We start from the raw sequence: 288,358 nt of genomic DNA, 5'->3' as shown, positions 1-288,358 counted from the left end.
AGTGCTTAATTATAAATGCTTTAAACAGATCATCATCATTAATCATAACAACCACAATTTCTCTTATTAGTCCCTTTCACACATACAGCCTTTACTGGTAATTTGCTGATAAATTACAGGTAACAGGTCATGTGTGAACAGAACCTTTCATTGCCTAAATCAGTGCTGAAAGAGAGGTTGTAAGATTACCAGTAATTCACTGGTAAGCTTTTTGTGAACACAAAAATATAGATTACCGGCATTTAGAACGGACGACGTCAGACCGCGCTCACAGCTTTGGGCCAATCATGACGTTTCCACACACACACGCTGATTAAAAGTCGAGCACACTTGAAGTTTACATTCACATTTCTTCACCAAAATGTTTTAAAACAGCTAACTATCTACTTGCCGATCAGCAGACATCCTTAGCACACCTCCCGTTAAGCCTAATGTGCAAACATACAGTACTGTTGTTTAAGACGCCTTTTTTCGGTTTGACGTCGCCTAATGCAAGGTTGTTTGGTCACGAGCGACTTCGCGACCGTTAGCGTTTACCACAGACGTGAAAACAACAAAATACGGACCGTGGACATGAACGACGTGGATTGTTTACAAATACATCACTGAGCTCGCCGCACGCCACAGGTAACTTTCGCTTTCTCAACGAATGTAATGATATTTTGATACTGATGTGTGAATGATGTCTTACTGGTAAAAAGACGGAATGTCACTGCAGCACATTTTTGTATTTACTGCTAAATTCATGGAATTACTGAGTGAAAGAGGCTATTGAGTGCTAAACACTTTTTAATGTGTTTGTTAGCACTTTCAGATAAAGATACAGCTGTCTCTGGGGCGGTACCCTTTTTAAAGGTCGACCTTTGTGCCTATAGGGGCCATATTAGTATCTCAAAGGTATTTATTGGTAACTCAAAGGTACATATTTGTACCTAAATGGTACAAATTACTTCCTTTTTAAAGACACTGTCCCAGTGACAGCTTTTGTACATTTATCATGCCTGTATCACATCCATTTCTGGCCTTTACCTGCTATAATAATAAAATGTGATTCACGACAGGCTGAAGTGAAAACAGTTTTCAATTCTCTTTGATGATGAAGTGTTGATTGGTACATCTGCCTGTTACTTTGTTCTCACAGAGCACAATGTTCTCAAACGCAGAACAGGATCTGCATAGATTACCTGACTTACAATCTGAGATAGAAAAAATGTCTTTGAGGTGAGTTGTATATTTTGATGCCTAATTGGATAACTAATTGACACAACGCAGCTTTAATATGCATGAGAGATATCCATTTACAGGTGCATATTCAATGACAAAAGTGTGTTTTTAGGCCCACAAAGACTTTCTCATCCTTTAGCCTATTCCTCGTGCTCAACAAAGATCCAGATGAGTTTTATTTATTTATGCCAATGTCAGTTTCAATTTTATTTATCTCAACCCCTTCTATCTCCAACAAAAATGGATTAAATAAAGAAGTTGCCCCGTGGTGAACGACAGAGACAAAAAAAAACACCATTACCCAGCACATACCCATTTCATTCCCTCTTACCAAGAAAATAACCATTATTTTACAACAACAAAATAACCATGGAGGAAAAACCATAAAACCAAATATATCTCATTTAAATGGCTCACAATGGCTATGTTTTCATTCATTGTACAAATAAAAAGACTGTTATATTCGTCCTCATACAACTGCCAGTAAAAAGCTAATTTGCTCTTTCTAAATTTACACTGTGATGTGTAAACAGCTGCGCTGGCCAACAGGCCAACCGTTCTCTCTTCTTTAAGGTGATGCTAATGAGGTTTTTAAAGTACATGGGGTGCAGAGGGGACACCTGGCACTTTACCAACATTACATCAGAGAGATCGGCTAATCTTGAATAATCAAATATGCAGTAATATCTTCGGACTGAATTTAGCACTGCTCACCCACACATGAAACCTGAATCTATGCTTGTTAAAATGAAAACAATTCTTATAAACTAGAGATTGAGGTATGGGTCGAATCAACAAACACACAAATGCAGGCAGCTGTTTCTTTCTTTCAGCTTTTTATTGTATTGTAGCATTGTATTGATCTGCGTACTATTGAATTTACACTACACAGAATAGAGCTGGTGTTTCTATAGCACCCTAAAGGCCTATACAAGTGTCCTCATAGGCCTGATATAATGTAGCCTACACTTAGGATAACAATCCGTTTGATAAGGACATATTTAACACGTAAAAAACATCTAAAACAACATCTGATAACTCTCATGAGACCTTGCTTTTGCATATGTTTTGTCAGTAAATAAAAGTTTTATCTCTCCTTCACCTTTTGTGTCTCCCCTCATGTCTCTTTTACTCTCCACAAATGTGAAACACGGGGATCTTAAATCGTATTCGAGTCATCGGAAAGGCCATTAGGAGGATAAAGACATTAGCCAGGTGAAAATGCATCAGGGGCTTTCTCACAATACAAATACGTACACACTCTACGGATGATTGAATGTCCATTTCGACCCTATAAAGTGCAATTTAAACCGTGAGAGGAGAATAACTTGTCAAAATGTCACTGAAGATGTGTTTAGAGATGTGGGAGGTGAAGTAGAAAAGAGCTCTGAGGGAATACTGTGAAACCAGGAGTAGGCCCATAATTGAGAAAACTTCATTGGCAGAAAGGATCATTTACTGGTCGTAGAAATGGGCAGAATTTTTCTTGCTGCGGTTTTGCTGGCAAGTTACAAATTGAGTGGTGTGGGCTTGAAGATACAAAGATCACACACACAGACAACATTTGATCACTGCTTGTTCTTGTAAAACCATAATGAGTTTTTACTTCATCAAAAGCCTAAAAACAGGCCTTCTTTACTTCATGCTTGTCTTTTGTGGGTTTTTTTTATTATTATTTGTCACAGTGTGCGTGGGTAGCACCTGTCGAACATGAACTTTGTAGGGTTTGGCACTTGTGAAAGTTTAAGAGAATCTAATGTCAGGGATGTTTTTAAGAACAATCAAAGCAGAACATCAGTATCACTGAGAAATAATGCCTGCATGGGAAAGATATCCTTTATTTTGTTCAGCTCATGCGATGCATGGATAGATCGAGCTATGTGAAGTGTGAAGAGAGTTCTGTGTGAAGTTGTTTTGGACGTGTTTAACAAGTCATATCACTTTACCTTGCTTGTTTATTAAGAAACTAACTAATAACTCACTTTATGTTGTGTTGAATGAGAAAGATACTGCTGCTAATGGTGTAATAAGCGTAATGCGCTGGCCGCCATAGAAACTCAGACAAGTCAATTAAAAATTGCCGTAAAAACTCACACCAGGGGGACAGTTGCTCAAACTGATTTTGCCAATTGGTTGATGTCCTCAGGGCATCATATTGTGTTGACCCAAGGACAACATTTTTCTAAATACAACCTAAACCGAACCCTAACCATAACCATAACCAAACCCTAAAATCAGAGGGACATGATAAGTGAATAACAATGGTCTAGGAACAGCTAATCCTGGTTGTAAGCTTAAACTTAAAACAAACTGTAAACTTATTCCTGAAATCTGATTGGTTGATTGAAATGTTGTCCCAGGGTCAACATAATGTTGCCCTGAGGACATCAACCACTTGATAAAATCAGGAGAGGCGGGGGACAGTTGTGACATTTTAAACATATGCCTGAAAATTCTTGGTCTATTTCATGTAGCCTACAAACACTCGACTGACTTTCCCACTGTACAGATACTGGTATGCTCCTGTGGTTAGTTGTGTACTGAAGACTTGTCACCCCCCGAGCAACAACACAAATGTTTTGAATATATCTGTATATGATATATCATGCCACTTCTTCATGTCATGCTCCTACTGGTTTATACATGGCAGGTGTAGTAAATATTTTCCAAAACTTACCATAAATCTTTGTAAGCTTAGAATTTCTTCTCTTTCCTTACATTGAACGGGTAAGTCCAAGGATGCCTCCATGTCGTTCTGCCATACTGATAAACTATAATACCAGAGAGGGACAAAAAGCACTAGCCTACCATTGCAGAAATGGTAAGTTCCACATTTTCATTCAGAACACATGAACCAGCTGAAACGGACAAGGAGATCAGTGAATACATAACGCCTACCAGGGCCGGAGTGGGACTCATTTTCAGCCCTGGAGTTTCATGCCTTAGACCGGCCCATTTTAGTTCACGACTGACTATTAAAATAATATCTTTAAACCCTCAGTAGTATAAGTCTGCAGTAGTGCACTGTTCTCTGCAGCCTTGCAATTCACTGTATTTTTCAAATAATTTCATATTCCGTGCAAATGCAGTAAACAATTATATTTTTTGCCATAATCATGCATCCCTACCATAAGACCATAATATTACTAAAGTAAACTTATTCAAAAACTAAAGGAAACAAATGTGTTTGTGTTTTCCTCTATATTTCTATTTCTAAAAAATGGTGAGTCTTGAGATTAACTGTTGGGTTGATAACGTTTGGAAACCCCTGATATACAATAAACAATTTTTTATCAAGTATGCTTTGGAAACAAATGGAAAAAATCTGTATCTTATTTTTTTAGTACTTAGATCATGTCTATTGCTAAATAACGTAGGCTAAGGTACATTGTGTTAAAAAAAAAAGAAAACATAATGGATATACTTTTGAAACGACTTTTTTCAAATAAACTAATGAGTTTTGCATCAAATAGATTTTTGTTCCTTGCAATAAACGATGAATAATGACTATTCATAGAGAGTTCATCTATGACTTGGATAAAAAAATACGTTTTGTAAATTCTTTTCCTTTTAGAGACCAGCCCGTTTGTTAAAAGACGCGCTCAAGTTTATTTAAAATATAGACGCGTGGCCGGCAAGCGCACTCAATATAGACGCGTCTGAAACAAAACTCGTGTTCAAGTAAGCGCTTTGAAAACCAGAAGACAGCGGCACGTCCTGCGTTTCCCATGCGTTTTAGATGTCAATGAACCCTAATGCAAGAATTCTTCCAATAAGTGGTCGGGACTCGGGACACAATCAACTTGTGCATAAAGCGGCGGGGACATCTCTCACCCGCAAATACGCGTCATCCCGGTGGCATGACAACACCGGCCCTCGTGGCCAAAAAAAACAGACCGGCCCACCGGGAATCCTCCCGGATCTCCCTATGGCCAATCCGGGCCTGACGGCTACCGTAGTTGCAACACACATTTGGAAAAGCGAGGTGCTAGAGAGCACTATTCGTTTGAATGCAAAATACAATTTCACCACTAGATGGGGGTAAATCCTACTTATTGTCCCTTTAATCATGTTTTGGTGTTCTCCCAAGACACTGTTCTCTACTGGCCAGCTATTGAAATGGAATTCACTAGTTCGGCTGTGCATTCAGGTCTCAATGATTAATGGTAAACAAACTTGCCATGGCTTGCTGTCCTCGAAGGGAGCTCTGAACCTTCAGAGAGAGCGAACCTGAGGCCGGGGCTCGAGCCCCAAGTTCTACCCCTGCAGCAGAAACAGAGGAAGACAGAGAGCGGTGAAGGAGGAGATGGGGATGAGGAGTGATGCCGGAAAAATTGCAGCTGGACCCGAAAGCCTGAAGGCTGGCTTATATATGCCCATAATGATGATTGACAGGCCTAAATGTTTAGGCTCCTCCCAAACCTACGTTTAGAAATACATGTCTTACATAAAAAGGTAAATACATCATATCACTTTCTTCAGCGTTCAAAAATAAAGTGGATACAATTAAAATGTTATACCTTTTGGGTTACAATATTATACCCTAAGGAACTATTGTGTACAATTTTGTACCAGTTAAATCTTAGGGGTACAAAACAGTTAACGACAATATAGATCCTTCAGTCACAGTAATGTATCCAAACAAAGACAACATTGTATTATGTTTAGTAGTAGCCTTATTCACAACTGTGTTTTTGCTCGTATTCCAATAAAGCAAATGCTATTTTTGTAGTACTATTGAGGATGGAAATTTATTTTTGGAGTTGGCAAGCTCCAAAAGTGATTTGTCCAAACATGTCTTTTGACATTTCTAAAATAAATGTTGGCCCCTATATTGTAAAAAAAGCTGTTACAAATCGTCACAGGCTGTCACTGAGGCAGGACCATTAAAATGTTCTTAATTTGTTACATTTAAGAACAGATATGTATACATTTGGTACCAATCCGTACGACTTATGTAAGCTACCAACGATCTAATATGACCTCTTTAGGCGCAAAAATGTACTTCTTAAAAGGTTACTGCCCCATTTACAGCTGGGATTATTTTTTCTGACACTATACCATTAAGGATCCATGAAAAAAGCTTTCCCCTGCTGAAAAAACCAGCATGGGAATTATGTTGGTGCTAGCAAACCAGCACCAAAACACAACATATGCTGGTCTTGCTGGTGTGCTGTTTTTTTCCAGCAGGGTTGTCTCACTACAGAGGCCTTTCAATATTATTTCTGTTAAAGAGATCTTGGTTTATCTGTCAATATCAGCCTGGGTGCAAAGCTAAAGCCAGCTGTTTGGGCCAGTTTCCCGGACACGGTTTAGATTAATCCCGGACTACGCCTTAGATAAATCAAAACATTTAAGTTGTTTTTACAAACATACCTTACAAAAAAAAAACTGCTGTGCATCTTGTGACAAATAAAACAGTGGCACTGATGTATTTTAAGCAGTGTCAAGCTGTTTTTAGTTCAGACCATTCAAAGTCTGGGACTAGACTTAACCCCTGTCCGGGAAAGCACCCCTTTATGTTTTACTGCTGCATTGCCATTTTGCAGCAAGCAAAACATGCTCAAATGGACAAATGTGTACATTTAAATGCAGGGTCCATGATCTCTGAAAGCCAATGTTGACATTAGAAAATCACCTACACAAACACGCCCCTACCCCAATAGAATCTGGACCTTCTTTTAATTGACCCACCCCACACACAACCCAGGCAACGATGTTGTTTAGTAGACACGCCCATTACTGCTGATTAGCTAAGTGTTTTGGTAGTCGTCCTGACTCCCTTTTCCAGCGTTTTTGAGAAATCGTGCACTCCGCCTTTAAAAATTATTTATTCACAACTTGCAGTACACTCATTACAGGGACACCTCTCTTAAAAGCTGGGGTTAAAGGCACTAGGGGGATAGATGACTACTCATTTCTTTGTAGGGCTATCACTCATGGCCTTGAGCTTTAGCCACTAAACAACCAAAAACTGAGCCAGACAAGATTACAAGAATCATAGATTATTAACAGGATGACCAGGCATTGCTGATAAAAAAACTGAAACTTATAACGGCAATTTCACGGATATGGCCTTAGTTATATTAGGACACCAAAGTAGTTTTAACATACTGGTGTGCATCTTGAGACAAAATAATGGCACTGATATATGTTAAAATATGTCAGGGCAAGGTGTTTTTAAATTAAGGCAGCTAAAAAATGCATTTTAGTTTGAGAATATAATAAGCCCTGTCCGGGAAACCGCTCCTTAAAATTGTAATATTTGAAATGACACAGAAGATCATGTGGGCAGTACTGTAAGTAAACCAGTTTTAATACTTAGGTAAAGGAGGGCCTCTGGTGGTGGATGACAGAAACTGCAAGCTTACTATCATACTACTTGTTTTCTGTATTTCCTAAAAAATCACATTTAATTAAGGAAAAAATCCTAGACATCCAAACCTATGTGTCATTTCCAGGGCTTGACACTAAGCATTGTCATGTGTCAATGTGTTAGTAAATTTGTAATTCAGCTGTCCAAGTATAAAAGTTACTTGCATGGAGATGACACATGTGCTCTTCCTCTTCAAGGAGTGCCCTTAAGGTTTTTTTTTTTTTTTGCAGAATAAGAGTATTCATTTGTGTATTTTAATAGGATTTTTTTATCCCAAAAAAATTTAAATACCTGACATATGGCTACTGTTACTGATTTAGTTCTCCTTTGAGTGTTTTTTTGCAGTCTGGAAAAAGAACGCTGCACATTTTTGTTGAATCTGTTTGGCACAATCGATTACAGAACTACTTTTCCCATTTTGGCCGTGTTTTTCACGCTATGCTAATGCTGTCGCTCAGACTTTTTTGCCACTCAGTGGGCGTAACCGCAGTCACGTTCGCCGAAAGTGACGTCAGGTGCAACAAGTCTCACCTTCTGGGGGCCCCTGGGGGTCTTCTGACCCCATATGTGTAGGTCATGTGACTGATGAGGCATTTAACTCTTGAATAAAAGCAATGTTACATGTTAAAGAGCGATGAACTTTGTGTAGTTTGAAGTAGCAAAATGTATATTTAAAAATCCTCAAAGACTTTGGTTTAGCCACTGAAAGAACAGAATAATAAAATATTCTCCCTTTTTATTTAATAACTGAAATATAAGTTTTTCAAATTGTTCTCCATCTGTTGCAATCCTGTGAATATCTGTTACTGTTGATGATATGTGAAATGTTTGCCTGGCCCTGTTTGTGCAGTCAATAAAAACCTCTCTCTTTTAGACATTGGATTATTAAGCTGTCTCTTTCAGAAGAAGAAAAAATATACAACTGGGTGAAAATTAGATTTTTGGAAAAGAAAATGTCATATTGTTAATTTACTATTTTGTGACCGTGTGACAATGATTTTTAATAACCATAAATTATACAAATTATATGACTATGATGTTTGTCATTTTTGTCATTGCTGTTTTTCACCACATGATGGCGCCCGCCTTGTGTTTGTATAGCATGTTGGGACGTGTCCTCACCCCATGTCAGCCAGGTAGTAGCCTACAGTACTGACATTTACTGGACTACACACAGTCAGGTTGGATTATATGTATACTTTACAATCTATCATCCGACTCAAAACTTTACTCACGGTAAAATCGGTTTATTAATCTTATGACAATTTACTTTGTCAGTGTTTTAATTTTTTTTACTGAGTAAGCAACGTCGCGACGTTTATGCTTATGCGTGCTTCATTGCGAGCCTTTGTTTATCTCTGCAGTTTAATATTGGGGGTCATTATGGCGGTGTTTGACAACTGTAACGTGCTGTTAGATGTGAGGACTTTGCCTTTTAAAGAGAAGAAGAAGCTGAGGTCAGCTCTTCTGGATAATGGAGGAAACATCAGTTATGTGATTAACAAACAGGTCTGATCTTCTGTTTAACAGACACTTCTTTGTTCTGACATCTATTAAAGGGGTCATAGTTAAAATACTTTTTCCATATTTAAGTGCTATAATTGGGTCTCGAGTGCTTCTATCAACCTAGAAAACGTGACAAAGAATAAGAATAGGTCATTCAGATTTGGCATTTAGGTATACAATAAAACTGCCCCTTAAAGACGGGGTGCGCGATTTTTCAAAAACACTTTGAATAAGGGAGTTGGGCCAGTACCAAAATACACTTGTAGCCAATCAGCAGTAAGGGACGTGTCTACTAAACAACATCTTAGGTGTGTTCGACTTCATGCGGCGCTGCGCAGACCGATCGGCGGCTGACTTGAAGCAGTGCATTCCGGTTAGTAAGTTTGTCCGACTTCAGCTGGCGCTGCAGGCACGTGAATGTGTCATATGGTTTTTAAGTACCGCGAGAACGTTTCGAGAGTAGCCGGCTAGCTCAGCCGGTGCAGCTTCTCCAGAGCGGCTGCCCGGAGTTGTGATGACGTAACAGCTTTACGTGATTGGTCGCCTCACTGATGACAACGATCACGTGCGTTTCAAGTTTAATCCAATCTTTAGTTCCACTAATAAACATTATAAATTCATGTTTTAAAACAGGAAAAAACACTTTAATATGCTTAAATATGTTATATTGTGTCGTGTAAAAAAATTAAAATGAAAATAACAAACTCTATTGGTATTTTAATAATATAGGCTTGTTTCCCGTTATTTTCAGGTATACAGTATAATCAGCAATTAAAATATTCGATATAAAATGTTTCTGGTTGCAACTTTTTATTAAAATGTTTGTTTTTATAAAATTCAGCATCTCATTCACTTCATTTGCGATTACAATCAAGGAAACACGGCCCACACGTCACTACGGCAAGCAGCAGGTGTCCGGCTTGACGGCTCCGTCTTCAGTTCCTACCTCGACTGCAAGCGGCAAACCTCGCCGATCGGTCTGCGCAGCGCCCGATGATCTCGAACACACCTAAAATCTTTGCCTTGGTTGCGTATGTGTGGGGCGGGTCTATCAAAAGAAGGTCCTGATTCTATTGGGGTAGGGCTGTGTTTGTTAAAGTGATTTAAGAGAGAGAGAGAGAGAAGAAATTGACAGCACAATTGAGTTTCAATTTCAACAAACCACAATCATCATTGTGATCAGTGTTTGCATTTTATCAGCTCATTTGCATGTTTAAGGACACACCCAAAAACGGCACATTTTTGCTCTGACCTACAAAGTGGTAATTTTAACATGCTATAATAAATTATCAATATGGTATTTTGAGCTAAACTTCACATATGCACTCTGGGGACACCAACGACTTTACATGATTTAATGGTTAATTATAATGGGAATTGTATTGGTTGTAATGGAAACTATAATCTTCTGTACTGGTAATCTGTTATTTGACAGATTAGAACCAATAAAAAATATTAAATCCAACTGGAATAAGACCTGAAATATACTACGTATAGGATTTTAGCTTTACTCTATAATACATACAGTATTATAAAGTAAAGCTAAATACATACACGTATAGGACTTTATCTGTAATTAATAGAAACCATTAGAATTTGTATTATAGGGTATTGAGTTTAATTGATCTGTACTTTATATCATTTGTTCAGTGCTCTTTTGTGGTGACCAGCAGTGTGGATGATCTGAGCAGTAACAGACAGAAGAGCATTCACAAGCTTCAGATCCCTGTGGTTGGGATGCAGTATGTATGGAGTTGTCTGGATAAAGGTCATCTCCTGCCTTTTGCAGAGCATGTTTTGACCCCACAACTGACACACCCCAGTTCTCAACACAGCTTCCTACGTAATCCAGGTATTAAACACTTATGAAGTATTGCTTTTTATACTGCATGTGAGCAAAAAGAAACATACAACTTTAAACACACGCATGATAGTCATGATTTGTTGTGGTGTGAAAAGATAAATAACTACTTCTGAAACCGGTAAATAGTAAATGTGTGGATGAGGAATGGCTATAATAAATGCTTACATGATTAAATGACTTTCTTTAAAAATAATAGGGATGCACCGATACCACTTTTTTGGAATACGAGTACGAGTACTTGCATTTCAGTACTTCCCGATGCCGATACCGAGTACTTAATAAAAAACATGATTTAAATTTACAGGTAACAGCTTTAGTCATATAATTTAACAAAAAAAACAAAGGACTTTTTTCCAGTTTGTTTTTAAACTGCCTCTTTGGACAACACAAGAGGCATTAACCCCTTACACGCCGCTTAAACGTAGACATTTCTTAGACCGTGGTATCGATTCCAGGTATCGGGGGACTTTTAACGAGTACGAGTACTTAAGAAAATGTGGTATCGAGGCTGATACCCGATACCAGTATCGGTATCGGTGTATCCCTAAAAAATAACATACCTGTAATATAGTTACTGTAGGTGTCTTATTGTAACTGAGGTTGCCTCATGTAATGGCAAGAACAGGGATGGGCTTTATTGTATGTGCGACAGCCAGATTAGTTACATTTGCTAACAGTGGGTGTGTTTTGTGCTACATGTGTATACATTTGAGTATACAGTACTGTATGGATAGTAGTACTTTGCAAAAGTTATATGCCACAACATTAGATTTGTTGTTTTTGCAATGGTATAGTGACCATATATAGAAAATACAATACATCTCTATGCAGTATTAAAAATCAGAATACAGTTTTTTATGTCAAGTTTAGTATGACCTCCTTTTACACTTCAGCAATAGCAGGAACCTGCAGGCTCTTGTAAACCAAAATGAAATTAAACCCTTATGTCTAATCTAATGACTACAGGACTTCAGTCTCCCCAAAAGAGTTCAAGGGAGATCACACTTAAACCAACTTTTGTCTGAAGAAGCCAGTTTATTCTGAAAATTGGGTTTTTTACATTTTGTGTGCATTTCTGTAAAAAGGTACAAATAAATATGGATAAAAACAACAAAGCTGGTGGTGACCTGAGACTTATATCATCTGATGTATTTAACATAGTATTTGTACAGTATTGTGTTTTTAAGTGCATTTAAGAACTGATGATGAAATAATGTTGTTTCCTACCCTAAAGATGTAAAAGTGTTGACTCAGATACCAGTAAAAGGGACTAATATTCTTGAGAAGGGCGGACCCCGTCCCGGGAAGTTTAGGTAAACTCTTTTATACTATACTGTAGATGTTTGTCCTGTATAGACAAAGACAAAATGTCACCTGTGCTTTACTACTTTAAATCCATTATTAGACTTTATACTAGCTGACTGCCATACCTTTACATTTTCCTACTGCAGAATTTACAAAGGTGATCAGGATCTGCCTGAATTTCCTTCACATTTTCAAGTGGCCAAGTATTCTTTTTTTAAGAAGGTAAGTTAATGCAACATGCAGATGAACAGATATTTCCAAAGACCCTTAACTGCTTTAGCGTACGATCACTGATTTTCACAGATTCCAATTTAATTGACAGCATATAGACTACATATAAAAATCCACTTTTCTTTCATTAAAGTTTACACCCTTAATAGTGCACTTACTGCCACCAGCTATTAACACAGATTACAAATGCTATACCAACTAGTTTTTAACACATATCCTGATGGTACCTGCTTGCGAGCAGTGCGCTCTTCCCGCTTCCACATGTAATAAAAACTCACGCGGCATGCCAGGAATAATTGAAACCATCACTATTGTATTTGTTTTAAAGTTTGTTTTCACATCTGCACTTTTCTAATTGTGTATTGCAGAATAACTCGAATACTTTATCAGTTTTGGAGCTACAGAGTGCCAAAGGAAGAGCTGGTCAACAGTATCGCGTCTTATGTTCAATCTTGCATGAATCAGAGGTTTGATCATTTCCATCATAGTGAACGATTGATAGATTTTGCCAACTTTATAATTACCCCTGTTGTATGGTGTCTATATTGCAACCATAGGAAGTACAGTTGGAAACATTGATAGTGTTTTGTGGTGATGCTGATTTAGTCTCTCTCTCTAGAAGAAAGTGGTATGGGACAAGCTTGTGTACTGCAGCACCTCTGAAGATGCTCTGGAAGCGTATGTGATGCTGATGAAAGAAGAGAAAGATAAAGGATTCACACAGATTTTTACACTTCCCCCTGAGGCTGAGCGCTTGGCATCTGACAGCTTAAAACAGGTTTGATGGACAGAAACCTCTTTATGTTTCTAAAAATAATAACATTTACTGAACATGTCACCGAAACTGAAGCAGTAGTTAAAGGGATATTACACCTAAAATTGAAAATCCTGTCATGATTTATGGTAAATGGTAAATGACAGACAGTTACTGATGGACTCATTCTTAAATAATACAAGGCTTTTTAAAAGAATGTTAGTGCTTGTATTTTATATGACATGCTTTTGGCCAATAAACACATTTTACGTCACAAATAGTTTGCATTGTGCTGGTTAGACCCTACTCCGCATTAGGAGATAATTTAGACCTAGAAAAGGCAGTACCAGTACTAAAATTCCTGTGGTCTGAACACTACAAAAAAATGTGCAGTCCCACAAATAGTTTGTGTATTATGAAAAGGTTTCCATGGTGTGAAAGGCCCAATGCTTCTTCTGAGATCCACAGAAGAGATTAATAATACAGGTTGTAATTATATTACAGAGGGTGTAAATACTAACAGAATTATAATTTGAAGTCACATAAAATGACAGGACCTAGAGGTCAGTAATGTTTATAGCTGAAATATTGTTTATCATGATTATGTGTATACAATATTTACTCTGTCATGTTTGCCATGTTTAGATTGTCATCTGTTTTCATAATAAATGGGTGCAAAATTAACATCCGCCCTTTTGATTGTCAGCTTCTTTTGGAGGAGAAGCTGAACTGCAGCACACTATCACAGGAAGTGGGCGTCTTTGTGGAGCTGGTTTGGACCGAAGCTCTTGGTTCCCTTAGTAAAATCCTCACGGGCCCTGTTTCCAGCATCAGCCTTAATGATGTAAGAGTGAGCTTAGATAACCACATGAACAGTGATATATTTCATATCTTGATTGTTGTATTTAAAATCTCTGTGATGTTGCAGGTGAGCAGGGTGGAGGGATTGCTGCTGCAGGCACAAAAGACTCAAGATGAGGAGAAAGTCAAGACCCTGCTGGAGGAGGTCAACACTCTTTTACCCCTTCAAATAGCCGACCCTCCTTCCAAACACAAACTTGTGTCTCAGAAACTAGACCTTTGTCAGGTAACACATTGTTGACATTGCCAAATTAAGCAGTCCTTTAGCTTAGATTCATGCTAGTGATTCAATAATGCTGCTAATGTTTGTAATGTCAAGGCATATATGAGGTCCTTGAACGTTTATCTGTTTTGATTTCTCCAGCTGATCAGAGATATTTTGAATGTGAGTGAGGCCACTATGAGAAGCCCCTTGCCCTCCTCTTTGGGAAAGTATCGTGCCCTGAGGTGCAGCATTGATGTGGTCCCATCAGAAAACCCTGAGTTCACTGTTATCTCTCAAATGCTTCAAGAAAAGTAAAGTCACATCATATTCAATGTTTTGATATTCAGTTGATCTTTACATTTTAGAGTTTGTCTTTAAATTATTTGGTTCATTTTGCATCTACAACAGACCTATTCAGATTCAGCAGATTTTACGCGTGAGCAGAAGGGTGGAGCTTCAGATGTTTAGGGAGGAGTTAGGCAACATTAAGCCCCTCCTCCACTCGACTGGTACCAGCAGTTTTGTTGGAATCCTTTCACGGTAAGAACACACTCTTTAAAAACGATATATTTGTAAATATATAATCTCAGATTTTTTTTGAATGGTTATTTTTTATTATTTTAATAATTTTTATGTCATGGATCACAAGACAACACAAGTCATAAGAATGTAATATTTTCTATAAGAAGTCTCTTATTAAGCTGAAAATCATGATTTGCTGTTGTCTGAAATCAAATTAGTCACTGTGAAAGGAGACAAACAATGTGGATATAGTGCAGAAAACAAAAAATGGATAAGGTCCCCTCTTAATACAACATGGGCAACAGTAATGTTGTTATGAGGCATGAGACTAAGTAGATCATCCATTTTACACAGCTTCCCCTACCACCCACATTACCTTTATTTGCTATTATTACCAATTAGTTTGTAATAATAAGTTTTGAGCATGTGTTCTTCATCACATACATAAACATGCTGAGCTGTATTGAGCACTTCATAGCAATAGACACTATGTATGTTTATTTCTATCAGAGGTTTGCTGCTGCCCAGGGTCGGAGTGGAACAACACGGAATTGAGAGGACAGATATCGGGAATCTTGGAGGAGGCATCTACTTCAGTGATTCTCTGACGTCAGTGATCGATTTAGTAAATGTTGTCATCATTTATTTAGCCGTATGTAATTTTTCATACTGTATTCTGTATCACAGGACTAGTGTGAAATACTCCAAGCCCAGCGTAGCCGATGGCTCTCGACTGCTGTTGGTGTGTGACGTGGCTCTGGGCCAGTGCAAGAACCTGCTGAAAAGAGACCCCACTTTGACCTGCACCCCCGAGGGCTATCACAGTGTACATGGAGTCCGCCAAACTCCAAAAACTACCTCAGAGTTTCAGGTGCTTTTCGTTGTCCATGTACTTGAATAATCTGCTTGTGTGTATTTGATACAAACCTTTACATTCATTTGTGTATGTTTTACAGGATGATGAGTATGTTGTATATAACACAGATCAGATCAAACTCAAGTATGTAGTGCAGTACACTTTAGAGGAGGACCAGCTGACAGAGTTTCATCCTCAAATCGACACTTCTGAGGAGCTCTCACAGCCCACCGAAATAATCTGTGAGTGACTTCCACTGATCAAGACATGTCCATCTTTTAAGAGTATTAGAGCTTGATGCCGTGTAGTTACAGATCATGTCACATTTGATGTTCTGTCAAGCTAAATGCATCCACAACATTATTAGTGATTTTGTGTCAATGTGTTTGTCCAGTGCCCATTGATGACAGTGAAGGTCTGGAGTCCACTAAGAATCCTCTAGAGGAGATGACCGCAGGTCTCCTGGACAGCAGTGGCAAGACACTTCCTCTGAAGGCTGTCCATGTGCGGTGCAAATTGATAGACTTGTTTTGTGAGGTTAGTAACTTCAGTTGGCATCACATTTGGTTAGGGCGCAATACATTACAATGCAGGAGTTTCCTAAAGGATGTCTGGTGACCCCAGGTGGTCTGCAATCCATAGTTAGGATATTTACACAGGGACCATCTAATGATGTAGATCTTAAAGTTTGAGAACCCCTGTTACAGAGCGTTGAATTTAAGTCTGATTTCTCTTCTCTTCACCAGGTCATCATTTTTCAGACTTACGTAAACCAGAGTGAAGTTCCCATTGAAGCAAAATACGTCTTTCCACTGGAGGAAACGGCAGCGGTGTGTGGATTTGAGGCCTTTATCAATGGAAAGCATGTCATTGGAAAGGTGGTTATCATTCACAATTTGTCAAATGTAAATGAGCAGCTATGCTTTTAATTTAAACTTTTATGTTTGGTTTCTCATCCATTATCCACTTTCTTCCTCTGGCAGGTAAAGGAAAAAGAACAGGCTCGTAAGGAATACAGAGAAGCAGTAGGGAAGGGTTATGGAGCGTATCTAATGGACCAGGATGAACCTGTAAGTTTTTCAGATTTCTGTTTCTTCATAGATGTATTTATTACAGCAGACAGACCAAAGTCATCATGTAGCTACTGTATGTTTAAGACTCCACAGAGAGCACATTAGTGTTTAATAGAGTATCAGACAGTTGTCCTCATATGGTTTCTTCAAGTCTGTATGTTTATGTGAGACAGGATGTATTTACTATCAGCGTTGGGAACCTTCCTCCAGGAGCCACAGTTTTGATCAAGGTGACCTTCATCACTGAGCTGGTTGTGAGAGGAGGCTCCATCATCTTCTCTCTGCCCGGCAGTGTAGCACCGTGGCAGCAGAGTGCCGCTCTCAATCAGAAAACTCAGGTATGACACAGTCTTTTTGTCATGACTGAACTTTAATTCAAACACTGTGTGCAATACTGTTAGGATGTTTCATTCTGTTCTGTAGAGAAATAAAGTTGTGTTGTATTTCAGGGAACTGTTGAGAAGATCTCTGTGACAGAGCTTCAGTCAAAGGGGTACAAATCTAAATTCACTAATGAACAAATCGTACCTACTAATAGCATCTGTTTGCATTTCAAACTAAAGAAATCATGCAAATCAGGCCAGGGTACAATGCAAACACAAACTCATGGTGTAATTCTTCACTGATAGCCAGTGTTTGGTTGTAAAGGATGCAGAAGACTAGCATGACTTTGCTTATGTTACTGGGACTGTACTGCATTACTAAAGTACCATGTGCTATGCTGGGGCAATTTTTTTATTAAATATTTTTAATCTATATTCTCAATATTCTTAAATGACTTCGTCAATCTCTTTCTTAAGGGAGTTCTCTCTGTGTATGTCCATTGAAATGCCTTATGAGATCATCAACTTAGAGTCTTCACACCTCATCAAAATCAAGGTTATTTATCACTAAATGCTTAACTGTTTCTGTAAATAAGCATTAAAATGCATTAAATAAGAAGGGATATTAACATTCATCTTTATCTTCCCCACTAAGAGGACAGACTGTAAGGCTGTGATCAGTACTTTGCCAGGACAAACTCTTGGATCTGATGGGCTCCAGGTGACCTTCAGCCTTTCTAAGATCCACCTGCCCAGAATGTGGGTGGAGAAACATCCAGACAAAGAGAGTCAGGTACAGAAACCATCAGTTTACACCTGCTATTTAAATTTAATATAGTAGATAATCTGAAGTGACAAACTGCAAACTTTCATTGATGGCCCTTTAATTTTCACCCAGAAATTATCATTTACTTACCTTCATGTTGTTCTAGACCTGTATGATTTTTTGTAATAAACACAAAAGAAGATATTTTGTTAAATGATGGTAAGCACATGGCTGCTGGTAACCATTGACTTCCATAGTAGAGAAAACAAATACAATGGAATGCAATTTGGGTACCATCAATTATCAAAATATCTTCATCATCATTTATCACAATACTTTCATTGAATTTGTTTTTCGTACTATGGAAGTCAATGGATGCCTACAGCGGTGTGCTCATCATCATTTATCAAAATGTCTTCTTTTGTGTTCATTTGGGCTTTGGATTGAACCTTGTTTTTATTTCACAATGATCTCTCCAGGCCTGCATGTTGGTATTTTATCCAGACTTTAAGTCCAACTCTGAAGGTCCATCCAGTGTGAGTGATGTCATCATCCTGTTGGACACCTCAGAGTCAATGCGGGGAGACGCCATGCTAAACGCTCGCAGGATTGCTCTTCAAGTCCTTAACTCTTTAGACCGCTCACTAAAGATCAACATCATCTTTTTTGGCACTGGTTAGTGCTCATGAACCTGCTGTTGAGATTTGTTTAGCTATTTTTTAGGTTAACTTCCCTATTTGTCTGTAATTTGTTTCTTATAGTAAAGAGGTTCTGGTGAGGAACAACATGGTGGATCTCATTTTAATATATATTTACACTGCAATGTGAATCTAAGGCTCTGTTTATAACTGGTATTACTGCGTTTTGGTTAATTGGATCACAAGTGGTCAAGACACATTCCCCTTTACACCTGGTTTCGATCACTTGTCCACCTTTAACCGCTTTAGTCATGATTACTTCGAGGGGATGGTCTATAGGCGAGTTGTTAAAACACAAGCAGGAAAAATTACGGGGTTTAGTTGACACGCACTAATATTATGTCAGGTTACCGCTGGTTTTGCTGATGGTAAACATGCTGCAAAACGTTTTGTACATGCATACGTAATGGCATTCTCTTATATTTCAGAGTAATGATTAAATAAGCAGCCACTATTGCTTTTTTCAATGATGCCGCATTCAGACAGACAGCGATGTTATTGCTGTGTGTCGCTCGTCTCTTTCAATGAGGCGTTTCTAAATCTGCTTGTCATACACAAATGAGTACCATCCACGCCAATAACTGACGAGAGAAGGATGACGTGAACTCCACTGCTTCGTTCTCATTGGTAGTCGCTCCCGAAATTCGCTCGACATTTGCGTAAAGTTAAACTTTTCTTAACTTTCTCGTGTTGCTGGACACGCTACTACGGTCGCCAACAGTAACTTTCGCCCGTACCGGCCGGAAGTCGCCCGGTTTCCATTGAAATGAATGAGATCGCGTCGCTCTCCTACTGCTGGTCGCTGGCTGTCTGAATGGGGGGTGACAACCTAAAGACCGCACTAAACACTGTCGGTTCACATCAGGACTGATGTAAAAACATTGTAGATGGTCTTTTGTGTCTGCTCAAACCACATGAGTGTCTAAACCACAAAAGCAATCCGGTCAAATGCGTTTTCAACTACCCCTGAATGTGGGCGAAAGATTGGATGAGCTCAAAGCTTTTTACTACTGTACAGTATTTAGCCATCCACATGTGATCCGGTTGACCAAAATGCATCCAGATGTAAAAACGTGGAATTTCTAATGTGGTTATTGTTGTAGATTACAAGGAAGCGTTTCCTGCACCAGTGCTCTTAGATGAAACCTTTGAATCAGCCAGAAAATTCATTATGGTGAGTAGCAGTTAAAATGGTTAAAGATTGGTGTTTCTGTACAGCTGGCTTGGAAAGGAGGCATAGAGAGAAATGTTTTATACAGTACATTTTCTATTAGGGGACTTAACTGTGCATGATTATTACCAAATCATTTTATCAAGGCAATAATTGCCAAATAAAAAAAAAATGCTGGTGTGGATTTTAGACACACCAGTGAGGGAAGCAGACTTGGCAAAAATTGCTCGCTGGCAAAACATCTCTATATTATTATGTGCTAAAGTATGTACAATTTATGTGTTGTTTGCATCAGAACATAGGGGTGACCCCGAATAGTCGAAGATTCGATGCATCGATAGGAGAAGCCTGATTCGACTACCAATCTCACAGTCGAATCGTCGCAGATGTGTTATGAAATGAGGATCCTTTAATTTTGGCCGTATATGGGTGCACTGTGCACAAATCTGATTTCACATATAACAGCTTTCTCTCAATATATTAATATACAGCATATTATTATAATTTTGCAAATAATATGTGAAGTATCAGCTTTCAATAAATATTTTTAAAATGCGTTAATAAATCCAGCAACCCCTGTGACCGCACGTCCATAAGAGGTTCCTATGTTAATAAACAATTGCCTCTTTGTTTCTATTTAAAAGAAAAAGCTGGCAATTCTGGTTATACTTTCGTTCTTTTAATAATTTCTTTATTTTATTTTATTTATAAATCACTCTGGGTTATCTGATGTATCTATTTGGCTTGTGTTTTGTTTTCGTGCACTTGAGGCATTTTGCACATTTGTTCTGCACTTTGTTACTTCTGACCTTATTTTATAAAAAAAATGTATTTATTATAAACGTAAATTCTGATCTAATTTAAGTCTGTACATTTTGGATTGCTTTTCGTTGTATAGACGGTTTCAGCAGAAACAACATAAACAAGCCGCTGACGCGGTCCGCACGTAACTTCCGGTAAACTCCGCTAATAATAAATAACAACAAAGTTCTTTAAACGTAGTTTATTTATATAACAAGCAAAAAAACAACAACACACAGATTACCTAGGATACCAAAACATGTGTTATTTTCGACGAGGAATTTGTTCAAGAGATCAGTTTAGCAACTAGTCAGACCATTAAAAAAAACGAAACCGGAAGTAAAGTTCGGATCCAGACGTGTCACGTGCGTCCGATGAAACCGTCTATAGATTTTGCACTATTGCGTGCTGGCCATGATTGCGCATGCAATTTAGCCGAACGTGCTGCTCTTCGTCTCATATTTAGAAGTTCATCAAACTAAACATTAAAAAACGGATGTTTTCGACGGGTATACGTTTTTAAAATGTATTAAGAACAGACTGGTTATTTTGTCAAAAGTCGTTTCTTTAAATTTCGGTGATGAAACGGAAAATATCTGCACCGAACCTATATTTCTGCCTGACACGACTGTCTTTTTTTGTGATTTAATAATATGATCGGTGTTCACTTTCAAATGATAGAAAAGAGATTCCTGAAATAAATAATATCATCAGTTGTTTCTGTATCTAAAGTGAATGGAGATGATCAAAGTGAAAGCAAGCAGGTATTTCTCTGCTAAATAATAACGCGTAGTGTCTATAAAATCATTAATTTCAGTGTTTTTATGAATTGTATATAAAGCTTAGTTTTTATAATTTGCATTAACAATCACAAATTATTTGTCATTTCTCATTTGTCGTTTTTTTTGGTTATGACTGCTTTGACGCGCTTAATCTCCAAATTAAATAAAAACACTGAATTAGCCGAGGTTTCCAAGGCAGGATCACCTTTGTTATATTTTTAGGTTTAGTTATCAATTTTTTTTGTGTGATGTTCTGTAGATCGTGGCTTTAAAATGTTATGAGGAATAATTAAACAAATGTTGCCTTATACATTTTACCTTAAAAATATATAAATGCATCGTCAGTTTTGTCTTCGTTCATCACTTGAAAGACAGTTTTGGTCACTTTATCAGTAAGTTGTTTATGTGTGCTGCTTGTGAAAGAAAATAAAAGTTATCAATTTGTACCTGGTCTGACCCCCTCCCAACCCATGCACACAAATATAGATGATTCGACTATCGGTCGACTATGAAAAGATTCGACAATTCTGATTCGAATATGTAAATCCTTAGTCGAGGACAGCCCTAGAACATACGCAGTATTTTATTTATGAATATGTATTCATGCCTGTTTGTGGCCTTTGACCCCACAATTGTGTAGTTACAACATCGACCAGTAGGGAGCAAACCATGCCAGCCAGAGCTTGACCTCTTTGTTTCATCACTAAAATGTGACCCAGTCTGTGATAATGTCACAGGTCGGAGCGGACCACCAATGTCGTGAGTCTCGCCCCTCCCTAATTTCCACCTCGAGGAGATCCCAAAGATACCCCAATGACCAGACACATGAGAGAGTAAGTGCAATTTAAAACAAACTTTATTAAATTATTTAAAATATGAAAGGGGCGGGGGAAAAGGGGCACTAAAACTGTAGCTCTCCAAGCCAGGGAGAGCGTGGGCACAGAGTCGCCTAGGACTCTCACGGGGATGAGGAGGTAAGTCACTCTGTCCTCTTCTTCAATGCGTCCGTCCGTGGCTTAAGGGTGTATATTCCTAATCCAGTTCCTTATGTCTCCAGCCGTTTCAGCTGAGTTTCTCCACTTCCTGTTCCTGGGCAGAAAGGAGGGAACACGGGTAAGTAGGGGAGGGGGCAAGTACCTGAATTTGGCAATCCCAACAGATAGGTAGCACGCAGCCGTCCAGCTGAGGCGTCCAGATAGTCTACAGGTATCTCGGAGGTCAGGCTAGGGACGCCTAGAAGGTACACAGGTGAGTATTCAGGTACTATAAGGGAGTACAATAGGTTAGGCTTCAGCCTCCAAACGTCCATGTGAGTTATGCAGGGTAGGTACGTTGGCTCTTGGCTCCGACCGTGCAAGCAAGTATATAGGGTCGATACACTGGACTCTTGACTTGGACGAGCAGGTAAATATAGGAGGTAAGTACACTGGACTATTGACTTTGGGCAATACAGTGAATCGACAAGGTAAGTACACTGGGCCCTTGGCTTTGGGCGTACAGTAGGTAGGCAAGGTAAGTACACTGGGCTCTTAGCTTTGGACAATGCAGTGAATGGGCGAGGTAAGTACACTGGGCTCTCGGCTTTGGGTGTACAGCAGTTAGGTAAGGTGAGTACACTGGGCTCTTGGTTTTGGGCGTACAGCAGTTAGGCAAGGTGAGTACACTGGGCTCTTGGCTTTGGGCGTACAGGTAAGTGTATAGGGCAATTACTCTGGGCTCGTGGCTTTAGACGTACAGGTAAGTGTATAGGGCAATTGCTCTGGGCTCGTGGCTTTGAACGTACAGGTAAGTGTATTGGGCGATTACACTAGGCTCGTGGCTTTGGACGTACAGGTAAGTGTATTTGGCGATTACACTAGGCTCGTGGCTTTGGACGTACAGGTAAGTGTATTTGGCGATTACACTGGGCTCGTGGCTTTAGACGTACAGGTAAGTGTATAGGGCAATTGCTCTGGGCTCGTGGCTTTGAACGTACAGGTAAGTGTATTTGGCGATTACACTAGGCTCGTGGCTTTGGACGTACAGGTAAGTGTATTTGGCGATTACACTAGGCTCGTGGCTTTGGACGTACAGGTAAGTGTATTTGGCGATTACACTGGGCTCGTGGCTTTAGACGTACAGGTAAGTGTATAGGGCAATTGCTCTGGGCTCGTGGCTTTGAACGTACAGGTAAGTGTATTGGGCGATTACACTAGGCTCGTGGCTTTGGACGTACAGGTAAGGGTATAGGGCAATTACTCTGGGCTTGTGGCTTTGGACGTGCAGGCCAGTACACAGGAGAAGTAACTGTAACTTTAGACAGACGTGACTCACCAGCCCGGAGGGGGTACAGCTTTAGCTCCGTGGGCCTTCAAAGACGAGAGAGAACGTAAGTACACACACAAACTTCTGATCCTCCTCACTAGGACGGATTTCTGACGAACACACTTGGAAGGGGTACTTCCAATACGTCGTGACAGTCCCACGTCGACGCAGAGCCCTTGGCTCGAAACTACAGGCTGGCAGCAAAACACACACACAGAGCTTCTTTAATAATAGGATACTTCAGTGAGCAGGTAAGGAAAATACATCACCACTGGACTCGATGCAGGAGAGCAGGTGGAAGTACAGGACAGGGCTATTACACGTGGGGCCTAGCACGATCTCAGCAGTGGGTAGTCAGAATTAAAGCACCACACCAGGGGTGTACTGTAGGAGTTTGCCTATCGCTCCCTCACCTCTCTTCCACAGCAGGACCAGAGATCTAGACAGGGGCATCTCAATCAAGAGATCTCAACAGCGTATGATCATACACAATTCAGCACATCCACCTTTCCACACAACAGCCAATCTAAAGTCCTACTCCTTCAGTACTTCACACGATACTCACAACCAATCTTCTCTCCTTACAGATTTCTTGTCGCAATCAGGCAGAGGAAAGAATTACAAGACGCCGTCCAGGTATGTATGAAAGTATCAGTCGTCCACCGACACCAGCTCACTCTCTTTCATCCAGGGCTCTCCTCTTCGGCCTAGGGGGCGAGTGCTGACAACATTTACACGGCACCACACTACAATCCTTTCAAGTGTATACACATCATACAAAGAGACTCACCCACGGCACTCCACTCACTCACTGTGAAATTAGGGTAGCACTACCACGTTGGGCTAGGGGTTGATCCTGAACGAATAGACAGAAGGGCTGACGCAAAGGATGGCTAGATGGACGTCTACCCCGCGACAGTAATCCACACTGCTTATCTCCTTTCGTGACTTTCGGCTTGCCCACCGCTCCTTTCCACCAGTGGGGCCACAACAAACTGTGCACACTACCCAAGAACGTACTGGCACACAAGGTTAATAGCAGAGGTACTCATAAGACAGCGAACTACGCATACTCACTGATTTGTTGACACACGATGCTTTCCTTCTTCCTTCAGATGCCCAACACACAGAAGGCAGTTGAAACATTCTCCTTCGTTCCCTTTAGTACATCCCACAACGACTTTGTCGATGTGCACAGTTATTGCAGCCAACCCCCACGTTCATTTGCGCACGTGCACGCAATAAAGCCCCAAATATGGTTGCCCAGAGTTACAGGAAGTGACGGGGTGTTTCACGGACCATCGTCTATTCTTTGCCACTTTCGGTTCTGCACTCCGTGACAATAACCCTGCTAAATGATTTACTGTGTTTACATAAAATCATCCTGTAAAAATATAACCTTGATGTCTTTAGTGTTGACTGGATAAGACCAAAGATTCAAAATCAATGTAATTCAGAAATCAATGTAAAATCAATGATTGAATTCAAACTTTATCGTAGATTTCACAAACAGGGTCACAAATCTCAGTTTCTCTGTGTATCATTGCATTAATGACGTCTTTATCAACAGTCGTGTAATGAAACGGGTGGCAGCACTGAGTTGTGGAGGCCTCTCCGTAGCCTGAGCCTGATACCTCCATCACATGGCATGAGAAACATCCTGCTGATCTCTGATGGACACGTACAGAACCAGGCGTTGACTCTTCAGCTGGTCAGAGAAAACTCCTGCCACACGCGAGTCTTCACCTGCGGCCTCAGGTCTGTCTTTAAAGAGGTTTTTAGGTTAATTCAATAGAGGAAATGTTAATGTTGCTTTTCTCCTTACTTTATAATATCTCTCAATTAAAATGTATTACACTTTTGAATCTACAGTGTGACTCATGTTTGTTTTTGTGTAGCCTGACAGCTAATCGTCATATGCTCAGAGCTTTGGCTCAAGCAGGCGGTGGGACGTATGAATTTTTCGACACAAAGATGAAACACACATGGACAGAGAAGGTAAATCATACACTAGTCATCTATCAGTTTTCTTTTTTTTTAAGAAGTGAAAGCGTTACAGTAGACCAGGGTCTCACAGCTCCTCTGATGATTGTGTGTAAATAAATGAATTGGTGATTTCAGGTGCGTGCTCAGGTTCAGCGGGTGGAGTCTCCCGGCTGCAGATCAGTGGCTGTGAAATGGCAGCAATTTAATCCCACAGCGCCCCCTCCTGTTCAGGCCCCCTCACAGCTTCACGCTCTCTTCAGTGACTGTCATACACTCGTGTACGGCTTTGTGCCACACTGTACTCAGGTAGGACTGATGATCTGATGCTGTGCAGCTGAATTGGTTCATGCTGTAGTTTTTGTTAGGAATAGATGATATATTGAACAACAATATTATAAATACTATGATCTTGTTGGTGGTATGAAATTAAGCAGTGTGATTATGGCGATAATTTAAATGCACTTTTATTTGTCTGTATGAATTTTAAATATAAATATCAAGTTACATATCAAATAGCATCAAAAGATGAAATATCTTGATATGTATTATTTTCTCAGCTTGAGTTGTTATGCATTTATTGTTTTGAATGGTATGATGTTGACTTCTTCAGGCCATGTTGTTTGGTGATCTGAGTGGACAGGAGATAAAAACAATGGTGTCGACCACTGAACTTCAAAAGACAAAAGGAACTGTGAGTGCCAACATCTTAAATATTTCACAAAATCATTAATATCATCGACTGTCAAATTTTATTTTGAGTTTGTGTCTATGTGTTTGCGTGTGTAGTTCCTCCACAAGTTAACAGCCAGAGCGATCATCAGAGATTATGAAGATGGCATACTCGGAAACAGTGAGGCAGAACATGAGGTACAATATTTCTTTAATATGTTCATGTAAAATCATCAGACTATGAGATGCATACATGCGTTTGTCAGATGAAGTTGACTTGATGTTTTTATCTGTTTATCAGGGAAAGAAAGCAGAGCTGAAGTCTTACATCACTGAACTCAGTAAAGAGTTCTCCGTCTTGTCTCAGTTTACCAGCTTTGTGGCAATTGAAGAGAGGGTAAAATTAATGCTATTATTGCTCATGTTTAGTGAACAGACTTTGGGTTTTACAATGACCAATACCAAGCAACATTACTGAAATTAAATACATTTTAAAATGAATGACCACTATTACATAATATGTACACAATATCTAAGAAAACTTCAGAGTATTCAGCTATATAGGAATAAAAAATTATACTATAGTATACACAACAATAGCAGAGATCTTCTGTCTGCTTCTAGTTCACACTACACAAATCCTCAGCTTCCACCATTATTGTCAGATTTTTACTGATAACTGATTACTGATGCTGATACCAAATAATAACCAGTTCATTAGTATTGCCAGTATTGTTCAACCACTGCTAATGTGAGATACCTAAAAATAAGAATTATGTTTATAACCTAATTTTCTCTGTGTAGGACCAGAATCAGCTTGACACTGGATTCACAGATATTCCTAAACTAATTGCAGAAGAGGATGTGGATATTCTGCCTTATATAGGCTGGACTGAGGATAAAGAGGTATAAGTAAAAATCAGCTTGTTTTAATAACAATTAAATGTAAAAACACTAAATATACCACATTTACCACCATGCCAAGCATTTTGTTTTGTTTTCCAGGTAGACTCCTTTGAAAGCATGGCCTTGGATTTGTGGGATAGCCCTTCTGGGCCCCCTCCTCCGCCTCCTATCTTTGGTGCCATGAGATCTGGAGGTTTTGCTAGGTCTTCACGTTGTATCATGCATGCCAGGCCCCCGCCCTCACTTTCATTACCTGGTAAACCTTTAAGAGGTTTTGATTCCCAAGGAAGCGCAGCTCTCTCTGTGCAGCACTTCGGTTTATCAGGCCCTCGAATCAGACCTTCATCAGATATTGTTTTATTTGAGTGCAACGTTCAAAATAGTGTGTCTTCTGCACCTGGTAAGTTGACTTACATTGATGAGGATCTTATTGAGAGAGACTGTATTTTAAACTGTTAATCAGATGTCTCATTTCTTAAGTTTTATTTAGAGAAAGAAAACAAATAAGATTGAGATTAGGCAGGCAAGAAACATACAGACGTGACATAGTGGCATGGGATGAGCTATTTCAGCTTCAGCATGAGGTACTGTACATATGTAATGCACTACATACTACACAGAAAATCGATATGTTTTTTAAATTAATACAAAATGTACCCATTCTGGATCGACATAGGATGGATACTGGGAATGCACCGGGAGGCTCAGTAGCTTCCTCAGCCTGGACGTAGACTTTTTTGCTAATGTCTTCCTTAAAGAGAAAGGCATTTGTTCACTGGGTAAGATTTTTGTTGTCAAACTGGTGAAAAGTTTTAAAATAATAAAGATAACACAGTGTTGACAGATAGACATCTATGATTGTTGTGATGCTTCTAATAGTGTTACTGTATCAGCATCTCACAGCTTATCAGCGGCAAATTTTTCAGGATCTGTGTCATGTAAAAGAAAATAGATTAACTTCTATGGGTACAGTATGAGCCCCTACTGTGTATCTACTTTCTGGTTGTAAGTGAAATAGTAGTTGATAACCCAGATGTTTTGTCTGTCAGGTGCAAAGGCTCATGTAGATATTTTGAGATTGGTGGCCACTCTGTTGGTACTGCAGCTGATTCGAGTAAAGAAGTCAGCCGAGGGGAAGCTGCTTCAGTCTCTCTTCTCTCTGAAAGACTCTGAGGGTCCCAGGTAAGAGCACACAGCACACACACATTATCATGTGCCATAGTTTCTCTTGATTAGATTCATAAAGTTTCCTTCATGCAGGCCAATGCACTGGGAGGCTGTGAAGAAAGCAGTGGACTGGGCTTGCTGGGCAGATAAACAATATCCATGTGTGTGCAGCAGACTGGAGTTCGGCTGGGATTGGGAATCATCCACACGCCAGTTACTGGGCTATGATTCAGCACTTCCATACTCTCCACTCATACCTGTTCTGGACAGGCGTTTGGGTTTATCTGTTATTTAGTAACTGGACAGAACTTTTCATTTACATTTGTTGTTTCACTTTCTGACCTCTAAACTTTATAACAGTCAATTGATAAAATCAATTGTTAAATCTTGTGTACTTTATTTATTTATTTGATTTTGAGTCAAAATAAAGTATAATTTGTAACAATGTAAATATATAGCTTATATAAATATAAAAATAAATGCCAGAAGCACAAGCAGACAGAAGTTTAATCATAATTTACTGTAAAACTTATGAACTTAGTAAGTGTAAATTGAAGAATAATCTTCATTTTGCACAAAATAGTAAAATGGTTTGAAGAACTTCTGTTTGAACTGTTTGAATTTCTATGTATATCTGTAACTATAAATAATGATGTGTAAAATGTTTGCCTAGAAACCTTTTAATAGTTCACTGTGCTACAGTCAATATAAACCTACTCTTTTGGATTATTGAGATGTCTCTTTCAGAAGGACAAGTAGGCTCTATGTGAAAATGGGAAAGATTATGTAATGTCATAATGCTGTGCACTAACTGTCAGACAATGATTCTGCTTTAAAATGCCTATTTAATGATACAAATGAGTTCTTACAACTAATTGCAGGATCACTTAAAATAATTTTGGTGTTTTTGTAATGGCTTTTTTCGACCACATGATGGCGCTCGTCTTTTGTTTGTACAGCATGGGGGCGTCTTTACCGTATGTCAGGAAGTACAGTACTGACATTTTCTGCACTTAAATTTGCACAGTGTGGTTGGATTATATGTACAGTTTTCAAACTTTATCTCCCGATTCTAACTTTACTCACGGTAAGTACTCTATTACTATTAATGTCATGGCAATAAAAGAGTTACTGTAGCACTTCATCATTCCGAGTTTTTGTTTATCTCTGCAGTTTAATATCGGGGGTCATTATGGCGGTGTTTGACAACTGTAACGTGCTGTTAGATGTGAAGACTTTGCCTTTTAAAGAGAAGAAGAAGCTGAGGTCAGCTCTTCTGGATAATGGAGGAAACATCACTTATGTGGTCAACAAACAGGTCTGTCTTCTGTTTAACAGAAACTTCTTTGTTTTTACATCTATAAGACCGTTTCATCAGGCGCACGTGTGGTGACGCGATAAGCGTCTGGTCCGAACTTTACTTCCGGTTTCTTTTTGTTTAATGGTCTGACTAGTTGCTGAAACTGAATTCTTAAACAAATACCTCGTCGAAAATAACAAATGTTTTGGAATCCTATAATCTACGTGTTGTTGTGTTTTGCTCGTTATATAAATAAACTACTTTAAAAGGACTTTGTTGTTATTTATTCTTAACAGAGTTTACCGGAAGTTACGTGATGGCCATGAAAGCGGCTTGTTTGTGTTGTTACTGCTGAAACCGTCTTTACTATTTAAGACAAAGCTAATGATTCATTGCAGAGTTGTGATTCAGATGAAGTTTTAAAATTTTCTAAACCTTGTTAAAAATATATATATAATGGAAAGGGAATTTTATTGGCTTTAATGGAAACTATAATGATCTGTGCTGGTAATCTGTTGGGTTATTGGCAGATGAGAACTAATAAAAAAAACTAAATCCAACTGAAATAAGACATATAGGACTTTATCTGTATTTATAATAGAAACCATTAGAATTTGTATTATAGGGTATTGAGTTTAATTGATCTGTACTTTATATCATTTGTTCAGTGCTCTTTTGTGGTGACCAGCAGTGTGGATGATCTGAGCAGTAACAGACAGAAGAGCATTCACAAGCTTCAGATCCCTGTGGTTGGGATGCAGTATGTATGGAGTTGTCTGGATAAAGGTCATCTCCTGCCTTTTGCAGAGCATGTTTTGACCCCACAACTGACACACCCCAGTTCTGAACACAGCTCCCTACGTAATCCAGGTATTAAACACTTATTGTTCTGCATGAGTATACTGTATGGACAGTAGTGTGCAAAAGTCTTATGTCACAATCTTAGATTTGTTGTTTTCTCAGTCTATATATTATTATACAATCAGAAAATACAATACATTCAAATAGTTATTGTTTTAAACTTGTTGAGTGTGACCTTCCCGTACACTTGAGCAAAAGCAGAAACCTGCAGGTTCTTGTAAACCAAAATTAAATGAAACCTTTATGTCTAATCTAATGACTGCAGGACTTAAGTCTCCATAAAATAGTTCAAGGGAGGTCACACTATATACAAACTTTTGTCTGAAGAAGCCAATTTGTTTAGAAAATTGTGTCTTTATTTACATTTTGTGTGCATATCTCTATATTTTCTGTTTTCTTGTATCTTGATAGAGAGAGGAAAAAATAAATATGGAAAACATTTTGTTAAACAACAAAGCTGGTGGTGACCTGAGACTTCTCCACAGTATTATATAATCTGATGTATTTGACATACTATTTGTATTGTGTTTTAAGTGCATTTGAGAACTGCTGTTGAAATAATGTTGTTTTCCACCCATAAAGTGTTGACTCAGATACCAGTAAAAGGGAGCTTCATAAGTCAAACTCGGACGGAGATTCTTGGGAAGGGCGGACCTTGTCCCGGGAAGTTTAGGTAAACTCTTATACTATACTGTAGATGTTTGTTTGTATAGACAAAGAAAAAATGTCACCTGTGCTTTACTACTTTAAATCCATTATTATACTTTATACTAGCTGACTGCCATACCTTTAAATTTTCCTACTGCAGAATTTACAAAGGTGATCAGGATCTGCCTGAATTTCCTTCACATTTTCAAGTGGCCAAATATTCCTTTTTTAAGAAGGTAAGTTTATGCAACATGCAGATGAACAGATATTTCCAAAGACCCTTAACTGCTTTAACTGTAAGATCACGAATAAGGCCTGAATTAACACAATGCATTGTCCTAGGGCAGGGGTGGGGAACCCTGGTCCTGGAGGGCCACTGTCTTGCGGAGTTTAGTTCTAACCTTAATTAAACACACCTGAAAAATCTAATTAAAGTCTTTAGGATTACTTGGAAATGAAATCAGGTGTGTTTGATTAGGGTTGGAACTCTGCAGGAAAGTGGCCCCCCAGGACCCAGGGTTCCCCACTCCTGTCCTAGGGTGACCACATTAAAAGTACCCTCCACACACACACACACACACACACACACACACACACACACACACACACATATTTTAAAGGTCTAGTCATTGCAGGGCTTCAGCCTAACTTTTTTACTAGGAGCACCGTAGCCCTTTCACTATTGTATTTGTTTTAACGTGTGTTTGTTGTCACATCTGCACATTTTTAATTGTGTATTGCAGAATAACTCGAAGACTTTATCAGTTTTGGAGCTGCAGAGTGCCAAAGGAAGAGCTGGCCAACAGTATCGCATCTTGTGTTCAATCTTGCATGAATCAGAGGTTTGATCATTTATAATTACCCCTGTTGTACGGTGTCTGTATTGCAACAATAGGAAGTACAGTTGGAAACATTGATAGTGTTTTGTGGTGATGCTGATTTTCTCTCTCTTTCTATAGAAGAAAGTGGTATGGGACAAGCTTGTGTACTGCAGCACCTCTGAAGATGCTCTGGAAGCGTATGTGATGCTGATGAAAGAAGAGAAAGATAAAGGATTCACACAGATGTTTGCACTTCCCCCTGAGGCTGAGCACTTGGCATCCTACAGCTTAAAACAGGTTTGATGGACAGAAACCTCTTTATGTTTCTAAAAAAACATTTACTGAAGATTTCACCAAAACTGAAGCAGTGGTTAAAGGGATATTACACCTAAAAATGAAAATCCTGTCATCATTTACCCGCATTCATGTTAGGCAGACAGTTACTGATGGACTCAGTGAATTTTTTTTTCTTATTGTGTTTATTGGACCTTTTGACAAAATCATCCCAAAATTCATAACATTTGTTGTTTTCGGTCTTTATTGATTTTTCTAAAAACAAAAATGTTTATTTCAGAAATAAAAACTAATATTTTCATGGCATATACAACATTTTCTCATTACTATTAAATGAGCTGTCCTCAGTAATCACTTCATTAGATGTCCATTCCTCGTTATCATCATCCTCATCTTCATCTACCTCATTCATAAGTCATTTGAATTTCCATCCATAATTATGCTAATAAAATGTTCACACCAAACTTTTTTCAGTCTAAATTTACAGACAGTAACACAAGAATTGCTTTCATTGCAATATTCAAACTAGGGCTGTCACAACAATTAAATAATCATCTCCTCTGGATTGTTTGACCTTATTGTAATGATTTCAGGTCACCACAATGATTGCACATCTCTTTAAAAAACACAAGAGGGAGCTGCAGCAAGTGTATAATGGCACTCTTTAACTGGCAGTACATTGCAAAGCCATAGCCATTCAACACAGTGGAAAAAAAACTTTGATAATCAGTATGAACTGCCAGATAAAACATACATTTACAAAACAGTTATTCCAAATTTAATGAAGTGAAGGATGCTATTCTTAAGGATTTGTAAGGAATTTATTTTCTTACAGCCACTGCAGACATGTGGTCCCGTACTAATATGACCTTAGTCTCTGACCTTATTATTGGCCTCTATTTAGATAAACTTGGCAAAATATTTAATTTAAATAATCACAACGTGTAAAAATAATTTCATGAACAAACAAAAAAATTATGAGAATTAAATGTCAATGTAATAAAACAGACAATTAATCGTCATAATCGTCAAAGCCCTAAACTGTCAATTAATCATCATAGTCGGTACAATTTATTAGACAATTAACCATTAGACAAATTTAATTACCGTGACAAACGGTTATTTAATTCAAACGTTTAGCGAGGTATTAGTATATAGTATATAAAAAGACATAGAAATACATATAATGATATACACATAAAAATATTCAACTTACACTCTAAATATATGGTACGATGACATATTAACCCTTAGTTTAATTTGGCATTGGGTTTGGCATAATGCAGATTGTATCATGAAATAAATTACAATGTTAAATATAGCTGCAAGCAGCGATACGGGGTCAAGCACCTTCAGCGCAATGAGCACCCAAAGCACAGCAAAAACGGCACGACGCAGCAAATGCGCAAAGCGCAGAAAGCGCGCAATACAGAGCCCGAACCCGAAGCAAAGCAAATGCAGAGCAGAACCACTGCAGTGCGGAGCAACAACAGTAAAGATGGCAAAAATATAACACGTGTGGAAAACCAGACAGGTCGAGAAGAACGTGTTAAAGGGAACACAAAAGGAAATCTCAATAAGTGAAAGTAAGAGCTGGGATTCGAACCCATGACCTCAGGTTCCCAAAGCAACGCACTAACCGCATGCGCCACTGAGTAAACGATTAAACCACTGAGTTGGTGTGTCCAAGCTATAGAATAGAGATTTAGAGCTGTAAACATTGATATCCAGCAATTACCAAACGTGCAGAAATAACAACAGAGAGCACAAATAACTGAAATACAATGTATTGTATGAAAATCACAAAACTTAAGTGAGAAAAAAGTTAAGACAAAATATCACTGCACATGGGGTTTGAACCCATGACCCCAGAATCTCATGGCATGTGGTTAACCAGATGCGCAACTCAGCTAACACAGCTCAAAGGGCAGCAAAAAACAGCTTAGGTGCTTCAAGGATTGACGTGTGCCAATCAACACAGATGCAGAACTGACAGTGCAGAGCAGAACTATCAGAAATACAATGTATATGGGAATCAAAAAGCTCAAATGAGATTGAAGACAAGAACATCATTCTGTATAGTAATGCTATACAATGTAATATACAGTCACATTAATTTACTATGACAAATAGACAACGTCACAGGCACGGTCAACTTTGGAGTGGTATTTCTAAGAAAGAGAACAGAATATCAAAAATCTGTTCGGTCATTTCTGTGCGGATTGCTCCAAACATTATACGAGCAGTACCTGGCATAAAATAAACAACATTTGTAAAAGGAGTAGCGAAAAAATAATCTACCATATGCTTTACAATAACACATGAACAGAATGTTGGAAAATGACAAACGAGGCATCGTTGCAATCGGCATAAACCAGTGAATACAATTTCACAAAGAAATTAATATCAGACAAAGTATTCAGAAGTTACAAGCAGTTCCATGAGAACTGTTATAGTTTATAACCCCTAGGTGGCGCTGTATTTGACTTCCCAGGTACCTTCAGGACATCATGTCGAAGCTCCTTACTAATTTTTGCGCGGATATGTCCAATAGTTCAAAAAATATAACAAATTATGTGAAATTTCAAAATGGCGGACAGGCGGTTCGGTCAAACCCGGCATAATACACATCGACAGATGCGGCATGAGGTAAGCAATCCATAGACATCAAGATCATAATTTTCTGACAAACAGTTCAGAAGTTATGGGCAAAAATAGCCTATTTTATTATCTCATGACCCATAGGTGGCGCTGTCACCAAATTTGGCATGGACCCCAAGTTCATGGTCCACATTTAGTGTACCAAATTTCATTTCAATTGATCAAAGAATGACTGAGCTACAGCTTCAGAACCATTTTTGCGTCAACCTTGTTAAGTTTGCGCATTTATTACTTTTGAACAAAGATAAATATCAAAATTCTGTTCAGTCATTTCTATGCGGCTTACTCCAAAGATCATCTGTGCCAAATCTCATAAGAATTGAACAACATTTGAAGGAGGAGTAGCGAAAAAATGGAATACTGTACATTTCAAAATGGCCGCTACTGTAATGGGTGGAGTTTTACTGTAAGGTATTAAAATCAACAAGCATGAGGAGAGCAATCACGTGTACTAAGTAGAATTTTCATAGATCAAGCGGATCAGAAGTTATAACCCTTTGAACATTGAATTTTTGAACTGCTGGTGGCGCTATAGAGTTAGTACTAGAGACCCCATTTTTGGTCACATGACTTTTTAAGACCACCACTACAACTGTGCCAAATTTCATCATTTTCCTATGTACGGTTCATAGGGCTGCCATAGACGCCTATGGCTAAGAAGAAGAAGAAGAAGCAGAATAATAATAATAATAATACTAACAATTACAATAGGTGTCTCAGCACCTTCGGTGCTTGACCCCTAATTTGGGAATTTACAGATAACTTGACTTAAATACCTCCTGTGCTGTATCATGTTTGATGCACACATATTCAACATGATTTCACTATAAAATTAGTCACAAAATATTAAGTACTTATACATTGCTTCAATACAGTAAATATCCATATTGATGTAACAATATTATTTAAGAGGGTGTAAATGACAAAAAATTATAATTTTAGGGTCCTTTTTAACTTAATATTAAATATGATCTAAACGCATCTCATAAAATAAAATGACAGGACCTAGAGGTCAGTAATGTTTATAGCTGAAATATTGTTTATCATGATTATGTGTTTACACTATCGGTCATGTTTGCCATGTTTAGATTGTCATCTGTTTTCATAATAAATTAACATCCGTCCTTTTGATTGTCAGCTTCTTTTGGAGGAGAAGCTGAACTGCAGCACACTATCACAGGAAGTGGGCGTCTTTGTGGAGCTGGTTTGGACCGAGGCTCTTGGTTCCCTTAGTAAAATTCTCACGGTCCCTGTTTCCAGGATCAGCCTTAATGATGTAAGAATGAGCTTAGATAACCACATGAACACTGATATATTTTTTTATTATCTTGATTGTTGTATTTAATATCTCTGTGATGTTGCAGGTGAGCAGGGTGGAGGGATTGCTGCTGCAGGCACAAAAGACTCAAGATGAGGAGAAAGTCAAGACCCTGCTGGAGGAGGTCAACACTCTTTTACCCCTTCAAATAGCCGACCCTCCTTCCACACACAAGCTTGTGTCTCAGAAACTAGACCTTTGTCAGGTAACACATTGTTGACATTGCCAAATTAAGCAGTCCTTTAGCTCAATAATGCTGCTAATGTTTGTAATGTCAAGGAATATATGAGGTCCTTAAACGTTTATCTGTTCTGATTTCTCCAGCTGATCAGAGATATTTTGAATGTGAGTGAGGCCACTATGAGAAGCCCCTTGCCCTCCTCTTTGGGAAAGTATCGTGCCCTGAGGTGCAGCATTGATGTGGTCCCATCAGAAAACCCTGAGTTCACTGTTATCTCTCAAATGCTTCAAGACAAGTAAAGTCACATCATATTCAATGTTTATGGTCTGACATTTTAACACGGTTTAATATTTATTATTTTAGAGTTTGTCTTTAAATGATTTGCTTAATTTTTATCTACAACAGGCCTATTCAGATTCAGAAGATTTTACGTGTAAGCAGAGGGGTGGAGCTTCAGATGTTTAGGGAGGAGCTTGGCAACATAAAGCCCCTCCTCCACTCGACTGGCACCAACAGTTTTGTTGGAATACTTTCACGGTTAGAGCACATTCTTTAAAATGTATATTTGTAAATATATAATCTCTGTTTTTTTAAATGGTTATTTTTTTAGTAATTTTGTCCTCATTGTCATGAATCACAAGACAACACAAGCTATAAGAATGTAATATTTTCTGAAAGAAGTCTCTTATTAGGCTAAAAATCATGATTTGCTGATGTCTGAAATCAAATTAGTCACTGTGAAAGGATGCAAACAATGTGGATGTAGTGCAGTAAACAAAAAATGAATAAGGTCCCTTCATAATACAACATGGGCAACAGTAATGTTGTTATGAGGCATGAGACTAAGTAGATCATCCATTTTACACAGCTTCCCTACCACCCACTTTGTTTACTTTTTTTGTTATTATTACCTATTAGTTTGTAATAATAAGTTTTGAGCATGTGTTCTTCATCACATATATAAACATGCTGAGCTGTATTAAACACTTTATAACTATATGTTAAAACTGACACATGTATGACAAAATATGCATGTTTATTTCTATCAGAGGTTTGCTGCTGCCCAGGGTCGGAGTGGAACAACATGGAATTGAGAGGACAGATATCGGGAATCTTGGAGGAGGCATCTACTTCAGTGATTCTCTGACGTCAGTGATCGATTTAGAAAATGTTGTCATCATTTATTTAGCCGTATGTCATTTTTCATACTGTATTCTGTATCACAGGACTAGTGTGAAATACTCCAAGCCCAGCGTAGCCGATGGCTCTCGACTGCTGTTGGTGTGTGACGTGGCTCTGGGCCAGTGCAAGAACCTGCTGAAAAGAGACCCCACTTTGACCTGCGCCCCCAAGGGCTATCACAGTGTACATGGAGTCCGCCGAACTCCAAAAACTACCTCAGAGTTTCAGGTGCTTTTCGTAGTCCATGTACTTGAATAATCTGCTTGTGTCTATGTGATACAAACCTTTACATTAATTTGTGTATGTTTTACAGGATGATGAGTATGTTGTATATAACACAGATCAGATCAAACTCAAGTATGTTGTGCAGTACACTTTAGAGGAGGACCAGCTGACAGAGTTTCATCCTCAAATCAACACTTCTGAGGAGCTCGCACAGCCCACCGAAAGAATCTGTGAGTGACTTCCAGTGATCAAGACATGTCCATCTTTTAAGAGTATTAGAGTTTGATGCCGTGGAATTACAGATCATGCCACGTTTGATGTTCTGTCAAGCTAAATGCATCTGCAACTTTTTGTGTCAATGTGTTTGTCCAGTGCCCATTGATGAGAGTGAAGGTCTGGAGTCCACTAAGAATCCTCTAGAGGAGATGACCGCAGGTCTCCTGGACAGCAGTGGCAAGACACTTCCTCTGAAGGCTGTCCATGTGAGGTGCAAATTAATGGACTTACTTTGTCAGGTCAGTAACTCCAGTGGGCATCACGTTTGGTTAGAGCGCAATACAGTACAAAGCAGGAGTTTTCAAAGTGGGGTCTGGTGGTCTGCAGTCCATAGCCAGGGGTCCAAGAAATAATTTGGTTCAAGTCATACCTCTCAGGTAGGTCATTTCGGGTATCCTGGAGAGGTGACGTCTCTGAACCCCAATGTCTCGATAATGGGGTGCCTCAAGGCTCTGTGCTTGGACCGCTGCTCTTTTCGATATACATGACATACCTGGGCTCTGTCATTCGAAAACATGGCTTGTCCTACCACTGCTATGCGGACAACACTCAACTCCACTTGTCGTTCCACCCTGATGATCCCACGGTTTCTGCCCGCATCTCGGCATGCCTGAGGGACATCTCACTCTGGATGAAGGATCACCATCTCCAGCTTAACTTTGCGAAGACAGAACTGCCTGTCATATCATCTGAACCAAAGATTCAGCACAACCTTTCCGTTCAGCTAGGTTCCTCAACCATCACGCCTTCCAGGACGACCAAAAACCTGGGAGTGGTCATTGATGATCAGCTTAGCTTCACGGAGCATGTTGCCAGCAGCGCTCACTCTTGTAGATTAATCCTCTACAATATTAGGAAAATTAGACCTTTCTAAATGAGCACGCTACGCAGGTCCTAGTCCAAGCCCTTTTCCTTTCCAGGCTGGACTTCTGCAATGCGCTACTGGCTGGACTTCCAGCCTGCACAACCAAATCCCTACAAATGATTCAAAATGCAGCAGCATGAGTGGTCTTCAATGAGCCAAAGAGGGTGCACGTCACTCCTCTCTTTGTCAAGTTACACTGGCTTCCTATAGCAGCTTGCATCAAATTTAAAGCTCTGCTCCTGGCCTTTAAAACCACCACTGTGTCAGCACCCCCTTACCTTCACTTACTTATACAGCCTTATGTACCCTCTCGATCCCTGCGCTCTGCCACCGAGCGACGGCTTGTGGTGCCAAAAGGGTAAAAAACATTAGCGCATACCTTCTCAGGAGCTGTTACACAATTGTGGAATGATCTGCCGGTCGTGACACGATCTGCTGACTCTGTAGCTATCTTTAAGACTCGGCTAAAAACCCATCTCTTTTGCAATTACCTCACTTCCTAATATAGGACTTACTATCTTTCTATATTCTTCCTTTCTCTTTATCTTTACATTTCTTAAAAAAAGAAATTACTAACCAACCCTTGGCTATGTATACTGTGTTGGACTTGATGTATTGCTGTTCTTGTGTTACTATAATTGCTTCTATTGTTTACCTCATTTGTGAGTCGCTTTGGACAAAAGCGTCTGCTAAATAACTAAATGTAAATTTTCTTTGCCAGTCTTGCTACTGTTCATTTTATGAAAGCTATAAAACAGGTATTACTTAAAACCTAAAGTGTTTAGGTTTGAAAAATTAACAATACAAATAGTTTAATAGCACATAAGAGTACATTGTGGAAAGCCTGCAGGTACAGTAGGACTTATAACTTTTAAAGAGGGTCCTTGGAAATGTTTCTCCCCTATAAGTGGTCCCTGGCCCCAAAAAGTTTTGAATTCCTGTCACAGAGCATTGCATTATAATTTCAATTGTACTTTCTTTTCTCTTCACCAGGTCATAATTTTTCAGACTTACACAAACCAGAGTGAAGTTCCCATTGAAGCGAAATATGTCTTTCCACTGGAGGAAACGGCAGCGGTGTGTGGATTTGAGGCCTTTATCAATGGAAAGCATGTCATTGGAAAGGTGGTTATCATTTACATTTGTCAAATGCAGCTGAACAGCTCTGCTTTTAATTTAAACCTTTATGTTTGACTTATAACATCCATTTTCTTTCTTTTTCTGGCAGGTAAAGGAAAAAGAACAGGCTCGTAAAGAATACAGACAAGCAATAGAGAGGGGCCATGGAGCGTATCTAATGGACCAGGATGCACCTGTGAGTTTTCTATATTATTGTTTCTTTATAGATGTATTTATTACAGCAGAGCAGACAAACCAAAGTGATCATGCAGCATCTGTATGTTTAAGTCTGTGTGTTTATGTGAGACAGGATGTATTTACTATCAGCGTTGGGAACCTGCCTCCAGGAGCCACAGTTTTGATCAAGGTGACCTTCATCACTGAGCTGGTTGTGAGAGGAGGCTCCATCATCTTCTCTCTGCCCGGCAGTGTAGCACCGTGGCAGCAGAGCGCCGCTCTCAATCAGAAAACTCAGGTATGACACAGTCGGCCTTTTGTCACGACTGAACTTTAATTCAAGCACTGTGTGCAATACTGTTAGGATGTTTCAGTCTGTTCTGTAGAGAAATAAAGTTGTGTTGTATTTCAGGGAACTGTTGAGAAGATCTCTGTGACAGAGCTTCAGTCAAAGGGGTACGAATCTAAATTCACTAAGAATAAATCGAACCTACTAATAGCATCTGTTTGCATTTCAAACTAAAGAAATCATGCAAATCAGGCCAGGGTACAATGCAAACACAAACTCATGGTGTAATTCTTCACTCATTCTTAAATGACTCAATCTCTTTCTTTAGGGAGTTCTCTCTGTGTATGTCCATTGAAATGCCTTATGAGATCATCAACTTAGAGTCTTCACACCTCATCAAAATCAAGGTTATTTATCACTAAATGCTTATCTGTTTCTGTAAATAAGAATTAAAATGCATTAAATAAGAAGAGATATTAACATTTATCTTTATCTTCTCCACTCAGAGGACAGACTGTAAGGCTGTGATCAGTACTTTGCCAGGACAAACTCTTGGATCTGATGGGCTCCAGGTGACCTTCAGTCTTTCTAAGATCCACATGCCCAGAATGTGGGTGGAGAAACATCCAGACAAAGAGAGTCAGGTACAGAAACCATCAGTTTACACCTGCTATTAAAATTGATTTGCAGTAGATAATATGAAGTATTCTGAAGTGAAACAAACATTTAATTTTCATTGATGGCCTTAAAGGGATAGTTCATCCAAAATTGAATCATTTAGTCACCCTGATGTTGTTCTAGACCTGTATGATTTTTTTCTGATGAACACAAAAGAAGATATTTTGATAAACAATGGTAAACACACAGCTGCCAGTAATTACTGACTTACATAGTAGAGAAAACAAATACAATGAAATTCAATGCGGGAAATCACTTATCACAATATCTTCTTCATCATTTCAAGTAAATGATGAAGAAGAATTTGGATCGAAGCTTGCTTTCATTTCACAATGATCTCTCCAGGCATGCATGTTGGTGTTTTATACAGACTTTAAGTCCAACTCTGAAGGTCCATCCAGTGTGAGTGATGTCATCATCCTGTTGGACACCTCAGAGTCAATGCGGGGAGACGCCATACTAAACGCTCGCAGGATTGCTCTTCAAGTCCTTAACTCTTTAGACCGCTCACTAAAGATCAACATCATCTCTTTTGGCACTGGTAAGTGCTCATGAACCTGCTGTTGAGATTTATATTGTTATTTTTTAGATTAACTTCCCTATTTGTCTGTAATTTGTTCATCATAGTAAAGAGGTTCTGGTGAGGAACAACATGGTGGATCTTCATTTCAATACTTCAGTGTTAATCTAAGGCTCTGTTTACAACTGGTTTTACTGCGTTTTGGTTAATTGGATCCCAAGTGATCGAGAGAGACACATTCCCCTTTACAACTGGTGTCAATCTTTTGTCCACTTCTGTCATGATTACTTCGAGGGGATGGTCTATAGGCGGATTGTTAAAACACAAGCAGGAGTAATTATGGGTTTAAGTTGACACACACTAATATTATGTCAGAGTACCGCTCCTTGTGTTGTTAGTAAACCTGCTGCACAATGTTATGTTTATGTAAGGGCTTTCGCTGATATTTGAGATCAATTGATGTAATAAGCTTGTGCAACTTTCACATGCTTGCAAAATAAAGCAAAAATGAAAGAGGCAGAGAGCAGCCACTATTGCTTTTTCAAGTGACAGCCTAAAGACCGCGCTAAACACTGTGGGTTCACGTCAGGACTGATATAAAAACATTGTGCTCATTACATGACACATTAGATCAAAAGGCGGAGAATAGATGGCCTTTTGTGGCTGCACATGAGAGTTTACATCTTTGAATGTGGTCAAAGATTGGACAAGCTGAAAGCGCTTTACACCTGTATAGTATAATCCACTTGTGATCCGATTGACCAAAATGCATCTTAAAACCAGGTGTAAAAAGCCTCTAAGTGTAATTTCTAATGTGGGTGTTGTTGTAGATTACAAGGAAGCGTTTCCTGCACCAGTGCTCTTAGATGAAACCTTTGAATCAGCCAGAAAATTCATTATGGTGAGTAGCAGTTAAAATGGTTAAAGTTTGGTGTTTCTGTACAGCTGGCTTGGGAAGAAGGCAAATAAAGCGAAATGTTTTATACAGTACATTTTCTATTAGGAGACAATCACTTAACTTGAATGCACATTGGAGCGCATAACCAAGTTATTACCAAATCATTTTACCAAGACAACAATTACCAAATAAAAAAATTAAAACATTTCAAAGATTGAATCAATGTAAAAACAATGACTGAGATCAAAGTTTGATGTGTAATTATATTCAAACTTTAGTCTAGATTTAACAAACAGGGTCACAAATCTCAGTTTCTCTGTGTATCATTGCATTAATGACGTCTTTATCAACAGTCGTGTAATGAAACGGGTGGCAGCACTGAGTTGTGGAGGCCTCTCCGTAGCCTGAGCCTGATACCTCCATCACATGGCATGAGAAACATCCTGCTGATCTCTGATGGACACGTACAGAACCAGGCGCTGACTCTTCAGCTGGTCCGAGAAAACTCCTGCCACACGCGAGTCTTCACCTGCGGCCTCAGGTCTGTCTTTAAAGAGGTTTTTAGGTTAATTCAATAGAGGAAATGTTAATGTTGCTTTTCTCCTTACTTTATAATGTCTCTCAATTAAAATGTATTACACTTTTGAATCTACAGTGAGACTCATGTTTGTCTTTGTGTAGCCTGACAGCTAATCGTCATATGCTCAGAGCTTTGGCTCAAGCAGGTGGTGGGACGTATGAATTTTTTGACACAAAGATGAAACACACATGGACAGAGAAGGTCAATCATAACTAACTAACCATCTATCAGTTTTTATTTAATAAGTGAGAGCGTTACAGTAGACCAGGGTCTCAAAGCTCCTCTGATGATTGTGTGTAAATAAATGAATTGGTGATTTCAGGTGCGTGCTCAGGTTCAGCGGTTGGAGTCTCCCGGCTGCAGATCAGTGGCTGTGAAATGGCAGCAATTTAATCCCACAGCGCCCCCTCCTGTTCAGGCCCCCTCACAGCTTCACGCTCTCTTCAGTGACTGTCATACACTCGTGTACGGCTTTGTGCCCCACTGTACTCAGGTAGGACTGATGATCTGATGCTGTGCAGGTGAATTGGTTCATGCTGTAGTTTTTGTTAGGAATAGATGATATATTGAACAACAATATTATAAATACTATGATCTTGTTGGTGATATGAAATTAACTAGCAGTGTGATTATGGCAATAATTTAAATGCACTGTTAGCATTTTAATACTTTCCATGTTTGCATTAGTTAATAAAATAAATAATAATAAAATATATTTAAACATGTCTCCTGTGTACATTTACTGACAAATGTATTGAAAATTACTTTAATTTAGTTTTGCTTAAACCATTTTAAGAATTTTGTCTACAGTGTCAGCTTCTTAAGCTATTTTTAATTTAAAATATAAATATCAAGTTACCTATCAAAAAGCATCAAAAGATGAAATATCTTGATATATATTATTTTCTCAGCTTGAGTTGTTATGCATTTATTGTTTTGAATGGTATGATGTTGACTTGTTCAGGCCATGCTGTTTGGTGATCTGAGTGGACAGGAGATAAAAACAATGGTGTCAACCACAGAACTTCAAAAGACAAAAGGAACTGTGAGTGCCAGCATCTTAAATATTTTACATAAACATAAATATCGTCGATTTTGATTTTAAATTTGTGTCTATGTGTTTGCGTGTGTAGTTCCTTCACAAGTTAACAGCCAGAGCGATCATCAGAGATTATGAAGATGGCATACTCGGAAACAGTGAGGCAGAACATGAGGTACAATATTTCTTTAATATGTTCATGTAAAATCATCAGACTATGAGATGCATACATGCGTTTGTCAGATGAAGTTGACTTGATGTTTTTATCTGTTTATCAGGGAAAGAAAGCAGAGCTGAAGTCTTACATCACTGAACTCAGTAAAGAGTTCTCCGTCTTGTCTCAGTTCACCAGCTTTGTGGCCATTGAAGAGAGGGTAAAATTACTACTGACCTCAAGATTTTGTGCTTAGATCATTGATGCTAAAACACATAAAAAATTACACATTCACTTTTTAATGCAACAATTAATGCAGATATATATATTTAAGCTCATATTTCCATTCTCATGAATGTTAAATTAGGTGCTCATGTTTAGTGGACTGATTTGGGTTTTACAACGACCAATACCAATAAATGGAGAGCAGAGTGACAGATATGCATATGAATGCAGTTGTACTTAAATTAAATGTATTTTAAAATTAATGATCACTATAACATAATATAAGTTTAAAAAGGTTCACATACTATTGTGGTAAACATTTGCACACGGAATCGTATTTTCTCACAGAAAGGCTAAATTAAATTAATTATACATACAGTACACAGGTGACTTCAGAGTATTGAGCTATATAGGAATAAATCATTATTGTAAGATATAAGAAATTGTACACTAATGTGTGCATGCACAACAAAAGCAGAGATCTCATGTCCACTTCTAGTTCACACTACACAAATCCTCAGCTCCCACCATTATTGTCAGATTTTTACTGATAACTGATTACTGATGCTGATACCAAATAATAACCAGTTCATTAGCATTGACAGTATTGTTCAACCACTGCTAATGTGAGATACTTGAAAATAAGAATTACGTTTATAACCTAATTTTCTCTTTATAGGACCGGAATCAGCTTGACACTGGATTCACAGATATTCCTAAACTAATCGCAGAAGAGGATGTGGATATTCTGCCTTATATAGGCTGGACTGAGGATAAAAAGGTATAAGTAAAAGTCTGATTGTTTTATAATGTAAATATAGCAATTCAATGTAAAAACTATAAGTTTACCACCATGCAAAACATTTTGTTTTGTTTTCCAGGTAGACTTCGGATGCATGGCCTTGGATTTGGACAGTGCTGTTGGCGGAGTTTTTGATATGTTGATAGAGGATTTTGAGTGGGATAGCTGCATTAAAAGTTATGAATCTCCTCTCAAATATGTTTCCAAACGTTGTAGCTCAGAGTCTCACTCTCACAATGAACAGATGTCAAATTTAAATTTGCAGGCTTTGCAAATGACTGATGTTGAAGCTGAAATGTTCTCACAATCAGAAGGATTCTTTGATGCTGATTACACAAAATTACAAGAGGAATTTAGTTGTCTACGATTAATAGACACAAATTTCCGCTTGAGAGAAAGACCTCCCTCTCCACCTGTGACTGAGAGGAGGAGGTGGAGGACAAGGCAAAGAGATGTTAATTCTCCTCCTGGTGCCCCTGAAGTTGAGCCTAGAAGAAGGTCTGATAAACCTCGTAGGGGTTGTGATGACCTTGGAGAAAGAAGACGTTCATCAGATATGGATTTATTTGAGTGCAACATGCGAAATAGTGTGTCTTCTGCACCTGGTAAGTTGACTTGCATTGACGAGGATCTCTTTGGGAGGGACTGTATTTAAAAAACCTGTTAATCATATGTCTTATTTCTTATTAAGCTTTTTTTAGCGAAAGGAAACATATAAGATCATATAGAAAACCAAGGTCAGCCAGCCGAGAAACATACAGACGTGACATAGTGGCCTGGGATGAGCTATTTCAGCTTCAGCATGAGGTACTGTACATATGTAATGCACTACATACTACACAGAAAATCAATGTGTTTTAATTTAAATTTACCCATTCTGTTTGGACATAGGATGGATACTGGGAATGCACTGGGAGGCTCAGTAGCTTCCTCAGCCTGGACATAGACTTTTTTGCTAATGTCTTCCTTAAAGAGAAAGGCATTTGTTCACTGGGTAAGATTTTTGATACCAAACTGGTGAAACTGTTTAAAATAGAAGGGGTAACACAGTGGCATATATGATTGTTGTGATGCTTTACAGTTATGTCAGTATCTTACAATTTATGAGGGGCACATTTTCCAGGCTCTGTCTCATGTAAAAAAAAGTTCAAAAACGTTAAGATATCCATTACATTCTCTTGTAATTTAAATTAGATATAAGTGATAATCAGTTTTCATTCCATCCACATTGAATATAAATTTTCTGTGAGTAATGACAAAGTGACAGCCAATGAAATAGATCTTAGAAGATATTTCATGTTTAACATACAATAACATAGTAGTAGAATTAAAGTCAGATTAAATTTCACTGTGTGTGTGGCTACTTTGTGCAACACCAAATAGTTAAAAATATGCCATGTTGCTTCATGTTTTTGGCCTAATCCTGGATGAGAGCGCTTTAACTAGTGAAAGTAAAATAGTAGTTGATAACCCAGATGTTTTGTCTGTCAGGTGCAAAGGCTCATGCAGATATTTTGAGATTGGTGGCCACTCTGTTGGTGCTGCAGCTGATTCGAGTAAAGAAGTCAGCCGAGGGGAAGCTGCTTCAGTCTCTCTTCTCTCTGAAAGACTCTGAGGGTCCCAGGTAAGAGCATACAGCACACACACATTATCATGTGCCATAGTTTCTCTTTATTAGATTCATAAAGTTTCCTACATGCAGGCCAATGCACTGGGAGGCTGTGAAGAAAGCAGTGGACTGGGCTTGCTGGGCAGATAAACAATATCCATGTGTGTGCAGCAGACTGGAGTTCGGCTGGGATTGGGAATCATCCACACGCCAGTTACTGGGCTATGATTCCCCACTTCCATACTCTCCACTCATACCTGTTCTGGACAGGCCTGTGCATGGCCATTGGGATTGATTGGGCTTGAGCCCAGGGGCCCCGCTCAGTATGGGGCCCCCTGCTTGTGTTCATTTGATTTGTTCAGTAATATGAACGTTGTTTTCATTTTCTTTTACAGCCTTTTGGTTGGTCTAGTGTGATTAACTAGACCTAAACTTTGTAAGGAATAGTGCAGTAAATTCGTTAAAGGCGGGCTGCATGATCTCTGAAAGCCAGTGTTGATATTTGAAATCACCTAAACACACACGCCCTACCCCAATAGAATCTGGAGCTTCTTTTGATTGAACCGCCCACACATACACAACCCAGGCAATGATGTTGGTTAGTAGACACGCCCCTTAATGCTGATTGGCTACAAGTGTGTTTTGGTACTCGGCCCGACTCCCTTTTCTAAACTGTTTTTCAAAAATCATGCACCCTGCCTTTAACTCCTGTTAGCATTGCACAGTGACCAAATCTTTCAAACATGGTAAGGAACGTCACATTTTCAGCTGACATCAGAGGTATTCAGGCCAATTATAACGTACAGATTAGCTGGCCAATCAGGGACACAGAGCTTTTCATATCGATGTGTTTTGTACAAAATCAGTGCGTTTCATGAAGCAAGGGAAATCTGGAGCTACAAAAATGTACGGTATGTGGAAAATAATGTGTTATTTACCATAAACCACGCAAACACATTGTATTAAACCAAATACACATTATTAATTTGAATTAATTTACAAATCATGCAGTTAATTTGGTTTTTGACAGTTCTAAAAATACATCATTTAATTGGCTTATGTTCTGCTTCAGAGATATAGACCATTTCAAAAGATGTAAACAACACTGGTCCAGAAGAACTTCCTGTTTCCGTTTTTTAACACTAGATAAACGTTGGGATAAAATAAACCAACAGAACATATAAACCTGAATTAACTGAAGTTAAACAAACATCTTAAAGATAATAATATATGTGAAATAAAAAATAACTGTCACAAACTGTAACAGGAAGTGTTTCTGGACCAGTGTTGTTTACATCATTTGAACTGGTCTATAGGTGCAGTTTATTAGACAGCTCTTATCCTTCTCCCAGAATAAAATGCATGTTTGAGCTGCCTTCATTTAAAAACATCTTGCACTGACCTATCTTAATATATATCATACCACTGTCTTGTCTCAAGACGCACACCAGTATTGTTTTTTGTAAGGTTTGTTTGTAAAAACTACTTTAATGTCCTAATATAACTAAGGCCTATTCTGGATTAGTCTAATAGTCTAGTTTATCGGTTATTTAGTAACTGGACAGAACTTTTCGTTTACATTTCTTGTTTCAATTTCTGACCTCAAAACTTTATAACAATGTCAATAACATTTCATAATTCTGTAGTCTCAAACAATATATTAAAGAATAATTTACTCAAACAATGAAACTTGAATTTTGAACTTACTTTAATGTTGTTTTAATTGCTTATGACTTTTTTAGTGTAACACAAAATGTTGTGATTTATTTTCCTTTCCATACAATAGAAATGAGTGATAACTGGGGCTTTTCAAACTCAGGAAAACAATGAAAAGTCACTTAAGGACTGTAAAATCAATTGTGAAATCTTGTGTACTTTATTTATTTATTTGATTTTGAGTCAAAATAAAGCATAATTTTTAACAGTGTAAATATATAGCTTATATAAATATACAAATTAATGCCAGAAGCACAAGCAGACAGAAGTTTAATTATAATTTACTTTAAACCGTATGAACTTGTAAGTGTAAATTGAAGAATAATCTTTATTTGACATAAAATAGTAAAAAGGCACAAAGACTTCTGTTTGAACTGTTTGCATTTCTGTGTAGATCTGTAACTATAAATAATGATATGTGACTTGTTTGCCTAGATATCTTTTGATAGTCCACTGTGCTACTGTCAATTTAAACCTTTACTCCTTTGGATTAATGAGCTGTCTCTTTCAGAAGGACTAGTCGGCTATATGTGAAAATGGTAAAGATTATGTAATGTCATAATGTTGTGCACTAACTGTGAGACAATGATCTTGCTTTGAAATGCCTATTAAATTATACAAATTTGTTCTTACAACTAACTGCAGGATCACTAAGGCAAGATCATTTTGGTATTTTTGTAATGGCTGTTTTCGACCACATGATGGCGCTCGTCTTATGTTTGTACAGCATGATGAGGGCGTGTCCTTACCGTATGTCAGGAAGTACAGTACTGACATTTACTGCACTTTACGCAGTCAGGTTGGATTATATGTATAGTGTTCAAACTAAATTTATCACCCGACTCTAAATTTACTCACGGTAAGTACTCATTCGGTTTATTAATCTGATGACAATAAAAATGTTTATACCGATGCTGTCATGTATCTCATCGTCTAGGAAGAGATTAACCTAAATTAAACAGCTGGCCATGTATAAGCTCATGTGTGCGCTTTTAAGATATATTTCAATATGTCACACTGTATTGGACATTGTTGATGTTTTGTAAACCATGTCAGTATATTAATCTTTAATGGTCAAGACATGGGCGAAAGGATTGAAACACAAACTACTTTTATCGGTGTCATCATCTCTTTAATATTTATCACTTTTTTGTTTATCTCTGCAGCTTAATATCGGCGGTCATTATGGCGGTGTTTGACAACTGTAACGTGCTGTTAGATGTGAGGACTTTACCTTTTAAAGAGAAGAAGAAGCTGAGGTCAGCTCTTCTGGATAATGGAGGAAACATCAGTTATGTAGTCAACAAACAGGTCTGTCTTCTGTTTAACAGACACTTCTTTGTTCAGACATCTATTAACAAAGTGTCAAAATTAAGAGGTTTACTATTTAAGACAAAGCTAATGATTGTTTGCAGAGTTGTGATGAAGTTTACAAAATTTTCTAAACCCTGTTGAAATAAAAAATATAATAAGAAGAGAAGTGTATTGGTTTTAATGGAAACTATAATGATCTGTACTGGTAATCTGTTGGGTTATTTTAAAGATGAGAACCAATAAAACAATATTAAATCCAACTGAAATAAGACATATATGGCTTTATCTGTATTTATAATAGAAACCATTAGAATTTGTATTACAGGGTATTGAGTTTAATTGATCTGTACTTTATATCATTTGTTCAGTGCTCTTTTGTGGTGACCAGCAGTGTGGATGATCTGAGCAGTAACAGACAGAAGAGCATTCACAAGCTTCAGATCCCTGTGGTTGGGATGCAGTATGTATGGAGTTGTCTGGATAAAGGTCATCTCCTGCCTTTTGCAGAGCATGTTTTAACCCCACAGTTGACAGACCCCAGTTCTCAACACAGCTCCCTACGTAATCCAGGTATTAAACACTTATTGTTCTGCATGAGTATACTGTATGGACAGTAGTGTGCAAAAGTCTTATGTCACAATCTTAGATTTGTTGTTTTCTCAGTCTATTTATTATTATACAACCAGAAAATACAATACATTCAAATAGTTATTGTTTTAAACGTGTTGATTGTGACCTCCTTTTACACTTGAGCAAAAGCAAAAACCTGCAGGCTCTCGTAAATCAAAATCAAATGAAACCTTTATGTCTCCTTAAAAGAGTTCAAAGGAGGTCACACTAAATACTAACTTTTGTCTGAAGAAGCCAATTTGTTCAGAAAATTGTGCCTTTGTTTACATTTTGTGTGCATATTTCCTATATTTTCTGTTTTCCTGTATCTTGATAGAGAGAAGAAAAAATAAATATGGAAAACATTTTGTTAAACAACAAAGCTGGTGGTGACCTGAGACTTCTCCATAGTATTGTATATTCTGATGTATTCAAACTTGTGTTTGTATTGTGTTTTAAGTGCATTTGAGAACTGCTGTTTAAATAAGGTTCTTTTCCACCCTAAGAGGGAAAAGTGTTGACTCAGATACCAGTAAAAGGGAGCGTCATGGGTCAAACACGGACTGAGATTTTTGAGAAGGGCGGACCCCATCCCGGGAAGTTTAGGTAAACTCTTATACTATACTGTAGATGTTTGACCTGTATTGAAAAGAAAGTCACCTGTGCTTTACTGCGTTCAAATTCATTATTATCCACTTTATACTAGCTGACTGCCATACCTTTACATTTTCCTACTGCAGAATTTACAAAGGTGATCAGGATCTGCCTGAATTTCCTTCACATTTTCAAGTTGCCAAGTATTCTTTGTTTAAGAAGGTAAGTTAATGCAACATACAGATGAACAGATATTTCCAGAGACTCTTAACTGCTTTAGCCATATACGATCATAAATAAGGCCCGGATTTACACATGTCCTAGGGTGACCATATTAAAAGTACCCCCCCCATATTTTAAAGTCTAGTCATTGCAGATCCAGACTAACTTTTTTACTAGGAGCACCATAGCCCCGTCGCTACTGAATTTGTTTTAATGTTTGTTTTTTGTCACATCTGCACATTTTTAATTGTGTATTGCAGAATAACTCGAAGACTTTATCAGTTTTGGAGCTACAGAGTGCCAAAGGAAGAGCTGGTCAACAGTATCGCGTCTTATGTTCAATCTTGCATGAATCAGAGGTTTGATCATTTCCATCATAGTGAAAGATTGATCGATTTTGCCAACTTTATAATTACCCCTGTTTTATGGTGTCTGTATTGCAACCATAGGAAGTACAGTCGGAAACATTGATAGTGTTTTGTGGTGATGCTGATTTAGTCTCTCTCTCTAGAAGAAAGTGATATGGGACAAGCTTGTGTACTGCAGCACCTCTGAAGATGCTCTGGAAGCGTATGTGATGCTGATGAAAGAAGAGAAAGATAAAGGATTCACACAGATTTTTACACTTCCACCTGAGGCTGAGCGCTTGGCATCCTACAGCTTAAAACAGGTTTGATGGACAGAAACCACTTTATGTTTCTAAAAAACATTTACTGAAGATTTCACCAAAACTGAAGCAGTGGTTAAAGGGATATTACACCTAAAAATGAAAATCCTGTCATCATTTACCCACATTCATATTAGGCAGACAGTTAGTGACTGATGGACTCCTAAATATATGTTATATATGACATATTAACCCTTGTTTAGTTTAATTTGGCATTGTGGTTGGCATAATGCAGATTGCATGTGTGTATGTGTGTATCATATTTGATACACACATTTTTGCCATGTTTACATTGTCCCCTGTTTTCATAAAAATAGGTGCAAAATTAACATCCACCCTTTTGATTGGCAGCTCCTTTTGGAGGAGAAGCTGAACTGCAGCACACTATCACAGGAAGTGGGCGTCTTCGTGGAGCTGGTTTGGACCGAAGCTCTTGGTTCCCTTAGTAAAATCCTCACGGCCCCTGTTTCCAGCATCAGCCTTAATGATGTAAGAGTGAGCTTAGATAACCACATGAACACTGATATATTTCATATCTTGATTGTTGTATTTAATAGCTCTGTGATGTTGCAGGTGAGCAGGGTGGAGGGATTGCTGCTGCAGGCACAAAAGACTCAAGATGAGGAGAAAGTCAAGACCCTGCTAGAGGAGGTCAACACTGTTTTACCCCTTCAAATAGCCGACCCTCCTTCCAAACACAAACTTGTGTCTCAGAAACTAGACCTTTGTCAGGTAACACATTGTTGACATTGCCAAATTAAGCAGTCCTTTAGCTTAGATTCCTGCCAGTGATTCAATAATGCTGCTAATGTTTGTAATGTCAAGGAATATATGAGGTCCTTAAACGTTTATCTGTTTTGATTTCTCCAGCTGATCAGAGATATTTTGAATGTGAGTGAGGCCACTATGAGAAGCCCCTTGCCCTCATCTTTGGGAAAGTATCGTGCCCTGAGGTGCAGCATTGATGTGGTCCCATCAGAAAACCCTGAGTTCACTGTTATCTCTCAAATGCTTCAAGAAAAGTATAGTCACATCATATTCAATGTTTATGGTCTGACATTCTAACACGGTTTAATATTTATTATTTTAGAGTTTGTCTTTAAATGATTTGCTTCATTTTGCATCTACAACAGGCCTATTCAGATTCAGAAGATTTTACGTGTGAGCAGGGGGGTGGAGCTTCAGATGTTTAAGGAGGAGTTAGGCAACATTAAGCCCCTCCTCCACTCGACTGGCACCAACAGTTTTGTTGGAATACTTTCACGGTAAGAACACATTCTTTAATATATATATATATATATATATATATATATATATATATATATATATATATATTTGTAAATATATAATCTCTTTATAAAATCTAAAATCTTTTAAATGGGTATTTTTTATTATTTTAATAATTTTTATGTCATGGATCACAAGACAACACAAGCCATAAGAATGTAATATTTTCTGAAAGAAGTCTCTTATTAAGCTGAAAATCATGATTTGCTGTTGTCTGAAATCAAATTAGTGTGAAAGGAGACAAACAATGTGGATGCAGTGCAGTAAACAAAAAATGGATAAGGTCAATTCATAATACAACATGGGCAACAGTAATGTTGTTATGAGGCATGAAACTAAGTAGATCATCCATTTTACACAGCTTTACACTTTATAACAATATGTTAAAACCAACACTGTATGTATGTTTTTTTATCCAGAGGTTTGCTGCTGCCCAGGGTCGGAGTGGAACAACACGGAATTGAGAGGACAGATATCGGGAATCTTGGAGGAGGCATCTACTTCAGTGATTCTCTGACGTCAGTGATCGATTTAGAAAATGTTGTCATCATTTATTTAGCCGTATGTCATTTTTTATACTGTATCTGTATCACAGGACTAGTGTGAAATACTCCAAGCCCAGCGTAGCCGATGGCTCTCGACTGCTGTTGGTGTGTGACGTGGCTCTGGGCCAGTGCAAGAACCTGCTGAAAAGAGACACCACTTTGACCTGCGCCCCCGAGGGCTATCACAGTGTACATGGAGTCCGCCGAACTCCAAAAACTACCTCAGAGTTTCAGGTCCTTTTCCTTGTGCATGTACTTGAATAATTTTCTTGTGTGTATGTGATACAAATCTTTACATTCATTTGTGTATGTTTTACAGGATGATGAGTATGTTGTATATAACACAGATCAGATCAAACTCAAGTATGTAGTGCAGTACACTTTAGAGGAGGACCAGCTGACAGAGTTTCATCCTCAGATCAACACTTCTGAGGAGCTCACACAGCCCACCGAAAGAATCTGTGAGTGACTTCCACTGATCAAAACATGTCCGTTTGAAAGAGTTTGATGCCGTGTTCTTTTTATGCTCTGTCAAGCTGAATGCATCTACAACTTTATTAGTGATTTTGTGTCAATGTGTTTGTCCAGTGCTCATTGATGACAGTGAAGGTCTGGAGTGCACTAAGAATCCTCTAGAGGAGATGACCGCAGGTCTCCTGGACAGCAGTGGCAAGACACTTCCTCTGAAGGCTGTCCATGTAAGGTGCAAATTAATGGACTTGCTTTGTCAGGTCAGTAACTCCAGTGGGCATCACGTTTGGTTAGGGCACAATACATAACAAAGCAGGAATTCTTAAAGTGGGGTCTGGTGACCCCTGGTGGTCTGCAGTCCATAGCCAGGGTCCAAGAAATAATTTGAATTATATGAATTATAAAAGCGTGCTGTATTATTAAAAAGAGCATATAGGGAACATCTGATGATTGTGACATATCACAACAAATTGTCATAAACAGCTGAGTTGTTTATTTGATTTAGTTCTTTATTTGACAGGGACAATAGACAATAACAAAGTACTGCACCAGAATTTGCTACAGAGCTAAATTTCATCAGCTGTTCCTGGGCAGGAGTACACCAAATGATCAATAAAAACAAAATACAATTTAAACACAATAGCGTACAAAGAAATACAAAAACATAAAAAAGTTAACTACATTATATGGTTAATGATCACAAATCGGACATGCTTTTAACCATCCTTTTAAATGTGCACAAAAGTAGTACACTGTCTAATATCAGTTGGTAAATTATTCCAATTATTAACAGCTGTTACAGAAAAAGCTGATCGACCAAACTAAGTTTCTCTAAAATTCGACCTCTCAACGAGGCTCTCGTCTGTCTTATATTTTCAGTACGCAACAAAACAAACGTCTTTAATGGTGGAGGTGCAAAGATCATTTACAATTTTGTAAATTAAACTGCAATTATGAAAAAATTGGTAAAAGTAAATAAATGATGCTTTTGAATTATAAGACAATGATGATGTCTAACAGCTTTCTTATCAAACACTTTTATAGCACGTTTATATAAACTATGTAAAGGTCTAAAAGCAGATTTTCCTGCTTGTGGCCATAAAGTGATGCAGTAAGAAAAGTGAGAGAAGATCAACGAGTGCAAGAATATTTTTGCTGCTTCTACTGAAAGTTGACTCTGTATAAATTACTAATTTACAAGTAGTTAACCATTTGTCACCAATTACTAATATCTCTGGTAAAGCCTCTTCCATCTTTCTAATCTTAAAGTATATTCAAGCTGTTTTTTGATCATTTAGCGATTAAGATCACTGATTTATCAGTCTGAGATTTTGATCATAACAGCAGATAATTTGTTTTATTGTGTACATAAATTACAGTATCATCTGCGTACATTTGAATAAATGCTTCAGGACAAACATCTGGAAGATTATTCAAGTGCAAACTCAAAAGTAGGGGTCCTAATATGGTCAATGGAAGTTCACTTAAAAGAAAAACTGTTAATGTTACTGTTAATTTAATGAAGCTATGAAACAGGTATTACCTTAAACCTAAAGTATTTAGATTTGAAAAATTTACAATATCGATAATTGTTTAATAGCACATGAGAGTACATTGTGGAAAGTCTGCAGGTACAGTATGCCTTAAAACTGTTAAATGGAGTTCTTGGAAATGTTTCTCCCCTATAAGTGGTCCCTGGCCCCAAAAAGTTTGAGAATCCCTGTTAAAGAGCATTGCATTATAATTTCAAGTCTACTTTCTCTTCTCTTCACCAGGTCATCATTTTTCAGACTTACACAAACCAAAGTGAAGTTCCCATTGAAGCAAAATACGTCTTTCCACTGGAGGAAACAGCAGCGGTGTGTGGATTTGAGGCCTTTATCAATGGAAAGCATGTCATTGGAAAGGTGGTTATCATTCACAATTTGTCAAACGCAGCTGAGCAGCTCTGCTTTCAATTTCAACCTTTATGTTTGGTTTCTCATTTATTTTCTTTCTTCCTCCTGCAGGTGAAGGAAAAAGAACAGGCTCGTAAAGAATACAGACAAGCAATAGAGAAGGGCCATGGAGCGTATCTAATGGACCAGGATGCACCTGTGAGTTTTTTATATTATTGTTTCTTTATAGATGTATTTATTACAGCAGACAGACAAACCACAGTGATTATTCAGCATCTGTATGTTTAAGTCTGTATGTTTATGTGAGACAGGATGTATTTACTATCAGCGTTGGGAACCTTCCTCCAGGAGCCACAGTTTTGATCAAGGTGACCTTCATCACTGAGCTGGTTGTGAGAGGAGGCTCCATCATCTTCTCTCTGCCCGGCAGTGTAGCACCGTGGCAGCAGAGCGCCGCTCTCAATCAGAAAACTCAGGTATGACACAGTCGGCCTTTTGTCACGACTGAACTTTAATTCAAACACTGTGTGCAATACTGTTAGGATGTTTCATTCTGTTCTGTAGAGAAATAAAGTTGTGTTGTATTTCAGGGAACTGTTGAGAAGATCTCTGTGACAGAGCTTCAGTCAGAGGGGTACGAATCTAAATTCACTAAGATTGAATTGCACCTACTAAATATTATTTAAAAAAAACTTCTTGCATCTTTTTCTTTAGGGAGTTCTCTCTGTGTATGTCCATTGAAATGCCTTATGAGATCATCAACTTAGAGTCTTCACACCTCATCAAAATCAAGGTTATTTATCACTAAATACTTAACTGTTTTGTAAATAAGCATTAAAATGCATAAAATAAGAAGGGATATTAACATTTATCTTTAACTTCTCCACTCAGAGGACAGACTGTAAGGCTGTGATCAGTACTTTGCCAGGACAAACTCTTGGATCTGATGGGCTCCAGGTGACCTTCAGTCTTTCTAAGATCCACATGCCCAGAATGTGGGTGGAGAAACATCCAGACAAAGAGAGTCAGGTACAGAAACCATCAGTTTACACCTGCTATTAAAACTAGATAATATAAAGTATTCTGAAGTGAAACAAACTTTACATTTTCATTGATGGCCCTAAAGGGATATTTCACCCAAAATGAATCATTTACTCACCCTCATGTTGTTTTAGACCTGTATGATTTTTTTCTGAAGATATTTGGATAAACGATGGTAAGCACATGGCTGCTGGTACCCATTGACTTCCATAGTAGAGAAAACAAATACAAATATAGCTGCAAGCAGCAATTGCGGGGTCAAGCACCTTCAGCGCAATGAGCACCCAAAGCACAGCAAAAACCACACGACGCAGCAAATGCGCAAAGCGCAGAAAGCGCGCAATACAGAGCCCGAACCCGAAGCAAAGCAAATGCAGAGCAGAACCACTGCAGTGCGGAGCAACAACAGTAAAGATGGCAAAAATATAACACGTGTGGAAAACCAGACAGGTCGAGAAGAACGTGTTAAAGGGAACACAAAAGGAAATCTCAATAAGTCAAAGTAAGAGCTGGGATTCGAACCCATGACCTCAGGTTCCCAAAGCAACGCACTAACCGCATGCGCCACTGAGTAAACGATTAAACCACTGAGTTGGTGTGTCCAAGCTATAGAATAGAGATTTAGAGCTGTAAACATTGATATCCAGCAATTACCAAACGTGCAGAAATAACAACAGAGAGCACAAATAACTGAAATACAATGTATTGTATGAAAATCACAAAACTTAAGTGAGAAAAAAGTTAAGACAAAATATCACTGCACATGGGGTTTGAACCCATGACCTCAGAATCTCATGGCATGTGGTTAACCAGATGCGCAACTCAGCTAACACAGCTCAAAGGGCAGCAAAAAACAGCTTAGGTGCTTCAAGGATTGACGTGTGCCAATCAACACAGATGCAGAACTGACAGTGCAGAGCAGAACTATCAGAAATACAATGTATATGGGAATCAAAAAGCTCAAATGAGATTGAAGACAAGAACATCATTCTGTATAGTAATGCTATACAATGTAATATACAGTCACATTAATTTACTATGACAAATAGACAACGTCACAGGCACGGTCAACTTTGGAGTGGTATTTCTAAGAAAGAGAACAGAATATCAAAAATCTGTTCGGTCATTTCTGTGCGGATTGCTCCAAACATTATACGAGCAGTACCTGGCATAAAATAAACAACATTTGTAAAAGGAGTAGCGAAAAAATAATCTACCATATGCTTTACAATAACACATGAACAGAATGTTGGAAAATGACAAACGAGGCATCGTTGCAATCGGCATAAACCAGTGAATACAATTTCACAAAGAAATTAATATCAGACAAAGTATTCAGAAGTTATAAGCAGTTCCATGAGAACTGTTATAGTTTATAACCCCTAGGTGGCGCTGTACTCTGACTTCCCAGGTACCTTCAGGACATCATGTCGAAGCTCCTTACTAATTTTTGCGCGGATATGTCCAATAGTTCAAAAAATATAACAAATTATGTGAAATTTCAAAATGGCGGACAGGCGGTTCGGTCAAACCCGGCATAATACACATCGACAGATGCGGCATGAGGTAAGCAATCCATAGACATCAAGATCATAATTTTCTGACAAACAGTTCAGAAGTTATGGGCAAAAATAGCCTATTTTATTATCTCATGACCCATAGGTGGCGCTGTCACCAAATTTGGCATGGACCCCAAGTTCATGGTCCACATGAAGTGTACCAAATTTCATTTCAATTGATCAAAGAATGACTGAGCTACAGCTTCAGAACCATTTTTGCGTCAACCTCGTTAAGTTTGCGCATTTATTACTTTTGAACAAAGATAAATATCAAAATTCTGTTCAGTCATTTCTATGCGGCTTACTCCAAAGATCATCTGTGCCAAATCTCATAAGAATTGAACAACATTTGAAGGAGGAGTAGCGAAAAAATGGAATACTGTACATTTCAAAATGGCCGCTACTGTAATGGGTGGAGTTTTACTGTAAGGTATTAAAATCAACAAGCATGAGGAGAGCAATCACGTGTACTAAGTAGAATTTTCATAGATCAAGCGGATCAGAAGTTATAACCCTTTGAACATTGAATTTTTGAACTGCTGGTGGCGCTATAGAGTTAGTACTAGAGACTCCATTTTTGGTCACATGACTTTTTAAGACAACCACTACAACTGTGCCAAATTTCATCATTTTCCTATGTACGGTTCATAGGGCTGCCATAGACGCCTATGGCTAAGAAGAAGAAGAAGAAGCAGAATAATAATAATAATAATACTAACAATTACAATAGGTGTCTCAGCACCTTCGGTGCTTGACCCCTAATGAAATGCAATGTGGGTACCATCAATTATCAAAATATCTTCTTTTTTGTTCATTTGGGCTTTGGATCGAACCTTGCTTTCATCCCACAATGATCTCTCCAGGCCTGCATGTTGGTGTTTTATCCAGACTTTAAGTCCAACTCTGAAGGTCCATCCAGTGTGAGTGATGTCATCATCCTGTTGGACACCTCAGAGTCAATGCGGGGAGACGCCATGCTAAACGCTCGCAGGATTGCTCTTCAAGTCCTTAACTCTTTAGACCGATCACTAAAGATCAACATCATCTCTTTTGGCACTGGTAAGTGCTCATGAACCTGCTGTTGAGATTTATCTTCACTTCAATAAAATTCATACTAAGATGTTAACCTAAGTGTAATTTCTAATGTGTCTGTTGTTGTAGATTACAAGGAAGCGTTTCCTGCACCAGTGCTCTTAGATGAAACTTTTGAATCAGCCAGAAAATTCATTATGGTGAGTAGCAGATAAAATGGTTGAAGATTGGTGTTTCTGCAATTAATGTTTTGTTGGCAAAACTATACAGTATATCATCACAATATATATTTTATTTATGAGTACATATTCATACCTGCTTGTGGCCTTTGCCAGCCAAAGCTTGACCTATTTATTTAATCACTAGAATGTGACCCAGTCTGTGATAACCCTGCTTAAGTGATTTACTGTTATTTACATAAAATCATCCTGTGGAAATATATGCTTGATGTCTTTAGTGTTGACTGGATAAGGCCAAAGATTCAAAGATTGAATCAATGTAAAGTCAATGATTGAGGTCAAACATTAATGCGTAATTAGATTCAAACTTTAGCCTAGATTTCACAAACAGGGTCACAAATCTCAGTTTCTCTGTGTATCATTGCATTAATGACGTCTTTATCAACAGTCGTGTAATGAAACAGGTGGCAGCACTGAGTTGTGGAGGCCTCTCCGTAGCCTGAGCCTGATACCTCCATCACATGGCATGAGAAACATCCTGCTGATCTCTGATGGACACGTACAGAACCAGGCGCTGACTCTTCAGCTGGTCCGAGAAAACTCCTGCCACACGCGAGTCTTCACCTGCGGCCTCAGGTCTGTCTTTAAAGAGGTTTTTATTTCAAATCAATGGAGTCGAATGTTACAGTTTTTTTCGATTGCTAAACGACAGTGGGCACAACTGGAGCTACATGTGCAAAACTCTAACTACAGTCTGCACTACCAAAAGTCACCTGAGCACAACTCTTAACATATAGCTCAAAACAGCTCCGTGCAGCCAAACACTAAACACAACCCTCACTGAGATAACACACACTGTCACTCACAACACACTGAGAGGAAAAAAACTAACATCAAACACCAATACACAAAATACTAACTTTATATCTTTACAGTTTTAACAATTTCAGTGATGTCACACCAAGTAATGTTTTCTTTAAAGAATGATTTATTTATTGATTTATCACAATATTTTTTTTAGAACATCATAATTTTTTAGGGTAAATGAAAATTAGCAGTTTGCTTCAGTTGTCTGTAGTAATTTACGGAATTACAGTAATGAGAAAAAAAGGTAGAAACTTAAAGTACATGAAAGGTAATATTATATATAAATGAAATATATATATGAAATTGGAATTTATATTTATATGAAATTGCAATCAGCAGTGTTTGAAAGGCACAAGGCTGAAATCAATTGTGTTTTGAATGTGTGATTCACAGTTTTGACAGCAGTGTGTTAGCATTTGAACAAAGTGCTGTAAATCCACAGTGTTGTGCAGGTTGTGATTAAAGTCATGGAATAAGTGTGTAAAGTTTTGAAAACTGTGTTCAAGCAATGAAAAACGAACTAGAGTTTGGTCCACATGAACTGCTGCTGTGCAGACTGTAGTTAGAGTTTTGCACATGTGACTCCAGTTGTGCCCACTGGCGTTTAGCAATCGAAAAAAACTGTAATGGTGTCTTTCTGTTTTCCTCATGTCTCTCAATTAAAATGTATTACACTTATGAATCTACAGTGTGACTCATGTTTGTCTTTGTGTAGCCTGACAGCTAATCGTCATATGCTCAGAGCTTTGGCTCAAGCAGGCGGTGGGACGTATGAATTTTTCAACACAAAGATGAAACACACATGGACAGAGAAGGTAAATCATACACTAGTCATCTTTCACTTTTTTTATTTAATAAGTGAGAGCGTTACAGTAGACCAGGGTCTCACATACAGTAAAATGATTTGGTGATTTCAGGTGCGTGCTCAGGTTCAGCGGGTGGAGTCTCCCGGCTGCAGATCAGTGGCAGTGAAATGGCAGCAATTTAATCCCACAGCACCCCCTCCTGTTCAGGCCCCCTCACAGCTTCACGCTCTCTTCAGTGACTGTCATACACTCGTGTACGGCTTTGTGCCACACTGTACTCAGGTAGGACTGATGATCTGATGCTGTGCAGCTGAATCAGTTTGGTTCATGTAGTAGTTTTTGTTTGTTTGTTAACTAGCAGTGTGATTATGAATGCACTGTTCTGTCTGTATCGTGTCTCTTCTTCCTTAAATTAAGGTGGTAAGATCTTTAGATATATTATTTTCTCAGCTTGAGTTGTTATGCATTTATTGTTTTGAATGGTATGATGTTGACTTCTTCAGGCCATGCTGTTTGGTGATCTGAGTGGACAGGAGATAAAAACAATGGTGTCAACCACAGAACTTCAAAAGACAAACGGAACTGTGAGTGCCAGCATCTTAAATATTTAAGATAATCATCAATATCATTGATTGTTTTATGAATTATGTTATTGAGATTGTTGTGTGTGTGTGTGTGTGTGTGTGTGTGTGTGTGTGTGTGTGTGTGTGTGTGTGTGTGTGTGTGTGTGTGTGTGTGTGTGTGTGTGTGTGTGTGTGTGTGTGTGTGTGTGTGTGTGTGTGTGTGTGTGTGTGTGTGTGTGTGCGTGTGCGTGTGCGTGTGCGTGTCCGTGTGCGTGTGCGTGTGCGTGTGTAGTTCCTTCACAAGTTAACAGCCAGAGCGATCATCAGAGATTATGAAGATGGCATACTCGGAAACAGTGAGGCAGAACATGAGGTACAATATTTCTTTAATATGTTCATGGAAAATCATCAGACTATGACATGCATACATGCGTTTGGCAGATGAAGTTGACTTGATGTTTTTATCTGTTTATCAGGGAAAGAAAGCAGAGCTGAAGTCTTACATCACTGAACTCAGTAAAGAGTTCTCCGTCTTGTCTCAGTTCACCAGCTTTGTGGCCATTGAAGAGAGGGTAAAATTACTAAATTAAAATTGATTGAGACCATTTGGCCTTTTTTACTGGGATTGGCACCTATGCCCCAGTGAATTTCTACCTTCTTCAGCCCTGCAGATATATACATACACAACTTTACTGAAATTAAATGAACACTATTACATAATATTTACAAAAAAGTTATAAAAATTACAAAAATAACTGTAAAAAAAATATTTTTTATTGTAGTTAACAGTTTCTTCTTGTTTTGTCTAATAGTTGGATTGTAATAATGTGTTTATACATAAAATTAATTTAAAAAATCAACAAAGTTCACATACTGAACTAACGTGGTAAATGTATGCACACTAAGAATCAGATATTTCTCACAGAAAAGCAAAATATTATTTACCTACAGTACACAGACTATGGCATCAATGACTACAGAATAAATAAATATAGTCAAATATTGAAAAAATACTGCTTTTTACTGATTACAGATGCTGATACCAAATATTAATCAGTTTCTTAACTTTTCCAATATTGGTCAACCACTTGTGTGATTCATAAAAATCTTTTTTTCCGTTCATGACCTAATTTTCTCTGTGTAGGACCAGAATCAGCTTGACACTGGATTCACAGATATTCCTAAACTAATCGCAGAAGAGGATGTGGATATTCTGCCTTATATGGGCTGGACTGAGGAGGAGCAGACTAAAGAGGTTTGGATTGAGTATTATTAACAATCAGACTGAATAATAACATCAGTAAATGTCATTGTGTATTTTATTGTTGTATAATGTGAATGTCAAAATCAAATCTGAACACTCATATAGTCAGCTGCAAATATGGTTTGACCCTAAAAAATGTTAAATTTTCAAAATGGCGGCCGTCATGTTCTTAAAATGACCATTACTCCATTGTATTCCCCCTAAACCAGGTGTACTGGTGTCTCATTTCCCATGTTGTTTTGCCTAGTGTTGGTTGTTTCAGTTCATAACAATTCTGTTGATTCCAATAAAAAATAAATTCATTAGAACTGTGTGGTACTGTAAAATCAGTCAAAAGAGGGCTGCCATGTGAAGGCTCAGTACCGTTAACCCCTTTTATTTATTTATTTATTTTTAACATTTTAGAATCTGTTTTTTTTGTTGCCTTTTTTAATACTTTTCTTATTAATACATATCTTTTTTATTTTCTTCAGTTGTTTCCTCTTGTTCTGGTTTATTTTGTATACTTTTTTGCACTGTGACCTTCACTAGATTTACCATTAGTCGATTATAGTGATTCTCACAATTCCCAACTTGACATGGTCCACAAGTAGTCCATATGCCCTGCACTGTTGTGTTCGGCAGACAGTTGTGCAATTACAGTGGATCATCTGCAGGAGGCTTTCTGGAGCAGCAGTCTTTCCATTGCATAGACCCCACAGGTCGGGTCGTGCAAGATCACTTTACTTGGGCTTGGTTAGCTTTTAAGTTTAGTACCACTTTAGAGTGGGTTTGGTTGTGTTGGCTTGGAGTACATTGCAGTAGTCCAGTCTGAGCCTGGACAAGAGCCTGGGACTAGAACTTGTGTAGCATGCTCAGATAGAAAAGTTCTAATTTTACTAATGTTGTAGAGAATGAATCTACAAGAGCGGGCAGTGCTGGCAACATGCTCTGTGAAACTAAGCTGACCATCACTGACCAAACCCAGGTTTCTGGCTGTCCTGAAAGGCGTAATGGTCAAAGAACCAAGTTGAATGAAAAGATTGTGATGAATCTTAGGGCCAGATGATATGACAAGCAGTTTTGTCTGTGCGAAGTTCAGCTGGAGATGATAATCCTTCATCTTGGCGCAACGATGGGGATGCCAGCTGATGAGACAATTGTGGCTATTTCCTCTCACGCCTGTTTAACCTACGCTGATTTGGGCGGGTTTCTCCTACCCCCACACAAAACAACTTCTCTGTCTTTGACTGCTCTTACAAGAACGTCGGTCTCCTCGGCTGTGAACCGCTCCTGGCGTGCGCCTGGTAAATCCGTCATAATAATAGCAACCCGCCATGGACCTTGCGCCCTTGCGTTTAGGGAATGTTGGATAGCGTTCTGATTGGTTTATTTGACATTACGCCCAAACCACACCTATGAATAATGAACCTACTTTAGACCAACCCCTTATTGATTTGCGCCTGGCGCAAGAGTTATTTCTCCCGCCGGGAAAATAGCAACAGCGCCCAAGATCCGCCCACAAGTCACATGCGCTTTGCACTTCGCACTTGCGTTTCAGATTGTTAAAATAGGGCCCCACATGTTGAAGCGCTGCCCACTACATCATCAGCTGGCTTGGAACCTCAACTGAGTTTGTACTAAAAAAAGTATTGTTTAGTACTGTACCCAGTAAAAGGCCCCAAAAGTGAGCTGAAAAGCTTCATCCTTGATGTCCACCATTTTCCATCGCCAAATCTGGGTGCGGTGTGTGGTTTAAGTAGTCAAGGATGTATTTTGTTTGAACAAAATGTAATACACTGTGCTGCCAACAACATTTCAATGAGCCAAGCAATATGTCAGGATTCTCTTCCACCATCTTCTTAATTGCTAACAATTGTGAATTTCGTTTTGTTAGGTTTAGTATAATGCCACTTTTACACTCAAAATATTTATGAATTAAGATGAATTACATATGTAATACCTTATTCAAATTGAAATGAATAACCATTGTAGAGGGCTCACACACAGGCCTCTGTTCGGGCTAATTCAGAGTTGTTTATGATCAAAGTTACACAACTCAACTCAAATTTAAGTTATTTTTTGGTGCATTACATTTTACATTGAATGTCAAGTCTGTGTTTTAGCAAGAAAAGGGTATGTGTCTAAAAACACATATTGAGTAGGACCTACATGGCATAGGCTACATCGTTTACATCTCTGGTTCACCCCAAAGAAAGATAAAACCTTAAAGTAATCTCACAAAATCATGTATTCTATAACTATATAATCATGTCAGTGAAATTTAGACAAGTCCAATGGATTCATAGACCCATAAATCATGGGGTTAGACACCAAGATTACTTGGCTAGCTCAAATAATGAAGGAGTAAGGATATTTTAAGGGCTTCCTGCCTGTCTTGGACGCCATCTTGAAAATTACACCTTTCTAGTGGTCAAACTTTGGTAAACTTTTAGTATGTTATTAGGGACACCTAATACTACAAAAAACAGCTGAGAAACCTTTTGTTAGAATTTTTTTAGGGATTAATTGTATTTTTTTCATATATGCAGCCGCCTTATAGCATATTCAACTTTTACCACAATGCCATAAAAGTTTTGTTTTGTCTTGTTTTCTAGGTAGATTCTGAGGAGAGCCTCGTAGGCATGTGCTTTGAGAGCTGTGCTCTTTCTGATAAACTTTCCGATGACATGACATTTAAAGATGATGAATCTGAGTGTTTTGATATGTTAGAACTGGAGTCAAGCGATTATGAAAGTTCTGCCCAGGATATTAGTTATGCTTTTGAAATGGCAGTGCCTTTTTCTTCACGTCGCGGAGCAGCTGTTTCATATGAAATGCGTTCACAATCAATGCAAAACTATGCAGACCGTGCAGAGCATGGATGTGGCTACCTTCCTTTCACTTTAAAGATAAAATCACCTTCCCGTGCTGCCCGTCAAAGAGGTTTTCTCTCTCCACCTATGGTCCCGCTTAACTCCTCTCTGCTTCCTTCTCCACCTCGTCCTCTGTGTGATGCCCCTTCTGTTGAGTGTTGGGAAGGCGGAAGGACTGTGACGAACAGCATGACTTTTGATGCTTTACCTCAGGCTCGTGCCTCGGGGGCTTCTCTTTCATCTTTTGCTGAGGGGGCTTCTCGTCCAGCTCCTTTCGCAGTGCCTTATCATCTAGCTTTTGCTACTGGGGCTTCTCTTCCCACTCCTCAAGGTCCAGATTTTTCTGTTAGAGCTTTTTCTACTCCAGCTTTCATTGTTAGGGCTTTTCCTCCACCTCATCTTGCTGATTCTCCACCATCTTCTTTTGTTGGTGCATCTCCTCCGGTTGGTGCCTCCCTAAAAGAAAGGCCCCTTCCTCCACCTCCTATCATGCGTTCTGCTGCTTCTCTTCCTCCTCCTCCTCCTCCTCCTCCTTCCTTTCAATCAGTATCATGTTACAAGAGAATGTCAGCTGCTGTCTCTGAACAGCCATGGGATTTATCAAGCCCTGAAATCAGACCTTCATCGGAGAGATGCTTAAGAGAAAGCATAATCTCTTCTGCACCCGGTAAGTTTACTCACATTTGATGAGAGTCTTTTCGAGATCTGTTGAAAACTGGATTTAAGACAACTGTTAATCTTGTGTCTCAATTCTTATTAAGCTTCAGGCAGAGCTATAAAAAAAAGGAAATCAGTACCCCTTAAGGAAGGATTAATGTTAGGGTCAGCCCTGCAACTAATGGTAGGGTCAGCCATGCAACTAAGACGAAGATCACTTGAGGACACAGTGGACTGGGATGAGCTGTTTCAGCTTCAACATGAGGTACTTACATATATAATGCAATAAATATTACACAGAAAAAATTAATGCGGTATTTAAATGAATGTAAATTTATGCATTCTGTTTGGACATAGGATGGATACTGGGAATGCACTGGGAGTCTGAGTAGCTTCCTCAAACTGGACATAGACTTCTTTGCCAATGTCTTCCTTAAGGAGAAAGGCATTTGTTCACTGGGTAAGAAGATTTTATGTCATATTGTATAAAATTTTTAAAACAATAGAAATGTTACAGTGATATAAAACATCTATGACTGTTGTGATGCCTCTAAAAGATAAATCAGCATACACATACTGTAGACATTTCTAAATACAAATAATACTTTTTTCTAACAAACTGCAATATTTCTATGGACAATTTGTTTAGACACACACTAAACTACTATGCATTATGGCACAATTACAGCATATGAAGAGGTATTTTATGTTTAATGTTAATTTACAGAGAGTGGGATTTAATTAAGTGTGACTGATCAAATTGTGTCTACTTTGAGCGACACTGCAGATACAGAAACCAAATATTTGACAATATGCCAAGTTGCTGAAAGCACCCGTGGCTCTTTTGTATAAATCTGAGGTTTTTGGCCTAATCCTGGATGAGAGCGCTTTAACTAGTGAAAGTAAAATAGTAGTTGATAACCCAGATGTTTTGTCTGTCAGGTGCAAAGGCTCATGCAGATATTTTGAGACTGGTGGCCACTCTGTTGGTGCTGCAGCTGATTCGAGTAAAGAAGTCAGCCGAGGGGAAGCTGCTTCAGTCTCTCTTCTCTCTGAAAGACTCTGAGGGTCCCAGGTAAGAGCACACAGCACACACATTTTAATGTGCCATAGTTTCTCTTTATTAGATTCATAAAGTTTCCTTCATGCAGGCCAGTGCACTGGGAGGCTGTGAAGAAAGCAGTGGACTGGGCTTGCTGGGCAGATAAACAATATCCATGTGTGTGCAGCAGACTGGAGTTCGGCTGGGATTGGGAATCATCCACACGCCAGTTACTGGGCTGTGATTCACCACTTCCATACTCTCCACTCGTATCTGTTCTGGACAGGCGTTTGGGTTTATCTGTTATTTAGTAACTGGACAGAACTTTTCATTGACATTTGTTCAATCAATTTTTAACCTCTTAACTCTGTAACAATGTCAATAACATGTCTACTGTACTGTATAATTCAGTAGAGCCTCAAACAATATATTAAAGAATAATTTACTCAAACAATGAAACTTATGTTATCTTGAACTTACTTTAATACTGTTTAAATTGCTTATGACTTTTTAAGTGTTACACAAAATGTTGTGATTTATTTTCTATTCCATACAATAGAAATGAATAATAACTGGGGCTTTTCAAATGTGTTTGTACTAATGTTTAACCCGACTGATGAACCTGGTGCAACACTTTGTGAGGATTTATGTATTTGCTCGAGCACGAATGAAAATGATAAGAATATGATCGATTTTTTTATTTATTTGATAATGGGGCGATTTCTCTGACAGGGATTCGACTTGTCCTAGACTAAAATAAATGTAAGAGTTGTCCAAACTGAAAACAAAAATTTTAAAATACATCAGTGCCCTTTGTTTTGCCTCAAAATGCACACAAGTAATGTTGTAGGGCTGTCAAAAGATTAATCGCGATTAATCGCATCCAACATAAAAGTTTGTGTTTACATAGCATATGTGTGTGTACTGTGTATAAATATTATATATATATAAATACACACACATTCATGTATATATTTAAGAAATATTTGCATTTAAATACTGTATATACATTTCTATAATTTATATTATATATAAATATAAATATTTTATATATAAATATAACAATTTTTTCTTAAATATATACATGATTGGGTGTGTTTTTATATATAAATAATAATTATACACAGTACACACACATATGTTATGTAAACACAAACTTTTATTTTGGATGCGATTAATCGCGATTAATCTTTTGACAGCCCTAGAAGACATGTCTGTTAAAACTAGTTATTTTCCTAAGTAAAGTAAGGGCTAGTCTTGGCGTAAGAGTCTGAGAAACCACCCCTTTGAGTCAAATTAAAGTGTTTATGTAACAGTGTTAATATATACCAAAGAATAATGCCAGAAAGACAAGCAGACAGAAGTTTAATTATAATTTACTGTAAACTTAGTTAAGTGTAAATTGAAGAATAATCAAAATTTTGTACAAAATAGCAAAAATGCTCAAAGACTTCTGTTTGAACTGTTCGCATTTCTGTGTATATCTGTAACTATAAATAATAATATGTGACTTGTTTGCCTAGATATCTTTTGATAGTCCACTGTGCTACAGTCAATAAAAACTTTTACTACTTTGGATTATTGAGCTGTCTCTTTCAGAAGGACAAGTCGGCTATATGTGAAAATGGGATAGATTATGTAGTGTCACAATGCTTTTTACTGACCGTAAGACAATGATCTTGCTATTAAATTATACAAATTTGTTCTTACAACTAACTGCAGGATCACTAAGGGAAGATAATTTTGGTATTTTTGTAATGGCTGTTTTCGACCACTTGATGGCGCTCGTCTTATGTTTGTACAGCATGATGAGGGGCGTGTCCTTACCGTATGTAAGGAAGTACAGTACTGACATTTACTGCACTTTACACAGTCAGGTTGGATTATATGTATAGTCTTCAAACTAAATTTATCACCCGACTCTAACTTTACTCACGGTAAGTTTACTAATTCTGTTTATTAATCTCATGACAATATAATAGTTACTGCGTCAGTGTTTATACCGAGGACTCTCCTGTATCTCATCGTGTAGGAAGAGATTAACTTCAGTTAGTCAGAAATCTGGCCATGTATGAGGTTGCGTGTTTTCCTTTAAGATATATTTCAATATTTCACACTGAATTGTACATTGTTGATGTTTGTAAACCATGTCAATATATTACTTAATGTTTAATGGTCAAGATGCAGTGCCTTGCAAAAGTATTTATACCCACTGAACTTTTTCACATTTTGACACGTTAAAACCACAAAGAAAAATGTATTTTATTAGAATGTATGTGATAGACCCACACATAGTGTCACTTTGTAGAACCACCTTTCGCTGCAATTAAAGTCTTTTGCGGTATAAGCTTTGCACATCTAGAGAGTAAAATGTTTTTGCACATTCTTCTTAGCAAAATAGCTCAAGCTCAGTCAGATTGGATGGTGATCGATTTTCTAATCTCGCCACAGATTTTCAATTGGATTTAGGTCTACTCTGGACTTTGACTGTGCCTTTCTAACACATGAATATGCTTTGATCTAAACCACTCCATTGTAGCTCTGGCTGTATGTTTAAGGTCATTGTCTTGCTGAAAGGTGAACCTTCGCCCCAGTCTCAAGTCTTTTGCAAGGTTTTCATCTAAGGTTGCCCTGTATTTGCCTCCATACATCTTCCCATCAACTCTGACCAGCTTCCCTGGCCCTGCTGAAGAAAAGCATCCCCATCACATGATGCTGCCACTACCATGTTTCACTGTGAGGATGATGTGTTCAGGGTGATGTGCAGTGTTACACGTAACGTTTTGAATTTAAACCAAAAAGTTCAATTTTGGTCCCATCTGACCAGAGCACCTTCTTCCACATGCTTGCCGCGTCCCCCACATGGCTTGTCGCAAGCGGGATATCTTATGGCTTTCTTTCAACAATGGCTTTCTTCAAGTTGCCACTCTTCCATGAAGACCAGATTTGTGGAGTGCACGACTAATAGTTGTCCTGTGGACAGATTCTCACACCTATGCTGTGGATCTCTGCAGCTACTCCAGTGTTACCACAGGTCTCTTGGTTGCTTCTCTGATTAATGTTCTCCTAACACGGCCTGTCAGTTTTTGTGGACGGGCATGTTTATTTGCAAAAAACATTTGGACACCATTTATCATTTTCCTTTCACTTCACAATTATGTGCCACTTTGTTTCGGACAATTTCATAGAATCCCAATAAAATACATTTTTCTTTGTGGTTGTAACATTTTAAAATGTGGAAAAGTTCAGTGGGTATAAATTCTTTTGTAAGGCCATCATCTGTTTAATATTTAGCACTTCATCATTGCAGGCCTTTGTTTATCTCTGCAGCTTAATATCGGGGGTCATTATGGCGGTGTTTGACAACTGTAACGTGCTGTTAGATGTGAAGACTTTGCCTTTTAAAGAGAAGAAGAAGCTGAGGTCAGCTCTTCTGGATAATGGAGGAAACATCAGTTATGTGATTAACAAACAGGTCTGTCGTCTGTTTAATAGACACTTATTTGTTCTTAGAGATTTACTCTTTAAGACAAAGCTAATGATTCATTGCAAAGCTGTGATTCAGATGAAGTTGGAAATTGAAACTATAATGATCTGTACTGGTAATTTGACAGATGAGAACCAATAAAACAATATTAAATCCAACTGAAATAAGAAATATATGGCTTTATCTGTAGTTATAATGGAAACCATTAGAATTTGTATTACAGGGTATTGAGTTAAATTGATCTGTACTTTATATCATTTGTTCAGTGCTCTTTTGTGGTGACCAGCAGTGTGGATGATCTGAGCAGTAACAGACAGAAGAGCATTCACAAGCTTCAGATCCCTGTGGTTGGGATGCAGTATGTATGGAGTTGTCTGGATAAAGGTCATCTCCTGCCTTTTGCAGAGCATGTTTTGACCCCACAGCTGACAGACCCCAGTTCTCAACACAGCTCCCTACGTAATCCAGGTATTAAACACTTATTGTTCTGCATGAGTATACTGTATGGACAGTAGTGTGCAAAAGTGGCACAACCTTAGATATGTTGTTTTTGCAATGGTATAGTGACCATATATAAATCTATTTCTCAGTCTCTTTATTAAAATACAACCAGAAAATACAATACATTCAAATAAAGTTATTGTTTTAAAAGTGTTTAGTGTGACCTCCCTGTACACTTGAGCAAAAGCAGAAACCTGCAGGTTCTCGTAAACCAAAATGAAATGAAACCTTTATGTCTAATCTAATGACTGCAGGGCTTCAGCCAATTTGTTCTGAAAATTGTGTCTTTATTTACATTTTGAGTGCATATTTCCTATATTTTCTGTTTTCCTGTATCTTGATAGAGAGAGTAAAAAATAAATATGGATAACATTTTGTTAAACAACAAAGCTGGTGGTGACCTGAGACTTCTGCACAGTATTGTCTAATCTGATGTATTCAAACTTGTGTTTGTATTGTGTTTTAAGTGCATTTGAGAACTGATGAAATAATGTTGTTTCCCACCCTTAGAGTTAAAAGTGTTGACTCAGATACCAGTAAAAGGGAGCGTCATGGGTCAAACACGGACTGAGATTCTTGAGAAGGGCGGACCCCATCTCGGGAAGTTTAGGTAAACTCTTATACTATATTGCAGATATTTGACCTGTATTGAAATGAAAGTCACCTGTGCTTTACTGCGTTCAAATTCATTATTATCCACTTTATACTAGCTGACTGCCATACCTTTACATTTTCCTACTACAGAATTTACAAAGGTGATCATGATCTGCCTGAATTCCCTTCACATTTTCAAGTTGCCAAGTATTCTTTTTTTAAGAAGGTAAGTTAATGCAACATACAGATGAACAGATATTTCCAGAGACTCTTAACTGCACAAGCCGTACCATCACGAATAAGGCCCGGATTTACACAATGCATTGTCCTAGGGTGACCATATTAAAAGTACCCCCCCCCCCCCATATTTTAAAGGTCTAGTCATTGCAGATCCAGACTAACTTTTTTACCAGGAGCCCTGTAGCCCCATCACTATTGTTTTTATTTTAATGTGTGTTTGTTGTCACATCTGCACTTTTGTAATTGTGTATTGCAGAATAACTCGAAGACTTTATCAGTTTTGGAGCTGCAGAGTGCCAAAGGAAGAGCTGGTCAACAGTATCGCGTCTTATGTTCAATCTTGCATGAATCAGAGGTTTGATCATTTCCATCATAGTTACCCCTGTTGTACGGTGTCTGTATTGCAACAATAGCAAGTACAGTTGGAAACATTGATAGTGTTTTGTGGTGATGCTGATTTTCTCTCTCTTTCTATAGAAGAAAGTGGTATGGGACAAGCTTGTGTACTGCAACATCTCTGAAGATGCTCTGGAAGCGTATGTGATGCTGATGAAAGAAGAGAAAGATAAAGGATTCACACAGATTTTTACACTTCCCCCTGAGGCTGAGCACTTGGCATCTGACAGCTTAAAACAGGTTTGACGGACAGAACGTCTCAAGTCTCATTTATTTATATAGCCCTTTCCACTACAACGTAGACCAAAAAGGCATATTACACCTAAAAATGAAAATCCTGTCATCATTTACCCACATTCATGTTAGGCAGACAGTTAATGACTAATGGACTCCTAAATATATGTTATATATGACATATTAACCCTTGTTTAGTTTAATTTGGCATTTTGGTTGGCATAATGGAGATTGCATGTGTATCATATTTGATACACACATTTTTGCCATGTTTAGATTGTCATCTGTTTTCATAAAAAATGGGTGCAAAATTACCATCCACCCTTTTGATTGTCAGCTTCTTTTGGAGGAGAAGCTGAACTGCAGCACACTATCACAGGAAGTTGGCGTCTTCGTGGAGCTGGTTTGGACCGAAGCTCTTGGTTCCCTTAGTAAAATCCTCACGGGCCCTGTTTCCAGCATCAGCCTTAATGATGTAAGAGTGAGCTTAGATAACCACATGAACAGTGATATATTTCATATCTTGATTGTTGTATTTAATATCTCTGTGATGTTGCAGGTGAGCAGGGTGGAGGGATTGCTGCTGCAGGCACAAAAGACTCAAGATGAGGAGAAAGTCAAGACCCTGCTAGAGGAGGTCAACACTCTTTTACCCCTTCAAATAGCCGACCCTCCTTCCAAACACAAACTTGTGTCTCAGAAACTAGACCTTTGTCAGGTAACACATTGTTGACATTGCCAAATTAAGCAGTCCTTTAGCTTAGATTCACGTTAGTGATTCAATAATGCTGTTAATGTTTGTAATGTTTTGTAATGCTAAGGAATATATGAGGTCCTTAAACGTTTATCTGTTTTGATTTCTCTAGCTGATCAGAGATATTTTGAATGTGAGTGAGGCCACTATGAGAAGCCCCTTGCCCTCCTCGTTGGGAAAGTATCGTGCCCTGAGGTGCAGCATTGATGTGGTCCCATCAGAAAACCCTGAGTTCACTGTTATCGCTCAAATGCTTCAAGACAAGTATAGTCACATCATATTCAATGTTTATGGTCTGACATTCTAACACGGTTTAATATTTATAATTTTAGAGTTTGTCTTTAAATGATTTGCTTCATTTTGCATCTACAACAGGCCTATTCAGATTCAGAAGATTTTACGTGTGAGCAGAGGGGTGGAGCTTCAGATGTTTAGGGAGGAGCTAGGCAACATTAAGCCCCTCCTCCACTCGACTGGCACTAACAGTTTTGTTGGAATACTTTCACGGTAAGAATACATTCTTTAAAATATATATATATTTGTAAATATATAATCTGTTTATAAAATCTCATCACATACATAAACATGCTGAGCTGTATTGAGCACTTTATAACTATACGTTAAAACCGACACTGTATGTATGTTTATTTCTATCAGAGGTTTGCTGCTGCCCAGGGTCGGAGTGGAACAACATGGAATTGAGAGGACAGATATCGGGAATCTTGGAGGAGGCATCTACTTCAGTGATTCTCTGACGTCAGTGATCGATTTAGAAAATGTTGTCATCATTTATTTAGCCGTATGTCATTTTTCATACTGTATTCTGTATCACAGGACTAGTGTGAAATACTCCAAGCCCAGCGTAGCCGATGGCTCTCGACTGCTGTTGGTGTGTGACGTGGCTCTGGGCCAGTGCAAGAACCTGCTGAAAAGAGACACCACTTTGACCTGCGCCCCCGAGGGCTATCACAGTGTACATGGAGTCCGCCGAACTCCATGTACAAAAACTACCTCAGAGTTTCAGGTGCTTTTCGTAGTCCATGTACTTGAATAATCTGCTTGTGTGTATGTGATACAAACCTTTACATTCATTTGTGTATGTTTTACAGGATGATGAGTATGTTGTATATAACACAGATCAGATCAAACTCAAGTATGTAGTGCAGTACACTTTAGAGGAGGACCAGCTGACAGAGTTTCATCCTCAAATCGACACTTCTGAGGAGCTCGCACAGCCCACCGAAAGAATCTGTGAGTGACTTCCACTGATCAAGACATGTCCATCTTTTAAGAGTATTAGAGTTTGATGCCGTGGAATTACAGATCATGCCACGTTTGATGTTCTGTCAAGCTAAATGCATCTGCAACTTTTTGTGTCAATGTGTTTGTCCAGTGCCCATTGATGAGAGTGAAGGTCTGGAGTCCACTAAGAATCCTCTAGAGGAGATGACCGCAGGTCTCCTGGACAGCAGTGGCAAGACACTTCCTCTGAAGGCTGTCCATGTGAGGTGCAAATTAATGGACTTGCTTTGTCAGGTTAGTAACTTCAGTGGGCATCACGTTTGGTTAGAGCACAATACATACAGGAGCACCCCTGGTGGTCTCCAATCCATAGCCAGGGGTTCGAAAAAAAAATTCCTATGATTTTGAAAAGTGTATTATTAAAAAGAGCATATGGGGAACATCTAATGATTGTGACATATAACAACAAATTGTCATAAACAGCTCAGTTCAAAATGTTGACTACATTATATGGTTAATGATCACAAATCGGACATGCTTTTAACCATCCTTTTAAATGTACACAAAAGTAGTACACTGTCTAATATCAGTTGGTAAATTATTCCAAGTATTAACAGCTGTTACAGAAAAAGCTGATCGACCAAACTCAGTTTTTCTCAAATCACCTCTCAACGAGGCTCTCGTCTGTCTTATATTAGCAGTACGCAACAAAACAAACGTCTTTAATGGTGGAGGTGCAAGATCATTTACTGTACAATTTTGTACATTAAACTGCAATTATGAAATATGACAAAATTGGTAAAAGTAAATAAATGATGCTTTTGAATTATAAGACAATGATGATGTCTAACAGGTTTCTTATCAAACACTTTTATAGCACGTTTATATAAACTATGTAAAGGTCTAAAAGCAGATTTTCCTGCTTGTGGCCATAAAGTGATGCAGTAAGAAAAGTGAGAGAAGATCAACGAGTGTAAGAATATTTTTGCAGCTTCTACTGGAAGTTGACTCCGTATAAATTACAAATTTCTAATGTGTGGTGTAACTGTACAAACTATTTTTTAACTTGCTTTTCATATGTTAGATGGGTGTGTAATATAACCATTTGTCACCATTTACTAATATCTCTGGTAAAGCCTCATCCATCTTTCTATTCTTAAAGTATATTCAAGCTGTTTTTTGAACATTTAGCGATTAAGATCACTGATTTATCAGTCTGATTGATCATAACAGCAGATAATTTTTGTGTTGCCCGTTCATTTGTTTTATTGTGTACATAAATTACAGTATCGTCTGCATTCATTTGAATAAATGCTTCAGGATAAACATCTGGAAGATCATTCAAGTACAAACTAAAAAGTAGGGGTCCTAATATAGACCCCTGAGGTACCCTTGTTGGACAGTATCTTGTGTCAATGGAGAAAAACTCTCTGTTCACTTTGAGTGCTATGAACAGTTCCCAGTGTTGGGGGTAACGCATTACAAGTAATGCACATTACGTAATAATATTATTTTTCTGAAGAAATGAGTAATGTAACGCATTACTTTATAAATGTATTCATTAATATTTGAGTTACTTTTTAAAAAAGTAATGCGAGTTACTTTTCAGTTTAATTAATTTAATAAAAAAATAAAATAATGTACTGAATTAAACTGAACATATTAACGTAGAATTAAGCACTCTGTGCGCCTGAGCGGGAACAGTTTGAGTTAGAAACGGAGATGGCAGTCCAGAGCTTGACATTTTTGCGATCATAAAAAACACCTGCAAGGCCTGAAAGAGATCAGGCCTCAGCCAAGTAAGAAAAAGTAACTTAAAAGTAACGAACACATTACTTTTCATGTAAAGTAACTAAGTAACGCAAGTTAGTTACTTTTTTGGGGAGTAACTTAATATTGTACTGCATTACTTTTAAAAGTAACTTTCCCCAACACTGACAGTTCCTGCTACCTTGTGAATATGGGGAAAAAAATCTGTTTCACAAGTAAAGATAAGCCTAAACTATCTAAATTGAGAAAATTCACTGTATATTTAGTTTGGTTTTAATTAGAATATTGATGGAGGTTAAAGCACTTAATAGTTTAACAGCACATGAGAGTACATTGTGTACATTGTGGAAAGCCTGCAGGTACAGTATGCCTTAAAACTGTTAAAGGGAGTTCTTGGAAATGTTTCTCTCCTATAAGTGGTCCCTGGCCCCAAAAAGTTTGAAAATCCCTGTTATAGAGCATTGCATTATAATTTTAAGTGTACTTTCTCTTCTCTTCACCAGGTCATCATTTTTCAGACTTACACAAACCAAAGTGAAGTTCCCATTGAAGCAAAATACGTCTTTCCACTGGAGGAAACAGCAGCGGTGTGTGGATTTGAGGCCTTTATCAATGGAAAGCATGTCATTGGAAAGGTGGTTGTCATTCACAATTTGTCAAATGCAGCTGAGCAGCTCTGCTTTTAATTTAACCCTTTATGTTTGGTTTCTCATTTATTTTCTTTCTTCCTCCCTCAGGTAAAGGAAAAAGAACAGGCTCGTAAAGAATACAGACAAGCAATAGAGAGGGGCCATGGAGCGTATCTAATGGACCAGGATGCACCTGTGAGTTTTTTATATTATTGTTTCTTTATAGATGTATTTATTACAGCAGAGCAGCCAAACCAAAGTGATCATTCAGCATCTGTATGTTTAAGTCTGTGTGTTTATGTGAAACAGGATGTATTTACTATCAGCGTTGGGAACCTGCCTCCAGGAGCCACAGTTTTGATCAAGGTGACCTTCATCACTGAGCTGGTTGTGAGAGGAGGCTCCATCATCTTCTCTCTGCCCGGCAGTGTAGCACCGTGGCAGCAGAGCGCCGCTCTCAATCAGAAAACTCAGGTACGACACAGTCGGCCTTTTGACTCAGGACTGAACTTTAATTCAAACACTGTGTGCAATACTGTTAGGATGTTTCAGTCTGTTCTGTAAAGAAATAAAGTTGTGTTGTATTTTAGGGAACTGTTGAGAAGATCTCTGTGACAGAGCTTCAGTCAGAGGGGTATGAATCTAAATTCACTAAGATTGAATTGCACCTACTAAATATTATTTTAAAAACTTCTTGCATCTTTTTCTTTAGGGAGTTCTCTCTGTGTATGTCCATTGAAATGCCTTATGAGATCATCAACTTAGAGTCTTCACACCTCATCAAAATCAAGGTTATTTATCACTAAATGCTTATCTGTTTCTGTAAATAAGAATTAAAATGCATTAAATAAGAAGGGATATTAACATTTATCTTTAACTTCTTCACTCAGAGGACAGACTGTAAGGCTGTGATCAGTACTTTGCCAGGACAAACTCTTGGATCTGATGGGCTCCAGGTGACCTTCAGTCTTTCTAAGATCCACATGCCCAGAATGTGGGTGGAGAAACATCCAGACAAAGAGAGTCAGGTACAGAAACCATCAGTTTACACCTGCTATTAAAACTAGATAATATTAAGTAGTCTGAAGTGAAACAAACTTTACATTTTCATTGATGGCCCCAAAGGGACAGTTCACCCAAAATGAATCATTAAGGGGCTGGACACACCAAAACTTTTAAACGCGGCTGAAAACGCCTTGAGGACGCCGAATGCCAGCTGTTTATCAGCTGAGTGCCAGCTTTCTTCAGCTGAGCGTTTGGGAGCTGTGATACTTCAGCTGGGAGCTGGTTGGTTGCTGTGGTAATGTCCCGCCTCTCCTCCACTGTGATTGGGCGGCCGGGTGAGAACTGACATTGACGAGTGGAGCTTTTCTCCCAAAGTTGAATCTCTTTCAACTCTCGACGCTTAGCGCCAAGCGCGGAAAAACCGGCGAGCGCCGGTTTTCAGCGCGGAAAAAACCCGCTAGCTGCTGGCTTATTTGAAAAACGCCGAGCTTCCATTGGAAACAATTGAAAACATGCGCCGGCCGCGGGCGTAAAAGTTTTGGTGTACACAACCCCTTACTCACCCTCATGTTGTTTTAGACCTGTATGATTTTTTTCTGATGAACACAAAATAAGATATTTTGATAAATGATGGTAAGCACATGGCTGCTGGTACCCATTGACTTCCATAGTAGAGAAAACAAATACAATGGAATGGAATGTGGGTACCATCAATTATCAAAATATCTTCTTCATCATTTATCACAATACTTCCATTGAATTTGTTTTTCTTACTATGGAAGTCAATGGCTGCCGACAGCTTTGTGCTCATCATCATTTATCAAAATATCTTCTTTTGTGTTCATTTGGGCTTTGGATTGAACCTTGCTTTCATCCCACAATGATCTCTCCAGGCCTGCATGTTGGTGTTTTATCCAGACTTTAAGTCCAACTCTGAAGGTCCATCCAGTGTGAGTGATGTCATCATCCTGTTGGACACCTCAGAGTCAATGCGGGGAGACGCCATACTAAACGCTCGCAGGATTGCTCTTCAAGTCCTTAACTCTTTAGACCGCTCACTAAAGATCAACATCATCTCTTTTGGCACTGGTAAGTGCTCATGAACCTGCTGTTGAGATTTATCTTCACTTTAATAAAAATTCATACTAAGATGTTAACCTACGTTTAATTTCTAATGTGTTGTTGTAGATTACAAGGAAGCGTTTCCTGCACCAGTGCTCTTAGATGAAACCTTTGAATCAGCCAGAAAATTCATTATGGTGAGTAGCAGTTAAATGGTTAAAGATTGGTGTTTCTGCAATTAATGTTTTGTTGGCAAAACTATACAGTATATCATCACAATATATATTTTATTTATGAGTACATATTCATACCTTCTTCTGGCCTTTGCCCCACAATTGTGTAGTTACAACATCGACTAGCAGGGAGCGAACCATGCCAGCCAGAGCTTGACCTCTTTGTTTAATCACTAAACTTTGACCCAGTCTGTGATAACCCTGCTAAAGTGATTTTTTTTGTGATTTACTGTATTTACAAAAAATCATCCTGTGAAAATATAACCTTGATGTCTTTAGTGTTGACTGGATAAGGCCAAAGATTCAAAGATTGAAATCAATGTAAAAACAATGATTGAGATCAAAGTTTGATTTGTAATTAGATTCAAACTTTATCTTAGATTTCACAAACAGGGTCACAAATCTCAGTTTCTCTGTGTATCATTGCATTAATGACGTCTTTATCAACAGTCGTGTAATGAAACGGGTGGCAGCACTGAGTTGTGGAGGCCTCTCCGTAGCCTGAGCCTGATACCTCCATCACATGGCATGAGAAACATCCTGCTGATCTCTGATGGACACGTACAGAACCAGGCGCTGACTCTTCAGCTGGTCCGAGAAAACTCCTGCCACACGCGAGTCTTCACCTGCGGCCTCAGGTCTGTCTTTAAAGAGGTTTTTATGTTAAATCAATAGAGGTGAATGTTAATGTTGCTTTTTTCCTTCCTCATAATGTCTCTCAATTAAATGTATTACACTTATGAATCTACAGTGTGACTCATGTTTGTCTTTGTGTAGCCTGACAGCTAATCGTCATATGCTCAGAGCTTTGGCTCAAGCAGGCGGTGGGACGTATGAATTTTTCGACACAAAGATAAAACACACATGGACAGAGAAGGTAAATCATAACTAACTAACCATCTATCAGTTTTTATTTAATAAGTGAGAGCGTTACAGTAGACCAGGGTCTCACATACAGTAATATGAGTCTCACAGCTCCTCTGATGATTGTGTGTAAATAAATGAATTGGTGATTTCAGGTGCGTGCTCAGGTTCAGCGGTTGGAGTCTCCCGGCTGCAGATCAGTGGCAGTGAAATGGCAGCAGTTTAATCCCACAGCGCCCCCTCCTGTTCAGGCCCCCTCACAGCTTCACGCTCTCTTCAGTGACTGTCATACACTCGTGTACGGCTTTGTGCCACACTGTACTCAGGTAGGACTGATGATCTGATGCTGTGCAGCTGAATCAGTTTGGTTCATGTAGTAGTTTTTGTTTGTTTGTTAACTAGCAGTGTGATTATGAATGCACTTCATCCTTGGTAAGATGGCAAAAACTTAAAAAGTCCTCCTCATATAATTGATCCAAAATACAACCTGACATCTGAAATATCTTGATATATATTATTTTCTCAGCTTGAGTTGTCATGCATTTATTGTTTTGAATGGTATGATGTTGACTTCTTCAGGCCATGCTGTTTGGTGATCTGAGTGGACAGGAGATAAAAACAATGGTGTCAACCACAGAACTTCAAAAGACAAACGGAACTGTGAGTGCCAACATCTTAAATATTTCACATAAACATCAATATTATTGTTTGTTAAAATGTTATTGTGTGTGTGTCTATTTGTGTGTGTGTGCGTGTAGTTCCTTCACAAGTTAACAGCCAGAGCGATCATCAGAGATTATGAAGATGGCATACTCGGAAACAGTGAGGCAGAACATGAGGTACAATATTTCTTAAATATGTTCATGTAAAATCATCAGACTATGAGATGCATACATGTGTTTGGCAGATGAAGTTGACTTGATGTTTTTATCTGTTTATCAGGGAAAGAAAGCAGAGCTGAAGTCTTACATCACTGAACTCAGTAAAGAGTTCTCCGTCTTGTCTCAGTTCACCAGCTTTGTGGCCATTGAAGAGAGGGTAAAATTACTACTGACCTCAAGATTTTGTGCTTAGATCATTGATGCTAAAACACATAAAAAAATTACACATTCACTTTCACAATCTGTTTACTTCTGAATATTTAACCTCATATTTCCACCCTCATGATTATAAAACTTGGTGCTCATGTTTAATGAACAGATTTGGATTTTACAATGAACAATACCAATAACTGGAGAGCAGAGTGACAGATATGCAGGGCTGGAAATGGGGGAAACACGGGGGGCAGAGTCCAGGGAGTACATTTTAAAGGGGAACAGAGTTCTAATGCATCATCAAGCCTGGCACATGACACTTCACAGTCACCATGGCCCTGTATCTCTGATGTATCAGTTTCATTTCAGATTTTATCTGTTATTTAAAATATTTATTAACTAAATATCACAATTTTCACAATGTATTGTTAAATTATTATCATATATAAAGAAAACATACCTAGGAAATATAAAAAAATTGTAATGGTATTTTTAACCCCAAGAAGTAATTTAAAGCCCCCCCCCCCCCAGTGCATAGGTACAGATTTCTTTTTCTGCTGGTGGTTGCTCACGTAGCACTTAGGTTGCTTAGCAAAAGCAGATGCTCCTCGCTTTGGAAAAGGAGAAATGTGGTACATTCGCATTTTCCCTGCGGTTTACATCCGAAATGTAAAGAGCCCATTACTCAGCTTATTCATAAAAAACATTGTAGGTATTACAGTTCACAAGAAGAACAACCAATCAGAGATGCTCCAGAACTTTTAAGTTTTTTTATTAAAATTGATTGAGACCATTTGGCCTTTTTTACTGGGATTGGCACCTATGCCCCAGTGAATTTCTACCTTCTTCAGCCCTGCAGATATATACATACACAACTTTACTGAAATTAATTGAACACTATTACATAATATTTACAAATAGTTATAAAAATCTAAATCATATTTTTATTGTAGTTTCTTCTTGTTGTGTCAGATAGTTTGATTGTGATACTGTGTTTCTACATAAAATTATTTTAAAAAGTCAACAAAGTTCACATACTGAACTAACCTGGTAAATGTATGCACACTGAGAATATTTTTTTACCTACAGTACACCGAATATGGCATCAATGACTACAGAATAAATAAATATAGTAAAATATTGAAAAAATACTGCTTTTTACTGATTACAGATGCTGATACCAAATATTAATCTGTTTCTTAACTTTTCCAAAATTGGTCAACCACTTGTGTGATTCATGAAAATCTTTTTTTCCGTTCATGACCTAATTTTCTCTGTGTAGGACCAGAATCAGCTTGACACTGGATTCACAGATATTCCTAAACTAATCGCAGAAGAGGATGTGGATATTCTGCCTTATATGGGCTGGACTGAGGAGGAGCAGACTAAAGAGGTTTGGATTGAGTATTATTAACAATCAGACTGAATAATAACATCAGTAAATGTGATTGTGTATTTTATTGTTGTATAATGTGAATGTCAATATCAAATCTGAACACTCAGTATAGCATATTCTACTTTTACCACAATGCCATAAAAGTTTTGTGTTTTGTCTTGTTTTCCAGGTAGATTATGAGGAGAGCATCGTAGGCATGTGCTTAATGAGCTGTGATTTTTATGAGGAACCTTCCGTTGATAAGACATTTGAAGATGATGAATCTGAGTGTTATGATGATATGTTAAGTTTAGAGTCAAGCGATTATAAAGGTTCTGCCCAGGATATTAGTTATGCTTTTGAAACGGCAGTGCCTCTTTCTTCACGTCGCGGAGCAGATGTTTCATATGAAATGCACACACAATCAATGGAATGCTATGCAGACCGTGCAGAAGATTTACGTGCTGACTCTTTTTTCTTTACGAAGAAAAAATCACCTTCCCGTGCTGCCCGTGAAAGAGGTTTTCTCTCTCCACCTATGGTCCCGCTTAACTCCTCTCTGCCTCCTCCTCCACCTCGTCCTCGTCCTCTGTGTGATGCCCCTTCTGTTGAGTGTTGGGAAGGTGGAAGGACTGTGACGAACAGCATGACTTTTGATGCTTTACCTCAGGCTCGTGCCTCGGGGGCTTCTCTTTCATCTTTTGCTGAGGGGGCTTCTCGTCCAGCTCCTTTCGCAGAGCCTTATCCTCTAGCTTGTTTTGCTGCTCCTTCTCTATATGAGGATTTTCCTGGGGCGGCTTCTTTTCGGCCTTTACCTCCGGCTCCTCTTGCTAAGTTTTCTCTTCCAGCTTTTTCTACTGGGGCTTCTCTTCCGCCTTCTCACGTTGGGGCTTCAGGTCCAGATTTTTCTTTTGGAGCTTCTTCTCCTCCAGCTCATCTTGCTAAGGCTTCTCTTCCACCTCCTCATTTTGTGGCTACACCTCCAGCTCCTTGTGTCGGAGCTTCTTTTTCTCTGTTTGCACATTCTCCACAATCTTCTTTTGTTGGGGCGTCTCCTCCGGTTGGTGCCTCCCTAAAAGAAAGGCCCCTTCCACCACCTCCTATCATACGTTTTGCTGCTTCTCTTCCTCCTCCTCCTCCTCCTCCTCCTTCCTTTCAATCAGTACCATGTTACAAGAGAATGTCAGCTGCTGTCTCTGAACAGCCATGGGATTTATCAAGCCCTGAAATCAGACCTTCATCGGAGAGATGCTTAAGAGAAAGCATCATCTCTTCTGCACCCGGTAAGTTAACTCACATTTGATGAGAGTCTTTTCAAGATCTGTTGAAAACTGGATTTAAAACAACTGTTAATCTTGTGTCTCAATTCTTATTAAGCTACAGGCAGAGCTATAAAATTAGTACTTAAAGAAGGAGTTATGTTACGAAGACGCAGATCACTTGAGGACACAGTGGCCTGGGATGAGCTGTTTCAGCTTCAACATGAGGTACTTACATATATAATGCAATAAATATTACACAGAAAATTAATGCGGTATTTAAATGAATGTAAATTTATGCATTCTGTTTGGACATAGGATGGATACTGGGAATGCACTGGGAGTCTGAGTAGTTTCCTCAAACTGGACGTAGACTTCTTTGCCAATGTCTTCCTTAAGGAGAAAGGCATTTGTTCACTGGGTAAGATGATTTTATGTCATATTGTATAAAAATTTTTAAAACAATAGAAATTTAAGAGTGATTTATAAACATCTATGACTGTTGTGATGCTTCTAAAAGTTAAATCAGCTTATGAACACCATATTTTTATTTTTAATGCATCTACTGTAGATGTTTCTTATACTTTTGTTTTATTTGTTAATGAGCTTTTAGTGTCTCTTCTATCACCATGTTTTTCTAACAAACTGCAATTTTCCATGGACAATTTGTTTAGACACACACTAAACTACTATGCATAATAACACAATTACAGCATATGAAGAGGTATTTTATGTTTAATGTTCATTAACAGAGAGTGGGATTTAATTAAGTGGGAGTGATAAAATTGGGTCTACTTTGAGCGACACTGCAGATACAGAAACCAAATATTTGACAATATGCCAAGTTGCTGAAAGCACCCGTGGCTCTTTTGTATAAACCTGAGGTTTTTGGCCTAATCCTGGATGAGAGCGCTTTAACTAGTGAAAGTAAAATAGTAGTTGATAACCCAGATGTTTTGTCTGTCAGGTGCAAAGGCTCATGCAGATATTTTGAGATTGGTGGCCACTCTGTTGGTGTTGCAGCTGATTCGAGTAAAGAAGTCAGCCGAGGGGAAGCTGCTTCAGTCTCTCTTCTCTCTGAAAGACTCTGAGGGTCCCAGGTAAGAGCACACAGCACACACACATTATCGTGTGCCATAGTTTCACTTTATTAGATTCATAAAGTTTCCTTCATGCAGGCCAGTGCACTGGGAGGACGTGAAGAAAGCAGTGGACTGGGCTTGCTGGGCAGATAAACAATATCCATGTGTGTGCAGCAGACTGGAGTTCGGCTGGGATTGGGAATCATCCACACGCCAGTTACTGGGCTGTGATTCACCACTTCCATACTCTCCACTTGTATCTGTTCTGGACAGGCGTGTGGGTTTATCTGTTATTTAGTAACTGGACAGAACTTTTCATTGACATTTGTTGTTTCAATTTTTGACCTCTAAACTCTGTAACAATGTCAATAACATGTCTACTGTACTGTATAATTCAGTAGAGCCTCAAACAATATATTAAAGAATAATTTACTCAAACAATGAAACTTATGTTATCTTGAACTTACTTTAATGTTGTTTTAATTGTTTATGACTTTTTAAGTGTAACACAAATGTTGTGATTTATTTTCTATTCCATACAATAGAAATGAATGATAACTGGGGTTTTTCAAATGTGTATGTACTAATGTTTAACACGACTGATGAACCTGGTGCAACACTTTGTGAGGATTTATGTATTTGTATTTGCACGAGCACAAATAAAAATGATAAGAATATGATCGATTTTTTTATTTATTTGATAATAGGGCGATTTCTTGGACAGGGATTCGACTAATCCTAGACTAAAATAAATGTAAGAGTTGTCCAAACTGAAAACAACACATTTTAAAATACATCAGTGCCCTTTGTTTTGCCTCTAAATGCACACAAGTAATGTTTTTAGTAAGACATGTCTGTTAAAACTAGTTATTTTCCTAAGTAAACTAAGGGATAGTCTTGGCGTAAGAGTCTGAGAAACCACCCCTTTGAGTCAAATTAAAATGTTTATGTAACAGTGTTAATTAATAGCGAAGAATAATGCCAGAAAGACAAGCAGACAGAAGTTTAATTATAATTACGGTAAACCTCATGAACTTAGTAAATGTAAATTGAAGAATAATCTAAATTTTGCACAAAATAGTAAAAATTCTCAAAGACTTCTGTTTGAACTGTTTGCATTTCTGTGTAGATCTGTAACTATAAATAATGATATGTGACTTGTTTGCCTAGATATCTTTTGATTGTCCACTGTGCTACAGTCAATAAAAACTTTTACTACTTTGGATTATTGAGCTGTCTCTTTCAGAAGGACAAGTCGGCTATATGTGAAAATGGGAGAGATTATGTAGTGTCACAATGCTTTGCACTGACCGTGAGACAATGATCTTGCTTTAAAATAACTATTAAATTATACAAATGAGTTCTTACAACTAATTGCAGGATCACTTAAAATAATGTTGGTGTTTTTGTAATGACTGTTTTCGACCACTTGATAGCGCTCGTCTTATGTTTGCACAGCATGATGAGGGCGTGTCCTTACCGTATGTGAGGAAGTACAGTACTGACATTTACTGCACTTTACACAGTCAGGTTGGATTATATGTATAGTGTTCAAACTAAATTTATCACCCGACTCTAACTTTACTCACGGTAAGTACTGATTCGGTTTATTAATCTTATGACAATAAAAGAGTTACTGCGTCAGTGTTTATACCGAGGACTCTCCTGTATCTCATCGTGTAGGAAGAGATGTATGAACCTAAATTAGTCAGTAATCTGGCCATGTTATGTATGAGTTTACGTGTGTGCTTTTAAGCTATATCTCAATACACTGTATTGTACATTGTTGATGTTTGTAAACCATGTCAATATATTACTTAATGATTAATGTTCTCCTAACACAACCTGTCAGTTTATGTGGACGACCACGTTTATTTGCAAAAAACATTTGGACACCATTTATCATTTTCTTTCACTTTACAATTATGTGCCACTTTGTTTCGGTCAATTTCATAAAATCCCAATAAAATACATTTTTCTTTGTGGTTGTAACATTTCAAAATGTGGAAAAGTTCAGTGGGTATAAATACTTTTGCAAAGGCCATCATCTGTTTAATATTTATCACTTCTTTGTTTATCTCTGCAGCTTAATATCGGCGGTCATTATGGCGGTGTTTGACAACTGTAACGTGCTGTTAGATGTGAAGACTTTGCCTTTTAAAGAGAAGAAGAAGCTGAGGTCAGCTCTTCTGGATAATGGAGGAAACATCACTTATGTGGTCAACAAACAGGTCTGTCTTCTGTTTAACAGACACTTCTTTGTTCAGACATCCATTAACAAAGTGTTACAATTTGTAGATTTACTCTTTAAGACAAAGCTAATGATTCATTGCAAAGCTGTGATTCAGATAAAGCGGAAATGGAAACTATAATGATTCGTACTGGTAATCTGTTGGGTTATTTGACAGATGAGAACCAATAAAACAATATTAAATCCAACTGAAATAAGAAATATATGGCTTTATCTGTAGTTATAATGGAAACCATTAGAATTTGTATTACAGGGTGTTGAGTTTAATTGATCTGTACTTTATATCATTTGTTCAGTGCTCTTTTGTGGTGACCAGCAGTGTGGATGATCTGAGCAGTAACAGACAGAAGAGCATTCACAAGCTTCAGATCCCTGTGGTTGGGATGCAGTATGTATGGAGTTGTCTGGATAAAGGTCATCTCCTGCCTTTTGCAGAGCATGTTTTGACCCCACAGTTGACAGACCCCAGTTCTCAACACAGCTCCCTACGTAATCCAGGTATTAAACACTTATTGTTCTGCATGAGTATACTGTATGGACAGTAGTGTGCAAAAGTGGAATGACACAACCTTAGATATGTTATTTTTGCAATGGTATAGTGACCATATATAAATCTATTTCTCTTTATTAAAGTACAACCAAAAAATACAATACATCTCTATGCAGTATTAAAAATCAGAAAAAAGTTTTGTTTTAAAAGTGTCAAGTGTTTAGTGTGACCTGCTTTTACACTTGAGCAATAGCAGGAACCTGCAGGCTCTCGTAAACCAAAATTATATTAAACCCTTGTGTGCATATTTCCTATATTTTCTGTTTTCCTGTATCTTAATAGAGAGAGGGAAAATAAATGTGGATAACATTTTGCTAAAACAACAAAGCTGGTGGTGGCTTAAGACTTCTCCACAGTACTTGAAATAATGTTGTTTCCCACCCTTAGAGTTAAAAGTGTTGACTCAGATACCAGTAAAAGGGAGCGTCATGGGTCAAACTCGGACTGAGATTCTGGAGAAGGGTGGACCCCATCTCGTGAAGTTTAGGTAAACTCTTATTCTATACTATAGATATTTGACCTGTATTGAAATTAATGTCACCTGTGCTTTACTACTTTAAATCCATTATTATACTTTATACTAGCTGACTGCCATAACTTTACATTTTCCTACTGCAGAATTTACAAAGGTGATCAGGATCTGCCTGAATTTCCTTCACATTTTCAAGTTGCCAAGTATTCTTTGTTTAAGAAGGTAAGTTAATGCAACATACAGATGAACAGATATTCCAGAGACTCTTAACTGCACAAGCCGTACCATCACAGATGTGTGATGAATAAGGCCGGGATTAACACAATTAATTGTCCTCCTAGGGTGGTCACATGCAGGGCTCCAGACTAAATTTTTTGTGCTTTCTCATCTGCTTGATTGTGTTTTGCAGAATAACTGGAAGACTGTATCAGTTTTGGAGCTACATAGTGCCAAAGGAAGAGCTGGCCAACAGTATCGCGTCTTGTGTTCAATCATGCATGAATCAGAGGTTTGGTCATTTATAATTGCCCCTATTGTATGGTGACTGTATTGCAACAATAGGAAGTACAGTTGGAAACATTGATAGTGTTTTGTGGTGATGCTGATTTTCTCTCTCTTTCTACAGAAGAAAGTGGTATGGGACAAGCTTGTGTACTGCAGCACCTCTGAAGATGCTCTGGAAGCGTATGTGATGCTGATGAAAGAAGAGAAAGATAAAGGATTCACACAGATTTTTACACTTCCACCTGATGCTAAGCGCTTGGCATCCGACAGCTTAAAACAGGTTTGACGGACAGAAACATCTTTATGTTTCTAAAAAACATTTGACAAAGGTCCAATAACCCCCCCCCAAAAAAAATAAATAAAATAAAATTCTTAACATTTGTTGTTTCAGGTCTTTGAATTTTTCTAAAAACAAAAATGTTTTGAGGTATGTAGTTATTGACTCTGCAGAAAGTTGACGACTTTTTGCACACTGTGCAAAAAAATAATCTCCAAAAATAAAATGAGAGGACTAGAGTTCAGTAATGTTTATAGCTAAAATATTATTTATCATGATTATGTGTATACAATATTTACTCTGTCATGTTTGCCATGTTTAGATTGTCATCTGTTTTCATAAAAAATGGGTGCAAAATTAACATCCGCCCTTTTGATTGGCAGCTTCTTTTGGAGGAGAAGCTGAACTGCAGCACACTATCACAGGAAGTGGGCCTCTTCGTGGAGCTGGTTTGGACCGAAGCTCTTGGTTCCCTTAGTAAAATCCTCACGGTCCCTGTTTCCAGCATCAGCCTTAATGATGTAAGAATGAGCTTAGATAACCACATGAACAGTGATATATTTCATATCTTGATTGTTGTATTTAATAGCTCTGTGATGTTGCAGGTGAGCAGGGTGGAGGGATTGCTGCTGCAGGCACAAAAGACTCAAGATGAGGAGAAAGTCAAGACCCTGCTAGAGGAGGTCAACACTCTTCTACCCCTTCAAATAGCCGACCCTCCTTCCAAACACAAGCTTGTGTCTCAGAAACTAGACCTTTGTCAGGTAACACATTGTTGACATTGCCAAATTAAGCCGTCCTTTAGCTAAGATTCATGCTAGTGATTCAATGCTGCTAATGTTTGTAATGTTTTGTAATGCTAAGGAATATTTGAGGTCCTTAAAAGTTTATCTGTTTTGATTTCTCTAGCTGATCCGAGATATTCTAAATGTGAGTGAGGCCACTATGAGAAGCCCCTTGCCCTCCTCTTTGGGAAAGTATCGTGCCCTGAGGTGCAGCATTGATGTGGTCCCATCAGAAAACCCTGAGTTTAATGTTATCTCTCAAATGCTTCAAGACAAGTAAAGTCACATCAAATTCAATGTTTTGATATCCGGATGATATTTACATTTTAGAGTTTGTATTTAAATGATTTGGTTCATTTTGCATCTACAACAGGCCTATTCAGATTAGGCAGATTTTACGTGTAAGCAGGGGGGTGGAGCTTCAGATGTTTAGGGAGGAGCTTGGCAACATTAAGCCCCTCCTCCACTCGACTGGCACCAACAGTTTTGTTGGAATACTTTCACGGTAAGAGCACATTATACAGCGAGGAAAATAAGTATCTGACACATCAGCATTTTTATCAGTAAGGGGATTTCTAAGTGGGCTATTGACACAAAATTTCCACCAGATGTAGCCATCAAGCCAAATATTGAATTCATACAAAGAAATCAGAACATTTAAGTATACAAGTTGAGTCATAATAAATAAAGTGAAATGACACAGGGAATAAGTATTGAAAACACTTTATTTGATACTTTGTAGAAAAGCCTTTGTTGGTGAATACAGCTTCTAGACCCCTCTTGTATGGAGAGACCAGTTGTCTGCATTGCTCAGGAGTGATTCTGGCCCATTCTTCCACACAAATGGTCTTTAAATCTTGAAGGTTCCTTGGGCCTCTTTTATGAACTTTGATCTTCAGTTCTCTCACTGGACCATTCAAGCAACTTGATTTTCTTTCTTTGAAACCACATCATTGTTTCCTTGGCCTTGTGTTTGGGATCATTGTATTGATGAAATATCCACCCTCTTTTAATTTTCAGCTTTCTGGTAGATGGCAGCAGGTTTTTATCCAGAATGTCTTGGTACATTTCTCTATTCATCCTGCCTTCAATAATATTATGAAGTCTGCCAGTACCCCTTGCTGAAAAGCAGCCCCAAACCAGGATGCTTCCACCCCCAAACTTAACTGTTGGTATGGCTTTCTTGTGGTGGTGGTGGGCAGTGCCATTTCATCTCCAAACATGGTGTGTAGAATGACTGCCAAAAAAGTTCAATTTTGCTTTCATCTGACCATACTATAGTCTCCCAATAATCCACAGGCTTCTTCAAATGCTCTTTCGCAAACTTTAACCGAGCCACAACATGCTTTTTGTTCAGAAATGGAGTCTTGCGTGGTGAGCGTGCATGGATGCCATGGCTGTTCAGTGCATTGCTTATAGTTTTCTTTGAAACAACAGTACCTGCTGATGCAAGGTCTTCCTGTAGTTCTGCCCCAAGTGGTTCTTGGCTCTTGGAGAACTCCTGATTATTCTTTGGACTCCTCGGACAGGGATCTTACGTGGAGCACCTGATCGTAGCCGGTTTATGGTGAAGTGATGCTCTTTCCATGTCCGGATAACAGCCCCCACAGTGCTCAAAGGAACATTCAGCATTCTGGAAATGCGCCTATAACCATTTCCACCAAAATGCTTTTCAACAATAAAATTATGAAGATCTTGAGAAAGTTCTTTGCTTTTACCCATCATTAAGTCTTTTCTGTGTGCCTCCTGGGTAATGAGAAGCCTTTATAGGCAACCAATTAGGACTAAAGCAGCAAATATCAATTAGTACTGACGGGGGCAGAGTTTCTCTTTCAATAATGACAGATTTCAGGCAATCTCCTGGCTTTCTATGCCATTTTGCACTTTGTTCTCTTCATGTGTTCAATACTTATTCCCTGTTTCATTTCACTTTATTTATTATGACTCAACTTGTATACTTAAATGTTCTGATTTCTTTGTATTAGGAATGCTAAACAATTAATCGCGATTAATCGTTAGCAGAATAAAAGTTTTTGTTTACATCACATATGTGTGTAAACTGTGTATAATAAATATGTATATATATATAAATATGAACACATTCTTGTATAATTTTAAGAAAAAAAATGTATTTATTAAGTATTTATATTTATATATCATATAAATTATACATAAATATACAAATGTATATACACATGTAAACTTTTCTAAAACATATACATGCATGTGTGTACATTTATTTATACAAACTTATTATACACAGTTCACACACATATATGATGTAAACAAAAACTTTTATTCTGCTAACGATTAATCGCGATTAATCGTTAAGCATCCCTACTTTGTATGAATTCAATATTTGGCTTGATGGCTACATCTGTTGGAAATTTTGTGTCAATAGCCCACTTAGAAATCCCCTTACTGATAAAAATGCTGATGTGTCAAATACTTATTTTCTTAAACATAACTATAGCATGCACATTCACCTCATAAAACAATTCATATGATTGTACATTTGTTAATATATAATTTCAGATTTTTAATAATTTCTTATATTTTAAATTATGTTAATATTTTGGTCCTCATTGTCATAAATCACAAGATGTTACAAGCCTCTGTAAGAATCCTTTGTAAGAATTAGTCACTGAGCGTGTGTTCTTCATCACATACATAAACTTGCTAAGCTGTATTGAACATTTTATAACTATATGTTAAAACCGACACTGTATGCATGTTTATTTCTATCCAGAGGTTTGCTGCTGCCCAGGGTTGGAGTGGAACAACACGGAATTGAGAGGACAGATATCGGGAATCTTGGAGGAGGCATCTACTTCAGTGATTCTCTGACGTCAGTGATCGATTTAGTAAATGTTGTCATCATTTATTTACCCATATGTTATATTATATCACTGTAATGTAGGTTGTTGTAACCCTTTATTCTGTATCACAGGACTAGTGTAAAATACTCCAAGCCCAGCGTAGCCGATGGCTCTCGACTGCTGTTGGTGTGTGACGTGGCTCTGGGCCAGTGCAAGAACCTGCTGAAAAGAGACACCACTTTAACCTGCGCCCCCGAGGGCTATCACAGTGTACATGGAGTCCGCCGAACTCCAAAAACTACCTCAGAGTTTCAGGTGCTTTTCGTAGTCCATGTACTTGAATAATCTGCTTGTGTGTATGTGATACAAACCTTTACATTAATTTGTGTATGTTTTACAGGATGATGAGTATGTTGTATATAACACAGATCAGATCAAACTCAAGTATGTAGTGCAGTACACTTTAGAGGAGGACCAGCTGACAGAGTTTCATCCTCAAATCAACACTTCTGAGGAGCTCACACAGCCCACCGAAAGAATCTGTGAGTGACTTCCACTGATCAAGACATGTCCATCTTTTAAGAGTGATACTGTGTAGTTACAGATAATGTCACATTTGATGTTCTGTCAAGCTAAATGCATCTACAACTTTATTAGTGATTTTGTGTCAATGTGTTTGTCCAGTGCCCATTGATGACAGTGAAGGTCTGGAGTGCACTAAGAATCCTCTAGAGGAGATGACCGCAGGTCTCCTGGACAGCAGTGGCAAGACACTTCCTCTGAAGGCTGTCCATGTGAGGTGCAAATTAATGGACTTACTTTGTCAGGTCAGTAACTCCAGTTTTCTTATAACTGTTGGAAATGTTTCTCTCCTATAAGTGGTCCCTGACCCCAAAAAGTTTGAGAATCCCTGTTACAGAGCATTGCATTATAATTTCAAGTGTACTTTCTCTTCTCTTCACCAGGTCATCATTTTTCAGACTTACACAAACCAGAGTGAAGTTCCCATTGAAGCAAAATACGTCTTTCCACTGGAGGAAACAGCAGCGGTGTGTGGATTTGAGGCCTTTATCAATGGAAAGCATGTCATTGGAAAGGTGGTTATCATTCACAATTTGTCAAATGCAGCTGAGCAGCTCTGCTTTCAATTTCAACCTTTATGTTTGGTTTCTCATTTATTTTCTTTCTTCCTCCCGCAGGTAAAGGAAAAAGAACAGGCTCGTAAAGAATACAGACAAGCAATAGAGAGGGGCCATGGAGCGTATCTAATGGACCAGGATGCACCTGTGAGTTTTTCCAATTTCTGTTTCTTTATAGATGTATTTATTACAGCAGAGCAGCCAAACCAAAGTGATCATTCAGCATCTGTATGTTTAAGTCTGTATGTTTATGTGAAACAGGATGTATTTACTATCAGCGTTGGGAACCTTCCTCCAGGAGCCACAGTTTTGATCAAGGTGACCTTCATCACTGAGCTGGTTGTGAGAGGAGGCTCCATCATCTTCTCTCTGCCCGGCAGTGTAGCACCGTGGCAGCAGAGCGCCGCTCTCAATCAGAAAACTCAGGTATGACACAGTCGGCCTTTTGTCACGACTGAACTTTAATTCAAACACTGTGTGCAATACTGTTAGGATGTTTCAGTCTGTTCTGTAGAGAAATAAAGTTGTGTTGTATTTCAGGGAACTGTTGAGAAGATCTCTGTGACAGAGCTTCAGTCAGAGGGGTACGAATCTAAATTCACTAAGATTGAATTGCACCTACTAAATATTATTTAAAAAAACTTCTTGCATCTTTTTCTTTAGGGAGTTCTCTCTGTGTATGTCCATTGAAATGCCTTATGAGATCATCAACTTAGAGTCTTCACACCTCATCAAAATCAAGGTTATTTATCACTAAATGCTTAACTGTTTCTGTAAATAAGCATTAAAATGCATTAAATAAGAAGGGATATTAACATTTATCTTTAACTTCTCCACTCAGAGGACAGACTGTAAGGCTGTGATCAGTACTTTGCCAGGACAAACTCTTGGATCTGATGGGCTCCAGGTGACCTTCAGTCTTTCTAAGATCCACATGCCCAGAATGTGGGTGGAGAAACATCCAGACAAAGAGAGTCAGGTACAGAAACCATCAGTTTACACCTGCTATTAAAACTAGATAATATAAAGTAGTCTGAAGTGAAACAAACTTTAAATTTTCATTGATGGCCCCAAAGGGACAGTTCACCCAAAATGAATCATTTGTTGTTCTAGACCTGTATGATTTTTTTCTGATGAACACAAAATAAGATATTTTGTTAAATGATGGTAAGCACATGGCTGCTGTAACCCATTGACTTCCATATTAGAGAAAACAAATACAATGGAATGGAATGTGGGTACCATCAATTATCAAAATATCTTCTTCATCATTTATCACAATACTTCCATTAAATTTGTTTTTCGTACTATGGAAGTCAGTGGATGCCGACAGCTGTGTGCTCATCATCATTTATCAAAATATCTTCTTTTGTGTTCATTTGGGCTTTGGATTGAACCTTGCTTTCATCTCACAATGATCTCTCCAGGCCTGCATGTTGGTGTTTTATCCAGACTTTAAGTCCAACTCTGAAGGTCCATCCAGTGTGAGTGATGTCATCATCCTGTTGGACACCTCAGAGTCAATGCGGGGAGACGCCATACTAAACGCTCGCAGGATTGCTCTTCAAGTCCTTAAATCTTTAGACCGCTCACTAAAGATCAACATCATCTCTTTTGGCACTGGTAAGTGCTCATGAACCTGCTGTTGAGATTTATCTTCACTTTAATAAAAATTCATACTAAGATGTTAACCTACGTTTAATTTCTAATGTGTTGTTGTAGATTACAAGGAAGCGTTTCCTGCACCAGTGCTCTTAGATGAAACCTTTGAATCAGCCAGAAAATTCATTATGGTGAGTAGCAGTTAAATGGTTAAAGATTGGTGTTTCTGCAATTAATGTTTTGTTGGCAAAACTATACAGTATATCATCACAATATATATTTTATTTATGAGTGCATATTTATACCTTCTTCTGGCCTTTGCCCCACAATTGTGTAGTTACAACATCGACTAGCAGGGAGCGAACCATGCCAGCCAGAGCTTGACCTCTTTGTTTAATCACTAAACTGTGACCCAGTCTGTGATAACCCTGCTAAAGTGATTTTTTTTGTGATTTACTGTATTTACAAAAAATCATCCTGTGAAAATATAACCATGATGTCTTTAGTGTTGAATGGTTAAGGCCAAAGATTCAAAGATTGAAATCAATGTAAAAACAATGATTGAGATCAAAGTTTGATTTGTAATTAGATTCAAACTTTATCTTAGATTTCACAAACAGGGTCACAAATCTCAGTTTCTCTGTGTATCATTGCATTAATGACGTCTTTATCAACAGTCGTGTAATGAAACGGGTGGCAGCACTGAGTTGTGGAGGCCTCTCCGTAGCCTGAGCCTGATACCTCCATCACATGGCATGAGAAACATCCTGCTGATCTCTGATGGACACGTACAGAACCAGGCGCTGACTCTTCAGCTGGTCCGAGAAAACTCCTGCCACACGCGAGTCTTCACCTGCGGCCTCAGGTCTGTCTTTAAAGAGGTTTTTAGGTTAATTCAATAGAAGAAATGTTAATGTTGCTTTTCTCCTTACTTTATAATGTCTCTCAATTAAAATGTATTACACTTTTGAATCTACAGTGTGACTCATGTTTGTCTTTGTGTAGCCTGACAGCTAATCGTCATATGCTCAGAGCTTTGGCTCAAGCAGGCGGTGGGACGTATGAATTTTTTGACACAAAGATGAAACACACATGGACAGAGAAGGTAAATCATAACTAACTAACCATCTATCAGTTTTTATTTAATAAGTGAGGGCGTTACAGTAGACCAGGGTCTCAAAGCTCCTCTGATGATTGTGTGTAAATAAATTAATTGGTGATTTCAGGTGCGTGCTCAGGTTCAGCGGTTGGAGTCTCCCGGCTGCAGATCAGTGGCAGTGAAATGGCAGCAATTTAATCCCACAGCGCCCCCTCCTGTTCAGGCCCCCTCACAGCTTCACGCTCTCTTCAGTGACTGTCATACACTCGTGTACGGCTTTGTGCCACACTGTACTCAGGTAGGACTGATGATCTGATGCTGTGCAGCTGAATCGGTTTGGTTCATGTAGTAGTTTTTTTTTTTGTTAACTAGCAGTGTGATTATGAATGCACTTCATCCTTGGTAAGATGCTAAAAACTTAAAAAGTCCTCCTCATATAATTGATCCAAAATACAACCTGACATCTGAAATATCTTGATATATATTATTTTCTCAGCTTGAGTTGTTATGCATTTATTGTTTTGAATGGTATGATGTTGACTTGTTCAGGCCATGCTGTTTGGTGATCTGAGTGGACAGGAGATAAAAACAATGGTGTCAACCACAGAACTTCAAAAGACAAACGGAACTGTGAGTGCCAACATCTTAAATATTTCACATAAACATCAATATTATTGTTTGTTAAAATGTTATTGTGTGTGTGTCTATTTGTGTGTGTGTGCGTGTAGTTCCTTCACAAGTTAACAGCCAGAGCGATCATCAGAGATTATGAAGATGGCATACTCGGAAACAGTGAGGCAGAACATGAGGTACAATATTTCTTAAATATGTTCATGTAAAATCATCAGACTATGAGATGCATACATGTGTTTGGCAGATGAAGTTGACTTGATGTTTTTATCTGTTTATCAGGGAAAGAAAGCAGAGCTGAAGTCTTACATCACTGAACTCAGTAAAGAGTTCTCCGTCTTGTCTCAGTTCACCAGCTTTGTGGCCATTGAAGAGAGGGTAAAATTACTACTGACCTCAAGATTTTGTGCTTAGATCATTGATGCTAAAACACATAAAAAAATTACACATTCACTTTCACAATCTGTTTACTTCTGAATATTTAACCTCATATTTCCACCCTCATGATTATAAAACTTGGTGCTCATGTTTAATGAACAGATTTGGATTTTACAATGAACAATACCAATAACTGGAGAGCAGAGTGACAGATATGCAGGGCTGGAAATGGGGGAAACACGGGGGGCAGAGTCCAGGGAGTACATTTTAAAGGGGAACAGAGTTCTAATGCATCATCAAGCCTGGCACATGACACTTCACAGTCACCATGGCCCTGTATCTCTGATGTATCAGTTTCATTTCAGATTTTATCTGTTATTTAAAATATTTATTAACTAAATATCACAATTTTCACAATGTATTGTTAAATTATTATCATATATAAAGAAAACATACCTAGGAAATATAAAAAAATTGTAATGGTATTTTTAACCCCAAGAAGTAATTTAAAGCCCCCCCCCCAGTGCATAGGTACAGATTTCTTTTTCTGCTGGTGGTTGCTCACGTAGCACTTAGGTTGCTTAGCAAAAGCAGATGCTCCTCGCTTTGGAAAAGGAGAAATGTGGTACATTCTCATTTTCCCTGCGGTTTACATCCGAAATGTAAAGAGCCCATTACTCAGCTTATTCATAAAAAACATTGTAGGTATTACAGTTCACAAGAAGAACAACCAATCAGAGATGCTCCAGAACTTTTAAGTTTTTTTATTAAAATTGATTGAGACCATTTGGCCTTTTTTACTGGGATTGGCACCTATGCCCCAGTGAATTTCTACCTTCTTCAGCCCTGCAGATATATATACATACACAACTTTACTGAAATTAATTGAACACTATTACATAATATTTACAAATAGTTATAAAAATCTAAATCATATTTTTATTGTAGTTTCTTCTTGTTGTGTCAGATAGTTTGATTGTGATACTGTGTTTCTACATAAAATAATTTTAAAAAGTCAACAAAGTTCACATACTGAACTAACCTGGTAAATGTATGCACACTGAGAATATTTTTTTACCTACAGTACACCGAATATGGCATCAATGACTACAGAATAAATAAATATAGTAAAATATTGAAAAAATACTGCTTTTTACTGATTACAGATGCTGATACCAAATATTAATCTGTTTCTTAACTTTTCCAAAATTGGTCAACCACTTGTGTGATTCATGAAAATCTTTTTTTCCATTCATGACCTAATTTTCTCTGTGTAGGACCAGAATCAGCTTGACACTGGATTCACAGATATTCCTAAACTAATCGCAGAAGAGGATGTGGATATTCTGCCTTATATGGGCTGGACTGAGGAGGAGCAGACTAAAGAGGTTTGGATTGAGTATTATTAACAATCAGACTGAATAATAACATCAGTAAATGTGATTGTGTATTTTATTGTTGTATAATGTGAATGTCAATATCAAATCTGAACACTCAGTATAGCATATTCTACTTTTACCACAATGCCATAAAAGTTTTGTGTTTTGTCTTGTTTTCCAGGTAGATTATGAGGAGAGCATCGTAGGCATGTGCTTAATGAGCTGTGATTTTTATGAGGAACCTTCCGTTGATAAGACATTTGAAGATGATGAATCTGAGTGTTATGATGATATGTTAAGTTTAGAGTCAAGCGATTATAAAGGTTCTGCCCAGGATATTAGTTATGCTTTTGAAACGGCAGTGCCTCTTTCTTCACGTCGCGGAGCAGATGTTTCATATGAAATCCACACACAATCAATGGAATGCTATGCAGACCGTGCAGAAGATTTACGTGCTGACTCTTTTTTCTTTACGAAGAAAAAATCACCTTCCCGTGCTGCCCGTGAAAGAGGTTTTCTCTCTCCACCTATGGTCCCGCTTAACTCCTCTCTGCCTCCTCCTCCACCTCGTCCTCGTCCTCTGTGTGATGCCCCTTCTGTTGAGTGTTGGGAAGGTGGAAGGACTGTGACGAACAGCATGACTTTTGATGCTTTACCTCAGGCTCGTGCCTCGGGGGCTTCTCTTTCATCTTTTGCTGAGGGGGCTTCTCGTCCAGCTCCTTTCGCAGAGCCTTATCCTCTAGCTTGTTTTGCTGCTCCTTCTCTATATGAGGATTTTCCTGGGGCGGCTTCTTTTCGGCCTTTACCTCCGGCTCCTCTTGCTAAGTTTTCTCTTCCAGCTTTTTCTACTGGGGCTTCTCTTCCGCCTTCTTACGTTGGGGCTTCAGGTCCAGATTTTTCTTTTGGAGCTTCTTCTCCTCCAGCTTCTCTTGCTAGGGCTTTTCCTCCAGTTCATCTTGCTAAGGCTTCTCTTCCACCTCCTCATTTTGTGGCTACACCTCCAGCTCCTTGTGTCGGAGCTTCTTTTTCTCTGTTTGCACATTCTCCACAATCTTCTTTTGTTGGGGCGTCTCCTCCGGTTGGTGCCTCCCTAAAAGAAAGGCCCCTTCCACCACCTCCTATCATGCGTTTTGCTGCTTCTCTTCCTCCTCCTCCTCCTCCTTCCTTTCAATCAGTACCATGTTACAAGAGCAAGAGAATGTCAGCTGCTGTCTCTGAACAGCCATGGGATTTATCAAGCCCTGAAATCAGACCTTCATCGGAGAGATGCTTAAGAGAAAGCATCATCTCTTCTGCACCCGGTAAGTTGACTCACATTTGATGAGAGTCTTTTCAAGATCTGTTGAAAACTGGATTTAAAACAACTGTTAATCTTGTGTCTCAATTCTTATTAAGCTACAGGCAGAGCTATGAAATTAGTACTTAAAGAAGGAGTTATGTTACTAAGACGCAGATCACTTGAGGACACAGTGGCCTGGGATGAGCTGTTTCAGCTTCAACATGAGGTACTTACATATATAATGCAATAAATATTACACAGAAAATGAATGTGGTATTTAAATGAATGTAAATTTATGCATTCTGTTTGGACATAGGATGGATACTGGGAATGCACTGGGAGTCTCAGTAGCTTCCTCAAACTGGACGTAGACTTCTTTGCCAATGTCTTCCTTAAGGAGAAAGGCATTTGTTCACTGGGTAAGAAGATTTTATGTCATATTGTATAAAATTTTTAAAACAATAGAAATGTGACAGTGATATATAAACATCTATGACTGTTGTGATGCTTCTAAAAGTTAAATCAGCTTATGAACACCATATTTTTATTTTTAATGTATCTACTGTAGATGTTTCTTATACTTTTGTTTTATTTGTTAATAAGCTTTTAGTGTCTCTTCTATCACCATGTTTTTCTAACAAACTGCAATATTTCCATGGACAATTTGTTTAGACACACACTAAACTACTATGCATAATAACACAATTACAGCATATGAAGAGGTATTTCATGTTTAATGTTCATTAACAGAGAGTGGAACTTAATTAAGTGTGACTGATAAAATTGTGTCTACTTTGAGCAACACTGCAGATACAGAAACCAAATATTTGACAATATGCCAAGTTGCTGAAAGCACCCGTGGCTGGTTATCGCTCTTTTGTATAAATCTGAGGTTTTTGGCCTAATCCTGGATGAGAGCGCTTTAACTAGTGAAAGTAAAATAGTAGTTGATAACCCAGATGTTTTGTCTGTCAGGTGCAAAGGCTCATGCAGATATTTTGAGATTGGTGGCCACTCTGTTGGTACTGCAGCTGATTCGAGTAAAGAAGTCAGCCGAGGGGAAGCTGCTTCAGTCTCTCTTCTCTCTGAAAGACTCTGAGGGTCCCAGGTAAGAGCACACAGCACACACACATTATCATGTGCCATAGTTTCTCTTGATTAGATTCATAAAGTTTCCTTCATGCAGGCCAATGCACTGGGAGGCTGTGAAGAAAGCAGTGGACTGGGCTTGCTGGGCAGATAAACAATATCCATGTGTGTGCAGCAGACTGGAGTTCGGCTGGGATTGGGAATCATCCACACGCCAGTTACTGGGCTGTGATTCACCACTTCCATACTCTCCACTTGTATCTGTTCTGGACAGGCGTGTGGGTTTATCTGTTATTTAGTAACTGGACAGAACTTTTTATTTACATTTCTTGTTTCAATTTTTGACCTCTAAACTCTGTAACCACGTCAATAACATGTCTACTGTACTGTATAATTCAGTAGAGCCTCAAACAATATATTAAAGAATAATTTACTCAAACAATGAAACTTATGTTATCTTGAACTTACTTTAATGTTGTTTTAATTGTTTATGACTTTTTAAGTGTAACACAAATGTTGTGATTTATTTTCTATTCCATACAATAGAAATGAATGATAACTGGGGTTTTTCAAATGTGTATGTACTAATGTTTAACACGACTGATGAACCTGGTGCAACACTTTGTGAGGCTTTATGTATTTGTATTTGCACGAGCACAAATAAAAATGATAAGAATATGATCGATTTTTTTATTTATTTGATAATGGGGCGATTTCTCGGACAGGGATTTGACTAATCCTAGACTAAAATAAATGTAAGATTTGTCCAAACTGAAAACAACACATTTTAAAATACATCAGTGCCCTTTGTTTTGCCTTTAAATGCACACAAGTAATGTTTTTAGTAAGACATGTCTGTTAAAACTAGTTATTTTCCTAAGTAAACTAAGGGATAGTCTTGGCGTAAGAGTCTGAGAAACCACCCCTTTGAGTCAAATTAAAATGTTTATGTAACAGTGTTAATTAATAGCGAAGAATAATGCCAGAAAGACAAGCAGACAGAAGTTTAATCATAATTTACTGTAAACCTCATGAACTTAGTTAAGTGTAAATTGAAGAATAATCAAAATTTTGTACAAAATGGTAAAAATTCTCAAAGACTTCTGTTTGAACTGTTTGCATTTCTGTGTAGATCTGTAACTATAAATAATAATATGTGACTTGTTTGCCTAGATATCTTTTGATAGTCCACTGTGCTACAGTCAATAAAAACTTTTACTCCTTTGGATTATTGAGCTGTCTCTTTCAGAAGGACAAGATTATGTAATGTCATAATTCTGTGCACTGACTGTGAGACAATGATTCTGCTTTAAAATAACTATTAAATTATACAAATGAGTTCTTACAACTAATTGCAGGATCACTTGAAATAATGTTGGTGTTTTTGTAATGACTGTTTTCGACTGCATGATGGCGCTCGTCTTATGTTTGTACAGCATGATGGGGGCGTGTCCTTACCGTATGTGAGGAAGTACAGTACTGACATTTACTGCACTTTACACAGTCAGGTTGGATTATATGTATAGTGTTCAAACTAAATTTATCACCCGACTCTAACTTTACACACGGTAAGTACTCATTCGGTTTATTAATCTTATGACAATAAAATAGTTACTGCGTCAGTGTTTATACCGAGGACTCTCCTGTATCTCATCGTGTAGGAAGAGATGAACCTAAATTAGTCAGTAATCTGGCCATGTTATGTATGAGTTTACGTGTGTGCTTTTAAGCTATATCTCAATACACTGTATTGGACATTGTTGATGTTTGTAAACCATGTCAATATATTACTTAATGATTAATGTTTTCCTAACACAGCCTGTGAGTTTATGTGGACGACCACGTTTATTTGCAAAAAACATTTGGACACCATTTATCATTTTCTTTCACTTCACAATTATGTGCCACTTTGTTTCGGTCAATTTCATAAAATCCCAATAAAATACATTTTTCTTTGTGGTTGTAACATTTCAAAATGTGGAAAAGTTCAGTGGGTATAAATACTTTTGCAAAGGCCATCATCTGTTTAATATTTATCACTTCTTTGTTTATCTCTGCAGCTTAATATCGGCGGTCATTATGGCGGTGTTTGACAACTGTAACGTGCTGTTAGATGTGAAGACTTTGCCTTTTAAAGAGAAGAAGAAGCTGAGGTCAGCTCTTCTGGATAATGGAGGAAACATCACTTATGTGGTCAACAAACAGGTCTGTCTTCTGTTTAACAGACACTTCTTTGTTCAGACATCCATTAACAAAGTGTTACAATTTGTAGATTTACTCTTTAAGACAAAGCTAATGATTCATTGCAAAGCTGTGATTCAGATAAAGCGGAAATGGAAACTATAATAATCCGTACTGGTAATCTGTTGGGTTATTTGACAGATGAGAACCAATAAAACAATATTAAATCCAACTGAAATAAGAAATATATATTGCTTTATCTGTAGTTATAATAGAAACCATTAGAATTTGTATTACAGGGTATTGAGTTAAATTGATCTGTACTTTATATCATTTGTTTAGTGCTCTTTTGTGGTGACCAGCAGTGTGGATGATCTGAGCAGTAACAGACAGAAGAGCATTCACAAGCTTCAGATCCCTGTGGTTGGGATGCAGTATGTATGGAGTTGTCTGGATAAAGGTCATCTCCTGCCTTTTGCAGAGCATGTTTTAACCCCACAGCTGACAGACCCCAGTTCTCAACACAGCTCCCTACGTAATCCAGGTATTAAACACTTATTGTTCTGCATGAGTATACTGTACTCTATGGACAGTAATGTGCAAAGGTCTTATGTCACAACCTTAGATATGTTGTTTTTGCAATGGTATAGTGACCATATATAAATCTATTTCTCTTTATTAAAGTACAACCAAAAAATACAATACATCTCTATGCAGTATTAAAAATCAGAAAAAAGTTTTGTTTTAAAAGTGTTTAGTGTGACCTGCTTTTACACTTGAGCAATAGCAGGAACCTGCAGGCTCACGTAAACCAAAATTATATTAAACCCTTGTGTGCATATTCCTATATTTTCTGTTTTCCTGTATCTTAATAGAGAGAAGGAAAATAAATGTGGATAACATTTTGCTAAAACAACAAAGCTGGTGGTGGCTTAAGACTTCTCCACAGTACTTGAAATAATGTTGTTTCCCACCCTTAGAGTTAAAAGTGTTGACTCAGATACCAGTAAAAGGGAGCGTCATAAGTCAAACTCGGACCGAGATTCTTGAGAAGGGTGGACCCCATCCCGAGAAGTTTAGGTGAACTCTTATTCTATACTGTAGATTTGTGACCTGTATTGAAATGAATGTTACCTGTGCTTAACTACTTTAAATCCATTATTATACTTTATACTAGCTGACTGCCATAACTTTACATTTTCCTACTGCAGAATTTACAAAGGTGATCATGATCTGCCTGAATTTCCTTCACATTTTCAAGTGGCCAAGTATTCTTTTTTTAAGAAGGTAAGTTAATGCAACGTACATATGAACAGATATTTCCAATGACTCTTAACTGCTTTAGTCGTACGATCACAGATTTGTGATGAAAAAGGCCGGGATTAAAACAAAGAAGTGTCCTCCTAGGGTGGCCACATGCAGGGCTCCAGACTAACTTTTTTGTGCTTTCACATCTGCTTGATTGTGTATTGCAGAATAACTCAAAGACTTTATCAGTTTTGGAGCTACAGAGTGCCAAAGGAAGAGCTGGTCAACAGTATCGCGTCTTATGTTCAATCATGCATGAATCAGAGGTTTGGTCATTTATAATTGCCGCTGTTGTATGGTGTCTGTATTACAATCATAGGAAGTACAGTCAGAAACATTAATAGTGTTTTGTGGTGATGCTGATTAAGTCTCTTGTTCTCTCTCTCTCTTTCTCTATAGAAGAAAGTGGTATGGGACAAGCTTGTGTACTGCAGCACCTCTGAAGATGCTCTGGAAGCGTATGTGATGCTGATGAAAGAAGAGAAAGATAAAGGATTCACACAGATTTTTACACTTCCCCCTGATGCTGAGCGCTTGGCATCCTACAGCTTAAAACAGGTTTGATGGACAGAAACATCTTAATGTTTCTAAAAAACATTTGACAAAGGTCCAATAACCCTCCCCCCCCCCCCAAAAAAAAATTCTTAACATTTGTTGTTTCAGGTCTTTGAATTTTTTCTAAAAACAAAAATGTTTTGAGGTCTGTAGTTATTGACTCTGCAGAAAGTTGACGACTTTTTGTACACCGTGCGCCTTGGCATGCGCTGACCCCGCTCTGTGATTTTATGTGACCTACCACTTTGTGGCTGAGTTGCTGTTGCTCCCAACTGTCTCCATGTTGTTATAATAATAACAGTTGACCGTGAAATATTCAATAGTGAGAAAATTTCACAAATGCACAGATGGCAACCTATCACTGTACCACGCTTGAATTCACTGAGCTCTTGAAAATGACACATGCTTTCACAAATGTTTGTAAAAGCTGTCTGCATGCTTAGATGACTGATTTTATACACCTGTGGCCATGAAAGTGATTCAAACCCCTGAATTCAATGATTTGGAGGGTTGTTCCAAAACTTTTGGCAATATAGAATTAAATAACAAAAACAAATTTACAATCTAAATATCTGTTATGATGACATTAAAGGTGCAGTGTGTAAATTTTAGCGGCATCTAGTGGTGAGGTTATGAATTGCAACCAAAGTCTCAGTCTAATGCTCACCTCTCGCTTTTGAAACACATAGAGAAGCTACGGTAGCCGTCACCGGACAAACATGTAATCGTCGGAGACAACTTAGTAAAAAAAGTTTGTCCGTTAAGGGCTTTTGTAGAAACATGGCAGCACAAAATGGCGACTTCCATGTAAGGGGACCCTCAGTGTATGTATATAAAAATGTCTCATTCAAGGTAATAAACACATAACAGTTCATTATGAAAGGTCTTTATACACCCCTGATAATATAGTTTTGTATATTATTTTGCATTTCTTTCAAGAAATCCTTCTAAAAATTACACACTGCACCTTTAACCCTTGTTTAGTTTAATTTAGCATTGGGTTTGGCATAATGCAGATTGCATCATGAAATGAATTACATTGATGATTTGGGAATTTACAGATAACCTCCTATGCTGTATCATATTTGATGCACATATTTGATTTTACTATAAAATAAGACACAAAATATTAAGTACTTATAAGTTGCTTCAATTCAGTAAATATCCATATTGAAATATATGTAACAATATAAAAAGTTATTTAAGAGGGTGTAAATGACAACAAATTATAATTTTGGAGTCCTTTTCAACGTAATATTAAATATGATCTAAATGCATCTCCTAAAATAAAATGACAGGACATAGAAGTCAGTAATGTTTATAGCTAAAATATTATTTATCATGATTATGTGTATACAATATTTACTCTGTCATGTTTGCCATGTTTAGATTGTCATCTGTTTTCATAATAAATTAACATCCGTCCTTTTGATTGGCAGCTTCTTTTGGAGGAGAAGCTGAACTGCAGCACACTATCACAGGAAGTGGGCGTCTTCGTGGAGCTGGTTTGGACCGAAGCTCTTGGTTCCCTTAGTAAAATCCTCACGGTCCCTGTTTCCAGGATCAGCCTTAATGATGTAAGAATGAGCTTAGATAACCACATGAACAGTGATATATTTCATATCTTGATTGTTGTATTTAATATCTCTGTGATGTTGCAGGTGAGCAGGGTGGAGGGATTGCTGCTGCAGGCACAAAAGACTCAAGATGAGGAGAAAGTCAAGACCCTGCTAGAGGAGGTCAACACTCTTCTACCCCTTCAAATAGCCGACCCTCCTTCCAAACACAAGCTTGTGTCTCAGAAACTAGACCTTTGTCAGGTAACACATTGTTGATATTGTTAAATTAAGCCGTCCTTTAGCTTAGATTCATGCTAGTGATTCAATAATGCTGCTAATGTTTGTAATGTCAAGGAATATATGAGGTTCTTAAACGTTTATCTGTTTTGATTTCTCCAGCTGATCAGAGATATTCTGAATGTGAGTGAGGCCACTATGAGAAGCCCCTTGCCCTCCTCTTTGGGAAAGTATCGTGCCCTGAGGTGCAGCATTGATGTGGTCCCATCAGAAAACCCTGAGTTTAATGTTATCTCTCAAATGCTTCAAGACAAGTATAGTCACATCATATTCATTGTTTTGATATCCGGATGATATTTACATTTTTGAGTTTGTATTTAAATGATTTGGTTCATTTTGCATCTACAACAGGCCTATTCAGATTAGGCAGATTTTACGTGTAAGCAGGGGGGTGGAGCTTCAGATGTTTAGGGAGGAGCTTGGCAACATTAAGCCCCTCCTCCACTCGACTGGCACCAACAGTTTTGTTGGAATACTTTCACGGTAAGAGCACATTATACAGCGAGGAAAATAAGTATTTGACACATCAGCATTTTTATCAGTAAGGGATTTCTAAGTGGGCTATTGACACAAAATTTCCACCAGATGTAGCCATCAAGCCAAATATTGAATTCATACAAAGAAATCAGAACATTTAAGTATACAAGTTGAGTCATAATAAATAAAGTGAAATGACACAGGGAATAAGTATTGAAAACACTTTATTTGATACTTTGTAGAAAAGCCTTTGTTGGTGAATACAGCTTCTAGACCCCTCTTGTGTGAAGAGACCTGCATTGCTCAGGAGTGATTCTGGCCCATTCTTCCACACAAATGGTCTTTAAATCTTGAAGGTTCCTTGGGCCTCTTTTATGAACTTTGATCTTCAGTTCTCTCACTGGACCATTCAAGCAACTTGATTTTCTTTCTTTGAAACCACATCATTGTTTCCTTGGCCTTGTGTTTGGGATCATTGTAATTTTCAGCTTTCTGGTAGATGGCAGCAGGTTTTTATCCAGAATGTCTTGGTACATTTCTCTATTCATCCTGCCTTCAATAATATTATGAAGTCTGCCAGCACCATTTGCTGAAAAGCAGCCCCAAACCAGGATGCTTCCACCCCCAATTTTAACTGTTGATATGGTGTTCTTGGGGTGGTGGGCAGTGCCATTTCATCTCCAAACATGGTGGGTAGAATGACTGCCAAAAAAGTTCAATATTGCTTTCATCTGACCATACTATAGTCTCCCAATAATCCACAGGCTTCTTCAAATGCTCTTTCGCAAACTTTAACCGAGCCACAACATGCTTTTTGTTCAGCAATCGAGTCTTGCGTGGTGAGCGTGCATGGATGCCATGGCTGTTCAGTGCATTGCTTATAGTTTTCTTTGAAACAACAGTACCTGCTGATGCAAGGTCTTCCTGTAGTTCTGCCCCGAGTGGTTCTTGGCTCTTGGAGAACTCCTGATTATTCTTTGGACTCCTCGTACAGGGATCTTACGTGGAGCACCTGATCGTAGCCGGTTTATGGTGAAGTGATGCTGTTTCCATTTCCGGATAACAGCCCCCACAGTGCTCACAGGAACATTCAGCATTCTGGAAATGCCCCTATAACCATTTCCACCAAAATGCTTTTCAACAATAAGATTACGAAGATCTTGAGAAAGTTATTTGCTTTTACCCATCATTAAGTCTTTCCTGTGTGCCTCCTGGGTAATGAGAAGCCTTTATAGGCAACCAATTAGGACTAAAGCAGCAAATATCAATTAGTACTGACGGGGGCAGAGTTTCTCTTTCAATAATGACAGATTTCAGGCAATCTCCTGGCTTTCTATGCCATTTTGCACTTTGTTTTCTTCATGTGTTCAATACTTATTCCCTGTTTCATTTCACTTTATTTATTATGACTCAACTTGTATACTTAAATGTTCTGATTTCTTTGTATTAGGAATGCTAAACAATTAATCGCGATTAATCGTTAGCAGAATAAAAGTTTTTGTTTACATCACATATGTGTGTAAACTGTGTATAATAAATATGTATATATATATAAATATGAACACATTCTTGTATAATTAAAAAAAAAAAAAATGTATATATTAAGTATTTATATTTATATATCATATAAATTATACATAAATATACAAATGTATATACACATGTAAACATTTCTAAAACATATACATGCATGTGTGTACATTTATTTATACAAAGTTATTATACACAGTTCACACACATATATGATGTAAACAAAAAGTTTTATTCTGCTAACGATTAATCGCGATTAATCGTTAAGCATCCCTACTTTGTATGAATTCAATATTTGGCTTGATGGCTACATCTGTTGGAAATTTTGTGTCAATAGCCAACTTAGAAATCCCCTTACTGATAAAAATGCTGATGTGTCAAATACTTATTTTCTTAAACATAACTATAGCATGCACATTCACCTCATAAAACAATTCATATGATTGTACATTTGTTAATATATAATTTCAGATTTTTAATAATTTCTTATATTTTAAATTATGTTAATATTTTGGTCCTCATTGTCATAAATCACAAGATGTTACAAGCCTCTGTAAGAATCCTTTGTAAGAATTAGTCACTGAGCATGTGTTCTTCATCATATACATAAACTTGCTAAGCTGTATTGAACATTTTATAACTATATGTTAAAACCGACACTGTATGCATGTTTATTTCTATCCAGAGGTTTGCTGCTGCCCAGGGTCGGGGTGGAACAACACGGAATTGAGAGGACAGATATCGGGAATCTTGGAGGAGGCATCTACTTCAGTGATTCTCTGATGTCAGTGATCGATATAGTAAATGTTGTCATCATTTATTTACCCATATGTTATATTATATCACTGTAATGTAGGTTGTTGTAACCCTTTATTCTGTATCACAGGACTAGTGTGAAATACTCCAAGCCCAGCGTAGCCGATGGCTCTCGACTGCTGTTGGTGTGTGACGTGGCTCTGGGCCAGTGCAAGAACCTGCTGAAAAGAGACACCACTTTGACCTGCGCCCCCGAGGGCTATCACAGTGTACATGGAGTCCGCCGAACTCCAAAAACTACCTCAGAGTTTCAGGTCCTTTTCCTTGTGCATGTACTTGAAAAATTTTCTTGTGTGTATTTGATACAAACCTTTACATTCATTTGTGTATGTTTTACAGGATGATGAGTATGTTGTATATAACACAGATCAGATCAAACTCAAGTATGTAGTGCAGTACACTTTAGAGGAGGACCAGCTGACAGAGTTTCACCCTCAAATCAACACTTCTGAGGAGCTCGCACAGCCCACCGAAATAATCTGTGAGTGACTTCCACTGATCAAGACATGTCCATCTTTTAAGAGTATTAGAGTTTGATGCAGTGGAGTTACAGATTATGCCACATTTGATGTTCTGTCAAGCTAAATGCACCCACAACTTTATTAGTGATTTTGTGTCAATGTGTTTGTCCAGTGCCCATTGATGACAGTGAAGGTCTGGAGTGCACTAAGAATCCTCTAGAGGAGATGACCGCAGGTCTCCTGGACAGCAGTGGCAAGACACTTCCTCTGAAGGCTGTCCATGTGAGGTGCAAATTAATGGACTTGCTTTGTCAGGTCAGTAACTCCAGTTTTCTTGTAACTGTTGGAAATGTTTCTCCCCTATAAGTGGTCCCTGACCCCAAAAAGTTTGAGAATCCCTGTTACAGAGCATTGCATTATAATTTCAAGTGTACTTTCTCTTCTCTTCACCAGGTCATCATTTTTCAGACTTACACAAACCAGAGTGAAGTTCCCATTGAAGCGAAATATGTCTTTCCACTGGAGGAAACGGCAGCGGTGTGTGGATTTGAGGCTTTTATCAATGGAAAGCATGTCATTGGAAAGGTGGTTATCATTCACAATTTGTGAAATGCAGCTGAGCAGCTCTGCTTTCAATTTCAACCTTTGTGTTTGGTTTCTCATCCTTTTTCTTTCTTCCTCTGGCAGGTAAAGGAAAAAGAACAGGCTCGTAAAGAATACAGACAAGCAATAGAGAAGGGCCATGGAGCGTATCTAATGGACCAGGATGCACCTGTGAGTTTTTCATATTACTGTTTCTTTATAGATGTATTTATTACAGCAGACAGACCAAAGTCATCATGCAGCGTCTGTATGTTTAAGTCTGTATGTTTATGTGAGACAGGATGTATTTACTATCAGCGTTGGGAACCTTCCTCCAGGAGCCACAGTTTTGATCAAGGTGACCTTCATCACTGAGCTGGTTGTGAGAGGAGGCTCCATCATCTTCTCTCTGCCCGGCAGTGTAGCACCGTGGCAGCAGAGCGCCGCTCTCAATCAGAAAACTCAGGTATGACACAGTCGGCCTTTTGTCAGGACTGAACTTTAATTCAAACACTGTGTGCAATACTGTTAGGATGTTTCAGTTCTTTTCTGTAGAGAAATGAAGTTGTGTTGTATTTCAGGGAACTGTTGAGAAGATCTCTGTGACAGAGCTTCAGTCAGAGGGGTACAAATCTAAATTCACTAAGATTGAATCGCACCTACTAAATATTATTTTAAAAACTTCTTGCATCTCTTTCTTTAGGGAGTTCTCTCTGTGTATGTCCATTGAAATGCCTTATGAGATCATCAACTTAGAGTCTTCACACCTCATCAAAATCAAGGTTATTTATCACTAAATGCTTATCTGTTTCTGTAAATAAGAATTAAAATGCATTAAATAAGAAGGGATATTAACATTTATCTTTATCTTCCCCACTCAGAGGACAGACTGTAGGGCTGTGATCAGTACTTTGCCAGGACAAACTCTTGGATCTGATGGGCTCCAGGTGACCTTCAGTCTTTCTAAGATCCACATGCCCAGAATGTGGGTGGAGAAACATCCAGACAAAGAGAGTCAGGTACAGAAACACCTGCTATTAAAACTGATTTACAGTAGATAATCTGAAGTGCCAAACTGTTTACTACCATTGATCATATTTTATTGTTAAGGGAAATTTTAAACCTTTGTTTTAGTGCCGATAATGATTGAGGGAGTAGGTGGTCCTGACAGTCACATTTTCCATCATTAAACTGTATTTCTGCAGTGTACTTACTGTAAGTTTATTACTGTTAAAACGCTACAGTATTGTAATGTAGTACAGATAAGCATTACAGGTGTGATTTGCCATGTGATTTTAATGATATTTTACATTCAGCACTTTTAACTTAGGCTTTTGATCGAAACAGAAAACGGGTGTAAATACAGTCAAGCAGATGTGATTTTATTGTCTCTCTTGGTTATATGTTTCATCACCCTTGCTTTTATCTCACAATGATCTCTCCAGGCCTGCATGTTGGTGTTTTATCCAGACTTTAAGTCCAACTCTGAAGGTCCATCCAGTGTGAGTGATGTCATCATCCTGTTGGACACCTCAGAGTCAATGCGGGGAGACGCCATACTAAACGCTCGCAGGATTGCTCTTCAAGTCCTTAACTCTTTAGACCGCTCACTAAAGATCAACATCATCTCTTTTGGCACTGGTAAGTGCTCATGAACCTGCTGTTGAGATTTATATTACTATAGTTTGGGTTAACTCTGTGAACTCTGTCATGATTTTGTTGATCATTGTTTCCTATGTGGTACATTGTGTTTTTATTACTTTGTTCACACTGTCAGTCCAAATTCGATTTTGGTGCATATCTGATTTGACAAACCAATACACAGTGAGTCCATATTGTGTATCACAACTGTTCTGATCCAATCTATGTGTCCTGAAGCGATCTGCCATTTTCCAGATTATCTGCACTGTTTCTATGGCAATGACGTCGTCCTGGCACAACTATCTGCCTTGATGTCTCACGTGTTTACGATTTACGTGACGCGTCACGCGACATAACTGGAAAGCTACACAAATGCGATTAGAGTGGTCAGACTGAATTGGATTTCCGGAAATTGGATTTCAGGCTACATCCACCTCTGGATGTAGCCTGAAACGTATTAGAAAAAAAAGGATTTCATGTGTTTTTAGGCCTTTTAAACATTCTAAATGTGATTGAATTATAATCGGTTATGCACTAAAATCAGATTTAGACTGACAGTGTGAACAAGGTCTATTTCACTGTTTGTACTTCGTTCCTCATAGTAAAGAATAACTGGTGAGGAAGAACATGATGAATCTTCACTTCAATAAAAATTCATACTGAGATGTTAACCTAAGTGTAATTTCTAATGTGTCTGTTGTTGTAGATTACAAGGAAGCGTTTCCTGCACCAGTGCTCTTAGATGAAACCTTTGAATCAGCCAGAAAATTCATTATGGTGAGTAGCAGTTAAATGGTTAAAGATTGGTGTTTCTGCTATTTTATTGGCAAAACTATACAGTATATCATCACAATATATATTTTATGTACATATTCATACCTTCTTCTGGCCTTTGCCCCACAATTGTGTAGTTACAACATCGACCAGCAGGGAGCAAACCATGCCAGCTACTGTACAGCTGACCTCTTTGTTTAATCACTAAAATGTGACCCAGTCTGTGATAAGCCTGCTTAAGTGATTTTTTTCTGATTTACTGTTATTAACATGAAATCCTCCTGTGAAAATATAAGCTTGATGTCTTTAGTGTTGACTGGATAAGGCCAAAGATTCAAAGATTGAAATCAATGTAAAATCAATTATTGATATCAAACTTTGATTTGTAATTATATTCAAACTTTATCCTAGATTTTTACAAACAGGGTCACAAATCTCAGTCTATCTGTGTATCATTGCATTAATGACGTCTTTATCAACAGTCGTGTAATGAAACGGGTGGCAGCACTGAGTTGTGGAGGCCTCTCCGTAGCCTGAGCCTGATACCTCCATCACATGGCATGAGAAACATCCTGCTGATCTCTGATGGACACGTACAGAACCAGGCGCTGACTCTTCAGCTGGTCCGAGAAAACTCCTGCCACACACGAGTCTTCACCTGCGGCCTCAGGTCTGTCTTTAAAGAGGTTTTTTTGTTTAAATGAATGTTAATGTTTCCTTTCTTTTTCCCTCATAATGTCTCTCAATTAAAATGTATTACACTTATGAATCTACAGTGTGACTCATGTTTGTCTTTGTGTAGCCTGACAGCTAATCGTCATATGCTCAGAGCTTTGGCTCAAGCAGGCGGTGGGACGTATGAATTTTTCGACACAAAGATGAAACACACATGGACAGAGAAGGTAAATCATACACTAGTCATCTATCAGTGTTTTTTTTTTTAAGAAGTGAAAGCGTTACAGTAGATCAGGGTCTCACATACAGTAATATGAGTCTCACAGCTCCTCTGATGATTGTGTGTAAATAAATGAATTGGTGATTTCAGGTGCGTGCTCAGGTTCAGCGGGTGGAGTCTCCCGGCTGCAGATCAGTGGCTGTGAAATGGCAGCAATTTAATCCCACAGCGCCCCCTCCTGTTCAGGCCCCCTCACAGCTTCACGCTCTCTTCAGTGACTGTCATACACTCGTGTACGGCTTTGTGCCACACTGTACTCAGGTAGGACTGATGATCTGATGCTGTGCAGCTGAATCGGTTCGGTTCATGTAGTGGTTTTTGTTTTTCGTTAACTTGCAGTGTGATAATGGCAATAATTTTAATGCACAGTTCTGTCTGTATCATGACTCTTCTTACACTTCATCCTTGTATTAGGGTGGTAAGATCAAAAAGTCCTGGCCATATAATTAATCCAAAATACAACCTAAAGTCTGAAATATCTTGATATATATTATTTACATAGCTTGAGTTGTTATGCATTTATTGTTTTGAATGGTATGATGTTGACTTCTTCAGGCCATGCTGTTTGGTGATCTGAGTGGACAGGAGATAAAAACAATGGTGTCAACCACAGAACTTCAAAAGACAAAAGGAACTGTGAGTGCCAGCATCTTAAATATTTCACATAATCATCAATATCATCGACTGTCAAATTTTGATTTTAAATTTGTGTCTATGTGTTTGCGTGTGTAGTTCCTTCACAAGTTAACAGCCAGAGCGATCATCAGAGATTATGAAGATGGCATACTTGGAAACAGTGAGGCAGAACATGAGGTACAATATTTCTTTAATATGTTCATAGAAAATCATCAGACTATGAGATGCATACATGCGTTTGTCAGATGAACTTGACTTGATGTTTTTATCTGTTTATCAGGGAAAGAAAGCAGAGCTGAAGTCTTACATCACTGAACTCAGTAAAGAGTTCTCCGTCTTGTCTCAGTTCACCAGCTTTGTGGCCATTGAAGAGAGGGTAAAATTACTACTGACCTCAAGATTTTGTGCTTAGATCATTGATGCTAAAACACATAAAAAATTACACCTTCACAATTAATGCAAATCTAATATATTTAAGCTAATATTTCCGCCCTCATGAATATAAATTTGCTACTTATGTTTAGTGAACAGATTTGGGTTTTACCCGGGTGGCAGGAGTCCAGGAAGTAAATTTTGTTTGGGAATGGAGTTCCACCTAACACTGGCTTGAATTTTTGAAAAAGTTAAATTGAATGGAATTATATTTAATCAACTTAAAAATGACTGCCCATTATATTTTTTTTATATGCAACTAAAATAGTTATACAAATTACAGAATAATTGTAAAACAATAATATTTATTATGGTAATATTATTTTCTTGTTTTGTATAACAGTTGGATTGTTATAATGTGTTTATACATAAAACTAATTGAAAAAGTAACCTGGTAAATTTGTCTACACTGAGAAATGCATTTTTCTCACAGAAAAGCAAAATCAAACAAATGTTACCTACAGTACACCAAATATGGGATTTAATCAGCATTATCGCTTGATGGCTTTTTACTGATTACAGATGCTGATACCAAATATTAATCAGTTTCTTAACTTTTCCAATATTGGTCATCCACTTGTGTGATTCATGAAAATCTTTTTTGCGTTCATGACCTAATTTTCTCTGTGTAGGATCAGAATCAGCTTGACACTGGATTCACAGATATTCCTAAACTAATCGCAGAAGAGGATGTGGATATTCTGCCTTATTTGGGCTGGACTGAGGAGAAGCAGACTAAAGAGGTTTGGATTGAGTATTATTAACAATCAGACTGAATAATAACATCAGTAAATGTGATTGTGTATTTTATTGTTGTATAATGTGAATGTCAAAATCAAATCTGAACACTCAGTATAGCATATTCTACTTTTACCACAATGCCATAAAAGTTTTGTTTTGTCTTGTTTTCCAGGTAGATATTGAGAAGAGCCTCACTGACAAGTCCTATTTGAACTGTGTTCTTTTTGAGGAACTGTGCGATTACAGGTCATATGAAAGTGAAGAGTTTGACACATATTGTGGTATTATGTCAAGATCCGACTCAAGCGATTATGAAGGTTCTCCCCAGGAATTCATTTCTTCGCCACTCGGGGAAGGCGGTATATATCAAAGTCTCTCACACTCAGCGGATGTCTATGAAGACATAGCAAAAAGAAATGTAATTGATGACTCTGTTCTCTTAATGGAGAAAAAGAGTTCCCGTATTACCCGTCAAGGAGACTACCCGTCCTCTCTGCATCCCCCACCTCATCTTCTTCTGGATGCCCCATTTTCTGTGTGTGAAAATGCCAGAAGAACTGTGCCAAACTCCATGAATCTTTATGCTTTACCTCAGGATCCAGTCTTTGGGGCTTCTCTTTCATCTTTTGATGTTGGGGCTTCTCCTCCAGCTCCTCTCGCAGCGGCTTCTCCACCAGTTTGTTATGCTGCCACTTCTCCTCTGCCTCCTCCATTTGGGGTTTCTCCTCCAGCTCGTCTTGCTAAGGCTTCTCCTCTAGCTTCTTCTTCACCTCCTCAATTTGGTGCTTCACCTCCAGCTCCTTCTTTTGGAACTTCTTCTCCTCCAGTTTCTCTTGCTAGGGCTTTTCCTCCAGCTCATCTTGCTAAGGCTTCCCTTCCAGTTATTTATAGTGGGGCTTCTCTTCCGCCTCCTCAATTTGGGGCTTCACCTCCAGCTCCTTCTTTAGGAGGTCCTCTTCTGGCTTCTCTTGCAAGGGCTTTTCCTCCAGCTCCTCTGCTTGCGGATTCTCCACCATCTTCTTTCATTGGGGCATCTCCTCCGGTTGGTGCAAGGAGAGATTTTTCCCTAAAAGAAAGGCCCCTTCCTCCACCTCCTACCATTCGTTCTGCTGCTTCTCTTCCTCCTCCTCCTCCACCACCTCATTCCTTTCGATCAGTACCATGTTACAGGAAAATGTCAGCTGCTGTCTCTGAACAGCCATGGGATTTATCAAGCCCTGAAATCAGACCTTCATCGGAGAGATGCTTAAGAAAAAGCATCATCTCTTCTGCACCCGGTAAGTTAACTTACATTTGATGAGAGTCTTTTCAAGATCTGTTGAAAATTGGATTTAAAACAACTGTTAATCTTGTGTCTCAATTCTTATTAAGCTTCAGGCAGAGCTATTAAATTAAAATCAGCACTCCCTATAGAAAGATTAATGTTAATGTCATTCATGCAAGTAAGACGAAGATCATTTGAGGACACAGTGGCCTGGGATGAGCTGTTTCAGCTTCAACATGAGGTACTTACATATATAATGCAATAAATATTACACAGAAATCGTTGTAAATTTATTCATTCTGTTTGGACATAGGATGGATACTGGGAATGCACTGGGAGTCTGAGTAGCTTCCTCAAACTGGACGTAGACTTCTTTGCCAATGTCTTCCTTAAAGAGAAAGGCATTTGTTCACTGGGTAAGAAGATTTTTTATAAAAGTTTTAAAACAATAGAAATTTAACAGTGATATATAAACATCTATGACTGTGAAAGTTAAATCAGCATACACAGTTTATGAGCACCATATTTTTAATGCATCTACTGTAGACGTTTCTAAATACAAATAATACTTTTTTATTTATTTGTTAATGAGCTTTAAGTGTCTTTTCTATCACCATGTTTTTCTAACAAACTGCAATATTTTCATGGACAATTTGTTTAGACACACACTAAACTACTATGCATAATAACACAATTACAGCATATGAAGAGGTATTTCATGTTTAATGTTCATTAACAGAGAGTGGAACTTAATTAAGTGTGACTGATAAAATTGTGTCTACTTTGAGCGACACTGCAGATACAGAAACCAAATATTTGACAATATGCCAAGTTGCTGAAAGCACCCGTGGCTCTTTTGTATAAACCTGAGGTTTTTGGCCTAATCCTGGATGAGAGCGCTTTAACTAGTGAAAGTGAAATAGTAGTTGATAACCCAGATGTTTTGTCTGTCAGGTGCAAAGGCTCATGCAGATATTTTGAGACTGGTGGCCACTCTGTTGGTACTGCAGCTGATTCGAGTAAAGAAGTCAGCCGAGGGGAAGCTGCTTCAGTCTCTCTTCTCTCTGAAAGACTCTGAGGGTCCCAGGTAAGAGCACACAGCACACACACATTATCATGTGCCATAGTTTCTCTTGATTAGATTCATAAAGTTTCCTTCATGCAGGCCAATGCACTGGGAGGCTGTGAAGAAAGCAGTGGACTGGGCTTGCTGGGCAGATAAACAATATCCATGTGTGTGCAGCAGACTGGAGTTCGGCTGGGATTGGGAATCATCCACACGCCAGTTACTGGGCTGTGATTCACCACTTCCATACTCTCCACTCATATCTGTTCTGGAAAGGCGTGTGGGCTTTTAGTAACTGGACCTGGACTTTTCGTTTATATTTGTTGTTGAACTGTAATGAAATGTAAACTCTGTAGTGGTGTCTGCCACATGTTTATAATTTCATAGTGCCTAAAAACATATTAAAGCATAGTTTTACACTTTAACACACCATAATTTCAATTGCATATGACTTCTGTGTAACACAAAAGGATATAATGTGGCCTGTACTTTTCCATGCATTTAAAATAAATGATAACTGGAGCTTTAAGGCTCTAGAACTATAAAAGTAAAATGTTGTGAAGTCATATCATGGGTTTGTGTGTGGAACTGTCAGGTTCCTAGTCTGTTTTATTATCTGTTATCCCCATCAGTACAACATTTCTTATTATCCTCCTCACCTAAACTGTGTTTGTAATTATTTTCACCTGTTACCATTTACCATGATGATCTCCATTGTATACTAAGGCCGTGTATACATGCACAAGGTTATTTTGAAAAACAGACATTTCCCTTCATTTACGGAGAATTTGCGCCACTGAAACCGATTCTGATTGGCTTAAGTGGGCTTGAGCTTCTCATTACACCGCCACCTAGAGGTTTAGCATGCTCTTGACGGCATATATACACGGTTATGTGTCAATGAACACTTTTCTGAAAACTGACATGTGTGCACAAAGTTATTTTTGAAACTGGAGGTTGAAAGTGTAAACGTAGTGTTATACTCTGTCTGTTTTATCTTTGGTGGTCTGATGTATATACCATCCATATGTCATTAATGTTGTATGCGGTGTTTTTTTTTTTTTTTTGCCATCAGTCTGTTATTGTTTTATGTTTATTAAAGTTTATTAATAATCGTATTTCTACATGTCTCATCGTCTTCCTCCGAGCCATAATGTGACAGGAACAGAATTTAATTAATTTTACAGAATACCTTGACCTCTACTTAACTTCCAATGTCATTTGTGCTGTGTTCAGTTTTGTACTTTCAAACATTTCATGCCGTGATTGGTTATGAAACAAGCTTGTATGTACAAATGATGTTTAACATTATTGATGTCAAACCTTGAGTAACACCTCATGAATTTGTATAAACATGAATGAAAACAACTAGCATAAATTAGATTTTGATTATTTGCTGAACTAAATATTGCATAGTTTTTGTGACTGTGCTGTTCCAAATTGTATTGTTTTTTGAGTTTACAGTTGGCCGGCCCTTTTCCATCTTGTCTTGCTTGCAAACATTTTTTAACTATTTTTAAATATTTTAAAAATGATTTTTGCCGGATGATCCGGTTGTGGTTAAGCATCCTGTTTATTTTAAACTTGTACAGATTGCGATGGACAGTTAAAATATGTTAATTCTCCCCCCTAACCTGGAAAATACACTTTTAAAAAGTGTTTCTATCAGAAAATGAGTCACCAGTGAGTGTGCAGAAACATCCTGTTATTATACAAATCCATCTATTCTTCTTTGTGTAATCTCCTTTAAACTGCAACAGTCACACAAAACAGGCTGTTGGGGATCCCCTATCAATGTGATGTCACATTGATTATGACTCAACCATAACCACTCACAGACTCCACCTTATGAGCACATAGTTCAATCCTTGTGCTGGGGAGACACATGTGTTAATGTAGTCCAAAGCACATGTGTAAGCACTCTACCCCTACTTAGCAAACAGGGAGGGGAACAGAAGTTTTCTTTTCATTTAAAGAGACACACAAAAACAGTGCTTTTTTCATTGCAGCCACAAATGGCAATTTTTAACATCGTATAATGAAAGATCTGTGGTGCTTTTTGAGCTAAAACTTTAGAGACATATTCTGGGGATACCAGAAACTATTTTTATATTACTGAAAACACCTAGATTAGTGGCCCTTTAAGTACAGTATAATGATACTAATTATTAGATAATACAAATTTGCCATAGTGTACATGTGATGCAATAAAGTCACAATGCAACACATGTTGTAGCCGTCTCAACAGAAAATAACTTGCACATACAGATCTTAAAATATGCCATTGTCTCAAGATATACACCAGTAACATCTTTTTTTTTAAGAAATGTTTATAAAAGATGCCTAAATGTCTTAATTAAAGGCCTAGTCCTGGCTTTAGCTAAGTCTTTTCTGTGAAACCAGTGGCTGTTGCATAAACTGTTTAGAGTATTACAAGTTAGTCATCATTTTTTTTCTTCAAAACAGATCATAACTTGTTTAAGTCATTTACATTTACTGATCTCAGTTCAATTCGAAAATTAAGACTAATTAGCCCTAATTAAGTGGTAGTTGGTCAAAGTAGTTCTTAAGACACTTCTTAACTTGACGGCTAGCTTTATGCAACTGGCCCCAGGCATCAGTCTGTCACCCACATGTCTTTGCATGATTTTATATAGACACAAGAGATTTAATGAGACAGTCTGTGGGTAAAACTTTAAATCAATTTCTGCATAGCAGTATCTTTATGCAGTATATCATCATGTTTTTTGAGTTCGCTAAATCCACAATTCTATTTACAAAAGTTTCACAAAAAAAATTATTGTAAAAATACATTAACATACAAATATAACAAATGAAAGTGACCCTCTGTTTTCAAACAAACAGTACGGGGGAAAAAAAACGTTTCATCCTATTTTCATTTGTTTTTCTCTGCAAACCCTTAAATATGGGTATTTCGGGCAAAAAGCTGAAATAATTGCATTTTGTGAAGGAATTTTGTTGAAAATCAGATTCAGAACAATTATCAAAATATAAACGGAGTGTAAACTTAATAAATAATGTTTTGCTTCAGTTTTTTATAAATTGGCCACCAAGAGAATAAACGTGGTATTACGATTACCATAAAAACTTTAAAGGTGCAGTGTGTAAATTTTAGTTGCATCTAGTGGTGAGGTTGCAAATTGCAACTAATTGAAACACATAGAGAAGCTACAGTAGCCACCACCAGATAAACATATCTTCGGAGACAACTTAGTAAAAAAGTTTGTCCGTTATGGGCTTCTGTAGAAACATGGCGGCACAAAATGGCGACTTCCATGTAAGGGGACCCTCGGTATGTAGATAAAAAGGTCTCATTCTAAGGTAATAAAAGCATAAGGGTTCATTATGAAAGGTCTTTATACACCCCTGATAATATAGTTTTGTAAATTATTTAGCATTTCTGTCAAAAGATCCTTTTAAAAAAATTACACACTGCACCTTTAATGGTAACATTTTTTCAGGCAAATGTTTTCTCTTAATTGACGAGATAACTCGTCAATGGTGGGCAAGGCTTTGAACCGGTTCACGGAACAAAAACTAAAACCATAAACGTTTAGCAAGGAACAGAAACGAAACCATAAACTTTCAAAAAATATATGTTCCAGAACAGAAACGTTTATTTAAAATAATGGTAACCGCGGTTAATACCGTATTTTTTTTTCGTTCTTTCGATTTCTGTGCAATACTCGATTCACTTCTGGTCGTCGTCGTCTGAGAAATGAGAGAAGCTTGCCTACTCCAGCCCAGAGCCAGCTCAAGTCTCTAATGCTCAATGATTAGAGGTAAATATTGTAGGCTATCAAGTATCTCAAGATGTTTGTTTTTTACAAATAAGTGGTGTAACGGATCGAAGTTGATCCCTGAGATCACGACCCACCGTTCAGCTTTCATGCGATTCGCGGATTAATACACAAATTTAAATATGGTGAAAGTTGATCATTTGAACGTGTTTCAAAGGCTTGCAAATGTTAACATTTAAGTGATTTTAAACCATTTAACCGCTAAAAGACGCTAAAGTGAGCAATTTTCTGTACGCACATGCGGTTGAATGTGTCCGGTCCAACTCTGCCCTTCAAAGATCAGAACTCTTTGGGGCGGTTTCCCGGACAGGGATTAGACTTGTCCTAGACTTAAACACTTTTAAAAGCCCTCCAAACTGAAAACAACTTGCACTGACATATCTTAAAATACATCAGTGCCGTTTGTTTTACCTCAAAATGCAAACAGGTAATGTTTTTAGTAAGACATGTTTGTTAAAACTAGTTATATTTCCTAATTAAACTAAGGCCTAGTCCTGGATTAATCTAATCCTGGTCCGGGAAACCGCCCCTTGATGTATAAACTTGAGAGAGAGTTGCCACACTGTGTCTCATACTGTAGTCCATTAAAATACATTTGGTGAATAAAGAAAAATGGACCACTTCATGTAAAAATGCATAACAGCTATAACAGTTTTAATGCAAGCTACAAAGTTAAAATGCATAACTTCTAACTAAACAGTTGTAAAATTAAATCACATAAAGTCCAATTTTACTGTTGTAAATTGTCATACAGTATGTATATTTACAGTAGCTTGTTATAATAACAATGAGCTGTTGTTGAGAATGTCCTGATCATGTTGAAGAGTGTGATGCTGAGGCTGTTAAAGAGGATGGTGAGGATGTTGAGGAGGATCCTGGGGTTGTTGGTTCCTGTGGTGATTGACGTGCTGGGATTGTTTCGTCTAGAAGATTTTTCACTTGCTCAGATATAATCAAGTTTTCAATATCTGTTTTAATTTTATGATAATTTTCTTCAGCCTTTCTTTTTGCCGTCCCTTGCAGTTCCATCTCTACTAAAGTTATTGCCTCATCCTCATATAGGTCTTCATATAGAGAGTTAATTGCAAATGCGCTTCCAGGAGATGTCAGGCTCTTCAGGAAAGAGGATTCAATGTTTGGATGCTCTGGATGTACCATGGTGATGGATAGTGGTGCACATGTGATTTACTAGAAGGTCTCTTAAGTTATAACCTACAGAAAAGACACATCCTCTAAGTTCACTCCTCCCCTCATTGTAGATTGCATGTGAACTTTGTGTGTGTGTTGAGGAGGGGGGTAGGTGTATGTGGTTTACAGGGACATGATAGGTAAATACAGTTTTACATTCTATGGCACCTGTAATGCATTTAATAATACTAATAATATATTAAACATTATTTGGAGGGCCCCTGGTAATACCACTAAGGGACCCCAAGGGGCCCCGGACCATCTATTGAAAGACCCCTGCTCTATGTGGTGCCTGTTTTACTTCTGTTGAGTAAAATGCAGAAAGCCTGTGCCACCCTGCATGACTTTTGATGCTTTACCTCAGGCTCCTTAGGGGCTTTCTTCATTACATATTGTTTGGGCTTCACCTCCTGCTCCTTTTTTGGGGGGGCTTCTCTTCTGGTTCCTCTGTCTGTGGATTCTGTTCCTGCTCCTTTTGAGGGGCATCTCCTCACTCTGTTTGGTTTTATGGGAGCTTTCTCCCTAAAAGATAGGCCCCTCCTTCTACCTCATATCATGCTTTCTGCTGCTTCTCTTCCTCCTTCCTTTCATCCACACTTCAAAAATAAAAGTTCTGTCACCTTTAACTAACCCTGTTGTTATTTTAATTGCTTATGATGACTTTCTTTCGTGCAAGACAAAAGAAAATGTGATTTTTCTTTTCATTTTCATACAATAAAAATCAAGTGTCCTAAAGTAATAACTTTGTGTGAGGAACAGAACAAAATGTATTTTACTGTATGCTGAAAATTAACTTCCAGTCTCATTCGTGCTTCTGTTCAGGTCAGTACTTGTGTCACTGCATTTGTGTCAGGATTGGTCATTAGAGAAATGTGTACAATGCTTAACCTGACTGACATCAAACCTGCAACACTTTGAGGCTTCATGAATTTGTAGGAGCGTAAATGAAAATGACAATAACAAATAAATTTTAATCATAATAATGATTCAATAATGATTTAATAATTTATTAAATAATCGCCTAATAATTTTTCAAGTTTATGTGACTATTTTTGTATTGATTTTGAGTCAAAGTCTTCATGTAACAGTGTAAATACATACTAAGAATAATTAATGTCAGAAAAGGCAAACAGAAGTTAGGGTTAGTGTAATCATAATTTATTGTACATGAAACATACATCATCAACTAGTATAAACGGTACATTTCTATTATAATAATTATAATAAATAGTACATTTCTATTATATAAGAAATATTATAATATCTGCTGCAAAATAAGAGTGCAAACTAGCAGAGTTGTTCTTTACATCATTTGTTGTTCAACACTGCTGTTCTGTGCTAATTCATGTGTTGTTAATTGTTGGATATAAACCAGCAGTTACTTATCTGTCACAGGTCATTTATTCTCAGGCTTTAGCAGAGGGCACAGTTGAATATCAGTGAACATCTGCCCTTTTTTATCTCGCCTTGCAAACACATTACGTCCGGCTGTGGTTCAACAAACATCCTGTTTATTTTAAACTCATACAGATAATGATGATATTTGACCTTAAGCACACTATGATCATTGTAAATAAATAATTTACATAACACCTCTGATGCAACAAAGTCACTTCTGGATCTCTTGCTGCAAAAATGATGCGTTCTGCAATTACACTTTTAATTAAAAACATTCAGTCTGTCCCCCACACCCACATTTCTTTGCACAATTCTGATCGTGGGAAAATACTGAAGAAGCTTTGATTTGAAGCTCTGATGAGAGAGAGTGACAAAACCACAGACAATGTGGGTGAATGTAACTCTGACATAAATGTAACTCTGTTATATATAGTAATTATTTATAAGAATTAATTAATATGCAATTATGCAATAGCTGTGATCTGAAATTATTATGTTACCGAAAATTGATTTGATTTGCAGTATGGGTTTTATGGGTTTCTGTGCGACTCAAAGACATATTTAATATACAGTATTATTTTTTTTTTTGAGTTTCCAGATGTTTATGCAATCTAAAAATGGCTCGATTATTTTTGACCCATAATGGGTAAATATTGGACAGAACACATGCTGGGTTAAAATTGTCCCAATGCTGCTCCAAGTTTAGAGGATCATTTGCTCCCATTCCGACGTCGTCTCTTTCAGGGAAGACCTTGCATTTTCCAACATGATAATGCCAGACCACATACTGCATCAATTACAATGTCAAGTTGCTGGGGAGGGAACTGATGTTGTTCGGGATGCTGCAGAAGTTGCTGGAGAGGAAGCTGAGGTTGTTCGGGAGGCTGCGGAAGTTGCTGGGGAGGGGGCTGAGGTTGTTAGGGAGTCTGCGGAAGTTGCTAGGGAGGGGGATGAGGTTGTTAGGGAGTCTGCAGAAGTTGCTAGGGAGGGGGATGAGGTTGTTTGGGAGGCTGCGGAAGTTGCTGGGGAGGGAGCTGAGGTTGTTCGGGAGGCTGCGGAAGTTGCTGGGGAGGGGGCTGAGGTTGTTAGGGAGTCTGCGGAAGTTGCTAGGGAGGGGGATGAGGTTGTTCGGGAGGCTGCGGAAGTTGCTGGGGAGGGAGCTGAGGTTGTTCGGGAGGCTGCAGAAGTTGTTGGGGAGGGGGTTGTTCGTGAGGCTGCGGAAGTTGCTGGGGAGGGAGCTGAGGTTGTGTCGGGAGACTGCGGAAGTTGCTGGAGAGGGGGCTGAGGTTGTTAGGGACGCTGCAGAAGTTGCTGGGGAGGGGGACGAGGTTGTTCGGGAAGCTGCGGAAGTTGCTGAGGAGGGAGCTGAGGTTGTTCAGGAGGCTGCGGAAGTTGCTGGGAAGGGGGCTGAGGTTGTTCAGGAGGCTGCAGAAGTTGCTGGAGAGGGGGCTGAGGTTGTTAGGGAGGCTGCGGAAGTTGCTGGGGAGGGGGACGAGGTTATTCGGGAGGCTGTGGAAGTTGCTGGGGAGGGAGCTGAGGTTGTTCGGGAGGCTGGGGAAGTTGCTGGAGAGGGGGATGAGGTTGTTCAGGAGGCTGCGGAAGTTGCTGGGGAGGGAACTGAGGTTGTTCAGGAGGCTGCAGAAGTTGCTGGAGAGGGAGCTGAGGTTGTTAGGGAGGCTGCGGAAGTTGCTGGGGAGGGGGGGCAAGGTTGTTCGGGAGGCTGCGGAAGTTGCTGGAGAGTGGGCTGAGGTTGTTAGGGAGGCTGCGGAAGTTGCTGGGGAGGGGGCTAAGGTTGTTGGGGAGGCTGGAGAAGTTGCAGGGGAGGAGGCTGAGGTGATTGAAGAGAGAGCAGAGTTTATTTGGGTAAGTTTTGAGTTAAGTGAGTCAACCTTTAAAGTGATGAGTGATAAGTTTGTTGAGGATGAAAGATCTGAGGTGATTAAGTTAATCAATGAGATGAAGATTCAAACCATATAAATAAACCAAAAGGCAGATGATAAGCCAATTTAATCCTGGTTGTAGATTTGCAGTAACATAGGATACATCAAATTTACTTGTTGTCAATAATTCAGAGTGATGCAGAATAAATCCAAACATAACAATTTATTTGCCAAGTAAAACTTTATACAATTAAATGATTAGGCTATAAAAACATCAAACACTCACGGAGCCCAATGTGCATACCTGACAATGACAAACGTAAAGAAACCCCATGGGTTGCATTATTGAGTGAAGTTTGCTTAATTTATTGTTACAGTTTATCATTGAATTCTGTTGTTTTGTGAGTGAGTGAATCACTCACTTCTTAACCTGCGGGCAATGGCAGATAATGCTTTCTTGCCCGCCGGGGGGAGGGGGCCTTCCCCTAAGTGCCTGACGACACGTAAAAACTATAAATAACATCATCATCATCATCATGCAGTTTTATTTTTTGCTTTAGCTGATTGAGCAATTCTTTCTCGATTGAGTAATCCACACCGACAGTAGGTGGTGGCATGTGGTCCGACTCCTGACACCTGTATGACATAAAAAATACAGGAACATATAACTTCTTCTGTTTCAAAATGAATCGGAGAGTAATGCAGAAAGCATACAAATAAATGATGATCAAAATAAGAACAACTCTTAACTGGATGAATTCTATTACTGCAACATAAGCAGCCTACTAGCGGCTACAACCACACTCTGTTAGTTTTGTGGTCAGGTCGGAGCACACAAACCCGCTACTTGCAGCCCCATGTGCTACCTTACCTGCTCGGTTGACATATGTTTCCAAATGACTTTCTGCATTCACCGGTTCTGTCAATAAAACTGATGTGTATTGTCCTGACCACGACAAGGCTATACAACAACAGTTTTTACAACACTGGTAACAGACAATTGTGCTTTTTAACCACACGGGGGAGCTGTAAGTCAGTCTTACATTTTGTTCAAGAAAAATAACTGAGTAACCCAGTCACCACAATAGTCTTTCCACACTTAGCAGGCATGCAGTAATGAAACGGAACATCCATCACAAATTGTCAGACATTTATCGTTCTCTATTAATGGATGTTTTAAGGAATTTTATGCAACTCTTTATTCTTCCAATTCTTGTAATAACACACATGATATTAATAAGTACTTTAATAGCTGTAATCTTCATTCTTTTGTACTAAAGGATGAGAAATGTGTCATGTTTAGGAAGCTCTGACATAAAACAATTTGATTCAGATACTGTAGCCTGTATTTGGTAATACAATGTGTTTGTGTGGTTTATGGTTTAAAAAATACATTATTTTCCACATACCGTACTTTTTTGTAGCTCCAGATTTCCTTCTCCTCCTGAAACGCACAGTTTTTGTACAAAACTCATCGATTAAAAAGCACTGTGTCCCTGATTGGCCACAGATTTACGTTGGAGATGATAACTTGCGTCATCGTTTACTTTGGGGAATGTACCTTTTGCATATCGTTAACATGTATACACATTTACACACCAAAGGAAATGAAAAATCATAAATCAGACAATATGTCCCTTAACTTGCATTAACTAGATTCTGAAGAATTTTTTTATGTTATTCATTCATATAATAACCATTTATATTTAACAGTAACTAGTGATGTTTGTTAACATTTTCTACATACTGAACAGAGCTTAAATTCATTGCTTTTTCCTATTCTCTTTTAATTCACAGGATAAATTGGCCGATAGTGTAAAAAATGCTGTTATTGGCTTTATTATTATTATTATTATTGGCTGTTATTATGCTATGTTTTTCTAATTTAATGCTGACACAGGCAGAAATGGCCCACATTGGGTCATTTCTTATTTGAGAAATACTTCTGATAACAAGAAATACAGAAGCCACACACAAAACCTTGTGGACTTTAACTTGTGAATTTAACTGATTTTTGGAAAATCTGATGATTATCACACTACAAATAAATGTAATCAGTCAATTTACCATTGTGTAAGTATTAAACTGCACCAGTCGCAAGACCTGGATGAACGTGCTTTCAGTTTTAAAGGTGACATAGAATGATTGAACGGTGTATTTATCCTTGTACTGTGATGTGACATGTAGACAAAAATGTTTTTGTTTGGGGTCTGTAATGCCTTAGAAGCTTCCTAAAAACCTCTCTCAGATAGCTCTATTAGGATGGGGGATTTTAAACAAGTGGTTTTGCACCAATTTGGCTCCCCCTACTGGCTTAACTTGCAATCTCATTACTGATTGGCTGACTTTGCTGCCACTCAAAAAATGTAGCCAATTATTTGGAGGGGCAGTTAAATGCCTGTGATGTCATAAGCATCAGATTTTCAAATTGGGACCTTTTTTGGCTAACATTTCTAAAAGAGGAATTTCTATGAGACTGAGATGTTTAGCATGTCTAGCACTTTTTGTATGTTTGTGAATGCGGGTAGACTACCATTATTCAACAAAGACAAGGTAAAAATGGTTTTTCATTCTCTGTCCCCTTTAACTCTTGTTATAGAGCAATAACAGACCTCAAAATTCATGACTGACTGATCAAAATCAAGTATTTCAAAGAGCCATTTAACCCCAGTCAGAGTTGCCTCAGAATGTTAACACACTTTATTCTGAGTACTACGAGTCATCTTGACAGTTGCCGTTTAATACAAATACACTCAATATAAATGCCTTTCTAATAAATTTGATCTGCATGTTTGTCTTTTTGTTTTGGCTTAAAGTCACAAAAGGAAACATAATTTTTGCCATGTAAAATGTTTGCATTTTCTTTCAGATGAACTAATAAAATATTTGAAATATTTGCATCTTTAATCTTTCTATTAACCAAATGTTCTCTAAAGCACATATGTTTATCAAATATATTTGCTTCAAATATGCTTAATCACGGCCTCAGGCCATTCAGAAATACCAGTTTGTTGACAGAATCCACCACATCAAATTTGCCAAACAAATGTGCATAACATTCAAATTTGTGTCCCTTCTAAGTACTTAGACCTCAAAACAACCTGAATGAAAGAAGTGGAGGTTTTGGGGTTTGGCAGTAAAAGAATATCAAATTTGTTAAATACTAATTAATAGACTAAATTGACATTTGTGAAATGCATTTTCAATTACTGACTAAATAAACTGCAATTTTTTATTTTTGGGTGAATTAACTTAGCTTGACTAGCTTAGCTTTTCATATGGTTTAATCAAGTAGTTTAATCACACTGAAAAAGCATTTTAAACCCTTTAACCTCTTGTCCAGTTTCCTTAATTGAGACATGTTAGTACAACACAATTTTTTCTTCACATGTTATCATCTTACTTGATTAATCTGAATTAGGACTACATTAATAATTTGATTGAACAATAAGAGTGTTCTTTTATGCATTTGTAATCAAGATGAGAAGAGGAGGAGACTTGGTAATGTATAGTATTCTGGGGCCGGATTCACGAAAACATTCTTAAGACAAAAAATAAGAAAGTTCTTAAGATAAATTATAAGAAGTGCGTAAGAATGTTCCTAAGTGCAATTCTCAAACATTTCTTAAGAAGTTCTCAATTTTTTCTTAAGAATATCTTAAATTTGTGTCTTAAGAATAAAATGACAAGCTTTTAAATTAAGATACCCTGCTGAGGTAACAATACACTTATCCATTAATCTTTTGACTACCTTGCGATCATTAACGCGATACAAACGAGTGATGCATTAAGTCTACTACAGGATGTTATTCGCTGTTGTAACAGAGGCCAGCTACAGTATTAAGGCGGTGCGGTGCATAAATATAATTTCATAATGTCCCAATCGGTCCGTCATGCGGGTCGAGCGCTCTGAGTGTGCGTGCTTCACTCTCCGTGCCCACGGCTTTCGTCTCCCGCGACCCGCGCTCACGCCAAGAGACGGATGCGGAGGGTGAAGTGTCCCCGCCGTTTCGGAGCCCTCGACTCACATGACGGAGCGATTACCGGTTCGCCTCCCGCTTAGAGCGACTTTCAGCTTTTAAGTAATTTCACAATGAATGTAGGCTATTACGGAGGAAGTTAAATGTTTGTTAATATTAATAACACTAATACTTATTTGTGTTTCATGACATATTACTGAGTAAGCCATTAAACTTCATTATATGAGTGTGGAATTCCTCTTTAAACTAATCTATGTGAAGTAAACTGATTCAATTGCCATTTCAGACTACAAAATACAACATGTCACATTTAAAACAATCACATTAACTTATAAAACGTCTTACATTTTGAGATTTAAGACTACTGTAAGGTTATCCTAACTTTAAGATGTTATTTAAGACAGTTTATTTTTCGAGAATTGGAATTCTTCTTAAGTTTTTTCTTAAGAACATACTTAAGAAAAAAAATAAGAACTTTCTTAAGAAGCTTTTTTGAGAATACAAAATATTCTTAACTTTTTTCTTAAAGGAACAGTATGTAGGATTGTGGCCAAAACTGGTATTGCAACAACAAAACTTGTGGCTAAAACTGGTACTGCAATCACCCAACTGGTGGCCAATACACAACATGACAACATAAACATCAGTTGAGGGCTGCAACTCCACTTTTTAAATGACAATATCCTGACCGGACCACTGTTATCAGTGATATAAGTATTTGAAATGAAAATGATTTTTTAATGTCTAGTGACATATCAGGGCCATTTTATGATTAATTGATATAAATTTCTTACATACTGTTCCTTTAAGCTTGAATTTAAGATAAAAATGGCAGTTAAGAAGATTTTTCTTCTTAAGAATGTTTTGTGAATCCGGCCCTGCTCTGTAAAGAGTTTTGTGTTGGTGTTTTGAAACATTTAATTGTGCTGATACTAGCACATTTGCTTATAGATCACAGTCTTACTGGAATCTGTCATTGCATAATGTTGTTTTGTTCAAAAGGCATTACATTAGACAAGTTATACCAGAAACAAGAAGGCATTGAACATGTTCCTGCCATGATCTGATACAGTAGCTTCTATTGAGCATTGTTTACAAGTGTGTGTCAGTGTAAGTTTCCAAGGTTCTCTGGTTACCCCCACAGTCCAATTACAGTACATGCAGATTAGGAATTACTACTGTACATTGTTCAGGTGTGTGAATGTATTTGTGTACGTGTGTGCATGTGTTAGTATTTGTGAGTGCCCTGCAGAGGACAATCAAGTTTAGAGAATGCATGCAGTTCACCGCATTCCAAATTATTATGCACATGCCATTTTTGTTTATTTTTCCAATACACTCAGTAAGTTTACAAATTTTATTTTACCCTCAACACTTATATGACAGTGTGTATGTTATTCTATTAAATGAAATAAATATGTCAAAAGATACTTTAATACTTTGAAAAATATACAAAATACGCTGTTCCAAATTATAATGCACTTTAACCAAATTTATAATGGATTATAATAATCCAAAAACAGATCTCTGTCAAATGTTGCATGGACACAAAGCAAACATTGTCCAAAAACAAACACAATGTAAAATAAATAATGTATTTAAACACGTAACATAATAATGAGCATATCTTTGACATGACTTTAACTCTCCCATTCATTAAACTTGTAAGTATACAAGAAGAAGATTTGTCTTTATTTCACTTAAAGACGCTATATTTCATCCCTAAGTTGATGTTTCGAATTATAGTGCTATACCTCACAGATCTTTTGTATAATGATGATCCACACGCTAGTAATAAGACTAAGGTCAGAGGATGATGGTGGTCACACCTTAATTTCTTTCTTATTTTATGCCCATATTAATTAAAATAGTCGGTGATGCTTTGTGCAGATTGTGTATTATCCTCCATGAAAGTAAATTTATTTCAGAAGACATGGTTCCTTTGTAAAAAGAAATTCTTTAAGGAACCCTGCTTAGCTTCTAGATGTCTTTTTGACACCTGCAGGGACCCTAAAGGACCCCTACCATCTTTCTTCCCAATATTCCAGTCCAAATCATTACGCTGCCACCTCTCCCTAATGTTACAGTCTTGTTTGAATGGTGGCTATTCACTAACAATCCAGAATGGCATTCATCTACATTATACAGTGTATTATGCATGTCAATGAAAGTCTTCTTGTATTCTGAGCTCACAGCAAATGTTTCTTTCTGCAAGTTTTGGTTCGGGGGAGTGGTTGAAATACAACTTTATGCACTAAAGGATCCCTTATTAAAGGGGCTATTGGTATTACAGAGACACCAACAGGTTTACATATACGTGTTTGCTTCTTAACTATGGCTTTTTATTGCTGCCTTTTCCTAATTTTTTCCAAAAAAATAAATAAAAAGCCTTTAGTCAAATCTGTACTGTGAACTCATAAATCATAAATAACAGTTTAATCATTTCTGTTTAGATCCACCCAAATATAAATTGTTATAAGAATTAATTTGCTTTTTTAAGATAATGCACACTTTTTGTCTTTAGAAATATATTTTTTCATACTCATATTGTAGGAGAACTACAACTTGCTTAATAATATGGAACAGCATATTTTTATATCTTTAAGGTATCTTTTAACATTTAAATTTCATTTTAAATAGAATAACATCCACACTGTCATAAAACTGGTGAGGAATAAAAATTTCTAAACTTACTGACTTAATTGGAAAAATAAACAAAAATGGCATGTGCATAATAATTTGGAATGCGGTGTATAATTTAAAAAAGATGCCTTGATGAAAATTAAGATCTTATATACAGAATACAACCCTCTGCTACTGTATTCTCCAGACATCTTAAATTCTCATAACAACTTTTTAAGGTTAAGAACAGACATGTGCAAAGTTGTGTTTGAGTAATGGCTCAATGAAGCAGAACAATGATCGGGTTATGACTTTTTTGTCAAATTTTTTTTAAATTGCATTGACAAAACCTTATTTTCACTGCTATTAATGACTCAAACTGTCTTAGTTAACAGTCCAGCAGCATCATGTTAAGGAATAAACCAGGCCACTAAAAGACTTAAAAAGTTGTGTAAATGTATTTTATCATGACACACCTCTCAGGGGCAATATTGACCGAGGGAGGAGATGCTGCATTTAGTTGAGTAAAGTTTAAAGTCTCAGGGGATTTAAATATGTGCTTCTAGCTAAACTTATTGATTTATCGCCGTCTACAGAGATGCAGAACACAGTGGCTGGTCGTTAAAACAGAAACAGACTGGAATGGCTTCATTTGGACAAATCATTTTTGGGACGTAAGGCAACATGGAGCTTTTTAATGATAATTCTACACACAGCACAGTTTTGTTGATAAATGATTACAGTATTATAACGCGTGTTGCTCCTCAAATATTGTGTATTTGCTTTATCCTTATTTTGCAGTATGGTTGTTCTCATCATTGTATTCGCTGGTCTCATCATTTTAATTTTGACCATTGGATTTTCAGGTTAGTAAAATATTCTAATAAAAGTGATTACAGTATTTGCAATTACAGACTTCCTGTTGTGTGATACACTAAATGTTTTGTATGTTTTTTTCTTCAAGCGTCTCAAGGTACCGTTGAGAGCAGCAGCCCTTCTATTGTGGGAAATCTTGGACAGGACGAGGTCATCGATTGCAGGTTTAATACCGAGAGCAGCAGTGGGTTGACTGAAGATGTATCAATCTCTTGGTTAAAAGATGGTCTTAGTGGGGTGGTATATGAATATAAGAATAAAGCAGCCCAACTTCAAATGCAGAATACACAGTTTAAAGAAAGAGCACAACTGTTCCCAGATGTTATTTCTACAGGCAATGCTTCTCTACTCCTGAGAAGTGTGAAATTGGAAGATGATGGTGTGTATCGCTGTAGTGTCACTGCGGGAAAACTCTCAGGAACTACAAGCATTAATCTTAGAGTGGCTGGTAAGGAGACTACCTTATTTATTCATTTAAAAATAAAATACACATAAAAGAAACATAACTAGTTGACAGCCACAGACTCTTCTGTGTGCATTTGTTTTTTAGGTTTTACAGCCCCCACCTTTACCCAACAGACAAATACTTCACTAACTGCGGAGGCCCAGAGATGGTTTCCCCAACCGGAGGTTACCTGGTTAAGTCAGAGTGGAGAACTTTTAAACAGCAGCAGCCAATTCAGCAACAATTCGGCTGGAATCACACTAGTTGTCAGTGTCCTGGAGTTCCCGGTAAAAGTGGATGACACTTACACCTGCATTATAGAAAACAGCCTTGTGAAAGCTGTCTCGGAGGCAACTGTAACAGGTAAATCATTATTATTTACTGAGAATTGTTGATACTAATTGCTATGGTATGGAAGGACTCACCCATAGTCATAACATTTACTCAGAGCTATGCATTGCATGTCAAAAAAAACAACATTGCTTGACAACCACGACACAATGAAGAACAAACATTAATGGATTAGTCTGCACTAGACTGTATGGATCAAATACTTGTTATTGTTGCTCTGTTTTAATTTATTTATCAATCTTTATAAATACGTATATGTCTGTAGCATATAGCCTCCTGTATAAACACGTACATGTATGTGTCATTTTAATTCATGTTTTATTTCTTCATTTTTTAGGCAATGAAGTGACGGGAAAGACATACTTCATTTTGAATGCTGCGTCTACAACAGTATTATCCCTACAACTCTTGTTTGTAGTTATACTTATTAATTTCTTTCTCAAGTAGACTCCGGTGTCTGGTTGATAGTAAGGTCAACAAATTATTTCTCTGTTGTGTACACATTAATCTATTCTTTTATCCAAATGTCATATATTATAATTATTTTAATATTATAATTAATAGCAGCTATATTTATTTAAAACTTTTTACACCATGTGATCATAAAGATGCACGAGCATAAACCATCACTATGTGATACAGTAAAATAATAAAAATATCTGAACCGGGAATGACTTCTTGACTTTTTCACTGTACAATACTTTAGGGGAAATTTGACATTTAATGTTGTGTTTATTTACACATTGCAAATAGTTTTAACAATTCACAAGATGCTTTTCTTTAAATTATGCTCTATTTTCCAAATTACTGTTTATATAAAAGTATTTAGTGCATGCATTTAATGGTGAGTTGTGAGTCATTTAAGGTCAAAGATTGAATTAGATTAAGTTTTATACATTTTTTAATTATAATTTGTAGGCCCACAGTTTGTACAATTTGTTGTGTTATGCTATATACAGTATTCATCATACGTAATGTAAAGACAGAAATGTCTTGGCAACTAAGTAAAAAATGTACATAAATATAGGTAAAGCATAAATGAAATAAATGTTTGTATTAGTAGCTAAATAAATAAATCGTTGAAAATATTTTTTAAAAATACAAATTTTAACTACTAAAATTAATATAACTAAAAATTTTCGGAAAGCTATTTCTATGATTTTCTATAATATTATTGTTTGAGCTTGTGTCTCAATCTGTCGAGACAGCAGATGGCGACACTCACAATCTTTCTATGCTGTTCAGGCATGGGTTCATCTTTAAACTACTCGAATAGGTCAGATTTCAAACCACGCCCCCAAACGTGTACGCGTATTCTGATTGGTCGCTGAGACACATTCCCAAATAGCATGAACAAAAAGTTAACAAACTTTTAACTTTAGAGTTGCTATGTTTTCGTAAATGACAACAAAATCGTGCATGCACGGTTTAACAAAATAATATTAGCGGTTTTCTTACAAGACGTTAGTGTTGTGTTCTGCTTAGTAAATTGCAACTTGTGAATATTTGCGTGTCGAGTCGGATGAAAGTTGGAGTAACGTTTTCAGGAAAAAAAACCCTACAATGTCACTTGATAAAAAGCACTCGATTTATGAAAACAAGCACAAAGCCGAGTTTAAAAATATTAAAAGCAGCACAACTAATGGAGACGGTAGGCAGAAATCGAGAGCAGTCTGTCGGGTGTGTGATCGGATGTATCGCGACCCTAAACTTCTGCCCTGCTTGCATACATTCTGTGCGGACTGCGTGCGTCAGCTCGAGCCGTTTGCTGTGCGCGGAGTAAACGGCAATCTCAGCCCTGAAGATGACACGGCCAGACGGGACTCTGTTACAGTCTTGTGTCCCGAGTGTGATTCAGAGGTGGACCTGCCTTCATCGGGGATAGAAGGACTGACCACTGATCATCTGGCGCTGGACGAGGTTTTCGCGGAGACTCTGTTGATTAATAACAGCGTTTTGTGCGACTTGTGCAGCGACGGCGACGCGGGGAAGCGTTGTGAGGTTTGTTGCGTCAATCTCTGCGACTTCTGCAGTCAAGCACACAGGTGAGTGTTTGTATTGTTATTTTTAACATGCAAAGTTTTTACCCATACTTCCCAAAGTGATATAGTAAAGTACATTTATATTTACTATGGTTTTACTGTAGTGTTCGTATGTGTAATTAAAACTTTATATGTACATAAAGAGTCATACAGAATTGTTGTTTGAATGTGACATCAATAACTTGTATGTACTATGTCTTTCAGGAGACAGAACCGGACCTCTTCTCACTCCATCCAAAATCTCCAGGACTTAAAATCTCAGGGTCGTCTCACTAGGCCTGTCCTATGTTCACTTCATCCTGGCCAGGAGTTACGACTCTTCTGCGAGCCCTGCGACCTCACTGTGTGCCTGGAGTGTGCGGCCACCTTTCACCGTGACCATCACTGCAGCCCCGCCCATGAGGTCATCAGTCATCATGGAGATCGCATCAGGGATTTGGTTGTCAGGACATTAAGGCCTCGTCTCTCTCGTTTGGAGGAGACTTTAAGACGTGTTGACGTATCCCAAGAGGCATTGCAGGTGAGAACCGACACGTTGGCAGGCGAGATTCGGGCGTTTGCTCGGAGCTACGCCACCGCGGTGGAGATGCATTGCCGCTCTCTGCTGCGTTCACTGGAAGATCTGAGGTTGCAGCGAAAAAACCAGTTACATCTGCAGAAAGCTCAGCTGCAGCAGGCCGTGTCTGATGTCCGAGGTGGCGTGGACTTCGCTGAACGCTTGCTGACGTGCGGTTCAGATGCAGAAATTCTCAATGCCAAGGGGGTTACTATGAGAAGACTGATGAATCTAGTGGAATCAGGATTTGACTCACACCCAATGACAGTCGCCCATGACAACGCCAGCAGCATCTGTTTCCTACCACGGGAGAGTGCTGGGGAAGTGGAGGGATTTCCTGTGGTAGGAGTCATACATGCCAAAGTTGTAGATCCCAGCAAGTGCACTATCCAGGGAGAAGGTGAGAACTGTGATAAAATACAGCAATAAACCCTAATAGCAGTGGTTTAATTTGAAATGGCAAAGGTTGTTGCCAAATGTTTCAAGAGGAATTTACAAGGGCATCGAATGTGGGTCAACCAATCGTAGTCAAGGCACAATTTGTTATTTTTGTAGTCTTCTTCCTAATTGCAGATGAAAATCTGTCAGACGAGACTTAGAAATCATGATTATGGATGACCTAATAAATATTAGACTGCAGAAAGCAACTGAGGGACAAAAAAGGACACTACACTTTTTAATTGCGAATTTTTCTCGTTTCAAACATTATTGCACACATTTGGGATAAAGTAAGTGACTGCACAAGTGAACAAAATATAACACTGCAATAAAAAAAATTTGCGATTTTAATGCAAGAACAGTAAATATTGTAACCTTAAAGCAGTTGTTATTGTACGTAGATGGAGACCTGAAATAAATAAAACTGTCAGCATTGTCTTTTCCCAAATTGGGAACTTTTCTTAAGAAGTCAAGTACTCTAGAAATATTTGGTTAATACAGTGGAATACTGAAGGCTCTGTCAAACACAATGGTTCAATGCACATTCTTCAGAAGTTCAGATGAAATGTTTATTTAAAGCTTCCTGTTTTCAACTTTGTGAGACAGGATCTGAAATCATGAATGTGAGATCTTGGATCTCTTTCTCCCTTTACATTCAGGCATATACCAAAAAGCCTAGGGCATGACACAGGGATAAGCTACAGACACATTCCTGGTTACCATGGAGACTTTTTTATTGGTGTTCCTCAAGTGCGTCCCTAGGTCCTATACCCACAATGTCCTAACATGTCACAACCAGGTTCTTTCACCAAGCAAACCAATGTCGTTCAGGTTGACTTCACTGAGTACCATCATCAGTGGTGTTTGCTAGTGCCATTTTCAATAGGTTAGCAAATCTATGTGTGTTAGAAGCATCAACGTTTGATTTCAAATTAATTTCAATCTTTGACATGAACTTACTGAGTTAATATTAAAGATATCAAGCTTATATTTTCAAAGAGTGTCTTTACATTATGTAAAAACATGAAATTACAAAAAGACAATACTGTTGCTTTACATGTTACAGGTGCTTTGGATTTTGTTTTAGCTTTCATTGTGCATGTGTGTGTTGAAATAACTCGCAGGCGTAGAGCGAGGTCATGAAGGTCAGCGAGGGGAGTTCACGCTGGTGTGCAGAGACTCCTCCGGAGAACAGATGGGCAGGGGAGGTGACCCTGTGTTAGTCAGCATAGTGCACAAGGAGAGGAAGGGCTGGTGAGTTTAATGTATACCATAATTTATTTAAATGTGTGCCATGCATGTGATTTTTCCACATTTCTCCACAATCGTCATTGTATTAAATCTATTTTAAAATAAAAAATATTTTTATTGTATGCTAAAAGTGGTACCGCCAGAACGGAGATCAGCTGAATGGATATTATTTGGGCATAATATTAGAAACATTATTCAGACCGACAAATGTGAAGTTATCTTATTTCTGATGCATTGTTTGTCATAATTGTGTTTTCCCACATTGAAGCACCGTGGAGGCGGTTGTAGTTGATAATGGTGATGGCACTTACTGTGTCTCCTACACACCAGTTGAACCAGGTGTCTACTCTGTGTGGGTCTGTGTTAAAGCTCAGCACGTCCAGGTAACTTAAACGGTTTTAGCTGTTTTCTAGCATTTTAATGACCATTTCAGAAATGCGTAATCTTGGACTGACGCTCTAACTTTACATTCTTTCTAGGGTTCACCTTTCGTGCTAAATGTGAAGAGAAAGTTCAGACGTCACAGTGGCATATTCCATTGTTGCTCTTTCTGCTCAAGTGGGGGCGCCAAAGAGGCACGCTGCGGCTGCACAGGGACCATGCCAGGTAGCAGAGCTAATTTAATAAGGTTAAGACACATGAGGTTGTCAGATCAATCTAATGGTTTATTTGATCAGATCAAACTCTAAATAATTTATGTATGTATCTACACAGGAGGGTTTCAGGGTTGTGGACATGGCCATAAAGGACACCCTGGTAAGTCCCACTGGTCATGCTGTGGAAGTGTGGTGGAGGTCTCTGAGTGTATTCTGCATAATCTGGGTGCAGTTTCTCCTCGTGGACACCTTAAGACGGTGGAGCTCTGAAATAAACATCTGCACCAGAAAGCTTGACGCACATACTCTAATCTTCTTATAATACTAATATAAAATTTATCATATAAATAAATAACTTGTCAGCCATATACAGTACGTTTTGCATATCGTGGATAATAAAAATAAATTTTTCGCATAGTAATTGTTTCAACAGTGCCAAATGTTTTTAGAATTATGGCAGCCTGATATTCAGCAATAAAACTTGATTGTGGTTTTTATATTTACAATTGTATATTGTATCTTAATTTGCACATTTCTGACAAATGTGACCCACTGTACCCAACCACAAGTCATTTTTTGTGATTTTCAATTTAAAATCATCATAATTTAAATATCATTTTGTGAAAATATTACCTTGATATCTTTAATATTGACTGAGTAAGGTCATGTCAACGATTGAAATCAAACTTTGATGATCCTAATCTCAATAGATTATGAGACTTTAGCCTGCATTTCACAGACATGATCACATATTTCAACAATTCAATAAACCGCACCTGCCAAACATATTAATGTAACGTTTAAATGAAAAACAGTGCCTTAAAAACAACAAACCTTTGTGTATCCGTATTATAAAGATTTCAGAGAACTGGTTTAAGATCACTTAAAGCAATGGTTTTATTTTAAACCTGATGTTTTAATATTTGTATTTGTATCGTTGTATTATACTTTCTGTTTTCATGCATGTTTTTTTTTTTTAACTACACAGTATTTGAACATGTAATACGTTAGTATAGCAACACTATGGATCCAACATTATAATGGTATATGTGTGGATAATTTTGTTCCAGAACTGCTTTTAGTAACATTTCCAATTTTAAATCACAGCTGGTACCTCAGAATAAACAACATTTACCTCTCCACTTGCAAGAGTGGCACTTCACAAATTGTGAGCATTTTTATGGCTTAAATGCTTTGCTTTGTGCATGCTGTTTATTGTCAGATCTATGATTCAGATCTCTTATTAAAAAAAAAGCTTACAGTGAATTGATGTTGCTTGTGTATGACGAAAGAGCATGGGCTTTACCACCACCTAGTCTATTGTGCTTATTTAGCAAAAAAAAAAAGATCAATGACAAGATTAAAATCATATTCTGGATTTCTTGGTTTAGCAGCAGATGGCAGCATTGGTTTCCATGTTAATAAATGGTAAAGCGAATCCATGAATTCACAAAGTGTCCCTGTTTCAATCTTATTTTTTGATCAGAGGTAATTGATGTAAGCGTTGGCGCACTCACTGTAAAGCTGTTTTATAGTGAATTGGGGGTCTGTCCCTTTTTGTTTTTACAACCTGGATAACATCTACATTGGCTGTATATCATTTGTGTCTTTATAGACCTATAAAATAAATGATATAGTGTACATTCTGTTCTGGGCTTACTGCATTTGCCAGCATTTAATCAATGTAAAAACATGATGCTGAGTCATTAACTTGTCTTAAAGTACTATAACTTGTTCCCAATATAAACAAACCCTTGTTTGTTATTCAAAAGAAGTTGCTAATGATGTACATAGTTAAATCGGTTGCCTGTTTGCCAGGACCTTGTATTCCTCAGTGTGCACTTTTCCTGTGTACAGCTTCACATCCTCATGGGGTAAGAGCTGCTCACTGTAATATCTGTTGATATATGCACGCCTGTTTCTCTGTTCCCATTTCTTTTATTTGTCATCTGTCTGTCTATAACACATTGTGTTGTTAAGCAGTGTTTTACTTTTAACCTCCACAGTCTCTTGTCCTTATCTTTACTTATCATTCACACTTTCCAACACATATTCAATTCAACTGGCACTTTCTTTCTTTTCCCTCCTCGCAACCTTTTTGTAAATCACTTTCAGTTATCTGATGCACACATACTCTCTCCTTTTTTTTGCACCCATATGACTAAAGTATTGGCGTTCAGCTGCGATTATCAACGCATCTATAATCTCCCGTCAATGTTTAACAAGGTGAGAACTGTTCTTCAGCATGTCAAATACCAAGAGCAGATTGTTGTGACAATGCTTCACAGCCCAAGCTATATGCTTCATCATCACATCAACACTAAAGGAAAGAATAAACCATAAGCCAGACTTTTTTAAATTTGGCACTGTTAAAACTGCATTATTCAGTTGGATTAGTTAACATTAGCAGTTTGTCAATAATTCATTTACCAGGCGAAATGTGGTTTCCAGGACAACTTGCATAACATAGTGTTTGGTCCCCTTTGGGTATCTCAGATATTTTTAGAAACAGTGCGAGAGATGCACACTTGCACACTTAAAGTGACAGGAATTTAAAACAAGACCAAATAATGAGAGTGACATTCTGAATACTCATTTACATTTTCATCCTTTGTTATGTTGTAATTGATGTTTTGGACTGGGTGTTATGAAATATATTCAATAAAACAAAATTAAACAAAAACTGCATGTTGTGTATAAGACCAGGGCTAAGATGAAGAGGGAAGCAATATTACAATGCAGCCAAATATTGCAATAAATAAAATACAAAGTGTCAACAATGTAAGATGCTGTATGTGCATCTTATTTAGTGACTCATTTGCACATTAATACAGTAATAAATTGCAATATTTTTGAATTACTATCTTCATTTACACTAATAAACTCTACAATGATAGTCCAAAATCTGTGGTGTATGACTCAATGATGTTGTTTATTGCTAGTGTGGTTTAACTCAGATTTATGGAGGGTACAACTGATAGAGACTCTTGGGCTTTAAGACACTTTTCTTTGTATCTTATTGCTGTAAAAAAGCCTAATCTCCAGCTCTTTTCTGCTTATGAAAGTCTGTTTCGGGCTTCCACACTCCCTCTTGGCAATAGTGTGTCGTTTCATTAACTAGAATGTCAGATACTGTCACCTTTATCTATGTTATTGGTGACAGGATATGCAATCGACAGACGCTTTGGTCCTGCAGAGCCAATCAACTCGTCCTTGTCTTCACTTCTCAAGGTTGAAGCTGTATCGCATTCATTTGCTTGCTGGGTTTAAGCTGCCATCTTTTACTATTCCTCACACAACTCTGAACACATCCTGTCTCATTATACAGGGCTGCTGGAGGATGGGCACAGTTACTGTCCTAAAGTGAAAGGCAAAACTTTCAATTAGCCTACCTGTCTCTTCTACTTTATTCTCTTAATTTTGCTGTAAATTATGTTTTTGTTAATTTGCGGTTTTCTGTTATGTGTGAGTTTTTACGTTACTTTTTTTTCAGCCAGTGATCCATGTCTTATTCTTGTAGAAAACTGAGAAACTCAGCAGAGCAGAACTTCGCTTCTGACAGCGATTTCTGTCAATGTGTCAAATGTGGGCCTTTTAAACTGAGTGATAGTGCATCCATGAGCATGACTTACATGATTTTCTTCCATAGCCTTCAACAGCATCAACATTCTTTGTTGGTTAGTCTGGCAAATCATCTGTAAATCAAGAGAAAAGAACTACACTTATGGCAGCTCAAGGACTAAGTCACATGCTGATCTAAATGGTCTAATTTTTCTGTCGCTCAGCAGAATGTGAACATGTCCTTTGATAGATTGTTTTTGTGCTTGATTCAACCACAAGACTTTGTGACTGTGTCATTTAAAGTTTTTAGAGATTTATTTAAAGAGGACATTTCAAAAGACTTCTTAAAGATGTAAAATAATTTTTTGGTGTCCCCAGAGTATGTATGTGAAGTTTTAGCTCAAAATATCGTATAGATAATTTAGCATGTTAAAATTGCCACTTTGTTGCAATTGGTGTGAGCAAAAATGTGCCATTTTTGGTTGTGTCCCTTTAAATGCAAATGAGCTGATAAAAATTTTTGACATCACATTGGGGACAAATTTCAATTACTCTATTTTTTAACATACTTGCAGAGAATGGTTTACCAAAATTAATTTACTGGGCTCCTCATTTAAAAAAAAAAAATTTGTTTTACATTTTTCTAGGTTGAAAGAAGCACTGGGGACCAAATTATAGCACTTTAACATGAACATGTTCATGATATGTTTCTTTTAATGAGTTGTAACTGTTAATATTGGCTTTGAGGTTAAATATTTTATTTTTGCATAGCAATCATTATTGTAAAATTAATGCATAATTAAGTTTTCAAAAATAACAAATTTAGCACTTATACAAATAAGAAAACAGAGGTCATAAGAAAAGTTTGGATAAATAAAAAGACTGTTTGCAGGTTTGGAATATAAATCTACATTACACTTTATTTACTTCATAAAAACTGTAAAAAAAAAAAAATAAGGCTTCTAATTAAAAACCTATTATATATACATATCTGTATATATAGTGTTTTACATATGACAAAAATTGAAATTATTCATCACCCACTCTCGACTACTGTTCATAACTTACCGCCATTTATTTCACGCTGCCTAACTAGACCGGCACTTAGCGACGCTCCCTGGCTTTAGCTAACTGCTGCTGACTGGATGTCGTTGGTCTGAGAGGAGGAGTATCTGTTGCAGTAACAACATCCTGCATATTGGAGCCTGGCGGCGCACACGGCTACAGAAATAAAGGCATAGGGAAGGCGCTGATAATCGCCAATTCAGTGCACAGAGGCAGGGACATTAAGATGAACTTGGCTGCGTGTTCTTTCGGGCATTAATTGTGGATTTATTGTCCATGGCGCCGATTTATCCCGCGGCACCGACAAGGTGATGCGGCAGTGGCAGGACGCGATCGGTCCGCTACACGGCTGCCAGCTAAATGCCTTTACTGGAGGAAAAAAAGGCGCAGCACACGTCCGCCGAGGCCGGCAAATATAATATTAAAATAGGGCATTATGTATAGAAAGTCGTCGTTCTATATATAGTGTGTATATACCCAGTAGTTGCAGTTTATTTTCATTATTGTATCGGCTGGTCAGTTTGACTCTTGATATCCGTCTCCGGTTGCCACGGCATCAAGCGGATCAGGCCTGCGCTGAACACCGTTTCCGTGATATTTACCGTTTAATGTGACGGCAACTTTTACGTTAAACGTAAGCAAGCGAGCTAAGCGAATACATCGAGTGCTATAATATTAGATAAATCGTAATCCTCTGCCAATTTCTTTTACATTTACATAACTAGCTTTCTCAAGCCGTTCTTGTTTCGATGAAATATCAGTGTGTTGCAAGTTTATGATAAATAATACGTCTTATCGGCGGCGAGGGCGGACTTGCCGTTTATCGTAAAGATTACGACTCGACCCAGCCCGCCTTGACATCAAGAAGCGTTTGGATCATGGATCAGAATGATAAAAAGACTCTCACGGTATGTGTTCACATTTGTTTTTACCGACACATCTGTAATATATTAAAATCATCCAGTTTTTACCATATAAATTCAACGGTTTTGAAAAGAGCAGCTTCCGTTGGCTTGACAATCATTCACGAACACTTGCACAGGTGTCACCGTGTAATGATCATCACACTGAAAAACTCTGTCTGATAAAAAATACTGCGTCATGTATGTATGTATGTATGTATGTATATTTTTTATGTATCTTATTAAATGTTGACAGAAATCTGCTGATGCATATTTGACTCTTGGCTACGTGTACTTGAGATGAATTGTCAAAAGCAAGACCATAAATAAACATAATTTTATATTTAATTTAACGTCATTTTTTCCATTATAAGCGCAATGTGAGTACTTGTTCTTAAACCTCCCCATAATAAAAAGCTTATTTACATATGCATGTGGCAGATGTTTTATCAAAGTGAATAAAAGGTAAACATCAGTTTGCCTTACATACAATCAGTTTTCTTTTCATTTTGTCAGTGTTTTCTGGGAAAAGAACCCACAGTCTTTGTGCTGCTGCTATCACACTGTTCTACCTATTGAGCTACAAAAACAGCCTTATCTAAATGTAGACCATTTGTAAGCCTACCCAAAGCCTGTGCGTTTTCTTTATGTGTGCTTGACTATTAGATTAAAAGGCTTGGTTATTTAACTAATTCATTGTTTTGTTGGACTGATCCCTATTATTAAGTTTAGTGCCGTGTCCTTTCTGCCGCTTAACATAATCGCCATGGAAACTAAAATTCACTTTTTAATAGCAAGCTTCTGTTGAATGCCTCATGATGGTCAGAGTCTAAAAATGTCTTTCTTTCATTTACAGAGCAAGAGGAATCAGTTTTTCTGATCTACAGAACCACCTTCCTTTCGCTGAGATAAACACTCATTCGGCAGCAAAGCTTGTACTCACCACAATGAGATAGTGTTGCAGACGCAAAACCAAAGCCTTGACCCTTGTCCCACCATATTCCAATTCATTATCAAAATATGACCACGCCGGCTCTTTTGCCACTTTCGGGACGTAGGATACCCACGCTCTCGCCAGGTGCCTCCTCATTCCCCCACCACAGAGCCACCTTACGGCTCTCAGAGAAGTTCATACTCCTCCTCATCCTCAGTGCCTTCATCACTTTGTGCTTTGGAGCGTTTTTCTTTCTACCGGACAATTCCAAACACAAGCGGTTTGACTTTGGTTTGGAGGACGTGTTGATACCGCACATCGAGTCGGAGAAAGAGACGAGGCACAGCGGCCAAAAGGTCATACATGGTGTGGGGGCACATGATGAGCATCGGCACAGGTGAGTGTTCAGGGATGAGTCTCCTCAATCTTGTTTCATTGTTGTTTACGTGTGGCGTAATGTCTCTTTACTCTGCATGTCTTATTTTTGAAAACAAATTGAACTGCTTGATGCAGCTGGAGAGAACTAGCATTTAGAAATTGTCCTCTATATTATGTTTAGGTCTGCTTTAGTCTAATACGTCAAATCCATGCAGAAGAGCTGTCACATGAATTCACGAGACACATGACAACATGTTAATTGATCCATAACCATACACTTGCCCTAGTTAAGACATGGATACTGGATTTTAGTTGCCCGCCTCTGCTTTTATAGTACAGAGATTTCTTTCTTTGTACAATAACGTGTTACAGAGTCACATTTTACTTTAATTATGTATAGGCTTAGTTTGCACAGCAGGTCTTAATGCTCAGAAATCTGATTATTATGCGCTGTTATTCACATTATCATTTAAATGCCACTGCCATCATGAAGGCTGTCCCAATTCTAATACACATACAAGCCTCCAAATGTGGCCTTTTTTCCCCCTGAAACCAATGATCCATAGATGTATCCTTCACACCCATGGCTACCCAAGATTCAATGCACGCACATGACATTTGGGTATTTTGGAATAAACATTCAAAACTGTTAAATAAAAGTGTATATTTTGCGAATTTAAAAGTCCTTGTGACTGTATTACTATTATAAATGATGTTTAAGTGATGTGAATTAATATTATTGCTGCTATATATTGTGCGTTTTGCTTTAGTATATTTTTAAGGTTGGTGAATTTTACATACCTGCCTCCATATTTATTTTTAAAAGTCTGATTGGTCTCAGCTGTTGTGTCCTGCTGACAAGCGTAGTGGGCAGGAACAGCAAGTGACGCAACTCCACCAGTAGGCTAGACAGTCTTATTTCACTTCACTTCGTGGCCTTAAGAGGCTGCGGTCTTCAAATATCGAGCCTTGCCTGCAAAGTCTGCTGCCTTAAAAGGATCCAGACCCTGAATTGGGCCCGTTATGTGCCCCATACTTGAATTAATGTGGTATCTGTGAATGCTGTTAAACTCCTTGTGCAATGTTGTGTATCTCTTAAGTATTTAATGCCAATTTAAAGTGGGAAAAAGCCTTAAATGTTCTATTAAGGCCAAGCACGTATGAAGGAGTGAGTAGTGTGAACAGGCTGTTAACAGACTGTCAGTGCTTTTATCAGTGAAGAAACACTGATTTGAAGAAAGCATTTTTCATACCCTGATTCGTGATACTGAATCAGGACTTAGAGCATGGAATTTTTGGAATGTTGTTTCTTTTTATTTGAGGGTTTATAAGAGAAAAGTTACCAGCAACCAGAGAACCACCATACACATACTTATATACATACCTCCCATCACTGTTTTCTGAGAAAACGTGTTTTCCCTTTAACAATACTTTTTTGAAAGGGATTTCTTTTGCTCCTATGCCGGTTGTAGTGACACCATTAGTGGTTTGGCTCTTTGTGTGGTTGAGTTTTTTTATTCAGGCTTTGTGTGGACCACAACTCATTGAGCGTTTAAGTGAACTTCAGTTAAAGTGTTTTCTACTTGTTTGTCGCTACAGGGGACAGTAAGTGTTGTTTCTGTCTTCCACATTGACTTTCTTCTTGTAGTGTCAGTCTTAAGAGCCAAGCAATGGCTTAGTAAGGCACTGCTTGTTGGAATTTTGATGGTTTATCTAATCTTTTATTTTGGTTACTTTTTGTACTGAAAAAAAAAAAAAAGAAAATCTAGAAACTGGAGCTGTTAAAAATAAACATTTATTAAAGGATTAGTCCATGTTCTTAAAAAAATCCAGATACTTTACTCACCACCATGTCATCCAAAATGTTGATGTCTTTCTTTGTTCAGTCGAGAAGAAATTATGTTTTTTAAGGAAAATATTCCAGAATTTCTCTCATTTTAATGGATTTTAATGGAACCCAACAATTAACACTCAACTCAACACTTAACAGTTTTTATCAACTGAGTTTCAAAGGACTAAAAACGATCCCAAACGAGGCATAAGGGTCTTATCTAGCAAAACGATTGTCATTTTTTACAAGAAAAATAAAAAATATGCACTTTAAAACTACAACTTCTCGTCTATCTCTGGTCCTGTGAAGCGCCAGCAGTACAGGTTAGTGCGAGAAGGAAACTGCGCACATTACAAGCTCTCTTATGGGCATTCCCATCCACTGCAAATCTACAAAGTTATGCATCTCTAAGTGCTATTGTTTATATGCTAGAAATTGTTCCCCTTTTCTTGATCTTAATTATCATGGCAAAAATTTCAGTGACTTTTCTATCCTCTCCATCGTTTAATGACATTTTTTGAGTGCAGTGATAGAAATTTTGTATTAAATAGACCTCTTTGTCATTCCCTGCTCATCCATGCTTTCCCTGCATATTGAAATTTCTTTCATTTAGCAAATGCTGACTCCGTCTCAGATGCATTAGTGTGACTGAGGACTGGCCTTAGGCCGGGCTGAAAATGTTAAGCAGAAAAATGAACCCACTGAGCTGCGACTAGCTGACGAGACGTTAACTTGTTGATGTTTTTGTTTTTATGCTACTATTGTTGTCCCAAAGGTAGAGTTCAAACCGCATGTTTGCGTGTGTGTGTAAGTGACCGTGAAAAGGAATGTAGTGTAGACTGCATTGTTATTTTTTTCTTTAACTGTAAGCTAGTTGTCTTGCTGGTTGCTGTAAGAGCGAGGGTCAGGGATATGTGAGTGGTGCTAATTTGCAAGGCTGCTATGGTGCTTGCAGACAAATGTCTACTATTTTCAGAAAGGTTGGTTAGCAGTCTTTGTGGTTACTTAGGTCTTATGAGTGGCTTACTGTGCGTTCAAACCATCGACAAAAAAAATGGACGTAGTGTCCGTGACGTCACCCAATGGTGTGTGAAGATTGTTTTTGAAACTTAAAGTAGGCGTTGCCTGCCGTCGCCATCTTGGCCGCGCGTCACCACGAATCACTAACGGAAAGGAAAACTGAAAATGGGCAAAGAGGTGTGACATGGGTGATTCTAGTGACAGCAGTGGCCGTTTACCCGTCACTCAAGTGGCCACTCCCTTAATTATGCAGAAGTTTTAGGCTTAATATAATTTAAACGGATGGGTTACAAAAAAATTCACCCCCCTTACAGTTGTCATGAAGGGCAAAATTAACTATACAGACCAAAAACCCCTTTTTTACCAGGCTGTAAACATATTATTTTCTACTGTAAAGTTGTGCATTTTTAACATGGTGGTCTATGCGAATTGACTCCCTTTTGGAGCCAGCCTCAAGTGGCCAGTCGATGAATTGCAGTTTAAGTCACTTCCGTATTGGCTTCATCAGAGAGATCGGACTCAGAGAGAGTGGCCAGAAGTCTTTCATTTTCAATGTGAACCAGCGGCAAGCCTCAGGAAACTCTCGATGAGAGTTTTAGTCAGGTCAACTTTATGATGCTGTTTACACTTGGCATTAACATGCGTTTTCGTCGATCGGATCACAAGTGGACGACGTTAATGCCAGGTGTAAACGATGTTCAAAACGTTTTGAACGCGTCCACTTTCGACCACTTTCAACCACATCCAGAGTAGGGCTGCACGATGTGAGGAAAAGTTGCGATGTGCGATGAAATTGTTTAATGTTGCGATAACGATGTGAGTTGCGATAAATATTTTATATTTTTTCCATGTTTTAGAGGCCATTCACATGTCGCGCCTAAAAATGGGTGGAAAATGCTAGACACGTAGGTTATTGTCACATGACCTGCACGCTGCGCTTGTGTCATTCTGAAAAGTTAAAATGTTTTTGAAATACCTGGAAATAAAGAGCGTGTCGCACTGCGTGCGAGTCGTGACCACGGCGCTTCCAGAGCGAACATACATTTGAAATAATGAACTTGAGCGTGCAATAGACGCAATATATGTGAATCACCGCTTCCACAGTACCTGTGTTTGCGGCGTCATCTCTCCTAAATCCAAAATAATTCCAGCTGAAGTGCTGTTCCTTTTTACCACAAGGTCTTCGTTTGACAGCACATTTTCCTCACTATTCTCTCCTTTCTCGCCATCATTTTTGCTAACAGGCACAGCGTCGCAACTGACACCTCACAAATCAATCTGAGCGTAGCTGACATGGGGGTTCCCCTGAACGCGCAAACCATCCGTGCGTCTTAAACTGCCTACTTCCATACTATATAGTATCCAAAGAGTACGAGAAGTAGTGCTTTTCACCTACTATATAGTATGGAAGTATGCGGTTTGGGACGCAGGGCATGTCTTCAGGAATAAACGTGATAGGTCAAACGTTCATTACATGCGCTTACCGTTTTCCCTTCATTCATCGCGTCAAGGCTGTCTGTTGCGATCTGTTCATCGCGTGAGTTCATATCGCGATGACGATGAAAATTCGATGTATCGTTCAGCCCTAATCCAGAGGTAGTCGAAACCACTTTCGATCGGATCGCTTTGGAGTTGCGGAACGCAAATGTGGTTGAATGTGTTCGAACAGTCACACGCGACCACCTTCTCTCCGCCCATTTATCTAATCTGAGGTATTAAACACAAGTTTTACGTCTTTTTTTGACTTCTGGCGTGAACATTCGGTGAACAGCGCTATTTTTAGCCTTTCATTGATAAAACTACTGCGGGTGTTCTCCGTAATTTCGTTTTGAAAGCGTGAAAGTTGCGCTATTTCATCAATTGCGCTGAAAATTCAGAGAAAGCTCCAACATATAAACGTACAAAACACTGTGCAGCATGTATACTTGCTAAACAAGCAGCGGACTTCGACATAATATTAGTTTGCGTCCATATAAACTCATAATTACTCCCGCTCGCGTTTGAATGACAGCAGAGAGACTCGCCCACCGTCTCACAGACCACCCCCTCACAGTATTCAGGACAGAAGCATTCGAAAGTGGACAAAAGAGACGGATTAGAATACAAGGTGTAAATGTAATGTGTCTCTCTCGTCCACTTGTGATCCGATCGATGAAAACACATCTTAATACCAGGTGTAAACAGCCCCATTGGTAATGAGCTGACATGGTTCGGTGGCAACCGGAATGTAGACATTCTCCGTTTTTGACAATTCCAGAGAATGCACTCCTGTAAACTTTGGTTCTGACCAAATTAGTTTCCAAGCAAGTAGATGTTGATTGTTGCTAAGGCAACATTTTTGTGCTAGGATGTTTGTTTTCAGCGGGAATACAACTCGGAGTACGTTTACATGAATGCGTTTTGTTTAAAACGAGCTACGTTTACATATAAACAACAATAAAAAATATTTTTACCACAGAGGGACCTTATTTTATCGGCAAATCAGTTTTGAAAATGAACAATATGGTTAACCATAAAAATGCTAAATATCGACGCCAATAATTGGTCAACTCCTACCAGAAATAGTCCACTTCTCAGTATCTGTGTTGTTTCAGTGTCTATATGATATGGCTTGAGTTCCATCTTTAATATTTTTTTTTACTGCCTTCTAGGCAAAATTGCAAATAAAATTAAAAAGTATATATGAATTAAAGGTACATTGTGTTTATAGAAAGTAGAATACATGGAACACACTTGTCTTCACCAAGCCTCATGTTGCACCACTGTAAAATGAGTTACGTGGCAAAGTTTGTACAAATCCTTAGGCTAGGTATGAGCACTAAATAATAATAGTTGTCATGTGAGTAGCTGCACCTGTAGGATGTGGTTTTCTTAAATACACTGACATTCACCTGAAGGTTTCTTCTAAAGAACAGGCAGTCAAAGCATTAATCTCCTTCTAGGGCTGTAGTTAAATTGTAAAGGCACAAGTAATGGGATCCTTTCTGTGGTTAGATGTGATCACAAAACCACTAAGTTTTAATGGAGCATTCAAGATAATCATGTGATTCATCTTAACCTGTCATTGCTGAGTATATGGTGTATCGCACAATGACTGCATATATTTAACACAGTGTCTTTTTTGCATTGTACAGTGGATTGGATTGGCATTTAGAGATGGTAACATACATTTGTCATGTTCAGCATGTGCCCTAGTGGTATATGCCACACTCTGTTTCCCAGATAAGCCTGATGTAATAAATGGACATTTGTGTTCACACGCATGGTTGTATATATCTTCACTGTCATCATCGTTACGCTTCCACTTAGCGTAACATTCACATGCACACAGCCACATAGAAAGACGCAACTGACAGCAGGCGTTATTTCTAATGTTGAAATAATTAGCATTAGCTTTCAATAAAAGAAATGGGACGTGCTATTGGCTGTTCCAATGTATGTGCACTTCCTGCATAATTTAACCCAAATGTTTTGTGTGGAACTAGAATTTGTTCTCATTTGGTAAAATTTTTGGTAAAATTTGGTGTTTGGTGTCTTATTCAAATACTTTGATTCAATGCAATGTGGCTTTCCGAAGCATTTATTCACTTTAGTCAGGTATTCAACTGGCCCTGATTTCCATAAATATTCTTCTTTCTGAAAAAATGTAACACTTTACCAATAAGGTTTTATTTGTTTATATTAGTTCAATGTGCTAACTTTTTTTACTGTACAAAGTAGTGTGAGTCTAGTTATCTTGCATCAACGGATAACCCAAATTTATCCTGTTTAAATACATTTGTGTAAATTTGCTTAAATATTTGCCTGTCAAGCAGAGTAAAATGGGCTTTCCCTTCTGAATCTCAGCTACTTTTTTGGTTTGTTAATTATCTTACATTAACATCCCAAGAGCTTTTTCCCCTGCCTCTGGTGCCATTTGTTTGTTCACTGGAAGTTGCATGAAAGCTCTTCGGCAAGAAAATTGAATCAAATGATCAGATATACTTTCATGGTTCCATTTTAAAAGAACAACGAGTTCTGTTTGTATACAAACTTTTATTTAAATCATTAAATCGGTCTCTGCCTCATCCCAAACGCTCCATCTGTTTTGGGCTAAACTGTAAGTCAGTCTTGATAAATCCGAAGAAGCAGAGTCACTGTTGTTCATGAATAATGAATCATGTTTATTGGAGCTGCTGTCCATCTGCTTTCACTCATGACCCATAGAGCTCCTACTGGCCACAAGCTATGGTGCCAAACACAAGTTCTCTGTCTGATCTGCCTCTACCACTGTGGGCACTGTGATCTGCACCAGCTTGTGCCTTTTTATGCCTGTCAGTGTGACATGCTAGGTCAGTATAGGCACTGGTTTACCTGAACTTGCCTATTGTTAACAGTTTTTGGTAGTTTTGATTAGTATCTTTTGATTAGACAATTTTTTTATGCTCTTATGCTGTTTAAGGAATTAAGATAAGGCGATATTTGACCCTGGACCACAAAACGTGTCATAAGTCGCACAGGTATATTTGTAGGAATAGCCAACAATACGTTGTATGGGTCAAACTTATATAATTTTTTGGAATATTAAGGCCAAATCATGTCCCATGAAGATATTTTGTAAATTTCTGACTGCAAATATAAAAAAAGTTACTTTTACATCTAAACGTTTACATTTTGCTATTTATTTTAAAATGTTATGTTTTCAGGTTGTTCTGAAGTTTTTTTGTAGTAATTTTCAGGTGCAGAAGATAAATATATAAAAAAAATGTAAAATAATACTAATATAGTCTTTACGGTATAATAAAAATATAGATTAGCCCTTATGAAAGTAAATGATTTCTTATTTGTCCTTATTTATATTAGAAACAGAAAGCATGATGTTCTGTCCCTTTAAGAGCGCACAAATCCAATATACAGTTACACCAAGTTGCTTTTTATTTCTGAACTGCTACTAACTGTTACCAATATAGAAGGTATCGTGACAGAAAGTGTTTACTAGGATAAACACAACATTAGATCATTTTGTGTAAATATGTCCTGTCCTACCAGTGCAAGTAAACATGAACTTAATTAGTATTTGCATGCTGTCTGAAGCATTGATATACAGCTTATCAGAGACACAAAAATATGCACACAAACAAAACTCTGCAACTGTGTAGTAGCTCATTGAGAACTATTAGGCGTCTTGTTCTGCTCAAATTTTTACATTGCAAAGGTCTAAAAGCATGTGAAAATAATTAAACGTTGGTAACAATGCAGCACATTGTGCTGTCTGTTGTGTTTGAGCAAGTTGCAGGGTTGACTTCACGTCACAAGTTTTCTCTCGTGTGTGTGTGCACTCTTTCGCTCGCTCTATTGGTTGCGCAGCGCACATATGCATTTGTTTGATTTTAATCCTCGGTAGTACCAAAGTAATTCTATCAGAGCTCTTAAGAGTACCGTTTTCAGTACCCAACCCTAGTGGTGTTGACCCAGTTGTGAGTACGGTTTAGGTGGCTGAGTGTAACAAAGACCAGTTAGTGAATGAAAGCTGTGCAGAAGTAAACCTCACTCCCCAACCTCAAGAGGTGCTCTAGTGACCAACACTTGTGGCCGTGGCCTTTAGCCTCCCTGTTTGAGCACCCGACTACCATACCGAACCAATCACTGGTTTGAGTCCTGCTTGGGGCACGTTCAAGTAGGACCAGTTACACTACAAGTAATCGCTATCTGTCACTCTCATGGGTTGAGTTGTACATTTATGACATTTCGTCTTGAATTGAGCAGGGTTCATTTTCAAGTGTTCATGTAAACATACTTCATGTGTCAGTTATTGTTTACAATGCGAACTGACTGGCAGGTTCCTCTTATCAGTTTTTGTGATCCTGGGATCGGATCCATGAACTCTGCATTGCTAACGTGGTGCTTTACAGAGTAAGCTACAGAAATGTTTTCTAATTCAGCCAGGAATTGAATGACTGAAATTATAACTAAAGTACTTATTGTCTGAATGTGGGTGTTAGAGAAGGTCTGGATACATGCAAAATAGAACCCATTGAAATAAGTTGTAAATGTGATTTATTATATACAGCATATAATTAAATGGTCAGGCAACAGGCAGTACTTGAACCTGTTATTTTACCCAAAAAATTGGAATTAAGGTCTAAGGGTCTAAGTGCATAATGAAAGTGCACCAGGCAATGGCAGATTTACACATAATGAGAAAGTAACGGTGTTCAATAAAGGTCAAAATAATTCAAGTCAAGATCAGGATTATGATAATTTAATATCCACAGTCACAGAATCATATTGGATTTCTCATTGGACGTCCAAGTTAGCAAGGTAATTGACCACATAATTGTGCCAGATAAAACCTAGACACGTTATATTCGGACAAAATTGAAATGACGAATTACATCTGCAAAACATTAATTTACCTAACCCCCTCAGGGAAAAAATTGTCCTATGCAAATATGACCTCTAAATACTGTATCTCATCCAGGAAAATCTTCATGATTATGAAAAACTAGTTTTGTTTGGTCTGTCATGGACTCCCTTCTTGATCAGTGAAAAATAACGTGTCGCTCCCCTGCGGTCGACCCGTCACGTTTTCCAAAAATCAGTAGACGTGGCTCATGTTCTCGAAGTAAGTGTGTCACTGCGGTGAGATGATGTAACAGATGCCCTGTGACTGTGACTTATGCTAATTGAGTTAGCTCTTGCACCTGCCAACCTGACACAGAGATTCAGACTCAGCTAAAACCAGGAAAGTACACAGGTTGAGCTAAACCAGAGCCTTTTTGATAAACTTGTCCATTTTTCAATTTCAGTTTTTTAGATGTGTTGATACAACTTTAAATTGGAAGAGCTTTACTTGACGGAATATCTGAGATTCAATCCGAGTAAAAATATTATGTTCTGGGCTGAACTGTATAGTGTACCTGTTGCAAGAGCTTCAGTAAGGCTTAATTTGAAGTGGTCCTCAATTGGAGTTTCTGTGAGGCACACTACATACCACAGTGGTAATTGAACCAGCTCTTTCAAAGACATGACAGCTTTTCAGAATCTACCCATTGCTTTAAGATGACCGTTAGAGGCTTAGTGAAAGTGTTTAGCAGTGTTTCCATTTTGAGAGATGCCATGCGCTACTTAGCATATATGTGACGTCATCGCCTTGTGTTTGCATTTGATCTACTGCTGGCACCTCAAATCTGCAATTTGCTTATACTCCTAGATTTGTCACATTATATTGCATTTTAACACAACTGAATGCTATGTTTACATATTATCTGTTCTGTAGTCAGACATAAAACGAGTAGGCTTTTAAATCGTCACTTAACACGCCCAGTAACACCTCATGTTTACTCCAACCAGCTGTTCCTTTTACTGCTGATAAAATCCTGATATATAAAAGCGACATTGCCTGACAAAATCACCATACATTTACATTAAAGAGCTGATAGATGAGGAGATTTTTGCTACATTATAGCCTTCACTGCTGTTGCTCTTCTCATCAATGTGTTGTTGTGTTATGAGCACTTTTTTGATTTAAAATGCAAGGGATGTTTATTTTTTGTATTTTGCATATGGTACAGATTAGTTGGTACAAATTCAGAAATATGAGAGAATACACAATGTTACACAGAGTTACGACTAGGGAGAGAGCTCGCATACAGACTCGCACCAAGAGAACAGTGCATGTAAAAACACTACTGCTAACGTTTCGTTAAGTCATAAACTTGATCAGTTGATGTTTGTTGACTGTTGATGTTTACCATAAAAGCAAGTACACTGAGAACGCACATTGAAAACACACCACCTTTTTACTGTCATGTGAGTGAGAGAGAGAGGCACGCGCTGTCGAGGCACTGCATGCAACAAGAGTGAGAGACGGTTGGAAACTTCTTTAATCCGGATTTGGCCAATAGAGGTCTGCAAAGTGAATGTGAAAGTGCCGTTCACCCTCAGGGTTTCCCGCAGAAAATTTGTTAAGATGGTAGGGTTGTGCAGGTGGGCGGGCCGGGGGCGTGGCAATCAAAGTGGCAGGGCATACGCGTCATGATGAAAATATTTTTATTTAAAACACTCAAATAAAACAAAATTTTCAAGAAACTATGACAGAAAATAAACACATAATAGATTATTAATGAATTAAATGTTTTATCAACAGGCTAGTTATCCTCCAGACATTGAAGGACCATGTCTGTCTCTCATTTCGGCCATGTGGCGCGTGCCCGCTCGCAGTGTGAATCGCGTCCATGCTATTCTCCGAGATGCACTTGACGGCCTTTTGTACAGCAATTTTTTTTTTTTGGACGACCTTGTTAAGGTGGTAGGGTATCCCAGCTTAGGTGGGCCGCCCCAACTTAAAAGTGCTGTGGGAAACCCTGACCCTGTTTCGATTGGATGAACAACTGAAACTTTTTTGGAAATGTTATTTTAAGGTAAAAACAACTCTTTGGTGTTGCTTTAATGTTCGCGATGCTTAAAATGTCTTGATGCTAATGTTGCATAAGAATACATACAGACAAATTAATACATGCAGAAAATATATTTTAGGGAATGAGGGCAAAGCACTGGCCCGATTGGGCAAGTGACAATACTGTCATCTCTCACGTTGGCTCCGGGCAGGCTTTTATGTTGATCCCTGCATTAAATCTACTGTCTTATAAATTCACTATTAGTTTCAAGATGATATGTAGAGTTGGGGGAAAAGGGTGCACTAATAGAACTGCAGCATATTTGTTTATCATCATCGATTTCTCTTTTATTAAATAATGTGTCACGTCAACAAATTGTTCTTATGGATATTGTTGTGTCTGCTGCGGTTGTCTTTTCACTGTCTTAAGATGTGCCAGATTTGACTCAGGCAGGTTATTTGCATACACACATTAAATTGGACATGGAGAAGACATGATCAAATCTGCATGCCTAAATGACCTGCGATTCTTATGCGTATCTCATCATTAAAGCCGGTTTGGTAATTGTGTTGTAGTAAATGCCGCTCCATCTGAAAGCAGGTGATGGCGATTAACTACTAGAGCCGTATTTCACCGAGAAGCTAGGCAAAATCGCATATATTATTGGAGGTGACTTTCCACATTTATAAACATGATTTTGCCTAGCTTCTCTGTGAAATATGGCTCTGTGTAGTAAATGCCACTCCATCTGAAAACAGGTGATGGCGATTTGCTAGTAATCACCGAATTGGCTTTACTGATGAGATAAGCATGAGAATTGCATACAATTGTTTGCCCAGTTCTACATGGTGTATTAGGCAGCTACATGATTTGACCAAAATCAATAGGAGGATCTGCATAAAGAGGATTGATGGGCAACATTGGGCATCCAGTAGCTATTCAATGAATCTTGCAGTAAGGGTAAATGGTGGGGCGGTCTTGACTAACAGTCCATTTTCTCTTCTCACAGATCGACATAAATACCTTTTGTGATAAAACGTCTGTGAGTGTCCTCAACATGGTTCTCCATCCTCATGTGGCAGCCTTATTTCAAACAGGACAAGAAGGAAATAAGACGTGGAAGTAAGAAAGGATATATGAAAAATGTAGCAAGGAATAAAGAGAGGCACTGCTTTGCTCAAGTGCTGCCCACTTTAAGACAGTAGACAGACCTGTATACATCATTTGATACCGGGAGGCTGTAATTCCCTGGAGAACCTTTAGGCTGAGAATGATACGGAAAGAAACCGCCACACAGCGTTGTGTCTTTGAACTCTTGAAAGGGAAGACAGAGTGAACAAGAGAACGATGAGGGAGGGGAAGGTAGAAGATCCTTCCTTAAGCTATGTATCGAAAATATGAGTTGCTGACCTTATTTCTTCTAGTCTCTGTGAAATAGGCCAGCTGCCACGTGGCTCCACAGGTGTAGGTGGGATTCGGTTTAAATTGAGCTCGGTCCTCAAGGGGATTGTGTGTGTATGTGTGCTGTAAACATTTGCAAGCACTGGATCTGGACTTGGCTACATAGTAATCTGTTAAAGTTGAAATGTTCCTCTTATTATGTGATGATAACATTGAACACTTCAAGCTCTCCTTGATGATGCAGATTTCCATCTAGGTTTCTTCATTCTCCCTATGTATTTTTTTCTCTCCTTATCTCTATCTGTCTCCTGTATGTGAGCATGGCAGAAAATTATTCTTGATCAAAGCTTAATGATGGGGCTGAGGAATGGGGATGTCTGAAACAGATTGGGTCTCCTGAGGCGTACAGAATTAATCTGCCATACTGTGTTTTACACCCAGAGAGCCACACGCAATATATAAGAGCTTCAAAAGTGGTTCACATTTAGGCAATGATCAGTGTAGTACATGGGTAAGATTTTCCTCCTGTGGCAGCAGAGGATTCATAAAGGTGTAGCTGTAGGTTGGTGGATGGGATTGAGTGTTTACATTTGGTTTAAGCACAGAAACTGACTGATAGAAGCAGAGACGTCTTAACACCTGCTGATGGTGGGTGTAATAAGATAAATGCTTGATTGTCTCGTCACACTGCCAAGTTCTGTTGAATTTCTCAGTCTTCTGTTACTATGGCAGTGAATGCAGAATACATTACCAATGCTATATTAACTATTAGAATAGGGATGTTAACTGATGTTGTAAGGAGATATGTTTTTATGGTTTTCTTTGGTTAAGTGTCTTATCTAATGCTGTATCAGATATTGATTATTCGATGTTTGAGAAATAGATTTTTTGAATGTCATGCTGAATTTATTTTAACATAAGTTACTTAAAGGATCATTGATTTTAAATCATACACTGCAAAAACAGTGGACGATGCAGCGTTGCTTTTTTCCATTGTAATGAATCGAAGCCAAAAATGTCCGTCCATTGGTGCTGCCATGTTACGTAAAAACGTCAGTTTGGAGCCAGGGCATGTGCAGAAGGAATCGTCCGTATAGCCAGAGTTGGAGCCCAAAAGTTTGTGCGCCCCTAATTCACCAAGAATTGGACAAAAAATACACAAACTGAAAATACAAAAGAATTTAGCAATTGTTAAAAAATGTATCCATGTGATTTTTTACATTAATGTTGTAAAATAAATGAGTCCATAATAACCGTAATAACCGTACAACCGTGATTATTTAGCAGACTATAACCGTACCATCAAAATCTATATTCGCTGCATCCCTACAAGGCGCCCGGGCGCAGTTTGGTTAATCGCCCTGCTCAGAGGTGGGCTTGGGCGCAGTTTACTCGGAATGTGCAATGTGTGTGATCGCAAAAGCTGCACACGCGACAGATCATCTAAGCAAAATGATGTGAGAGAACTGTGTGTGACTGTGTAACAAGCGACTTCAATAATATTAACATTACAATGGGCTCCAGTGTTAAGAGAGCGTTTTACTGAACTTCCCGTTTTCTTCAAAACAGTCACATTTTAATGACGAAAGCGTGCCCAGGATCGAATCGGTCAAAGTAAAGTGTGACTGCATGCTTCTGGGGGAGTAGGGAGGTGGGCAATCACGCTCTGGCACGGTTCAGTTGTGTTAGATATAATATGAGCGCCCCCTAATATGTGGAGATAATGAAATTACTCATTAAAAGTAGTACATAATGAAATGAGGTAAACACATTAATGCGGCCACGCTTTGATTTGCCCAGTTCTGACATCGTCTCGGTTAGGTTAATTGATTGAGACAAATGTTGACATGCTCCTAATTGCATGTTTGACATTATAAGGCTTCCATGAAATCACACAGGCTTTACTGCAGCTTTGAGAAAGGGAGAAAGACTGCAGGCTCAAAAAAAAAAAATCAAAATAAAGTGAGAGGGGGCGAGTGGTTGCAGGCTGGGATTTGTAGGTAAATCCATTATAGCAGAGCATCACTGTACTGTAGACATTAGACGCCTGTACTCTAATGCATTGCGGTATGTTATTGGTGTTTACTATCATCAGTAGGCCCTTTTGCTCTCATGTCCCTCACAAGGAGCTATTAGTGACCAGATTTTTCCACCTCATGCATGCTGATGTGTGCACACTAGCCATTTAACCTCCTGCATCAGAAAAACGCACACTTCAGCATTCTGTATTACTTCCCATTAATTACTTTTCTTGTCCTGTAAAGGTCGAAGTACCACAACGTTAATGTCTGTAGTGTATTTACAGTATACACCTCTTAAACTAATGAAGAACTATGATACAAAAAAAATGCCAATAAATGACTGCTTGGTGGTTAATTCAATTGGTCTGTTTTTTGCTTTGGCAAAATATGAGCAACAGGTGTTAGATGCTCTTTGAAAATAAATTGCAGTGAAATTCACTTTATTCTAATAAATTTTTTAATCTATGCTATCCTCCCCACCCAGTCTGAGTTTCACATGAGTGGCTAACGTTTTCATGCTGTGTATGTGTAAAACAGTTGGTGAATGGCTCTGAGATAACCCACATCGTCTCAGTATATCACTGTCTGTGTCACTGTATCCTCCTGACCTCTTTTCTTTACAGTCCACTCCACTGTAGTCTAGTGTGCATCGTTGATTCACAAGCTCTTAAAATCTTGTCACCACCCTTTTTTGTATGTAAATATATGTATATTTGTGTTATGATGATCTGTGTTTGACACTTACTGTCAGAATGGTCCAAATTGGTCCCTAAATGTCACTGGTACCCTTTTAAAAGGTGCAGCTAAAAAGTACTATTTAGCTGCAGATATGTATTTCGATACTAAAAGGTACAATACTGGTTATTTTGTTTATGTATTCTTAATGCAATTCCAGCATCTATGGCTATAATCATGGCGAGAACCGGTTAATGTATACACACATTGGGGGGTGACCATTTTACATCTCCAATATATCTAATCTGCATGTTTTTTGACTGTGAAACCGGAGTACTCGGAGAAAACCCATGCTGACACAGGAAAAGCAACAGTGTCATCCACTGATTCACTGTGCCACCCGAGGTACTAACATGTATACTTTGTTACTGTTATGATCTTTTTAGATGCAAATATATATTGTGTAGTGACAGCTAGGGACCATTTATTGACCATTTACCTGACAATGCAGATGCTCACAACCAAAGCAATTTTTTGTCCACACTGGTTCAGCATTTTTGCAGAAACACTTTCTCATTGCTGTAGATTATATAAAAAAAACTCTGTTTTGTTGTGTGTAGAATACAAGCCTGTTTTGAAAAGACAAAGGAGATCCTTGCATCATGCCTGTTTTCTGTCTGCATCCGCTAGTGTATTTGGCATGGATGGGGTTCACTTCCTGTGTATTGTCCTTTTTTGTTAATAGAATTATGAAATTGCTTTGATGATTGATCTACAGGGAAACCAGCACTTGAAATTTGTTTCTGAAAATATAAAATTACCATAAATGAGACGAATGAAGAGATTTATTAATTTTGGGTGGGGGGGCCTTGTAGAGATATGTTAAAAACTATCTCTGCCTGTTCTGGGGGGGCTACAGTACATCACTCAATTCAATGTATCTGTGTGATGTTGTTTGCAAAACAAATGTTTCAAACTCTACAGTAAGTAGGACATGTAAGACTACAGTATATATTATGAATCTTCTTTTAGCCATTTGTTTTCCAGCACAGTGTGATGCAATCCTTTGTTGATTTATATTTATATTGTGGTTTTGAAGTATACTTACAGAAAGTAGCTTAGTTTGTTTAACCAATTTAGTCAATGCTCACCATAGGTTATTAAAAAGGGGCAGTTATAAAAAATAAAAATAATTTGCTACGTCAATCCTAAAAATAAAATGTGTAATGGGATAATATGTAAAGCAAAATAAATACAGAATGCATTATATGAATAAAGAGTAAGTATGGATATGTGAAATCCCTTCAGGCCTATATTAGATGGATCTCTAGAGATGCAGATTATAAATGTGACAGGTGTGCTACAGTATAAGGTGCTGATCATGAGTGTGTTTTAAGTAGCTATATCACTTGTCACTTTTAATAAGATGCGCAATTTTACCACTGCAGCTTGCTCTTGCGTTTCTTGTTTGTAATGTGCCGGATCTGTGATTCTCAACTACAGCTCTTACCGTTTCATGATTTGTCGATCTTTAAAAACAAACAATAGTTTTTAATCATAGCTCTTAAAGTACAGATGTGTTGTGGCATCATGCCAGCTTTGACGTTTGCAGCTTTACCACTTTAAAGATCTTTGCACATTGGGTCCAAAAATACTTTTTTTTGCACTCTAAAAAATAAATACGACTTCATGCTGAATCAATCACGTTTATACACTGCCTCTGAAACTTTTATACATCATAAAAAATCTGGATCAGGTTTGATTTTCTGTGTTTTTTGTATCTGTAGCAAGCATTTTGAGAGGCGTTTTGACATCAGAGCCACTGTGAAATTTGCCCATCTCATGAACCAAGCTTTTTATTTACTTTTGAGAATGCTGCATTTATTTACAGTATATTATTTATGTCTATATTTTATTCATAGAATGATGACTGTGCAGTGTTTTATTTTCAGTACTTTTAACAGACATAAGCCTTTTTAAAGACATTAAAATGCTCTTTTGTAGAATGAATATTTGTTGTTCTTATTATTTGATTCTCTAAGTAAGGAATACTTGACAATGGGCCATTGAATTATAAGAAAAGAATGCACACCCAAGGTGCAATGCGGCACGACGCGAAGCACAAGTGGGTGTGCATTGTTTTCAAATAATTCAAAGGACCGGAGTCAATTATTCCTTTTATACCACGGTTACCACAAACATTGCTCTGGTGCCTATTTTTAAGACATTTGACAAGTTAGGTGTGCGGTTATCAGAAATGAATGCATACCCATGGAACATTTCTCAGCCAATCAGAATAAAGCATTCAACAGACCCGTGGTATAATAAAACAATAATATACATAATTAAATAATATAACAAAGGAAAAATCTGGTGTATACTTATAGAAGAGACTTAACAGTTACAGTTATAAGAGCTTACATATTAGCTTTAAGAATCAGTATCATCTGGCAGTGGTATCATCACAACAAGAAATTGGTACTTGGTATCGGCTGCAAAAATCCTGATTGGTGCATCCCCTAGTTATAGTGAATATTATTTGTTGAAATTTCCTGCATTATGGAACAGGACATTTCCATTAGATGTCGCGGGTGTGTTTCATGCTGTCCATTGGGCAGTCCTTATCGTCAAGTTCTATCAGTTGGTAACTCCTTGCTGATTTGATGTTTTTACGATTTCCTTGCAGGGAGGAGGAGGAGAGCCTTCGTGACAAAATACGAGCAGATCATGAGCGAGCGCTGCAGGAAGCCAAGGAGAAGCTTCGCAAGTCCAAAGAGGAGCTGAAGGCGGAGATCCAGACAGAGAAGACCAAGGTGGCTGAGGACCTGAAGAAGAAAGATGGACCCAAACCACTGCCTCCAGTACCCATGCCTAAACTTGTAGGGGTCAACGATGGTGACCCAGGGGACCCTGATGTCAAGGAAAAAAGGGACAAGATCAGAGAGGTAAGCCAATGTCTTAGCAACGTACACTACGCCTAGATGGTTCAACAGGTGTAAATTCTACGTAGGGCGTAAAGCGCATTTTTTTATTTTAAAGTGCACTTTCGAACTGCATTTGAACTCTAAATTGTTGGGGTCTATTAAATTAAGAAAAATCCTAAAATGTTTTCCTCAAAAAAATTAATGTCTATTCGACTTAAAGAAAAACATCAACATTTTGGATGACATGGGGGTGAGTAAATTTTGGGATTTTTTTTAAGAAAGTGGAGTATTCCTTTAAGACTGGGTGTATGCCCAGCTGGTGCAACCGGCCCAAGGAGACTTCATTTTAAAAGGAATATTATGTCCATTATCCACTGACCACCCAGAACACCCAAGCAATGCCCTAGCATCTACTTAAGGCATATTTGTATGCATATAAGAATACCTTACTAACCACCCACAAGACTAGCACTGGTGTTGGTGAGTTTTGCACCACTCACATTTTCACCAAACATAAAGGTCTAGTTTATGCTCATGTTGGTGATCTTGTTTTGCTTGGCATGGCATGACACTTTACAACCTCTTACATAAAGTTTAACAGTCTGTGGGCTTCAGAAGAAGGGCTAGTGCTGTTAGCAGTAAATGTAACATTGGTTCACCATTTTTTTAAGTCCTACTTGCCCGTAAATAATTCCTCAACTTGGAAATACATGATCTTCCTTTGTTTTGGTGCTTTAGGAAAGAAAATTTTTAGTGTATGTGATTGGTAGTAATAGTTATAATTCAGCAGTAACCAGTGTCATGTGAAGCTGAGGCAAACAGTGTTGAAGCTTTAAAACAGCGGTAATAATAACATTTTGCACTGAATCTTCAGATGTACATAATGCTACATACTGGGCAATCCCATCTGCTCAATTCCTGTAACTGTCTCCCTTTATAATCTGTGCAAGTAAAAGAAATTGCCAAAGGACCGGAGTGCTGCATTACCACCTTGGGTGTGCCTTATTTTCAAATAATTCAACTACCTGCCGTCTATCATGCCTTACTTATTTAAATGCACTTTGTTCTTGAATCCACAAGTTTGCACCGTTGTCATCGATTCATTTATTTGCATCACTGCCTGCTTTTTCTGCCTTGGCGTGAGTGAGTGTGTGGATTTAAAGATTTTTCTTTCAGTGAAATATGACGTAAACTGGACAGAAATACCTAAAAGAACATTTGGTATAGTTTATTTCAATGTTGTTTTCAAATCGCATGGTTAAATTGCTAGCAGTTATGTTTATGCATTTCTGATCTAAAGTGAAGAGCTGTATTTCCTCCCGCCGTGCCGGTGTGTGCGTGTGTTTGTGAGTCATTGAACATTGCTTGTGCTTTACCTCAGAGATGCATTAAAGCTTGCTCACATTGATGTTTTTCTGTCATTGTGAAACTCTTACACAGACGCACAAAGGTACCGCACATTAACTAGATTAATCGGCCTTTGCCTTACAAAATGCTGAGACATCACTAGATTTACATCACGCACAAAAAACGCTAACAGATTCACTTGGATTTATCTTGCATATAAAATGTTAACACGCTTGATTTATCTCTCACCAACACAACATGGTAACACATTAACATTACTATACACAACAACAAGTCTTACCTTACTGTAAAGAAAATGGTTGGTTTAACTTAATAGGGACATTTCGCAAGACTTTTACAAGATGTCAAATAAATCTTGAAGTTTTGGCTTAAAATAAGGGATGCACCGAATATTCGGCCACCGAAAATGAGCCAAAAGACATTTATCACCAAAACAATATGGCCGAAATGTTGTGATGACGCAAACAGAAACCGCGACCTGCAAGTGCTTGTCTAAAGCAACATGTATGCGGTGTGGATGTATTTAACCGCAAAAAGGCACTTAAGTGAGCAGTTGTCTTTAAGCACAGAGGCACATGCGGTTGAATGTGTCCGTTCAGACGTGATCATCCCAGTATGCCCTTCAAACATAAGAACTCTTGGTGTGTAAACTTAAGAGAGAGTCCCGCAAATGTGTCTCATACTGTAGTCCATTAACATACATTTGCAGAATAAAGCAATGAAAAACAACGTAACGTTTGGGATTCGCCCTCGGTCTCTGTGTGCGTGCGAGTTTAAGTGCCCTCAATAGTGCACACGAGTGAGACGCAGACAAGTGAACATAAAATCTCTCTTTACTTCCGATCATATGATATGGCTGGTGGGTGTGGCCTGGGAGAAGATCACTGTGAATAGCAATTAGCAACACGACCCAACTTCAAATGATCCAGTCAGATCTCGCTGGACAAATTCAAATCCAGCCCTGACTTATTTCATTTCAAAAGCCAGTTTCACTCGATTAAACTTCACCATGTGTAAACTAAGGTAATCGTTACTTCAGTTTCGTGGTGACTTTAAATCAAATTAACTCAAAACTTTAAGGCAACCAGGTAACTTACTTTTTAAAGACAACAAAGTAACTAAAACAATAAGATTTTTCCTCTGAGGCTGAGGTTATATTAGCACAGTGCTAACTTCATTTAGACTGTTACCCCGGATTTCCACCGACTGCGGAACGGCTGCGGATCCGTTGCGGAACGGCGGCGGAGTCAATCGGTTTCCATTCAAGTCAATGTGTGTATTTCCACTGACTGCGCTCCGAATCTGTCACAGCTCCGGCCATCCGCAGCCCTCCGGCACAAATACGCAGAGCTTCTATTTTTGACGGATGCCGGACAGCTCCGCAGGGCGGAGCCATGACTTTATCGCGTGATCATACCTGAATACGCGAGAACTCGTGTCTTTTTAATTAAATATTTGCAATACAAACATTACAAACACACACAAATAAAGTCATTAATACAGAAACAACAAATAATAGACAAGAACAGAGCCAGTGGGAGTTTCAAATAAATACATTAAAGATAGAGCATAAATAAATGTTTTAGCAGCCTTCTTATTTTTTGAATTTTGGATGGATATGATGTACTGCTCTGTCTACGTGAGTTCTTGTGTTGTGATCTGGGCTGGTTTGTAAAAACGTCATAATTCAACGGAATAATGGGCAGAGATAGAACTAGGTATCGCGCGATCTTCACGTGAATTTGCGAGACCTCATGGGTCCTCGTCACTTCAGCACGCAGCCGCTCTGCAACAAATGCGGATCTGGTGGGTATTGACGGACGGCGGAGTGCGGAGCCGTAACGCAGCGGAGCAGATCTGCAGCCGCTCCGCAGTCGGTGGAAATCCGGGGTTAAAGTGACTAGGGAAAATGCTCTTACAATGCCTCTCTCTATTGCAAACTATAGCACACCTTCAACAGAGACATTGTTTTCTAGCTTTGCTGTCTAATGCCTACATAGGCAGCTGTCTCCTACAATCAGGATTACTCTCACTTCCTCTGCCGTTTTGAATTTTTACATCATTGAGCTTGTCGCAGTGCGTGAATTCTCTTTGAAGCCAAGAATACTGTACGTGCTATGCTTCCTTAGACTATGGTCTAAAGAAAGACAGCACCCGAGAAGGGAGCATAAGTAAAGCATTACACCTCTCAAAGGCGCAATAACGTCCTAGGTTTTGAGACAGCTGCTGTGTTTGAAAAGATTAAAAGATTTGTTGAATTCATCTTTCTTGTGTTTATTAGTTACTAGGCTTATATTTTTAAGGCTCGGAGCAGAAGGAAACACTTGGAAGGCGAGGTAGTAAAGTACATAGTTGTCTTTCGGGGTTGTGTCTCTTTTTCCTTTCACGCTTTGTCTTCGGTTGATGTTTTTTCTGCCTTTTGCATTTTAAGTGCATCATCCCAGCCCAGAGTTCATTTCCATAAACTCTTCTACGAACTTCTTCCAAAAGTTTCATTTGGCACAGTTCTCTGAATGCAGTTACTTATAATACTCTCTCTACCTTAACTCAATGTCAAGTTAACAGTCATATTGATTTGTCTGATGGGCCCTCAAGACAGCACTCAGCCATAACAGAGTTTATGTGCACCCTGTGTATGTGTGACACATCTTACAATGTCTGTAGTGTCAGGGTTCAGCCTGTTTCTCTGTTGAGTGCTCTCGCTTGGTTTAATGGTGATCCATAGGGGTCATATATACAGTAAGGTATGATATACAGTGTCTGGCACAGATTAGACACAGTCATTCCTGATGCTTCATTGTTCATGTCACAGTAGGGCTGGGTATTGTCAACAATTTGGTGATTCTATTCTCTTGTATATAGTATATATTCAATATATAGTATATATTTGAGTTTGATTAATTATATTTTTACACAAGCAACACACACATCTCTGATACAAATAAACATTTGAAGTTTGTTTCTAGTACTCACCATTCTTGGACAATTACACCAATAGTGACAGAAGTGCAAACGTTACAACTTGTAACAGGCAGGGGCACTTGCTAAAATTAAGTGTGCAGGCAAATATTTCAATACTAATTTCTCTATATACTTGAAGTGGATATTGTTTATATATCTGTCTATAATAGACAGTATATCCACACTGTATTCATTCATCCAGCCCTTTTCTAACAATAGTTCAATTATAAATGGATAAAAAATGTCTAAATATGTGAGAAAAAGCAGCACAATTATGACAATTTTTTATATGTGACCCAGTCTGTAATAACCATACTACAGTTTCAAAATCAAATTCTGAGATAAAGAGCACCAAAGTCTGATTTTAGCCATTCATTTCATTATGATTTCAATCTTTGATGTGACCTTATTCAATCAATATTAAAGATATGAACAAAAATCACATTGACACACGATTTTTGATAAGACAGGCACATTTTCCTTAGTTTTCATATCGTAAGTGCTGAGGGGTTAGTTGTAAGTTAACACAGCGTTACAATTAATCCCGCTGGGACAAAATATTTTCAAACCCACCAAAAAAGTTGCTAAGAGCTGCAGACATATTTCAAACGATGCAATGTTTTAGTCAATAAGACACTGATTAATATGACATAGCATTGGATTTGGTATCTTACACACCCAACTTAGAAACTGAAAAAAACATATGGCGAAAAAATGTACTTGCATGCCACCAAAACACTCGTTCATCAATAAATCTCTGGAAAAACATTATACATTTCCAATAATTTGCGGGAGATCGTCTTTTGGCAGCGTGAAAAAAATACCAGAAAAATAAAACGCTCAACCTGTTGAAACAATGTAAACAGTCCATGTTACAACTAACCCCGTGTTAGTTTTTGCCCCACGCAACCCTAATTGATATTTCATTACAAAGTTTTTGTGTTGCAGACATTTTATTTGGTGTGCTGTGCCATTTAAGCTCCACATGAAGAGTTTCGTTGCAAAACGAGAAAAATCCGTTTTTAAAATTTTTGTCAAAACATGTTTATTATTATGTTATCATGTTATTATTTTGTTTTATGGTGCTACTTAGCTGTATTTTTTAAGTTATGAAGGTTTAAATCAAAACAAACCTGCAGTTGAATTGATATTAATTGGAATGCACAACCAAAAAACGACATTTCTGAAAAATAAAAAAAACGGAGTTATCTCGTTTTGCAACGAAACTCTTCACATGTAATGCACAGATCCAATATACTGTTATAGTTATACTGTTATATACTGTTATGCATTTTCTTTTTGAATCGTTCACATATTCACAACACAACAGACCACATTTACAAGGATAATTGTGGAATTTCGAAAAGAAGTTGTGTAAATATGTCCGTTCAAGCACAAGGAACGTGAATGCAGATTGCAGGGCACGCTCTTTCAAACAACGCCCATTAAGATCTGTTTCATGTCTGCTTTGCATAAATATTTAAATTGGCAAGGCCTAAAACATGTAAAAATAATAAACTTTAGGTACTGCCCTGTGAATGCAAGTGAGAGTTCTGTCATCTGTCCGGAGTATTGTTCATGCTTGACCCGGGCCATCGGGCACTCCTAACAAGCCCTCCCTGAAGTAAAACAAGCACATAAAGGGATTACCTGAATCGATATTGTTTTGTTAAATTGAAGATCGATTAATATCGAAAAATCTATATTTTTTACCAAGCCCTATGTCGCACTAAAGTCTAAGTTTCTGTGTTGTGTTGTTTATTTAACTGAGAATGTAGAACTTTTTGGAAAAATTGTTTTGTCCACAAAATGGAAATTCTGTCATTTTTCATTCACCCTTTTATTCCAGTAGGGCATAACTGTAGAAATATCCTGGCTGCTATTGTCCACATAATGACAGTGAATAAGAATACGGTTGTCAAGCTAAAAATGAAAAATGCACTATAAAAGTGGTCTATACAAATTGTGATTTATATTCCAGGTCTTCAAAAGCCACGCAATAGCTTTGTGTGAGCAGCTATTATTCACCGTAAAACCCTTACTTTCCTGCTTTGATTGTACATGAAAGAAGTAGCAGTATCCAATTTGTTGAGTCAATATTTTTAATTAGATTTTTTATTGAATTGATTGATCCGGTTCACAGACCTGTTCTGAATTTTGAAGTCCATTTCTCAATCACTTCAAAAGAGAAGCTTGACAGCCTCAGTTCTCTTTAACTTTTATTATATGGGAAATAAGTGGACACATTTCCTTCAGAAATTCACCTTTGGTTTTCTGCAGAGGAGAGATCATACAGGGTTAGAATAAAAGACGCGTAAATGATGACAATTTGCAGTCAAACAGTTCCTGGACTGCAACTCACCACACAATGTATCAGTGCTCGATCACTTCCCACCAGGCCAATTAGGGAATGTGGAGTTCTGTGCTGTTCTGTTATTGTTCGTATTGTTGGCAAGATCGGTATGAACCCTGCGGGGTGCTTGATACCTGAAGCGCATCAGAAGGTAGGTTCATGGTTGCGCATATGTTCAAAAGACAGGATGGGAAAAATGTGAGTGTGCACAGCAGTCAAGGTCAATAAGAGACGGGTTCTGCTTGAGTGTAGACTTGTGTCAGAAAGTATAAGTGAAATATTTGTTATACGTGTGCTTGACAACGTTTTGAAGGTGTCGTTTTTGCTTGATCCGTTTATTTATCATACAAATTGGGTAGGGTCACATTATTGAAAAAGGCTTTGTGTTGGGATTGTGCCCATGATGCTTTACAATGCTTATTGATTATAGAATGAAGCTTGTTTTTAAAAATTAGGGCAAAGCACCACATATCACCTCAATGCAGAGCCTTATTATGTTATGTGTCTGCAGCTTTTTTTATTAATGGTAACACCTGTGGCCTAGGTGCATTTCTATTTGCAGTGTAATGAAAGAGACTTGTGACCTTGAACAACAATTGAAAAGGCACATGTATCTAAATTAGCTGAATGCTAGGTGAAAATTGACATGTCAAATGGTAGCTCAGTAATGTCTAGGTGGGATATTTTTCATTTTTTTCCCCTTAAGGCTGTCTGGAACAGAAGAACTGTGCACAGTCTTTTAGTGTCTGAATGCTCTTAAAGGCAATTTATTACCTTGCCTGGCTTCCATTTACCGCAAGTAAAAATCTGTCTGATTGAAGTCTGTCTGTATGGGCAAGGTGAAGTTATAGCTTCATAACCTGCAAATCTTTGGCAAAATAGGGAAGTCTAAGTGAATTACAGCGACCAGAGGCAACTGCTACTGTATATGCAGTCATAGTGTCGTGTCGTATACTTTCAGAATAGCAGCAGTGTTCTTATTTGACCTCGGTGTTGACTCTTAACAGTCTCTCACTTTTGCTGGTCTGCTGTAGAGCTGCATAGAGAGATTTATGAATGCACCATATATACCTGATGGCGTTTAATATTAATTAATGCAGCACCCCCTAGAGGAAACCATAGAGGGCATTGTCACTGTGTGTGTGTGTGTTTGTGTGTTTGCTGCTGGTTGTTAAATCCTGAGTTTTCAAGCACTGCTGTAATTAGCTGACCAGATGGAGCTTCATTGGTTCTGTATATAAACAATATATACCAGGGGTTCCCAAACATTTAATTTCACGACCCACGGGATATGGGGGGAAAATGCATATAAATTTTCTTATAAAAGAGAGATTTTTATTTTAGTAGAGGTGTAACGATAAATCGAGACACACACACACATATACCTCTCCGATATTGTTTCTGGATAGCAAAGGCGGCAATATGCACAGCTTTTTCACGCACTACAGCTCTTTATGGTTAACTGCAATTACATTGTAAAATTTCTTTATTCTAAGAGATCACATTTATTAGTTGAACTGAACTGTTTTTGTGTCATTTGTTGCAATCAGATCGTCTTTATTAATAAGTATTTGCATTTACATTTGCAGATGCTTTATCCAAAATGTCTAAAGTGCATGGCAAGACATCATTCTCAGTATGTGTTAGGAATGGGCATTTTTCTGTAGTATGATATTTGAATATTTAAGCTCATAAAAAAACGGTAACACTTTATTTCAATAGTCCACTTTAGACATTTTACTAATTATAAGTAACTTTGCAACTACTTATCAACTACCAATCTTTAGAGAATTAGTAGACTGTCTGCTTAATGTCTACTAACACTTTATTGTGATGATATCTCAACAGATATTCAACTGACTTGGGGTTTCCGCGGTGACAGAATTTTCCCACCGGTTAATAGACGCGTCACAAACACGGTGATCCTGGTATCACCGGGTGGGAGGGGCTTATAAATGCGCATGCAGACGTGCACATTTTACTTTCACTTTTGAATTACGCAACTGTTTTAATGCAGTGCTTGTGTATGCTGCGTTAAATCGCATATGAATCTGCGTGCAATGCGAGTGCAACAGCTGGTAATTAAGTGCTTGAGTCAATGTGCGCAGGTAATTCTTACAGAACCCGCCAGTCCCAAGCAGAGCAACCACCTACTTCTCCATAAAGCACTGCTTGAATGATGGGTTTTATTATTTTTCTTGATGAAAAACACAACAACAAAACGATCTTGCTTATATTAAACATCATATATGTATATTATAACAAAAACGAGTAAGCGCGCGGCATCTGCCATCGTCTGATCAGTCAGCTCGTATCGCACATTGACAGAAATAAATGAAATCTGACACCTGCTGCTCTGTGACATGACGCTCGTTTTGCTCCGCTGAATTCAGGCAGCAGACACATTCAGTTGTAAGTGTTTGCTCTCTCTAACGAAACTAAATGATTTAATTACACGAAAATATCAAAACGACGATGAAAGACGGTGTCGCGGTGGGAAAGTGATCCAACCGGTGAGAGGCTGAAGCACCGGTAATCTATCGCGGCAAGCCTACTGACTATAATTATCTTTGCAGGTGCATGTCAACTTATTTCACTAACCCAAACATCTTCCCTAACCCCAACCCTTACAGTCTACTAATACTCTAATGACAGTTATTTGACGTATAGTTGCAAATAATTGAAAGTTAGTTGACATGTAGTTGCAAAGTTATTTATAGTTAGTGGAATGTCTAAAGTGGACTATCAAAATAAAGTGTAACCTAAAAAACAAATATTCGAATATTCGTTTATTTAAATGACATTATTTAAAACGTATGTATTTAAAGTTTTATGTATTTTCTTTATATAATTTCACAGAAAGCTTATAATTAGGAAGCTAAGCTTATATTCTATGTGTGTGTATTTATCTGGTAAGAACAACAGATAGATCTATAAAGAATATTTGAATTTAACATTATTTTACAAATAACGTCAGCTGACTTGATGCATTATTGCTGACAAAAACAGACAACCAGGCAAGTGGACACTCTTAACTCTATACTCTAAATACCTAAATTTGCTTGTGATCTGAATTGCCAAAACAATCAAAAATACATACAAATTAATTTTCATGTATATTTTACATTCAAGTCTGTAAAAGACAGTATGATGAAGTAAAAAAGCATTAAATGAGCAGTAGCCTAAACTCTGCGATGGCATATTGAAAACAAACATTCGAATAGCATTTTTTCTATTCAAATTACTATTGCAAATCGAATATTTGACCATTCATGCTAAGGATGGCTAACGAATAATTGCGATTAATCTATAGCAGAATAAAAGTTGTGTGTGAACTGTGTATATTAACTTTGTATAGATAAATGCACACACATGCATGTATATATTTAAGAAATGTTTACATGTGTATATACATTTGTATATTTATGTATAATTTATGTTTTAGATAAATACTTAATATATAAATAAATATTTTTTTCTTAAAATTATACATGCATGTGTGCATATTTATATATACATCATTATTATACACAGTTCACACAAATATATGATATAAACAAACACTTTTATTTTGCTATTGTATAATTTCGATTAATCATTAGTAATCCCTTGAACCTATGACATTTTGCACTGCTAATGTAATGCTCTACCACTGTGCTATACAGGAACAATACAGAAATTTGCTTTGGTGTATATGAGCTTAGTGATGACCGTAAAATAATGTAAGAATGTGAATGAGCTATGTGCTATAAGCTTAAATATATATACAAAAAAGAGCAAAATGTAGGAAAATGAAAAGAGACATTTGCTGTACATTTAAAGGTCCACTGTGTAGATTTTTAGCGGGTTTCATTAATACTCTTTTCTCATAATTGTATGTTTTTGTACAATTCATTTCGTCTAAATTCCTGTGATATCAGGTTGTCTCCCCTGTTAACATTGTAAAGTTTTGCTGACAATTGAATGTTTACATCAATGTGAATGGTGATATAGCTGCAGTTGTTTTTCACTGGATCTAGATTATGACTCATAAAGCAAGTTTCGTGTTTTGCTCATGTTCGCACTCGGTTTGCAGATTGGCACTCTGTTGCTGATGCATTAGAAGTAGAGTTCTGTCTGCACGCTGAAGATTATTTTGCATTATCAAGCAGCCGTGAGAAACGCATTATACTGCAACAGACAAATTCTACATCATCAATAGTCAAGGCTGTGTTCATACCGATTGTGAAAAGCCAGACAACAAACCAAACAGCCATTTTAAATCAGCTATGGGTTCAGTTTGTTTAGAAGGTCACATCAATGAAATTGAATTTGGAGAACAGCAACTAAACAAACGTCAGCTAAACAAAGTGAAATCTGATGGCAAACAAAAGCGCCAGCGTGAACGCAAACCAAGGAGGGAGGTGGCACAAGTCAACCACACTTCTTTCTTTCTGTCTTTCTTTGTTCCCGTTCTCCTTTTTATTATTGGAGACCTATTGTATCCTTTGGTCTCTCTCTCTTTCTCTCTCTCTCTGCTTTAGAGTTGGCTTTGCCTTTGCTCTAGGAATCTTTCCAGACAGGGTGATGTGCTTTAAAAGGATCTCCCTCTCATGCTTTTTACCCAGCGCACAGTGAAATAACCATCAGCCAGCCCCTTGTAACACACCCAAGTGCTTTCCTGCTCCCCGGCAGTCATGCACTCCAAAAATAAAGGCCAATGATGATGAGAAAAATGATATTAGAGCATCTAAAAGCAAATAACAGCTTCAAGAAAGGTGACTGGGTCTTTAGGGGAAAGGTGCCTTCTTACTGCTTGGAGTTTCTGAGAAAATTGAGTAATTTGTCTCTTGCACCCTGACTTTTATGTACCCTGAAAACACGGCCTGTCTGGCATAACCAATCCACCTGCAGGGCTGATATGAGCACTGATCGCTGTTCAAACAAGTGTGCTGGCAGCCTGATGGTAATTGAAATGCACAATGGACGGTCCCCATCCCTCAAGCGGTCGAGCAGAAAGACCCGACAAGGCTCATCTATCGCTCTTTGTTCTCTGTACAATGTGCTGTGTTCGATTGATGGAAAAGTGGAGATGATCGTAAATGTCTGCTGTCTACTCATGAATTGATATCCACACGGTGACACGGATACGTAGCTATCCATAGCGACAGATCCAATTAATCAATTAGTTGCTTTGTTCGGATTGGCATAATGTTGACTCTATAGTATAAACTAGTTAGGCTTTTAAATAATAGATACATTTTGAAATTAGGGATGGGATGATTACTGGTTTCACGATTAACCACGGTAAAATCTCCTGACGGTTAGTATTATCTTTTAAAATTTAATTATCATTACAACCGTGTTTGATTACCGTGATTTTAAAAACTTGCAGTAAATCCTGTCCAGCCAGAATTAGTTTGACGCAGGCGTGCGCATAGTTTTTTGCACAAGAAGGCATTTAAGAGATAATGTATTGTATTCATTCACGGTAAACTTATTAGATAGATTTATTTATTTTTTCCCATAGAAATAATTTCAAGGACATGAAATATTAAATTGTGATTTTCAAAAATAAAACTTCTTTTTTTCAGATCAGTTCTTTTTGAACATTTCCATTTCATTTTAACAAAACAATGATAATATTGATAGCCGTGATAACTTTGATCACTATAATCATGATATGAAATTTTCATACCATCCTATCCCTATTTGAAATGTGATTTTAATAATTTATTAAAGGCAGGGTGCACGAATTTTTGAAAAACACCTTGGAAAAGGGAGTCGGGGCAGGTACCAAAACACACTTGTAGCCAATCAGCAGTAAGGGTCGTGTCTACTAACCAACATCTTTGCCTGGGTTGCATATGTGTGGGGCGGGTCTATCAAAAGAAGGTGCAGATTCTATTGGGGTAGGGGTTTAATATATATATAATTTTGAGATAAGGATCATTAAAGTTTGATTTCCCTCAATAATCTCACATTAATTTCAAATCTTGCTCAGTCAATATTAAAGATATCAAGATTGTACTTTACAGAATTTTATTTAGATTATGTAAGATTATTTTATATAAAAACGTTAATTGATATTAATACATTTTCACAGCCAGGTTCACATTTAGTAAGTGCACTGAGACATTCAACAGTTTATATCAGTATGTGAGCAATGCAACGTGGAAAGATTTTTCTGCACAAAAGCACATTTATACATGCAATTTTGCTTCAAGGCACAAATATATGCATTTTTGATGAGACAGCCCACCGGGTGCAATTTGAATGGTGTTGGACAGATGCGCTTAGTGTCAAGAACCGGCCAGATACTTCTTTATGGGGTGGTTAAAAGCCCAGCTTAATTTAACAGACAGTTTAAGTTCCCTCTGCGTTAGACAGGCTGTGCTCTCAACGCTTCACAAAGCCTCCACTTAGTCAAAACAACTGTTAATTGACAGCCCGAACAACCCCGAACACCCCTTGAATTAAACATGAGAGCGATTGAAAGTTACAGATGATCAAATGGATGTTTAGAGGAATCGGCTCTTTGAGATCATTTAGTGGAAATGTCGGTCTGATCAAGTTTTTTTGGGACGTCAGAATGAGGCAAGAGTGTGCAATCACAATCATGAATTGAGCAGTGGCTGATATAATCATGGTCTGCAGTAAATTTTTCTACCATAATTGTGTTTAACAATCAGTCTAATCTGCCGTCGGCCTTTGGCGCTTAAAAAAAGCTACAGGAAAGATTGCATATTATAATCTTTGGTGCGCTCAGCATGGTCATGGAAGGATTGAAAGCTGGGAACAAAAAGAAATTATTGACGTCTTTTCATTGGCTGGGTTTCCTCCTGGGGTTTTGCCGCTTGGGCTGAGAAAGTGGAGGAAAATCATGGCTCGGACTTGGGATGGCAGCCTACAGCAACACTTATAAGAGTGACTCCAGAGGCATTTGTGTTCATTACAGACATAAGGTCTGTGCCCAAAACCTATTGAGCTGCCTAAATAAGCAGCATTTTATGGAAACTTGAAAGCTGTTTCAGATGGTAGGCAACAACCTTATGCTGTCTTGACAAATTAGATCAATTTTGAATAAGATCTGTTATAAATCAAATCAAATTTGTCACGTATAGCAGCAGATCAGTGGGTCTCATTCACTAAGCTTGCATACACACACATTTATGCCTAAAATGTGTGTATGGATGTTTTCATGAAACAAATATGAAAAAATTTCTCCTAAATGTACAAAAAAGAAAAAACAACTTGTATGCAATAATCATATACACTAAAATCAAATACTAAAATTATAATGCATATAATATGATATATAATTTGCAGTTCTATTTACATTTTCCTTTTTATACTACATGTTATATTATTTCTACACCTATGCATATAATAAGCATCTGCTTAATGCATAAATGAAATGTGAATTTAATGAAAAGTCCAAAAAGTCAATTAGTTGATTTGTTGTGTTATTGCATCCCATAATGTTTTATAAATTAGTAAATTATTATAATTATTAGTAAATGAGACCCCATGTCCGTTTTAAAACAACGGGCCAATCAGATGCATCCGGGGGGCATAGGTATCTTACAATAGCATTACGCTCAGTCATTTTTTTAATGCAACCCAATTGTTTCCAATACAGAGCAACTGTCTATATAGGAACACACAAACTCTGTGCACTTGTTGTGAGTACATTCCGATGTGGCAATATTTGAAGACATGTCTAAATGTGGAGTGGCTCGAAGCTCTGCCAGTCCTTTAATGGAAAAGAGTAAGAGAGAGCTTGGAGAGAAGATGCCCAGAGCCACAACTGAAACAAAGACACACATACAGATGCAGACACACACTGTGTCCATTCATCTTTCCCTAGTGGGGGGAAAAGAAAAACACACAGAGTGAGGATACATTGACAGGGCGCTGCTGGTCGGTGACCTGAAAGGTAAATGACAGTAGAGCAGACAGGGTCAGGGCCGCATCTGGGATTCTGGGTAAAAAAAGGATCTTGGCTGCAAGTGCTTTATTTCTCGCATCAGATGCTTGCTTAGTAAGCTCCTGTTTGTTGTTATCAGAGCAAATTTTGGCTTTCATGTTACTGTTTTTAAATGATGATGATGCCATAGATTACTGTCTGCATTAGGTTTTACTGCTGTCCTCTATATCAACTGTTAATGTCAACCAAAGCGTTTGATATTCATGACCAAGGCTAACTTCATGTCGTTTCTCAACCTCTAGATGATGAAACATGCGTGGGACAGCTACAGGCAATACGGCTGGGGCCACAACGAGCTCAAACCCATCGCCAAGAAAGGACATTCCACCAATATCTTCGGTAAGTAAGAAGCACACATACATGTAGGGGTCTCATTTACATGGAAATAAGTGCTTGCGCTGGAATGATTCTGTTTTGGCAGTCTTCATCCGCTTCTGTGCTCTTGAATATTGAGACGTTTGCCACCTTTAATCATTTCTTTGATGTGATGTTTGGCATTGCGGCTGAACACCAGAAAACTGAATGTGTAAGTGATTTTTGCTCAGATAAGGGTACACAAAGACATACGCAAAATTGGCCATGTTTACTTCTTTCGTTCTCTGACTCCAAAGCTGTTTGTCTGTTGATGTAACCAAGACTAAAAAGTACACCATGGCTAACAATAATTTCTTCCCAATGGTAAAATCAACACACGGCCATTATATAATCAAGTATCAGCATACATTTGGGGTTTACTCAAAAATGTGTTTCTTTACAAATGAAATGTTTTACAGTTAGAATATTAAACCATGCAGATCAACCATAATCAGGGCTTCATACAAACTAGCCAAAATGTTGGATGAGGCACAGATTTAATTCATTCTTTCTCTGAGATCCAAGAAGAACAAAGGGACGAAGAGAGAGAGAGGGTGAAAGAATAAGAGCGAATAAGAGACTGCATGCTGCAGTGCGGTGTGCTGAAGTGTCTTTCAGATTTCCCTTTTCATATTTAATAAGCCTCTTCCTCACACTCCATGTGGAATGAACAGTCATGTCTGCGTTGATGTGTGTATGTGTGTTTATAAAAGAGAAATAGTTGGGGAATAGAGATGCTGCTTCATGATTCTGATAAGCTTTCTCAGAGGCTTCAATCTCACCTACAGTACCCTCTTAAAACTCGTCCTCTATCCCGACCAATTGTTGGCAGAACACTGTGTGCTTTGCTCTATCTTGGAGAATAGAGACAATAGACTCTATTATTCAAACGCACTTGACAAACTATTGTGTGCCTTGTGCGAATTGTGTTCATTGCTGGCTGAGCATAAACATGGAGGATTTTACATTCAACAGCTTATACTGTTATAGGTTTGGCAAATTCATCTTTAATGAACTTTAAAGGACACCTTTTATTGGCCTGGCTCCGCCCTCCTACGCGTTTCCGCTAAATTTTAATTTCGCTTCAGTACAACGTCTGGGACTGCTGTGTAGAGTTTCGTTTTCTCTGGCAAAAATCTGCAGGTCCAGTCAGCGAACAGAGGGCGATGAAGTTGAGGTCGTGCACCAGACTGAGTGATTCGTCACGACCAAACATTAGCGATTGGTTATGGCAGATTCAGAGTGACTCTGGGCAGATCCAATAGTTTTAAACTTCAACCGAGGACCCTCCTTAACGGAAGTAACGCTTTGCAATGGAGCGTGGCCAGACTCTCTGTTCAAATTAAATGAATGTACGAGAGTCTGGTTGGACCAGGCTAACTTTTTATGGCCATTTTTACAATATGTAATATACATTTCAGTTGTGCCTAGAATGTGTCTGTGAAGTTTCAGCTTAAAATAACCCACAGATAATTTATTAAAGCATGTCCAAAATGCCCCAATTTGGGTGGAAGCATAAACGTGCTGTTTTCATGTCTGTACCTTTAAATGCAAATGAGCTACTGCTCCTCACTGTCTTACTAGAAGAGAAGCACTTTCAGTTCAAATAAATCTGATTACTGAGACAAAAATGTCTTAATATTGAGATATGGCGGAGAGCGTACAACTCGCTGAGGGCAGAAACTATGGTAACTCAGGACTGTCAGTCAATGGCTGTGGGTGGGGCTTTATCAGTGTGATGTCACATTAACAAGAGAATCAAAACGGCATGTCTAATAAGACTTCTTTGGTAGGGTGGCATGGTGTAAACACATTTATCTGGAAAAGTAGATTTTGCATAATAAGTGCCCTTTAAAGTTCAAATGTGTTCTGCATTTTCACATCACTATAATTACAAACTTCCCAACTCTGGTTGAAAGAACAAATAGCCTCATCCCAAATGTTGCCATTTCCGGATGTAAAATATTATGAAGTTCTCAGCATAAATGTGTATACTGCCTTTGAAAATTAAGATTTTTCTCCATTTGTTAGTAAATATGATACCAATTTGCTTCCTTTTTTACAAAACAGTTTTATTAAACTTTTTTTTATCATTTTTTATCATTTTCAAATTGATTTAAAATGAGGTGTCCTAAAGAATAGTAAGTGACTTTCACTCTTATGTTTAGAAACATACATGTTTAATAAAACTGTTTTGTAAAAATGCAGCAAATTGGTCTCATATTTACTAACAAATGAAGAAAAATCTTAATTTTCAAAGGGGGTGTGCTTATTTATGCTGAGCACTTTATGCAGTGTTAACAATTTTCAACCTACAAAAAAGCTAACTTTAAACATATTTATCTCTACATGTTTAGCTGGGCTTGGAAAAAGACATTTTAACATTAAAAAAATTATATCTTTCACCTTTAAACTTGATGCAATCTGTTTATTTTTCTTCCTTGTGTAAAATGAATGGTGCTGCCAAATGCTTATTGACATAAATACCTGAATAAAGCTGAAGTTATGAGTTTACAGTTTCAGGTTAATTGATGTTAGTTTGATCTGAATCCTTAAATCAAGAGAGATGAAAGAGCTTTTGCATTATGAAATGAAAGCTTGATTTGTTTATGTTGGCTAGCTTGAATCAGACATGCCTAAACTATTTATAGAGGCATTATTAATGGCCTAGCTCATGTTGCTGACAGTTTGGTAATGTCACATTCTGTTGGCTGTTGGGCTGTACTCGCCCACACCAGATCTATAATGTTTGCTGCTGTTTTTTATCAGATGGTTAGTTAACTAGTTGTTCGTAATCACTCCAGTTGTAAAACTGACTAGTGAACCAGCCTTTTTTTGATGTTTGTCTTGTAATTATTTTGATCCTAGAAATGTTTGTTAAAGGTGCAATAGAATAAAAAAACTGCATTTACTTGGGCATAGATGAATACTAAAGGCTCTGTACATGGTAATGATGTATCGTGAGCCTCAAATGCATTTGTTTGTGTAAACCTCGCACACGCAAAGGCTGCTGGAAAACAGGCCAATCTCAACGTAAAACCGACTGTGATGTCACAGTCGAGATGTACGCCCCCAACATTAAATTGCACATTAAGTACAATGATGTTAAAATGTTTACTAATGTGAGCTACTGACATGAGCCTTAGATCAGAGCTCAACATTGTTATTCATGACCCTTCCAAATAGGGCAAAAATAGACAATTTTATTCAAAGGGTTGTAAATGGACATGTAAAAATGTTACTTTTTGCACTTAATAAAGTTTACATACGTTCTATGTAAATATAAAATGACAATTTAACACATTAGTTCAATGCATTCTTTGGCACCTTTAATGTTTTTGTGAGAGTGGCATTTCACAGCATAGGTTAGTATGCTGTGCGTTAAACACGACCATTAAAAATACAAATAATTAGATTTTCATAGGGAGAGCAATGTTAACGTTTTCATAAACGCAATAAAAAGTAATTCCTGATTGATTGAGAAATATTAATGGCCGTAAAACTTTAAGATTTGATAAGCTGTTGGTAAGTGTGACTCATTTCTGACCTCTTGACTAACAGACTGATGTATTTGTTAAGCAGACACTGATCAAATATGCTGATACCGCACACACGGCTGCGCTGCCCGACTACCTCACTGTTGCGGTGGGACAGGGATTTGCTCCTATTGATCTTTCAGTTGACCTCAATTGACTTTTTTCTTTAAAAATATCTGACCCATGTAAGACCAAGCCTCTGTTGCTGGAAGGGCCAGACCTTTGATTAGTAAGCAGTTTGATGTGTAAACAGACACCCTGTTTACTAGGAGAGTGCCTGAGCCTCACCACAGAGTCGGATCACGTAATCTGCCCGCCACCACTATGCATGCAATGATGCAATACTAGAATGACCATGTCAACACGTGCACATTCACCACAACTTTTCTTTTTGATGCTGTATGATAAAAGATTATGATATGATTTCAGTTTTAACGGAGTTTCTGAGGCTCTCCGCACCTTTTAATATGTAGCAACTAATGTGCAGTAGAGCTTTTACATTGGGGGAGATCTAAAAGTGTTTTACTAAAGTCATTAGGTCTAAGGCATAAATTGAGATTATTCTCGTTTTTCTAAGCATCTTGCTGTTTTCATACTTTGCTTCTTTTCACAGCTGATTTAAATCATTTGGCTTTACCTCTGCATGAACCCTTCACACATTGTACATTGTGAGTCTTTTACTGATGTGTGAGGAGAGAGAAAGCCGAATTTAGGTTTTGGCTCGGGCACAGACCTCCATCCCTGCAGCTGGATATGGACCATCGTGTTCAACGTCGCACCGTCGTGTTGTTGCCATGGCAACGGCAGGGCTAGCTGAGGTCAGAAATGGGTCTACTGACTGATAATAGGCAGAGCATCCAGACAGTAGAGTCTTTAATCAGCACTGTTGTTAATCAATACAAACCGGCCTGCAGCTTATCTGCTAAGGATCCTCTGCAAGTCTGCCGCTCGGGCCAATGTCAATAAATAGGTCATTTTTGGCCTTCATATTATTTTCCAGAAACAAGCACCGTCAATGTAGAGTCGTGTTATAAAACGAGAGCTAAGCTAATCACCTATAGGCAGGGCCAGACGGAATCTGCCGAGATATTTTTGCTTTTACTGTGGACTTTTTTGGGAAAAATCTGTGGAATTTTGCAAAATGATTTAAAAAATGTAAAAGCTTTTATATTACAAAATTGCATCTCAAATTATGACTTGAGGCATATAATGAAAATGAATACACCAAACGGAGTCATCTGATTATAACCGGACCAACATAAACCAGATAATGTGCATGTCAAGTAGGGCTGTCACTTTTTAATCGATATTCGAATATGCATTCGAACATGACGTGAAATATCCGTATCCGAACTATAAATAAACCCTCCGGTTTATAAAATGCCATGTGTAGCGCATTTTTTACAGTAACACCTCGTAAAAAGGCTGAGAGTGAGACTGACGACTGCAACTGTGCGCAAGAGAGGAAATCAAATTGGACCAACATATATTTTGAATATAAAATTATATTATATATATTTATAGCGAAATAAAAATGCTTGCATTAAGAAGTTTTCATTATGAATTTAGCACGTATCAAGATAATTTCATAATTTTTACAATGCGATGTAAACTTGAAAAAGATATGTTCTCTCTGTTGCGTCACATAGTCAACAGAGTGAAGTGAGATCTCCTTAAATCTGCAGGTTACTGTTAGCAATGTCTCTGATTTATTTCTGAAAGATGGCCTATTTTGTTTGTTTTCATATTAATATCTAGGAACATGGGATGACCAGCACCTAAACAGTAATCAAGTAGCACATCTTTCATCGTGGGCAGGTTATTGCTGACATGATACTACATTTGGTATAACAAACGGAATGATCATCATGATTATGTATGTAAGAAATGCTTTCAACACTAAAAATCTTTAGAAAATAACACCAGTACAAAGATGTAAAACAACTGGGTTTAAATAAAATATACCAAATATGTAAAAATTGTGCATGAAGAAGGCTATGTTATTTAATTCAGTTTAGGAGTTAGCATTTAACAAAGTCAAGCTGAAAACATTTATAAGAGCACTAAACAAAGTTCTTTTTTATATAGCCTAATATTGCTTATTTAAACAATTAATATAATGCTGTAATAGGCATTGTTGCATGAAAAAAAAATGAATTATCCACCAAATGATCCGGTCAACAGTAAAGTATTAACAAATTGTGATCTTATAAATATAATATACTAATGTCCAGCCTAAAACATAAAGACAGAGTGTATATCTAAAATGGCAAAAAAGTTATGACAAATACACAAGATCCCAGGTAAAAAATAAAGTATACTTTAGTGTACTAAAACTACATTTAAATAAATATTTTGTAAAAGTTATGAACTACACATATACTAATAAAAGGTATAGTTCTACTTGAGTAGTATTTAAATGCACCTGAAAAAGTATGCAATAGCAGTTTAAACAGATTCCTAGTTTATTGAAATTAAATGATGTCTCAAAATAGCACTGTTTAGTTTATCTTTAGAAGTACTACAGACTAATTTTTGATATTAACTACAACATTTTTGCACAAAATAATACATTTATGAAGTGTACTTAAAGGGTTTTTTATTGCCCTTTTTTATCCTTTTTTTCTTTTTTTTACCCCTGGACCTCACTCATTTTCCAACCCTGGCTATGCCATGTGTGTGCTTGTCAATGGCGAGCATTGAAATCCGCAAAATTCCACTGAAATCTGCGGGCGTGGATTCTGTAGGAAAGCCTGACTGGGAGTGCTGAGCTAAAGCAACTGGTTGCTGTACTATTGTAGGCTAGTAATTCCTGGATGCTCCAGGTGGGCTGCAAAACTGACCATAACTTTTAAGTAATGAGAGCTCTTGCTTGTAAAACAAAATGTCCTATTTTATTACATAGCAGACACCTTTATTCAATCCATTTAGTGCATTAAAGGGTATACATTTTTTCCACCAGTAATGTGTGTATGTGTTCAGTCAAAACAAATATTTTTTAGAAATATTTTTTTACTTGAAAATAAAGTCTATATATTTTGCAGCATTGAATGTTGCAAAATTATGTAATATCATCTCCACTCCCATAAGTCGTGTTGCTATTGTGGCATTGCTCATTTGAATTCCGTTAAAGTTTTCTCAAGTTTGTTGAATCCCTGGACACAGCAACAACACAGGAAAACAGCAACTTTATTGCATCGTCATTGTGAACCGGGCTTAACCGTGCACAGGCCATCGAAACGAGTGCAAACAAAATACAGCTCAAATACAGGATCCAGATGCCTGAGCCCGGGAGCAGGGAATAGGGAGTGAATGAGAAAGCAGGAAAACCAGCTGTTTAAGGAAATCGTGTCAAGAAAATCGATTCAAATGAGAGAAAGTTTCCTCATTCTGCCTGCGGTTTTGACTTCTCCATTCATTTTCTGTATTTATGACCTCATTTGCTTAATTCCCATCAGCCACCAGCCTCGCCAAAATCTGCAATTATATATGCATCTCAGTGCTGCCCATGAAATTGTGTTCCCTAGGTGGTTAATATTTTCTTAATGATGCGTGTGATTTTCTGTTTGACTGCGGAGAACATGGGCAAGTATACACAGCTTCACAGCATGTCAGTTAAATGCGCACGTGCGCGTGTGTGTGTGTGTGTGTGTGTGTGTGTGTGTGTGTGTGTGTGTTTGAGCTTGTGCTTCATCAGTGCATGAGCCCACTGTGTTGTTAATGTTGTAATGAGTGGTGGGGCTGTGCCATGGGTCATATTGTCTTCTCCGTAGTGACTTCAGAAACAGCTGCAGAGGGGTGGACGCTGTTGGGTTCAGGCAGGTACCAACCACAGCTCCCTTCTCCTGCAATGCAGAGACAAAAGAGCTTGACACTGGAGTTCAGGAGTGTTTTAATTGTGTAGATTCTGCGTGTGTCTAATGTGATTCATCTTAAGGTTGTGTTAAATAGAGAGGTCCTCACAATATTAGACTGCAAAATGATTCATACTCTCTAATCTATTGTGGTTATAAGCAGTCTATTACTAAGTTTTAGCAGGCAGTTTGACTTTGCTGTGTAAAGAATAAAGGAAACTTAAGTTAATCAATCAGTTTGTATTATTCATCTATTTGCATTTTATTCCAAGGTCATGCATTGTTAATATTCATTTGTGGGCAACAAGCACAAATCAGTCTACTAGTAAAGTGCATTGTGGGGTTTTCTTCTCTTGTGTTTTCGAACCATTTACATAAAATATATTACATTTCAGTTAATGATGCATTCTGCTCTAAATGTCCAGCTTAATTTAGATTTCAAAGGGCTTTTAAAAGCCTATATTATTGTCATCAGCTTTCATTGAAACGGCATCATTTTGGAGAACAATGCAATTACAGCTATGGATTTTTGGATATAGATAAGAATCGAGTGTCCTTAAAAAGCATTTTTATTTGTCTTTTTTTTGTACTGTACTGTTGTATTGTAAATGATGCATTCTGGTTGTTTTACCTTTTATGCCTAAACACTGACTCTGGGACTAAACCACCAGGAATAAAGCAAACTGATCCTTATGTGTTTACAGTATGTCTAAAGTGTCTGAGTATAGTTGTGTAGGTTAGGCTTGCCATATGAAGGCCACATAAGTCAATAAAGCAGAATAAACTGCAAATTGCATTCAGGTCCACTTCCTACTATACCAGTTTGCCAATTTACCGTTCCCTGCAGTCGGCAAACGCATCCAATAAGTCAGGCCGTGCCAGCACTGGCATCTGAGCGTGTGTTGATGGATTCTTTTAGAACAGAACTTACAGTGCGTAAATTAATATGTGCAAAATGTAGCCTGTAAGTGTCTTACACAAGGCATAGTCTCATATATAATTCTGTAAGTATGCATATGTGTGTCATACTGTGTGTGTAGTCTACACATTCATCATATTTGCTTTCACAGCTGCATTTTCCTGAAGACCATCGCTGTCTACTAGAAGATTCATGGTCCAGTCTAAAGCATTTTGGGCAAGCGTGCAGAAGACCGCCCACGGCAAAGATCTAAAGCAATTTATTTATTGTACTCTGCCTAGTGGTATTAGGTATACTTTGAGTTAAGCTGAGTTTGCAGTGTGTACACAATGTGTGTCGTTACTTTAGATTTTTTGCCTTTTTGTAAAAGATTTTTTTTTGACAGTTTTGGAAGGCCTAATGTGATGTATCGCAGATGGCGGATTATTTGCCTTTGCAGTGAATCAGCTTCTGAAGTTATGACAGTGTCAAATGTTTTGGTTGTAGTCCTGCTGTGTGACTTCTCTTATAACTGCCACGTAATGAGAAACCAATTAAATCATGCGGTTGACAATGTGTGTGTGAGAGACTTTGAGAATGTTAACTTGTCTTCATGATACGCAGTATAAATAGCTTATTTATAAGCTTGTTCCTTTATCTTATGCAGGGCTCGCAAAATCGCTAGCCTGAAATCCCGGGGCTATTGTGCCTTCTAGTCGGGCTACCAAAATGTATCTCTGCCCTGCCTGTCTGGCTATCTTAGATAGGAATATATATATTTTAATGCTTTTGCATTTTCTCACAGATTTGTTTGTGTAATGTTGTATGCAACTTGTGCATCAGGTATCGAATGAAATTGTGTTTGAATGCGCGCTCGCTTTTTAGTTTCACCTTTCATTCGTAATTGCATTACTGATTTGTCATTGATGCTTTGGATCTGTTGCGCACATAATCCTCCAACATCGTCTTTGTCAGTTACTATCATCCCGTAGGAAGTGAACACTCCCACAGCAAGCTTAAACGTGATGTAGATGTAGATTGCATAACAGTTTTTGCTCAGTCTGTTGCTGCTTTTACTGGTGCTACAGTATTGAGAATCCCATTGTGGTTTGCCATAAACAACCAGTGTCTTTTCAAAATTTTAAAGAGCTGCCACGAATGCCCTAACACCTCTGACTGACTCATTCCAGCTCAATTCCCGCTGCTTTTCCCAGGGTTCTGTGGGGATTAAACTTATAATAGATGGGAACATGCCAAGCGCAGGTGGGAAATCATGACGATTTGGTTCCGGCCGGCCCGCCAGGAATGCACGTAAGCCTGTGACATGCTGTCTGAGACCTAGAAACAAAACAACTTTTGAGAACGGAGAAAGCAAAGGAAGATTGAGGGAGGGAAAAAGTGGAAATGAAAGGCAAGGCGTACCTATCCCGCCATCCAGAGAAATAGCATTACCCATACGTCTCTGCTTTAAAAGGGTGCATGACTCTGTGTGTGTGTCTGAGAGATCACTTGTTTCTCTCAGCATCACAGCTACAGCAATTCATCAAAGTGCTGCGGCTCAGTAAATATTCATCAGCCACTTACAGTGATTGACAGCAAGCACAGCACACACCAAACACCAAATTACAAGCAGAGCAGAGATGTAAGAACATAGGAGGATGCGGTGATGGAAATAAGCTGCTGATGTCTATGCAGATATTCATTAGGGGATCATAAGAGATAGACAGACACCAGCGTGCCCTTGAGAGCTGAACTTGTGTGACGTGAATGCTGATGTTTTATTAGGATGTGGGAACCTGTAGTTGGAGCGTGATTGTGCACTTACTCTATATAACAGATTTACACAGAGTTAAAAGGTTAGTGTTACTTGCCCAATAAACTTCAGAACACTTAAATTAACAACTGGACAAATGCATGAGGTCAGGCACCCAAAAATAAACCCGAAACCTCTGAGGAATTTCAGCTGAGTTTTCCCACCTCCGACCTTTTCTGGTATGCAGCACTAGCAGATTCAGCTAAACAGCTCTTATTTTTTGGCATATTTTAGCTGAATTCAAAATGTAATTGCTCACCGTGAGCTGTGAAGCATTTATTAACTGAATTTTGATTTGTTATGCTTATTAATGCATTGCCAATTTGATTTTATTTCTTTGTTGGCACAGTTATTTAGGGTCATGTTTGATAACTTTTTATTTAAGTTTATTTAAAAAGCGAATGCCATTTTCAGCTACATTTAAGCAAATCGGTGCTAACAGCATTACCTGTTCAAGTCTGGGATTGGGAAATACACATTTAGAAGAATTTGTCCCAAGCTGTCACTGGGGCAGTACCCTTTAGAAATGTCCTAGTACTGTATGTATGTACATTTGGTACCAATATGTACCTTGAGGTACTTAATATGAACACAAGGTGCAAAGGTGTACTTTTTAAAAGGGTACTGCCTCAGTGACAGCTGGGACCATTTTTTAACCTTTCTCTGACGGTGTTCAAAGCAAACACTTGGAAAGCTAGCAGTCGAGATCTTTGTTTTCAATAAACCAGTGACATTCTCATCCCCTGCAAATTCACTGTACACCCGCAAGTGCACTTAAACTCTCCAGTGTTGTTCTCTTAATATTTACTGAATCTTGCTGCTTTAACCCTCTGCACACTTGAAGATCCACAGAGCCTGTAGTTTCATTTGCAGCACCCACATCTGCAGTCACACTCCAGTTGGTTTGCGGTTTGACTGCTTGTATTTTCAAAATAAAGCTGCCCAAGGCTTCTAGCAAATGTACAGGTCCCCAAAGAACACACTGCCTGTGAATATACCACAGCTGGGGTGTTAACACAAATGGGCCGGTGGGGTGATCACTTCTGACAGTATGGAGGTTTATAGCGTGAATCTTGTTCTGCTTCAGACGCTTTTCCGCGTGCTACTCACATTTCTCTTGGGTAATGCGGAAATAAGTTTGTGACCTTAAATGTTCATCTAATATCCTGAGCGTTAACAGCACTCAAGCTTGAAATTAATGTTGGATTTTCATTTTCGAGAGAATCGGCAAAGTTAAGTGTCTTGAGGAAAAGGCAAGATGTCCATCCTGAAAATGTATGCAATACCTAACATGTGTGGTGTAGTGAGATGAAGAACCCGGAGCACTGGTTGACCCTGCAACAAATTTAGACCTTTCATTTATTCTGTATTATATGAGACGGATATAAACAGCCTATCACAGTGGCTATCTTTACTGGCTCAATGATTGACTGTTATTTAGAATTCAGCATTTTGCTTTTGGCCTCATGAGTCATTTATGGAAATTGCACCTCCTTTTTATGTGCAAGGTCTCTGTGCACTTTATGGAGAACAAATTGGCCATCATAAAGAATTCCTTTAGCGAGATGCTGCATACAAAATAAAGCCACAAGGCAATTAGGCGTCATGGTTTTTAGTTTCAAAGATGCTTGGGTTACATTTGAAGCTATTTGGTATGTGGACTTTAATTGGTCTTTCTGTACTGTATGTCTGGTCTCGTGTAAGAATCCTAGTTATTTTTGTACTGATGTAATTGCTTCCAAGCATAACTGTAGTTAAATAAATATTTATAGTTAATGTAATAGGATCCAGTGTGTCACCACCATGATGTTGTTGGTTGAAAAGTGGTGGCGCACATTTCCTCAACAAACCCACACAATTTGAAGTCAAATTTGAGGTGTGAAATCTGTGGCACAAATATTTAATTCAAATCCTTAACCCTAAATATAAGTACTAGTAAAGTCTTGTTTGCTAGGGCTTGAATGACTGCTGTTTTTTTTTTTGTCATCAGATACCTTAGCTTTAGAGCCCTGCAAGGCCGTCGGGACACCTGCTTTCAGATGGTGCCGCATTTACTACACAGAGCCGTATTTTACAGAGAAGCAAGGCAAAATCCGTTTCATAATCGAGGAAAATCGACTCCGATAATCTATGCGATTTTGCCTAGCTTCTTGGTGAACTACGGCTCTGTGTAGTAAATGCCCCTCCATCTGAAAGCAGGTGATGGCGATTTACTTCTAATCAAGAAACCAGAATCACTGATGAAACAGGCGTGAGAATTGCAGGCGATTTTTTTTTTTTGCACAGCCCTATTGTACAGATGTTTTTTCTCCAGCTCTCGCCACATTTAAAATAAGAGGAAACTATGACTGCATCCAGAAACTAAGGCAGCTGACTTGTTGCCTCGCTGCCTCATGAGGCCATGACTTTGGTGGCATGAAGGCAGCTTTGGGAAACCCATTCGGACAGCCTTCATAGTGTAACACAATTCTGTTTGAAATTTAAACAAAGAGTGCCTTTGTAATAAAAATCCCATTTTTAAAAACTACAATACTAATTTCTCGCTAGAAATTAAATCAAAAGGTGTGAAAGTGAAATTATAAGATTATGTACACTGAATTTGTGCTTCAGACGCTTTCTTAGCCACCATTTAATTTTCCGAACCAAAAACCGACCAATCAAATTTCCCACACACGCATAGAATTGTGGGATAGGACAATGATCTCAGGAGACAGGAAGTAAACCAAACATTGTTTTTGGACCTGCCTTGATGCTTTGATCACTCCGAAGGCAGCATTTAAGAGATTTCGGATGCAGCCATATGTCGTGTTATCCGTGTCTGGTTGTCCAAATGATGTAACCAATGATGTATTGTCAAAATGATGTAACCAATTGACCAACAGAAAGCAAACCCAAAATGTTCCGGTGTGCAACGGTTCAAATTACTCACGTTTCGGTGTGTGTCACGGTGTCGGTACGTTTTGGTGTGTGTATGTTTACGGGGACAAAAGACAAGCGACTCATTATATTAGATGTATTGCCTTGACCATATGGCACTCTCGCCATGCAAATTTTAAAATTTTGTCCACTTTTCTCCTTCGCTTGCCATGCTTAACGATCCGCAACACACATACACACACCAACACGTGAGGAGGAACTGTGAGGTTGGCAACAGATTTGCATACTACGTGTTGATTGGACAGGCCTGTCAGGTAAACACACACAGAGCGTTTTCAGAACCATACATTTGCGTTTTTATGTGTTGTTTTTTTACCAAACTATATTAAAAATGCGTGGTCGTATCAAACACGGTGCACTGCAGTTAACGTGCGTGCCGAACCATGGGAGGATAACAAGACAGGTTTGATTCTTTACCGAGAACCATTGCATCCCTAATTTAATGTTTTTACTTTCTTGCTTTATTTTCTTTTATTTTCCACACCCCATGTCACATCTAGTCGGCTTGCCCAGCGGGGAAAAAAAACTCAGAGATGCAGTGGGTTATATTTTGAATAAAAGGGATAGTTTGCCTCAGCTCACATGAAACGCAAAAAACTGAACAAATACTTAAGGATTACTACTTTAGTTTATGTTTAGACTTTGGACAGATGTGAGAGCGTGTGTACGTGAGACAGAGAGAAGCGCAGCTGTTTATGACAACCTGGATTTATTTCAGATGCTAGGAGTCCAAAAAGCGTGCATTAAGTCCATGTGCGTGCAAGAAGGAATCCTCTCTCTACAAACTCTCTCGCGTAAAGTGAAGCCCACAAACCCCCATGCGAGGAATAATAATAAATAATAATGGCATAGCATTTTTTTGTCTTGAAAAAATGTAAAAACCGATAATTGAATCGAACCGTGACATTAGAATCGAAAATGTAATCGAATCAAGGATTTGAAGAATCGTGACACGCCTAATCTCTATACACACACAGGATATTTGAGTTTTGGGCAGTACATACATAATTGGTGGGTACTATTAAACCGGTAGCTATAAAGTGTTTGGCTACAAAACCTCTCTCTCCTCCACTCTGTGCCCTTGACCAGGAGCAGTTGGTGAAAGCTATCTGAGTCACACTTTTGGCTGTTTCTGTTCCTTATTTAAAATCTCAGTTCATTCAAGCCTGTGCTTTATCAAGCCCTTAAAAAAACCTCTGCACTGTTTACTTCTAAACTGATGAGGCAGTGGAGAACCTGAAGAAAAACGATATTTGGGAGAATGAAATCATGGCTGGCTGGCATGTGCTCGTATTAGAACAACTCGGTCTGTCGCCAAATGAAACTGGCACCGGCGCTACAAAATTACAGAGAGTGGGATCGAAAGATGGATTACAGGAAGCCAAGGAAAAAATAAAGAGGTTGGACTGCCTGCTACTGGAATTCCCCAAGTAACTTTATTGAGTCCAATTTGATTTACTCAAGCAAAGTTTGGCATCTAGAATGCCAGCCTGTGTAAATGCCAATCAAGATTCATTCAGTTATGGTAAAACCTGATGTCCAGGCCAGGACGGGGAGAAAAGCCAGGGGCTGGAGTAATGATTGTAAACTCACAGATCAGGCATTGAGGATCCATCGCCCGATAAGCACTGGGTGTCTGAGAAAAATTTTTGAGAATGGGAAAGGGTACAATTTATAGTATCTGATTGCTTGGTGTGATAGGCTGATGTTAGCTTGACCGTATGATACAGCATAAATATCTTATTGAGAATTGATTTCAACCTTATGACTTGGCCAACCATGCCAGATTTCATAAACCGTGTCAATGTTTTTGGTGGCTTGTTTAACCCAGCTGTAGAGGACAAAACGCTAGTCAAAGATAGAGATACGTTACAGATGTATTAAGAAATGGTCCAGTAGAAACAAAAAAAAGTTATAGGCATACTGTTAGGGAAAAGTCCTGTAGGCCTTGTAAAAAGCAGGATAAAATGCAAAAATGATTGGCAGACAGGGCTCGAAAGTGCGACCAATTTCTCAAAATATCTTTAGTCATGTTCACCAGAACAAAGACATTTATACAGGTTTGTAACAACATGAGAGTAAGTAAATTTTGACAGAATTTTCATTTTTGGGTGGCCTATAAATGTGACGCGGTCAAAAAAAAAAATTGGGTGCACCTAACTTTTGTGCTGGTGCACCTAAGAAAAAAAGTTAGGCGTACCAGTGCAACCAGTGAAAAAAGTTATTGTAGAGCCCTGGCAGAGGTCCTGGGACAATCTGGTTGTTGGTCTGATCTAAAACGCATCTGAGAGATGTGTTTGGTATTTTTCACAGTGATTTAAAGCCTTTGACAGTAATAATGATAGTACAGTAACACTGCAGCTCACAAATTAAATGTGAAAGATACAACACAAGCATCTCTCATAGTCAGTTTTTCTCTCTGAGTTTTTGTTGAAATATGTTTTTCCTAAATAGATTAAGAATTTATATTCAAATCAAGCTATCGTTCATTATGGTGATTTCTTTCTTATCCGTTTGCTGAAATTTATAATAAGATAGACTGACCACATTCATCACTTTTCTTTCTTTAGTTTGTGGGGAAATGAGGTGGAAAAGATGAGCGTGTGATAAAGCTGTCAGTATCATAATAAAAAACTAGACTTCTGTAAAAGCCAAGCATTCATCAACATGGTTGGGAGTCCACATATTTGAATCCCAAGGTTAAAATTTAACACACACGAGTTGTGTCCCAGGGTGCTGTGCGTTCTGGGGCTTTTATGATGTCATCAGTCACGCAAGCTCAGCCTCTCTCTCTATGGAGCTATGGTGCCTCCCACTGGCTGGGGTCAGCAGTGCTTTCACGTTTATTTGGCCTGTTGTAATAAAATATTTGGCTTTATATTTTTATTGTATTATGATGTTTGGCTTCACTTGTGCAAATGAGTACTGCTTGCATCTTGATTGTGTAAATGTTTTGTAGATTTTTTATTAAGTGTATTGTAATCAATATGTATTTAGTAATTATTTATATCTATATCATCTTTGCAGGTAATTCCCAGATGGGGGCCACCATAGTAGACGCCCTGGACACCCTGTACATAATGGGCCTCCATGACGAGTTTAAGGACGGCCAGGAGTGGATCGAACAAAACTTAGATTTTAGTGTGGTAAGTAGATGAGTTCACAAAAGACAGCTAAAATCACTTCGTAAAGCCATCCACATACAGCATTTGAAGCAAATCACTATGTATATAATTATGTTTTTGTTTTACATTTTAACATGGTAAAGTACAATGAAAGTGTTAATCAAATAATGATTTTGAAAATCATATTGCTTGTTTTGCTCTGTATAATCTAACACCTGGAGAAAGTGGTTTAGAGACAAGTTTCTTGTTTGTAGATACAGTTATTTCTCAGGTTATTTCACAGTTGTAAGCCGCTTGCTTTGGCAGACGACTGACACAGCTGTAATAACAATAGTTCAGGACCCCATGACTCTCCAAAGACTTAAGTCCTCTGAAAGTGAGTGAATCTTTCGGTTTTTGATCAGATTATGGTGGCACTTTGAAGTAAACCTGTAGTGATGCGGGTTGATGTGAAACGTCATGGTATCCAAGAGACAGGACTGGCGCCATGGAAACAATGTGAACGGGCAGAGCTTTGTCTCTAGAATTAGCTGGTGATGTTGAGGAAAAAATGGCAGACAAAAGAGAAGTCAGAGAATGAAGTAAGGCTGGAGAGTGTCCCCAAGGGTCTCGTGTCTCCTGCTCTCCATCTCTGTCTGCATTCACATCCTAACCCATTAATGGGATTTCTTCCTCTCCAGTTTCTGTTCTTTTCGTTATTGGTTGTTTTTACTTTGTCTTCTATCAGATATGAAGAGTCTTTATTCTACTCTCAGCATGAAAGGATATTTTATATTTGGACCAGGCTAAGTGTCTGGCTCAGTGTTTCACACTAGCTATGTTTCCATCCACCATTTTGGAGATGCACATTAAAGGGATAGTTTGGCCAAAAATTATAATAAACCCATGATTTACTCACCCTCAAGCTGTCCGAGATGGATATGTCCATCATTCTAGAAAATGTCATAGATTTTTCTTAAGCCGGGTATACACTGTGTCCAAATTTCAGACTGTATGAGTTTAAAGACTTTAAAAAACAAACGCGTTCGTAGTTTTACGTCAGCGATCGGCGACAGCTGGGTGAACACACGCTGAAGCAAAGGCTAGCAAAATGAAACAACATCTAGGGTTCATTTTAATCATGACTTATCTTAAGCATAAAAAGAAGAAAAAACGAAGGAGACGAGTACCTGGCATTTGTATTTCCAGCGCGTATGTCCACCTGGCTCTTTTTGACATTGTCTGTGTTGGTTTGTAGTTGTCGCGCTAATTGCATCATCGGGTTCAATGCTTCTATTCGTTCTTGATCTGCCGGTTGTCGTAGGGAGAGTCCACACAGCAGGATTATGTCTCAAAATTTCTGACACTGCCAGAGTTTTGTCGGAGGAAAATTTTGATCGTAACTGTCATTAATCGGCTGTCTGTGAACATATCAAACTAGCGATCAAAGACGGCAGATTTTAGCCTAGACAACTAAATCGAGGCTAAAATCTCAGTGTGCACTGGGCTTTATGGGGTCCACCTCTTTCAAGTCCAAAAAAATGTGCATCCATCCTTCACAAAAGTAATCCAAATGACTCCAGGGGATAAACAAAAGCCGTTTTGTTTTAGAAATATCCGTATATAAAACTTTATAAATGAAAATAACTAGCTTCCGGTAACGCCGTCATCTTAGTCGCTTCCGCACTTAGGAGAGAGTATCAGCGTAGTGTACGCACTTTTCTTAGTGACGTATGACAAATGCTGACATCAGGGGCACAGAGCAGCAGCAAAGAACCCTCCGCAAACTGCGTACACTCTCTTTTGAATGATGACACGACTAAGATGGTGGCGTTACTGGAAGCTAGATATTTTCACTCATATTATACCTAACAGCACGATTGTCCCCATACCTACTCCCCCAGATGCACACACTCACTGTACTTTGAGTGATCTGAACCCGGGCACGCTTTCGTCATTAGGATGTGATTTGTTTTGAAGAAAACAGGAAGTAAAGCACTCTCTTAACACTGGAGCTGTCTGTATGTTTTTTTAATTGTGAGTCGTTTAGTGCACGGTGACACTGCACATTTCCACACCTGAGCACAAGTTAAACACGCTCTAGCCCACCTTTGCAAGCCAGCCAGGGTCTGATTAACCGGTTTGGTTTGGATAATGTGAACTCAAACAGCAGGAATCCACATCCGAAAGCACATAACAGGTGTAGCCTATAGTGTTTCATTTCCGGCTGCAAACGCTCTCATGTGATTATACGCGAAAATGCTTAATTACAGTGGCTTTACGCTTTTCTTACTGATATTTAGCACCAGTTTATCAGGAAGTGATGGTTTTGCTCTTTTCAGCTCACTGGATGGAAATGCATGCTTTATTTGCAGATGTTTAATACGATATTGCAATTATGCGCATACGCTTAATACGCAACTTTGGATGGAAACATGGCTAATGTTGATAAGATTTTGAAGGGATTTATTTATGGAGGAGGACTAAGGAAAAAAACACGATAAATTCACAACAAATGGTATAAATTTCAGAGTTAACAAGTATATTTGCAGAGTTTCGTTGCAAAACGAGATAACTCCGTTTTTTTAATTTTTCAGAAATCTTGTTTTTTGGTTGTGCATTCCAATTAATATCAATTCAACTGCAGTTGGTTTGTTTTGATTTAAACCTTCATAACTTAAAAAATACAGCTAAGTAGCACCATAAAACAAAATAATAACATGATAACATAATAAGAAACATGTTTTGACAAAAATGTAAAAAAAATGGATTTATCTCGTTTTGCAACGAAACTCTTCATTTATACAGTGGGTCAAGTTTTGGCAGGTTTAGATGGTAAATTTCCCCCACAAAAAAGTTGCTATTGAAGGACTTGTCTGTTGAACATCAGTGAATTACCATTGTCCTGATGTCTGTGGCTCCAAAGAGGTTACTCGCATGTCTTTTACAGCTTACATTACATCTCAGAAAGTTGACCTGCGTGAGAAAAAGGTAATAGACTGTTTTAAGTGTATTTTAGATCTCTTTGGTTGGTGCAGACATTGAAGACAGTGGAGATCATCGCAGTGTTAACATAAAAGTTGGTTTAATCGTCATTTTATAAATAAACAATATAATATAATCTCATAGGAGTTTCATTTGTAGAGAGCTGCAACACCTTTGTATGTTATAAGCTGTTAATAACATGAACACAGCATGTTGATATCATGTTATATTTAGGATTTCCTAGAATTGCTTATTCCCTCTTTCATACCACTTACCCCCCCTCTCTTTCTCTCTCCTCTCTGTCTCTCTCTTTCTGTTGTGATGATGGATGAGGCTGTCTGCCATCAGCATTAATCGCAGCTGTTAAACCAAAAACTGAATAATGTACCTTGGTCAGGGAACGGTCATATCTGAATTAATCTGGTTCACGGTCACTTCTGTCAGAATTAATAGACATGCTAAATGAATGCTAAGTGAAAGGGGATGGTTAAAGCATGTTCTTGTCTTATCAGATTAATATTAAACATAGGCAATATGAGGTGCTCTATGTTCTGAGCCAGAAAACCTGCTTAAAATGTATGAGCATTACACAAAAATGCAGTACTGTTTTTTAGGCACAAATGATTAGAGTATGTTTAGATGGTTTAATAAGGTTTAGTTTTTTTTTTGCTGTATTAGTTAAAATGGTTCCTTTGGGGTGCAGTTAGGGCAAACAGTTCAAACTCTGTATATGTTTTGAGGATCACTCTGAATCTGATCTCTATCAAAATAGAACAAAACAAAGGGGCTGTTCTTTCATTTGATATATTGTATGTTTATATATTTAAAGAAGAACATTTTCTGGAAGGCATTAAACTTTTGTGAAAATCATAAAAAATCCTGGCGCTGGCTCGCAACTTAAAAAAAAAAAGCTGGCGGGGAAAGAGTTCAAGACCAAGCATCATCTTCATCAATCGATTGCAGTGAGACTGATCTTTATTAGGGGGAGGGGCTTTGTACAGAGTAGGGGTGTCCTCGACTAAGGATTTACATATTCGAATCAGAATTGTCGAGTCTTTCTATAGTTGACCGATAGTTGAATCATCTATATGTGTGTGCTGTGCATGGGTTGGGAGGGGGCCAGACCAGGTAGTCAACAAATGGTTAACTTTTATTTTTATTTCACAAGCAGCACACATAAACAACTTTCTGATAAAGTGACCAAAACTGTCTTTCAAGTGATGAACGAAGACAAAACTGACAATGCATTTTTTTTTTTTTAAGGTAAAATGTAAGGCAACATAAACATTTGTTTAATCATTCCTCATAACATTTAACACACAATCTACAGAACATCACACAAAGATATAACAAAAAACATTTTGATAACTACACCTAAAATAACAAATGTGATCCTGCCTTTGAAACCTGGCTACAATTCAGCGATTTAATTAATTTGGAGATTTAGCGCGTCAAAGCAGTCGTGATCAAAAAAAAGACAAATGACATAATTTGTGATTGTTACTGTAAATGATAAAAACTAAACTTAATATACACTTCATTAAATGTTAATTTATAACAAGAAAAACACTTAAATAAATTATTTTATAGACACTACGTGTTATTATTTAGCACAGAAATACCTGCTTGCTTACTTTGACTTTGATCATCTCTGTATTCAATTTAGATACAGAAAGACCTGATGATATTATTTATGTCAGGAATCCCTTTTCTATCATTTGAAAGTGAAAACCGACTTAAACCACAAGAAAGACAGTCGAGTCAGGCATAAATATAGGTTCAGTGCAGATATTTTCCGTTTCATCACAGAAATGTAAGGAAACCGCTTACCTGTTTTGTAGTTTAACTTTTGACAAGATAACCACCCTGTTTTAAATGCATTTTAAAACTTAAACCTGTCGAAAAACATCTGTTTTTTTAATGTTTAGTTTGATGAACTCCTAAATATGAGACGCAGAGCACCTTGTCCGTCCGGCTAAATTGCATGCGCAAGCATGGCCAGCACGCAATAGCGCAACATCAATACAACGAAAAGCAAGCCAAAATGTACAGACTTGAATTAGATCAGAATTTACGTTTATAATAAATAAAAAAAATTATAAAATAAGGTCAAAAGTAACAAGATGCAGAACAAATATGTGCAAAATGCCAAAAACACGAGCCAAATAGATAAATCAGATAACCCCGAGTGATTTATAAATAAAATAAAGAAATTATTAAAGAACGAAAGTATAGCCAGAATTGCCAGCTTTGTCTTTTAAATGTAGAAACAAAGAGGCAATGGTTTATTAACATAGAAACCTCTTATGGACGTGTAGCCCGGTCACAGGGGTTGTTGGATTTATTAACGCATTTTAAAAATATTTATTAAAAGCTACTTCTTCACATATTATTTGCATAGCATTATCATAATAAGCTGTATATTAATATATTGTGAGAAAGCTGTTATATGTGAAATCAGATAATGTGCACCAATATACAGCAAAAATTGAATGATCCTCATTTCATAACACATCTGCTGCGATTCGACTGTGAGATTAGTAGTTGAATCAGTATTCTCCTATTGATGCATCGAATCTTTGACTATTCAAGGTCACCCCAGTACAGAGGCATATAAGACCCTTGCCAACCTGTGAGCATGCACATTACCTGAAACCAGTGGCGGTTCTAGACAAATTTCACTAGGGGGGCCAAGGAGGGGCCAGTGTTTTACCAGAGGGGCACATAAAAAATGGCAAGAAATTATATTTAAAGATTATAGGGGTGGTTACAGGAATTAGTTTGAGACAGGACTAGGCCTTAGTTTAATTAGGAAATATAACTAGTTTTAACAAACATGCCTTACTAAAAACATTACTTGTGTGCATTTTGAAGCAAAACAAAGGGCACTGATGTATTTTAAGATATGTCAGTGCAAGTTGTTTTCAGTTTGGACAGATCTTACATTTATTTTAGTGGAGGACTAGTCTAATCCCCTTCCGGGAAACCACCCCTTACACTTTATTTTACTTTACAAATTACAATCATATAAATATTTATTTAATACAAGAGTGAGTGCAAGTGCAAAAGAGGAGCTGGAATCTTTTCTAAAGCCCTCCAACTGAAAATCATGCAAGCCTACTCAATAAACTTTATGAAATGCAAACTTTTATAAAGACAAACGTTTGTTTTAGTTTACATATAAACACACATTGCTAGACAGTTAGGGACCACAATCTAATCAATATTTAAAATAATATTTATTTTAGATTGTAAACATTTTTATATGTAACATTTAATTATATTCCTCCAATTTTATGCACGTATATTTAAGCGCTTTTTACAATGTACTATTTAAAAAGTTAGCGAGATGTTGGTTTTGCCGGTTGTTGATGAGTGACAGCTGTGAATGATCACAACGTGCAACAAGCAGCCACGTCACAGGAGAACAAGTGAACTGTGTCCCAATGTGAAGTGAGCTAGAGTCCTTACCAGTGCCCAAACCTGCATACACATTCTCAACATCGGGAGATTGGGAACGAATTAAGACACTCGCCGAGCATCACCCGCAGCCCTCAGCCAGCTACAGTGCAGTGGTTGGGTGCGCCGCTCTAATTTGCCCGTGTAGAACGTTGCGTCGCATTAGTTCCGCTTTTGGCGCTCGCGTGTAAAATCAAAATAAATGTATACTTTTTTATTTGGTCAGCACGGGGTGGCCACAGGGGTGGCCAGGGACATGTCTACAGAGGCACGGGCCACCCTTGGCCTCCGTGTAGAACCGCCACTGCCTGAAACTGTCTTGATAAAATTGTGTTTTTATCTCAATTTGAGCTTAAAGGGATAGTTCATCCAAACCTCTTATAGTGTTACAAACTCTCATATTGTTACAAAGTTTGGGTACAAACATTCCTTAAAATATCTTCCTTCATGTTCATCAGAACAAAGAAATATATTCAGCTTTGTAACAAGATTGTTTGTCAGAAAAATGTTGTTTAACTGTGAGTTTAGCAAACGATTTTAGAGATATCTCTTTTCCCATTCAAGCAGATAGGAGTTTAGAGCGCACTCATATTATACCTATACCAAACCATGCCCAAGTGCGATTGTCCCCCTCACTCCCCCAGAAGCATGGTACAGTATGGAGCGATCACACTAGTCAAATGAATCAGGCTTTGGAGGTCAAATGGCTCGGGCGCAGTTTGGTTTGAATAATGTGAGTGTGCTCCTAGTCTTGCATGAGTGAAATAACTTACACCAAATAGCGTGACTTTCCTAAAGGGACTTTGGTATTAGTTACTGCAAAAGCAATTTAAATGTGATTTCAAATTTGAATCGCAGTGCACCTGGTGTAATGATTGTATGAACTTTTTGCTCTTAATTTTTGTTTCATCTAGCTTTTTTTGTTTGTTTTTTATAGAACGCAGAAGTATCTGTCTTTGAGGTCAACATCCGATTCATTGGAGGGCTTCTGGCTGCATTTTACCTATCTGGACAGGAGGTTTGTCGTCATTTCATGTTTATTTTTAAGTGGTTTATGTGTTATCAGTATTGTCAAAGTTTCTTCTGTGGCTCAATTCTTTTGGTTCCTTTGAACAGTTTATTTCAGCACAGCAGTTTTTCTGTTAAATAAGCGAGATGTTAACCTGGCAAAATGTTCTTTTGAACTCTCGTAATGAGTCTGATATCGCTACCAAATGCATAAAGATTTGGATGAAGAAAGTTTAAGCAATGCTGTTGGCTCAGAGTATTAGCAACCTTTTCAGGGAAAATAAATGTCTTTCTCCTCAGCCCATGTTAATTAACTCCCCACTTACCCTTATCTGCCCACAGACACTAATAGAGAAGGACAGAAATCTTCTCTCTCCCCCATTACTGGGCAGCATATCTCTACCACTCCATATCACAATGTTCTCCTCCTTTTAGTCTGAAGGTGAAAATGCAAAGAAATTAAACTGCAGCCATGCGTCACAACCTCTCCTCTGCTCCATACACTTCATCAGATGAGTTTAGATACTGGACATAGAACCTTTCGCACTTGCATACCAAGTCTGTGCACTCGTCTGTCCTCTGCATGCGTCTCTGTGCCCTAGTGACCCTTTGTTCTGTTTGTACAGTGTTTTGATATGCCTGATCTCCTGCACGGTCACGTTGTCTTTTCTGAGCTCTTTTTTTATTATACACAATACACATACGTGACCCTGGACCACAAAACTAGTCTTAAAGGAATAGTCCATTTTCTTAAAAGAAAAAACCAGATAATTTACTCACCACCATGTCATCCAAAATGTTGATGTCTTTCTTTGTTCAGTCAAGAAGAAATTATTTTTTTTGAGGAAAACATTGCAGGATTTTTTCTCATTTTAATCGACTTTAATAGAACCCAACATTTAATACTTAACTCAACACTTAAAGAGTAACTAAACCCCTGGTCAGAGCCTGACTCCACCCACTGCAATATTTGAAAAATGCAAGAAAAGTGGGCAGATCTCAACGGAGATAGAGGGGACGAACTAAAAGTGTGTGGTGAGATCGTAACAAGGGCGTGGTGAGCTTGAACCTGCTTACGTCACAAGTTACTTATTGGACCCAACATCCAATAGGAAAATTCAACTGCAGTAGCCACCGTTCAACCTGAAGAGGGCAGCACTCAGACGTTTTTACACCATATATTGTAGTATTGAAACACTTTACATCCAAATGTCAAAAAACTTACTAAAATCAATGAACAGCACTAATAAAGCATCATTCTTACAGATCATTAACTAAAAAAGTTGGTTTAGGGTTTAGTTACTCTTTAACAGTTTTTTTCAACGGAGTTTCAAAGGACTATAAATGATCCCAAACGAGTCATAAGGGTCTTATCTAGCGAAACGATTGTCATTTTTGACAAGAAAAATAAAAAAATAAGCACTTTTAAACCACAACTAAACCACAACTCACATATAGTACAGGGCCAAATGGACCAAATGATGGCAGCACTGAATGGAGTAAGAGTTTAGTACAGTAGATATGTGTGTAATGCTTATGTTATTTGGTTGGTTGATTAGTTGAGTAGTTAGTTAGGACCATAGGTGGGTAGGTGGTGACTCTCACTAGCAAATATAGACATGTACATCTCTTGCGTTGTAATAATGTACAGGGTAACTTAGGATATAAAAACCAAGACTTGTAAATTGATGTTTTATCATTAAAATCTGATAACGTCCATTGATTTAATAGAACGTTTGGGTATACCAACATGGTGGCGCCTTGCGCAATCCAGTCATTTATATAGATCAGTGGTTGCAGCCCTAAATAAAATGTAATAGACTTATTTGCTTAAATTGCCAGGTCTTTTTGTTTGAAGATTTACAATGATGCATGACAGAGTTTGTGAATGTGATGAGAAAGCGAAAAATAAATGTTAAGATCTATGGAAGTAAGTAGGAAAGAGTTTGTGTGCTGCAGAGTTTCCAGAATAATGCAGACGCTGTTTCTGAAAAAGAAACTGATTTGAGGAAGACAAAGGACTCAGTACTTTTATCAGCTGTGTAGGTTATCTCTCCTGTGCAAGAGCGCATCCTCCATCCCTCTCACTGCAGACTGTCAGGAAGGTCCACTAGAACCCCTTCACAGTGATGGATGATGTTTACTTTTCTGTCCTTCTGCCCTCTTCTCCACAAACTTCCTATTGTCTTTCTTCTGTCTCTCAGTCCTTCTCTTCTCCATCTCATCTCTGCTTGTTCCTCAGCTCCTCTATATTCTGCATCTCATCTCTACTCAATCCTCAGCTCAACTCATTCCTTGGCCAGAAGTTAACATTGACATTGCGATGCATACCTTTTAAAAACCAACAAAAAAATGCTTGATGACCCAGACTATATTTAAATACAGGTTTACTTGCAGCATGGATAAACATTATGTGCGTAATGTTCTGTGCTATTATTTATGTGTATGAAACATCAAAATTCAGCTTATTTTGTTTACTTTTTGTACAATATGCAATTTTGCTCTATTGATTGGTCATCGTCATTAGATGTCCAGAGTTAAATTTGTGGCCTGAAGTTAAATCAGTACAAAATCTTTACTCCGTATAACCATACATTCAGCTTGTTATTTTCAGCAAATGTGCTTTAGGGAAAGTGTTAAGATAGAGGTAATGAAAATGGAAAAACGTTTAGCAAAGCTGTCCATTCAGCATCTTGTCATCATTAGAGAGGAAAGAGATATGACTGGGAAAGAGGGCATTGTGCATTTCTTTGTACTTTGAATACGTTTATTTTCCTGCAGGAATGTTCTTTTTTGACTTCTAAATAAAAAATTAGAAGACATTTTTTCTTACGTTTCACACAATAATAATTTGTTTCGAATGAGTTTTTCTGTTGCATTATGTGTTCCACCTCAAGCCAATTGATCTTTGGCATCTCTTGACAGAACAAGCATGCAGAAGCTATTGCTTCCCTTTATGGTTGTGATTGGCTTAAAACGTGTTTTGAAGTCATGTTTTTCTTTTTCTTCCTTCCTTTCTTCATTCTTTTACAACCATTTACCATTCTTGTTTAATGGATATCAAACAGGACAGGTTCATTTGTTTCCTTCAGCTTTAGCAGCCCAATTACTACATAAATCTGTACATTTCCTCGTACACAGTGCTGACTGAGGATTTATTTCAATACTTCTTCAAGCCAAATAGGATCATAGACTGTGAGTGAACACAACAGGCAAATGTTTGTTCTTTGTCTTAATTTGCATATTATTACAGTGATGGTGAAAAAACTTTAGACATTATCGTCAGTAAGATTGAAACTCTCTCTCTCTCTCTCCCCTACTCCATCTCACATTGCCTGTCTGTAGATATATGTCCTATTGTTGTATAATCTTCACAGTGGTAGTGAATATGCAGTGTCACATTAGGGAGCAGCACTCTCTTCTGTTGTCAAACACAGATCTCATCAAAGACAGAACAGAACCGCAGCCCCGGGCCCAGCGGAGGCAGGATAAGGACAGAGATTTATGAAGAGATTTGACGGATGAGAAAATGTTTGTCAGCTACTTATCTGCATGTTTGATGTGCTGCAAACTTTGGTCGGGCCATCACCCATCAAATTCCCTCTTGGAGTACAAAACAGTCTGGCTGTGTTCTTGCAAACATATCCGGTTTTCCAATTGGCCCAGTGTATTTCTGTATTACTTGGTCGGTAAATTGGAAACTATAGACAAAAGGAATCCACACAGAGTTTATATACTGTAGTTCTATAGCAACGTTTTGATCAATAAAGACCTTCGCCAGGCCTTCCTAGGTGTCCAATAAAAATTGTGGGAACAGACAGAACAATTTTAAATTTAGCTTAGAGTTTTATTATGAACTGGTTAAGCGGTTGGTTTTTGGCTTTCGCAACTAGACACCAATATTAGTGTTTGTTTTGACAATCCCAGCTGCAGTTTTGTTGGCCACACACATCAGAAGGGAACAGGAGACAGCGTGTGCTGGGCCAGCTGGGAATTGAACCCAGAGTTTTATTATGAGAATGAAGCCCATTTAAAGACCATTAAGTTTTTTGCAAATTGCATTCTGGATGCATTCTGCACACGTTACAATACGATTAAATTTGTTAACTATGCAGGATTTTCAGTTAGTGTTTGTAAATGCAGCATTCAAACTTGGACTCTTCTCTTGGGTGAAACAGAAGCACACAAAGTAACACAAAGTATTTAGCTAGGAAATATGTAAATGTTCAGCTTTGTATTGTACCGTTACAAACATAAATGAACATGTCTTACAAACTTATTGGTTCTGTCACTTCATATAATCCCAGACTGATTTGATAATGTTAAAATCACAGCCCTGTGACGATCATATTTCGTGTTGCAGAACTTTTGCTTGATTAAAATAGACTTTTTAAACACATTTAAGATATAAAATAACATGTTTTTGGGTAATGTGCCTTTAGTGTAAAGATTGTTGCACAGTGCAATATATATTTGCTTGGTTTTGTTTCGTAATGGATTTAAAAACTAGCTCTGTAAACATTTAGTTCATGATATTTCTGAGGAATCTGTATTTGATTATTTATATCCATGCCTTGTAGACTGTGTATTTCTATTACATATTCCTCTAAATCTGTGCAGTTTATTTATAAACCAGGAGGAATCATTTCAAATAAAGGCAGAAAATGTGTTTGAAATGTAAATGTAAAAATGTACTGACGATGCTTATTTGCTTTGAGGATTTGAGAAGCTTTGGGCTAAGAGCGCATAAACATTCTCCCAGACGGCATCCTAATTTCTTCATTAGACGTCGTCTCGGAAAATGCGATCTGATTGGCTGTGTTTGCGTTGGATTGACCGCGTTTGGCGGACTTGATTGGCAGCTCCCCATAATGCTGCCATGACAACAGAAAGGATAAACATGAGGGAGAGGGTTTGTTATAAAAGGCTGCAAATGCACAAACAAACTGAGAGCCAGAGAGAGAGAGAGAGCGAACAGATATTCAGCTTTAACCCCAAACCTTCTGTACAAACACTCATTCCCTCCATTTCCAATGTGTTCTCCATAATCTCTTTTTATGCCCCCATTACACTTTAAGGAACATTTTGGGCTGAGGGTACCTTAGGGTATGCCCAGGCTCATATCATACAGTATGTGTAATAACAGGATCATCTCTGGCGCTTATGGTCCGCATCAACCAGATTAGACCCCAGTGTCGGAATCTGCATTCTGGGAATTACACGGATTCACTCACTCATATAAACAGACACCGGTCCAAGCAATAATCCTGAGGGGTGCACTTATTCAGCCTAAATTAGTTCCTTGCTCGTTCTTATCGACTATCTCACTTTTTTGCCTGTTATAATTCATTTCATTCGTCAATAATATGTGGGTGATTCTCACGAAATCCAGATTTAGAAGGTGTCCAGCATCAGAATTTTTAAAGCCATTTTTTTGCACATATAAGATTAAGGTCTGAACTACTATAACCATTATTTTTAAAGGATTTAAAAAATATTTCCTATAGAATTATTTACTTTTTTAGATTATCATTACCGCAACATGATATTACATTAAATGTATGCATTTACAAACTCATGTTTCGGTAATGAGAAGTAAAAAGTTGTCTAGGTACTATGACAAACAAAATTTTATCTGGACAGAAAAAATAAGAACTGCTTACCTGGTAGCCATCTTGAGTGTCACAGTCAATTATGTCCCTTCAACTAATGTTTTTTTTTAAATGTTAGATCCTTGAGGGCTTAACACTAGCACTACCGGAATTCTATAACTACTAGAACTGCCAATAGCGGTCATTTTGACTGTTCATACCAGACAGCAGTGCATGTCATTTTTGTCATGTTATATTTACTTCAAAGCTTCTATGGTCATGTTTTATGAAAAATGTGGGGTAATTTAAGCATACATAATATAATATATTCGTGATATTATTGTGTAAGAGCGACTAGACCTCCCACAAAAGTGCATGCCGCAATTTGCTTTCCGCAATTTGCATCCGGCAAGCTGGAGATCAAAGTTTTTCACCGCAGTTAAAATGTTGTTTTTGAAAGTCTAAATGTCAACAAATATAAAATAAAGCAGAATATTTCGTTAGATAAAAACATATTGTGAATTTTGGAAATGATTACATCTGTCTTTATTCAATACATTTTGACTTTTGGAGTTTACAATGCTTTAGCATTATCGGAAATAATTGACACATGAATCGGAAACAATTTTATGCAGCCTCTAATGAAATCTAGAATGAATAAATAGTTCTGTTATATTAGGACAGATAATAAACATTTTGACCGAACTGTCAAGAGACCAAGAGACATCGCTCTCTGCTCCTCCATCAGACTCTGCATCATCAATGTTCTCAAGCAAGGATAAAACCTCAGTGACAGTCATTTTCTTTCTTGTTGCCTTTTGACGGTAAAACTAAGTTTTAGCTTAGCAAAAGCATACAAAACTGCCAGAGAAAGGTTGCTAGGCAACAGCTACGCACATCTTTAACGACGGGAAAGAGCGCTGAGGAGATAAAACGCCTGTAATATGTGCGGTCAAATTGACCGCTATGGCCATTAGAGGTAGAAATACTCAGAACTCGTTTGTGTTTTGTAATTTTAATAAAATAACAATGTTAAAATAAAATTTACATTAATTTAAGAAAAGTCATGGAACTGTAGTTATATGGGTTTTATTTCAACAAAGTTATTACATTGCAAATCTTTAAAACGGTCAAAATGACTGCCTTGGTAGTTCTAGTGTTAAACAATGATTGAAAATTGTTGCGGAGGATGAGAAAATTGGTATTGGACACATTTATATTCCTTATTATTGTCTCTTTATTTACCAATGATTACCAAATACCCCATGTTATTTACTTTTTAATTATAAATATTTCCATGTCAAAGAACCCAAATTCAGTCATGGACACGTTGCAGTAATGAAAATGTTCCCCTTAAATGTGCAAAAAAAATTTGGTCTGTATGATGTCCCGAAATCATGTGCAAAATGGTACATGAAGAGATGTTTGTAACTGTATGCTGCTTTACTTTTTTTTATCAAAAAGTTTCTTGACACCTCATAAGTCTAATTTTGCGAGAATCACCCATGTGTTAATTTATTGTAGCATATTTACATTTATGCATTGAGCAGATGCTTTTATACAGATCAACTTACAGTGTATTACAAGGTATACATTTTTATCGTCATTTGGGTTCTTTGGGTTCGAAACAAAGACCTTTTGCGAAATGCCTTTACCACTGAGCAATCCAGCATACAGTATGTAACTACAGTAGATTAAATGCAATTGGTGTGTTGTACTCTAAGTACAAATACTGTAGCTTCTGCTTTTTTCTTTGTCCCCAGGTTTTGCTTTTCTCAGAAACTCTTACAGTACGTTGTATGTTTTCTTCACTGGACCTATATGTTGACACAGCATTGTGGCACTGTCGTCTTTCTTGCTCTTTGTGTGTTTTTAATGAATACGTTGAAGGCCTTGCATTCACCTCACACATCTTTCTGTGTGAGTTTCAGTTCATTTTACTAGGCTCCACGTAAACGTCTGCAAGACTGGCTGAAAATAGAAACATCAGCAGGAACTCGGGCAGCCGAGCAGACCGTCTGAGAAGCAGAGGACGTTTCTCTGCAGTCTTCATTTTATCTTCCCCTCTTAAAAAAACAACAATGCTGCACAACTCCAGCTCTGACACGAGCAACAGATCTCACCCTATTTAGAAAAGTTTGAGTCAGGAGATGTTTTTCAGACATTTCTGCTCAGCCTTTTGTAGGATTGCAAAGCTATAGTCTCCCCAATATTACGATGACACAGGGGAGCTGTGGAAAATGAAAAGTATTGATTGGTACGTGCTTGACGTCTACTCTACAGCTCAGATAATAATCTGCACTATTGGTTTGGGTGAAGTCGATCGTATTGTGAGCCAGCTGGTATGTGCATAGCGCTCCAAGTGTACACAAAAAATTATTATTCACTCAAAGTTTTTATTGAAAGCAACTTAGTTCATTTACAATACGATAGAGATGTATGGACTGGAGCAACCCAATGGTTGGAGTTGACATGAATTGATGAGAATTCGTTCATTTTTTATCAGCACACCTCACAGTGTTTAAACCATCGACCATAAATGTATGAGCTCTGAACTCTTATGTTTCACCAAAAAGATGTTCTCCCATTATTTTGCAAGGGTTAATATCTGTTATTGTATGTGACTCTGCCTGTAAAACGCAGCTTTTTTGTTATAAGGTTTTCTACATAAAATCATCCTACATGATATAAAGAACATTCTGTGCATAATCTTGATATCTTTAAAATTGACTGAGTAAGGTCATGTGAAAGATTGAAATCATTAAAATCCAACTTTAATGCTCATAAGCTCAAAATTAGATTGAGACTTTATTCTGGTTTTTACAGGCAGGGTCACATTATGGTTAATGTGCTGCAGTACTGTTAAACTGCAGCTGTCTGCAAAAGTGTTCCCAGTCGAATTTTATGAGGGCAAACTTACTTCTGTGCTTCACACAATCTGCAGCTGACAGTCGGTGTGTAAACACATGCAGGTGTGGGGTTTGATGTATATTTAGTTTTTGTCTCATTTGTGTCTCTCTTGATGCAATATGTGCAGTCGGTTCCCCTCTGCTGGGTTTATGGATGATGCGTGACGTGATTCTGAGGGAAGAGTCGGGCTGCATTCCGCGAATGTTACGAAACCTCTTAAGAACGCTTTCATCTCATATTTCAAACCATTGTCTATCAAGCCTATTTTTAGAACCATTAAAGGGATAGTTCACCGAAAATGTAACATTTTGTCATCGTTTACTCGCAAGTTGTTCCAAATTTGTGTACATTTCTTTGTTCTGCTGAATACAAAGAAAGGTAACCAAGCAGATATGGGGCACCACTGACTTCCTTAGTTGCAAAAAATAATACTACAGAAGTGAGTGGTACCCCCAGTTCTTTTTGGTAGTTAACATTTATCAAAAATCTTCATCTTCAAATTTATACAGGTTTGGAACAATGTTAGGGTGAGTAAATGATTACAGAATTTCAATTTTTTTGGTGATCCTGTTAAGTCATTTGTGACGTTAATGCCACCCTTTCCCCTTTAAGTAAATTGCATTGCTAATTTTAAATTTTAAAAATTAAATTTTGATGGTTTTTTTTGGAGAACTGTTGTGCCTGCTTTCCTAGCAGCATTTGGGTTTTGAAAATGTCTTGAAAAAATTTTTCGCGGTAGTAATCCAATAAGGATTATGAATGGGTTAGTCTAAATGTAAAAGTGATATTTTACTGTAATATTATACTAAGTACATGAATAACCATTCTGTAAGGTTTTAACATAGTTTACTTTTTTATGCAAAATAAAGTTACCCATTTTGTTTTTTTGAAGTATAATATAAACTGGAAATGTGCAAGATACATCCACATAGGGTTTGTTTTTATTCCCTTGAGCTGGCTTCTTTCTGTTCTCCTGTTTTCCTTGCTGCGTGTTATCCAACATGTTTCATTATTTATCTCTCTTCTCTGTTTCTGGTAGGTTTTTAAGGTGAAGGCTGTCCAGCTAGCAGAGAAGCTGCTTCCTGCCTTCAACACGCCAACAGGCATCCCGTGGGCCATGGTCAACCTGAAGAGGTATATTAGATCTTCACATCCCTACACACACCTTACTGTTCACTTTTATCCTTTGTCTTTTTATTCTTTCCTTCACTTTTCTCCCAGTGCTGTCTCTCTTCGCACTGGGGTTTGCCTTAAAATGAAGTTTCTATTAGACATGTGACTGTGAAATCCCCAGTGGCTTTCAACTGTTTAACTCTGCTTTCCACCTAATTTCATTAGAATAAAATGTGTTAGATGTTATGTTAGAGGAGAGAGGGGGGTCAAATCAAGCCTGACGTGGCTTTTGTGAATTAATTGGGTGTTTAGCAAAAAAATTGTTTAGAAGCAGACAGCACCGCCTTGTTTTTCTGGGTGTCTATAATCCTGAGGGAAAGAACGACATTGTGTTTTATTATTCCTCATTCATTCAGAGCTGGCATTGAGCGTCAACACACACACATGCTTTAAAAAGAACTCTGAATGCTTTTGATACACTTTGAATGGGATTGGGTCAGGAGTTAAGCAGGGGGGATATTATGCCTGATAGAAGAGTGGCTGGGGATAAATAAATCCATTTGAAGGAATAGCATAGTTTAGCCTAAGTTGGGTCACTGTTATTTCTTTGTCTACACATGGATAAAATGGTACAGAGGTGGATGTTTGCTACAGGCTGCTATGAAACATACTGCACATAAATGTTATGTGTGTTTCAGTGGTGTGGGGCGAAACTGGGGCTGGGCGTCAGCCGGAAGCAGTATTCTGGCTGAGTTTGGGACGCTTCACATGGAGTTTGTGCACCTGACGTACCTGACAGGAAACCCTGCCTACTATCAGAAGGTATGCATGTCTGTGTGTTTAAGATTGTAATAAGACAGATAGTTCCAGGTCTAAATTCTCATTGGATGATGTACAGTACCGTGCAAAAGTCTTAGGCCACCATGCTACCATTAGATGTGTTGTTTTTGCAATTGTATAGTGATCATATATAATTATTTCTCAGTCTCTTTTATAGAATACAATCAGAAAATACAGGAAATGTGTATGTAGTATTAAAAACAGTGTAAAAGTATAAGCTGTATTAAGTATTTAGGGTATTTAGGGTAGACTCCTCTTCCAATTGAGCAATAGCAGGCATCTGCAGGATCTCTTAAACCTAAATTAAATTAATTTCTAATTCTAATCGAATGACTTCAGGGGCCTCATTTATAAACGTTGCGTACGCACAAAAGAAGGCGTACGCCACTCTCTACGCAATAGTTGTTATTTATAAAAAGCAAACTTGACGGGAAAATGTGCTGTCCGTCACGCAAGCTCTGACCCAGGCGTACGCACAAAAACGGGTGAAATGAGAAATGGCCACACTGTCGGCAGATGGAAGAAACACGTGAAAATGACAACACTGCCTCTCATAAATAACATGAAGACTTCACAAAGCAAGTCTTACAATTAACAGCCTTACACGAACACCCGTTTGATCGATCAGCAGTGAAACAAAAAAATAAAGAAATCGAAAATTACAACAGAAATTCAAAAGAACACATATTTGCTAAAAGAAAAGTGAAATATGTTCTGCAATAATATTGGCATGTTGTGCAATTCATCCTCATAAAGAATATAGTTTACAGAACGAAATAATGTACAAAACTGAGATTCTCGTCAATGTGTCCATCTGGCGGAGCAGATATAGATGCAATTACATAGACAGATAGATAGATAATTAAGGAGATATATAGATAGATAGATAAATAAATAGATAGATGTATTAATTGTCCACTGGGGAAAGTTGTTTTCATAGTAAACCATATCTTCATAATCTACGGAATTATGGTATCCATGCATATGCCTTTAGTGTGTATTATTTTTGATAAAACAATGTATGGCGTATGTCTAAACCATTCAGAAAGCAACAAGAAATTACATTTGCGGTGAACAATGTCCCCTTTCCCCCACCCGTGGCAGACACACTCTGGCGATGGAGTGCTAGACGTTTTTGTGCCTCGACTTTGATGTCCGACCATTTCTTTATTTTGGCCATGGTCCGAGGTTGTGAGGCTACAGCATTTACGGAGTCTGCCACCGTTTGCCACTCAAGTGCCTTTTTTGGCATTAGTAATGCCCACACTGTGCCCTCCAAACAACATTTTTCTCCTCTTTTCCACCTCGCCAACGATAACTTCTTTACATTGAGTGAAGTTATGTTTTTTTGATTTCCTGTCTGTGTTTGCCATGATTTCACAATCAATGCATATTAACTTGTGGGCGTTTCACAGACTATTTATGGACAACTATGGGCGTGTCATGAAGCCGCAAAAGCTGCGCTACATTTAGAATTGATTGTGATTTATTAAGGGAAAAATGCGTAGGATGTGCGTGCACACGGTTTTATAAATCTGATTATTTCTGTGCGTACGCTCAAGATGTGTTTTTTGCCAAGAGAGATCACACTTAATACTGACTGATGCCTGAAGAAGACATTTAGTTAAATTGTTTTGTTTTTAATTTTTTGTACATATTTCCTGTATTTTCTGTTTGTATCTTAAAAAAGAGTGAGAAAAAATGGATGGACATTAAAACTTTGCTAAGTACTGTATGTTTGCACAGTACTGTATGTTCAAAGTCATTGTGAAATGAAAAACGCACCTGAGATTATTAGCTATTAGATTATTACTTTTATAACTTACTTGGTGAAAAAATTATGTAATATTATGTAATAATACATTCATTTGTGTATAATTGTTACCGTTTTTCCATTAACTCGGTTTGTTTACCCATTGTGTAGGTGATGCACATACGGAAGCTGCTGGCTAAGATGGACAGACCCAACGGCCTCTACCCCAATTACTTGAACCCTCGTACAGGACGCTGGGGCCAGCGTGAGTAACTTTCTTTTAATAACCTTCTCTCTTCAGTTTTAGAAGCTACAAGGATTAGTATGAATTAAACAAATGCAACCCAATTTCAAGTTTGTCTATTAACGTTGAAGGCAAAACTTTTGCAGAGTCTGCTAAAATCACAGCCAACAAGCCAATCAGAATGTATTTGACATAAGTACAGTGCCACATTCAGAAATGAATAACAATCGTTTTTGGCTATGCATGGTCCTGTTATTCGATGCTTTCCACAGCTGGTTAGTACAAAAACTCCAATGGAAAAAAAGTTTTAACGCTTGTATCTTCATTACATAATGACTGATTAGGACTTTAGATAGATTTCATCCTGACGTGCACTAGATGTCTACAGCAGTCGCGGCCTAATGGTTAGAGAGATTGGCTTGTAAACCAAAGTTTGCCATATTTGTAACACCATTTCTTTCCTCATTCCACTGTCTTGGATTAAAATCTGTGCATATGCGTGATGCATATGCTATGCTGCCTTAGGTTTTGGCCAAAACCAGCTCTCTTGGATTGCAGTATAATTTAGCTGCCTGTTTTTGGAACTGTTTTCACATCAGCAGCGTGACAATAATGTCCAAATAGGATTTGGAACAGAGCTATATCGAGTAATTATGGTATACAGACTTATATACCGAAAATTTATTTTGGTATCCTTACTACAATAATAATCGTCAGAAGAGGTTTAAATCAAATGCAGACGCCACAAATTCTGAGCTGTATTTGTGCAGTTTGTGATAATTTTCATAATCCTTCCGCCCTGATTTATTATTTTATAAATGTGAATAACGACAGAATAGCAGCTTATCTTCATCTCCACACTGATCACTGAGCTTTAATAAAGATGTCACGTGAGGACGTTTCTTTCTTTATATGTAATTACTGATTATGGTTGGTGAAAACACTCCACTGTGTGTTTTAACCAAGTCTTAATTACTGAGAGAGATGAGAGTTTAATTACAGCTCTGCTTCTAAAGGCTAAAACCTGATCGACCCACACACACACACACACACACACACACACACACACACACACACACACACACACACACACACACACACACACACACACACACACACACACACACACTATATTTCAGACTTGAATGTGATGGTGTGTGTGTGTGTGTCCAAATGTAATTGATGTGCATTAGAGATCTATTTTCTAAATGAAAACTCAGCATGAGTGACAGGCCATTAAATCCTCTCGACTCTACGCCCGCACAGCATCATCTCTAGGGCTTTCCGATTTTGGATCCGCGTCTTTTACTCAGACTTTCCTCCTCGGTCCATGAACCGTCCCTTCCCTGATGCTAAAACAGATAGAGCATTCCTGCCTGGATCTCTGATTGTTATTCACCAAGTTGTTTTTTAGTCAGGTGCTTTAAAAGCATTTACTTTTGAGCAGGAGACCGCTAGGGAGTTGTTTCTGATTGGCAGAAGTGAAAATCTAAGCAACGGTGCCAGAAGAAGCCATCAAATGAGAAGCCAAATGCTTTACAGAAGTCTGTCTGAGATTTCGGTTGTGTTCTTTCTAATGCCTGAGATTTTATTTTGCGTTTCATTGAACAGCAACCTTCGCTGTTTATTCCTCATCTTAATCACTGATAGTTTATTTTTTGTTATGAATTCTACCTTCATCGTCTTTTCTGTTCTGCTCACACACACATTCACCTCCGCTTTATCTTTTTTGGTTTCGTCTTTGTTTATCGCTCCTCCTGTGATTTATTTTCTTCTTGCTCTGCTGCTTTCACCGTGTCAAACATGCTGTCAAGATATCCACATGTTCTGTCTGAACCTTCTCAATCGGGGCGCCTGAAGATCCTAATACCGGGTATAAACGGGGACAATAGAGACTTGAGGGTGGACTCTGTTGACCCATAACAACCTGGCAACGCCCTGCAGACCACATGGAAACCACTTTTCAATTTTCTCATTCGCTCTTTCTCTCCTTTGAATAATTCATACCAGCTTCTCCGTTTTGCCACCGTCAGGCCGCTACCTCGCATCCATTAGCATAAAATACATCTTTAAAAAGATACTGAGATAAATTTAAAGGATCTGTCGTAACGTGCCTCATTGCCTTGATGCCTCATTGATTTCTTCAGATATGGTTCTGTTTATGAACGAGTGGTTTTTCCACCCTGTCAGTTGCCTGTTTACACCTCTTTCGTGTTAAACCATCACCTCTGCATCTGTCCTCCACCTCTGGTCTCCTCTAAAGAGCTCCATAATGGGTTTTGGCAGCTCTTCTCCTGCTTGCTTTCTCCCAGCAGGCTTAACAAACGACTTCTCACCAGCCTCTGCAGATATGAACTGTGACATTGTTAGTGGGCTCCTCCCTCGCTCTCCTATGATAGTATACAGTATACACTTCCCTGCACACATCATGCTTTCTGTTAGCCTGCTGAGATGTTGGTTAAACAAGCATTGTTAATACCAATCCATCATACATACTGCATGCCTCTGATTTTTTTTTGTGTGATTGCTATGAAAAAATAAACGCATACAAATACAGATATACTCTATAGGGGTGCTTAGTTGTAACACAGACGGTTTACATTGTTGCACAAGGTTGAGCATTTTGTTTTTACAGTATTTTTTTCATGCTGCCAAAAAACGATCTCCCGCAAGTTATTAGAAATGTTTTTTCAGAGAGTTATTGATGAACAAGTATTTTGGTGGCATGTAAGTAAATTTTTTCATCATGTTTTTTTTTTGTTTCTAAGTTGAAAGCTTGAAAATATTTTGACCCAGCAGTGTTAATTGTAACGCTATGTTACAACTAACCCCTCAGCACTTACGATATGAAAACCGCTAACGTTAGCGTAATTCTTGCCGTTGTTTTAAATAGGCTACACACAAATGCTTGCTGGCTGCCAACAAAATAAATGTGCCTGTTTTATGAAAAATTGTGTCAAATTTATTTGTGTTCATATCTTTATTAATGATTCATCAAAGATTGAAATCATAATGAAATGAATGGCTAAAATCAGACTTTGGTGCTCATTATCTCAGAATTAGATTTTTGAAACTGTAGTATGGTTATTACAAACTGGGTCACATATAAAAAATTTTTTGTCATAATTGTGCTGCTTTTTCTCATATTTAGACATTTGTATCCATTTATAATTGAACTATTATAGACAGATATATAAACAATATCCACTTCAAGTATATAGACAAATAGTATTTAAATATTTGCTTGCAAACTTAATTTATAGCAAGTGTTACAACTAACCCCCTGCCTTTTACAATTAACCCCACATATGGGGTAAGTTGTAACGTTTGCACTTCTGTCACATTTGATGTAACTGTCCAAGAATGGTTAGTACTAGAAACAAACTTCAAATGTTAATTTGTAGCAGAGATGTGTGTGTTGCTTGTGTAAAAATATAATTAATCAAACTCTAATATTTTTTTGAATGATTGAACCAAAACCAAAAAGCGTTAGGTTGTGCCCCGCTCTCCCCTATAGAGTGTATAATCCAGGCTGAAGTCTCATAATCTAACTATGAGATTGGGAGCATTAAAGTTTGATTTTATAATCATGAATTTAACATGAGTTAACTCGTCAATTAAGAGAAAACGCTTCCCTGCCAATTGATATTTCCGCTGTTATTTAAAAGTCGGCGCTCTTACTCGACTTAATAAACCCAAAAATATTCTCTTAAGGCCATGTATGTTTTGAGGATCGCTTTGAATCTGATCTCTATCAAAAGTCTTTCACAAAAATTTAATTATCTCAGCTTTTTGCTCAAAATTTTGTATTTTTGTAGAAACCTACCCATATTTGAGAGGTGATAAAAGAGAACAAATGAATGTAGGATAAAACTTTTTTTTTTAAGCAGATGGTCTGTTCTTTCATTTGATAAATTGTTTGTTTATATATTTTAATAAGAACATTTTCTGGAAGGCATTAAACTTTTGTGAAAATCCTGGCGCTTGCTTGCAACTTTTTCTTAAATACACCGGCGGGAAAAGAGTTAAAATCACATTATTTAATCAGTAATAAAGATATCTAGGTTATATTTTCACAGAATGTTCTTTACATTATGTCAGATTATTTAAAACATTTATTTATTTTTCTGTATCATTTTTTTTATAGCAATGTTGTGTTTAAATTAAGATGGTTCACATCACACCACATAGCACCACAGCTCCCATCTGAATACATGTGCAAACCACTAGGCCACGTTTCTTTTCTAGTTCCTCTTTTTAGACGCCATGCTTCTGTCAATTTCTTAAACGTGTCTGTGTTAATCTCTGCTGCTCCCTTTGATAACTGAACACAGATTGTTTACATGGTTTGTTGTAAGTCCCCATTACAAGCAGTAACCAGTACAAATGACTCCCGGCCTGTCAAACACACGCACGCTTTACACACGCTCAATCCGCGGAGTCATTAACTCTGTCAGAGCAGAACACACACAATGGCTGTGTTTATAAATGATTAGGTGTGTGCTGGCGTGTGTCCGCACTGAATGAATGCAAGCAAAAACATGCTCACTTCAGCGCATTTTTATTGTAATAAGGGTCGGTGTCAAGGCTCAATACACTTTTATAGCGCCATTTTAGGAACGTTAAAAGACTGAGCTTTGAGAAGACAATAGACAAAATTAAGACTGTACAAGAACCACAGCTGGACTTTCTTTGCTCTAGTTGAATTGATGCAATATTACGATTGTAGAAATGTAGTTGTAAATTGGCTAGTTGAATCTTTTTATCAATCTCTCCCTGTGTCCGAAATCGCAAACTGTTACACTAGGTACTGAACTAGATGAAGTACCTACTATATTATATAGTTTGAATACGGGTAGTATGAATGAATTTGGTCGTACTACTGGGTATTCTTACACCTATACAACTAAAAACTGTGTTTGGTACATGGAATATAGTTTGGACCACTTTGAAACTTAAAATGCACCAGAGGCACAAGTAGTCTTCTCTTCTCTTGTGTTCCACTAAAAAATAAGGAAGTCATTTTTGGATGGGCTCGTTTCCAAATAATGTGCAGCTGTCAACTTGTAACAACCTATAAGGAGCATACTGTACAATTTAATGGTGCTCTTCAGCTGATGAGAGGCTATTTCACATCTACTATCAGGGTTGATGAAGATTTCTTAGTTCCAGAGGTCCCACCTCTCATTGATTTATTCTGGCTTCTTTGTCCTGTTCTGCAGATCACACCTCTGTGGGCGGGCTGGGTGATAGTTTTTATGAATACCTGCTGAAGGCTTGGCTCATGTCTGACAAAACCGACACAGAAGCTCGAAAGACCTACGACGATGCCATCGAGGTGAGAACTTCTGGTTGCCATGACAACATGTGTACGATGTTGCTCAATGCTGCATCAGTGTCTGCTAACCTTCATACTTCACTCTTTATCTTTCCCCTCTCCAGGCTATCGAGCGTCACCTCATCCGTAAGTCCAACGGTGGTCTTACTTTCATTGGGGAGTGGAAAAACGGCCATTTGGAGCGCAAGATGGGTCACCTGACTTGCTTTGCTGGAGGCATGTTTGCCCTGGGGGCTGATGGTTCGCCGGATGATAAAGCGGGACACTATCTGCAGCTCGGAGCAGAGATTGCCCACACCTGCCACGAAAGCTACGATCGAACTGGTTAGTGAATAAGAAAGGGGCTATAGAGAGGGTATGTAAAAACACAGTCTGTCAAAGGTAAAGCAAATGAAACTCACTTTTGATTATCAAATTATATTAAAGTGTGTTGCCATGGTAACACAAAAGGGTAGTTTGGGAATCTGTTTCTAAATTATATAACCTGATTGAGTAAAATGTATTAATCTGTACAAAATCACATCTATAGCAGTATGAGGAATGAAGATTCTGCAAAAATGTCGAGGTTCATAAAGCTTTATTTCATTGCAGTGCTAAAGCTGGGACCAGAAGCCTTTAAGTTTGACAGCGGTCTGGAGGCGGTAGCCGTGAGACAGAACGAGAAGTACTACATCCTGAGACCAGAGGTCATCGAGACATACTGGTACATGTGGAGATTCACCCACGACCCCAAATACAGGCAGTGGGGCTGGGAGGCAGCACAGGTCAGCATCTCACTTCTCACTCATACATCCGTCATCATGACCGAAATGGTTGGATGGTTTTTATCAAGCTTTTATCGCATGTCAAGCTTGGTTTAATTCTCAAGCATAACCTAATGGTTTAAAGGTGGGGTCTCTGAAAGCCAATGTTGATATTTGAAATCACCTAAACAAACACGCCCCTACCCCAATAGAATCTGGACCTTCTTTTGATAGACCCGCCCCACACATATGCATCCCAGACAACGATGTTGGTTAATAGACACGCCCCTTACTGCTGATTTGCTACAAGTGTGTTTTGGTAGTCGGCCCGACTCCCTTTTCCAAACAGTTTTTCAAAAATCACGCACCCCGCCTTTAAGTGAGGCTTGTCTACACAAACACAAGATAGTCTCACACAGGACTCAATATCTCCAGACATCAGTATTCAGGTTGATATCAAAGACAGTTTTAAGGTCAGACTGTTCATGTTCTTCAATGCATCTAAACTCCTATCTCATCTTTTTGATATCCATCTCTAGTTTCAGCCCGTCTGTCTCTGTCATGTTTTTGTTGTTTGTGTTATTCTTGCAGCTGAACATCCATCTCCATAGTTCAGATTTATGCTTCCTCCTCTTTTCTCGTGAGGATTATTTCAGGATTATATCATTTTGAAGGGCATGTCTGTTTGTGTTGTTGAGAATGGAAAGTGATTGTTTTTCTCTGTTTGGATGTCATTGTTCTGCTGGTACAGTGATGTTTCTCTACAGCCGGCTTTGTTTTGAGTTGAAGTACTGTTGGGTGCCATCTTTATCTCTCTCTCTCCTTTATGTTCACTCCTCCCATTTCTGTCAGATGAGGAAGTGAACAGAATAAAGCTCATTTGTTGTCCCAGAATTTCTCTTCTTGGTTGGAGTTCGGTCTCAGTGGTTCAGCTCCAGGATCTGTTAAGATATCTTCCTGGTTTCTTATCTGAAGTTGTCAGTTGGAGTTTAAAATTGTATGTTTCGTTGTCTGTCTTTTAGCTAGTTTGGATTAATGATTATGGATTAGGATTATTGAGGAGACTACATTGAATAGACCTAAGAAATAGGAAATTGTAAAGAAAACTGTGGTATATGAATAGTTTGCTTCCAAAACGCAATAAATCCATTTAGACTAATTTGGGTAAAACGTGTTTTCTATACCAAGAAAGTGACGAGATAAAAAACAATATTTTTTGTTACAAACTTTTAGGGCTGAATGCGCATTTTCTCAATGAATGAATTTTAACTATATTACGGTGAAATCTCTGCACATCCCAAAGCCAGGCGGCGCTCTCGTGCAGAAACTCCCTTTGTGCAACAGAAGTAGCAGCATTACAAACGCTATTCCAGGAAATGTCTATAAGGATATTTATATTTCTGTTCTTCAAATTGTTTCAGGTATTTTCATTATAATAAAGAATATTTTGAATGTTTTTGTTTAACGAGTGTTGCTTTTTAAAATGTACGTTATAAACGACTCAGACTCATAATGATTTAAGATTGATAAGGACTTCGTACTGACCAAAACACCGTAGTACACACACAAGCTGTGCATAAAACACAGAATCGATTTAAAATCGATTCTAAATCGATTTCAGACAGGCATTTTTAATGGGACACGCGATTAATCGTTACAGCCCTTCAAACTTTCCAACAGCATCTTTAGGTATAATAACATAAAAAATTCAAATATATATTTTGATTTTCAAAGATTTATTATAAAAACTGATCATTTATTTCGCAAAATGCAATAAATCCATGACAAGTTTTTTCAAAATGTTTAAATCTATTAAATCAATATATAAATGTGCATTCATCTTTGCCATGTTGTATTCATTTAGTTGAGTAGTGGTATTCACTGATTAAAAAATAAACATTAATGGCATTAATCAAAACACTTTGTCATATTAAGAACAGTGTCATTGCTGCTGCTTTGGGACGTTGTCGTTGAACTTTTTTGACAGCGATCAGCTGTAAAATGTTTTGGTCCTGCTCAATTGTTGTTGACTTCGCGTAAAATAATGGAAAGTTTTTTTTAAGATCCCCTTGGGTCAATGTGTTAGCATGACAGAAGCTTGATGCTGTCATGTGAGAACAAGAAACAGCCAGCATTTTTCCGTCTCGCAAGTCTCTCTCATGTAAATTATTTGATTATCGCATTTTGGAAACAAACTCTTCATATGTTACTGTGTAGAGGCTTACTGTGCAAGTCTTCATGTCACCACGTTTCTGTCAAAAGTGGCCACCCCCGTGTTTCTATAATATTTTGGGTTGCACTTATTTGATATTTGATAATATTAAAATACATATGTACTTAATGTGGGTTAGGTTTAGGGTTACCCCTTGTTCAGACCACCATTGACGTTCTCACTGTGTCTTTCCTGTTTTTCAATGAGATCGTTAGGAGGCTTTTTTAAATCTCGTTTTCATAAACAAATCTGTACCATCCACTAAAATAACTGACAAGAGACGGATGACGTGAACTTTACTGCTTTGCTTTTATTGGTAGTCGCTCCCGATACTCGCTCATTATTTGAATAAAGTTCAACTTTTCTTAAATTTGTCGCACCGCTGGACACGCCCTAACCGGTCACCAGCGGTCACTTTTACTTGTGTCGCTGGAAGCTGCCAAGCTTCTATTGAAATGAATCAGATCATGTCGCTCTGCTACTGCATTAGGGTTTGGTTCAGAGCTGGTGCCTAACACACAGTTATACAATAAGTAGCCTACATAACTCATAAATGTAGTATAGGACTGTAAAGTTAAGTGGCTTCTGAATTTGGTGGGGGAACCAGGGGTCTCCACAACCCTACAAGGCCCTTAGTATCAGACCTGGCTTATAACAGGAAGTTAATAGTTCTTTAATGATTGTGTGTTAAAATCCTCCCAAAGTTTATCCACAAAATCACCATTGTGCATTTAAAATAAACCTAGGCTGAAACACTAGGCACTGCAGTATACTGTACTCGTCTACTAGTAAGTTAAGAGCTAACTGATCGAGTTAAAGAAGAAAAGGTGAGGAAATGAGTGTCTGTAAATCTCTGCTGAATGGGTTAAATGGAGTCTGCAGCTGCTGTTGTGTTATAACCATGTGAGACAAGTCCACAGCGTAGCAGCTGTTTGAAGCATATCTGCTAGAGGAAGGCGAGCACATCATGCCATGTTTTACTGGCACAGATGGCATGCATCACTCTCTCCCTTAAGTCCTGCTTGGAGAAGCTGAAGCAGCACTAATGGAACAATATTGGTTCTTAGAGAACAGGGCCAGCGAAATAAAGCTGCTTCATATAACACGTTTTTATTTCTGAATTGTTGTAACAGTGGGAACTATGAAGACTTTATTTGCTGTCGCGAGGTGGTGATTAGAACGGATCGTTTGTTGATATGCACATATTTTTGTTTATATTTTTACACTTATTATCTAAAGCGACTTACAGTGCATTTAATGGGGGATCAAATCCAGGACCATTGCACTGCTAATTTGCAGTTGCAGGAACAAATACAAACTAAGCTTTAGCATAGAAATGAATTTATTTTGTGCAACTACTATATGCAAGCCCGTACACTTATACAACTTATGGGGCCAAAATGAGACATTGCCAAATGCAAGTAAAACTTGGCTGGTGAGAAAATATATTAGTTACTTGCCAGCAAGAAACCCTTAAGATATGTGTTTTAATCACTGACTCTTGCTGAGGTTTTGCATTTGATTCAAATTAAACGCATGCGATCTACCAAAGAAAGCATCTGTCACACATCTTTTAACAACTTTAAAATCAGTTCATTTAGGATTGCTTCAGGTTCATTTATTTTACCAGAAATGTTTGTGGTTTTATAATATATTTGTGTAAATTAAGTCTATAGCCCCTATCTCTGTCGTCTCTGCAGGCCATTGATAAATACTGTCGAGTCAGTGGAGGATTCACTGGTGTTAAAGACGTCTACTCCTCCAACCCCACCTACGACGACGTCCAGCAAAGCTTCTTCCTGGCTGAAACTCTCAAGTAAAGCTCTTTGCATTCATTGACAATCTGCTGAAGCTGTGTTGCTATAGTAACACGAACAAGTTCAGGTCATCAAGCTAGTACTTAAGTTACAATTGTGTAATCACAATGCAACAGTGGTGTGTCTGTTGTATGATAATGGTTAGGATGATCATGCAGCCAAAATGAGCATTTATCAATTTTTTTATTCATTTATTCATTTAAGAGACACTTTTATCCAAAGCAACTCACAGTGCATTACAACCTATACATTTTTATCGGAATGTTTGCACTGCAAAAATGACTTTCTTACTTAGTATCTTTGTCTTGTTTTCAGTACAAATATCTAAAAAGTATTCCATTATGATGCATATTCTTAATAAGCAAAAAAATCTAGTTTTTAGTCAAAAAATATTAAATGTAAGTAAATTTGTGCTTGATACAAGCAAATGAAGCTGCCAGTGCAGTAAAAAAAAATCGTGAAAGAAGTAAATTTCTTCTTAAACATTTAATTCAAGAACAATTTTTTCACCCCATTGGCAGATATTTTTGCTTGTTTAAGTTTAAATTGTACTTTTTTTTTTGTCTAAAAATAGACTTATTTCCTTAGCCCATTTTGCACGTCAAAAACATGCGTCTTGATTTAAAAATGTAAATATATTTGTTCTGAAAAGAAGACAAAAATTCTTAGAAAGTAATTTTTTGCAGTGTGTTCTCTGTGAACCTATGACGCTTGCTTTGCTAATGCAATGCTCAATGTACTGTGCCATAGGAACACAGCTAGACTGGAAAGTCTGCCATATTGAACACTTCCTCCACCTGCTGGTGTTATTGTAGATTACAGCTTACTGAGTCTGCTGTTAAAAGAATGCATTAGATTTATATATATCATATTTACAGTCCCGTTAAAGGATCATTGTGTCCATTTTTAGTATACTAGGCCCTCTAGAGTTTAAAGGATTAGTCAATTTTCTTAAAAAAATCCAGATAATTTACCCTCATGTCATCCAAAATGTTCATGTCTTTCTTTGTTCAGTCAAGACGAAATGATGTTTTTTGAGGAAAACATTCCAGGATTTTTCTCATTTTTAATGGACTTTAATGGACCCCAACAATTAACAGTTTTAATGCAGTTTAAAATTGCAGTTTCAAAGGACTCTAAACCATCTCAAATGAGGCATAAGGGTCTTATGTAGCTGAACGATTGTTATTTTTGGCAAGAAAAATATGCATTTTTAAACCGTCTTGCACCGGCTGTGTGATGCGCCGGCGCGACCTAGCGTAATACGTCATCACATTAAGAGGTCACGGATGACGTATAGAAACTCCGCCCCAGTGTTTACAAGTGTGGAGAAATAGGACAGTTTTGACGTTGTTGTATGTGGAATGATACTAATTAATGTCTTTGTGTCAGTTTATTGTTTAAAATGGTCCGCAAATGTGTTTCATATGTAACATGAGACCTTTCCACGTCATTACGCAATAATGTAAGGTTGCGCTGGCGCGTCACAGGACCGGAGATAGACGAGAAGTTGTGGTTTAAAAGTGAATATTTTTATTTTTATTGCCAAAACTGACAATCGTTTAGCTAGATAAGACCCTTTTGCCTCGTTGCGGATCGTTTAAAGTCCTTTGAAGCTGCAATTTTAAACTGCATTAAAACTGTTAAGTGTTGGGGTCCATTAAAGTCCATTAAAATGAGGAAAATCCTGGGATGTTTTCTTCAAAAAACATAATTTCTTCTCGACTGAACAAAAAAAGACATCAACATTTTGGATGATATGGGGGTGAGTAAATTATCTGGATTTTTTCTAAAGAAAATGGACTAATCCTTTAACACTGGGAATGACGCTGAATGTAATAATTATTCATGCTGTAATCTTTGTGTTTTTTTGTAGATATCTGTATCTACTTTTCTCCAGTGACGAGCTGTTGCCTCTTGAGAGCTGGGTCTTCAACACGGAGGCTCACCCCCTGCCTGTCCTGCACCTGGGAAACATCACATTGCCTGGAAGTGAGACCCAGCGATAGAGTGGACTCACCGGGGGGCGTCCTCCCCCCTCACTCACCCCTTTTTGTACGCCTCCCTCCTTCAGAAAGACAGGGTGAAGAAGAGGAGAGAACTTTCTCCACCTAATACAGTGTCCTCCTGGACTGTAAATGATGTGACTGCAGCGACCGGAGAAGACCAAAACAAATCTGACACTCTTTATGTACGTCTCTCGCATATATTCTCGCTGATTCTGCTCACGGATTTCAGTCACGCGTGTCTTTAATTGTGACTGTGAGTGCCGCACGGTCTTACACATCTGTACACACAACGCTCACAGACAAACAAACAAACACAGCAGCAGCAGTGGTATGATGCTGTCGATTATCAGACAAAAAGGACCTTCTGGATGATGTGTCACTGGGAAAAGGATTTTGGCACTTTTGTTTTCCACTAATTTGGCAGCATTTCGTGTTATCGGCTCAGTGCTAAATCACAGCAAAATGAAGGATAAATGTATCTCAGACCAGACTGCCTTTGGAGCCTCACGCTCTCTGAGCTGGAACTGTAGCGCTTTGGGCTTCTGGAAGATAGCGGATGTTGGATGTGACCTCCTATGAAATCTCTTTCCAGACGAGGATAAATTTAGGCCAGAGGCAAACGGGGACAAGCCTTCCTCTCTTACCAAGATTTCTGTGCGCTCTACTCGAACATTCTGTTGTCTCTAAAACAAACACTGTTTGTATTTCCAGCAGGTTGCAATGCTTTTGGTTTAAGGTTAGTGGGTATAAAAACTTTGGTTATTCACATACATTTGCTGCTATTTCAGCCTCCATCATACAGGTATCATCTGTTCATTCCTGGAATATCTGCATTTCATCTCTTTTCATTCCCAACTTTCTTTGCATTCATTCTGTATCAGTCATTGAGTCAATGTCATTCATTCTGTATTTCTAAAGCAGATGTTGGATGCGTTTGATGTTTGGTCTGTCACCCAATCGGTAACATTTAATAAGTAGTGTCACCACAATGCTTAGTATGCATTGTCATTGTTTGTTTTTATTGTTAATTTTGGACAAGACCTGATTCAATAACAGATTTACCACAGATTTTTGATTCAATAACAGATTTACCACAGATTTTTATACAGTATGTGGCACTTGGATTTAGGAAAATATACACGGTCTGTGCCATGTACAGGAAAACCAGAATAAATCAAATATACTCTAAAATGGTGTTTGGTGAGAGAGGTTTTGCACACAACTGCATTATAAAAGTGAATTTAATACTTCTACCCTTAATATGGATTAGTCAAATGAAGAAACATTGAAATCTTTGAATGTTTTGTAAGCATTTTACTTCACTCCCCTCATATGTTTCAGTCATGGGGTTAACCAGGATTTTAACATGGTTAACATGCATAACATAGCACTTGGGTGTGGTTTTTTTTTGCACATGGAGCAGCCAATCACAATTACTTTTTCAACAATACCTACAGCCAATCATGTTGAATTTATTTGGTTTAATGTTTTTTGGTTTAATTTACCTTAATGAATATGATGTTTCTGTAATTATATGCTCAGCCTTAGCCAAATTCCCGTTTTTATTCCTTATTTTTATTCATCGTATCCAGTCTGTAAAATGAAGCATCCTCAAACTCAATCAGAAAACATTTAATGTAATAGACCAGAGAAGGATAAACTGTTTCCTCTGTTGATGGATGTTCAGGTCATGAAGAATAACACAAACTCTGTCATTGGATTCGTGCACCATTGAAGGAATATTGGGTGTACATTTCATTAACCCCTTAAAGGATCTTTTCATATTTCTATTAATAACCTTTCAAATCCTTTCATTTTTTTAAACGTTCATCAACTTTCACACACCTCTATTTCTCGTGCAGTACCGTTCTGGTCATGTCTAAACAGCTCCTCTCCTCTAGATGGCAGCAGTGGTGTTCTGCTGGTTTTGTGGTTTATTGTTTCCTTTTCTCCCAGTAACATCACTTTGACAAATAGCAAGAGATACCCTGGTCAGCGTTCTTCTCTGTTGTTGCTGGGTGGGTTTTGAACAAACTGTGTTCTGTATTTGTATTTTTACTGAACAAAAAACAATAACTGTAAATATGTTTAAAATGCTACACAAATTCAATAAAGATGTTACAAAAAGTGAACAGAATATTACAAACCTTTGTCAAGTCTTTTCTAATAAACCATTTTCATTCTTCTGTTCAATTTTTGGAGTTTATCATGATATTTGTGCGGTTATCAGGACATTTAAAGGGGACAAGTCATGAAAATCTGACTTTTCCATGTGTAAGTGCTATTATTGGGTCCCCAGTGCTTCTATTTACATAGAAAATGTGAAAAAGATCAACCGAGTTTTGGTAAACTATTCTCTGCAAACATGTGAAAAAATAGGTCATTGGAATTTGGCTCCCCCTGTGATGTCAGAAGGGGATAATACTGCCTTTTAATCTGCACTATCTATCCAACCACGACACTGCCATTTAGTGCAGAGATCAACTCATTTGCATTTTAAAGGATACACCCAAAACAGAATTTTTAAATGCTATAGGAAATGATGGTATTTTGAGCTAAAACTTCACATTCATACTCTGGGGACTCCAAAGATTTAATTGACATCTTTAAAAAGTCTTGTGAAATGTCCCCTTTAAAATGTGTGTTTCCAGGGAATGGAAAGTGAAACTGTAGCATGTGCATTTCAGTCATTTTAATAATTTGATCATCAACAGAGGCACGGTCTACCTACAGTATATTTGTTTTAGGGCCAGCATGCTCCTTGGCTTCTGGCAGTACACTTTGATATTGGTCGTGGTGAACTGGTCGTTGCACATTACCCCAGCTCTCAGTATGCATGTCATCGTGGTAGTTTTCACATATGGCAGTAGGCCTACTGTTGTTCTCTCTTTGGCAGAGACCGCAGATTCGATTGCAGACGTTGTTTATGGTTTTTTTACTTTTTTGGTCTTCAGCTGTCATCCGTCTCTGTGGTGTGTCACTGTGGTGTTCGGTCTGACAGCAGCATGGCAGGTCTGAATAAATGGGTGGCAAACGCAGGAGGCAGAAGGTCATTTCCTGTAGCCCTTTGCCCTCTTTTAGCAACTCTAGTGACATAATCTGACCCTGTCATCGTGTCTGCTAAACAGATGTCTTCAGAGCTGCCTGATTTCTCTGTCCTCACTGACTGACAATCATATTTTGCAGTCGATAACAATGGGATGCACTGCTGTGTGACAAGAACTATGCTTGCAGTTAATAAATGTAAACACAAACAAAATAGTGAAGTATCTGTATCCCACCGTACACTTGTGTATTTGATGGTAATATCAAGGTGCTGAATACTGTCATTGTGCTTACATGGTACTGAAAGACCTGGGGTACACTCTCAGAAAAAAGGTTCAAGAAGGTACAAAAGTTGTTACTGGGGTGATACCTTTTTAAAAAGAAGGCCTACACTTGTACCTAAAAGATGCATGTGGGGACCTGCATGTTAGAAGTACATACTGGTTCCTCAAGGGTACATATCTGTACCAAAATGGTACATATAAGAACCCTTTAAAAAGTTACTGTCCCAGTGACAACTTTTGTATTTCTGAGAGAGTAGTTGTTTAAACATTTGCCTTTATAACACTACAGATCCACCAGACATCTTTTGGTATGTGGGTCAATGACGTGACATTAATTATTTTGTGTACGTAATTAAATGTAAAAGGGTTAACATTTTAAAATACATTTGCAGATTACTTGCATACATTCTTAAAGTAAAAAATTTCTGGTTTTATTTCATTTTGAAAGAATATTTGGAGGATAATTGCAAAAATGCCAGTGGTGTAACCGGTCTGTGTCAATTGGTGTAACTAGTATTTTTTAATGAAAATATAAATATATTCATTAAAAAATGTGGAATAAAATATAATCATCTATTTTTTTTATGTAATATGATTTTTTTTTACATCATTTGTAAAAGATTATTTAGAAAACAGAGCTGTTTTTAGGACCAAATATTAGAAAAAAGCATTAAAATTTACATTTTAAAAAAACTAATAAAATTATATTTAACTTTTTTATGATTACGCTTACATGCCATCAAGGTGGATAAAATATTTACGATTTCTCATTCTTTGGCGCAAGTGGCGGTTACACTATTTGACATTTTCAGGTCCATTCAATCTTAACTTTCATAAAATTGGTGCAAATGTATTTTTTATTGCATACAATTAACATAAATGCACTATGTGCATTGAAATAAACCTGATGCGTGCTTTTAAAACAAGTTTTTTACATTTCTCATCCTGTCAAACCCTTTTTGTCACTGACCCATGTGTCAAACTTAACTTTCATTACCAGACTAATGAGAAAGTACATGATAATACATTCAATTATATTATACTCAAATCATTGCCCTGTTATGTAATAAGACTTGAACCTGATATGTAAACCTGTATTGATTTAAACACATAAATGTTTTTTTGGATATTACTTCTATGTCTGCATTTTTCTCTTTGTGTCAACAGTAAACAAATAACTTTGTTATACATTAGAGTTCATTTTTTATAGATTGATCATCATTGTGCATTCACAGTTTAGTGACTAGCTTAGGATCATCTTAGGCCACCGTGTCAACAACCCTCCTCTGTTAGAAGGCAATGAATGATAAGCTGGAGAAACTGGCGCACTGCTAGTGTGCACAGCAACACAATGTGCCAAGGTCACTGTGATCCAGGTAGGTCAATTGGCAGCTTTTGCTAATGATACCAAACACACTGGCTGCGACCAATCACATTTTATTGACACCTGCATGCATACTGTAGAATTGTGGGACAAGAGAATGAAGTCAGGAAGTAAAGCAAACATTTGATTCAGGCATGCCTTGGAATGGCAGCATTTTAGAGATTTCAGACGCAGCCACTGTGTTCGTGTGTGTACTTTTCATTTTTCAAGATGTCACTGCTTTGACTCATGAGCATTGAAGCAGCCCACCATTCCTGTGAAAATCCCTCCTTTCGGTTGTTTCCCGACATGCTTGCCCATAGCTACAGCGGTCAATGATCTTGACTTCCAGATTTTCCTCTTGTGACCAGGGGATTCATGCACAACTAACACAAAAACCTTCGAACAGTCAGTTTGCAAACTAACACATCATATTATATTAAAAAATAAGGTTTTAAAACGTATAATTAGGGATAATTTGTGTAAATTAATTTTGTCTCATTGCATGGGCCTATGCTGGGTTGTTTCAACTCATGGTTGGGTTACAACAACCCAGACTTGGTTTATTTATAACCCATCATGTGTTCTGTCCAATATTTACCCAGCATGGGGTTAAAAATAACCCAGCAGAATAAACTAGCTGTAAACTAATCAGAAAAAAGCTTATGTAAATGTAAACACATGCATACCACTGTATATAGGTGGGTGTGTGGAAGGATTTTGTCTATTGTTTTTGGCATTCGCCCTGCATGATTTTAGGGGTGAAAGAGGACAGAAGTGAGAGTGCAAATGTTTTTTGTGTTTCTGTAAATACTGAGATACAGTCATGACTGTAAATATCCCAGATTCCATAAGGAAGTAATTGAAACTCTTGGAGGCGACATCTATTTCCTAGTCTCACATATACTGTATGGTGTTCCTTGAGGTTTATGAAGGTTTATTGTGTTTCTGCAGTACAAAATAGCCTTGTCGTGATTGTCATATTTTGCAACTCTGCTTATACTGTATATCGTGCTTCACTTTTGTTTTATTCTTAATGCCATTCCAGAATCTATGGCTATATTTATGGTAAGAACTCTATACACAAGGTAATCCACACAAGTTGATCCATACATGTTGGCAGTTTGGCATCCCCAAGTCAACTAACCTGCATGTTTTTGGCATGTGGGGGGAAACTGAAGTACCCGCAGTAAACCCACGCTGACGCAGGTGAACATGCACATGGATCTCCACACGGAAAGACCACCTGACCTAGCCGAGGCTCGAACCGGATCCCTTCTTGCTGTAAAGCAACAGTGCTAAAAAAACTAACCGTTAAGCCTTATAGTTCATTTAAAAAACACTTGGCAGTTGTATACTCAAAAGTAGACTTTTCCATTATGTGGTTCTTGATCTGTGATTTTCTTCTGTTGAACACAAACTGAGAAATATAGCTAAATGTTACGTTGCTTTTACTTCTTGTACACATCGTCACAATGTGACAACAGAATTATATTTTATTTGGCTGGAACTAATCCTTATAACAGATCTTCCAAAATGATCTCTTCCACTGCTCTGGATGCAGTAGACCCTGTGCTTCGTGTTTCTGTGTTTCAGGGAGCTCTGAATTGTAATCAATAGATCCCAGAGGGGTTGCTGATGTCACGGGAAGGGGAGGATTATGTATGTCACTATGAGTCATAAGGCTGATAGAAAAGGGAAAAAACAATTGTGTCGACCTCTGCAAACGTAGTGGAGTGTTTAATTTGTTAATGGCTTGTATGTGCGTGTGTGTGTGTGTGTGTGTCTCCTTCAGTGTGTTTAATGTGTTAATGGCCGGCGTTTAACCATCCGTAGCGTGGACAGTGAGTCATTTCCACTTGGCAATTCGCCCAGCTGTAGCAGGTGGCATTGTCCCTCCTCACAAACTAAATGCCATTCACCTTTAAACAAAACATCGCTTAATTTTGATTCGTTTCGATGCTCTCTGTGAAGTTTACGCGTGGGCACGAAAGCGCATGCTCTAGTGTATTTATTTACTGGTAGGTTTTCCACCCAGGCCACCATTAGATTTGTTGTATACGTAATTTCTTGTATTTTCCATTTGAATCTTATTAAAGAGAGCCCAAAATAAATAAGAATGTTATTAAAGCTTCAATAAAACAGCAACGCTGGTGGTGGCCTACTTTGCACAATACTGTTTATAAAACATCTCCAAAAATACAGTAGAGGAGAACCGGGGCGAAAGTAACGTGGGAACGAAACTAACAAACCCTACTGAAAAATCCAGCTCGGACCAGCAGCTGGTGAGATGTTTTTAGCTGGTTTCCCAGGTTTGATTTAGCTGGTTTTGCTGGTGTAGCAAGCTGGTCTAGCTGGACTCAGGTTGGAAGACCAGCTGACCCACCAGGCTGCTTTGCCAGGCTGGGAGGACCAGCTTAAACCAGATACTGCCACCTTAAACCAGCTAAAACCAGCTACCAGCAGCTTATGCTGGTCTTAGCTGGATTTTTCAGTGGGGTAGGAAAGCAATTCTCTCCGAGCCCTGATTCGTCCGTTTCGCGCGTGTAGGTCTGAAAAGCTGTTTTCGACCATGATAAGTAAATTCCTAAAGTGGTATTTTTTCTTATAATGCGTTTTGTTTCTCGTTTCTTGTGTTACACTACTGATCAATCCACAGGTTGTTTAGTGCTGTAACACATGCCTTATCAGAGTTTTTCAAAATAAAAGTAAATCGGATTTAAATGAGTTCCTGTCAGGACGAAAGGAACACTTGTTACGTTTTTCCCGCTGCTAATACTGTTGCCATATGTTGAAAATGTATAATATTATAATTTAATTTCATTTTCATTGTGTTCATACTGTTTTTTTATTCTCAACAATTTAAGTTTGTACTGTTGGGTTGTTTTTAAACATTTAATGAAAAATGTAAAATAAAAATGTAATTTCATAAATTTTTGCAGAGATATATTTGCAGTTACATTAACAAGGTAATAGTCATGTATATTTACTAAAAACAAGTGTACTGTAACAAAAATCTATCTTGTTCTGTTGTGTTACTTTCATCCCATCTGACAGGGTCGAAAGTTACAATTCCCTACTTATGTTCAAAGTGAAATTACACTGAAGTCGTTTTACATGTGTTCAAAATTCCCTCACTTGTGAGTTATTGAAAACAGCAAAAATATATCTCTGTTTAAACATTATCTTTTAAATTTTATTTTTTTTCTGAAAATTTTTACTTTCGCCCCTGCTCTTTCCTAATAGCATTAATATGAAATGTTGCATCTGAATGTCTACTTTTACATAACAGTGTAGTTATGGCATCTGAAAGCAACTCCATGTGTTGTTTGGTTACAAACTCTTTCTTCTTTAAAGTTTTGATTTATATCTTTGATGAGGTCATCAAAAAGCAACTAAGATAAAGACCAGTTACTGCAGTAAACCCCCAGATGCATGCTGTTAGTTTCTGGTTTCGGTAATGTTGTAATAACACACTGTCATATATCATTTCCACTCTCTTAAACAACACGTCTTTGTATCCTCATTGTATGCAAAAGGCATCCTATTAGCTCATCACCCCATATGTTTTAATCTTTACAATATCCTCATAATAAATTACACCTCATGTGACAAAATTCCTAGGAAAATTAACAACATTTTTGCAGGGTTTTTACAGGAACTTCTCAGAAATATTCAGGAATATTAAGGATTGGATGTGGTAAGGCAACTTCTGCTTTAATTTTAAATGATTTAGGATGGTAATATAACGTTCCTAGTCATAAATGTCAGTGACACAGGGACTAACATCTTCTTCTTTTATCCTCATATAATTGTCTGCAAGTCACTGACGTCAAGTTAGATTAACACATACCTGTTAGGACAGTCCCTCTGATCCAGTTTCTAATTCGCTCTCCCTTTCTCTTTAATTTTTCCCTTTCTCAGTCATTCACAAAAGTCATACTGACTTAGATCTATAACATAAACCCTGTTTTCTCACATCCGATTGAGTAATAGTTTCCTGTTTCGCATTCTTGTGTAATTTATACCTCATCATATATCAAGTCTGAGGGATAAAACTAAGACGAAATAGCAAACTGACAAAAACATTCCCCATCATATCTTCATTGGAGTCTGCATTTAGTCTTACTAATGTACTCAGAAGGATAAATATGCTAATTTTATGTTCCTGTAGTTTCCCTGTAGTGCTCATATACTCTTTTTTTAGTGTTAACCCTTTAACACTACGCCTTCAAATTCTTCACCCACCACCACCAGTGACTCATCCTGTAGCCTGTAGACCACTTAGTTTCTAAAAAGTGCGCATGAGCTGCTAAAAAATCCATATTTTCAACAACAAAATATAATATTGATTTGTGTCTATTTTATTTATTTGTGTGTTTTTTTGCAGCACCTGACCACATTGAATGTACACAATGCAGGTGGTTTATAAAGACATTTAACCCTAGACCTTTAAAAAAATAACATATTTTGAATTTTTTACAAGCATTATGCAAATGAGAAAATATTTCCCATAATAAAAAAACACATTACTTCCTTCCTTCTCGTTCACTATTATTTTATATTATTTTAGCTATTGGTATAACTTATTTCAAGTTTATTTCTAATTATGTTATTCAGCATTTAATATCAATTAATAATATCAAACAACAACATATTATTATGTTATCATGTTTTTCATAATAAATAGTATTGTGTAAATAAACACTTAACTGACGAGAACAAGCAACAAATTTTATTTAACGGATAATACTTTATAATCTCTCATTTTCAAACTTCATACTATCAAATGTGTTATTTTTATTATAATTATTTAGTTTTATATTTCAGCTACTCTTTAAAAGTCTAACGTCAGATTCGCCATGTGCCCGTGGTCACCTGGCAACACAAAAACCTCTCCAGCCAATCACAGGCGTCGATGGCGCATTGATACAATCAAGTAGGCGTATGTTTTTAAATTCCATAGACCCTCAGTCCACATACGCCTTGTGTTGCGAATCCTGCTATGTTAGTGTTGGTAAGTAAATCGCGGATACATTATATATATTCTTATATTCTATATACGCACTTATATTTGGATGTGTAATATGTATATTTCCCCGTGTTGATATTACGGCTTGAGTAAAGTAGTGCGCAGTTGAGGTCTGGGTAATGTGGCTGTGGTTGTAGCTAGTAGCTCTTCGGCTGTTAGTTATAAGAGGGCGCGCATGTGTGAGCTCTTCAGAACTGAAGCTCTGGCATTTGACGCACACTGCTGTACGGATGGATGGAGGTATCGATGCGAAATCTTATTTGACATCCACTACTTTGTGTCTACCACGCTGCTGATCACCTCAGGTGGATTGACTGAGAACAGTAGGTTGAACATGTCCATATATTATAACTTTATGTACGTGCGTTTGATTAAGATGTAATGCGTAGTGCATCCGTAAGGTTTTATTTGAGTTCGCTAACGTTACTTGGATTTATTATTATTTCGTTTGTTTGGTTTGCGTGTCGATATATCACGTGCATTTTCTCTCTTAAATGTTTGTGTGTTTTATTAACACGTTTTTTTATTAAACCACTTTGGTTTTTTTTTTATGGCTTGGGGGCACGTGGTGGGATGCAAATGCATTCATTTCTATAACGTTACATTAGATTGCTGTTGTAAAAGTTGTTTAGCTTGCTTTTATTTGGCGTCCTGAGAGACATTTATATAATTCAATATAATATCAAGCTTTTAAGTTCACATAGTAGTTTTAATGTTCGATTAAGTTTGATGTTTGATGTAATTTTGATTATATATAAATATAATATTTAAACAAATCAGTTTCGTACACCGTCAATGCTTCATGTCGTGACTTCTGGAAAGCCCAAAAGTCACTATGTTAGCTTTAGCTTTAAATATGTGTGAACCTGTTGGGCAGTCAATCTTATATGATAGTATGTTTTATTTAAAACATACATTTTATTATATATTTAAATTGAGTGTTGTGTGTGTTTGTCCCTTTTTTAAGTAAATCAATCTGCTGCCACGGTTTAAGTTAAATTCAGGCAGATTATTTATAGCCATCCTGTAGTTTCTTGCTGTTTGGAAAAGTTTGATGTTTTAGTTCAAAGGTTTTAATAGTGCATATTATCAAAGTCTAATCTTCTTGTGCATTCCTATTTTATCCCAGGAAACTGCCTAGATTGCAACCATGGCCTCAGCCTCATCCAACAGTGAAAGTGAATCCCAAAGTGTCCTTACCTGGGAGCAAGTGAGCCGCTTGAATGATGTGCTGACGGAGGCCGTGCCAGTCCACGGGCGTGGGAACTTTCCTACCCTGGAGGTACGGCTGAAGGATATTGTCCAGATGGTGAGAAACCGCTTGGAGCTTCGGGGCATTATGGTCAAAGATGTTCGTCTGAACGGCTCCACAGCCAGTCACGTGCTGGTGAAGGACATCGGTTGGAGTTACAAAGATCTGGATGTGATCTTCAGGGTGGATCTTCCTCGGGAAGAGGAGTTTCAGCTCATCAAAGATGTGGTTCTGAGCACTTTGTTGGACTTTCTGCCTGAAGGGGTGAACAAGGAGAAAATCACTCCCATGACCCTGAAGGAGGCCTACGTTCAGAAACTGGTCAAAGTCTACACCGAGCAGGACCGCTGGTCTCTCATCTCCCTGTCCAACAATAACGGGCGCAATGTGGAACTTAAATTCGTGGACTCGATCCGCAGGCAGTTCGAGTTCAGCGTGGACTCGTTTCAGATCGTCCTGGACTCTGTGCTCTCGTATTACGACATCTCGGAGAACCCCATGTCTCGGCACTTCCATCCTACGGTGGTCGGGGAAAGCGTGTACGGTGACTTCGCTGTCGCATTGGACCATCTCAGGAACAAGCTCATTGCCACCAAAAGGCCCGAGGAAATCCGTGGAGGTGGTTTGCTGAAATACTGCAACCTCCTGGTGAGGGACTTCAAGCCCACGGACGAAGAGGAGTTTAAGGCCTTGGAGCGTTACATGTGCTCGCGTTTTTTCATTGACTTTCCCGACATCGGTGAGCAGCAGAGGAAACTGGAGGCTTATCTGCAAAGCCACTTCATCGGTGAGGAGAAGAACAAGTACAACTACCTCATGATCCTGCGCCGGGTCGTGAACGAGAGCACGGTGTGCCTCATGGGACACGAGAGGCGGCAGACGCTCAACCTCATCTCACTGACAGCGTTTCGGGTGCTCGCTGAGCAGAATGCCATACCTGATGCGTCCAGCGTCACCTGTTACTACCAGCCAGCTCCGTATGTCAGAGACCTGAACTTCAACAACTACTACGTGGCCTCTTGTAACCAATCCATTCCGACTTGGTTGCCTTGTAACTAAGAGACAAAACGATGCCCGACTATCAAAATCCAAAACGCAAGATGGCCACGTAGCAATATATTTGGCCAAAAGGGATATCCCCTCTGTAGGCATAAAGGATATTTAAAATGACAAGTATTCTAATTTTTTTCTTTCTTTTTTCTTTTTCTTTTTTTTAATTCCTTCTCTACAGAGGTGTCAAGTCATTTCTGATCCAAAGTGATATATTTTAGAGTTTGAATTAAGTACATTTGTTTGCCTTTGTTTTACTTCAATATTTGAAAATGTCAGATTTGATTTTGTTGCTCTCATCTCTGTCCCTGATCTGAGCGATTAATTTTTTCAATACTGAAAAGAATTTCCATAGTGCCTTAATACACTATAACCCTAAAAATGAAGGAAAGTAGATATTGGGACAAATTGTGTTTTACACACACACAAAAAAAAAAACATAAAAGCACAAAGGCTAAAAAAATATTAATAATGTTCTTAGAAATATGGAGAGAAAAAAATACAAAACAACAAAATTTGGAAGAAAAAGACGTAAGATGTAAACACAGGTGAAGTAGGTACTCTAGGCCTTGAGTTTTTTGGTACACTGGTGGGCAGCTAAAGTAGTTTTTGTTCTCATGAATTGAAATGTGACATAATCTTGTTTTTACGTTTCAGTTTGCTGTGTGAATGCATAAAGATTTGTTTTTTTCCTGTTCCACCCTACATTTTGTTCAATCTCGCACTCGATGTGAGATTGAAATTGGTTGCAACATGTACAGTAAGACGGTTTGTCATTTCCCTAAAGAGCTAAAAGAGCAGTTTATAAGCAACATTATGAACTAAATTGAAGGATCTCTGTTGTAAATGTGGGTTGATCTGTCATTATTGTGTTAATGTGAACATGCATGTGTATTGAACGCTGAGAGTTCAGGCATCTCCATACAAGGATCAGCGATGAGGATCAGCAGTCCTTCTCGCTGTCATTAACAGACTTAGCAGAGCAGTGTGTAACAAGACCTCCACTCTTCTCCGGCCATGCCAACCGGTGTCACCCTGTTCTAAAATTATCCCTCGCTGCGCCTCAGGATGTGCCTTGAATGGACCGTGTGTGGGCTGGAATTTGTAGTGGGGCGACCGTCTCCGCCACGCTCCTGCGTCACTAGATGAAGGACGAATGCTGGTATGTCACAAATCCTTTTCTGGTAATAGAGGGCTGGAGGACACCATTGCTGATTCGAACGGATGTTAATGCATTTCTGTGTGATGGATTCCATTCCAGTTTTGGCTCTGACCGATGTTGCTTGGGTTGCTGCTCTTGATCTTTATTGGGTTTTCGTGTCTGCTGTCTTGCATCAAGGAACATTGCAATAGTCAGTAAACCAATTCTGGGGTTTCTTTGACAGTATTGAATTGTGATGGGCTATTCTTGTCCGTCCCCCTGTCATGCCTGTGCTCCTCATTCACCGTTAGTCTATTCAAAGACATGCTAGTGCTAGCATCGTTACATAATGCCTAACAGCTGCCCTTCTGCTCACGATTCACAGCTTCTGCTGGTTCAGCTTGTACAAGCACACGCGGTAGATAATCAAGAGAGTCACGTTCCATCTCTTATCTGCTGTCGCGCAGACTTTAAAAGTTTGATGAAGGGACACGCCCCCTTTCTGTGGGTCATTGAGCAGGAAGGAATTTTTACTGTATGTGTGTGCTTGTTTTTTTTTTTTTTTGTGGACCAATGTCTGAGTCAACAGCACAGCGCACTGATGCCTTTTGTGATCATCTTAATCTAGACCTTGTACCTCATGCTGTCTGTGATCAGAATCCATTCAATAATGCTAAAGTGAGCGAATGACATCTCGTACGTCTAAGAATGTCTCAAACCTATCCCAACCTCCCCTCGACTCAAGTTTATTGTCAGACTTATTCCCCATCATGTTTGGTTGTCTAGTCACTCTCTATGTCTCATCTTTGTCACCCTTTTGCTCTTATCCAAAGCAAGACGTGTTCAGAAAGCAGCCTTTTTTAATAACCAAGGCCAAATTTAATAAAAACCCCATGTGAATTGCACTTTACTGGTCTTGTAAATTTGCAACGGCCTTATTTTTTTGTAGTACATGGGGTGAAAGGTCTCAGGGAGATGTCTGGATGTGAAAGGGCTTCAGTGTATCCTGAGGATCAGCAGACGTCCTGATAACTAAATTAGTTTCGAGTTATAGGTAAGCACAAAAGTGACACTCACGCCAAGTAGGAGCGCTCATCTCAAAACTGGTTTAGCTATTTTTTCCCTTTAGGGCACCGATATGATCTGTAGTCGTTTGCCAGCAGAACCTCACCTTGATATGTGCTTTTTGAACATGCTTGTGAGAGAGAGAAAAATGAAATGTGTCTATATGCTTTTATCTTGTCCAGATGCGTTTCAGACAGATAAGACTGTGTGATAAGACTTGGTGTGTTTCCCATTTAAAGCATGTTTCTTAGAAAAGGGAGTGTTGAAAATAGAATTGCTTTGTGTTTTGAATTCATATTGTGTGTGTGTGTGTGGTGTTACTTTTTGTCTTTTGTCAGCTGTAATTCCATATTTCCAGTGTTACTCCCTCTTTCTTCAGTAGACAAAGGTGTTGGAGCTTTTGTAATGTTGCTCTGGTTGCATCTGTAACTGTTTGTTTATGTACAGGGGAGATTTTTTTGGATTTGGACATGCTTGTTTAAAGTGCAAGTCTTAATGATGATTGAGGCCTTTTTGAAGCCCTTTTGCCATGTTGCAAGAAGAGTTATGGATTTCAGCAGGATTTGTTTACTTTTTTGTTTGTTTATTTGTCTTTGTGAGGATGTTAATGATTGTGAGTTTAAAAAAAAGTGAATGATGGAATAGGTCTGTATATGAGAAGCACTATATATTGTTTTGAAATTGTCTTGGTAATTGATGTAGATCATGCTGTCATTATGCCATTTTGTTTCTCAGCACTTTTACCTCACTATGATTTTCCTTTGGATGGAATAAAGAATAAGGAAAATGTGTATCAACGGGAAAAAATAAAGTATTGAAAGCCCATTATATTTCTTGCTCTTTTGTTCATAGCTATATTTTCCTAAAATGTATTTATTTTTTTAAAAAAGATAAACTGATATGTATAATAAAATATTTAGATTTGTGCACTGTAAAAAATATGCAGCGTTTTTGCTAAATCAACATATTTTGTTACTTTAACTTAAAAAAAAAATCCAGTTGAAATAGTTTAACTTAAGTTGTCAACTTTTCACAAGCAAAAACTTAAAATGGTGAATTGACTTGCAATACCAAGTTGTTTTAAGTTCATGCAGTTGTTTATGGGTCTCAGAGTAATTTAATAATAATTTGTTTTAAATGTCAAATGTTTACTAGTCAAGAGAAAGGCATGCTTTATTGTGATAATGATAATGATAAAGACTGATATTGTTTAAATGATCTGTGTGCACTGAGGTGTTTATTCCCAAGGGTTCTCAGGCCTCTGTGGTGTTGTTCATTGCTGCATTGCTTCACTGCCCTTAAAAGCACAAGTATGAATCAGCAGTCTCTGCTGTCGGCCTCAAGCAACTCTCTGTAGAATTGATATGAATCATTCATACAAGACAAGAATTAGTTGTTTTATACTCGAAAAATGGTGGGTTGTTTCAACCTTTATTTTGGTAAGAACTAAGAAAAGGTTTCTTTATTACTCAGCATTTGGGTTTGCCCATATTTGCCACCACTACTGTATGGGTTGAAACAACCAATGATTTTTTTTTCTTCTATTTTTGAAAAGTAGTAGAAAAGTTTTCATGTGTAAGCACTCAGTCTCGTTTATTCATGATGAGATTGTACTGTGGTTATCAGAAAGCTTGTTGTAATGTGTAACACGAGTCCGTTTAAAGCTCTGCCATCAGTGAATTGTAGCCTAATTCCCTAACCAGTATCTGTTTACAGATGCTAGTACATTTCAGCACGCAAACCATGAAATGCATCTTGCCTTCCTGGTAGTGTTATTTACACTTTCATTTAACAGCATTGTGACGTCTGTTTTTTTTATCAAGTTCTGTTTTCTTATACAGTTCATTTTAAGTAACCCAGTTTGAGGCTTATTTACAAATAGTTTCCCATAATTTAAACAAATTTAAATAAGTCATTTAAACCCTTTTTGACTAGTGAGTGCTCAAACTTAAACAATTTTATTTTTATAATTTATAGCAATAATTGTAACTAGTCAAAATTGTATTGAAATTCAAGTTGTTTGTACGTTTAAAGCGAGTATTGCTTTAAGTGCAACAAGGAATTAAAAAAATTCTAACAAGTCGTAAAAGTGATTTGTTTATTTACTTAAATGTAAACATTAAAGTGCAAAAATTACTTTTTACAGTGTATGCTAAAGAATGTAAAAAAGTACAGTTGAGTTAAATTTTTTTTTTATCAAATACAGATACTTAAAGTACTGAGTCAAGTTAAAGCGTAGGCTACTCTGAGCTATTCTGAAACACCATGTATTTCAATACACTAAAAATCAGTTTAAGTATGTCTGGTATTTAGTATAACTTTTCAATTACATTGAAAAACCTGAGATGACTGTCTATACTTTAAATGATTATATTTGTAGTGTATAACAATCAAAATTAAATTTAGCACAAAAAAAACAATGTACTACAAATGTGCTGATACTTGGATATATTTTTTGTAAATTTAAGAATACTTTATTTTCACCTGATAACAGCTACTTTATATTCCACTAGCCTATATTTCATTAAATTTCATTTAATTCCTAGTTACATAAAAAAATCTAGTGCTTTTTTACTCAAGTTAAAGTATATACGAAACCTGAGAGAGGCCATGCATATTATTATTTAGCATCATGACTTTCTCATGATCTCAACAGAATTTTTTTCTCTCAATAACGACTTAATTTTCTGGTGACCTCAACATAACAGAGGTGGTTTTCTTGTGAACCTGACATGATACAAATCCCATGAGGTAATTTCCTCTACATAATATTTAGTGTATTATGAAGTGGACTGATGTATATGCACTCTTAAAATGAATGTGTTAACACATCTTGTGTCACATCTAATGTGTTGTCCTTAACTTGACACATCTCTGTTATTTCTGGAACAACACAATAAAAAATTTACATTCTTTCTTAGAGTGTGAGTGTAGCTAATATTGCCCAAGAAGGACTTAATAAAAAAAAGTTGGACAGTTGATGTTTGTGAATTTAGAGAACATCTCTAAAGTTATAATGCACATGTTTCTATCTTCAATAGCATTTAATACTTCGTTTTAATAAATATCAAAAAACTAAAAAATTGCTAAAACAGAAGCATGTATATTAATGTGTAACTTTAAAGACAGCCTTAAATTCAGGACTGTCAAATTTACAGCTTAAGCGAATCCCTGTTCCAAGTAAAATATATTTTGTTCATCCATGCTTATTTCGCTAAATATGCTACTGCTCTTGCTGTCTTTAAACAAAACAACACATTCTGTTGAGTACACACAAGCTTTAATCACATCACAAGAATACAATTTTTGTTGTCGAGATCACGAGAAAACAAGCAAGCAAAAATAATAGAAGGCCTACACGGTCTCTCCCGGACACGGAAAAGTAGAAGTTTGTATTAAGTAATGAATGTAAAAAACAACTTGTTTTTCTGAAGTGGAGTAAAAAGTATGATATTATGTGTGGAAAATGTAGTAAAGTATGTTTTCCAAAGAAAAACACTGATAAAGTACATGCAGATATCTGGAAAAATGTACAAAAGTAGGAAGTAAAAAACTCCACTACTGTCCACCTCTGCTAAATGCTATTTTTGTATATTACACTCGGGCAATCAGACGTACGTAAATCCACTTCTTTGAAAATTGAATGTGTATTTGCTTAGTTTCAATGGTTCATTAAAAACATGTAGAAGAAATTGCTTTTGCAGTTCTCTTGGCTCCACACGCTGAAATGAATATTATGGACATGCAGCTGTACAAGGACGGTAATCAAAGGTTTAGGACGGTCAGGCCATATTTGCATCAAGTCCCAGTGTTTAGTCATTGGAGTCAGATGGGAGGGCAATAATCGGTGAAAATGGTCAGCCAACAATGACTGATTTCTGGAACGGTCCTGACAGAAACATGTTGAACGAAACAATAAAAGCACAGCACACAGCAGAATCTTTACAGCAGTACAGCACAATGTCTAGAGTTTCCTCTCTATTCACTTCACTACTATCTTTTATACGAGACATATGATAGACAGAAAGTTCCTGCTTTAAATAATCAGCCTTTATGAGTTATATTGCTGACTAACACATGCCAGCTTTCTGTGTACGCCAAGGCTATTCTGGGGAGAGCATGTGTTTGTTAATGTGTTTTAACATAATGATTATGTTGCTTGTCAGCTTGATCGGTGCTAGTTTTAATTTGAATGAACTGTTGTTTGGCCATGCTGGTGCTTTATTTGTAATCAAACAAATGATGTATTTTGGGAAGTTTGGTTGAAACATAGGCTTGTCCCTTTTTTTTTTAAGAAAAAAAAGGATTTTAATTAAATCAAAGCTATGCTTGCTAATTATCTGCAGGCATTGTTAGGGTTAAAGACATTCATATTTAAGATAGCATGAAGCAAAAATCTGCTGTACTGGGTGGGTCATAATTATGTTTGTTGTTCCATACAAGCAAGACTGTAAAAACAGTAAATGTGAATATTTGTAATACTTTGCAGTTTATTTTCGTACTGTTTGCTTCCTGTTTTTACATCTCGTAAATGTCACATGGAAAGACAAACTTAAAGAGGAAACTCAAATTCACAAACATTTGCTTGCTTTTGTGGTATTGCGACGTTAGATCTGTTATACAGCGAGTGAAATTCAACAACATCTAAGATTAGACAAGATAACCCGGTGTTTAATATCAAAGGGTTATTAGTAATAGTTTTATAGTAAGCTGAAGTGGAACAGAAAAACTGTCTTTTCCCAGTATGTACGAAACCGTTTCAGGAAACAGTTAAACAGATTTGCGTATATATGTGTGACATTTTCATTGTGAGGGTATCGCTGTATCTCTATAAAGCATTCCCATAGCATTCTCCCCCGCCAGAAGACGACTCCCAGCCAAAGTCAGCAGCTCCGGCCTGGAATCGTCTCCTGTATGGGCCAGAAGACAACAGCTGGTGCTCGGATGATGATAATGATAAAGTTTATGTTTTTGCGTTGTTATATAAACAGCAGCAGGAGGTGGCAACTTATCAATTTTCTGAGAAATTAAGCAGCTTAAGCAAACGGTCTTTTCTGCTCAGGAAACGGCCAGGCTGCTCAAACACTAAACATGTTGCCATTTATAGAAACTCAAGGTCCTGAGAAACAGGTGAGAGATGGAGGGAGGGTTGCCAGATGTTCTTGTGGCTGAAACAGAGAATGGGAGATAGATAGAGGGTAAGGGGGGAAAGTAAGGGGGAGTGAACTCTACAAATGCTATATTTTGTCATCATGCCTGTAATTTCTCGGAAGTGAGCATATTGCACCCCTCATTTTCATCAGAGACGTTGCCTCGTTTCGGTATATCGCACACAAGTCATGTCTGAATGGCAGATTATAGTTCTCAGCATATATGAATTTATTTATGTGTGTGAAAACATGACCTTTGTTCAGCTTTGCATTACTGCATGTCGCTGGTCAATCTCTTGCTTGTGCAAAAAGTCTTTACTGGGTTATGTGTCTGAAATAATGTTAAAAAACTGGATACAGTATTTTGCTATTTTATCTATACCGAATGTTTTTCGTTTTTTTTTTAAATATAAAAGGCAAAGCCAAACTCAAAGAAGAAACTGCAGTGTGTTTTATTACATTTGCTTTGCTTTTGTGGTATTACGACCGTAAACCCCTCATAAATGTCAGTCAGTAAAAATGAATTACAGTTTGCTTATGTCATCACTTCCTGTCAAGTTTTCCCATCAAATAAACATCTGTCTGCACATGTATAAATATCTCCATTTCCAAGAAATACAATGCAATAAGTAAATCTGTGATCGTTTCTCAAATTTGAGCCTTTTGAAGAACCAAACTATGGAAAATGTTGAGAATATTGCTGCCCCCTACCGGCGGTAATACATACAGCAACGTGACCGCTTCATGCCCTCCTGCTTCAAAGTCTTTAAAAGACAATGTGATGTATAAAGCAGAACAGTACAGTTAGCAGATGGTCTGCAATAATCAATGCCATATTTACATCCAGCACTGATAAAAGAGCATCTATGATCCTTCACTCAGTTCATCACTGTAGTGCTTATAAAGCCAGTCAGTCTGTTTTATCTCATCCTGTTTCATCAGATTCTGGATTGCAGTGTTTTAGTTAGGGCGTTAATAAATTTATTTTAAAGCAAATATTCTGATAAAAACATAAGGTGTTAATTTACATTCAACAGGGGAGGTTTTTTTTTGCACATGGTGCATTTCCAAAGTAAATGATGAGAAGAAAACTGGGGAATTTCGGACACATTTGAATGAGAATATAAATATATGGTATTTTAAGTTGTTTTTTGTTGTCCCTCACACAAACATATGCTTACTGATGAAAGGTTTTGACCGCAGTTAATCTGAATCAATCCTGTCCAGGTGTTACAATTTACCGGAGCTTTAGTCATTCAAACGAAGATCTCTGCAACAAATTGCATGCTGTATCAATTCGGGCTGCTTTAGTGCAACAAATTAACCTTTTAATTAGGAGGCAATGTTGTTTATGGATTTCTTTTTCTTTTAAATTTAGAATATAACACTGCATACTGTTCAAGTTATGTGGCTTGTAAAACAGGATATGGTAGGTTTGAGGTATATGTTTCTGATGCCACTAATCAGGGTTGGAGAATCTGTCATACGCAGAAGTGATGCAGAAAAATCTGATAAACATCACTTGAGGTAAACCTCCACACATGTAATACTGTATAGCTGTTTGGTTTATGTTTTAGTCTATAATATGCTATTATATAATACACTCGCCTAAAGGATTATTAGGAACACCAGTTCAATTTCATATTAATGCAATTATCTAATCAACCAATCACATGGCAGGTTCTTCAATGTATTGAGGGGTGTGGTCCTGGTCAAGACAATCTCCTGAACTCCAAACTGAATGTCAGAATAGGAAAGAAAGGTGATTAAAGCAATTTTGAGCGTGGCATGGTTGTTGGTGCCAGACGGGCTGGTATTTCACAATCTGCTCAGTTACTGGGATTTTCATGCACAACCATTTCTAGGGTTTACAAAGAATGGTGTGAAAAGGGAAAAACATCCAGTATGCGGCAGTAATGCCTTGTTGATGCTAGAGGTCAGAGGAGAATGGGCCGACTAATTAAAGCTGTATAAAAGAGCAACTTTGACTGAAATAACCACTTGTTACAACCAAGGTATGCAGCAAAGCATTTGTGAAGCCACAACACGCACAACCTTGAGACATTCAGATAGTAGAGTCAGAATTTGGCGTAAACAGAATGAGAACATGGATCCATCATGCCTTGTACACCACGGTGGTGGTGTAATGGTGTGGGGGATGTTTTCTTGGCACACTTTAGGCCCCTTAGTGCCAATTGGGCATTGTTTAAATGCCACGGCCTACCTGAGCATTGTTTCTGACCATGTCCATTCTTTTATGACCACCATGTACCCATCCTCTGATGGCTACTTCCAGCAGGATATGCACCATGTCACAAAGCTTGAATCATTTCAAATTGGTTTCTTGAATATGACAATGAGTTCACTGTACTAAAATGGCCCCTACAGTCACCAGAACTCAACCCAATAGAGCATTTTTGGGATGTGTTGGAACGTGAGCTTGCCCTGGATGTGCATCCCACAAATCTCCATCAACTGCAAAATGCTATCCTATCAATATAGGCCAACATTTCTAAAGAATTCTTTCAGCACCTTGTTGAATCAGTGCCACGTAGAATTGAACGAAGGCAGTTCTGAAGGCCAAAGGGGGTCCAACACAGTATTAGTATGGTGTTCCTAATAATCCTTTAGGTGAGTGTATATAGACCGAAAAAGAGAGAATGTTTTCCAAATTAAAATCTATGATGCATAAAAGCTTGAAAGTTTAAATATTAAACTTAGCAATACTTTAAAAAGAGCTATTCTTACAATTTTTACATCAAATAAATAAATAAATGACTATATTTATCTTAGATTTAAAATATATTGAATACAAATGTGAAAATACTGATTATCGCTATTAAATAACTACCAATAGCACCCAAACAAAGACTAATGATAACATTCAACCATCAGATTTTCTTTTATTCAAACAGCACTATGATTTATTTCTCATACTTCATTTAAAACAGTACATAATTTAACACAATTAATGCACAGTTTCGGTATCGGCTCACTAAAACAAACCAAAATTAGTAGTAACAGACTGCATTAGTAGCATCTACAGTTAAATATTTACAGTCCTTCACTTTGGCCATGCATGTAAATCTGCTTCGTTTTTTTGAAGAAAATACAAAGTGACGCCCTTTAAAAATTTTAGTGTATCTTGGGCATCTGAAGATCCACCAATCATGAACACTGACGTCTTGTATAGATAGAAACAGATACCAAAAAATCTACCGGAGGTGTAAACATACAATCTGAAAAAGGGCAGTCACTTGAAAATCTCAGAGACAAAAATATAAATTGAGTGCAAATAAACATTGAGACGTTCTGGTACTGTGATATATTGGTGCTGACGATCACAGTAAGCAGCTTGTGTTATTTATACTGGATGTCATTCATGTGTTTTGATGTTATAATGGGAACTGATATATACATAGACCAGTTTTACTCTCAGTAATAAGGGTACACAAGTTGTCACTGTACTAACATGCAGCCTTTAGGTACAAAAATGTACTTTTTGGAAAGGTAACACCCTAGTGACAGCTTTTACCTTTTCTCTGAGAGTGTTGGACAAACAGCAATCTTTCAGGTGAATCTGTAGTAATGTTTATGTTTAATACAGGAGACAAAACTTTAACTGTCTTTGTGGCTGAAAAAAATAAACTGCTCCAGATGGTGACAGTGCAGATGTGGAATGCAATAAAACTACAAAACAATGTAGACTTAGGTGGCAAAGTACAGTGGTGACATTACTAAATGAAAATCAAAAATAGCAGTAATTATTGTTTCCAGGTACAAAATATCAGCTGTTATGCATATTTGTCAAATTTAGTTCACAAAAACGTAAATATATACATTTTTCAAACTTGATCTTAAGTCAAACCAGCAGTTCCTTCGTTGACATTTTGGTTTCGTTTCAGTCTGTGGCACGTTCAGCAGGTTATGTTTATACAGCATTATTGAAAGAAGGAGTATCAGCTTTCTCTGTTTGTCACCCGGAAAACTTTGCTTCCAAGGAATGACTGAGATACATCTCTGACATAGCCATCAGTGTCATCGGGTTCAGTGTTTGCCCAGAGGCTCAGCATACAGTGACAGATCCTGTCAAGCCTTACTGCACTTGCTTTATCTGATACCGTCACAGACCCGAGGAGTGAGATGTATAATACGGGCTGTTAACCTGAAAGAGTACAGACGACACTTATGAGTACAGATGAATAAAGATAAACACGCAGTAGTAAAAGTCATGTTTGGCCACCAATAAGGTGGGAAGTGCTAAATACTATAAAAACTGACGGGGAATTGGCGAAGCGCCACCATTACTCACGTCAACAGAACAGGATACCATAAATTAAAATCTTTGCTTCCTTTTGAAGGGCAGGGATGCAAATATTTAGTAAAGGTTGTGCTTAGGAAATACTATGTGTGATCATGTCTGTGAAATCAAGGTCTTATAATAAAATTTTGACACTGCAAGCATCCAAGTTTGAGTTTAATCTTTGGCGTGGCCCTACTTCGTCAGTGTTAAAGATAACAAGGTTATATTTTTAAGGAATAAATATTTGAGATATATATATATATATATATATATATATATATATATATATATATATATATATATATATATATATATATATATATATATATATATATATATATATATATATTTAAATAATAATAAATAAAATAAATGTATTCCTTAAAAAAAAAAAAAAAAAATATATATATATATATATATATATATATATATATATATATATATATATATATATATATATACATATACAGTAGGAAACTAAAATATCTGTATTGAACATGATCCTTACATAATATTCTAATAATGTTTAGAATAGAAATAAACCCTTGGGTTTTGTGGTGCAGGGCCACATATAAGAACAGGCACACATGAGTAATGTATGTAATTGTATTAACATAACAACAAGTTCAAGAAATACCAACATGACGATCGTCTACTCCAGATAAGTCGAGAATATTCCTTGCATATCTATAAGATGAGATAAATTAAGCCGAAGATAAGATTTAAAATACACAACCACATGCCTTCCAAGCAACCTTCTACATTTACCCATGTAGGATGGGTGTAGATGTGCCAAAAAAAATTAAAAAAAAACAATTAAATTCTACTTGACTAATAATTCGTCCCAGTTTGCTTTAACATGTTCAACAACAAGTACAAAATGTCACTCATGCGAAAAGACATCAAATAGACGCACACACAAAAACGACCTGCTGATACATTTCTTTTTTTTTTTTATTAAGTCTGTGCCCCACGATGTGCACCTGGTGCAAAGAGAAAGAGCATCCATTTAATACATTAGTGACATGATCGATTCTTCACAGCTACTTCACCTTGTGCCATAATTCACCTTTTCATTTACAGGAATACAGCGGTAATCCTGGGCAATTTGAGCCGGAATACAAATAGACAAAAAACTGGCATGAAACAAATCCTACCTGACCATGTGTGTATGAATAATTAGGAGTAGTTATATTAGTTTATCTATACTAGTTTAGTATATTCTATTACAAACACAGACATGACCAAGAGTCCTCTTAAAGACACAGATGAAACCTCATCCTAGATTAAAGGAGCGTTCAATAAAGTATCTCCATTAGCAGTGATGTCTGCATGTAAAAAACTCAAGCCACTTCAAGCATTATAAGATTGAGCGTGTGTATTATTTAATAGTGCTGTTTTATCAACATCATTTATAATTTTATCTTTTTTTTTTAGACTTTACCAATTTTGTTTGTCAGACACATCGTACATGACAATACATCATATATACTGATACAGTATATGTGGTGTGACAAACCCATTTAAATAAAATTACTTGTATGTGTAATGATGAAGTCGGCAGTTTTACAAACCAAAAATGTTAGGTGGTTCACAAAGCGTTTACTTGAATGTCCTAACAGGCATAACAAAATGCTTCTGGTGTTTTTTTTTAATTTAATAGCAAATCACTAAGTTTCAAGTAAAGTAGTGAGATAAAGAAAATCACATTTTGTCAGGTAAATAACTTAATTGATATTTAAAGGAATAGTCTACTCATTTTCAATATTAAACTGTTATTACCTTAACTAAGAATAGTTGATACATTCCTCTATCATCTGTGTGCGTGAGTACTCCCATTAGTGCTATTACGCCATACAATATAGTTCCTCTTTTAAATCTGCTTAGAAAAGTGCTACGTTTTATTTTGTACCACCAAACTTGCTCGTATAACTACTTGTCTTAAATAGGAAAAACGTTGATGTGTTTGGTCACTTCTAACTTTATCTCTGTTTGATACCATTGAATGAATGGGGCTAAGCTAAATGCTATCGAAGTGTCGCAGCGCGCTCCAGCGCTTACGTGCACGCACACAGATGACAGAGGGATGTATCAACAATTCTTAGTTAAGGTAATAACATAGTTTAATATTGAAAATGAGAAGACTATTCCTTTAAGTTTTTGACTTATGGAAAGTTTTTGACTTATGGAACAGTTGAATGTTCGGTGTACAAAACATGTAACTCTTTAAGGTACAGTAATGTACCCAAAAGGTACTACACTGTATTATGTTTTGTATGCCTGTAAAGATAGAAAACAGAACCTTAGGGTAACACACCAGTGACAGAAAAAGTACAGTTTTGTAAATTTTGCTTCTGACAGTGTAGTAGTAAATTTTTGGTTACCAGCCCAGGTCGCAAAATGCTAAATTACACCACCAATCTTCTCTGCAATTGTACAAAATTGAAATAACCTATAAGCTCAGGCCAAACTGTACCATTTTGACTCAGTGGAAACCTTGTATTGCATTCTTGCTCATAATATCCGAGTAATTTTTGAAACAGTGGGAACAAATGTACCCAAAATTTTAATATTCACTCGACCACAACGTTTGCAGGTCAAGGGAAGAAAATGCCACAAGACTTGTTAAAACTAATATTAGATTCTTTAAATCCAGACAACTGCAATCATAACTTAACCTCACGTGCAGCAGTACTTGACTAAACTTAATATTTAGCTGTCTTTTAATTGTCACCCTAACCCACATTACAGGTTGAGTCATCCAATGTTTTCCGTCTTGAGTCTGAGCGGAGGCAGGAAGCACTCAGACGGGTTCATTTCTCACGACTAAGACCTCTTTCAGTCTGAGAAGCGAACGAGTTTCCTCCACCCATACTGAGAGACTTATTTTTAACATCTGACCCAAAGAATCTCATTTCCACAAGCCAAACACAACCGGTTTCAAAATATAAAAGGAGCTCATTAAGAGCTATAAAAATCCATGAATATTTTATATAGCAGCTTTACCAAAAATGAAGCAGATTGAAAAGCTGCATTTAAGAAAGAGGTCATACAGGGAAACCTCTACAGTCGTTGCAAGATGCATATTTCAAATACGTTAAGCAATGAGAAAACCTTTATGATTGAGAATAAAGATGATGGAGTTAAACATGTCCTTAAAAGTCCTTAAAGATGTGCTTGCTCAACTGAAACAACATTGGCAATCTTTAGTCATCAGAAACCAAAAACAAACATCCCCAGATGATGAATGTTCTTAATTTGAGTTACAGAGAAATACATCCGGTTCTGTCAAAGATTTAATTTTAATAAATAACACATTAGCGTTTCAAAGTATAACCTCCTACAATAAAATGATTAAATGTCATAGGCGTTTATTAGAGACATTACAGGCAGATGTGTGTGTCACAGGATCGCAAACTCACCCGTGCGTCATACTCCAGGACAAAAGGAGGGATGTCAATCTGCTCTGGTAGGATACAGGTGAAGAGCTGCTGCAGGTTCTCTATGTGATGAACTTTCTCTTTCAGGCCTGATACACTGAACGTTGTGAAAAACCATGTAGACACCTAAAAAAAGTAAAGCAAAAAAACCTTATAGAAGGACCGAGATGGATCTTTCAATGTTGCAAAAGAGATCCTTAAAGTGACACTATTTATCTTTATCTCAACAGAGTTAATAAAAGATGTTTGCATTCTTAAAATGGCCTTTATCCACCTAAGAATGGCAATCGTATTATTAAATAAATAATATTAGTAAAAAAGGTTTGACATTTTTGCATGGGACAAAATTTGCACCTTGTATTTTTATTCTAAGCAAAAAACACAAAATGTTTCCCAGTCTATGAAAACTTAGCTAAAGAGTCATTTTTCTACATATAATCAACCTACATAAACATGAACGTAAAGAACGTGATGGAGTAAGGTCATGTCAAATATTGAAATTAATGAGTAAAATCAAACTTTGATGCTCCTAATCTCATAACTTTAGCCTGTATTTCACAGACAGAGTCACAAAAACAAATAACATTTATACATTTAATAAAAAATAAATGTAGGAAGCTTCCTACCTTCTGTTTTTCAAAAGTGAACTGAATGTCAATTTATTCAATTACGTCAAAATGATGACAGTGTTATATAATTTTAACTGTTTCATAGAGCGAAAAAGGTCAAATCCTTTTGTTATTTCACAGTAAAGTAATAAGACAAAATGTAAATCATTGCTTTTGGATTTACAGTGCAAAAAAACTAAATTGAGATTGATATATAAAGTTAGCCAGTACAACTAACACCGCCCAAAGCTTTTACTCTGGCGGCCGGCGTATGTTTTTAATTGTTTCCAATGGAAGCGGCAGTTTTTTTAAAAAAAGCCAGCGTATGGCTTTTTTTTTGCACTAGAGCGCAGAGAGTTGAAAAATAGGGGGTGTACACACCAAAACTTTTAAACGCGGCTGAAAACACCTGGAGGACACCGATTGCCAGCTGTTTTTTCAGCTGAGCGTCAGCTTTTTTCAGCCGAACGCTTTGGTAGCTGTGATACCTGAGCTGTAAGCCTGTTGGTTGTTTTGATACTTGTCCCGCCCCTCCTCCACTGTGATTGGACGGCCATGTGAGAACTGACATTGACGAGCGGAGCTTTCACCCAAAGTTGAATCTCTTTCAACTCTCGACGCTCAGCGCTTAGCGCCGGTTTTCAACGCGTAAGAAAATCGCTAGCTGCTGGCTTATTTGAAAAACGCAGAGCTTCCATTGGAAACAATTGGAAAAATGTGCTGGCCGCGGGTGTAAAAGCTTTGAAGTGCACACCCCCTTACTCAACTTTAGGTCAAAAGCCCAGCTCGTCAATGTCAGTTCTCACGCGGCATCAAATCACAGTGAAGGAGGGGCGGGATAAACTTCACAACAACCAACTGGTTCAACGACTGATAAACAAAGCATGAGAATCACAGCAACCAAAGCGCTTAGCTGAAAAAAGCTGTCAGTTGGTGTCCGCCTGGCGTTTTCAATCGCGTTTTAAAGCTTTGGTGTGCACACCCCCTTAGACTTCAGTTATTTATTTATTCTTAGAAAAAGTATTTTGTTAAGTAGGAAAAGAGCCCAAAAAATACACCATGAAGAGATCAATTTTAAAATAGACAGCCAGAAAATTTTTCAAAACGCACATGTAAATTAAATGTTTCCCTGCTTATGGCAAACTCTCTAGCTCCCAAAGCTTTTCAGCATCAGTAGTGTTTATTCAAATGACTCATCCCGACACGTTTCACACCTGGAAATGTAACAATGGCCGTGCATTCTCAGACTGAAATGGATGCATTTTTAAACAAACAATTACGTGAGATTTAATTGCGTGTGTTTTTCTGCGTTTGGAGAGCAGAGAGAATAATTGTTGAATAATTTCATAAATGAAAGCAAACACAACACATACTCATAAGCACTTCAATAACCTGAATAGGTTGTGTGGAACACTTAGTGCGGACGCATTTATTATGAATCTCAATGTGATTACAGAGATGTGTACTGTATAAACGTATTCAATTGCACACAGTCTTTCTCAGTCAATGTGAAACATGTGAACCATATACCCCGTAGAGGCCCACAAAAAGAAAGCTTTCATGGTGCTGCTCATTTCTAGATGAACATCTAAAACGTAATTTAATAGACTTAAATAGGAGCTGATGAAGTGATTACATTTACCTTGGAGCGGAATGTTGGGTGAACAAAGTAGAAAGCTCTCAGGTTTTTCTTAAACCTAAAAGGCAAAGGAAACGAAAAAAATGGTTTTAATTTTACAAAATAAATTATTATAATAATAGCAAATTCCTCCGGTGCATTGGTCTTTAAACCCATTAGATTACTTAAAACAGTTTGTGCACAAGGGTGCATTTTTTTGAGAACGAGCAACAGACTAAATCGAGTCCAGCAGGCCCGTCGCGTCCAAACCGCACAATGTCGTCCAAAGCACGCAGAGTTATACAGATCTGGACGATTGGCTGGCCAGAAGCGGAGGGGTGTTTGAAAAGCGTAAGAGACGTGTACATCATTTTTCCTCGTTCCCACGATAGACTCGCACTGTCTGCTCCAAAACCATGAGCAGGGGTTATTGGGAGTGATAAACTATTGGCTAAACACAACTCCGATTGCTTACAGAACCATAACAGAATCCTGCCCACGGTGTTATGTTCGCAAAACACTTTATAAAGATTGTTGTCTTAGTATAATAAAAACTACGATAACAATAATGGTTTCTTCTATGCTCTGCTGAATGCCTGATAATAAATGACACGAAACAAATTGGCCTTTCAGAGCAATGAGTCACGCCAATCTCCACAATGTACGGAAAGTGTGAGGGACTGGAGCTAAAGGGTATTTAAGCTTTTTATTTCAAAGAACGTGGTTTCCTCTGTGATGTCCCCCGAAAACATGACCTCACGCTCACCTCCCACGAATGTGTCTCTTAAGACTCACTCTCCTCCGCTAAGCCAGGAAACACCGATCACAAAGTTTCACAAGGGCTGTTCGATCTGATGACGCAATCGTGATGCTATTTAGTTCCACCCATTGAAGCATCTGTAGGCGTCTGGTGTTGGTGGTGGTGATGGTTTGGCCATTTTCTCAGTTGGCTGAGCGGAAGAACACAGAGACCTCAGTTCTTCCCCGATTAACAAGGTGTCAGGGCCATTGCATTCACTCTCGATGTTCTAACCCTGATAACCAGAATCCCCCTCAAAATTTCCCATTGTGCTTCGCAGGACGTTACTAAAGGCAATATTATTTTTCTTTCCTAAGAGGAACCAACATCTCAGCAACATTCGAGCACCCACTTCGAGAGCGATACTCTGAAGTGCAGAGCAGGTAAAGGAAATATGACTCAGCGCTGTGTGTGTGTGTGTGTGTGTGTGTGTGTGTGGATCGACTTCGAATGGTGCTTTCCAAGTCTGTCATAACCCGAAAACAGACAGCGCAGCCAGGTTGAGTTGCTTTGCATAAATCTTCACAAACAGGAAGACTTTCACGAATAATTATCGCAACATATGTGATGTCTTTTGGCTACATTTGGTTTAGGGAGATAGTAGTGTTTGGCAAAAGCAGATGATAAAATTAATGACTCACTGAGTTAGCATTTTATGACAATGAGACTGGCTTTTCCATATGTGTCAAAGATTTATGTGTTTACAGACTACATCAGCCAAATAAGATGGTGAAGTCATATTTAAACCTTTGAAGGGTCATAGAGAGGAAGATGTGTGGGTGGTTAACTGTATTTCTGTGATGATGCAGAAACTGTTCTTACTTGGTGTCCACAATTTCATACAGCTTTTTGAGGAAGTCTGTGTCCAGGTGGTTGTGTTCACCGGTGAGCGTGTGGAAATACACCATCACATACTCCTTTACTGTAATATGGTCCATTACATGGATGAAATAAAGTAAGGCCTATCACACGTACACAAAAACAAAAATACAGAGAAATCATCAATGCAAATTTTTCTTTACATATTTAGAAAAAATATTGCAAATGTTTATTTAAGTAAACCAGGCGAAATTGGGCAGTAATATAGCCCTGCCTGTGAAAACCCAGCTAAGGACATTTCTTGTGATTTTTTTTCTACTTTTTTATACATATTTTATTTTTTCTACATTTTTTCTATAAATCACTAAAAAAAAAAAAATCCTACATGTACTGTAAAGAACATTCAGAATATTATCCTGATATATGTGTTTCTACATTTTTATGCTCATAATCTCAAAATTAGATAATAAGACTTCATCTTCACCTGGATTTCACAAACAGGGTCATAAATATGAAAAAATAGGGCTGTCAAAAGGTTAAATCGTGATTAATTGCATACAAAATAAAAGTTCGTTTTTGCATAATATATGTGTGTGCGATGTGTGTAATTATTTTGTATTATTTCGTGGATGCACCTGGAAAAAAGTAGCGCATCACACCGCATCGCTTTCATTATGCATAGGCTTATGGTAATTGTCAAAATAGTTTTTCCCACTTGTCATCCTGGCATAATGCTGCCTATCATTTTTTTTTACAGTTAAAATCAAACAAAATGAAAAATGCACTGCTGTGGACGTTGTTTACTTCATTAATGTGTTTTACTGTGTTAATGGAATAAGGATGCAAGTAGGATTCGGTGCATCCCTAATATATATAAATATATATATAAATACACGCATACATGTATACATTTAAGAAAAATGTTATGTATGTAAATTTTTTTATCTTTAAGGAATATAAAATATATCAAAATCCAAATAAATAAATAAATAAATTATATATATATATATTTTTTTTTTAAATATATATTTTGGATTTTGATATATTTTATATTACATATAGATAAAAAATATACATACATAAAATTTTTCTTAAATGTATACATGTATGCGAGTATTTATATATACACAAAATAATTACACAGTACACACCCATATATTATGCAAAACCAAACTTTTATTTTGTATGGGATTAATCGTGATTAAACTTTTGACAGCCCTAGAAAAAAAAAGTAAGTACAAACATTAACTTTTTACCTTCTCCATATCAATGACTGTAACTGGAATATTCCTGCCGACAACTACCATGACCGTCCTGCCACATATATCAACACCTGAAAGTAAGAAACAAAACATTGTGGCATACTTGGACAGCATTAAGATAGTTTCCTCCACACCCACTACATAACATGCATCGCATATTGTCTGACAGTCTGCCCAGGCTTTGAGTCTGGTTAAGGATTAAGGGGTCGGCAGCCTGTCGGCAATATGCGCTGCAATTTCCTTATCCGACATCAAACATCATATTTAAATGCTCTCACTGCAAGTCTCAACATCACCCTGCTTAACGAACTCATCCTACAGAACTGAAAGAGCGAATATGGTTACATATTTTTGAATACATCTTTTGTAGCATATTACCATAAACATCTGGATGTCACTTCAAGTCTACATGTACAGTAGTTTGTCCTTGTGTGGCATAATGAATAAGATATAGTGGTGCCCAGCTGGAGAAAGCCTGCCCCCCTTTGGTCATAAAAGACATGTGATTTATACAACCCAATCTGACAACAACAACAAAAAAACATTTAAAAAAGAAATTCAAAAGAAATTCAAAAGAGCTCCACTCATAACTCGACTAGAGTTTTTGGTTTGAAACCCAGCTGGGAAGCTTTTTTGACACTATCTGAACTAGCAACAAGAAAAGAGGATGAAGATGATAAATATATCCACACATCAACCGTTACTTTAGTGGCTATTTTTGATCCAGAAATCGTGAAACAAGAGAAATGGATTACAGAACCCCCTGATGTTGAGCTCAATGAGGCAGAACAAAGGTTTCCTGCCCAGAGTGCAAACACACAGATGGAGGGAGCGCAAAGTCCACATGTGCACAAAGAAATACAGAGAAACAGACACAAAGAGAATGCAAGCATGTGCTGAAGAACATATGAGAGGTAAAACAGACAAACACTGCACTGCTACAGTTACACCACGAGTTGGACATTGTTACTGCTACATATGAATACCCACTGACCGGTTTGATATAATGCTTTTAATGCTGCTATGTCTGAGAGATCATCTGCCCGTGCTCGGCACAGCCAGCGGTTATAGCTGTAGAGAAATAGAAAAAAACGAATAAGATTTTATACTTAAAGGGACACTCCAATTTTTTTGAAAATAGGCTCATTTTCCAGCTCCCCTAGAGTTAAACATTTGATTTTTACCATTTTGGAATCCTTTCAGATGATCTCAGTGTCTGGCGCTACCACTTTTAGCATAGCTTAGCATTATCCATTGAATCTGATTAGACCATTAGCATCGCGCTCAAAAATAACCAAAGAATTTCGATATTTTGCCTATTTAAACCTTTACTCTTCTGTAGTTACAATCGTGTACTAAGACTGACAAAAAAATTGCGATTTTCATATCATTTCAATATAATTTCGTATAATTCAATATCATTGCGCCTCCTGCAGCCATGTTACGGCAGCAAAGTCCTTGATTACCGTAAAACTTCAAATAATAGCCGAGTCCCAAATAGACGCCTGTCTCTTTTAGACGCCTGGTGTGACGACAGGTTTGGGTAAATAAACGCCTGTCTCAAATAAAGGTCTGGTCTGTTTTTTAGTTTTGGGTTCTATTTAATCTTCTAAAACCCGTCAGATCGTCTGTTTAAGCCAGTTCTATGGTGCAGATTGCAAGTTTTGATTACCGGTAGATGTCACGTGACAGACGCAGTCGTTCCATTACTCATCACTATGACAACACAACAAGGTTCGTCGTCAGGATTGAAGTGATGATGACAGTAGCGAAGTGGCAATCGGGAGAGTCGGGACTTTTCCCAGTGGGCCGGTAGTGTTTTGAGGCCGCTGATAATAGCCAGGCTTTCAGTCTTTTGTCATGTATGCACTCCCGCCACACATTGTATTTCATACGCGGAAACACTATTTATCATATTTAATATGCTGCAGCGCCCAAAATGTATCTGGCCGTACTGCTCTCTCTATCAAGCCCGTCTCCCCTGGAGTTCTAGTCAAGCGAGCCAATCAAAAAAAAAGAAAGAGGCTACACAATAGCCAATCAGAAAATAGCACTGTTGTATCTGGGTAAGATTTTACGCAACAACCAATAAAAAGCATATCCTCATTTGCTTTATTTATGCTGACAATAATTTAAGACCATTATTCTTACACGAACTAATTAGTTTAACACATTCAAATTATAAATAAAACGTAATATGTGGTAATCTCCTGCTGTCATGCTGGAACAATTAAATTAAAAGCCTGTCTCTTATAGACGCCTGTCTCTTTTAGAAGCCTGGTGTGACAATAGGTTTGGGAAAATAAAAGCCCGGGCTATTATTTGAAGTTTTACGGTATTACGCCAGAATGAGAGTATAGTTCCTAGCCATATCTGCCTAGAAAATCACAACTTTTAATTTTCCGTCTGTCTTAGTACACGATGTAACTACAGAAGAGTCAAGTTTTAAATAAGAAAAGTATCAAAACTTTTTTCAATATTTTATATACAGTCTTGTTCAAAATAATAGCAGTACAATGTGACTAACCAGAATAATCAAGGTTTTTAGTATATTTTTTATTGCTACGTGGCAAACAAGTTACCAGTAGGTTCAGTAGATTCTCAGAAAACAAACAAGACCCAGCATTCATGATATGCACGCTCTTAAGGCTGTGCAATTGGGAAATTAGTTGAAAGGGGTGTGTTCAAAAAAAATAGCAGTATCTACCTTTGACTGTACAAACTCAAAACTATTTTGTACAAACATTTTTTTTTCTGGGATTTAGCAATCCTGTGAATCACTAAACTAATATTTAGTTGTATGACCACAGTTTTTTAAAACTGCTTGACATCTGTGTGGCATGGAGTCAACCAACTTGTGGCACCTCTCAGCTGTTATTCCACTCCATGATTCTTTAACAACATTCCACAATTCATTCACATTTCTTGGTTTTGCTTCAGAAACAGCATTTTTGATATCACCCCACAAGTTCTCAATTGGATTAAGGTCTGGAGATTGGGCTGGCCACTCCATAACATTAATTTTGTTGGTTTGGAACCAAGACTTTGCCCGTTTACTAGTGTGTTTTGGGTCATTGTCTTGTTGAAACAACCATTTCAAGGGCATGTCCTCTTCAGCATAGGGCAACATGACCTCTTCAAGTATTTTAACATATGCAAACTGATCCATGATCCCTGGTATGCGATAAATAGGCCCAACACCATAGTAGGAGAAACATGCCCATATCATGCTCCATGCTTCACTGTCTTCACTGTGTACTGTGGCTTGAATTCAGAGTTTGGGGGTCGTCTCACAAACTGCCTGTGGCCCTTGGACCCAAAAAGAACAATTTTACTCTCATCAGTCCACAAAATGTTCCTCCATTTCTCTTTAGGCCAGTTGATATGTTCTTTGGCAAATTGTAACCTCTTCTGCACATGCCTTTTTTTTAACAGAGGGACTTTGCGGGGGATTCTTGAAAATAGATTAGCTTCACACAGACGTCTTCTAACTGTCACAGTGCTTACAGGTAACTCCAGACTGTCTTTGATCATCCTGGAGGTGATCATTGGCTGAGGCTTTGCCATTCTGTTTATTCTTCTATCCATTTTGATTGTTGTCTTCCGTTTTCTTCCACGTCTCTCTGGTTTTGCTCTCCATTTTAAGGCATTGGAGATCATTTTAGCTGAACAGCCTATCATTTTTTGCACCTCTTTATAGGTTTTCCCCTATATTCAACTTTTTAATCATAGTACGCTGTTCTTCTGAACAATGTCTTGAACGACCCATTTTCCTCAGCTTTCAAATGCATGTTCAACAAGTGTTGGCTTCATCCTTAAATAGGGGCCACCTGATTCACACCTGTTTCTTCACAAAATTGATGACCTCAGTGATTGAATGCCACACTGCTATTTTTTTGAACACACCCCTTTCAACTAATTCAACTAATTCCCCAATTGCACAGCCTTAAGAGCGTGCATATCATGAATGCTGGGTCTCATTTGTTTTCTGAGAATCTACTGAACCTACTGGTAACTTGTTTGCCACGTAGCAATAAAAAATATACTAAAAACCTTGATTATTCTGGTTAGTCACATTGTACTGCTATTATTTTGAACAAGACTGTATATATATATATATATATATATATATATATATATATATATATATATATATATATATATATATATATATATATATATATATTTTTTTTTTTTACTTCATCTTTGAGCGCGATGCTAATGGTCTAATCAGATTCAATGGATTGTGCTAAGCTATGCTAAAAGTGTGAAAATATATAAAAATGTGGTCATGTAATTCTGCAACCAATGAAATGAGATTGTAACAAATTGTGACCCTGCCAATAAAAACCCAGCTATAGTATTTTTTGTGAAGAACAATCTGTAAAAATATAACCAAGATATCTTAAATATTGGCCATATCAAAGATTGAAATCAATGTGTAAAATTAAACTTTGATGTTCCTAATCTCAAAATTAGATTATGAGACTTTATCCTAGATTTTACAGACAGGGTCACAATCCTTTATCAAACAGATACATATAACTACAAGGTTTAAAAGGTAACTTAAGTTGGATAAAAGTTCAATTTAAAGTGCCTAAATTAACACAGTTAATTCAAGTAAATCAAAGCAAATGCTGAAATCTGTTGTAAATAGATAGCACACTAATCAATGCAGTGTCAATAACTGTGCCATTTTAGTCGAAACTATGGTCACGATGGTAAATGTTTGGTTGGGGTTTGGTTTTGTGAAACAGGTGTCAATACCATTATAGAAAAACCACATGAATTTTACATGTACGTAAACACATAACAAGTGATCACATTGAAACGTTTTCACATGAATCCCATGTAAAACAGATGTATTCCCGTGTGAAATTCATGTGTGTTTTTGTAAGTGTCTATTAAGACAACCAGAGCTCTTACTTCCTTTGGTGCTGTTTCTGTTGGGCCACCTCAGACATTTGGCCCTGCAGGATGAGTTTCCGCTGCTTATCCACGTCTCCTTCCATACGAGCGAATGCGTGATTTCCAACAAGCCCCAAGTCTGATTCAAGCGAGTCATCCCCAGAGTCATCTGCAGAAGATGACAAACAAAACTATTGTGTAGTTATTAGCACTCTACATTAAGCTCTGGATATTACAAGAAAACCAAAAGCAACAGGCCGTGAAAGTCTGCTCAAGCACAAACGCTTTTTGCAGTGATAAACGGTAACATCTACCCTCACATGCTTGAAATGAACATTAGCAGGTTCAGTGAGCACTACGACATGATGCATTCCAGTAGGCCTGACCTCCCACCCTCATTCAGAGCTGGAAAATCCAGCGGTGTGTGATGTACAGCCAGGCAAAATCATCATTGCCTGTTTTTCTTGTTTACAATTTTAAGCCAATCGCTATTAGGGCCAAACTTAGCCATATCTAAAAAGAAATGAAAAGGTCCAGCCCGAACTGTTTGTGAAAATATAAACCTGCCAAAACTCAAAGCGAAGTTTTTCACAAAGAAGTAAAGAGAAAGAGGGCAAATGGTGCTTGCTGCTTACAGGACACACAAATGTTGGCTGAGACATTGCCATTACTGAATCAGACACAGCTGTCTGCTGAAGGTTATCTCAGGTCAAAGATGATGACTTTGTTTTTGTAATAAAGGCAACATGTGGTCCTTTTATGATGTACTTTGGACAATTAACAGCATCTTTGTCTGGTAAAGCCTTTGGTTTCAAGATGAATTTTATTATGACTTCAGGAGAATTTCATATATAATAACAACAGCACAATTATCTCGATCATACTAACCTAAATGTAATGTGTTGGAAAATAGACATTAAGGAAGATCAACACTTTCACTGGCATATAAAAGGAACGAGTTAAACTGACAAACAATGGTTGAACAAATTATTAAGTCTAAACAAATAAAAGATGGTAAACACGGCTGTACAAATAGGTTTATTTGTTGTATTACACTAACCAAAAGCTCAATGGTAATAACAACTTCCTTTACACAAGAGCACAAATTTACAAAACTTAATGCATCTTCACTAGACCTGATATCAACACGTAGTCACAGATAATGTTAAGCATGCATATCTGAGATTTAATACAAGTCAAATAACAGACAATTTCGCTGAGGCAAGATCGGGTAAAACAGAAATGTGATCCTTTCTAAATATGAGACTAAATATGATTTCAAACAGCCTGCACAATATACCGCTGTAGCATCGACATCGCAATGCCTGCAGCTGCAATAGTCACATCGCAGAGTTTTTTTTCCAAAAGAAATACTATTTTGGACCCCTTTGCTAGTGGTACATTATAAAAAAAAAGGGTTTCAGATAGCAGAAGGAAATCACAGATGTCTCTGTGAGAAATCAGTGAGCTATACAACAAATGCAAGGCTAGTGCTGCCTCACGATTAGTCTCGACTAATCGTTTGCAGAATAAAAGTTTTTAGTTACATAATATATATGCGTGTGTGTACTGTGTATAATAATTATGTTTATATAAATACACACAGATACCTGTATAATTTTAAGAAAAAAAATTATATAATTAATATTTATATTCATAATATATATTATATATAAATATAAACATGTATATACACTTGCAAATGTTTCTTAATTATTTACATGGGTGCGCGTGTGTGTGTACATAACTATTATACACAGTACACCCACATATATTTTGTAAACAAAAACTTTTATTCTGCAAACAGTTAATCACGACTAATAGGCAGAAGTTAATTCATATTATATTACATTATCACATCGCAATATACAATGTTGCATCAATGTTAGTTCCCTCCAATATCATGCAGGCCTATTATGTAGAATGATAAATCACAAAAACATGACTTTAGCTGGGTTTTCACAGACAGGGTCATATAGACGCATCATGGGATGCACGCGCGTTGTCGTGGTAATGCGTCTGGACAAAATGTAACTTCCCTTCACTGTTTGTTTAATGGTCTGGCTAGTGGCTAAACTGAACTTTGGAACAAATAACGTGTCGAAATAAATAAATAAATAAATAAATATATGAATGAATCTAGAACGAGTTGGATTGGTACTTTGTAGCAGACCTCGAGCTGCCCTTCCATGTACTGGATTAAAGCATTCAAAGTAAGGCAGGAAAGCATAGTGTGTTTATTGACACAGGTCCTGGCTTATGCTCAGTGTGTTTGAGTTGGATGAACAGCTCAAGTGAGAGGTGATCACCTTAACATAGCCTGAACGCAGTCCAAACGATCTGGGTTTCAAGTAACTGCAGCCAAACAAATACACAAGTTTAATCTCTCACTAACAAATAAATATACACATGTGCTCTAATTGCCATGAAAAGAAGAGGCGCCAAATCCACTCTCATTCTCATACAGAACTGTTCACAGCCGTCCTCAAACACCTTAGAAATATTAATATATGTGACCCTGCCTGTAAAAACCCAGCTAAAGTCATTATTTTCTGCATTATCCTACATAATGTAAAGAACATTCTCTGAAATTGAAACTTTGATATCTTTAATACCAACTAAGTAATGTCAAAGATTGAAATCATAATGAAATTAAAAGATGAAATCAAACTTTGATGCTCATTATCTCAGGCTTAGATTTTTGGACCTTAGCCTGGTTTTCATAGGCAGGGACACAATATTTAATAAAAACTTCCAGGGGGTCCAGTGCTTTCCAAGTGAATAAACCTTATGGGGCAGTTTCCCGGACAGGGATTAGACTAGTCCTAGACTAAAATAAAATAAATGTAAGAGCTGTCTAAACTTAAAACAACTTGCACTGACATATGTTAAAATACATCAGCGCCCTTTGTTTTGCAAGGCATGTTTGTTAAAACTATTTATATTTCCTAATTAAACTAATGTCTAGTGCTGGCTTAAGCTAATCCCTGTCCGGGAAACTACCCCTATAAGTTTGGGCTGACTATCACTGATTTTGAAAGTCTATGAATCCGAACCAAAGATGTTACATTGAACAATTGGGTGTATTGTTATATTTTTGCGCTCACCATCCAGATTTCCCGGCTTTTCAGCGATTCGAATCTGTCTCTCCGGGACTACGGGCTCACCCTCAGCATTGCCGATGTCTGCAGGGAGGAGAGGAAGACTGGCCTTCTCTTCACTCTTTGAGCGTGGGTAATACAGAGGCATTAACTTCATGTACACTGGCTAGAAAAAACAGACACAATATTTACTTTTTATGCGTGTAAATGAATTCATGCATTAAAATTTTGACAGTCTGGCTTTGTTTTTCATTTCAGTAAATGCATTACACTAATGTTTACTGTATATTATACATATTAAGACTCATCTTAGTCCTAGATTAAAATGCATGTTTGAGCTTAATTTAAAAACATCTTGCACTGACATCGTTTTGTCTCAAACATCAGTAATGATGTTTGTAAAAACTACTTAAATGTCCTAAAATAACTAAGGCCTAGTCATGGATCAATCCGGAAACTGCCCCATTGTACAATAACAAGTTTAACAAACACAACAAAGTTTTTTTGGTAGAATTAAGGGAGTTTCATAAGAAAATGAAAACACATGGTAGGGTTACAGGATGGAAGCTGTTGCATAAACAGCAAAAACGAAACAGCACACAAACCTCTTCAACATCTGAAACAGCAAACACCACAGTCTCGATGTTCTCACCATGGTTCTCAAGAAACCTACGAACAGTCCCTGAAAAAAAGAAAATACACTCTGATGTGTGAAAAGTAAATATATGGGCTCCTGTGAATTTCAACAAAAAGGAAAGATCTGCACGTGTTTGACTTGCAGCATAAAATAAAAGGTTAAAAAAAATTACTTAATGCTATATGTATGGCGTCCTCCAGTGGATATGCCCTTTTGACTGTGTTGATCACACAGAAACCTACAGACCCCATGCCATATTCCCTGTGCACAGAAACCAACACAGAAATATTTATTTAGAAATATTGTCATCGAATAAGTTTTCAATATTCAATAACACATGAATTCATACGTTTCGTAAAATTGTCTTTGTCCTTTGAAATTTTCTTGCGACCCCCTAGAACCCGTGGGGGTCCTCGCACCCCCAGTTTGAAAACCTCTAGCATAAGTGATAGGCTTATGTTTAAATAATAATAATAAAAATTCGATAATCATATGGTTGAATTAGTAAACATTAGCTGACAATGATCTAACAATGATCTAACAATTAACTAACAATGATCGATATAGTTTTTATAGTTTATGCAGCATTTATTAAACTTTGTTTATGCTAGCTAATGCCAATACAATTGTCATGTTAGGTCACTGTGCCTTAATTAATGTTAACAGTTACAACTTTTGATTTTATAACTGTATAAAATGTATATAAGTAAATGCTTAAATTAACATTAAATAAGATTAATAAATGCTGTAGACATACTGTTCTTTGTTTGTTAATGCATTAGTTATTAAGTACTGTTAATAAATACAACCTTATTGTAAAGTGTTACCAAAAATCAAATCAAATCAATAAAAAAAAAATGCATCAAATAAAACAAAATACTTAAAGCAAATTTTTATAATGTATTTCAATGTATTTCTCATCTACCACCATAATGACTCTAAAATAATCTTTTGAGGGTAATTTCTTATCAAAAACACATATTGACTATTAAGATGATTGAAACAATTAAGTTGTTAAAAGGTTTTCCACATAGCAGCAGACAGTAGTCTGACGTACTGATGACACATTGTACTTTGCATATATACGTAAATGCTTATCAAAACCACTTTCTGACACACCAAAGCAAACAATAGATAAATGGCATATATCAATAGAGTAAGCACACAATGAATATGGCTGCAACAATATTTCTTATTTGGACAATCAAACCTCCAGTTTGGAGCTAAGCTGTTACTTTGCCTATTTCAAACAAAACATCCACAAGTCTTTGAGAAGCCCAAGCACATGTGACCTCAAAAGATGCCACCATTTATAATCATCAGCTAGTGCATATAAAGCTTCTTGTTATTTTACTAACTCTAAAATGTGAAGAGGATGCCTGAATGGCTTTACTATTTGATCTGATTTTAGTACCAGATAAGAAAATTATGAAGAAACGTATATTTACTTATGTGACCGGTAAAAATAAAGTTAGTTTTTAGCGAACAGTACTCTCATCAGTGCAGTGGACCATCTTACTTGGCGAGCTGCATGACATTTCTGTAGCAGCTGTATAGAGAACTCTCTGCAGCTGTCCTGTATTTGGCTTTATATTTGGGTCCAACCGTATGAATAATGAAGCGTGCGGCCAAGTTAAAGCCCTCTGTCATTTTTGCCTCACCCGTCCGACATCCTGGAATAATACACACACCCACATCATTAAACTCATCAAACACAATGAAGATAACATCTGCTCCAAACCAGGAAACAGCAATGTATTGACGCTAATATTAATAGTGTTAATATTAACAGTGTAGGACCAGTGAAGTTATAGGTCGGTTTGCTAGACAGGTGGCTCCCCCTACCTTTCAATTTGAGCAGTTCATCCTTCAGCTCAGGCCCAGCGTGTCTGTGAATGCTGTCTGATACAGGGTTCTTGTCGGTTAGTGTCTCATTACTTGTATTGACGATTGCAGTACAGTTTAAAAGTGCCACATCTCCATTACTGTAACATAAAAGAAAGTAACTTGGTAGATCAGATCCAAGATATCCAGAACTTCACACAAGATAAACTAGCTTAAGAAACTGGGTCCTGGCTATATAGGAGCTATTATTTTCAGCATCACTGCAATTTCTGACAACACTAAAGTATATAGTGCAAGCTAGCTATCACAATGAAACCTGCCAACAAACAGCTGATTAGAGGCTTTTGGGAAAGGATAAAATAAATAATAGTTGTTAGGGTTGGTAATCGAAAATCCAGTTCTTGAATCAGATCTTTGCTATAAAATAAAAAAATGGAATCCCACTTTTCACTACATTAGTTTAATGGTATTTGTATTAAAACCACATAAATTAGAAATGTACATTTTTCTCACTATTATAACCATAGTTTAACACTGATATTGGTAGTAAAACTATATTTTTACAAATGGAATCAATCAATTAGATTGGTCCCTACAAAAAAGGGAGAATTTATCTCATAGTTTCTTGTAAAAACACAGTTTATAAATAAATTATTTTGCATGACAGTCGGCAATAAGTAGGCTAAATAACCTGGTATCAAAATAATTTACCACATTGAAATCAAATCTGGGAATCAAAAATAATCATAATCGATGAGTAGAATCAAAAGTGAATTGATTTAATTCAATACCCAACCCTTACAGTCCTACATAACTTTTATACATTATATAGATCATAGTAATGTATAACATTTAAAACGTGTGACAACTTCAACTGGACGTTTATGAAAGTTCAATAATTATTTTAATTTTAAAAGAGATTTGAACTAGGTGTTATAAAGCAATATACTGCAGAATATCTCTGCTAAAGGAAATACTCACTTGAGTAATTTAACTCTTGACTTAAAAACCTTCTAATAACTGAAATACAGCCCATGTTATTCAATATTTGATAAAGAGGATGCATTGTTATTAATGTCACATTATTAAATAAACTAGAAGTTTTGCTTTTCCATGCATGCAACTGCATTCCCCACAATTCTAGCGGCTTAAAAGAAGCAACTGAATCTGTGTGACGTCACTTCTTGTTGACGTTCGAAGTGTTGTCAAACAAAACGGAGTGTAGCTAACTCCTCCCCTCCCTTCCCTGCTTTCTGAACGAGTCATGAACGCGCCCAACAACCACTACCAAACCCTTCTTGTCGTTTATTGGCTGGAACACTTTGTTATGTTTCCTGGTTGTAGGTTTGACCACTTTGTTTTTGTTGCAGGTCTTACAGTGTGTTCAGGGGACAGGCAGCTAGCAGATAGTGAGGAGATGTTTACTGTATGAAACAAAAAACGTTTTATGACCTAAAATGCGTGAATTCGCTTAGAGCACCTTTAACTAACACTACTTGACAAATATAAAGTTATGACACACAAGGCCCTCTCAATCTCAATAGCAGTAAACAATATTGGCTCTTCCAAGTCTAAGTAAAGTCATTGCAAATATAAACAGCTGTAAATCACCATGCACTGAATAAATCTAGAAAGCATACATTTTTATGCACGGCTGAATTCTATTTTTAGTCAAATTTACATTTTAAGAGTTTCTCTGAATCTACCCAAATAGAAGTTGCTAAGCAACAAACTTCCTCTTTCATATTAGAGAACGTTAGTTCAAAGTGAAAAGTATCCTGCCCTAAAGTGCAAAAAGATCCTGTTTTCATATAGCTACATTGGACAGAAAACCATAAAGACCTTCCAGGCTGTGTCATGTGGCTGTGGTATTAAGAGGATTTGTACACACAAGGGAATGACTAAAAGATCACAAGGTCTATTGCAACAAAGCTCCAAAAAATGTTTGCCTAAATATTTTGTGCATGGGATCATTGGAACCGTGTTAAAATATAAGGTGAGCTTATATGTTAGGTATTGGTTTACTATAAATAAAAAGCCACTTTTCCATCTGCTTTCTGATGGCTCATGGCACCGACACTCACAGATGCCTAAAGAAAACAACAAGCAATCCTAATATAAACTCACAGTATGCTTCAAAAAATGACTATGGAAAACTATAGAAACATCACGATTCCAAAATTTATCTTCATACTGACATCTCCATCTTATGAATCATTAAAATGTTTGTGTCCACAATGTTTTAAGCCTAGACAATGTAGTATAGACTGTACGTTTATAAAAGCACAGCCTAAATGCATGAAATGAATAAACAGTGTTTATTAATGGCTGTGGGGATTGTAGTCTCACTTGAAATAATTGGAGGCTTGGACCCGGAAATGGCATTCCTTACGTCATGACTTAACAAGCAGACTGTCATGACAATCACAGACACAACATATTCTCCCAGTTATTGTAAAGGCAGACACATGAACTGGATGCAATTATTCAACACAATTCTGAATTCTGTGGTTGGATAGTGCAGATTAACAGGCGGTATTATCCCCTTCTGACATCACAGGGGAGCCAAATTTCAATGACCTATTCTTTCACATGCTTGCAGAGCATGGTTTACCAAAACTAAGTTACTGGGTTGATCTTTTTCACCTTTTCTAGGTTGATAGAAGCACTGGGGCCCAATTATAGCACTTAAACATGGAAAAGGTCAGATTTTCATGATATGTCCCCTTCAAGAAATTCAGGTTTGTTGGCAGAATACATTAAGTGTCTGATAAAAAAAGCTCTTTACAAGAATACATTTCAAACGCACATAGATGGTTTTGTTAAGCTCTTCAACTAAAAAAGTGTAAATGGCACCTATACATTTAAGCAGGCTTTATAAGCTGAAGAAATTCACAGAGAAGAGGAAGGATGCGCTGTAATGAAAACTTACAAAAGTACAATCTTGCTGTTGATGTCTTGTCTGAAAGAGAAAGGGGACGTTAAAGAGTTGATCTGATTGGTCAGGATGCCGTCATCGTCTTTAAAATTGTTCTCTACATCCTCTTCATCCTGGTTTCCCTGAGACTGGGACCAGGTAGGGAGGCTCAGGACATCCACAAATTGAGAACGAGCTCCTAAGGGATCCATGCTGTGCTTCACAGGGCAGAAATGATCTGAAAAGACACAGAATTCAAACACATGTGCTGTAGTTTCAGGAAAGCCTAAGTCCAGATTACAACTGTACACATCAGTGCTTTATTACAATGACAGCCTGCAGTGAATTGTAGGACCAACAAGTCTACTATTTAAAAAAAAGAGAGATCTCAAGTTTATATAAAGGTAAGAGTAGGCTACTTTTTAAAATGAAACCTACATGTTTAACACTGAAAGCTGTTTTCAGACTTTTGGATTTAATTTGAATACATTGTAACATTAATGGCTTTATAAAAATTGCATGTCCATAAAAACAGGACACAAGTTAATTTAGTCAAGAAACGTGACTATCATTATAAAAACATTTAGACTTTTTAACGTTATCTGACTAATGAAACTGTTATAAGATCGGAGTATGGCATGTTTATAAAAGTTATTGACACACAAGAGAGAGGGTTTATCAGTCCTGTCAGGCAGGACTCCAAGAACAGATAAGACACTCAGTAAAATTGCTGGTGTAAAGGTCGAGTTCAGAAATGTCAACAATAATAACAAAGATGTGTTGGTTCATAAAAGTTTCATTTCATTTAGAACACTTCCTTCAAAAAACTTTGCGACACAATATTGTTTTTACACTGACAAATGCTAAAACATTACAACTGTATGCAGTGCAAAACAAGAGTCCGTTAGATTGCATAAATCAGAAACCTACCAGATCTCGTCCACTGGTGCAGCTACTCGCTCCTGTCTATTACATTAACAAGACATATGAAATCAATATTCGCTCTAAGACGTGTTAAAGGATCTGCTTAGCACAAACTTCCGATTTTAAACGGACCATTTGTTAAAAAACTGATTTTGGTTGCTTGTGGTCAACACATCTTATTTGTAACACTCAAGTCAGTTGTTTCCTCATCAGCTGATTCACGAGACAAAAATCATCATTTCCGGTTTTGCGTTAAGGGACAGTCGCTATGGCGTCGCCCTGTGTAGAAAGCGCACACCCATCTATTTTTAAATTCCATATATCTTTTATAGATTATATATGACGCTCTACTTTAATACTTAAATTTATTTGTGTAAAAAGATCAGATAATATTATGTGGATTTTTAAAATTATTTTTATTGTATGCACGTCGATTTGCCTAATGCATGGACGGCAACATTTACAGACAAAAGTAATCGATACTACGTAAATAATGCACAGACAGATATGGACTGGACATAACGAAAGAGAATCTACTTTAAATATTTGCTAAATAAATTCTACTTGTAAATCCTAATGTTTCTATTGTTTTATGTAAAAAAAAAACCTATTTACTGCTCTAAATAGTAGCTCTACTCGGCAATCCATTACTTGTGCCTCTGCTGCGTGTCGCACACGACCGCAAAGCATGTGGAAGTTCTCATAGCCCATAGAAATAGTATTATTGTAGAAGACTGGAGCTTAAAACTACATCACAGCGACAAAGTATGTAGCGTTATATTTTTTACGTAATTACTGATTTTGAACTGTATTACTTTGTAGTATCTGAATATTTAATTTGAGTAACGTTTTGTGATAAAAGCGAACCACACGTGTGTTGATGTGCAGCATAGCATGGACCTCAAAACATTGATTTTGCGCAGTTTTGACTTTTAGAAAGTCTTGGACAAGTCAGGGAACAACTTGACAACTAAGTTACATTATTTATAACACTACTGATTTGTGTCAATAGGTACCTCTGGCTAGTCATGGGCTTGACTAAGCAGTACCTGCGCTATGTGGCAAGCGCTGTGTTTGGGGTGATCGGCAGTCAAAAGTCCAACATCGCTTTTGTGACCATTAGGGGTGGCGAGAAGGGTCGGTATGTTGCCGTGGGTGCCTGCGAGCATGTGTTTATATGGGACGTCCGAAAAGCTGAGAAGGTGAGGTCTTAGCTTATTGGGTGACTTGAGATCAATTGGGTGCGTTTTTTGACAGTCATCACAATGTTACGATTTGTGTAAGTTCATAAACGTTGCACTTACTTTCTCTTTTATTTCACAGGTTCTTATTCTTGAAGGTAAAAAGCATGAGGTGACATACCTGTGTCCATCTCCTGATGGTGTCCACATAGCAGTTGGCTATGAGGATGGAGGTGTGCGCATCTTCAATCTTCTCAATGGTGAAAGTAACGTCACCTTTAATGGACACAAATCTGCTGTTTCGGTCATCAAATATGATGCACTGGGTGCTCGACTTGTCACTGGTTCGAGGGTGAGACACTTCATCTGCACCACTACTTTAGTTATTTAATGCTGATGAACAGGGGATGAAATTAAAGGTCACATATAAAAAGTTTATATTTTCGTTGTTGTTAGGACACGGATGTGATTGTGTGGGATATCATCAATGAATGTGGTTTGTACAGACTCAAAGGACACAAAGATGCTGTCACACAAGTTTTGTTCTTGGAGAACAAAAACATTTTGATTACAAGGTAACTTGATAATCTGTTTGTTTTATAATAATGATGTCAAATGTTTGTCATGTAGTCATGCCATGTTGCGAGTGTTCCTGTAGCACAGTTGGTAGAACATTGTCTTAGCAGCTCAAAAGGTCATAGGTCTGACCCAGAAAACACACATACTGATTAAATGTATACTTTATAATGCACTGCAAATCACTTTGGATAGTCTTAAATGCATAATTGTAAATATAAAATATATATTTCTGCAGCTCCAAGGACAGTTTTGTGAAGTGGTGGGATTTGGCCACACAGCACTGTTTTAAGACCATGGTGGGACATCGAAGTGAGGTAATTTGGGTCACTGTAGATGGTTAAGAACTGATTAAAATAATCAGCACTATACACTATGTGCTTTCTTTTTCGTATATATATAATATTATGTAAATGTTTAAGAAGTTGTGATTAAAATAATCAGGTCTATAGTGGCATTTAGTAACTCAGTAAAAAACAAAGGCTTTTCTTTGTTTGCTTTTAATGAATGCAAAGACTGTCCAGATATCTGTTGGTGTTGAAATACAGCATTTTTGTCCAATCTGCAGGTGTGGGGAATGGTCCTTCTGAACCAAGAGAATAGATTGCTGACAGGGTCGGCTGACAGTGAGCTCAGAGCTTGGGACATTGAGTACATACAGGAGGTGATAAGATCTTACTTATGCTGTTACATATTTACATTAGATGCTGACTTGCATTTTGATGTACACACACACACACACACACACACACACACACACACACACACACACACACACACACACACACACACACACACACACACACGCACACACATTCAAGTCGATTTGCAACATTAATGTGTTTGAATATTAATGAAAATCTTGTTCAGATTGACAATAAAGTGTATTCACAGGGCAAGGCTGCAGGGGAACCGCATGAAAAGAAAGTAAAAAATCTTCTGGAGGAGGATGATGATGAGGAAGATGATGGTCTTGATGAAGAGCCAGAGGTAGTAATATTTCCTCTGTCAATTTAACATAACATTTATATTTATATTTTCTATTTAAACTCAAATGTTCATAAATGTTCTGATTTTCTTTTACAGCGGATAGTCAGCTGTACAAAAGCAGGTTCTGTTCTCAGGGAATCTAGAGACAGGATTGTGTCTTTGGTTACAGATGCCAAAGCTAAAGTGATAGCATGCCACGTAAGTAAATTTCATACTTTTTAAAAAAAAAATTTATTAAAATATTTTTAAAACCTATTTATTGGCTGATATCACCAGCTGTGAAGAATTTAGCCTGATAGCTAAAAAATAAAATCTCTACAGGGTCTGGATGCTACGCTTGAAGTCTTCACCGTGCTGTCAGAGGAAGAAATCCAGAAAAAGATGGACAGAAAACTAAAGAAAGCCAAGAAAAAAGCAAAGTAAGTTTTCAAATGTACAAAGTGCAAGACCTTACCCTAGTCCTTTCATTAATAAAGAATGTTAATCTGATGGACTTTAATGTTTTGTAGGTCTCAGGAAGGAGGAGAGGATGTACCTGAGCCTGTAGTGGAGAGAAAGTTGAGTGATGAGATCCAGAAACTGGCAAACATAAGGGCTTCATCCAAAATCAGGTATGTTAGTCTTAATAATTTGGCCTTGTATTTAGAGGCGGTCAGAAATTGATTGTTTAAAAAAATAATTGTTTGTTTTATGGTATTTATTAGAATATTTAAATATTACACTGCACTCTAAAATGCTTGATTCTGATTGGCCATTTGCGACGCCTGAAACTAATAACAGATGGCTGCAAATAATTTTGACCAGTACAGTTTAATATTACACAAATTATATATAAATATGTCTTATAATAACATATGTGACATAATATTTACAGATGATTAAACCAAATAGTGTTGTCCTTTCATTTGAACATCTTGTCTTATCTTAAAACCAAAAGTAAGCTGGTTTTCCTTGCAGAGGTCTGCATTCGTTAAAAACAAACAAATAAAATATTTAAAAATCAAGATTTTAAAGTTCCTTACCTTACTTATGAGGTAAATAGCCATGTAATAAGCGGGATAATGTACAGGCAGCAGGTTATACAAGACCCTCCGATAAGCTGCTGCCTATTCATTATCCCTTACTTATGTGACGTCGTATCAAACGCTGTGTTTGGCTTTTTTTCTTTTATTATCTTGCAATGTAAAAAAACAACAGATGTCAAACACTTTCATGAACAATATTATACATTGGAATTCAGTTATCTTGTTTCTCTCCCTAAATCTTATCTTTTTCATTTATACAGTAGTCGTATTAGCATAGGCACCTAAACTCTTTCACCGCCAGCGTTTTTAAAAAAAGTTGCCAGCCAGCGTTTTTCATGATTTTCACCAAAGTTTAATGTCTTCCAGAAAATGTTCTTCTTTAAATATATAAACATACAATATACCAAATGAAAGAACAGTCCCTCTGCTTTCAAACAAAAAAAAACGTTTCATCCTACCTTCAGTGGTTCTTTTGTAATCAGCTTTTGAATATGGGGAGGTTTCTGCAAAAACACAACATTTTGAGCAAAAAGCAGAGATTATTCAATTTTTATGACGGACTTTTCATAGAGATCCCATTCAAAGCGATCTTTAAAACAGACACGGACATGCAGCCGCTTGCCATAGGGCAATACTTCCGGGTTTAAAAAGTTGCAGAAGGGCGCCACCTGGTGGATAATAGCGGTATTGTGGAAAGACGGAAAATCTCGTCATTGGCGGGGAAGCGTTTTCTCTTAATTGACGAGATATCTCGTCAATGGCGGTGAAAGAGTTAAACAGAGGATTGATAATAGTTATTTATTTTTTTGCAGGTCCGTGGATTGCATTCTGTTTTCTAATGGAGAGATGAAGGTTGCTCTTCTACTTCAGAATAACACAGTAGAGACTTATAACCTGAAGACCACAGAGAAAAGTCCAACTGGCACTAAGACCTCTCGGCTCACGCTCAACGGTCACCGCACAGATGTTAGAACGCTGGCTTTCAGTTCAGATAACATTGCCATCCTTTCTGCCTCCGGAGAAACTGTTAAAGTGTGGAACAGGTGAGTGCGAATGAGATGATGCCCTACCTAAATAATTTGAAGGTCTAAATACTTATACAGTAGATTTAAGTTCCTGATCAAAATATTCTCTCTTATCAGGTCCACCTTGCAGGTCATTCGTACCATGGGATGTGAATATGCTCTCTGCTCATTATTTGTTCCAGGGGACAGACAGATCATTTTGGGAACAAAGGTATGAAACAATATATACTACATCTAAGGCATCCAAAAGTACGTCAGCAAAATTTGACACCAAACATTGGTTCTTGTGTGCCTCTTAACTTATTCCTGGGCAGCCTTTTTTTTTAAAAGTTGCCCACTAGCTTTTTTGTGATTTTCACAAAAGTTTCACAATATGCCTTCCAGGAAAATTTTCTTCTATAAATTAATAAACATACAAATATATCAAATGAAATAACAGACCCTCTGCTTTCTAACAAACAAACAAAATGGGGAAAAAACATTTAATCCCCTTAATTTTTTTTTATTTTTATTAATTTAGTTAGAGATCAGATTAAGAAGAGTCATCTAGTGAATAATAACGGAATTACAGATTACCATAAAAACTTAGAAAAGCATAATTTTTTCTTAATTGACGAGTTAACTTGTTAATGGCGGGGAAATAGTTAATATGCCAACTTTTAATTCTGATTCAGTGATTGTTCTCCACTGCAAGCTTTTTAGTTCTGGACCACCTATATTTTTTTCATAGCCTTCGTGTTTATTGTGTTTTTTATTTACCTTCTGTCAGAGTGGGAAGATTCAGATTTTTGATCTGGCCTCAGGGAGCCTTTTGGAGACAACTGATGCCCATGATGGAGCCCTCTGGTCCATGTGTCTGTCTCCAGATCAGGTGAAATATTGATCTCTCAGTGGATCTACTCATCTCTACAGTGAATTTCTGATTCTACTTTAAAATCTTTGTAAGCTGTCAAAGTAGATTTTAGGTTTATGTGTACACATTTGACCTTTTTCACATGATTTGTGTGTTTGTTGCTACAGCGGGGGATTGTAACAGGGGGTGCTGACAAGACTGTGAAATTCTGGGACTTTGAACTCATAAAGGACCAAGATTCTGGGATGAACAAGTGAGTTATGTTGTCCGTTCGCATACAAAAATAGTCCTGGCCAACTGTTTGAGTCTCCCATTCTGTTTTGATTTCTCTCCGCTTGGCTTAATTGTTTTACTGTTTAAACCCACAGGAGACTGACAGTGAAGCACATGCGTACCTTGCAGTTAGATGAAGATGTGCTGTGTGTGCGCTATAGTCCTGACCAGAGACTGCTGGCTGTCTCCCTACTTGACTGTACAGTTAAAATATTTTTCACAGACACACTAAAGGTAATCCATGAGGAAAGCCTAAATAACTACAAAAAATGAATTCACACCAAATGTGTTGTCCCTTGCATGTTAAGTCAATATTCCGAGTTGGCTCAGCTCGCACTACTGCTGTGACATCGTAAAAACACAATACAAACATATGCACTACACAGCAGCAATGGAGCATATAGATGGAATGGTGTTCTAGATTGGCATGTAGATGTACATGTTCTTTTGGCATGTAGATGTTTATCACCTGGTTTGCTTGAGGGCACACAAGGTAAACATGCTGGTAGTGACTATTCTCTCTGACCAATCAGTGATCTTCAGTGTTTGAACACATCACGTTTTAGTCGGCTTGCATGGAACCTCAACCGAGGCGGAACTAAATAAAGTATTTTGTGGTACTGTACACAAGTGAAACCCCCACAAATGTGCGCTGTACCGTGTTGTACCGAGCCATACTACACAATGGAAAAAAACCAGAAGATGATCACAATATAACAACAATTTTGATCACCAACAAATTTAATCTCTGACAATATATACCCACAGACATTCTTTACATTTAGGATTAACATTCGTGATGGGTGATCATCTGAGACAGATATTAAAGGCGGGGTGCATGATCTCAGAAAGATAATGTTGACTTTGAATTCACCTAAACAAACACGCCCCTACCCCAATATAATCTGGACCTTCTTTTGACCGACCCGCCCCACACACACGCAACCCAGGCAACGATGTCGGATTGTAGACACGCCCCTTACTGCTGATTGGCTACAAGTGTGTTTTGCTACTCTGCCCGACTCCCTTTTACAAAGTGTTTTTTTAAAATCATGCACCTGCACTTTAATACAGATTCACCGTCTTAGAAATGTGTTTTGAAGGAAAACAATATAAACTAACTAAACACATGTGTATTTATGATTTATATGCTAATGCTTTTTCTCTCTTCCAACTGTCTCTAGTTTTTCTTGTCGTTATATGGACACAAACTGCCAGTTCTGTGCCTGGACATTTCACATGTGAGTGTATTAACTGAGACTACATGCTGCAAGTGTTTTGGATGAATTGGATAATTGTGGTAAATTGGTGTTTGTGGGTTTCTGTGTACTTTCAACAGGACAGCGCTTTAATAGCCACAGGCTCAGCAGACAGAAATGTAAAGATCTGGGGTTTGGATTTTGGAGATTGTCATCGCTCAATGTTTGCACATGACGACAGGTGATTAATCTTTGTTGACCTTTTCAAATACTTTTTTATGCTTTGAGTTCGCTTCCTAAAATTTACACTTAGTTATTTCCCTAAGGTGTATAACAATTAATCGCAAATAATTGTTTGCAGAATAAAAGTTTTGGTTTACGTCATATATGTGTGTGTATATAATAATAATGTATATATAAATAAATACACACACATGCATGCATATATTTAAGAAATATTTACATGTGTATATACATTTTATATGTATGTATAATTAATATTTATTTATTCTTAAAATTATACATGTGTGTGTATTTATATATACATAATTATTATACACGCACATACGCACACAAAACAAAAACTTTTATTCTGCAAACAATTAGTTGCAATTAATCGTTATGCAGCACTAATTTTATCTTTCATTCTTACTGCTAAAAGTCATATGAACACTGTGTGTACGGTAATTGAAATATGGACCAATGTATTGGCCACCATGGATTGATATTGGAGTGATCTTAAAATAAATCCAGAGAGAAACACCAGAGCTCTGACTTCCAAAAACATGATTTACGCTAAGCAATTACACACAGATCCTCTCCACCTGCACTTTCCACTGTTCACATAGACTGATAGTGATGCATAACTGCCATATGGTTTTCAGTTTCATTTTTAATTAAAGTTATGATGTACGCAACCCTGACTGATGACAGGTGCAGTGATTTCTGTATTCTGTCAGTTTCACCTCTCGTGAACTGTAGTGGGATGATGACATCAGCCCAGATGGTTATTTGTAATCTCCTGTTTTTTAACTGATGTCTTTATTTTCTAGTGTCATGTTTCTTCAGTTTGTACCCAAAACCCATTTGTTCTTCACTGCGGGGAAGGACAGAAAGATCAAGGAATGGGACGCAGACAAATTTGAGCATATCCAGACGTTGGAGGTGATCGTCTTTGATTTTGTCAGAAAGAGTTTTCCAAAAGTCAATGAGGATGGAAGTAGTTGTTATAGACTGAAAGGATAACAGTTACCATACACACAGACCACAGCCATTATGCAGCATAGTCTGATTGGTGATTTTGTTACAAAAGAGGTCATCTGTTTATCCTTAAAGGTCACATAACACATGCTTTTTTGGTAATCTCTTGTAAATCTTAAGTACCTATAGAGTAGTATTGCATCTTTCATATCCTTGAAGAGTCTTTAGTTTTATCAGATTATAAAACTAAACATTTGTTCCGCTACTTTGAAAAAAGACAAGCTCCTGGAGGCTTACCTCAGGCGAAGCGAGTCACGAGCACGAAACACACACAAAACATTACCCCACTATCTCTGGATAACTTATGATTCACTACATGTTCGTGTCGTTTACATTATATGTACTTACGTGTCGATTGCCAAAAAACACAGAACTTTGATGCAGTTTTACTTACCGCCAGTTTTACTTACCGCCTGCGACTCATGACCCAGTTACTTTATCACTACATCCATTGTTCCCATAATGCTTGGTTCTTTAGGAAGCTTAAATTCCCTCACAAACAACAACACACTTCTTTGGTGATGTTGATTTAATGTTAGCTCTTGGTTGGTGTGTCTGTGCCCATATATGGGCAAATGGTTCTTTGAAACTTTGCCCATGATTAGCATGAGAAATCCAGCCCTTAAACTGTGTTAATTGTTACTGTGTCAGAATGCATAATATGAGACCCCCATAAACCCCACTAATGTATTTAAAGTGTTGTGTCATTACAGATTATCATGTGATGTTGGCTGTGATTGACTCCTGATTGAATGTTTCCTAGGGTCATCATCGTGAGGTATGGTGCCTGGCCATCAGCCCCAAAGGAGACCACATTGTCACCTCATCCCATGATAAGTCTCTCAGACTGTGGGAGAGAACGAGGGAGCCCATCATTCTAGAGGAAGAGAAGGAGATGGTGAGAGTTTGGTTTTCAATTAATAGAGTATTGCGCAGGACAAAAATGACTTGGTTGCTTATAGATCTTAATATCAACCTTAGGGCAACATAAACTTTTGGTCACACTTAATATTATAATTATTATAGTAATACATTTTACAAAGAGATCACCAAAGGGAGTGCACAATACAGTCCCTCCAGAAAAACAAGATTATGCGATTGCATGATTCAATGCATAATCAGCCAAAGTCCGCATATTTATTAGGGGGCTGCATTTTTTAAATAGGCCGCCCTTTTGCGTATAAATTGCATATTTCTGCTTCCAATTTCTTAGCAGAAATTGGAAAGTTGCATTTACTTTACACATGTGCAGCCATGTCCCCTGTTCTCATGGGAATGTTAGGAAGTGACGTAATTACGCGACGTGAACATCAATGAAAAGCTGCAAACAGTTTTTGCAAGTTCCTGCAATTTTACCGCACAAAATTGCATAAATATCCCGCATATTCCATCGCATTTTTTAAGAAAACGTGCCGCAAGATCAAGGTTTTTTGCCCGTAACAATCAAAAAAGTTTTTCTGGAAGGAGTGACAATAGACCCATCTAAAGTTTACAGTTGTTTCTAGTAGTTTGATGTTAGCTATTGCTGCTAGTTTATAACCTTATATTTTATTGTGTTTTTGTTGTATTATTATACAACATATTCACTTCAAACTGAAGAACTTAATGTTTGTTTCTCCTCAGGAGAGGGAAGCAGAATTCGAGGAGTCGCTGGGCAAAGGAGATGAACCTGTGGTAAGTAAACCTCTTAAACCCAAAAGATTGTCCATGACTCTTGTTTTTGTGTTGTCTGACTGGTTTCTCATGTGTCTTGAAGGTCCCCGGAGAGACTAAAGGAGAGGCAGAGCATGCTGGGAAGAAGAGCATTGAGACAGTCAAAGCTGTGAGTCTGCAGGACTACTGAGATAAAGATTTCCTCTTCTTTATGAACTGCAGTAAAGAAATGACAGCCTTGTTCTCCCTTTACAGGCGGAGCGTATAATGGAGGCTATAGAGCTCTATAGAGAGGAAAGTAAAAGGCTGGATGAGCACAAAGTCGCTTGTGAGACCGCAGGGAAGGAGGTGAGATGTATTACAGAAATAAGACATCAAAACATCAAAATTACAGATGTACCTTGTACATCATGCACCTCAGGATAACAATGTTGATCAGGACTGTAAAACATTCAATGATGCTGTTACTTAAATTAGACACTTTTTATGTGTTTTCCAGTTTCCGCCTCCTAAGATGAATCCCATACTGATGGCTTTTGGAAATGTCTCGGTAAGGTTTTGTCATATCATATGAACCACAGCTGTAAAGAGTCAAATGTAGTTTTCTTTAGTTAATGTCAAATGCATCAGTCTCTTAAAAAAGTTAAATTTAAGAGTGAAACATAACCAAATGTTTCTAATGATTTCCATTGGCTCTGCAGCCCTCTCAATACGTTCTGGAAGTGATAAAGAAGGTTCGGTCCAGGTAAGATCTCATCCTCAGCTCAGCCAAAGCCTCTCATGACATCTCTAGTCATCATGTGATACCTGACTCTCATCTGTTTGTCTGTCTGTCTCTGTTGTTATAGTGAGCTGGAAGTGTCTCTGCTTGTGCTGCCATTCCATTATATTCCAGATCTACTGCAGCTATTCAGTGGTTATGTGCAGCAGGGCCTGGAGGTGGAGCTGGTGTGCCGTTGTCTCTTCTTCCTGCTAAGGTACTCATGCACATCCATTTAAAAAGCCATACACAACCACTACGAAAATGTTTTTGTATGTGGCAACATTTAACTAACTTGTGGTATGTTAAAAAAGTGTTACATTTATTTTTATAATAGAATCAAAGCATTTTTAGCATTACTTACATCTTTAGTGTCCACTGGTTTAATTTACTTACGTTGAATGACAAACACGTTCTTATGGACGTATTTCATTATTCGGTGCCGTGATGAAGACAGAAATATTATGACAGTAATAATGTAACGGTTTTATACGCTGCTGTCGGTTTTAATATAATTATGCTTGCTGCAATAATGAACTTAATTGCATTTTTTTTAATCAAAGTATTGTGTTTACATGAGGTAAAGTATAATTGCAATATTGCCAGAATCCCATTATAATCACGTTATGAGGGTGCATGTAAACATGGTCAATGTCCAAAGAAGTGGATTTTTTTTTATGTGGAGGTTTTTGCCCTACAGCAAAAGACTGTCATATTTGTTAAATACCAAATGAAATGACTAAAGTGACATTTTAAAATAAGGCATTTCAATAAACTTTCCATTGCCATTAACGTGAAATTACTGAACCTAAAGAAAAGTGCCAATAAAAAAATCCTCAGTTACAAGAAAACATGTCAGATACACTTTTGCATCTGAACTCTTCATTTATTAATGTGTTAATAAATATGTTTAAAAAAAGAATTGGCATAGAGTAATAACATTATCTGTACTTTCCATGTGATTATTCTCTTCACTAACTGTTTTTAATACATAATTTCCCCAGAATCCACTTTGGTCAGATCACTAGTAATCAGATGTTGCTGACTGTCATTGATGATTTAAGGACAAACACAATCTCCAAAGTGCGAGAGATCAGGGTCAGTCTGTCTTCGGTTATTTTATATCTCACCATTTAACCATTCAGCTCACGTAGGCTAACCGTTCTCTCCTTCTACCCGTTCAGGACATGCTGGGCTTCAACAGCGCCGGCCTTCAGTTTCTGCAACGTGAGATTGAAAGCAAAGAGGACGTGATGTTCTTTGCTGATGCCACGGACCGTTTCCAGGAGAAGAAAAGGAAGAGAAAGAAACGTGAAAGAGCCGTTTTAACAATCACATGAAACTCACATGTGACAATGTTTTTTAAGTTCATGTGTTTTTTGTACATGTCTGAAGTCCATAAAAACAATGTTCGATAGATCTTGTGTGCTTATTTATTGTACTTCACCTATATGAAAGGCTCGAAGGATCTTATGTGATGGCAGTTTAACGCCAATAATTTCTGATTCATTAAGCAGAATAGGTTTTATTTTGAAATCTTATTGAACTTGTTGAAGGCTGTTTTTGAATCTCAAAGCTGTCATTTGTGTATTAAGTGGTTATAAAGACTGAACTAGGGTAATATGCATCAAATTTAGCAGATTTGGTTAACACTGCAAAAAATATAGATGGGAACTAATGTGTCCCAGATTAACCAGATACATTATTACCCCATGTGTCCCTGATTGTGAAACTCTGGTAAAATCACT

The 288,358-nt window shown here is 37.7% G+C and overlaps 12 protein-coding genes across 22 annotated transcripts; 11 read left to right on the top strand and 1 right to left on the bottom strand.

The window, feature by feature from the left end:
* The first annotated feature begins 8,714 nt into the window (after nt 1-8,714).
* Nucleotides 8,715-28,645, top strand: LOC135782449 (protein mono-ADP-ribosyltransferase PARP4-like). Of its 3 annotated transcripts, XM_073811931.1 has the most exons (36): nt 8,715-8,836; nt 8,965-9,109; nt 10,757-10,958; nt 12,205-12,283; nt 12,422-12,497; nt 12,875-12,973; nt 13,126-13,284; nt 13,967-14,104; nt 14,189-14,347; nt 14,486-14,637; nt 14,735-14,866; nt 15,359-15,457; nt 15,536-15,719; nt 15,805-15,946; nt 16,099-16,241; nt 16,451-16,582; nt 16,688-16,774; nt 16,951-17,115; nt 17,227-17,270; nt 17,578-17,656; nt 17,756-17,893; nt 18,346-18,541; nt 19,668-19,738; nt 22,056-22,151; nt 25,193-25,380; nt 25,521-25,620; nt 25,744-25,914; nt 26,219-26,299; nt 26,395-26,475; nt 26,579-26,674; nt 27,082-27,183; nt 27,283-27,583; nt 27,664-27,767; nt 27,860-27,962; nt 28,233-28,365; nt 28,444-28,645. In XM_073811931.1, the coding sequence occupies exons 2-36, from the start codon at nt 8,984-8,986 to the stop codon at nt 28,643-28,645; spliced, it is 4,560 nt and encodes a 1,519-aa protein (XP_073668032.1). In that variant the 5' UTR covers nt 8,715-8,836; nt 8,965-8,983. The 3 variants fall into 3 exon arrangements, 2 of the variants coding, with proteins under 2 accessions (XP_073668032.1, XP_073668033.1); XR_012335110.1 differs by lacking the exon at nt 28,444-28,645 and having other exon boundaries at nt 27,860-28,149; nt 28,233-28,366; XM_073811932.1 differs by lacking the exon at nt 22,056-22,151.
* An 889-nt stretch (nt 28,646-29,534) lies between these two features.
* On the top strand, nt 29,535-49,144 carry LOC135731047 (protein mono-ADP-ribosyltransferase PARP4-like). The gene is made up of 34 exons (XM_065249002.2): nt 29,535-29,668; nt 30,319-30,520; nt 31,094-31,184; nt 31,320-31,395; nt 31,903-32,001; nt 32,119-32,277; nt 36,074-36,211; nt 36,300-36,458; nt 36,578-36,729; nt 36,840-36,971; nt 37,484-37,582; nt 37,661-37,844; nt 37,930-38,071; nt 38,214-38,356; nt 39,976-40,107; nt 40,211-40,297; nt 40,412-40,576; nt 40,691-40,734; nt 40,896-40,974; nt 41,074-41,211; nt 41,591-41,786; nt 42,596-42,666; nt 43,017-43,204; nt 43,345-43,444; nt 43,566-43,736; nt 44,208-44,288; nt 44,377-44,457; nt 44,561-44,656; nt 45,341-45,442; nt 45,543-46,068; nt 46,155-46,270; nt 46,355-46,457; nt 46,955-47,087; nt 47,166-49,144. The coding sequence occupies exons 1-34, from the start codon at nt 29,543-29,545 to the stop codon at nt 47,365-47,367; spliced, it is 4,713 nt and encodes a 1,570-aa protein (XP_065105074.1). The 5' UTR covers nt 29,535-29,542; the 3' UTR covers nt 47,368-49,144.
* Nucleotides 49,145-49,506: 362 nt separating this feature from the next.
* LOC135731046 (protein mono-ADP-ribosyltransferase PARP4-like) lies at nt 49,507-69,126 on the top strand. 2 transcript variants are annotated; one of them, XM_065249000.2, is made up of 35 exons: nt 49,507-49,647; nt 49,955-50,099; nt 50,471-50,672; nt 51,218-51,317; nt 51,452-51,527; nt 51,788-51,886; nt 52,042-52,197; nt 52,546-52,683; nt 52,768-52,926; nt 53,065-53,216; nt 53,328-53,459; nt 53,901-53,999; nt 54,077-54,260; nt 54,346-54,487; nt 54,615-54,757; nt 56,273-56,404; nt 56,507-56,593; nt 56,707-56,871; nt 56,986-57,029; nt 57,110-57,188; nt 57,287-57,424; nt 59,859-60,054; nt 60,157-60,227; nt 60,655-60,842; nt 61,789-61,888; nt 61,991-62,161; nt 62,383-62,463; nt 62,735-62,815; nt 62,919-63,014; nt 63,587-63,697; nt 66,304-67,228; nt 67,323-67,483; nt 67,576-67,678; nt 68,161-68,293; nt 68,370-69,126. In XM_065249000.2, exons 2-35 carry the CDS (start codon nt 49,974-49,976, stop codon nt 68,569-68,571), a joined length of 5,172 nt encoding a protein of 1,723 aa, XP_065105072.1. In that variant the 5' UTR covers nt 49,507-49,647; nt 49,955-49,973; the 3' UTR covers nt 68,572-69,126. The 2 variants fall into 2 exon arrangements, with proteins under 2 accessions (XP_065105072.1, XP_065105071.1); XM_065248999.2 differs by having other exon boundaries at nt 52,039-52,197.
* A 934-nt stretch (nt 69,127-70,060) lies between these two features.
* On the top strand, nt 70,061-86,701 carry LOC135731044 (protein mono-ADP-ribosyltransferase PARP4-like). 3 transcript variants are annotated; one of them, XM_065248997.2, is made up of 35 exons: nt 70,061-70,197; nt 71,591-71,735; nt 72,014-72,215; nt 72,759-72,858; nt 72,993-73,068; nt 73,339-73,437; nt 73,563-73,718; nt 74,050-74,187; nt 74,272-74,430; nt 74,579-74,730; nt 74,842-74,973; nt 75,124-75,222; nt 75,301-75,490; nt 75,576-75,717; nt 75,860-76,002; nt 77,982-78,113; nt 78,216-78,302; nt 78,417-78,581; nt 78,698-78,741; nt 78,820-78,898; nt 78,998-79,135; nt 80,006-80,201; nt 80,301-80,371; nt 80,858-81,045; nt 81,185-81,284; nt 81,427-81,597; nt 81,851-81,931; nt 82,030-82,110; nt 82,214-82,309; nt 83,588-83,698; nt 83,871-84,963; nt 85,058-85,167; nt 85,258-85,360; nt 85,907-86,039; nt 86,118-86,701. In XM_065248997.2, the coding sequence occupies exons 2-35, from the start codon at nt 71,610-71,612 to the stop codon at nt 86,317-86,319; spliced, it is 5,295 nt and encodes a 1,764-aa protein (XP_065105069.1). In that variant the 5' UTR covers nt 70,061-70,197; nt 71,591-71,609; the 3' UTR covers nt 86,320-86,701. The 3 variants fall into 3 exon arrangements, with proteins under 3 accessions (XP_065105069.1, XP_065105070.1, XP_065105068.1); XM_065248998.2 differs by having other exon boundaries at nt 73,560-73,718; nt 85,064-85,167; XM_065248996.2 differs by having other exon boundaries at nt 73,560-73,718.
* Nucleotides 86,702-87,488: 787 nt separating this feature from the next.
* On the top strand, nt 87,489-102,952 carry LOC135731043 (protein mono-ADP-ribosyltransferase PARP4-like). 3 transcript variants are annotated; one of them, XM_073811927.1, is made up of 35 exons: nt 87,489-87,611; nt 88,108-88,252; nt 88,569-88,770; nt 89,210-89,309; nt 89,441-89,516; nt 89,704-89,802; nt 89,923-90,078; nt 90,459-90,596; nt 90,681-90,839; nt 90,985-91,136; nt 91,234-91,365; nt 93,610-93,708; nt 93,811-93,994; nt 94,080-94,221; nt 94,364-94,506; nt 94,645-94,776; nt 94,879-94,965; nt 95,080-95,244; nt 95,359-95,402; nt 95,482-95,560; nt 95,660-95,797; nt 96,246-96,441; nt 96,541-96,611; nt 97,098-97,285; nt 97,426-97,525; nt 97,647-97,817; nt 98,069-98,149; nt 98,248-98,328; nt 98,432-98,527; nt 99,805-99,915; nt 100,088-101,207; nt 101,302-101,411; nt 101,502-101,604; nt 102,161-102,293; nt 102,372-102,952. In XM_073811927.1, the coding sequence occupies exons 2-35, from the start codon at nt 88,127-88,129 to the stop codon at nt 102,571-102,573; spliced, it is 5,316 nt and encodes a 1,771-aa protein (XP_073668028.1). In that variant the 5' UTR covers nt 87,489-87,611; nt 88,108-88,126; the 3' UTR covers nt 102,574-102,952. The 3 variants fall into 3 exon arrangements, with proteins under 3 accessions (XP_073668028.1, XP_065105067.1, XP_065105066.1); XM_065248995.1 differs by having other exon boundaries at nt 89,920-90,078; nt 101,308-101,411; XM_065248994.1 differs by having other exon boundaries at nt 89,920-90,078.
* Nucleotides 102,953-103,719: 767 nt separating this feature from the next.
* Nucleotides 103,720-120,917, top strand: LOC135731042 (protein mono-ADP-ribosyltransferase PARP4-like). Of its 3 annotated transcripts, none has more exons than XM_065248992.1 (35): nt 103,720-103,842; nt 104,335-104,479; nt 104,798-104,999; nt 105,436-105,535; nt 105,667-105,742; nt 105,931-106,029; nt 106,166-106,321; nt 107,758-107,895; nt 107,980-108,138; nt 108,277-108,428; nt 108,526-108,657; nt 110,867-110,965; nt 111,068-111,251; nt 111,337-111,478; nt 111,631-111,773; nt 111,912-112,043; nt 112,146-112,232; nt 112,342-112,506; nt 112,622-112,665; nt 112,744-112,822; nt 112,922-113,059; nt 113,486-113,681; nt 114,388-114,458; nt 114,938-115,125; nt 115,258-115,357; nt 115,501-115,671; nt 115,966-116,046; nt 116,143-116,223; nt 116,327-116,422; nt 117,111-117,221; nt 117,392-118,496; nt 118,591-118,724; nt 118,797-118,899; nt 119,438-119,570; nt 119,649-120,917. In XM_065248992.1, the coding sequence occupies exons 2-35, from the start codon at nt 104,354-104,356 to the stop codon at nt 119,839-119,841; spliced, it is 5,316 nt and encodes a 1,771-aa protein (XP_065105064.1). In that variant the 5' UTR covers nt 103,720-103,842; nt 104,335-104,353; the 3' UTR covers nt 119,842-120,917. The 3 variants fall into 3 exon arrangements, with proteins under 3 accessions (XP_065105064.1, XP_065105065.1, XP_065105063.1); XM_065248993.1 differs by having other exon boundaries at nt 106,163-106,321; nt 118,663-118,724; XM_065248991.1 differs by having other exon boundaries at nt 106,163-106,321.
* A 14,068-nt stretch (nt 120,918-134,985) lies between these two features.
* vtcn1 (V-set domain containing T cell activation inhibitor 1) lies at nt 134,986-136,762 on the top strand. The gene is made up of 5 exons (XM_065293309.2): nt 134,986-135,112; nt 135,240-135,304; nt 135,403-135,762; nt 135,865-136,122; nt 136,448-136,762. The coding sequence occupies exons 1-5, from the start codon at nt 135,081-135,083 to the stop codon at nt 136,555-136,557; spliced, it is 825 nt and encodes a 274-aa protein (XP_065149381.2). The 5' UTR covers nt 134,986-135,080; the 3' UTR covers nt 136,558-136,762.
* A 662-nt stretch (nt 136,763-137,424) lies between these two features.
* Nucleotides 137,425-141,967, top strand: trim45 (tripartite motif containing 45). The gene is made up of 6 exons (XM_065248990.1): nt 137,425-138,155; nt 138,357-139,108; nt 140,271-140,400; nt 140,666-140,780; nt 140,877-141,003; nt 141,112-141,967. Exons 1-6 carry the CDS (start codon nt 137,674-137,676, stop codon nt 141,261-141,263), a joined length of 1,758 nt encoding a protein of 585 aa, XP_065105062.1. The 5' UTR covers nt 137,425-137,673; the 3' UTR covers nt 141,264-141,967.
* Nucleotides 141,968-145,718: 3,751 nt separating this feature from the next.
* Nucleotides 145,719-231,398, top strand: man1a2 (mannosidase, alpha, class 1A, member 2). Its single transcript, XM_065292762.2, has 14 exons — nt 145,719-146,527; nt 147,378-147,852; nt 165,846-166,104; nt 180,977-181,073; nt 197,154-197,272; nt 204,612-204,692; nt 214,223-214,317; nt 214,995-215,118; nt 217,061-217,154; nt 222,356-222,471; nt 222,576-222,795; nt 223,063-223,235; nt 227,127-227,242; nt 229,120-231,398. The coding sequence occupies exons 2-14, from the start codon at nt 147,542-147,544 to the stop codon at nt 229,250-229,252; spliced, it is 1,938 nt and encodes a 645-aa protein (XP_065148834.2). The 5' UTR covers nt 145,719-146,527; nt 147,378-147,541; the 3' UTR covers nt 229,253-231,398.
* A 7,505-nt stretch (nt 231,399-238,903) lies between these two features.
* On the top strand, nt 238,904-244,312 carry tent5c (terminal nucleotidyltransferase 5C). Of its 2 annotated transcripts, none has more exons than XM_065248987.1 (2): nt 238,904-238,961; nt 240,106-244,312. In XM_065248987.1, exon 2 carries the CDS (start codon nt 240,127-240,129, stop codon nt 241,285-241,287), a length of 1,161 nt encoding a protein of 386 aa, XP_065105059.1. In that variant the 5' UTR covers nt 238,904-238,961; nt 240,106-240,126; the 3' UTR covers nt 241,288-244,312. The 2 variants fall into 2 exon arrangements, with proteins under 2 accessions (XP_065105059.1, XP_065105058.1); XM_065248986.2 differs by lacking the exon at nt 238,904-238,961 and adding an exon at nt 239,033-239,299.
* Nucleotides 244,313-251,517: 7,205 nt separating this feature from the next.
* gdap2 (ganglioside induced differentiation associated protein 2) lies at nt 251,518-276,039 on the bottom strand. Its single transcript, XM_065292760.2, has 14 exons — nt 275,822-276,039; nt 274,907-275,129; nt 271,975-272,114; nt 271,649-271,802; nt 270,302-270,390; nt 270,098-270,174; nt 269,499-269,658; nt 266,410-266,560; nt 262,478-262,554; nt 261,478-261,554; nt 260,225-260,364; nt 258,628-258,682; nt 256,360-256,503; nt 251,518-252,799 (listed from the first exon to the last, which is right to left on the bottom strand). Exons 2-14 carry the CDS (start codon nt 275,101-275,103, stop codon nt 252,758-252,760), a joined length of 1,503 nt encoding a protein of 500 aa, XP_065148832.2. The 5' UTR covers nt 275,104-275,129; nt 275,822-276,039; the 3' UTR covers nt 251,518-252,757.
* Nucleotides 276,040-276,444: 405 nt separating this feature from the next.
* Nucleotides 276,445-288,027, top strand: wdr3 (WD repeat domain 3). Its single transcript, XM_065248984.1, has 27 exons — nt 276,445-276,580; nt 276,828-277,017; nt 277,139-277,348; nt 277,453-277,571; nt 277,811-277,889; nt 278,141-278,236; nt 278,467-278,562; nt 278,659-278,760; nt 278,884-278,981; nt 279,072-279,173; nt 280,400-280,630; nt 280,730-280,823; nt 281,382-281,483; nt 281,633-281,718; nt 281,834-281,972; nt 282,923-282,979; nt 283,078-283,178; nt 283,990-284,101; nt 284,961-285,095; nt 285,821-285,871; nt 285,954-286,019; nt 286,106-286,198; nt 286,350-286,400; nt 286,552-286,595; nt 286,699-286,827; nt 287,615-287,708; nt 287,795-288,027. The coding sequence occupies exons 2-27, from the start codon at nt 276,844-276,846 to the stop codon at nt 287,948-287,950; spliced, it is 2,817 nt and encodes a 938-aa protein (XP_065105056.1). The 5' UTR covers nt 276,445-276,580; nt 276,828-276,843; the 3' UTR covers nt 287,951-288,027.
* Nucleotides 288,028-288,358: the final 331 nt, after the last annotated feature.

The sequence above is a fragment of the Paramisgurnus dabryanus genome, chromosome 15 (assembly GCF_030506205.2).
Source record: "Paramisgurnus dabryanus chromosome 15, PD_genome_1.1, whole genome shotgun sequence".
In the NCBI taxonomy this organism is placed as follows: domain Eukaryota; kingdom Metazoa; phylum Chordata; class Actinopteri; order Cypriniformes; family Cobitidae; genus Paramisgurnus; species Paramisgurnus dabryanus.
The sequence above is the reverse complement of the archived record's forward strand: the minus strand, read 5'-3'. Positions and strand labels throughout refer to the sequence as shown.

Excerpts from the sequence above, each read along its gene's own strand:
- LOC135731044 (XM_065248996.2), top strand. The coding sequence starts at position 71,610 with ATGGCGGTGTTTGACAACTGTAACGTGCTGTTAGATGTGAAGACTTTG. Across the intron at positions 80,372-80,857 it reads CAGCCAGAAAATTCATTATG|TCGTGTAATGAAACGGGTGG; the intron begins GTGAGTAGCAGT and ends CTTTATCAACAG. Across the intron at positions 85,168-85,257 it reads TGTTTCAGCTTCAACATGAG|GATGGATACTGGGAATGCAC; the intron begins GTACTTACATAT and ends GTTTGGACATAG.
- wdr3 (XM_065248984.1), top strand. The coding sequence starts at position 276,844 with ATGGGCTTGACTAAGCAGTACCTGCGCTATGTGGCAAGCGCTGTGTTT. Across the intron at positions 278,237-278,466 it reads ACATTGAGTACATACAGGAG|GGCAAGGCTGCAGGGGAACC; the intron begins GTGATAAGATCT and ends GTGTATTCACAG. Across the intron at positions 284,102-284,960 it reads AGCATATCCAGACGTTGGAG|GGTCATCATCGTGAGGTATG; the intron begins GTGATCGTCTTT and ends AATGTTTCCTAG.
- LOC135731046 (XM_065248999.2), top strand. The coding sequence starts at position 49,974 with ATGGCGGTGTTTGACAACTGTAACGTGCTGTTAGATGTGAGGACTTTA. Across the intron at positions 52,684-52,767 it reads CCAGCATCAGCCTTAATGAT|GTGAGCAGGGTGGAGGGATT; the intron begins GTAAGAGTGAGC and ends GTGATGTTGCAG. Across the intron at positions 67,229-67,322 it reads CATAATCTCTTCTGCACCCG|CTTCAGGCAGAGCTATAAAA; the intron begins GTAAGTTTACTC and ends ATTCTTATTAAG.
- vtcn1 (XM_065293309.2), top strand. The coding sequence starts at position 135,081 with ATGGCTTCATTTGGACAAATCATTTTTGGGAC. Across the intron at positions 135,113-135,239 it reads GGACAAATCATTTTTGGGAC|TATGGTTGTTCTCATCATTG; the intron begins GTAAGGCAACAT and ends CTTATTTTGCAG. Across the intron at positions 135,305-135,402 it reads TTTGACCATTGGATTTTCAG|CGTCTCAAGGTACCGTTGAG; the intron begins GTTAGTAAAATA and ends TTTTTCTTCAAG.
- LOC135731042 (XM_065248991.1), top strand. The coding sequence starts at position 104,354 with ATGGCGGTGTTTGACAACTGTAACGTGCTGTTAGATGTGAAGACTTTG. Across the intron at positions 114,459-114,937 it reads CAGCCAGAAAATTCATTATG|TCGTGTAATGAAACGGGTGG; the intron begins GTGAGTAGCAGT and ends CTTTATCAACAG. Across the intron at positions 116,423-117,110 it reads TTGTGGCCATTGAAGAGAGG|GATCAGAATCAGCTTGACAC; the intron begins GTAAAATTACTA and ends TTCTCTGTGTAG.
- tent5c (XM_065248987.1), top strand. The coding sequence starts at position 240,127 with ATGGCCTCAGCCTCATCCAACAGTGAAAGTGAATCCCAAAGTGTCCTT.
- LOC135782449 (XM_073811931.1), top strand. The coding sequence starts at position 8,984 with ATGGCGGTGTTTGACAACTGTAACGTGCTGTTAGATGTGAGGACTTTG. Across the intron at positions 16,242-16,450 it reads TGATAGACTTGTTTTGTGAG|GTCATCATTTTTCAGACTTA; the intron begins GTTAGTAACTTC and ends TCTCTTCACCAG. Across the intron at positions 27,584-27,663 it reads TAGTGTGTCTTCTGCACCTG|TTTTATTTAGAGAAAGAAAA; the intron begins GTAAGTTGACTT and ends TCATTTCTTAAG.
- gdap2 (XM_065292760.2), bottom strand. The coding sequence starts at position 275,103 with ATGGATCCCTTAGGAGCTCGTTCTCAATTTGTGGATGTCCTGAGCCTC. Across the intron at positions 272,115-274,906 it reads AACAGCAAGATTGTACTTTT|TAATGGAGATGTGGCACTTT; the intron begins GTAAGTTTTCAT and ends TTTATGTTACAG. Across the intron at positions 266,561-269,498 it reads AAAGCCGGGAAATCTGGATG|ATGACTCTGGGGATGACTCG; the intron begins GTGAGCGCAAAA and ends CATCTTCTGCAG.
- LOC135731047 (XM_065249002.2), top strand. The coding sequence starts at position 29,543 with ATGGCGGTGTTTGACAACTGTAACGTGCTGTTAGATGTGAAGACTTTG. Across the intron at positions 38,357-39,975 it reads TAATGGACTTACTTTGTCAG|GTCATAATTTTTCAGACTTA; the intron begins GTCAGTAACTCC and ends TCTCTTCACCAG. Across the intron at positions 43,205-43,344 it reads GTCTTCACCTGCGGCCTCAG|CCTGACAGCTAATCGTCATA; the intron begins GTCTGTCTTTAA and ends GTCTTTGTGTAG.
- trim45 (XM_065248990.1), top strand. The coding sequence starts at position 137,674 with ATGTCACTTGATAAAAAGCACTCGATTTATGAAAACAAGCACAAAGCC. Across the intron at positions 138,156-138,356 it reads TTCTGCAGTCAAGCACACAG|GAGACAGAACCGGACCTCTT; the intron begins GTGAGTGTTTGT and ends TATGTCTTTCAG. Across the intron at positions 140,781-140,876 it reads TTAAAGCTCAGCACGTCCAG|GGTTCACCTTTCGTGCTAAA; the intron begins GTAACTTAAACG and ends CATTCTTTCTAG.
- man1a2 (XM_065292762.2), top strand. The coding sequence starts at position 147,542 with ATGACCACGCCGGCTCTTTTGCCACTTTCGGGACGTAGGATACCCACG. Across the intron at positions 197,273-204,611 it reads AAAACTTAGATTTTAGTGTG|AACGCAGAAGTATCTGTCTT; the intron begins GTAAGTAGATGA and ends TGTTTTTTATAG. Across the intron at positions 223,236-227,126 it reads GGGGCTGGGAGGCAGCACAG|GCCATTGATAAATACTGTCG; the intron begins GTCAGCATCTCA and ends TCGTCTCTGCAG.
- LOC135731043 (XM_065248994.1), top strand. The coding sequence starts at position 88,127 with ATGGCGGTGTTTGACAACTGTAACGTGCTGTTAGATGTGAAGACTTTG. Across the intron at positions 93,709-93,810 it reads TACTTCAGTGATTCTCTGAC|GACTAGTGTAAAATACTCCA; the intron begins GTCAGTGATCGA and ends TCTGTATCACAG. Across the intron at positions 95,798-96,245 it reads ATCCAGACAAAGAGAGTCAG|GCCTGCATGTTGGTGTTTTA; the intron begins GTACAGAAACCA and ends TGATCTCTCCAG.